General features: G+C 41.8%; 4 protein-coding genes across 28 annotated transcripts; 2 read left to right on the top strand and 2 right to left on the bottom strand.

The window, feature by feature from the left end:
- Nucleotides 1–11,294: 11,294 nt before the first annotated feature.
- Arih1 (ariadne RBR E3 ubiquitin protein ligase 1) lies at nucleotides 11,295–103,506 on the bottom strand. Of its 2 annotated transcripts, XM_052188159.1 has the most exons (15): nucleotides 102,890–103,008; nucleotides 83,346–83,413; nucleotides 70,872–70,939; nucleotides 56,235–56,379; nucleotides 45,281–45,373; nucleotides 44,816–44,871; nucleotides 32,606–32,672; nucleotides 30,318–30,424; nucleotides 25,675–25,717; nucleotides 25,170–25,241; nucleotides 23,254–23,384; nucleotides 20,604–20,661; nucleotides 17,882–18,142; nucleotides 16,100–16,212; nucleotides 11,295–14,571 (listed from the first exon to the last, which is right to left on the bottom strand). In XM_052188159.1, exons 1-15 carry the CDS (start codon nucleotides 102,918–102,920, stop codon nucleotides 14,487–14,489), a joined length of 1,398 nt encoding a protein of 465 aa, XP_052044119.1. In that variant the 5' UTR covers nucleotides 102,921–103,008; the 3' UTR covers nucleotides 11,295–14,486. The 2 variants fall into 2 exon arrangements, with proteins under 2 accessions (XP_052044119.1, XP_052044118.1); XM_052188158.1 differs by lacking the exon at nucleotides 83,346–83,413 and having other exon boundaries at nucleotides 102,890–103,506.
- A 26,285-nt stretch (nucleotides 103,507–129,791) lies between these two features.
- Nucleotides 129,792–135,828, bottom strand: Tmem202 (transmembrane protein 202). Its single transcript, XM_052188157.1, is given in 6 exon segments — nucleotides 129,792–130,380; nucleotides 130,716–130,875; nucleotides 131,214–131,338; nucleotides 135,128–135,217; nucleotides 135,220–135,364; nucleotides 135,751–135,828. Coding segments are annotated over 6 exon segments (819 nt in total). The 3' UTR covers nucleotides 129,792–130,159.
- A 15,227-nt stretch (nucleotides 135,829–151,055) lies between these two features.
- Hexa (hexosaminidase subunit alpha) lies at nucleotides 151,056–177,273 on the top strand. Its single transcript, XM_052188156.1, has 14 exons — nucleotides 151,056–151,402; nucleotides 166,071–166,163; nucleotides 167,369–167,434; nucleotides 168,567–168,613; nucleotides 168,974–169,084; nucleotides 169,736–169,837; nucleotides 171,155–171,287; nucleotides 172,804–172,984; nucleotides 173,996–174,079; nucleotides 174,328–174,400; nucleotides 174,920–175,103; nucleotides 175,271–175,361; nucleotides 175,891–175,995; nucleotides 177,031–177,273. Exons 1-14 carry the CDS (start codon nucleotides 151,150–151,152, stop codon nucleotides 177,092–177,094), a joined length of 1,587 nt encoding a protein of 528 aa, XP_052044116.1. The 5' UTR covers nucleotides 151,056–151,149; the 3' UTR covers nucleotides 177,095–177,273.
- Nucleotides 177,274–191,622: 14,349 nt separating this feature from the next.
- Nucleotides 191,623–218,247, top strand: Celf6 (CUGBP Elav-like family member 6). 24 transcript variants are annotated; one of them, XM_052189461.1, is made up of 12 exons: nucleotides 191,623–191,884; nucleotides 195,501–195,583; nucleotides 204,207–204,255; nucleotides 215,766–215,894; nucleotides 215,986–216,065; nucleotides 216,174–216,317; nucleotides 216,405–216,537; nucleotides 216,619–216,768; nucleotides 216,980–217,042; nucleotides 217,306–217,386; nucleotides 217,476–217,619; nucleotides 218,120–218,247. In XM_052189461.1, exons 1-12 carry the CDS (start codon nucleotides 191,623–191,625, stop codon nucleotides 218,245–218,247), a joined length of 1,446 nt encoding a protein of 481 aa, XP_052045421.1. The 24 variants fall into 24 exon arrangements, with proteins under 24 accessions (XP_052045421.1, XP_052045424.1, XP_052045423.1 ...); XM_052189453.1 differs by having other exon boundaries at nucleotides 191,740–191,884; nucleotides 216,174–216,314; nucleotides 217,476–217,558; nucleotides 218,119–218,247; XM_052189451.1 differs by having other exon boundaries at nucleotides 191,740–191,884; nucleotides 216,174–216,314; nucleotides 216,980–217,043; ... (1 more) ...; nucleotides 217,476–217,558; nucleotides 218,119–218,247.
- Nucleotides 218,248–225,372: the final 7,125 nt, after the last annotated feature.

Here is a 225,372-nt window from a genome sequence, read left to right as displayed (position 1 = left end):
TGTTTCAATTATAGGAATTTATTCTGTACTTATAGATGTAAGACATGGTTTTACATACAGAGGTATCGGATGTGTCATTGTTTGGAATAAACCAAACCCGAAAAACCTAAATACCTAACAGTAGAAATCAAATAAATGTTAAGTTCATATTGTGTGGCATCTGAAAAGAAACTATTTACATAGTAAGAGAATTGCCAAGGTAAAATATTATCAGATAACGACAATGTGCAAGAAATGCAAATAGTGTTTATGTTAATAAGAAAGCAAAACTAAATATTATGTACACAATCTTTATTAGAAAATATTTCAGACTGGAGAGATGGCTCAGTGGTTAAGAGCACTGACTGTTCTTCCGAAGGTCCTGAGTTCAAATCCCAGCAACCACATGGTGGCTCACAGCCATCCGTAATGAGATCTGATGCCCTTTTCTGGTGTGTCTGAAGACAGCCACAGTGTACCTACATATAATAAATCTTAAAAAAAAAAATATTTCTAGGAGGATATTCAGATACTAAAATTGGAAGAGAACGGTATAGCAGGGACTCAATGGATAGAGGTAGACTGTTTAGAACTTTAATTTTACTCAATATGGACATACCATATGCCAGTAATAAATTAATGAAATATACCACATACCATCAGGATCGTGGTAACTGCTAAGGAGGAGAAAGTACAAGCAGCAAGAGGAAGACAGCAGGGGTTTCAACCTAGACTATGGTGGAAAGTGTTCTCTAGGGAAGAGATATTTTAAATTAAAGCTTAAAAATAAGGCAGTATTAGCTGGAGCCGACAGGTTGAGGAAACATGCTGACTAGAGAAGGATTCTAAGACAAGAACTGATACCAAGACCCCGAGGTGGAGTAGCCATCCCAAGACTGTATGAGTCTACTTTTAAGAGCGCTACAGAGTTCTGAACAAGGAATGAACAGCTAAAGAGTGCTTGTTTACTACTGCTTACAGAATGAATGACATGCCAAAAATTAGGGTATGGTGGCAAGCCTTTACTCCAAGTTCATTGGAAGGCAAGACAAATGGATCTTTGTGAGTCTGACACCAGCCTGATCTACAGCAAAAGGAAGGACAGGACTATGTAACAAGACCTTGTTTCAAAACATATAAAATAATTAAATAAAATGGATGCCAAGAATTGGTAATCTGAGACTGCTTTGCTTAGAAAAAAAGAGATGGCACAAGAAATGGAAAACCAGGTAGGTGGAGGCAAACACTTAGCATTTGAGAGGCTGCAGACAGATCATTCATTTTTTTAAAAGATTTATTATTATATGTAAGTACACTGTAGCTGTCTTCAGACACCCCAGAATAGGGTATCAGATCTCATTACAGATGGTTGTGAGCCACCATGTGGTTTCTGGGATTTGAACTTAGGACCTTGGGAAGAGCAGTCAGTGCTCTTACCCGCTGAACCATCTCTCCAGCACCCCCAGATCAGACATTCATAAACAGCCTTAGTAACATAGTGAGTTCCAGGTTAGCCTGCCTGGCTTCATGAAATCCAGTTGAAATACAGGTAGGCAGGCAGATAGATACATGATATCCTGTTTCTGGATAGATGGGTGGATGGATGGGTGGACAGAGAGAAATAGAGCAAGAAGAGTCCTAGCTCAGTGGCTCAGATCTACAATCCTCGCACTCAGGAGGCTGAAAGCAGGAGGGCTTCCAGGAATGTGGGGTTACCGTGGGCTACATGTGAGTTACAGGTTAGGGTTGGCTACATGGTAAGACCTTACCTCCAAAACAAACAGGCTGATCGCAATGACACTTGTCTGTAATCCAAGCATTCAGGAGGCATAGGCAGGAGGATAACCCTTAAAATAGGCCAGTCTGGTCTATATAGCAAGACCTTAATCCACCAGAGACAGAGACAAGTATGAGTGTAAAGAAAGTACATCTATGATCATACAAACTGATGTTGGTGAATGAGGGAAAGGGAAATTCACATTGAAGGAATACTGCCAGGTTTCTAAGTTTAAAAACAAATTAGCTGAATTGTTCAGCCAGTTACAAACATGAGAGCCTTAAGGATGATGTGAGTACAAAGTTCATGCTCCTATTTCCCAGTATATAAAACTTCCTTGGAATGAGCCATGTGAAGATAAATTATATATATATATTTCCAAGACAGGGTTTCTCTGTATAGCCCTGGCTGTCCTGGAACTCACTCTGTAGACCAGGCTGGCCTTGAACTCAGAAATCCACCTGCCTCTGCCTCCCAAGTGCTAGGATTAAAGTTGTTAGCCACCACTGCCCGACTAAATAATATTTTTAATATGTAGACTTTTATTATATGTTTTAAAGGTGTGGACCACCACACCAGCTTATTAACTGTGTGCATTGGTGTTTTGCCTGCATGCATGTGTCTGTGAGGATATAAGATCTTGAAGGTACAGACAATTGTGAGCTGCCATGTGGGTTCTCTGCAGGAACAGTGCTCTTAACTGGTGAGCCTTCTCTCCAGCCCTAACTGTTCTGATGCCACCTACTGGGAGAATCCAGCATATCAGGTATCTTTAGAAGTGGCAGCTTTATGGCCTTTTGGCTGAGATCAAGTGTAGATCCTAGTACTCCTGAGGTAGAAGAGCAAGTTCCAGAAGAGCCAGGGATACAGAGAGAAACCGTCTCAAAAAACCAAAACCAGCAACAAAAAAGTACCCTAGTACCCAAGACCACCATTAACTCCAAAACTGAAGTCAGCATTGTAGGAAATGCCTACTTTAAAAGAACACTCAGCATTCATATTTTTCAAACTTCTTCATGAAATATTTCCCATTCATGACAGTACAAATAGCAGTAATCAATAGGGACTATAGGCAAAAAGTATAGATAAATGCTGCTCTGCTCGTGAGGAGAAAGATACTTAACATATCCAAATATCCATCACCAAAGACAATTTAAATGAATCAAGGTAAGATGCAACCTTAAGATGTTAAAACTTACTTGTAAAATCCAGCTTGTAAGAATTCGATATAAAAGAAAAAAAGCAGGTAGAGGTTACATATAAAAAAGGTAAAGAATATATGGTATCCTTCCATTTGTGGATTTAAAAAAAATTACTATCTCTGGTGTGGTGGCTCATCAGGTAGGAGCACTTGTGTCTCTTGTAAAGGACTGGAGCTCAGTTCCCAGCACCACGTCAGGCAGTTCTCTAGTGCTTGTAACTCTAGTTACATGGCACCCCTTCTGGCTTCTGTGGTGAACACATAAACAGTCCTTCATCTACATGAAGACAATAAATCCTCTAAAAATAAAAAGACAGTGCAAAGGTGGCTTATTGGTTAAGAGCACATGCTCTTGCAGAGGAGTCAGGGTTGGTTCCCAGCACCACATTAAGGCTGACACTGTCTATGGCAGGTTTAGGGGATCGTCTTCTGACTACCACAAGCACCAGTCACATGTGTGCAGGAACATAAATGCAAACAAAACACTCAGAACACAAAATACATGAATATAAAACAATTGTCAAAAGAAGTGAGACACGTTGGCATAAATGGTTACTACACAAGCATAACGGAAGGCTAGACACAAAACCAACCAACAAAAAATGAAAAGCACATCAGGTAATTTTAATAGCTATGAGAAAGCCGACAACTTAAATGCAGCTAAATGAAAAGTATGCATGGGGCTAGAGAGATGGCTCAGAGGTTAAGAGCACTGACTGCTCTTCCGAAGATCCTGAGTTCAAATCCCAGCAACCACATGGTGGCTCACAACCATCTGTAACAAGATCCGACACCCTCTTCTGGAGTGTCTGAAGACAGCTACAGTGTACTTACATATAATAAATAAATAAATCTTTAAAAAAAAAAGTATGCACATTGAAAACAAGACCATCTATATTCAGCATTGATCTCGAGACAGACTGTGAACATGAGAAATACATGACTTTTCCAAGTTTAATGAAAGACATCCACACTGATCTGTCAAGTGCACCAAATTCTACACAAAAATGAGCTAGAGAGATGACTCAGCAGTTAAGAGTCATTTCTTCTCTTCCAGAGACTCTCGCTGTGTTCAGTTCATAACCAACATGTCAGGCAGTTTTACAACCACCTGTAACTACATATCAAGGGATTTGATACCTCCGGCTTCCTCTAGCACCTGCACTCAGGTGCACACCCCAGGTGCGGGCACACACATACACATTTAAAAATAACAAGTTTTTGAAAAAGAAAACTTACCTCGGTGTATCACAGGCAACTTCCCTAAAAAATAAACCAACACTGCAGCCATGGGAGGAGGGGCATTAGAGGCCGAAATGATGCAGGTGGTTTGGGCATACACCTTTAATTTAATCACACACTCAGGAGGCAGAGGCAGAGGCAAGTGGTTCTCTGAGTTCTAGCCCAGTGTGGTCCACAGAGTGAGTTCCAGGAGGCAGGGCTACAAGAAAGAAATCTTGTGTAACAAACAAACGAACAAAAACAAACTTGAAATGATCAAAACACCAAAGAGTTGAGTATAATTAAATAACTTATTTAAAGTTCTGAAAGAATAAAAAGGATTAGAATTCTATACACAAGCCATATTCATTTGGGAAGTGGAGACAGGAGGATCAGAAGTTAAAGGTCATCCTTCGCTTCAGAGCAAGTCTTAGACCAGCCAGGACTACGTAAAACTGTCTCAAACAGAATTTAACAATTCTATATCCAAAGATATATATCACAAATAAAAAGCAAAATAATTTTTTCAACTAATGAAAAGTCAGAATGATAGAGCACTTGCCTCATTGGTTCAATCCCCGGCAAACTGGAAAATATGAAGAATAATAGTGTGTGCTCTCAATTTTGAAAATAAAAAAAACAAAGCATAAAATTATAAAGTATGTCATATATATATATATATGTATATACATATATATTTATGTGATTTCTAGTTCTACAGTCATACAAAACATAATAGGCCATTTAAATTTATTGAAAGTAAAAATCTATTTATACTAGTCACATCTAAGTGTTCAATAACCAATTAACTATTATATTTTCAAGTTCAATGTATATTCCTATACAATGTATATCACAGACAGTTCAGCCATTACTGTAGGGTGAGGAGTAAGTACTTTAAGCTTTACAGCACACATTTCTGTTTCTTCTTCCTCTCCCTTTCCTAAACCTTTCCATTTCCATTTTTTAAAATCCCCTTTAATTTATTAGGAGAAGCATGTATGCATTGTGTGTGGGTATGTGATAAGGCAGCTTTCAGAAGTTGGTGTATTCCGGCCATGTAGGACTTGGAGATGGAACTCAGGCCATCAAATTCAACAGCCAGAACCTTTAACTGCTAAGCCATCTTGCCCCTCTCCTTTAAACGGAATGGTTTATACTTGTCTACAAATAGGCAGGCTGGACAGTAACAAAAGTATAGCCAGAAGCCTAACCTTTTAAAAATAGGTCAAGGGTTTGATGTACAAAGTTCCAGGAGCTGAGTTCAGGCCATGATATACAGTCTGTTAAACCTTCACACTGAGAAACTGACACTTCTGATAGAACCAGAAAAGGCATCTGATAAAAGTTAGCAATGCTTCCAAAAAACCCAACAACCCCAAAAAATCAAAACACTCAGTAAAACAGAAATAAACTTCCACGTCCGGAAGGTAAATGAAAAAATTTACCCCTAAATATCACACTTAATAAAAAAACAAAATCTTTACCTATGTTTCTAAGAACAGAATCAGACTGTCAGTTACATTTTTCTAGCATTATACTAGATTTTGTCACAAGAAATAGACAAAACAAATTCATAATCCAAAAGGAGTGGCACATGGATCTTGTCCAGAAGATAAAACCAGCAGATACACAAACTTGACAACCAGAGTTTTATTCCCAGGTAAAAAAACAGAAGTGGTGGGTTAGCTAACTTAGCATAAGCCAGACAGCATCAAAAGCAATAGATTGCTGAATAACTCAGCTAAGTGGAAGGCAAGCACTGTGCCCTCTTACCTCCACACTTATGCTGTGGCAGGTATGCATCCCTCAGACATACAAAATAAAATGTTAAAAGCAAAAAAAAAAAAAAAAAAGTAAAAACATCATTTGCAGACATGCTTTTGCATATATGGAATTCACAGAGCTATTTCTAGGACTTAGCAAATGACTTTACAATCAATACGTAAGATCAATTTTATTTTTTTAACAGCAAAAATAGAAATGGAACTTAAAAATTAATACTAAAAAAAGGTCAATTATCAGCCTGACATGTTTATTGCTTCTAAGACCATCAGTACCCAAGTGGCTGAGGCAAGCAGACCTGAGTTCAAGGCCAGCCTGGTCTGCAGAGGGAGTTCCAGGACAGCCAGGGCTACATAGAGAAACCCTGTCTCGAAAAACAAAAAACAAAACAACAAAAAAAAGGACAACTTGTGCTACAGGCAGGAGACCCTGACTCAAAAAAACCAAATGGAAACATATACATAATGTGTGTATGTATACTATATCAAATACTCAAGGGGGAATAATCTATGGGGAACTTTAAAAAAAGCACTACTCGGGGGAAAAAAAACTGAAAAAGCTAAATAGCCAAGCATGGGAGCACATGCCTGCAACCCTGCTACTTGAGAAGAATCCAAAATCATCCCAAGTTAGACATAGGAAGTTCAAAGCCAACATGGGCTACAAGAGACCCTACCTCAAAGCACAATGAAAGCCGGGCAGTGGTGGCACATGCCTGTAATCCCAGCACTGTGGGAGGCAGAGACAGGAGAATTTGAGTTCGAGGCCAGCCTGGTCTACAGAGTGAGTTCCAGGATAGCCCTGGCTATAGAGAAAAACCCTGTCTCAAAAAAAAAAAAAAAAACCCCAAATCCCCCCCCAAAAGAAAAACATAAATATCAAGATGTATACCATGTTCATGGAGAGAGACTAACTCATCCCTAACAAAATATTACATCTTCCTAAATGATAACCTTCTGGGATTCAGTGGCTTCTAAAAATACAAACCTATTATCAGGCAAAACACCTATACACATAAAACAATAATTAAAAATAAACTCATATTGCCTCAAATGGGAAGCAACTGAAGTTATTGGCAGGAAACTGGATAAACCGGTATATGTACAAAATGCATAACTGTTCAGCAATACAGAACGATCTAACATATACTATGGAGTCTTTAAAGCATTATAAACTAAACCATCCCAGAGTACATACAGCATACTATATAAAGTTCAGAAGTGAACAAACAAACATCTCTTCAGTGCTGGAACGGGGCCTCAAAAGTGTCTAAAAACAATGGAGCTTAGTAGTACTCTCTTGCATCGTTTTTTTTTGGGTTATTACACAAGTGTACACAGTTCTTAAATTATCTCACTAAACCTAAGATGTGTACAATTTACCAAACAGAAATCTCTGTATCTGATAAACACATTATGAATATGAAATTGCTACTCCAGGAGACTGTGTTCCCAATTGTTTTCTCCAGTGTGATTTGTGGGCTCGAATCTGTTCAGAGGAAGGCCCTAGATTATGAAATTTATCTTAGACATACACTCACATGTTCTTGAAAGAAACACCATTTGGAATCTGTGAAGCAGCCATCTGAGTCCATAAGTTAATGTGCTAACACTTAGCCACTGGAAAGCACTGATTTGATTTTACAATTTTACCATGTATCCATGAATTATTTTAAACTATAATACTTTGTTGACTTTCTTGAAAGCTCAACAAAACAAAATTCTGGGAGGGAGAAGGCATAAAGGAACACTATCACTACCCTTTACTGAGTATTCTCTGGTGTTTATGGTCTTGACTTTCCAAGATAATTCCCTAGCTAGGGCATAGGGCATAGTGGCACAATCCTAGAATCCCAGCACCAAGAGGGCTGCAGTTGGAAGCCCTAGCTGGTTCTATATTAAGATCATGCCTCACAATAATTATAAAGTTTAAAGCACATCTATTCCAATCAGGTGAGTACTCAGGTCATACATTCCTCTTATAGTCTCTGTCCTGTACAGGTAGAAATGAACCACAAGCCAGAATATGTGATAGAAATTTATTAATAAGCAAACATCTTCATCTGTACCAGAAATACCAGCAATTAAGTTATAAATGACTTGAGAGTGGATATAGTTAACAACTTTATAGCATCCCATTAGAATGTCTGTTGCCAAGTAAGCCCACAAAACTAAGGGCAGATTATTTTATAATGCACCCTAAGGAAAGAATACCTGCACGATCAAGCTAAGACATTCCTTTTATGATAGGGTTCCTTAAAAAAAAAAAAAAAAAAAAAAAAAAACTGTTCCAGAAGAGCTAGTTCCCAAGGGCAAAAGATTCAAATAGCTCATGTGAAAGGCTTGTATGGCAGTTTTATTTTGCATATAGAAAATCTTAGCTACTTGATGTCTCTGGCAGACTGAAGGTATCTTGTAAAGCTAATGAACCAATTTTCACAAAGGTTCAGTCAGTGAAGAAAGCTTTACAGATAGTTAAGGCACAAAAGCTATCCTCAGGAAATGTTACTTTATGTGTACAAAGCCAATGTCATTATGTCAGACAGGACTGGTATTCTTTGAAAGGTCTGGAATATAAGGCCCTAGAATTTAACCCATTAAATTAGGATGGATCATAAGCATGAAAAATTGCTTAGTTTATCTGAGGATTTTAATAAAAGCAAACAGTTTTGAAAAGAAAAAGAGTCAAAAGAATTGGCCCTGGGTAGTGGTGGAGCATGCCTTTAATCTTAGCACTCAGGAGGCAGTGGAAGGTGGGTCTCTAAATTTGAGGCCAGCCTGGTCTACAGAATGAGTTCCAGCACAGCCAGAGCTATTACACGGAGAACCCATGTCTCAAAGAACCAACAGATAATAGATAATAGATGGGGGCTGTGCGTGGGGTCCTTAAACCCAAGCAGTTACTTTTGGTAAGACTACTTGATAGTGTCAAGCAAATGTGGCTCTGCCAGGTAGCCAGCTGGATAATAGGACCACTCATTTGGATGGAAAGCCTTAGTTAAGAGCTTCATACAAATTGACAGACCCCTTTTGTTGACTGCTGAATTTCTACTGCCCAACACTATATAGAAGGAACTCAATTCTACCATTTGTGGGGGTGGGGGCAAGGTAGGGGAGTGTGGACTGTGATTTAGGTGAAAATGGTTCATGCAATAATAGAAATACTTGGTCTCCAGTTGGTGAAACTATTTGGGAAGGGCTAGGAAGTGTGGCCTTGCTGGAGGCTTGTCAATGAGGCAGGATCCTTGGTTTTTAAAATCTCTCCTGCCATCATTCCCAGTGTGCTCTGCTTCCTACTTGATATGAAATCATAGCAATAGAAAAGTAATTAGCAAACAAAAGACCTATGTTAAATAATTATGATTTGAGACTAGGCTTTATTTTACCCACTTTCTTTGACCCCCCCCACAATATTCCAATTTTTAAAAACAAAAAAGAAAAGCATAGCTTAATAGAATATATCAAACCAGACAAGTTCAGACATACTATGAAGTCAAAGTTTTAACATTTTAGTGATTTGACAGAACTTTCTTAGAATCCAGCTAACAGGAGCAATCTATCTCTATTTACCTGACTTGTATATATGCCTTTAGAGTTTGAGATCCCTAGATCCCACATGGATTGTTTTTTGAGATGCTAAGAACGAAAATGACTGGTTTGTAAACTGGCAACTAGAGTGAAAACCACCCTAATGGTTCCAATCATTATCAGTTGAAAAATGATTTTTCTGAAGAAAGTAGTATCACTTCCCCTAGGAGAAAGATCAGTAGTAGCAGCTGGGGGGGTAAGGGGAGGCCAGGGAAGAACCAACACAAATACACAAAGAAAATCCTAAAGTTGTCTTTATTCTTAGTCACATTGACTTCCAACTGAGAGCTTCTAGATTGGTTAATTCAACTTGAAAAACTAACAGATGCACATTCTTTAAAATATGTACGAACTTCCCCAAAGATAAATATGGAAAAAACTTAAGAGTGCTGTTTTCATTTATGAAGGGACCAGTTTTCCATTGTTATCCCAAGATGATAGGTGCACACCTGTTATCCCAGTAAATAGGAGGCAGAGAGGTGGGAGGAAAGCTCTAAATTGGAGGTCAGCCTGGGCTACAGTGCTGATACTAGTTTTAAAATTAAATCCCCAAAACCATCTACTACAATCTCCACTTGTGGGGATAAATGCTAAGACTGAATGTTACATGCTAAGCTGGGCTTAGTAGTACATGCCTGTCATACTAGCACTTAAGAGGTAGAAGCACAAAGAAAGTTCAAGGCCATCCTTGGCTACATAAATCCTAGACCAACTGGGCTACACTGAGAACTTGTCTTTAGAAGAACTCAAAAGATAAGCAGCTGCTCTGTGTATTTTCAGCTCTCCTCTATAAAATGAGGTCCTGCAACAAGTCCCAGAAGACTGTCCAAATTCCCTACACTGGAAGGGGACAAGGTCTACAACAGCAAATACCCTATTGAATTACACTAAGCTATTTATTTTCAAGTGTAACTTGTGGTCTGGCTGCCACTGGGGACTATGACCTCAAATGTGAACATGGGGACTAGCTGCCCAACCTGCAAGTAGAGAAGGGCTCTTTTCTACTCAAGGCTGGTTTCGCTCGGAGAAGCAGGATAATCGAGGATGAAGCAATAACCCTCTCAAAGGAGCACTGCTAAGCATTATTACTGTTGCCAAAGTATGGAAAAAAGTCACTTCTTCTAGTTCTGGATGCTACACCATTCTGAGACCAGAATAAGAAAACTGTACAGAGGTAGTTGGATATCACTCTAGTCCCAGATAGAAGAAATTGTATAAGTTTAGGCAAGTTATTAAATCTTATTATTTCTCTCTTCCGTCAAACACCAATCTTTACTCCACTTTTTTTTTAGAAAATGACAAACTAGAGTAAGGTGTGATAAAACTCAAGTCTGGTTTGATAGTACCACATTAATATCCATACATAGGGACTATCAGCTTTTATGTGAAAGCTGATTCCTTTTGAGGCTGAGAATGTTTTAAATATCTCATCTTTAAAAAACTGACATTGCAAGATGTACAGAGCATCTAAATGTGCACCACTATTACAACACAAACAAACAACAATTTAAAGTCAATGTTCAAGATGCAGAAACCAGAAAGCTTTCAGAAATCCTTCTGAAAGTCTCAATTAGCCAAATTAAATGGGGATGGTCTCATTCACAGTTCCCACATAGAACCTGAACCAAATCATGATAGTTTATATTAAATAGGAACAGTGAATAAGGCACATTATTCAGGTGGCAGTTACCCACCTAAGTTACCTGTTTTCAACTATAAAAATAAACATAAGTAACTAATGGAATAACAAAATAAAAGTTTATTTTATTAGAATTAGGAATGTTCTTTCCCTCTGGGCAACCTGAACAGTCCAGTTACAATGAAAATCTAAGAACAGTTATTTCCACAGCACAAGGTGCTCTATGCACAAAATTACAGGGTTAGGAGCATTTAATCAATTTATCGATCTGATTGTCTCACCAACCCACCCCATCCCATCCCCCAAGTGCTCTATACCAGATGTAGCTAAAAGAATTTGTTACATTTAAACCTTTTACTCTTCTTGTTCTAAATTTCAAGTCCTACTTACAGGTGAACCACACATTACACTGCAGATTCAACCATTTCAAATCAAGTCAGTCTTGGATCTATTTGTGTGTATGTATACACGTGTGTCTTTAATATATTTATTTGAACACACATAAAACATATACAATCTGGGTTGCAGCAAATTACAAAGAATTTAGAGTCTGGTAATGTTATATGCTACTCCATTTACCACTATGGTATGTCTCCTGAGCTTTGGATCAAAATTTTATTGTAAATCATTGAAAATTCACCTGTTGCTCAATGAATTGCTCAAATGAAGCATGCACTGACAATGTAACTGATCTCAACAACACAGGGAGACCCTGATGTTTAAGTAGAGCCCTCTGAAGAGACTTAGGTAGGTCAAATAGGGAAGCTGTTAACAATATGGCTTGCCTGTCCCAGCTGGGAGCACTGAAGCTAGCTACTGACAAAAGCAGGTAAATTCTGGAAATGCTGTCAGATATGGAGACGGTTGTTAAAAACTTGGATGTAGCAAAAGGGCCAGTTCACCTTGATCCACACAATTTTTGAGTGCAATATCCTCAGGTCCCAGGTGGAACTAGAAAGTTGTCATCAACTACACTATCCCTCCGTGGTGGGGACTGAGAGCATGAGATGCACATTCTTTTTGGACGCTTGTTGCAGGGCAGGGCACGAAGAGAACTTACTCAGATCTAGATACTGTGAAGTTAACTCTTTTTAAATACCACATACACAAAGCATTTAAAGGGACCACATGTATCTATCTGTGGCAATTCTGGTTGCTTTTCAAAGTGACCAGAAACAGGAAATACTTGAGCTTTCTTTGAAGTCTCCTTGGTTTTGATAAAGGTCTTAAGATTGATGCAATTATTTAAAATAAAGTCAAATGGATAATGGGAGAATGATAGGGCATAAAGAAAATGGAAAAGCAGACACTTGACTTCAGATTTGCCACCTGGGGTGACAAGGAAAGGGAAGAAAAAAGATACAAGTTGATCCTAAAGCGACAAGTGGTTTAAGGAAGCAGCATAATATACTCAGCAAACATTCACTGATTTTTTTGATGGGAAAAGAACAGTTGCAAGTACATCTCATGTAACAACCTTTCTAAAAGGAAAAGTAGGGTGATTCAGCAAAGCCTAACTTAGGCAAAAAGCCAGAGGAAAGTGAACCTACTTCCCAATGGAGTAATAAGATGTACAGTGCAAGAACAGACACGGCTGCCTCACAAATGGTAAACACTCCCTAGGCACAAGACAGTTAAAGGAAGACAAAGAGGTCCTCAGCCAAAACTGGCATTTAATAGTTTTACCTCTTGATCTAGTTGCCTAGTTCACTCTGCACTCTTATATAAAACTGACAGTCTTAGGGATGCTGACCTGTTGAGAGATACCACAGGCAGAATGGCCTAAACAAGTGTAGAGTTAATAAAACCACCACCATCCTTTACTTTTAACATAGCTTTTAGTAGAAATTTCATAAAAATGGACATCACAGCTAAAATGCATTATTCTCCTATATGCTGACAATAGAAAAGAAGCAAACTCAGTGATTCCTACTCAAATGTACTGGATGGGAGTATCATGTTCTAGTGGTGTTTGCCTTCAAACTGAACCCACCGCAACACACACAAGTAATTTCAGTATCCACCATTTTAATTCACAATCTCAGACTAAGTGAATGGCTATTTATTTATATTTAAAGTGAAAACATTGTATTCAACACCCTAACAAAAAGAAGGGATGAGAGACGAGCCATAACTAAAAACTTAAACGGCTCAAAGCAGCAATTCAGGAAAAAAAAAATAAAAAAAAAACAGGAAAAGAAATTTTGAAATGCTTCCTCCAGATGTGATGGAGAGCCTAGAAAGCCAAGGGCTGTGTGCATGGCGTGGGCACACAGGCTGAAATGGGGCATCAAGGCCACAGAGGACTAGGTTGGGATAGGATCGTTCATGAACTGAAGCAACTAAACCCTTGAACAGGCCGAGGCATTTGCTTAGAACTTGACTTCCTGGATCTAGATCCAGAAGCTGAGAATTCTAGGCGCGAGGCCCATGGCCAGCAAAAGATACAACCAAACCACAAAGGGCAAACTGACCTCAGGAAGGGGAAAGCACTCTAGTTAGGTCTTGCAGAGGGGCTTAACAAACACCTTTATCCCAACCCAACCCTAGAAAGATAAAGCCAACTGAAAGAAAATGCACAGCAAATAGACATAATCTTGAAGCTTTTTAAAGAATAAATATTTTTGTAATTAAACATTATGCAAACACGTGCCACGCTTGCTTTATCCATGCATATGCGCTATATACAATTTTGAAAAATACTGTGTTGTCCTCGTTTTAAAAGTCATATACAAAGTTTTTGTGTATTTTGTTTGTTTAATCCTCTTGCTGCCTACCCCCTTCTCCCTCCCAAGAATTTCCTTTACAAGTAGCTAATAATCATTATTCACTCATGACCTTAGGGTAATGAGAGAAAGTGAATCCAACTGTGTGTGGAGGTGTGTATGTGCAGGGGAGGAACGGGAAGAGGTCCTTTACCAAAGTACAACAAAATGGCTGGTTTGGACATGAAAAGCAGTGTCAAGGAGCTATTTGAAATTTTAACTGTACTACACTCAGGAAAAAAAAAAAAGGAAGTCAGCTTTGAGAATGAAGCTACGTTACAAGTTAAAGTTGGAGGGCTTTTGTGTGTCTGTCACACTTTGTTGGCGGCCTAGAATACTGTTGTACAATGGTTTATCTACCTTTTTTATTACAATATAATTTACTTAAACTTTCCGTTAACAAAACAGAATTCTGGTACTACAGACCAGCGGTGTCAGAACAGGCTTAGTGCCTCCTTGTTTGTGTTTGTTTTAATTGCATGAGCACTCTAGATGGTAAAGTTTTCAGAGTTCATTTTATGCAGGGCCAGTCTCAGTCCTCAATGTACTCCCACAGATCTTTTTCATAGCCTTCATGCACATGCTGTAACAAAACCCTTCGTCGACTCTCACAGTATCTGTAATCAAAGAGAGAAAAAACTTGTCAGCCTCTGAAAAGGAAAGAGGCATTGATTTTTAAAAAGGACTACTCCTAAACTTTGTCCAGGCTTTGAAGAAAGCACCTGCTAATTGCTATAAATATTTTCAGACTTAGACGCACAGGTTTATCAAACTGCCTCTACTACCTGTCCTAAGGACTTTTTAGCATTCCTTCGCTGCTGGAAACCAAACCCAGGACCATGTACATGCTAGACAACCTCTACCAATGAATGATCTATCCAAAAAGCTTAAGATTTTTTTTTGTTTTTAGACTCCGATTCCCATCGCCAGAGATAAGTTTTGGAGTCTTCAAGTGCTAAAAGTTCTACAGTGCCTTTAAAACAATGATTCAAAACCCATGGTTGTAGAAATTATACAGATAAATTTATAGGTCATTTATTTGCATCTATAAAATGAAGTGTTGGTTAACTGTACAAGCATTATAAATACAATGTAACAATTATAGTTAGCCAAAGGAAGTGAAGACACTGGGATTAAATCTCTAGGCCTTCCAACTTCCCAGTTTCCTTACTACCATTATACCTGAGACCAGGTGGTGGCTGCGCACGCCTTTAATCTCAGCACTTTGGCAACAGAGGCAGGTGAATTTCTGTGAATTCAAAGACAGCCTGGTCTACATAAGACAGCCAAAGCTACACAAAGAAAGCCTGTCTCAAAAAACAACCATAAAAACACACCCAAACAAAATAAAAGATACCAGGAGATGGAGAGATGCTTCAGTGGTTTAGAACATTCTGATTTTACAGAGGATCCAAGTTAAGTTCCCAGCACCCACACTGAGATTCACAACTGCTTATAATTCAAGCTCCAGGGAATGTGACACCTTCTTCTGGGCTTTATACAGTGTGTGTGTGTGTGTGTGTGTGTGTGTGTGTGTGTGTGTGTGTGTGTATACATCATTTTTAAAGAGATAACAGCATGTGTGGAAAACATTTTGGGAGAAAGCTTTTTGTTAAGAAAATTAAACATCGTTTTGTACCTTTAAAGATTTATTTGTTATAAGTAAGTACACTGTAGCTGTAGCTACAGACACTCTAGAAGAATGTATCTGATCTCATTAGGCATGGTTGTGAGGCACCATGTGGTTGCTGGGACTTGAACTCAGGACCTTCAGAAGAGCAGTCTCTTAACCTCTGAGCCATCCCTCCAGCCCTCGGCTTTGTACTTTTAACATATGAAACACTGAAGAGCTGTTTACCCACAAGCTCAATTAAGTTTCTCCTAAGAGATAAAAGCTAATAAAAAAGAAAATCTAAAGAACCAAGACCCTGTTATCCATTCCCGCAAGGTATGTATTCCTCTTAAAACCTTTCTTCCCTACAGGGTAGATATTTCAACCATGGTACAGTAACCCATTAGATGGCTACCCTCCAAAACTTCTTGTGCAACAGACAGAAATAATCTGGGAGACACAGTAGCAACATAAGCCATAAAGAACCTTACCACCGGGCAGAAAATTTTGTCCATCAGATATTAAAACCTCACCTGTACTTATCTTGGACTTTCTGCTTTATATCTTGCAGAGAATCTTGGGAAATATCTCGTTCAAGGTAGCCCGAAAGCACCTCTGTGGCATTTTCTAGATCTGCTTGATTATTCTGAAAGAAAAAGAATACTAAGTAAATTTTGGCTTTAAAATCAAGCTAAACTATAACCCATCTTAGCTGATTTACTGACTATATATTTACTCTCAACACTGATGCAGCCATTTCAATAAGAAGCTTAACTAATGGCTATCACCTGTAACAACCATTTATTTCCCTATCCCAAAACAATTTCGAAAATGTTAGAAAAAGACCCAACCTCTAGAAGAATACTGAGAACAATTTGAAAGTCTGTAGGATCTTCTAAAAAACTAAAAATTAAAATCTTTTAGATTAAAAACAAAATAAAACCCTATTGATGCATCATATATCTGGCTGTAGACAGTTTTTAAACTTAAATATAGTTTTTTTTTTTTTAAAGAGATTTGTTTTGTGTGTGAGTACACTGTTGCTGTATTCAGACACACCAGAAGAGAGCATAGGATCCCATTATAGACAGTTGTGTGGCACCATGTGGTTGCTGGGAATTGAACTGAGGACCTCTGGCAGAACAATTCAGTATTCTTACCTGCTGAGCGATCTCTCCAGCCCCATATTTTTAAAAAAAACATCTACTGTTAAATATGGCTGGCATAGAACTTTCTGTATAACTCATGCTGGCCTCCAACCCATAGAGATCTGCATGCCTCTGGAGTACTGAGGTTAAAAACACGTGACAGCTGAATAAATCTATTTCATATTGTATGCAAGATCAGTGTTCTATAGATTATTTTTTGTCCTTGTGGCTATTTTATTTCTTGTTTGTTTGAGATAGGGTCTCACTATGTAATTGTGGCTGGCATAAAACCAGGCTAGCTAGCTTTGAATTTACAAAGATGGCCCTCTGCTTCCTGAATGCTGGAATTAGTTATGATCCATCAAATCAGCTATTCTCTTTTTTACATCAGAGTGGGGTCTGTACCATTCTAGGATATCATAAGGCTTAAGTAGCACAATTCCCATAAATTGCTTATTCAGCACCTGGCATACAAAACTAGCCTCGATATTGAAAGTTAACATGCAATGATTAGCTTTGTAGAAGTTTGACATGATGGCTAGGAGGCTTTTAGCAATAAAGGTTTTTCAAATAAAGATGCCTTAAAATTGATGCATGAGTTGGGTGTTAGTGGCACAGCCTTTATTCCCAGTACTTTGGAGCTTAGGGCAGGGGGCTGTCTATGAGTCTGTCTATGAGCCTGGTCCACATAGCTAAATGTTCCTATCAGGATGGGGGTTGGGGAGGGGAACTACCAATTGAAGAAGGAAAGTAATAGAAATAATCTGCTGCAAGTCTTCAGAGCTGAACGTGAACAATGATAAAAGTCAAAATTAACGCCGGGCGGTGGTTGCTCACGCCTGTAATCCCAACACTCTGGGAGGCAGAGGCAGGCGGATTTCTGAGTTCGAGGCCTGCCTGGTCTACAGAGTGAGTTCCAGGACAGCCAGGGCTACACAGAGAAACCCTGTCTCGAAAAAACCAAATCCAAAAAAAAAGTTAAAATTAAAATCTAGGACTGATTGTGGAACCAGTATAGTTAATTACCTAGCTAACCCGCATAAAAAGTATAACAAAGAAGTTTCTCTTATCTAAGAAGGATTTTTTTTTTTTAAATAAGAAAGGGTTTAACTCTGTTCTATGAAAAAAAAAAGGTAGCCTTTCCCCATGTCCAGGAACTAGTCCTACCTCAAAGATAATGGACTGGTTATTCTTTTTGAGGTAGAAAGCGAAGACATAAGTGTACATGAGTGTGGCACGACACTGGCAGAGGACATCAACTGCTTTCTTCAGGAATTGCACCTCAATCCAGGACATGTTGTGCTGCTGCATCTCCTCCATCTTCTGTTTCACCTGAGCATACAGCTTGTGCTCGAAGCGTAGACTCTGCATGTGGTTCATATAGCGATTACAGTAGAACAGGTACCTCTGCAGGGCTGCCCTAGATCGCTGACCCGTAAGAAAAACAAAGGTCTATATTATGACATACATATTGCAAAGAAAAGCTGGTGTCCAATTAAAGCACAATAATCATGTAGCACCTGGCATTAAAACAGCTCATGCCAGAGAGAGCCAAGGTACCAGAAGTTGGCAATACTGTGGAGTGAAGGAAATGCTTGTACTATACTGCTGGTAGGAATGTAAATTAGTAGAATCACTATGGAAAACACATGGAAGGCCCTCAAAGACTACAAGTAGAATCATCATAGGAATCAGTATTGCACATTTGGGCATCCAATAAAAAGAACTGAAATAATTGTGCTGAGTATGTCTGCACATCTTTTTATTATTTGCAATAAACAAGACATGAAATCAGGAGCTGATTCACAAATGAATGATAAAAGAAATGGTGGCATATGTTCAATGGAGTATTGCTCGGCCTCAAAGAACCAAATATTGGTAATATGCAACAGGATGGGTAATTCTGGGAGACAACAAGTGAAGTCTGTTCAGAAATACCTAACTACAGAAACTTGACTTATATGAAGAATCAAAACAACACTGTATTCAGAAAAGTATAGATTAAACAGATATTACAGGAAGACCTGCAAATAATGCACTGTGTATTTACAACATTCTAAATGTCAAAACTCCAACCAGAGAAAATGATAGGTAGCCAAGGTGACAAAAATTATGTAGCTAGAACAGATCAATGTTATATACATATCAAAACATCAGTTTCTATGAATGTATATAACTGACTTTGACTGAAAGTGATAATTTCAAGTTGATATATATGCAGCTAAAACAGTAACTTAGTTTCAATCAGGAATAAAGTCATCTAGTTACTTTATTTTATACTGCTATGAATGCATTACTAGTTTCTATACAGCTTTGATGAGCCACTGGTGGAGAACAAATTAAGCAATGGTGCTAAAGAACACTTTTTTAGCATTACAAAAAAGTCCTACTGGACATCAGTTTGCACAGTGTGGCGTTTTATATAGACTTAGCCCAGGGAGTGGCACTACCAGGAGGTGTGGCCTTATTGGAGTAGGTGCGTCACTATGGGAGTAGGCTTTAATACCCTTGTCCTAGGTACCTGGAAGACAGTTTTCTGCTAGCCTTCAGAACAAGATGTAGAACCCTCAGCTCCTCCTACATGGAGTCATGCTCCCAACTTGATGATAATGGGCTGAACCTCTGAACTTGTAAGCCAGACCCAATGAAATGTTGTCCTTATAAGAGTAATAGCCTTGGTCATGGTGTCTGTTCACAGGAGTAAAACCCTAACTAAGACAGATAGAATGCAATGAGTTAGAAAACAAGAAGCAGGGCTGGAGAGATGACTCAGCCGTTAGGACTGTTCTTCCAGAGGTCCCGAGTTCAATTCCCAGCAACCACATGGTAGCTCATAAGCATCTGTAATGGGATCTGATGCCCTCTTCTGGTGTGTGTCTGAAGACAACTACAGTCAACTGGTAAAATAAATGAATGAATGAATGAATGAATGAATGAATGAATGAATAGTAAAGAAAAAGGAAAACAAGAAGCAGCTGTGTGTTACTGGTAGCTGAAACTAGTGACTTGTGCAAGCTAAGTAAATTTCCTAAAAACCCAGTACTCAGAACAAAAATAGAGTAGAAAACTACCCTAAGGTAGTGTATGTGTGTCTAGGAATTTGAATAAAAAATGGCTAAGTTAAAAAAAAAAAAGCAATGGTTCTAAACTATTATAAAATTATGAAAACACATATACACAAAAGAACAAAGTATTATAAATCCAAATCTACTGTTTGAATCCTTTCCCTAATAGCAGGTCATTTTTCTATCCTAGGACAGGAAATTCCCCAACTCCTGAAATTCAGTTTCAAATCAAGTGACCTATCAGAATTACACGAACAATGAAGTAAAAACAAAAAGTGAAAATAAGTGTGTTTTATACAAAACAGTTACAGTTCACTCAACAACTGTTCTACTCTTACTCTCCTTTCTGAATGAGCAGAATGTAAAAGTGAGTGCTGATACTACATCACCATTGGGACCTGAAAATAAGCAACATAACCAGCTGAACTAAAAAAGAACAAATAAATAAGACTGATCTTATGGAAGAGCTTGACTGGAGTACTCCTGTAACCTCAGACTCAGGAATTCAAGGTACAAAGCAAAAGCTTGCTTCAAAATAAACAACAAAACAATAAAGACTAAGCAGAATGTACATGTCTATAATCTGCACTCTGGAAGAAGCAGAGGGAAAAGTACCATGAGTCTCATACCTATCTGGGCTAGGGAGCCTATATCAGAAAACAAAATGAACTGGACTATAAAAAGTCTCTTCTAAGTGTAAGACATTTAGGATTTACTGTAGTGTCTACAACTTAGAACTGAATGCTTCTTACGAAATTACCCCCAAAAACTGTATGTCAGAAATCCCTAACCAGTGCTGCACTGCCTGTGGTGGCTGCACTCACCTCTTGGGCATCTCTTGCTGCCTTTGCATCATCCTCATTATAGCGGTTACAGTTGTACCTTAAAAAAAAAAAAATTAAAAGGAAATCAGAAAGCCATAAATCAACCAAAAAGTGAAAAGAATGTAGTACTTAAAGTGGACTACGTGATTATCTAGAACCGGCATTCTATTTAACAACAGATAAACTGAGATGTCAAAGGGTTCTATTGTTGCACTAATAGAAACAAAAGACTAATAAAGTACACTGGGAGGGGTGGCCATACTCCAAACATGTATTATTTCAAGTGTCTAAAATATTAGAGCAATCTCCATGAAGTAGGAAATTCTGCACCTTCTAGGTAGCCCATCCAAAACCAGCTAAACTACAACCACTAGAAAACACTGTAGTATATAACTTATTATTTACATGTAGTCTGAACTTCTAATTCCACTTCTGAAGAAATCATCTTTTCTCCTAAGCTGTCCATTACTCACTGTATCTCTCCTTTTATAAACCAGAAAATCAATAGTCAGCAAGTTACTATGTAAGAGTTGCTTGTGCTGTGGACTTTACACACTACTGTGATTTATTAGCTGTCTCTGAAAACTGAATGACATGTAAAAAAAAAAAAAAAAAAAAGGAGGGGGAAACATGTCCAGAGAAATTAGCTCAGAGTGGAAATGACTGGCATTTCTTTTGTCCTTGTTACTACATACCTTTTGGTTGTTGTTGTTGTTTTGGTAGGTTCTCACTAAGTAGATAGTTCTCACTAAGTAGACTGGTTCTCACCTGACTGGTTTGAGATCTGCTACATAGAGTAGGTTGACCCAGAACTCACAGAGTGAGTGGGCTTGACACTGCCCCCATGTGCTGAGATTAAGGTTACATACTACCATCCTGGCTACTATATACCTTTTATTAGAGACTACATCCTGATTTGGGGTATTTATTTAATGCTTAACTACCAGGTGCAGTGGACTTTCCATGTGTGATCAGAGTTCATTAATGCAGAGGCAGTTCAGGGCAGGAAGCTGAGAGCTAACTTGATGCTGCAGCATCTATTAAGAGTAAACCTATTCTAGAGCTATAGAAAGATTTTTTAAAATGCCATCCCTCCCTCCATCCCAAATAAAAAAACTGAATGTAGATGCTAAAAGTAAATTACATAAGGTTTAAGAAGTGGCTAAGGGTACTTGCTACTCTTGTAGAAGGGCAGAGTTTGATTCCCAGTATATACAATGGGTAGCCCAAGACCTTCTAGAACTCTAATTCCAAGTTATTTAATGGTCTCTTCTGGCCTTGGGGGCAGTTTTTGAACCAGGAGTGAGCATCTGTGTGATACACAATCACACACATAAAAAAATCCTCACAACATCCTGACTTTACTACTACTTTCTTTTTTTTCTTTTGAGGCAGGGTTTCTCTGTATAGCCCTGGCTGTCCGGGAACTCACTCTGTAGACCAGGCTAGCATCGAACTCAGAAATCCGCCTGCCTCTGCCTCCCAGAGTGCTGGGATTACAGGCGTGCACCACCACCGCCCAGCTACTACTACTTTCTAATGCAGTCTATTTGCTAACTTTCCCTATCCCCTCCAACTCAGTAGGAAGTTAACACAAAGCAAAAGAAGTTGGCCATTTGTATAACACTCAAAAACATTTTCAATTTACATGGGGAAATGTGTTAGCTCCTGTGTTTCTCAAATTACATCTATAATTTAACTTGCACTTTCCCAAATAAATAGGCATGTAACAAAATTATGCATTAGTATAGAAGGACATGGAACAATGCCAGTTAACAACGGTAGCCTTTGTATTTAAGGATTATGTATTCATGGAAACCATCTTTACTGGGGAAAAAAATACCTAAAGAAAAGTTACAATTGTACTGAACACACAGATTTCTTTATTCTTGTCATTATTCCTTAAAAAATACTATTTACAAAGCATTTATTGTGTGCTAAGTAATCTAGAAATAGTTTAAATAAAATATGCAGAAGGAGGCACTTGCATGCAAATACTATACTAGTGTACATAATGACCGTAAGCATGCTCAGACTTTGATATTCACAGGGCATTCTGGAACTCATCTCCAAAGGATGCATTAATTAATAACTGCACATGTATATAACATTAACTATCAGTCTTGAAAAACATAAAATTAGACAACAGAGGGCCATTTGAAGGACTACTTCCCAGTTCTAGGTAATTTTTCCCAATAGGAATGCAAGCCTATTTCGAAGAGAAGCTAAAAATAAAGATTTTTGTTCAGTAGCTTTCCAATTTTTAGATAGACAACAAAACTATTGTCTAATGAGGTGGCAGATAAGGAATACATACAAGTTAAATTTCTGCCATTAAACTCTAGTTTACAATCTTTACTAGATGACATATCAACTAATGTAACTAAAAATGAACTGAAAACACTACTTCACCTCTGTTCACAGTATTCCTTTTACTGTTTCCAACTTTTTCAACTAATGAAATCCCAATCATTAATTCCTGTGAGAAATATGACTACCAAATACCTCTCAGAGGTTATCTTGAATACACTCCTATGTTGAAACACTATTTTTTTTAAATTAATGTTAATGGTGATAATCAAAGGCAGAAATATCATTTGTATGTGGCATACATCCTATATGAACATGCTCTACCATTTGTCCAACCTACCAGGCAGATCCATGTGGTTCCCAAGGGCCAAGACACACCCAGCAAAATTCTGCTTTACAGTTCTGGTTACGACAGACCATGTGATTACAACCGCCATCCTTCTCAATTGTGACATGGCATTTGGGACATTCCTATGGAAAAAAACTATAGAGTTGGTGTCAATGCTATACCATTGAGGACAGAAGTTAGTTCTAGATTTCATTTATTTATTAGAGTTCATACACATAAGTCATTTTAAAAAGTAGTAAGCATCTATGAAAGACCATTAAATGTAAAGTGTATTATTATTACTGGCTCTTTGCTTGTTTTGGTGCTTTTTTTTTTTTTTTTTTGGCCTGTTTGCTCTTTTTTTTCCGTTTGTGTTTTTCAAGATAAGATTTCTCTGTGTAACAAAGTTCTACTCAATTTGTAGACAGGCTGGCCTTGAATTCACAATGATCCACATCACTCAGGTTTTCTTGTGCTGGGTTTAAAGGTGTGTGCTATCACCACCTGGCTATTACTGGGTATTAATAGACACAAAATTGTAATGCTTTTTGAAAATTTATTTTTCTTTTTATGGGTATGTCTGTGTGTTTGCCATCTGTGTTCAAGTGCCTATGGAAACCACAACAGGGCAACCTACCATCTAGAGAGAGGGTTATAGAAGGTGGTGAGCAACCATGCAGGTGTTGGGACTTGACTGAACTTAGGGCCTATGAAAGAGAAGCTGCTGAGCCATCTCCCTACACAAATAAAAACAATCAGAATATTTTTAAACACACAGGAAGTTTGAATAAAGGTAAGTATTTTACTCAAGACAATGCTTAGTGCCGTCACCTAGCCGCAGAGTGCCTATCCAGGACACATTGTTTTCAGGGCTTTACATGCCCCATAAACCTATAAATTTTGTAATGCTGTTATTTATTTCTGCTTGTCTCATAAATAAATGACAAACTAATTCTAGGTCACATGGGATCTACATATAAGCAGTCTAGCATACAGAGTCAGGTAAGCAGGTAATCAGACCTGGACTTTCAAACTGAATTCATACTGAAGCTCAAAATTTTCATTTTTTTTAAAAAATGTGCAGGGCAGTGGTGGCGTATGCCTTTAATCCCAACACTTGGGAGGCAGAGGCAGGCGAATTTCTGAATTTGAGGCCAGCCTGGTTTACAGAGTGAGTTCCAGGACAGCCAGGGCTACACAGAGAAACCCTGTCTTGAAAAAACCAAAATCTACTTAAGAGTTTTTTGTTGAGATAGGGTATCTTACAAAGTCAGATATGTGTCTGACTCCCAAGTGCAATGATTAATGTGTGCCACTATGCCTGACTTTTAAATAATAATAATAATAATAATAATAATAATAATAATCCGAGTGATGTAGACATGTTGTATACACAAATGTACAAGAGACTAGAAGATGATGCTGAGAGTGCCCTGCTGTATAGCTCTCAGCCTTGTTCCTCTGAGACACTCTCATAGAACTTGGGGTTCCTCAAATTCAGCTAGGCTAATAACCACTGACCTTCAGGGAATCCACCTATCTCTGAATCTCAGCACTGCAGGTTACAGGTACACATGGTCACACCTCTTTTACGTGTGTGTCGAGGATCTGAACTCAGTACCTCATACTTGTACAACAAAGCAGTCACGATTAGAAAATTAACTTATAGAGGAAAACGCAGTGTTTTTATTATAATAAAACAGCTACTGCTGCCTTTTAGCTGCTCCAAAAAATAAACACCTGAAAGTGAATAAATAGGCAACCAGAGGAGGTGGGTGGGTGGGGGCATGGATAAAAGTTATCACAAAGCCCATACTGACATAAACTCACACTGTTTGCACTAATGCATACACACTTACCTATATCTGTGTTCACTATCAACAGTTGGGGTTGGGGTGGGGTCAGGGGAGACACACAGATGGACCAACCTTTGTGTTAGCTGCAATCCAATTAGACGTTTCACTGTCATCATCACACTTTTTAATCCACTTCTTCAACCACTAATTCAAAATAACAACTGTTAGAATATAACTAGGCTTAATAAGGATAGCCATTTATTTCAGCGCTTAAAAACAAGGTTTAAATATAAAACTCAAAAGGTAATGAATTTTCAATAAACATATTCTCAAAGTACAAAAATTTGAAGCTATAAAATTTCATTTATGTAAGATCAACCAAACAATAATTTTGTTTGGTTAAAGTTGAGTGGGGAATCTGGAACTTTGAGGAAAAGTCAAATTAACCTAAAAACTGAATGCCTTATCCTTGGATATCCTAAGAACAAATGGGAGCACTAAGTGCACTAAGGAATGCACTTATAGACTACCTGCAATGATCACTTGAAATGAAAAGAATAAAATCTTCTGTTAATTAGAATAAATCATCATCTATTATCTTTAATGAAATCTTAAAAGCAAAACAAAAACCCCTCACCTTACATTTAACTGGATCATGCCAATTTTCACCACAGTTAAAGCTGAAAAGAACACCAAGAGTTTAAATAATTAATCCTACTTAGTGTAAGTTAAAAAAATTATATCAACCGTTTCACATTCTACAGTTCCCCAGCACTATCAGCAAGTTCTAAATTACTCAGAAATACCAAGCCAAGGAATGGGTCTGGTTTTTCTATAGTATATTTTTTAGAATTAGTGTGTACTAGGACCAGCACATAGGTAGATATTTAGTATGTATGAAATGAGAATGACTAAACATATGAAGACCTGCTCTGGAAACATCTATACAATATATTTGCTTAACTTGTTCACTCAGATGGTACTGAAAAGCTTCTAGTAATGCTTCATCGATACATATTCTACCTTCACTTACTCAGTACTTCAACTAAAGAAAAAAAACCTTAATTTGCAGATTAATTCACAACTCCATACTAACATACAGTAAACAATACATGAGAAACAAAGAGGCAAATCCTTGAATAATGTGAACAGATTAAACTTAGCCCCACAGAGAGAAATAGTATTAATCAATCTATTCAATGCAAAATAAAGCAAGCCAAAACAAAAACAAAAAACAAACAAACAGGCATGGCAGCTCACACCTGTAATTCCAGCACCTCACACCTGTAATTCCAGCACTAAGAAAATATATTAAGAAGCATAAATGAAGGAAAAAAATACATGCTTATATGAGTACGGTAGCTACTGAATCCTAGGTCTCAAGAGAGGGAAAATAGGGAATTCAAGGCCACATAAGCACCTTGTCTCAAAATTGGGGTCTGGGGGACATAGAACTAACTGGTAAGGAGCCCACCAATCTAATTGCAAGCTACACAGAGTAAAGTCAGTAAGTCACAGAGTAAGATTTGACTGTGGTATGAATCCATTTGTATGGAGCAGTCAACAAATTTAATAAAACTCATACAAAAAGAAATTAGTGATTAAATGAAATCAAGTAAATGATTATTTCTCTAACAAAGAAGACACAGGGAATGTGATGAAACAGGGAACTGAGGAGCTTCAAATGTATTCCACACCCATTTCCTAACAAAAAGAAACATGGCTCTCAGTAAGAGCATTTGTTGCTCTTGTAGAGGACCCAGGCTTGACTGCAGGCACCCACATGGTGGTTGAGAACCATTCCTAACTCCAGTTAAAGGAGATCTGATTCCCTCTTCTGGTCTCTGAGGACACTGAATGCATGTGGTATTCAGACAAACAGGAAAAACACCCATACACATAAATAAACCTAATAATAGTAAATGAATCTTTACATTTTTATTTAAAAATAAATTTCAAGGTAGGTATGGAATATATTTCACCTTCTCATCTTATTAGAAAGGTAATTTTTTGTGTGGTGGCAGGCACATGTGTGCTATAGTAAAACATTTGCAAGTTCAAGGACAATGAATTTCCTCATCTTTGACCATGTTTGAAACAGGGTGTTTCTTCCCTTTGTTATTGTTCACTGAAGTGTATTCTAGGGTAGCTGGCTCACAAACTCCCAGTGATTCTCTTTGTTTTCTTTCCTATCTCGCCACAGGAATACACGGAGTAAAGGTGAATGCTAGGGTGTCCAGCTTTGTGTGCTTCTGGAACTCAGGTCTTTTACTCTTGCAAACGAAACATTACTTACTGACCAGTCAGTCTGTCTAGATCACAAGGTTAAACTCCAATACTGTTGATCTTTATCAATGCAATTTGTAATTTATACATGCTTATGTATTTGTGAATTTATTTGCCCTTTGGCTATTAATTATTTTGGCTATTTATTTAATAATATGTATATTTATTAATTCTATGGCTGTATTTAGAGAATCAGAACAGTATTAAAATACCAGCAAAACATCTATTTGGTAGCTCTACATGGCTCCTTTCCTTTCCTTCTTTAGAAAATAATTTTGTAATTATACTTATGTAGAGAACACTCAGTGTACATTAACCCAGTTTATTGGTGAGTTCTTTAGCCTTTGCCGTTTCCAGCTTGGCAATGTGAGCCACAGACTTAGGATCAGGATGTTGCCTCCCCAGTGGCAGCGGATCTTGTCATATCTGTCACTATAATTGTCCTGATGGCTTCCATCAGCTTAGCCAGAGCTCCCTTGTCTTCCGAATTAACCTGTATGAAGGCAACAGTGGTGCATGTCTTCCTGTGGACCAGGCGCCCAGCCTGGCCTTTCTCTTGATGATGCAGTAGGATAATCCCATCTTTCAACACAGGGCAGGGCAGGGCAGGAAGGAAAACCACCAGCTCAATGCGGTCTACATCATAGGCAATCACCACCAGCTGAGCCTTCTTGTTCTGACTGTGTTGACTCCTGTTCGGAGGACAGGTGGTCTCTTAGTTGAGACGTCCCCTTTGCCAGCGGCTTTCTTCTCAGCACCAGCCAGTAGCCTTTGCTTTGTCTCTGGCCTGTACTTGTTTGTGGGCAAGCTTAAGCAGCTAAGTAGCTGTTTGCCTGGCCAGGGCCTGGGTGAACTGGTTAATAGCAGGAGGTACTACTTTGAGCCGCTTACAGAAGATGTAAGCTGCAGCATGATGTAGTGGGGCCATTTGACGAAGTTTATTAGGTCTCTTTTGGGCTGGATGTCCTACCCAATGCCAAAGGTTTGGGGCCTTTTCTCAAAGGATTGACCACCTTCTTGGCCTCTTGTTTCCTGATGATGGTGGGGGCCAGGGCCACCTTCTATCCCTTGGGCATCTTGCTCGGCTGGTAGAGTGGCTCCTTTTCTTTAAAAGATCTTTTTGCTATATTCTCCATGTACCCAAATCCGATTCCAATGTTGAAATCTAATCACCAGTGAAATGGCATTAAAATGCAGGGGTTGTTGGTAATGATGGCATACACCTTTAATCCTAGCACTTCTAGAGGCCAGTATAATCTACTAATGTTTTAGGACAGCCAGGGTTAATGTAGAGAGATTCCTCTCTCAAAAAAACACAACTGCCTGTTCCACCCAACATATACATACTAGTAGCATTTGTAAGGTAATTATGTCATGAGGACTGCATTCATGAACACTGTAACAAAGAAATTGAAGACTCCAGCCTTGTTGCTTCTACTATGTGAGATTATTCACAAGGTATCCTCTAAATAGCAAAAAGTAAACTTACACCAATACAAGTAATCACCAGCACATTGACGCAGGACTTCCCAGCTTACAAAACAAATTCTTGCCATGTAAATACTAGATGATCTTGGTATTTTGTTATAGCAACTTAACAGGCTAAGAGAGGAAATTGCTCATGAGCAGTGAATCTAAAATGAGGAAGCAGATTTGAACACAGTAATAGACAGGGGTTGGGATATATGTTAGAAAGAAATACATTATCGTGTGTGTGTGTGTGTGTGTGTGTTTCTTGATTGTGGTGAAACCTGATAATGAAAACAGAGGTGTAGAGACAGTCTCAGTCATCTTGAGTATATAAGCAGAAGGTGTGTGAAACTAAGGCTAAGAAAAGTCATTCTAGTGAGGTCTCTGATGAAAATGAAGATATTATTGCAAACTAGAGGACAACTATTCACTGTAAAAAGTAGAACCTGACTTAATTAACTATCTGTGCCATACTGTTTTATGCAGTTGTAGAAATGGACAAACAATGAAAGTGAATATTTGATTGAATAAATATTGTTGAAGATACAACTGGGCTCTTGGATGTTGAAAAAAAAAGAGCAAAAACTTTCAAATTGAGAAATTCTCAGGCTACTTACCCACTTAGAAAAAAAAAAAAAAAAGCCAGCTAAACACTTCAGAGACATTGAGATATTCCCCAATATCTGGTGTTGAAAATTCCTGATAAATGACATCTATTGCTCAGATAGAGAAGGGTATACTATAGAACTCTGAAGTCCCATGTTACCAGGACAGATGGCCTAAACAACCAACATATTTTCTTTTTTCTTTTTTTAAATAAGCCACACAGTCTTTATTTCAAGAGCCAGATGAAAATGCAGTAGAACAAACAGCAATTCAGATAGTTCAGCACTGGCATTAAGCTTTGACGGAATTTGATCCCCAAGACACCACCACAACCTCAACAAGCATGGAAAAGGGACATCTCTCTGAAGTGTGTACGTGTGTGTACGTGTGTGTGTGTGCCCGTGCGCGCGCATACGAGCAAGCAAACATACACACACACACACACACACACACACACACACACACACACTTTCTCAATGTTGAAAAAAAGGCAATTAACCTAGATAAAGTTTTCTCTCATTAAAGGTTAAAGTGAAATATAAAGGAAATTGTAATTATAAATTCATTCCCCCCTCCCCCCATGAACAATACAGTCAGCAGGTATGATGGCACATGCTTATCCCAGCACTTGGGACAGACATTGAGCAGGGATTAACATGAGTTTGAGGTCAGTTTGGGCTATGAAACAAAACTGCCTTAAGCAAAACACACACCCCACTATCATATACATGCATAATGCTCCAAAAGATAAAATGCATTAAGAACAAAAATTTAAGAGGTGATCTGTTTCTTACTTAAAAGAAATATACACTACTTTTAACTAGTATCATTTATTTCCCAGCATGAAGTTTCCCATTTTATTATCAAGATTAAAAAGAAAAGGTAGAAGAAACCCTATGTACGAAATCTCTTGCTTACCAAAACTGGCGGCCACATTTGCAGCGAACTGGTTTTGCATCAGGATACTGGACTTTAACAACATGGTGGCAATCTGGGGCAGGACACCACTTTAACAGTCGGTTGCACTGAAACACAAGTTAGAACATCTTAAAAATGATAGCAAGTTAAACTACACAATATCTAGTAAGGTCAAAAGAGACAACAAAACCATATAAGACCTGCAGTCTTCTATAATGCATATTATATGTAATATTTTCTCATAATTATCATCTTTTAATCAGAAATGAGTATTAACATTTGATGCATGTGGGGAGATATATGGTATTTCTATTTTATTTTGTTAAAAATATGGTAGATTACATTGAAGTTTATTCAATGTTAACCAATTCTTACAACTTATTTATTTGAATTCTGGGATCAAAATCAAGGATCTTAGGCAAGTGCTTTACAAACTGAGCAAAACCCCCAACTCTAAAGTGTTGTTAAGTTTGTGGTTCCATTATTTGTTTACTTTGGTTTTAGGGACCAAATCTCATATCTGACAGGGAAGCCTTCTACCACAAAGCTGTATCCCAGACCTTCACAAGATGACTTATCTTTCAACTTTTAATTCTATAAAATTAAGAACTAGCTTTTCATTCTACCTACAAATCCCACAGATACTTAAACAGTATTTAATTATGTTTTTTGTCTTTCTCTGTTTTAAAACGAGGTCATTCACTAGGTAGATTAGCGTTCCCTCAAATTTGTGATTCTCTTGACCTAGCCACTTCAGTGCTGGGATTTCCAGGGGTATTCCACCCCAACCAGGCGAAACACAAACTATGAAGTATGTTTATTATATGAAGAAGACATGCCTTAAGTAACATTCTGTACTAGGCTTCAAAAATCAAATCACTGGCTGGACATATAACTCATTAGGAAGTCACTGGGGCTGCATGCCTTTAATCCCAGCACTTGAGAGGCAGAGGCAGGCGGATTTCTGAGTTCGAAGCCAGCCTGGTCTACAAAGTGAGTTCAGGACAGCCAGGGCTACACAGAGAAACCCTGTCTCGAAAAAAACAAAACCCATAACCCCCCCCCCCAAAAAAAGGAGGTCACTTGCTTAACATGTAGATTTGAAAGGCCTAGATTCCATGTTACAAACAAAAATTAAAGTACACTGATCATTTCAAAAGGCACAGAAAACATTAATTTGCAGTTTTATAGTTTAATCTCTAACACAAATAAAGGCTATATTCAAAAATGAAAATACCAAGCTATACTGACATTGCAATAATGGGCACTGGCACTTTTAATAAAACCTGAGGAAAAAAAACTATTTTGTTTTGTAGCCTATACACAGGGCTCTCTGCAGCAGCTGCCACTGAAGAACAGAATCAGTATGAACAAAGATGTAACAGGCATTTCCCAGTAATACTTTTGTTTTTTGAGTCAGGGTGTCTCTGCATAGCCCAGGCTGTCCTGGAACTCACAGAGATCCACCTGTCTCCACCTCCCTGACTGCTGGGGTTTAAAAGTCATGCACTACTACTATACCACCTCCAATAAACCCTTATTTACAAATATAGGAAAGCCATAATTTGCTGACAACTGGTTTATGAAAAACTTGTATAAAATAAGTAATTTTAAGAAATTATCCAGCACTTGGGAGGCAGAGGCAGGCAGATTTCTGAGTTCAAGGTCAGCCTGGTCTACAGAATGAGTTCCAGGACAGCCAGGGCTACACAGAGAAACCCTGTCTTGAAAAACCAAAAAAAAAAAAAAAAAAGAAAAAGAAAAGAAAGAAAGAAATTATGTGTGGAGATGCATATTTTGCCTACATGTATGTCTGTGAACCATGTGAGTGGTGCCCACAGATGACCTAAAAAGGCACTGGGAATAGAAGCTGGGTCCTCTGGAAGAATAGCCAGTACTTTAACTGTGAACCACCTCTCCAGTCCAATAATTACAATATTCTTTATTGGCAATGAATTATAAGACAATTAGAGAACAATGTTAGGATACTCAACATGATTATGACATGTTTAACAACATAAGAATAAAGAACAGTAAAGAAAAGTACTATTAAAAATGGTAACAGGTTCATTTTGGTTTGAAAACTAGTAGTTCAGATAAAGGGCACCCAGTACTTAGGAGGCAGAGGTAGGTGGAAATCGATGAGTTAAAGGCCAGCTGAGGCTACATGAGACATTTCAAAAAACCAAGCCAACCAAAACAAAACTACAAAAAGAGCATAACTAGTATATTTCAATTAATAAACAGAGTTTTTGAAAGTTAAAAGTAGAGTAACACAAACCACTTACCTCTACAAAGCTATTTGTTATTAAATGCTGATATTTTAATTTAACTTTTGAATCTGTGATCAGGCGCCTGAAACCAAGAATAAAACAAGCTACTAAGTTTATTAAGCCAAATTTAACCATGTGTATAAAGAAAATGTAACTTCAAAAGTGTTTATGCTATGGTATAAAAATACGTAAGTTGAAAATACCAAAATATACTATCAATCCAATATTTGTCCTAACAGTATGTCCAAGTTTCTATAATTTGACTTGGATAACCAATTTTCTCATATATTATATTCTCAATATTCTATTTTGCCAAGTACATGTTGTAGCCTGAAGACTGCAAGTCTGTGGTCCTTGAAGATTTTCTGTAATTCCTGAATACCTTTTTAAGAACCAGACTCCATGCATGAAATAAAACAGATGCTATCAACAAGAATGTTAGTGACTACCTGTGTATAGTTTTGAGAGCTGCCTTCATGTGGCAGTTCTTGGCAATTAAATGGAAAAATACACAGCAACCTGGTTTTCTCTGGGCGTCCTACACACATCTGCACACTTTCTGTAACTTACAACACAACCGCAACAAAGTAAGGAACTGTGGAGCTGAAGTCTCAGTTAATGAAAAACATCCTTCTTAATGTCACAGGAAAATGGTGTAAAAGTGGAAGACATAGCTGAGTAGTTAAGCATTTGGCAAACACATTCAAGAATCAAGGTTCAATCACCACCAGAGTTTTCTTGTTATTGCTGGTTTTTAGGTGGAATTAAAGCCAGTGTGATAGTGAACGATAGCCACTGACAAAACAACCTCTTCACATGCATATAGTTATTAGGTGAGATAGTATTACATGCTCTGGCTTCATAGTTAATTCTTTATTACCACCACCACCACCACCACCACCACCGGCAGCATTACTATTATTGAGACCAGGTCTGTGTAGTATGTATTTCTTGGCTGTCCTGAAACTCACTATTTAGACCAAGCTAGCCCTAAATTAACAGAGAGCCTCTTCCATCTGCCTCCCAGGTGCGGAGAATGAAAGGCATGAGCCATTTAACCAATATCCAAGCCCAACCCTTTTGTTCATCAGCTTCATATCCTCCCCTGTCCTTCCTAGAGACCACAGTGTTAGGTTACTTTCAAGTGTGTTCTTATCAGACCAAATGTGAGCTTGATATTCAACCTTCATATTCATGTTGAAAGCAAAGTCTAACAATAATTAGTCTATTTAGCAGTTCCTCAACAAGTTAAACACAGCATCACCACCATTACAAACCTCTTCAACTTCCCTCCTAGATATACACACTTGGATTAAAAATGATGTCTCACAAAATATTACACACAATGTTCATATGACAAACACTCACAAAAATGTACAAACAGTCATAATGGTATACAACTCAACAATAAAATATTTTAAGTGGTGATTCATTTCAAAACACAACTATGCCAAATACTGAACCTAAAGGGGGGGGGGGGGGGGGAAACAGCCACAGCAACAACCAAGCGTTATGGTTTCGCTTACATATCATTTCTATGTTACACCAACAGAAACCAGATGAGTACTTGGTAGTATTGGGAGATGTGGAAATAGTTGAATGGAAATGGAATGATAAAAATATTTTAGGATTAACTATAGACCTAGTATTTAGGAGGTTGACACAAGAGAGTTTTCCCTTTTAGTAAAGCTTATATTGCATAAACTGTTCCTTAAAACAAAAACAAAAAAATCAGCACCGGGCTTTATCTGCCTTTGTAAAATAACTTCCTAGTATTGAAAAACTATGTAATAAAAATACATTACCAGCCGGGCAGTGGTAGCGCACACCTGTAATCCCAGCATTCTGGGAGGCAGAGGCAGGCGGATTTCTGAGTTCGAGGCCAGCCTGGTCTACAGAGTGAGTTCCAGGACAGCCAGGGCTATACAGAGAAACCTGTCTCAAAAAAAAAAAAAAAAAAAAAAAAAAAACACCACCCTGTCTATGAATTTGTATTTTTTTTGTAAATAAAGAACCACCTCTCCTCCCCCCCCCACTTTTTTGGAGTGGGGATGTTGAGACAGGAATTTTTTTCTTCCTTCCTTGAAACAAGATCTCACAAAACATCCCAAAGGCCTCAAAAACTCAGTTATCCTGATCATTCTCCCAAAACACAGACACACACAAATAAAGACTGTCAAAACCCAATAGTCAAAGCATTCCTCTCTGACACTAACTCCCTGTAATTCAGTCAGATGGCTGGATAAATTGAGTGATGGACAAAGACCATATAATGACTTGACAATCCCTACAAATTGTCTTGTGCAGTTTACCCTAACCCTCACTTCTTTGCATCTCCCTACTTTAATCTATATATTTGTTTACAGTAAAACAAATCATCTCTCAGAGACAAAAGGCAAGCCATGGGGGAAGAGGAGAGGCTGAAACGTATACAATAAAAATTGCTATAATAGACCAAACAGAATTTAAAAAATGGAAAAATCATTCCAATAGGTACTTCATTAAAAGGGATATGGTAGGCTAGAGAGATGACTCATTAGGTAAAAGCAAGTTCTCAAAAGCTTGATGAGTTTGAGCACCACGGCCTATACAGAAGAGAGTAATTCCCACAAGTTGTTCTCTCACACCCACGTGTGTCATGGTATGCATATATAATAAAATAACTAAAGTAAAAAAAATTTTAAAGAGTTACCTGAACTGATATAAATGTAAAAGTATGCTTTATATTATCTACCACATTCCCACAAGAATGGCTAAAAGACTAGTACTCTCATATTTAGTGAGGAATATATACATATACATTTTAGAAAATAATTTGGCAGAATCTACTAAACAAGATATTTTGGTAGATATAACCCAAGGAAGTCGGTGTATGTCTGCCAAAAGACATATAGAAATATTCTTTGAAGTTTTATACACTGGCCAAAAACAAGCCACTCAATTCTCAATTATGCAGAGAATTAAACATTATACAAGAATAATAACTACAGATAGACACACACACACCATGCCCATGAGGAACAGATCCATAAACAAAAGAAGACAGGCAAGCCAACTCAGGTGAACAAGATTAATGATCCTTGGAACCCAAGTGACAGGAGATAACGACTCCTAAAAGTTGTCCTCTGAAAAAGTTGTTCTCATATGATCAATGGCACGTGTATGCCATCAATCAAAACTCATATAATGCATACAATAGTAATGAATTTAAAAAATATACAGTATATCATGCTACCTAAGAACTGGCAAAATACAGGTGACTCATTTATTTGCAGTTAAGAGCACTAGCTAAGACTTATATAATTTTCTAGCCAAGCCACTGGCAAAACATAAAAGAATCAGTGACAGAAAGAAAACAGCCATAGAGCTAATAATGTATAGTAATTATATACTTGTTATCTTAGGCGTAGAAATAAAGATAAAGCATAGCATAAAGAACAACTACTTCATATTAAATAGCAGGGAATTAAGAAGAACCGCCTAAAACTGATGGAACAGTGCTTAATGTCAAAAACATCGTTTGATCTAGTAATCAATGAGACTATGAATTAGAAACAGAGGTGGGGGGAGATTGGGTTCTGGGATCTAACCCCAAAACAACTATAGTCCCAGTAAACATGACAACAATGGATATAGCTCTCATAAAGATGAATGGCAACAAGTCTAAAATCCAGACTCAAAAATAAAAGGTACAAGTCACAGGATGTGGAATCAGATCCATCACAATTCCAGATGATATTGTTACAACTGGCTAGTCAAAACACAATGAAACAGCTGGACATGGTGGCATATACCTGTAGTCACAGAACCCAGGAGGCTGACCAGGAAAATTTGAATTCAGGGCCAGCCTAGGCTACATACAAAGTGAGATACTATTGCCATAAAAAAGATGGGAATAAATACACTACTTGAACATCTTTAAAGACTTTATGATATAAAGGTTAGCTTTTATTCTTAGATACTAGAAGAGATACACATATAGTGAAATAAATTGAGACCCTAAGCAGGTAAGTAAATAAAAAAATTAATGATTACAATGAATAATAACACATTTGGTTCTAAGTAATGAATGATACATAATTTTCACTAGTTTCATGAAAGCATCAAGGAAGAAACTCTTGTAACAAAAAAAGCTCTCAAACTATATCATCTGTATAAATCTAGATAAGGCTAATGTATAGGAAAAACTATGCTAATAGTCTTGATGGTAAATGAATTATTAATGAGCTATTTTTTGAAGGTCCATGATATAGTGATGATGATATATTTCCTCAAGTACTTACTCAAAGATGCTAAGGCATAAAAAAAGCTAATGCATTCAATTAGCAATGTTAAGTATTTAAGAGGACTAGAGATGTAATTCAGTGGTAGAGTTCTTGTGTAGTGGGTAATAAGAAAGTGTACCGCCCTGACATAGACTCTATAAACGGTGGGAGTCCCACACTTCTGCCCAGCACCCATTCCTTCTAAGTATCTGGTAAGGCATGGCTCTTAAACTTGAATAGTTAACCAAATATATTTATATATAAGAAACTTCCAATTTCAAAATGCCAATTTATAATGATAAAGTCTTATCCCACTATTTCTGACCTCTCCAAAACACCAGAAATACATTGAAGCCATCTGGATATCCGAGTCTCCCTCTCTCTTCTCCCGCTCGTGCGGTCCACCCAGCCTCTCTCCCTCCTTAGTCCTCCTTGTCTCTCCCCTACAATCACTGGCCTCTCACTGCCTCAATGTGAATACTTAGGAAATATCTTGCAACATTCATGCCTCCTACATCATTGCCCTATAGGTTTGATCTCCAACACTGAGAAATAAATAAGAAATCTAGCTGGGGTAGTGGTGCACGCCTTTAATCCCAGCACTTGGGAGGCGGAGGCAAGCAGATTTCTGAGTTCAAGGCCAACCTGCTCTAAGAGTGAGTTCCAGGACAGCCAGGGCTACACAAAGAAACCCTGAAAAACCAAAATAAATGGATGGATGGATGGATGGATGGATGGATGGATGGATGGATGGATGGATGGATGGATGGGAGGGAGGGAGGGAGGGGAGGGGAGGGGGGAGGAAAGGAAGGAAGGAAGGAAGGAAGGAAGGAAGGAAGGAAGGAAGGAAGGAAGGAAGGAAGGAAGGAAGGAATCTGAGAGTTGGAATAGGGAAATAGCTTGGTGGCAGAGAGTAGGCTTAGAATGCAGGAGGCATACAAGTATTTAATCCTCTTGAGGATGAAGAGGAAAGGGCAGCTCCAGAGTATAAGCAACAATAAAAGTAAGTTAAAAAAAAAAAAGAGTTTTAGAAGCTTATAGGATGCTGACCAAATTAAAATTAAAATCAAACTGAGTCCTGAATAACAACTCAAAGGATGAATGCACTAGAATAATTAAAGATTTGGAAAGAGTAGTAACCATGATAGAGGAAGCAGTAGAAAAAACAGTAAAAATCAAAACCAAAAGCAAATGAAACACACAATATTTTCATGAGACCAAGTCCCTGTATAGCTGCAACAGAAAATGTAAGAGAAGATAATAAAAAAGGTGAACAGCATAGGATGGCATTTGTAAAATACTACTGGAAGGTCATGAAACTGTGAGGAAAAAAAGTCACGTAGGAGCCAACGGCAAACTTACAGCAAAGAAAAGATGACCTGTATCACGCTAAAGGCAATAGGAATAGATAAGAAAGAATATGTATTCACATTGAGGGTAGCCTGGAAGATGTAAGGACAAACGAACTAAATTTGGTATAAGAGTAAGTACTGGGGCTGGAGAGATGGCTCAGCGGTTAAGAGCACTGACTGATCATCTGAAAGTACAGAGTTCAAATCCCAGCAACCACATGGTGGCTCACAGCCATCCGCAAAGAGATCTGACACCCTCTTCTGTCTGAAGACAGCTACAGTGTACTCATGTATAATAATTTAAAAAAAAAAAAAAAAAAGAAGTACACGGGAAAAAAAAAAAAGTACTACACGAATCCAGATGGTATGGTTGCTCTCCTGGACTACCGTGAAGAGGTGTAATTCATGATTTTCTTTAACTGGATCTATCACTTGTCACCTTAACTGGCTGCTGCTTACATCCATACAACACCAGGACTTTAGGACAGATGGGACTGAGGTCATCTTGAACTTTTATTTTGACTGATTTATTTGGAATGGAGGCATTGCTTTTTAAAGAAAAAATCATGTCTATGGGTTGTCTAAAAATAAAGTGCATTTAAATTCGGGGGGGGGGGGGGGGAAGTAAGTACTGAAGATAGGAGAAAGGCAAATCCAGAATAACATCAAGGTTTCTAATTCGGCAAAGTCCTTACCACCTAGTGATAACCTGAGAAGCAAAACTGAGTAAAAGGAGGTAATGGCTGAGAATGGCATAGGCAAGACAAGGTGGAACCTGTGAATATACACATGGAGATGGCTGACAAGCCTTAAGATACAAAAGTCCCAAATTCAAAAGAGGATTATGAGATGGAGATACAAATTTGCATATTGACATTGTATGACTGGTAAAGACATTTAAACTATTCTAGAAAGAAACATCAGCTTAGCAAATAGTCAAAACTTATACACGAGAGAGGAATGGAAGCAGGGCAGTATAGAAAATAGCACAATGAACTATACAAAAAAACCCCACTTCTGACTAAAGATTATGTAGTTAATATAAAGAGAGAAGTAGAGTACATTCCACATTTGAGGGAAAGCAATCAACAGAACTCTGGGAGACACAAATGTTTGCATTAGCATAGCCTTTTATGAGGCTATTATGATATAAAGAACATATTTAATAACAAAAAGAGAAAAGTCTCTCAATAAATAAAATCCTCACAAAACTATTAAGCTAGAAATTGTACAGTTGAAAAGTATTATTTTTAGCTCCCCAGCCCTGAAAAAGAAAACATGCATAAGTGAAATAAAATCCTGACCAAAGGTTTCAACAGACATAAGATGGCAAAATCAGACAACACAAAAATAAACAAGTTAATAAAAACATTAAAATCTATTTACCCAAGATTTATCAATAAAAATCTTTTAAGTCTTTGGAAAGTAAAAGGAAAATATACTAATGAAAACAAGCAGATCTTCCAAGAAATATGTGTCAAATAAAAACATCAGTGGGTGTAATGGAGATGCAATCAATAAAGGACAGAAATAACATCCCCAGCACCACCAGCACCAATACAGCATCATGAGACTGCAGTGCATACGGTCCCCAGCACCTACATTATGAAGGTGGCCCAACTATAATCTCAGTATTAATAAATAATGCAAGGACAGGGATCCCTGGAGCAAGATGGCCAGCTAAAGCAGCTGAAGCAGAGGTTCAACTGAGAGACTAAGACTCCCAATATTAGCCCTGGATCTCCACACACATATTCACACTGCCAAGTACATACTTCTATGCTCCCATAAAAACGGAGACAAAGAAGGGAATGTATTTTAAGAAATCATGAGGCTAAATAAGTATGGTGATATGAATACCATGCATCTAGAAGGTAGGGCTAATGAAGAGTCCAAGGTTTTTTCCCAGCTACATATCAAGCCTAGGGTGCACGGGGATCTTGTCTTAATAAACATAACAAGCTAAAGGGATAACTCAGTAGCTAAGGGCAGCAGCTATTCTTTTATTAGAGGATTCAATGTATGTTCTCGGAACCCACATTAGTTGGTTTACGACCACTTGCAACTCCAGCTCCAAGGGGACCTGATGGCCTCTTCTGGATTCTGAGAGCACCCACACCATTAATCTAACACTGGGAAGACAAGAGTCAAAAGGGTCTCTGTGAATTCGAGGCCAGATAGTGTTACATAGCAATATCCTGACTTACCTGTACCCCATGAAATAAGCAAAATATTCTCATTTTTTTTTGTTGTTTTTGTTTTGTTTTTCAAGACAGAGTTTCTCTGTGTAGCCCTGGCTGTACTTGAACGCAGAAATTCGCCTGCCTCTGCCTCCCAAGTGCCGGGAATTAAAGGCGTGTGCCACCACTCCTCGGCCATGCTCAACTTTTATTAAGAAAGAAAAAAAAAAAAAAAAAAACTTCTGAGTCCAGAGTTCAAAATGCTGTACACAGGACAAACACAAATGGAACTTCCTAGACAAATCAGAATCCAAAACACAGCACCAAATATGGGGAGAAATTACAAGTAAGTCATCAGGAGGCAAAAGAGTAGTAACAAAAATAGTGTAATAACACATCCCAAGCACTAATAATTACTAAAAGACGAAGAATGTGTGCACTTATGTATTTATACATGATGTCAAGCATCAATTCATAAATGTTGCAATTTATTCTCCCTCTGGTACTTTATTCCCATTACTTTAGATATTACCAAAAGTCTTTCATCTTTATCTAACTTGAAATACTAAAAAAGAAACAAAAGAAAGCAACAATAACAAAAATCTGAATTTAATTTACACCTACATGGATTTTGGGTCGAATTTAAATATCTTTTATAATGATCTGCTTGCTTATCATGTAGAAATATCATCTTTTTAATTCCTGATTTGGGGGTGAGGGGTATGCATTGTGTGTGTGTGTGTGTGTGTGTGTGTGTGTGTGTGTGTACACGTGCGTGCACGCTTTCATGTGTACACTACTGCACAAGCACGTGTAGGTCAGAGGACAACCAAGCTTGGCTTTTTTCCTCTTTTTTTTCTTCCCCAGATGTGGGCTACAGAGATCGACTAAGGTACTCATGCTTGCATAGCAGACACTTTTAACAACAGAATTACTGGCCCAGTACTGGAGTATCATCTGCTTAAGGATCTGGAAAAGTCAAGGAAACAAGGCACAATAGTTTTATGTCTTACAACTTTACCCAGCAACCAATTAACCAACTGTGCTCCTGAGTTTATAAGATCCTTATGGTTTTAATGTGTACATACTGAAAAACAACCTTTACCATGTTGTCATTAAAATACCTGAGACAACAACCTGAACAATCTGTTAACCCTAACTGGTAGTGATATTCACGGGCTTGTATCAATTCATTTAATTAAAGAAGATGTTCTAATATCTAAGACTATACAATTCTGTGTGAAATTTATTGCACGTAACTCCTCTCTCTGAAAACCACATTTCCCCTATTTTCTACTCATGACTAAACTCACTATAATCTTACATCTATTTTTAGCAGGAACAACCAATCTGTTTTCATTCTAATACTCATTTATAATCCTGAGAAAGTGACACCACCAATGACCACTTGATGGCATTCTCTATCCCCAACCCCCACCATTTTGAAGTTGGGTCTCAGGTATCCCTGGCTAGCCTCAAATTCAAACTCACTATGTATACAAGGATGACCAGTGTTGGGATTATAGATAAGAACCACATCTAGTCTCACATAAAACAGGAGCCAAGGAGGGCTTTCTGCATGATAGGCAAACCCTCCACCAGGTCAGCTAAAGCCCTAGCTAAGCAAGTCTCTATTCCCTTGGTTCCTGTACTTTTCACTCAAAGCACCAGCTAATGAAGTGGTTTAAACTGGAGATTACATTCCTCTAGATAGCATAAGTTGGCTTCAGTTCTGCAACCCACCTGCCTCAGCTTCTTGAGTATATAACTGATCATGCCTGACTACTACTCTTCAACTTTTTTTTTAATTCTACATTTCTCCCAGGAGTGGTTTTCTTTCTTGTTACTTACCTTGTTTACTAGATTCTAAACCTAAAGGGAACTAGGTCCTAACTAAATGGACAGCTATACTAGAAGCATTCATGTAACACAGATAGTTTCTAAATTCTTGTTTCTACTTGCTTCCCAATGATATATTGACTCCTAAATTCTTTTTAACCTACATTTCAAAGACCCTTTTTTTGGTTTTTGGTTTTTTCAAGACAGGGTTTCTCTGAATAGCCCTGGCTGTCCTGTCACTCTGTAGACCAGGCTGGCCTTGAACTCAGAAATCAGCCTGCCTCTGCCTCCCAGAATGCTGGGATTACAGGCGTGCGCCACCACTGCAAAGCTTCAAAGACCCTTCTAAACAAATCTCTTTAACCAGTATTTCCCTCACTCTTAAAGCATCCTCCACTACCATCAACCATATTACTACAGCTTTGACAAGTATCAATGACAAAACAATATTATGAACTGTTAAATTCTTTTCATCCATATCTTAAATAACCCCTCCCCTATTTGGCTAACCACTGCAAAATTTCTAAGAGAAAAGCTCATGACTATTTAAAAACAGTGACATATTTTTGTTTAGCCTTCCCAACATTTCCTCACCCCTAATTTGTACTCCCTTTGTTATTTTTAGTCATAAGAGACAATTTGTTTCTTTCGAATACTGCTTTACATATACTTTTATGTTATACTAATTATTGTGGACCTTTTGGGGAATGACATTGTATATAATCCATAGAAGCTCCCAGTAATCTCTGGAATTAATCAATAGGATACAGTACACTGTATGACAGACATGATGAAAGTACCACACTGAAGAAAAAATACAATGGACATGAATGCACCAGGGGACAAGATAAAAAGAGGAAGAGGGGTGGTAACTGATTTATTTTTGGTAGCTTAGACAATAATGGAAATAGAATTAACTTAAGACAAACAAGACGAAATGCAGAACTAATAACAGCAGTAAATATGTTGCAAATAAACCCAAGTAGACCGAAATGAAGAAGGTAGAATGGAGTTGGGTGATGGTGGTGGTACATTTATTTAAGCAGTACTCAGGAGGCAGGGGCAGGCAGATAACTTTTGAGTTCAAGGTCAGGATGGTCTACAGAGTTCGTTCCAGAACAGCTACCAGGACTACACAGAGAAACCTTGTCTTCAGAAACAGGGGAGGAGGGGAGGGGAAGGGAGGGGGAGGGAGAGAGGGGAGGGGAGGCAAGGAGAAAGGCTCAGCAAGTAAGAGCACTTTTTAACAAGCCTAACAACCTGAGTTGGATCCCTGGGACCCACATGCACTGTGGTACTTGCACGCACACAAATAAAAAATTTCGGGGCTGGAAAAATGGTTCTGTGGTTAAGAGCACAGACAGCTCTGACATAGGTCCCAAATTCAATTCCCAACAACCACATTGGTGGCTCACAAACATTTCTAATGGAATCTCATGTCCTCTTGTGGTGTGTCTTAAGACAGTGGCAGTGTATTCACATACATCAAACAAATCTTTTAAAAAATAATAAAAATAAAAAGTAAAAAATTCCCCCAAGTGGAACACTTGAGCTTTATTAGCTGTGCTGGTCAAGTTAATTAGGTTAAATTTACTTTTTAAACAACACTGCTGTCATTTTATTACTTTTTAATCACAGAAAAAAACTTTCTCTATAGGTGATTACCTAAAACTAATTATACAATTTGTATATGGATCATTCAAGACCTCAGTGTGCTTGGCATCCTGAAATGAAGTCAACTGACGAACCCGAGGCCACGAAAATAGCACTGGCCCAGGAAGTGAGCAGCAGGGGTTTACACCAGGAATTCACTATGCTTCTTTTTCCATGTTTCATCCTTCCATCCAAAGAGGAACATCTGTACGGAAGAACTAGTTTACAGCCTCCATGTAGTACACCTTTGAAATTATTAGCAGCATTTCAGCAGAGAACACTCTATTCCTAAGCAGTGCAGTGAGGGGGCTAATGATATATCAATAAATCTCTGGCACAGCCTTCTGCTTACTGAGGCAGTCCTCTGTGGACAGTAAAATCCAATACCCAGCTGCCAGACTCAGCTGCATCATAAGCTGAGTTTCTTCTTTTTTTTTTCTCAGGTATTTATGTACCTGTACTGAGTGTATCTGTTCCTGGTCTCCCTCTTTAATTTACCAATTACATTTTCATAATGACTCACATTCTTTTTATTATTCTGTTCCACTTGTTTTGGTTTTTGTGGATGCAGGAAATAAAAGGCAGGACCTCACATAGGCTAAGCAACTCACTGAGCAACACACCTAAACTCCCCGCACCCCCTCCCCAATTTTGTCTTAGCTTGTTACCCAGAGGACATAAATTAACACATTCATAATCCAATTATACATAATACAATTTCAAGATTTACCAAAATTTGGCTATTACATATTCTCAAATATACCATAAGAATGACTACCTAAACAAATTGCAAGAGACTTTTTGTATAATCAAAAGCGGGAAATAAAAGTCTCTTGAATTTTAATAATTTACCTTCTCAGACGAACTAAGTCAAAGTTAATTTGGTTTAACCAACAAAACAATACTCAAAATGCAGAATCTATCAGAAATACTTACATAACTGTGTTGTCATCCACTAAGATATCACAACCATGCGCAGGACACGAAATAGTCTGAAAAATACGACAATTTAAACCATGTCTTTGTTCACCACTATTTGCTTGCCCTTGCCTGATACTTCCTAGATTCTGAGGATACTTTCTTGGCTGCAGGCTCGCAATCCTTCCCTTTATATTTCAGAAGTATGTTTTTAACTATTCTTCTAAGTAATCATTTTTTGTAACATAGAACAGGATAGTTAAAAGCAAAATACCAGACAAAGCTCCCTTAAGGATCAGCCTAATAGATAATCAGAATTGACAACTGCTAGGAAAACATTACCTAGATTAGGCTGTTAACTGGAATGTCACATCCGAAATCTTTTTTTCCCTAAGACATTTAATCTAGAAAAATGTTTAATCCGGAAACTTTTTTTATGTAAGGGTATAAATAAGAAAATGTTATAAGTGAAAATCAAATTACCTGTCCCATGCCTTCCTCCATTATTTTGGTAGTTAAATATTCACTCCAGCACTGCATACAAAACTTATGTCCACATTCAAGGCCAGTAAAATACTGTAACAAAAATAAAAATCAACTTTAATGACTTTAACAAAGACATTAATTTAGGAGAAAAAAAGTGAAAGTACATAGTGCCTAAAATGCCAACTTGACAACCAAAAAGCTCCTAAAACGATTTTGAAGACAGACTACCTAACTAAAAGAAATACATCTGTGGTTAATCTTTGCAAGATTTACGGTGGTAAACAATAACAAGTCTGAATTAAATATACAAATGTATGAAAAACATACTACTGAACACAAAAATGTACAATTTTGTTAGCTACTATGGAGATGTAAATCAAACTACAATGAGATGCCATGTTAGACTCACTAGGAGAGCTGTAATTAAAGAGACAGATATTACCAAGTATGGAGATTGACAAATTAGAAAGAAGCCTGTTCCAATATACTATTTCCTGAATATCTATCACCACTTTGGAAAACCAGGCAACAACTACCTCAAAATATTAAATGCAGTTGTCGTAACTTCTGTTTTAGTTACTTTTCTAATGCTGTGACAAAACACCATGACCAGACAAAGTATAAAAGGATGTTTAATTTGGAGCTTATGGTTCCAGGTTAGAGTCCATAACCAGCATAGCAGAAAGCATAGCAGAAAGCCTAACTGCTTCTTATACACAAGCACAAGACAGAGACACCTAATTAGAAAGCCTATGGGTTTTTGGAACCTCAAAGACAACCCCAGTGACACACTTCTTCCAATAATCTCCCAATCCTTCCCAAACAGTTCCACCAACCTGGAGTCAAGCATTCAAATATAAGAACCTATGAGAACCACTGTGGGGCAAGTGGACTGTGCTACCAGACAAAAGAACTGGTACAGTTGAATCAGGTACAAAACCCCTTAGGAACCAACTCCCTGCCAAACTCTACCTGTCCTAGAACATGTAACTATAACAGCCCACTGAAAGGGACCATGATAAATGGTCACTTAACAAAAAACAAAACCCTAGAGTTCTCTACGCTAATGAGGTATCTAGATGAATCCAGGTATTTAGCCAATGAGCTTTGTTAGGATTCTGCCTAAGCTCCACCCCAGTTACCTGGCAACAGCTCCACCTAGCAACAGACAAGTAGGCCTGGCCTACTATAAAAGGGGCTGCTTGCCCAATCCTCTCTCTTACTGTTTCCTGTTTCCTGCCTGCTTCTCTTGCCCTCTCGGGCTCTTCTCTTCCCCTTCCCTTCCCCCCTCTCTCCACATGGTCATTGCCGACCTCTACTTTTCTACTCTTTCCTTCTCTCCGCTTCTACTACCTTCTTAAACCTCCTCCTCATGCCCCGCATAAACTATTCTGTGTGGCTGGTCCCTCAGGAGGAAGGGATGGATGTCTTGGCATGGGCCTGCTGAGAAATCCCCTTCTCCCGCACCTAACCACAGCCCCCACAGAACATATCTTAATATGTCTTTATCTTTTTATAATCACAACAAGCTTTCCTTCCTGCACCAACAGCAAGACATATATGCATTTATATCCACCATGAAATAAAACCTCCTTCATCAAGAATGGGGGCGGGGTGGGAGGGCTAAGTGGTAAAGAGCTTTACCTAAAACTCCCTGAGAGGGCCTTTTCTTTTGCAACCCCTCTGTACTTTGGCACTCAATCAGGAACCAAACCAAACCGGATTCCAACCCTAGATTTGCCAATCACCTTCCTGCCTGGTGCATGGGGTAAGCATTGAGCAGCTACCCCATTCTCAAATCCCCATGGCCACCAGCGTCTGGGCGATTGAGATGCAGAAGATTGGGAACTACAGTGTCTGTCCAGATCTCATTGTTTCTTGCCTGGAAAAACACAGCCTAGGACCCCTACCTATCACGGACTGTGTTCTGCCTCCCCTGAACAGCCTGCAGGAAGGCAGATAAGTAACCAATTAAACCACTCTTATTCAAAACAGACTATATGACTTGGCCACTATACTCCCTCAGTATATTACTGAATAGAAATAAAAATATGCATTCCTATAAAATTTTGTACACAGTATTGATAGTTACACCATACATAATAGACAAAATACAGAAACTTAAGACATTCACCAACAGATACACATGAAACAGCTATATAATATATAGTTACAAAAAGGAATAAAGTTCTGATAGATGCTATAACAAATAAATCCTGAATACATGCTAAATGAAAATAGCCAACAAAAGGCCTCACACAATTTAGATGAAAGGTACAGAACAGACAAGTCGTTAGGGGAAAAAAAAAGATGTTTGGGACTGTAGATTTGTGGAGAAAGGAGAAATATCAAAAGGTATGGGTTTGTTGTTTTTTTCTGGGGGGGGGGGAAGGGATTATAAAAATACTTAAAATTTAAAAATAATTTTGATCATGGACCAATATGAATATAGCAAAAGCCACATTAAATAGTATGCTAGGATAACTACAAAAGCACTAAACTCAAGAAATCTGTATTTCTAAATATTTTTCAAATACATTCAGGACTTCATGGAATTATGTGGAATGTAGTGACTTAAATACTAAAATTTTGTACAAGACAGGGCTACAGTGAAACTCCTGTCTTGGGAAAACCAATTAATAATAACAAATGCATAAATCAAGCCATTTATTGCAAAAGCAAGTGTAGTATCTTTAATCCATATATAATCTGCAGTGGTAAATGCAGGAGAATGAAGAATTCAGGACTATTCTTGAATATATGGGATAAAGCTCAATATTCAAGAACTTGCCTGCAAGTATGAGACCCTAAGATTAATTATCATAACTATAAAATAGTTAAGAACAATTGAAAGTCAGGCATAGTAATATGTGCCAATAATTCCAACAGTATGAGGCATAAAGAAAGAGAATCAAAGAGATTAGGGACAGCCAGAGACAAACAGGTTAACACATGGCCACAGAACAAAGAAAGATCAATAATAGATTATATTCTAATCTTTGCCTACAATATTTAGAAAGATTCATAATGTAAAGACAACGTTTGAATGAAATACAGTATATTTAAAAGACTTGAGACTCACATAGCTCTTACTCTCTCACTCTTTTAGCCTTCTCTCGGCCTCTTGGGCTCTTTTCTCTCTCCTTCCCCTCCCCACTCTCTCCAGGGGTCATGGCCGCCTCTACTTATCTACTCTTTCCTTCTCTCTGCCTATCCCTGCCTCTACTACCCCCCTTAACACCCCTCCCCATGCCCTGAATAAACTCTAATCTATACTATACTGTCATGTGTCTGGTCCCTCGGGGGGAAGGGATGCTTCAGCATGGGCCCACTGAGGCACCCCTTTCCCCCACACAGCCGTAGAACATATTCTCACACCCCTTTCTCTCTTTATGATCGAGAGAGAGAGAGAGAGAGAGAGAGAGAGAGAGAGAGAGAGAGAGAGAGAGAGAAGGGGACACTGCCCCTAGGTACAGTGGAAGAGAAAATTTAGTATAGATAAAAAGGAGAGCACAGCTAGAGGCAGATACATCTGGGAGAGCCCAGGTTGTCATGATCCTAAACCAAATGGGGAGAGGGGGGAGGGAATCAAGTACAGAGGACAAAGGTACAAAAGGGCAGGTAACCAAAATTTCTGGATTATTATAGGGAAAAGCCTCTGGGGGAAGGGAAACCCAGCCCCGAGGCTGGAGAATTTATGGTAGGGGCAGAGGGACGCCCACCTTACCAAGTAACAGGTGGGGACTGAGGAATGCTGGGAGGCCACGGCCACTTTGATAGTTAAAAGTTTAACCCTTTTATATAGTAGTTGTTTGCTTTTGGCTGTTTTTGAAACCTGTGTTTTGAATGTAGATCAAACTGGCCTTTAACTCCCAGGTCTGGTTGCCAATGCCTCCCAAAAAAATAAATGGTTAACTTGTTTTTCTGACAATATGACTCAGACTCAGTTTTTATCAATTTTATTTGATGTTCTAAGTTAGATTCCCTCGCACTGCCAAGTAAACACATAAAACAAAACCAACCTTTCAATATTTATGACTACTATTGAGGAAGTAATCCAAATTTATATTTTTAACAATACATTAAAAAATACACTGTAAAAAATCCTTTGAGGATCCTATTTTAAAAACTGAAGCCGGGCGGTGGTGGCGCACGCCTGTAATCCCAGCACTCTGAGATGCAGAAGCAGGCGGTATTTCTGAGCTCAAGGCCAGTATGGTCTACAGAGTGGGCTCCAGGACAGCCAGGGCTATACAGAGAAACCCTGTCTCAAAAAACCAAAAAAAAAAAAAAAAAAAGAATCATGTAATTCATTTATAATGCTAATTGGTAAATTGGTAAATGTGGTGGTTTGTATATGCACAGGCCAGGGAGTGGCACTATTAGAAGGTGACCTTGTTGGAGGAAGTGTGTCACTGTGGGGATTCCCAGTCTGTTCCTGACTTCCTTCAGATAAAGATGTATAACTCTCAGCTCAGTACAGTGCCTGCCTGGATGCCACCAAGCTTCTGCCTGGATGACAGTGGACTGAACCTCTGAACCTATAAGCCAGCCTCAATTAACATTGTCATTTATAGGACTTGCCTTGGTCATGGTGTCTGTTCACAGCAGTAAGACCCTAACTAAGGCAGTAAAGCTGTGTTTACATGGGTGTGAGAGTATTCGAGCACTGTCAACATGTTTATAGTGGTATGTTCTGTACTTCCAGTTGTTTCGGGAATGGAGGCAAACTACATTTTGGTATGTACATGCAGAGATACCTAATGTACACATACAGGAAGAGAATCTTATGTTCTCTTTTGTATTTTATTACTTTTATTGTTTGGGTTTTTTATTTCTCCAGTGGCTCCATAATGGCACACACTGGTTTATCTTTTTTTTTTTTGTTCTTCAAAGATTCGTGTCTATTATTTAATTTTGTATATGTGAAGGTATGGAGAGTAAGCACATGTATGTGCAGGTGGCCAAGGAAACCAGTGTTATTGAATTTCCCGGCAGCTTGAGTTACGGCTGCCCAATGTGGTGCTGAGAATGAACTTGAGTAGGAAGAACAGAACAAGTGCTCTGGTCCTGTGGTTTACCACATTAAAACTACAATTTCTTCAACAGTTCACTTAATGGACTTTTCCTACATCAGTCACAATGACTAATAATACATTTTGTAAACATGTGACATCTTAAGGAAGACATATATAGAAGATGACAGGTATATAAATACAAACAGAAAGTTATTATCAGGTCCGCTTGTAACAAGTGGCAGCAATGCCTGCTTACTGGGCAGGAGAATACAGTTTCTCTCACCCACTTCACTTCTTCTGTAGAGCTTTTATCAACTTAACATTTGAAAAACAAAGTAAATTATTTAGGTTTTAAAATATACTTTTTAAATTTTGATATTTTGCTTTGCTTTGTTTTGTTTTCTAAATAGATTTCTCTGGAGACCAGGCTTCCTCAAGCTCATACAGATCTGCCTAACTCCAGGTGTACCCCACCATGCTCTGCTGTTCTTTGAAAATTTATCATGTAATTAAAAAAAATTTTATTTGGCCTCATTCTTCCTCATAACTCCCAAGATACACACTCTCAATCAATTGAATAATTTTTAATTCATTTTGAAAAATAGTGAACTTTCAACTTTTGCACGTGTAGGCTGGGGAGGAGTAAAGGTGTTATGGAGGGATTCCAATTCAATTCAGTCTGTTTCTTTTCTTGGGTATTTTCATCAAATTTTTTTTTTTTTTTTGTGGTGGTGGTTGTTTTTTTCAAAACAGGATTTCTCGGTATAGCCCTGACTGTCCTCGAACTCAGAAAGCTACCTGCCTCTGCCTCCCAAATCCTGGGATTAAAGGCATACGCCACCACTGTCCGGCTTCTTCACATAATTTGCTCAGTTTTCACTGGGTTATCCCAGGAAACCCTACCCACCCCCAATTTTAACGGCTTTTTTTTTTCTAACTTAGGTAATTGGCCTTTAAAATTGTACAATTTCATTTTAATTCTGAGTTTTCACATTGTGTTGCTATGAAGAAATACTTTTCTTATACATAGTAAAAGTCCTCAGTCTCGATGGCTTTTAAATTAAGCAAGTCTGAGTCTGTTCCCACACCATATCCTGTGTAATCTACCTTCTCTGTAACTCCTCCCGTGCAATACATTAACTTCTCCTAAAGCTCTGTTCTGCTGTCTATCCTTGCACTTGGAAGTTTAATGCTCACTCTGTTCTCACACAATCTACTCCTTTTCAGTATTTTTCCAACTACTATTCTATCTTCTTAAAATATTCAAGTCATCCTTGTATCTCCCCTAATATTTAACATTTCTTTCACATTTCCCATCTAATTTAATTTATTCATAGCTCTTCTACCTTTCTTCTAAATAGTACTTTTAAAAGTTTACTAGTTTCTAATTAGCTATTATGTGAAATATGTTTATAAAATTTATGTTCATAGTGTTATATGCTCAGAATTAGAGGACCAACAGTGCTACATATAGCAAATCAACTATTATGTTTCCAATGCAGAGAAGTAGCCATGTAAAGGAAGTACAGCCCAGTTCTGAAGGCAGAATAACAAATACATAGTATGTCAACTTTAAAGCTATGATAATCTCATTACTATCCATCACTGAAAAATATGTGGCATTAACTTGCTACAAGATCACAAGAACCTTTTTGTCATTCTTTTATTCAATCAAGACTCATTAAGCCTTAGAGATTAATGGTCATAGTGGATAATAAATTACTACTGTGTTCACTGCACTTTCTAGTCTGGGGACTATTATCAGAGAAAGTTTTACAAGATGATATATTTAGCTAGCAAGGAACAATGTATGCCTACAGATTTAGAACATGGAAAGCTAGTTAAGATAAAAAAAGATTATGAGAATACTAAACTTCAGAACAGTTTAAGAATATAGCAAGACCCTATATCTAAATGACTAATCTAAAGAGAGTGCAAAACCTAACCTATGGTCAGAACATCCACATTCACTGCACTGAAAAAAGTATTATTCCACTATATTCTTACATTCAGTCCATCAGATTTTCCTTTCCTCTTTGATATGTTTGCTTTAAACTACCTCATGTCCAGCTCACTTGATTCCTTGGGCTTTAACTCATGAAACTTGATTATGTGGTCATTAAACATACCCTTGTTTAAGTTGATAATAAATTAAAACAAAAGGCATCAATAACTAATAGAGTATCATCTATAACAGAAATTATATCAAAGGATATAAGAAAGTTTAATTTCTAACACATTATTTTACATACATGGCAAGTAATGCTCAAAACCACATTTTTAAATTCCCCCCCAAGGGGAGGGACAAGATGTGAGGGGTCAGACCTGGAACTCACTATGTAGAGAAGGCCAACCTAAAACTCATGAGAGCTGCCTGCCTTTGACTTCTGAGCATTAAGATTAAGGGTGTGTGCCACCACATCCAAATAGCAAATTATAAAAAGTTCAGTAAGAATCGTCTTTCTTGGGATCATGATACACATAAAAAAATTTTCATCCTTCCTCCATCAGAAATTGTCAATGTCAATGTAAAATGTTAGAAACATTTATGTAGCTCAAGTGTATTAATATGTTTCTGTAATATAACTCAGGAAACCTGCCAACCTGAGCTACATAATAAGACCTTGTCTGTGAAAATGAAAATAACAAAACAGTGTGAGTGCGCTCTCCCACCTCTCTCTCTCTCTCACACATACACACACACACACACACACACACACACACACACACACACACAAACTTGTATATATCCATGCACGCAATTGCACATTGCAATTTAAAAGCATCTATTCATATGTCCACTGTACAATGGTAACACTGCTTTCCAGGAAGATAAAGGTACATTTACATAAATAAAAGGAAATTATAAACATTTTTTTACAGCACAGTCCAATGAGCAGGTTTCTTAAGGAAATGCCAAAACACTAACTAACACAGAGGACTAACCAGACAGTCCTCTGTGTGTGCTAGCCGAGAAATGATGAGAAAATAACTGTGTTATGGTTATACTGTTTGTTAACATTAGTATTTTCCACTCATAGCTCTTTTAACCATAAAACTTAGAATAACTCTCTGAAGCTACCAATAAACTTTAACTCCTTTATTTCAGACTTACTTTTAAGTTCTCTTCTGAAGTTGTGAGCACCCTTACTTTCCTTTCTTTGTTTTCTGCTACAATTCCTGTCTTGCTTATCAATCCCTGTTTTCAGTTCCTATGGATCCATACTGAACTGTGTGTGTCTAGTGTGGTTTGTCCCCTGAAGCCTGTGTGTTCAAGACTTAAACCCCAAGTTCTTGAGGTTACTGGCAAGTTGTAGAACCTTTAGGAGTAAGACTTAGTTGCAAGTTTAGTCAGATTAACTATAAATGCAGAATGCCCCTGTGAAAAGAAAAACTAGATCTCTTGTCCTTTCATCTCCCTTTTTACAAAGCTCCACTCCCTCAAGTAAAGCAGTTTTACTGCACCATGGACTACATCATAAAATCTGTTCTCCACACAGACTTAAGGCAAAGAAGATAAAAAACTGAAGCCTTTGATACCATGAGCCAAGTCAAATTGTATCTCCTCAGGCTGATTATCTCAAGTATTTTGTCACAGCAATAGAAAGTGAACTAACACTGCATTGTGGTGTAAGATGGCCATGTGGTGTCAACTTCATAAAGAGTATTAATCTGCATTTTCAACCTAACTGAATTTACTATCTCTAGAGATACACCTGTAAGGCTTCCTTATGAAGATGATTCCAAAGAAAATTAACCATGGAAAAAGAGCAACCCTGAAGCAGATGGAACTCATATCCTCTGTCTGGGGACTAACAAGGAATAAAAGATGGAAAGAAGAAAGCCAGCACTGTTTGCTTTTCTGACTGTAGAGACATTCCATTCAAAAAAAAAAAATTCCTTTCCTGCTATAATGAACTATGTCCTCTCCCCATGAGCAACAGTACGTCCATACTCCATGAAGGTATAAGGTGACAGCAATAGGAAAGGTAACTGAGCTGAGGAGATGGCACAGAGATAAAGGTGCTTGCTGCCAAGGCTGACAGCCTGAATTCAATCTCCAGAACCCACATGAGTGAAGGTGAGAACCAATTCTTCCTTCAACATGTTCCTATACTATCATTTATTTATTCTCAAAGTGCCTACCATTCAAGGCAAACCATTTGCTTATTCTCCATTATGTCCTTAAAATTTAGAATTGTCCCTGCAATGTTAAATTAATGACTTAAGTTTTCCATTATCCACTGTATACAAAGCAAAAAAATATACTACAAATGTCTGGTTCTGATTTTCATGTTGTTCTTAGGAATCAAGGGATATAGATAGTTAAGACACCGAAAATGTAACTGCTATTTCTGTTAACTAGCGCCAGTACTCTAATATTAAAGATTTGAATAAAGGGAAAAGTGGCTATACTGAAGGCCAAGGCGGGGGGGGGGGGGGGGGGGGGAGAAAGTAATTTATAAACAAATTACTTAGATCTTTTTTTTTTTTTTTTGAGTTTATTTAGATCTTAGTGCTACCTCAGACAACTTTGAAAATTGTAGGCCTGGTAAAAAATATTTTTTTAAGATTTATTTGTTTGCTTGTTTAATGTTTGTCACTCTCTTCAGAGACACATGAAGAGGATATCAGATCCCATTACAGATGATTATAAGTCACCATAGTTGCTGGGAACTGAACTCAGGACCTCTGGAAGAGCAGTCAGTGCTTTTAACAGCTGAGCCATCTCTCCAGCCCATAAAGAATCTATGCAAGATAAAATGGTGTTAAAACCTAAGTTTAATTTATTTCAAAGTCCCAGACTGTATTAAATACATTTGGATTGTGATTTAAGGAAGTAAGTGATTAAGGCTCCCAGGCCATAAAGATCTGAAGGACGTCCAAAGTCAACTCATTTGAAAAATAAAACTTCAACCCAAGTAAAACTGAGTCAGTTCCAAGAGAACTGTGTAAGAATCACAAGCAGGACTTGAAAACTCAGAAAGTTAGTTCTGCATTTTCCTTACCAAACTAGTTCATTGACCATTCTTTTTCTCTAACTTAAAACAAAATAAAAACAAAATAAAAAATTTTCAAAGAAAAAAGAAAAATTATTTGATCAAGTTAGAGCCTTAAAAATGAACTTCTTTATATACATATCTGAAAGTCTAAGACTAACAGTGAGAAATTCTCAACAGTCTAAAACATAAATATACCTGAGAAACCCCCGATATCTCTCAAACAATGAGAAAGAATTGTTTATTAAAGCAGAAACTATCAGCAAAATGGTTGTAATTATGGTAGAGTTAAATGTGGTTATAAAAATATCTTAATTCCAATCAAATCCTTATGACACAAATATAATTTTCCTATGGTTACCAATAAGGTAATATTTTCCTATAAAGACTTCATTTAACCCTAAAACTTATTTACTACATGCACTAACTGTAGCTACAGTACACCACTGTAATTCAATAAAACTGACATTTTTTAAAAAGAAACACCTACTATTTAGTTCTATTCTAGTTTAATTCTGCCCCCACTGGCCATGTTTAAGAATCTATGTCAGAATAGATATAAATAAAAATATCTTTGAAGTCTTGAAAGTACCTTAAAATTTTTATATTGAATATTTGAGAATAAGTTAAAGTTTTAAATCTATTCTAACTTCTATTAAAAGTTAATAAACTGTCTACCTATTACAGAATTCTCCAAATGGTAATAAAATAAACTCCAAAAAGACTCCAGCATTTTCAAACTTGGACAAGTTTGAAAAACAAATGGGAACAGGAAGAGAACTAGGACCTTTGTCTTCCTTTCCTTATTCTAAATCTAATGACAGGTTACGGGCATATTTATTATTCCCAGGTTTCCAAATTATCCTTTGTATAAGTAATAAAAATTGATTTATCCTCTTACATAGTGCTAGCCTTAAACTACCAGGTACTCACCGAGTTAGGGTAGTTCAAGTAGCAGATCTGACAAGGCATATCCTGTGCTGATGACCTTGTATTCATCTGGCGAGTTCGAGACTTTTTACTTGGATTAATTACATGACACTCAGCAAAGAGCTTCTCCAGGTTTCCATCAAAGTACCTGCATTATTTAAACAGAAAGGATGAGAGCCCAGCAAATAGCACAGATAGAGCTCTCCAAAAACCTGACTTTCTGTAAGGAAAAGCAATAACTAAACTAAAAGCAAAGATGAAACCATTCTGGTCAAGACAGAAAAGAGGGCATGGTTAAAGGACAGCAAATAAAGGGTGTGTGCATGTATGGTTTATTTTTGATTTTTTGTTCTTCATTTTTTAACTTTGTTTTTAAATATGCACTGTGGAATGTTAAGCAATTAGCACTTAACACAACTGTGACTAAAACTTTAGGATACAAGTTGTGTTATAGCTACAGTTAGTTGCCTATAAAGAGTAATCTATTTTAATACTAGGCTGTATTTTATACAGATAAAATTTAGTAATCATCTTAATTAAGCTATTTTATGAGAGAAATGACTACATATTACATTGTATACAATGAGCTTGTTTTCTACATATTCCTTTGAATAATTTATATCAAATAAACTATATGCTAATAGGCATAGCTAAATATAGCATAATTAAACCTCAATATTATCAGGAAATGGTGTACCAAGTGCTATCCATAGAGCAACAAATGGTGAACTACTTTATGACAATGGTAAATGCCAAGAAAAATGTTTTTCAAATGACAAATAGTCACTGTCCGTCCCATCATGTCCCTCATCCCAACCTCAGAAATATGTTTGTTTTATTTTTTAAAGACGGCCTCAGTATGTGCTTCTGGATGTCCTGGAACTCGCAGAGCTCCTCCTGCTTCTGCTGTCCAAGTGGTGAGAATAAAGGCATGCACCACTATGCCCAGCCTAAAATATCTTAGCATTTCAAAGAGAAAACAAGATGAAAATAGAAAATTTCAATTTGCAAATCAATTCAACCAACTATAATAATAATCAATCAACTATAATAATAAAGAATATGCTCAACTAGGTTTTAGATTTATCCAAGGTTTTAAATACAGTTATGTTCTTTATACATACAAGGATCTTGATTAAAAGGATCTCAATTAAATAGTAATAAAATAAACTCCAGAAAGATTCCAGCATTTTAATGACAACTTGGACAAGTTTGAAAAACAAACAGGAAATGGGATGGGAAGAAAACTAGTACCTTCACCTTCCTTTCCTTATACTAAATCTACTCACAGACTACATGTATATTTATTGTTTCCAGGCCCAAATATCCATCATTTGTTGTGTTATGTGTGTATAAGTATGTAGATGCACATGCCCCTAAGTGTGTGTGCGTAGGCCAGAGGACAGCATTGGGAATCTTTGTTTTCTGTCTTACTTTTTGAGACATACTCCCTTACTGAACCCGGAGTGTACCATTTCAGCTATACTGACAGGATAGCAAACTTCAGGGCTACACCTATCACTGCCTGCCTAGCACTATGTCTGCAGGCATATACATCATCACATCCAACTTTCCCTTGTTATATGTGGGTGGGTCTCTGGAAATCTGAATTCAACATGCTTGACTAGCACTTTGCCCACTGAGCCATCTTCTTAACCAAGAGTTCAAGTATTTTTTAAAATTCCTTAAATTACGTATTAGTTGGGGAGAGGAATAGTGGGGGGAGGGGGGCTTGTGGAGTCAGTTCTCACTCTACCATGTCCTGGGGATCTAACTCAGGTCATGAGGCTTGGCAGGAAGAGCCTTTATCTGCTGAGTGCTCACCAGCCTAGATTTCCAATATTTTTGCTCAGTGAAGATTTTCTTTACTACTTATTAAAAATATAGAAATAGATGTTTCGATGTAAAATCACTTATCTGAGAACAAATCGTATAAGTACTTTTACATTATATCCCAAAAAATTTCAAATCATTGATCAAAATGCAACTTGTTATAAAAAGGTACTCATAAAATTAAAAGTGTCAATAATTCTCATTAAGTTGCCTCTAATGGGCTGAAGTGATGGCTCAGCGGTTAAAGAGGCTGCTCTTCCAGAGGCCCGGGATTTGATTTCTAGACCCCATATAGTAGCTCACATTTTCTGTAACTCCTGTTCCAGGGGAGCCAATACCCTGTTTTGATCTCTTAAGACAACTCATATACATGGTACACAAATGCACATTAATAAAGGCAAAACAAGCATTAAAAGGAAAAAATTAAAAGATACAAATTCTGGGAACAAAATAAAATGTCTCTCAGCTGACCTTATGACAAATCGTACCATTCAGAATCCATGAAAGATTGCTAACTCAATTTTTCCCTTTGCCATGCTACAAACCTATTGTCTCTGGCTTTCCAGGCAAGCATTCTACTACTGGGCTATAGTCTTCACCAGCTGCTGGATATTATTCATTCGACTCCTAGAAATTCTGAAATACTAAGAACTTACTGTTGATATAAACAGTCCATTAATACTATCTTGTATGTTAATATGTATATGATTGAATTAGTTATTTTCTTGTTACAATCAAATGTCCTGACAAAAGCCACTTAGGAGAAAAATTTAACTTATAATTCCAGAAAAATTAAAGTCTACCATAGGAAGAAGACCTGACAAAAACAGAAAAGCAGCAGGAACTGCAGCCTGAGAACAAGAAGTGAGCTACATTTTGATGCCTCCAGACCAACCTCTAATGACCTACTTCTTCCAACAAGTTTCCACAACTTTCCCAAACCGGCTGGGGACCAAAAGTAAACAAACACTGAGCCTATAAGGGACATTATACATTCAGTTATATGTCCTAAGAAAGTTAAAGAGTCACTACTCATAAATATGGTGTCTGAGCTAAATGCCCACAGGAGGTAGCTATAAACTTGCTAAGTAGTACAAACAGGTACCACAGTCAATATACATGTACCTGAGATTTAATATTGCCATTTTACATTTCCCTCCAAAACATATGGCTCCTTGTAAGATATGTGAGAAATTGATGAGAAATGTTTAACTCACTACTATTTCATGGATTTATGACAAAGCTAGCTATTTCTTTTCATATTTCTAATGTTTGCCCAGTTTTCAAATTATTGTAAATTACAGGGGGAAAATAAAATCAAAGTAAACCTGTACACTTCACATTTCCGTTCTGAAGTCAACTGCCTGGTCCTTAAGACAGCATTATTTATGAACACACTCCATGAAAACAGGCTGAGATATTTCTCTTCATCTCACTGAAGTATTTTAATAACCACCTTTACTGTTACTATTAAGAAGCCCATTCATCAGAATATGCCATATACTTATACTTTCAAAAATAACCTATAGTTTGATGCTTTAAAGATTTCTTTACCTTTTACAGTTTCCTTGTAAGTAGTATTGAGTTTGAGTGGGGGTAGTTTTCTTTTTTCTTTCATTTTTTTTTTATTTTGTATTTTTAATATTCCTGCCTCTGTCTCCCTGAGAGTTTGAAACTATAGGAACACACTATCACACTTGGCTTATTGTGTGTGTGTGTATATATATATATATTTTGGTTTGCTCTGTGTAGCCCTGGCTGTCCTGGAACTCACTCTGTAGACCAGGCTGGCCTCAAACTCAGAAATCCGCCTGCCTCTGCTTTCCAGAGTGCTGGGATTACAGGAGTGCACCACCATCGCTCAGCTGGCTTATTGTATTTTAAAGGGAGATTTCTTTTTAGCAGGTATCTTCAAAACTCAAGTGCTTTGGACCTGAAATTTCATTTTAACCAGAAGACAGGAAATTTACACGTATGCCAAATTTTTGACCTTTTAAGGTATCATCAGCAGATTTAGATATGCTAAAACAAAACAAAACTGAGGCTTGAGAGATAGCTGTTTAAAAGCACTTGGTCTTCAGAGGAATAGAGTTTAATTTCCACCATCTACATGGAGGCCTAAAACCTTCTCTAACTCCAATTTCAGATCAGATGCCCTCTTCTGATTCCTGTGGGCAACACACACACACACACACACACACACACACACACACACACACACACACACAAGCAAATAAAGTCAAAATAAATCTCCTTTAAGAATTACTAAAAACTGCTCCTGTTAGCTCATATCTATAATCCCAACCACTTGGAACGAAAGGGTAAGAGGATGTCCAACCAGAGATGCTCAGGAATATCCTGTCTCCAAAAGGAGGGGTGAGAGGGAGGGTACATAGTGACATACACCTTTAACCTCAGAGCTCAGGAAGAAGAGGCACTGGGGGGGGGGGGGGGAATCAATGAGTTTGAGGCTAGCCTGGCCTAGAACCCAAGCTTAAAAAAAAAAAAAGAACCAATAAAGGAATGAAAAATGAATTTTAAAAAAATCTAGGCGCTGGAGAGATGGCTCAGCGGTTAAGAGCACTGACTGCTCTTCCAGAGGTCCTGAGTTCAATTCCCAGCAACCACATGGTGGTTCACAACCATCTGTAATAGGATCTGATGCCCTCTTCTGGTGTGTCTGAAGACAGCAACAGTGTACCCACATACATGAAATAAATCTAAATAAAAATAAATAAATCTAAAAATAAAAATCCTTTTCTATTCCACCTCTCATCAGCTAAGTCTATAGACTAGAGGGTTCAAGCAGTCCACCTGTGTGAGGAAGATTCTTTTTTAAAGCAAAAGAAGGGGAGGATGTAGGAAAGCCAACAGAAGAGAGAAAGTCGTATCTTAGAATCAATAAATAGGCATTTATTTTGCATGGAAATTAATAGGTTTGCACATACACTGTTATTTTACCAGTCTAGAAACTCTCCTCTTAAATGTTTTCATCTTTTATTGGATAGCTCCTAATTCTTCAAATACCTTTAGTTTTGTCCTATTTTGCTATAAACTATTTGCCATTATTTTACATTTCTATTACTGTTTTGCTTCTGAAAACATTTGTACTCACCTTTCCTAATAGTGGAACACTAGATTTAGTCTAGAACAATTCTATTGAAGTATTTGAAGTCTCTGGTTGACAGGTTTAATTAAAAACTAAACTGAAGGGGCTAGCAAGAAGACTCAACTAGGAAGAAAGGACTCTTACCACCAGGGCCTGACCATCTGCATTTGATCTCTAAAATTCACATGCTCTTAAGAACCAACTCCTCAGACCTCCATATGGGCATGTGCATGAATATGGACACTAATGTAAATAAGCAAACAAACAAAGTGGGGGAAATGATATCAATCTGAGGAAGCAGTTTGAGAGCTTAAGCTTCTTCCCTAGTCAGGATTTGTGTTTGTTGCTATTAGGGGCAAAGGGATATTAGCAGTTTGTGACCCAAGTTTGGAGCTTGAATTTCTAAGCCACTTCACTGACAAAAGTCAATCTTCAGGTTTACAAGATGTAGTGTATCAAACACTCCCATACTTCATTAGCCTTGTACTTCTTTTTTTCACCATCCTTAAACTACTTCTGAATTAGTATTGCAGACCATTAGGACTAATTTATTTTCTCCAGACTCATAGCCTCTCTTGAGCCTTGCTATCCAATTCTGTATTAAATTAAATCTTTGATGCTAAATTTTTTTTAAAGCTGTTTCAGTATTCATTAACTATTCCTATTACCTTTAGGGGAAGGAAGAACCCAAATTACTACAATCTGCCCAAATCTCCTGTATTCTCTCTCATGGAAAGATCTTTTACTTTTCTTCTACCTAATTTTGCTGCCAACTGTCATCACACACTAGAACAATATTTTCCTAATTTAACCTGAATTAATAATAAAACTACTTTTAAAAAAAAAAATGTCCTAATTGAGCTGAGTGTGATGATGTATGCCTTTACTCCCAGCACGCAGGGGGCAGAGGTAGGCAGATTTCTGAGTCTGAGGCCAGCCTGGTCTACAGAGTTCCAGGATAACCAGATACACGGAGACCCTGTGCCTCAAAAAACCAGGTATTTTCCCTTCTCTTTCTCCAGCAATCAGGTATTGTTCAATATGTATTCTTTAACTTGCTTAATGCAAGGGTCCTTGCATGGCTCTTTTTTCTACCAGAAATGCATGCATTCTCATGGTATCCTGTCCTCTCTACCCCAACAAATGACACTATAAAACAAAGCTTTTCCTAACCAAATCAAAAATGTTTTATATATTCCCTAACTACTGTTAGGAAAAGAGACTACTATTTGCCCTCTGAATACCATACCACCTTGACCTGTATTTCAGACATAATTGATTATGTCTTCAAAAGTTATTATAATTTATGATGCCTCAAGAAAGATAAACAAGAGGGGAGGGGAGGGGAGGAAAATCTATCTAAGGAGAATTTTGTTGTTTTGTGTTTTGTTTTGAATCAGGGCCTTCAAGGCAGTCCAGGCTGGCCTCTGATTCTCAAGTCGCCTTAAACTTCCAAGTACTGGCATTACAGGCAAGCACTATCACTTCAGATAGAAGATAACTAATAGAAAAAATTGCTTCAAGATCATTATGTCTGGTTAAGTAGAGCAACAGAAATTCAATGTTTACACTACAATGTGATGAGGCATTTATCTATTTACATCCAAACAACCTAACAGGAACAAACCACACAACAACAAACCCTAACAACAAAAACCTAGGGTATTATAAAAGAATGGTGAATGTCACTACAAAAGCAAGGTTTCTGAAAAACCAAATTCATTTTCACATTCAACAAGTTATTATGAAGCATATGACTACAGAGACAGCTAAAAGAGCACTATAGTATAATAATCACATATAAGTACTAACTTTACATTGAACCTCTTCATTAGTTATTAAAATTTCATAACAAAATCACAAAGCCTTTTGAAACACAAGTCAGAAAAGGGCAACATCATTTCTTTTTTTTTCTTCCCTATATTCTTTGTTTACATTCCAGATGATTTCCCCTTTCCCAATTTCCCCTTCCCCATAAGTCCCATAAGTCCTCTTCCCTCTGTCCGTCTGTTCCCCAATCAACTCCCTCCTGCTTCTCTATCCTGGTAATCCCCTACACTGCTGCACTAAGCCTTTCCAGGACCAGGGTCCTCTCCTTCCTTCCTTTTTGGCAATCATTTGATATGTGAATTATGTCTGGGGTATTCAGAGCTTCTTGGACAATATTCACTTACCAGTGACTGCATTCCATGTGTGTTCTTTTGTAATTGGGTTACCTCACTTAGGATAATATTTTCCAGTTCCAACCATTTGCCTAAGAATCTCATGAATTTATTGTTTTTAATTGCTTAGTAGTAGTCCACTGTATAAATCTACCACATTTTCTATATCCATTCCTCCATTGAGGGAGGGCAACATCATTCTTAAGTGTAGTAAGCCACCCTTTGTTCATCTCTATTACAAGATGGCGCTGGCCACATGCAGCTCCCTGGTAGTAAATCACTTGAGTACATGCGCAGTGTGCAGTATTCCTTATCACACTTACATGCTAATGAAGTACTCACTTAGTTGACCTATGAGGAAAACGGCTGGCTATCTCCGGTGCCCTTTTCTTTACTCCTCAGAAGCAGTAAGCTTCAGAACAACTACAAAACTTGGGAAAGACCAGGAAGTGGTAACAAACAACTAGAGCTTTAGAACTCTGATTATGGTTTACCTGAACTCATAAATTTGAGACTAGCATGGGGAAAGCTAGCAAGATCATACCTCAAAACACCTTGCATTTCTTTTCACCTTACACATACCAACTAATCCATTAACACCCATTTTATACCAAGTGAAATGATTTAAAGTTTACAAAGTAGTCATCAAGAATCTGAAAGGCCAAGGGGAAAAGAAAACAAACAAACACAAACAAACAAAAACCCAAAGACTGTTTAACTTGTTTCCAACTCTAAAAGGAACTCCATTTTTGGCTTTCTTTGGTTTTTTTTAATGACTGATTGATTGACTGATTGATTTTAACATGGTTGCTGTCTTCAGACACACCAAAAGAAGGCATGGGATCCCATTACACATGATTGTGAGCCACCATGTGGTTGCTGGGAATTAAACTCAGGATCTCTGGAAGAGCAATCAGTGCTCTTAAACTGCTGAGCTACCTATCTCTCCAGCCCCATTTTTGGTGGTTTGTTTCTAAAATCTGTAAGAATTAGTACATGATTTACATTCACATCACAAATTTTAATTAAGTTCTATTTCAGAAAACAAAGCCTAAAAATAGCTGACTGATTAAAATGTTTTCTAGAACCAGTAACATGGTGTGGTGGGTTAAGATACTTGCAACTTCAGTTACTTGACAACTTGAGTTAAACTACTAGAAGCCACAGGGTCAGTCTTTGGAACTCACTGTAACTTGCTCAGACCTAACTTACATTCCTAGTTTTTCTTGTTCTTCAAAGTCCAACCTAGGCAATACCTCAAAGATAAAGTCAAAGTCTAGAAATTATTAAAGAATTTTAAAATTACATTGTTTCTGTGTGCACAACACATGTAGGCACACCACAGTTCATCTATCTGTGAAGGTCAGGACAACTTGCAGGCATTGATTTTTTTTTCTTCCACAGTGAGTCCCAAGGTTCAAACTCAGGTCATTGGAACATACACCAAGTACATTTTACCTGCTGAGCTATCTTGCCAGTTTCCCTTTAAAGCTTTTATTCTATTTAAGTACAATATGAAAAGAGACATCATAAGGCAGAGTGGAAAGCTTAAAGAAGAAACTTAATAGCCTTGTCAAGAAAAGAACAAGTCAGGTTTACTCGCTCCTTTCTCTCGGGGACTAATTCAGGACAGTCATCAAAAAAACTTAGTACTTAAAAGAAGGTTCAAGAAGAAATTCAACACATACAGAGGTAACCATCTTTCAGATGCGGCAACACTCCTCTCAGTGTCCCACGCCCAAATATCTACACAAGTTGAGCAGTAAAAACAGACAGCAACCAGGCCTCTACCGCCACTTTAACAGTGCTTCTGGTATTTTCCTGGTGACACACAACCTTCATATCTGATTCTCAGTCTTTAAAGGAATCAGGAGGGGCAGACCTGCTCTCAAACCATTATCAAGAAATCCTTTCTGTCATAGTTTTCCAGGTAACTGGAATATCAGCGGCCTGGCTTGTTTCTCAATGTCTTTTCCACTTAGCCATTTAAAATTTGTTTTAAAGTGCTAACTCTACTACACCAGAAAAGGAAGAAGTTTGAAACCTGAAGTAAAGACAGCACCATCACATAAAAACCATGACAGCAAGATAACAAGGCTGTGACTATAGCTCTGATTCTACATTGTCTCATCCAGAAGAGCATGAGAAAAACCAGGAGAATGCAAAAATCCCTATTTAAACTTGTGTTACTAAACAGAAGAGAAAGTCACAGGCAGTGGACAGAAGCAGGCAGGCATACACTGGTTGGTGGGGAGGAAAGGGAGAAACATCACATAGACACACAGAGACTAAGAGACAGAAAGAGAATAGGGTATTAGTGTGTAGCTCAGTGATAAAACGTCTATTTGGTATACACAATACTTAAGAATAGGAGACAGTAAAATTAGAACCACTTAGGCTGGAGTGATGGCTCACCAGTTAAGAGCACTGACTTCCAGATGTCCTGAGTTCAATTCCCAGCAACCACATGGTGGCTCACAACCATCCATAATAAGATCCGATGCACTCTTTTGGTGTGTGTCTGAAGACAGCTACAGTGTACTCGTATAAATGGAAAAAAAAAATCTTTAAAAAAAAATTAGAATCTCTATTTCTACATACTTTACCCAAAGTTTATATTAAACAAATTACATTTTTAGAATGCGGTAAGTTCATATAACTGTAGAATAAGAAGTATGGGGGTAAATAATAATTATAATTGTTCTATTTCCCTACAGTACCATAAACTCAAGGCACCATGGCTCATAGGTGTGTAATACAAAAGATACAACGAAATGACTGATTACAGTAAAATGAAAAAGAAAGCAGGAAAATTGAAAATATTTCATAATTTTGACAAAATAAAAGTAACATCAAAGTAAACTAAATAGTTCAATATTACCAAATAGGAAGCAAGACTTAAAAAATATGTATTTGAATTGTGGGACCCTGTTTCAAAAATTAGAAAGAAGGAAGGAAGGAAGGAAGGAAGGAAGGAAGGAAGGAAGGAAGGAAGGAAGGGAGGGAAAGAAGGAAAGAAGGTGTCTTAGTCAGGGTTTCTATTCCTGCACAAACATCATGACCAAGAAGCAAGTTGGGGAGGAAAGGGTTTATTGAGCTTACACTTCCATGTTATAGTTCATCACTAAAGGAAGTCAGAACTGGAACTCAAGCAGGTCAGGAAGCAGGAGCTGATGCAGAGGCCATGGACAGATGTTACTTACTGGCTTGCTCAGCCTGCTCTCTTATAGAACCCAAGAGCACCAGCCCAAAGGTGGTTACCACCCACAAGGGGCCCTCCCCACTAGATCACTAGTTAAGAAAATGCCCCACAGCTGGTTCTCATAGAGGCACTTCCCCAACTGAAGTTCCTTTCTCTGTGATAACTCCAGCCTATGTCAAGTTGACACACAAAACTAGCCAGTACAGAAGGAAAGGAGGAAGGAAAGAAGGAAGGAAGGAAGGAAGGAAGGAAGGAAGGAAGGAAGGAAGGAAGGAAGGAAGGAAGGAAGGAAGGAAGGAAGGAAGGAAGGAGAGAGAGAGAGAGAGAGAGAGAGAGAGAGAGAGAGAGAGGGAGGAAGGAGAGAGAGGGGAAGGAAGGAAGGAAGGAAGGAAGGAAGGAAGGAAGGAAGGAAGGAAGGAAGGAAGGAGCGAACGAACAAGGCCAAATCAGATATTCCAACTTCAGGAGATCCAACCTTCTTTTCTGGTTTCCATAAGCACGCACGCATGCACATGCGCGCGCGTGCTTACACTTACACACACACACACACACACACACACACAGGTAAAAAAAAACCAATGTAATGAGCATTACAAACAATATTGCCTGCATTTATTATGATTCTGTGTTACTGAGGCTCATCGGCCTATTTACAATTCATGCTTTTTATTCTCTGAGGATTCCAACGAAGGGGGAAGCAGAAAGGACCATGGGCACTGATGTTTATTTTTAGTTCTTAGATGATCAATAGGCAATCATCTTACTGGTTTTTCAAATGATTCTCTTGGACTTCCTATACAGATGGGAGTTTATTCACATACAATCTTTCTTCCTTTTGAGGCCATTAATTTAAGTTCTTAGTATTTTTCTGCAGTACTAGGGGATTGAACCTACGGCCTCATACATACTAGGTAATTTCTGTCAACAAGTTCCATATCCAATCTTTTTACATTTTTCATTTAAAGCAGTCTCACCAAGTTGCCCAGGCTGGCTCTGAACTCTCTGTAGTCCAATAAACCTTGAACTTTTGATAACTGCACATCAGTCTCCCAAATAATTGGGATCATAGATTCTGTGCCATTAGCCTTGGCTTATGTTATCAAAACTCTCATTATATCTAAATGGTGGTGGTATTTGTATTTGTGGTCTTGTTTTGAAATGGGTTTCCTAACATATTGCCAAGGCTGGCTTCAAACTTCTTCAGAGCTAACGTGATGATTATTTACTATGCTTTGGTTCTAAATGTAATTGTAATATAAATTACTACTATTAACATTTTAGTCTACTAAGAATTTTTACAGCCGGGCGGTGGTGGCGCACTCCTGTAATCCCAGCACACTGGGAGGCAGAGGCAGGCAGATTTCTGAGTTCGAGGCCAGCCTGGTCTACAGAGTGAGTTCCAGGACAGCCAGGGCTACACAGAGAAACCCTGTCTCAAAAAAAAAAAAAAAAAAAAAAAGATTTTTTACTTTTACTAAATGTTGAGTAAATGCACAATTTCACTAACTTTTATACTTATGTTTTGCTTTCTCTTAATCTGCTAATGTATTAAGTATATAGATTAATATCTTAATGATCTACTGCATTCCTAGGAGAAACTGTACACCATTAATTCATTTGGTTATTTATTAATTCAACGGCTATGTTAATAATAAACATGATTTTCTTATGCAATCGTTACCAAATTTTGACCATTATTTTGACTTGGCTAACACTAATGATATCTATGTTTCTCCATATTCTAAAGTAGTCTTCATTAAGAATGAACTTCAAGGAACTCTTTAAAGGTTTGTTAGAACTTGCCAAACAATCATTTAATCCTTAAAGAGTCAAGAAAAGATTTCACTCTATTACATTCTATGATTATTGGCTTACTCTATTTTTAAACTATTCTGCGGCCGAGTGGTGGGGATGGGTAGGAAACTAAGAAGTTTTCATCTCTAAGCTTTTAAAACTACTGGTAAAAGAAGTACAATTAATTATGCCCAATAACTGCCCCCCTTTGATTCTGAGACAGTGTCTTTCTCTAAGCCCTAGGTATCCGTGAACTCTATTTGTAGACTAGGCCCCAACTTCAGAGATCCACCTGTCTCTGCCTCCCTACTGCTGGGATTTATAGCACCACACAAACTTCATTTAATTCTTATAACAGCATTAAGAGATACATATGTTTGATCTTATAACAGCATTAAAGGATACGTATGTTTGATTTATACCTTTTTTTCTTTCTCCATCACATCTATCAATAACTAACTTCTTGTTTAAGAGTAGTTGTTAGGTCATAGCAAAAAGAAACATGCCATCGTCCCTACAACCCTTTACAAGTACAACCTACTAACAAAATCCAACCAGGGAATGGTACATTCAATGACACTGATATCACTCAAGAGTTCAAAATTTAGACTGCATGCTAAGAGAATGTTTTGTTTTGTAATAAACTGTCAGTCTTCCCATGTTGCTTTTACATTCATTCCCGCCCGCAATGAATGAGTTCCCCTACTGTTCTATATTTTTCACCTGAAGTCAATGCTGTAAGTAGTTTAGAGTCTCACTCTTCTCACAGGTGTGTAGTAGTATCTTATTGTTTTAATATATATGGAGCATCAGTTTTCATATTATATATGGGTATTCTGTCTGTATATATGCCTGTGCACAACACTGTGCAGTGTCCACAGCACAGAGGCCAGAAAATAGCATCAGATCGCCTGGAACTAGTAGAGTTGCAAGTGTTTGTGAGCTACCACTTGAGTTCTCAGAATTGGACGTAGGTCCTCTGGAAGAGAACACAATGAATGTTTTTTAACCAATACACTGTATTTCTAGCCCCTATGTTAAATATCTTCCACCACAGACATCCATGTCTGTTAAAGTTGCCAGCCCTTCCCTCTCCACTTCCATCCCTTATCTTTGGGGATGAGGTTGGATATAAATCTCACACTGGTCTAGAACTAACTATATAACCAAGGCCTCTGATGCTTAATCCTCTTGCTTCAATGTCTTGACTGATAACAATCCCCTTTTTTTCCTTTGAAGACAGGGCTTCACTATGTAGCTTTGGCTGACCTACAACTCTCTATGTAGACTAGGCTGATCTTGAACTCAAGAGATTTGCCTGCCTCTGCAAGTGCTGGAATTAAATCAGGTTTGTTGCTGAGTTCTCTGTGTATGAGTTAAGAATCCTTGCATTAACAGCTGTTCTCTGACTTCTACATGCCCATGGCGTGTGATAGGAAAGAACAATTATGCTAGTGTTCATGTCACAAAAAATGAATACAGATATTGTACCTAGTTTAAGCTTAGTTTTACACCTGTATGTATAAACTACTAGGAAAACTGAAACATAAAACATGGATGTTACTGGAGAATAACAAAAGAAAAATCCAATAGTGCCAGAGAATAATAAACAAACAGAAAATATGGGAGAGTGCAACTAAAAACAGCAATAGCTAAATCTAAATAGAAATTATCATAAATACTTAGAAATTTCAATTCTTATTAAAAATGACCTACATGTTATTAGAAAAGGTTGTATCTCAAAACAAATAATCCATGACAGATGAATATTTAGAATTAGAAAGTACACAAAATGCTTTTAAAATCAAGTGTAACAGTGCTAATATCAGACAACACAGAATATAATGTAAACATCACTAGAGAAAACAAAGACATTTTATACAAAATTTGATTTGTTTGTTGTTGCCACATGCCAGGTTTCAAATCTACTAAATTCTCAATCATACACAGAAAAATAGTGTTTAAAGGGATTGGAGAGATAATTCAGTGGGTAAGAGCACTTGCCGTTCTTGCAGAGGACCCAAGTTCAGGTCCAAGAACCCATATTGGACATTATAACTCTAGCTTCAAGGGATACCACATTTCTGGCCCAAGGGTACCTGCATTTATATGTACATATACATAGGCATACACACGAATTAAAATGAAATATTTTTTTAAAATAGTCCTTTTAGCTTCAATTAAATAATCTTTAGGTTCCTAACAGTTTGTCAGAAATTTTTGTTCTGTTTTGAGACAGGGTCTCTCTTATGTGTTTCCAAGAAAGTGTTTAAGTGCTTTTTAAAATGTATTTTTAGTTTGTGATATTCAAGAAAATATATCTAATAAGCTGAAATAAAGCCTCCATTTCAATTTAACCTGAATTTCCTAAACTAAGTTCACTGTAAATTTTTCAATAAAAAAAAAATAGCATTTATTACTTACACATTGGTTTGCTTACATGCATACTGTTATAAATTCTTGCTTATAAATTCAATTCAGTGGGCTCTCTGTTACTTCTAAATACAAAGCTAACAATTTTATTTAATATAATTTCTTACCTTTCCATTAGCTTCTCTTTATCCCAATTGAAGTGGCTAAGGAGTATTCTCGTGATAGTTGCTGGATTCTGAAGGAGGGGGAAAAAAAACATTTTAAAGAAATTGTATCTCACTGACTTTTTGTATGTGTTTATTTTTCTGTGTAGTCCAGGCTGGCGTTGAATTCACAATTCTCTTGCTCCCGCATCCCAGGTGCTGGGATTGTTTGCATGCAACAAACCCAGCTATTTCAGACATGTTTAAAAAAAAATTACAGGCTAGATTTCAAGTTTCCTAATAATGCATCCAAGTTTTCTGTCCTAATATATTTCTTTTCTCCACCACGACTGAAGCACAAAAGTACTGCTGTACCACTAAGTCCCACCCAAAATACCCTTTCCTTGATGTTTATGTGCCAAAGGAGATACAAAATTTTAGTTGTATGATCAAGATTATTTAAATAGCTCACCATATTGTAGTTCCTTTATAGGGTTCAAAATAAGCCAAAAAGAAAGAAAATGGCAACGTAAAGACTGTACTAAGCCAAGTGAGGTCACCTATACATGTAACCTCTGCATAGGAAGCCGAGGAAGAAAGGAGACTAATCCATACTATATAACAAGACTGTATCTTGAAAAGCAAACCAAAAATATCAAGCGTTCATTAAACATAACAGACTACCACATCAGCACTCCATTTAATTAATAAAATTCTTAAGCCCATTATATATCGAACAGATCAAAGGAATTCAAAGTTAGTGTACTTTAGATATATTTAACTAAATCAACAAAATATCTGTACCATGTAATAATACAGTATGTATTCGAGAGGTGCTCTTTCGTATTAGGTTACTTATAGAAAGTTAAAACTCTGAAATAGTTTGTTGTCACAAATATTCCCATTTCTCATAAAACTAGCAAGCTTAACTATTTGAACACACTTTTTAAAAACTTACAGACAGCACAGCCCGGCAGTGGGGGCGCCTTTAATCCCAGCACTTAGGAGGCAGAGGCAGGCAGATTTCTGAGTTCAGAGCCAGCCTGGTCTATAGAGTGAGTTCCAGGACAGCCAGGACTATACAGAGAAACCCTGTCTCAAAAAATCAACTTACAATACAATGAGGCTTGGTGTGGCAGCTTACCTGTAATCTTAACATTAGAAAGGCTAATAAAGCAGGAGTGCTGAGTTCCAGGTTAGTGCCATGGAATGAGGTCCTGTCTCAAAACCAGAAACCCAATAGGGCATAAGCCATCAGGGAAACCTGACTTGTTCCAAGAGAGCACATAACCATGGAGGAAGCAGAGCTTAAACTCATGCCTGTTTTTACTTCTATTTCATTAACAAATTTCTCTATCAAAGAGCATTTCAAAAATATCTCTATTGCCTAAATGTTAGCATTTTGTCTAAGCTCCCTCCCACAATTACCTGGCAACAGCCACTATGCCTGACTCACTACAAAAGGAGCTGCTCTATCCTGTTCCTTCCCACCCCTACCCCCACATGCTCATGGCCCAGCTCTACTCTACTCTCCCCCACTCCCCTTTTGCCTTTCTCTGCCTCTTAACTCCCCTCCCTATGCCCTGAATAAACTCTACTCTATAGATACCATCCTGCATCTGGTCCCTCAGGGAGAAGGGATGCCTCAGCATGAGCCCTCAGAGGCACCCACTTCTCCCACACCTCACCACACATCCACAAAACATATTCCCCCCTTTATCTTCTTATAAACACATCACTAAATATTCTCTCGTTCACTGTGGCTAATAATGGTATTGATTAAGCATTGATTTAAAATAATCTAATAAGAATGTCATTAACAATCAAAAGAAAAGTTTCGGGGGCTGGAGAGATGACTCAGCAGTTAAGAGCTGATTACTCTTCCAGAGGTCCTGAGTTCAATTCCAAGGAACCACATGGTAGCTCACAACCATCTGTGATGGGATCTGATGCCCTCTTCTGGTGTCTCTTGAAGACAGTGACAGTATACTCATATAAATAAAATAAATCTTTAAAGAAAGAACAAAAAAAAGAAAAGACATGTGATGTCTCACTTATTCTCAGCCACACCATCTGTTACCACCCTCCTTCACAATCCACATGCATTTATCACCCCCATTACCCCCCAAAGACCAACGACCAAAGCACTCTTCTACTCATCCAGGCTCACTTTACTCCCTAACTTACTTATTCAGAGAACCCCTGAGTCTTTTAACCTCTTTTGACATCATACTCCAGAATAAGAATCTTGCTGGGTGGCACACACCTTCAATCCTAGTCCTCAGGAGGCAAAAGCAGAAGGCTCTCTCTGTGAGTTCAAGGTCAGCCTTGGCTATAGAAATCCTAAGATTTAAGATAAAAAGAAGGCCGGGTGGTGGTGGGGCATGCCGGTAATCCCAGCACTCTGGGAGGCAGAGGCAGGCGGGATTTCTGAGTTCCAGGACAGCCAGGGCTATAACAGAGAAACCCTGTCTCGAAAAGAAAAGAAAAAAAACCAAATCCAAAAACGAATGAAAGAGAGAGAGAGAGAGAGAGAGAGAGAGAGAGAGAGAGAGAAAGAGAGGGGGGAGGGAGGAAGGAAGAGGAGAGAGGGGGGAGGGAGGGAGGGAGGAAGGAGAGAGAGAGAGAGAGAGAGAGAGAGAGAGAGAGAGAGAGAGAGAGAGAGAGAGAGAGAGGAAAATGATTAAGCTGATCCTAAGTCAATATATTTATTATTATAGAATCAAAATTAAGTCTAGTAACATGGACTAGACTTGGTAGATTATAACTTTGTGACCCTATACTTTGTGACCTCCACTAAACAGTGCACCTGAAAGTTTCAGAAGTTTCAAGTTAAAACGAAAAATTAGAGAAAGGATGACCAATGTCGCTAGTGCTTCTTCTGAGTTCTAATAGCAAAAGGTTGTTGTAGCCTATTGTTGCTTTTATCAAAACTTACTATAGAAGGTTTTCTTGACTCCTAGGTGGCCTTTAATCCCAGCACTCAGGGGGCAGAGGCTAGAGCTGGGGGGGATCTCTGAGTTTGAGACCAGCCTGAGTTCCAAGCCAGCCAGTACTACACAGAAAGCTCCTGACTCTATCAGAGACATCTGAAATTGAATTAACATCTGTGCTTCTGGTCAACAGGAGCTTTAGAATCAGCTGTGATTAACAAGAGACCAGACCACTAAAGTGAAAATGTTTGCTTGGATAATAAAACTGATAATGGTCAACGGAGGGTTAACAATCAGCTGTGATTAAGACAACACCAGCATCATTGAGGATCTTCTGGGAAATGGTTCCTCAGAGTCAGCACACAGAAGCGTGGTCCAGAGGGGGGTAAGCATTTACGTTGATTTTCCACCTTCATCCTTCAGAGTAGCTGGGAGAACTTCATGCTGGCAATGCAACCTGGTAAGGCCTAAGCATTTCCCAGATGGGACTGGTTCTGAAGACATGAAGAATCATGCAGAGTTGAGGTCTGCCACCATGTGGCAGGGCCATAGGCTCAGAAGAGAGCTCAGGAAAGGTCAGCCCAGAAACAGCAGAGACTCCAACATTTTGGAGATGCCAGAATCATGGGATAACCACAAGGACAATAGCAGCTGTGAAGGTGAAGCTAGCCTGAGCCTAGGAAACAAACTGCTTGTGTTGCCAACAGCAGAGATGAAGAAATAAAGCCCTAGGGAGCCCAGAAGATCATTATAGAATCCTCGATGGACTTGGGTTTTGCCTCGATTTTAACTGTGCCTGTTTCTTCCCTCTTGAATTATTTAGCTTATTCACAAGTACTCACATTAAAGACACTTTGGAATTTTAGGGTAACTAAATATTTTAGAGAAACTTTGGATATATTTAAAGAGACTGAATGTTTAAAGTGTTTGAACTTATTTTTATTTTTGGTTTTTTAAAAACAGTCTCTATGTATGAACAGGCTGGCCTCAAACTCAGAGCACAGAGATCTTTCTGCCTTTGCTAGGATTAAAGGTATACACCACCACACATATGTTTGGATTTGGAGGTAGAGGGAATGTGGGACTTTTAAAAGTTGGAATATTTTATATTGTGATATTAATATTGTTATGTTGGGGGCAGATAGATAAGAAAAGCTCTATTTGAATGATGTTTGTGTGTTCAGTTGACAATAAGTCAATATAGCTAGTTTTATGTCAAACTGAAACAAGGTAGAATCATCTGAGACAAATGGAACCTCATCATTAAGAACCTCCACCCCACCAGAAGCAGGGCATGGCGGTGCATGCCTGTGATCCCAGGAGGCAGAGGCAGGCGGAATTCTGAGTTCGAGGCCAGCCTGGTCTACAGAGTGAGTCCCAGGACTACACAGATAAACCCTGTCTCAAAAAACAAATGAACGAGAGAGAGAGAGAGAGAGAGAGAGAGAGAGAGAGAGAGAGAGAAAAGAAAGAAAGAAAGAAAGAAAGAAAGAAAGAAAGAAAGAAAGAAAGAAAGAAAGAAAGAAAGAAAGAGAGAGAGAGAGAGAGAGAGAGAGAGAGAGAAAGAAAGAACGAACCTCCACCAGATTGGCCTATGAGATTTTGTTGTTGTTGTTGGTTGTGGGCAGTGCCAAACCTGGTGGGTGGGTAGTCTTGAGTTATGTGAGAAAGTAAATTGAGAATGCCAAAAGGAACAAGTCAGTAGCACTCTGTGGCTTTCCTGCCTTCAGGTCCCTACTTCAGTTTCGATCAATGATAGACTTATATAAACTGTAAGGTAAAATAAACACTTTCCTATTCAAGTTGCTTTTGGTCATGGCGTTTTATCACAGCAACAGAAATCTTAACTAAGACATTATGCATGTTTTTGGGGGGTGGTAAATGTTCATGAGCAACTAAAAAGGAGCAGAAAACTACAAAAATGAACAACAGTAGATATGGTGGGAAAGGTAAAGAACAACCAAAGAAAATGGCAGTGAAGCTGGACCTGGAGGGGCATGCCGGTACTCCCAGCCACTCAGGAGGCTATAGGTCACAGTCTGGGCAAATACAAAGATTTTAAAACGGCTAGGATGTACCTCAGTGGTAATGTGCTTTCCCACAATTGTCCCTAAATCCAATCATCAGCACTGCAAATTCAGACAGACAGATGGAAGAAGATAAGATAGTGTTAAACATCCTATTAGGTTTTCTCCTGGTTTTGACCCAAGTATGTGCCAAAGAGAAACTGTACAGTGCTATATCACTCTGACTGAAGCTGTACATACATGAGGCACATATAAAGATTTACAGGACATGCTTTCAGAACAAATTACAGTATGAAGCACTACCGAAGTCCTAGGATCAACACACCTACACAGAAATAGAGGCAAACACAAACCTTGCAAAGACTTTAAAAAAGCCAACAGCTAATAGTACAGATGCTTGTACAAGATGAGAAAGAACTATAAAAATAAATAAATAAAAAGCCGGGTGGTGGTGGCCCACGCCTTTAATCCCAGCACTTGGGAGGCAGAGGCAGGCGGATTTCTGAGTTCAAGGCCAGCCTGGTCTACAGAGTGAGTTCCAGAACAGCCAGGGCTACACAGAAAAAAACCAAAAAAAAAAAAAAAGAAAGACCTTACAATCTTCTCAAGTGTCCAAAATAGAATTCAAATCACCAGTAATGGCAAAAATAAATTCTTACTAATTCTCAAAGGAGACATAGAGGGTCATTTCTAAATATTACAATCTACAAAGAATTTAAGGGGCACAGCAAGGTAATAGGTACTTGCCTCCACACCTGATGATATGAGTTCCATCCCCAGAACTCACATGGTGGGTGGAAGGAGAAAACTAACTCTCACACATTTACCACCTTCTGACTTGCCACACACACACACACACACACACACACACACACACACACACACACAGTTTTTAAAAAATGTAAACAGTGAAACAGTCATGTCTTAAGAAGAGTGAACATCTTAAACTAAGTCAAATGATATAAGAAAGAAACATGTAACTACAGAAAACAGCAGCAAGGGTAAATATCTGGATAATTATTATGGGCTACTTTTCTGTGTTTTAATTTTTTTAATACAACTGCTATCTCTTTTTCTCCTGAATTCTTAAATTCTTAAAAGCATAAAACCAAAAATTGTTAACACATCTAAGGAAGAGTTAAATCTATATAGAAAACAAAGAGAAAAGTAGGTAAATGAATCCAACCACATCAAAATTCCATTAAAAATAATAAACCAAGGACTGGAGAAATAGCTCAGTGGCTAAGCACACTGAATGCTCTTCCAAAGGTTCTGAGTTCAAATCCCTGCAACCACGTGGTGGTTCAAAACTATCTGTAATGGGACCCAATGCCCTCTGTGTGTCTAGAGCGAGTGACAGTGACATTAAATGAATCCAATAAATAAATCCAATAATAACAACAACAACAACAACAACAACCAGAGCTAGGTGTGATAGTACACCTCTTTAGCCCCTGCATTCTGGAAGCAGAAGCAGGCAGATCTACTAGAGTTTGGAGATAGCCTGACCTACAAATTGAGTTCCAGGACAGCCAGCGGTATAGATAGGTAGATGAATGGATAAACCAAAATGGTGATGATGGCAGGCGGTGGTGGCGGACACCTTTAATCCCAACCATTTGGGAGGCAGAAGCAGGCGGATTTCTGAATTTGAGGCCAGCCTGGTCTACAGAGTGAGTTCCAGGACAGCCAGGGCTGTACAGAGAAACACTGTCTTGAAAAACAAAACAAAGGCCAGGCAGTGGTGGCACACACCTTTAATCCCAGCTCTTGGGAGGTAGAGGCAGGAGGATTTCTGAGTTCGAGGGCAGCCTGATCTACAGAGTGAGTTCCAGAATAGCCAGCGCTACACAGAGAAACTCTGTCTTGAAGAAAAAAAAAGGGGGGGGGGGGGTGATGTGCTCCTGTAATCACAGCACTGGGGGAGGCATAATAGGCAAGAGGTATAGAAACATTTTACTTAGACCCAGCTGGCCTTAAATGTGCTACTATATAAAAATCAAAATTATAAAATTAGAAGAGAAAATAGTTATGATCTTGAGTTAGGCAAGTAGTTCTTAGACACAACATACAAAGCACAATCCTTAAGTCTAAAGTGATAAATTCATCAAAACTCAAGAACACTGAGTATTATGGCTTTACTGAGCCAAGCAACTGAGAGTCTAAGACAGGAAGATAACCACTAAATTGAGGCCAGTCTGTATATGTAGATAGTACCAAGTTATCCTGGACTACAAAGGAAGATGAAGAAAAAAGAATGAAGAAGGATTGAGGAAGAGGAGGAAGAATCCAATAATGAAGCAAACATCCACTAACATAAAGATACCCTAGAAAGGGATATTTGCAAAAAGGACATAATAAGCTATAAGACTCAACCCTCGTTCTGACAAAAAGAACTTAAACTTCCCATTTGGATATTCATTTCTAAGCTACCCCAAAGTAAAAGAAAGGCAAAGATAAAGGTTAAAGTTTAAAGGAATGTCCTCCCCACTGTGATGATTCCCCAAAGATTTTCCAACAGATTACTTTCTCTTAAAACAGATTACTTGAGTTTGGACCCAGCCTGATCTACAAACTGAGTTCTAGGACAGCCAGCACTGTCTTGGATAGGTAGATGAATGGATAGATTTTTAGAGATTTAAATAAAAAATTGGGAACCCTCAAAGGCCATAAAAGAGTATAGAATTCTCTAGGACTGGATTATGAGTGTTAGGACAGAACTCAGCTTCTCCTCAGTAATAATACTAAAATTTAACCACTTCTCCATTTCTCCTCATGAGATATCTATATCTATACACACACACACACACACACACACACACACACACACACTTTTATATGTATATGCATGCCTGAGTTGGTGTATGTGTGCCAGGTTTGTGCAGAAGCCCATGGAAATCATAAGAGAGCAGTGGATCCTGTGGAACTATAGTTGTAGTTGGTTGTGAGTCACCATACAGATGCTGGAAACTAAACCCAGATCCTCTACAAGAGCAGCAAGTACTCTTAGCCACCGAACCATTTCTCAGTGATTTTAATTAATGAATTCTATATTGTTATTTGCTGTTATAGTAAAGATATTAGTTTTAAAATGTATTTGTGAAAAGCTGGGATAGATACTGTGAAGTCTTGTTATTAAGTAGTTGGAAACTAAGTTGTAGCTTAATGGCAGCTTAAGGACTGACTTAGCATGTGTAATTGAGAATGAGAATAGACCCCCAGCCCTTCCTACTTCCTGATCAGACTCAGGACCTTGCACAAGTAGCACTCTACATTCCAAGCCTTAGAACATCTCTTAGTAGGTCATCATCTTCAGAGGGAAAGGGTCACATACAAATTTTATGCTACTCAGTTCACTTTTTGCTGGAGGTCATTTGATTTCTTTAAAAAAAATTATTTTATTTATGTGGGTACACTGTAGCTGTTTTCAAACACATCGTAAGAGGGATCAGATCCCATTACACATAGCTGTGAGCCGTCATGTAGTTGCTGGGAATTGAACTGAGGACCTCTGGAAGAGCAGTCAATGCTCTTAACCATTGAGCCATCTCTCCAGCCTTGGTGATTTGGCTCTTAATGATGAAATATATAATGTTAAGATTTTGCGTTCCTCTGGTATCAACAAGACATTCAGTTTTGGGGGTTTTTGTTTGTTTGTTTGTTTTGGGTTTTTTGTTTGTTTGTTTGTTTTTTAAGACAGGGTTTTTCTGTATAGTCCTGGCTGTCCTGAAGCTCACTCTGTAGACCAGGCTGGCCTGGAACTCAGAAATCCGCCTGCCTCTGCCTCCCAGAGTGCTGGGATTACAAGCATGCGTCACCCCCCCACCCTCCACCCCCCCACCCACCCCCACCGACATTCAGTTTTTATTGTTTATAAATATACACTGTTGATTAACACTCCCACTGGTTTACAGTTCACTGTGTAGCCCTGGCTGTCTTGGGACCTTGCTCTGTACACCAGGCTGCCTGCCTGTCTCCAGAACGTTGAACTGCCACCACACTCACCTTTGTTTTTAGTTTTTGTTTGTTTGTTTGCTTGCTTAAAAGAACAGGGCCTCTGTGTAAACCCTGGAACGAACTCACCAGGTTGTCCTGGATCTCAAAGAGATTGTCTTGCCTCTGCCTCCCCAGTGCTGTGATTAAAGCTGCACATTACACCTGACTTCAGCTTTAATTTCTAATCATGTAAAGCAACCATTTTACTTTCGTTTGCTTCTTCTGTTTTCACATTCAATATTTATCAACATCCTAGTTAGTGGATTTAGCACTGCACTTCATGTACCCTGCCCTAGTCTTTCTTGGAAAAATTAGTCATAATGTTTAGTTAAACACCATCCATTGTTTTTTTTTTCAATATTTAATTATTTTATGTACATGAGTACACACCAGAAGAGGACATCGACTCCCATTAAAGATGGTTGTAAGCCACCATGTAGTTGCTGGGAATTGAACCACCGGAAGAGCAGCCAGTGCTCTTAACTACTGAGCCATCTCTACAATCTGCCACCCATTGTTTTTAACTAACAAAGTCCAAGAGAGAAGAGAAGGAAATAACTCAGAAGAAATAAAATTCCCCCAAGCTATGAACAAAAACAAGTTTTTTCCGTTCAGAAAGCGCTAAAGGCCTGCCTAGCACAATGAACTACAAGATTCACAAACTTCTGGAATATGAAGGATATAACCTAAAAAGAAAATCCCAGGAAGACATACAAACCCTGGATTCAAACCTAGCACATAAACACAAAATAAGTAGTAATAAGAAGCTAGAGATACCTAAGCAGTTAAAAGCCCTGCCTACTCTTCTAGGACCCAGATTCAATTTCCAGCACCCACGGGGCAGCTCACAACAATTTTTTTATCTCCTCCAGTCTGAGGAGATCTGATGCCCTCTTCTAGCTTCCACAAGCATCAGAAATGCATATGGTACACAGATATGCATGTAAACAAAACACCCATATGCATAAAATAACTTTTAAAAAGTAGTAATAGCGTAATATAGTGCTTAAAAATATCATTTGATATAGTGATTTCATCAACCAAACCATGAATGCATTCAATGGTATCACTTAAACTCAAGCTGGGACTAATAGAGATTCCACATGCACACACACAACTTAGTTGGTATAATACTTGCCTAATACACAAAGCCTAGGGTTCAATCTCCCAGTACTACATAAAACCAGACAGAGTAGTGCACATCTGAACTCCAAACCTGTAACTGCTGTACACAATGGAGACAGAAGAAGCAAGGTTACTACTCCTGGCTAGAATTTTGAAGCCAGCTTAGAATACATGAGATGTTTCAAAAATAAATTCAATATAAGCAATTAAAATGTTATAAAACAAAGATTTTGATTTAAAAAGTAGCATTAAGTAGGATCTTCAAAAAGGATAGAAAAAATTTTGAAGGATAATGTGAAAAGGAAAGGTAGAATGCCAAAGATGCAAAAGAGAAATAATGATGCAACTCATTAGAAAATACAGGTGGTATTTGGGGGGGGGGGGGTGGAGGGTCTTATTTATGGCCAGAAACCACAAAATTTACCTTACTTGCTGTATTTACTTTCTGACTGAAGAAAATTTAATCTACAATAATCAACAGTATGCTGTTAAATGAAAACTAAATCTGCAGAAATAAAATGGTATTTGAACAAAAAGAAAGCACAAATATGACTCATTGTATTTTCTTCCTAAAGATTCTTTTCTCTTTTTTTAACATTTACTTATGGACGGAGAGCACTCATTTCAAAAGACAACTTTTGAGAACCCAGTTTTCACCTTCCTAGGAATCAAATTCTGGCCATCAATCTTGGTGCTTTATGTCTTTACCCACTGAAGTATCTCACCAGCCCACAACATCCATTCTTACTAATGTAACTTAGATATACAAAGTAATGAACTTCATTGTACCATCTTCACACATTCACATCATGTATTTGGATCGTATCTGCCCCACACTGCCTCTTACTCTTCCCTACAAGTCATCATCCATCCTTCTGTTGTCATATTTTCCCCCTTTTCTAGGTTCCTTGCATAGAACATGTTTTTGAAGAAAGGAAAGATGAAAAACAAATATTACGTTTAACAGTGGAAGAGCCAGAATCAGATCCTAGGCTTCTAATAATCACAAGTTATTTGTATTTATTCTGCTTTGGGTTATTAAGTCTGAAGATTTTCAAGAAATCCTTTTGAATGTTTCTTTCAATGTCCATAACATAAAGAGGTTAAAAATAAAGGCTTGTGATTTACTATTTAGTACCTAAAATACAACTGGAAAGGAATGACGTATAAAATATAAAAGCAAAAAAATTAACAAAGATACAAAATAATACTATCTTAAATCCAAACTTTATTTTGCAACTCTTATTTCAAAAATACTCTATGATATGCCATAAAGTTTCACTTCAAAATGATTCCACCCTAGATCTCCTTAATTAAGTTTATTACAATATTAACTACCACCACCATGGAGCCTCTAGTACTAAACCTCATGTCAAGGACATTTAACATTTTCAGCTTACAGTCATTTTGAAAACTAAGCAATCTTCCCTAAAGACTAAATACATAATTTTATCTGTGAAGTCATAAGAAGCAACAGTATTAATTTCTCCAGAAAGAAAAAAAAAAAAAAGCAAATCTCTGTCCTTTGAGAAACAAAACAAAAAAAGTATTGCAAATATCGTCATCATTCAACTATCTCTACAGTTCCTTTACAATCAATTACGATATAAACAAACTTTCTGTACTATGCAGTTTATGGGCTTTGTTTGGGAAAGTGTTTTGGAATGCTGGGGACCATATCCAACACTGTATTCAAGGCAAGTACTGAAACTTGTGCTGCAACTACATCCTTTGCCATAAGTAAAACTTTAAGTTCCTAAAATTTATCAGTAACTTAGGCTTTAGAAGGTACTACAAAAAGGCTATTTTTCTTTCATTCTGATATTTTAAAAGCAGCAACAGAAACAATCAGGAGCTGCTATTGCAACTGTCATATAGCATATCAGTTATTACAAATATTTAAATAGAATCCATTAAAGTGTCTCAAAGACATTAACCAAAGGACAACCTGCAAGATACAGATTCTTCTGTCATATACTCAAGCAAAATCTATCCGTCCTCAGTTTCCAAAATGGAAACCTATATAATGTCCAAAAAATTAGTCTGGTCTATGAATTAAGCTCATGCTAACATAATAACTGCCATTAAATCATCTTTAATCAATATTTCTAACAAAGATGGTAGTAAATACCTATTTACTTAGTCTAAATGTCAAGTAGTAGCTCTCTGTTTAAATAAGGGTTCAACTCAGTAATTTTACAAAACACATACACGCTATGGATGTAACCTAATACCACAGAATAAAATAAATCCATGCTCTTTAAAAATGTTTAAATTTTCATTCCTAGAACAGGCCTTCCCATAAAGATGTACAGAATAAATGTTGGGCCTTTGAATAATGACATACTTCCTGCCAGTGTGTGTTTATACACTTAATGATCCTTTAATGACTTGTCTGTTTAATGATTCTGTCCTACCTTTGCTGCTGCAGCCCGCCTGTCCTTTGCATCACTGAATTCAAACTTCTGGAAGTACCCAATATGCACTGTAACAGACAGATGGACAGATCAATGGGCCACAGCGGCAAAGGCCAGAGACATAAACTTGATAAATTAAGATCAAGGTATATTAAGGGAAGGGCAAAACTACAAAAAGTATCTGCCTTTACCAGTCTATAGCAAAATTCTTGAACTTGATGTCTATAACCCTCCCATACTCAATAAATTATTTTTTGGTTTTCTTGTTTTTATCTAGTTTATTCCTTTGAAACTGTACCTTTATAGAGCCCAAGCCAGCCTGACCCCAACCCTGATCCTCCTTTCCCCACCTGCCCAATACTGGGATTATAGATGTGTGCCATCATTCTCAGTTTTATGCAGTACTGAGAGCTGAACCCAGGGCTTTGCACATGCACTCCGCGACCTCAGCTACCCCCAGCCCCATTCTTTCCCACAAGCGCAATAAAATACCAACCAAACATGCAACAAAACTGCATCAGTATTTTTAATGCCAAAAGCAGTTAACAGATACTACAGGCATTTTTGTAACCCTGACCATTTCTTTAAATAGAGGTGACACTTCATACACAACCAATTACCATATCTAAACTTTCTATACCAAAACTAACCTACCAATTACCACATGCAGAAAACAATGCAACACTAACGTCTTCATAATTAGAATATACTTAAAAATGACAGAATAAAACTCATAATTCAGCTTCTACCATTCTACATCTTGTTTTTCTATATAAAGTAGGACTGCTAGCACACCTACATAAGACTACTTTGGAGGTTCAGTAATAGTATATGATAGAGGTACCAAGGCCCATTACAATAGTGAAACATTTATATATAAAACTTGGAACTAGCTGGGTGGTGGTGGTGCATGCCTGTAATCCCAGCACTTTGGGAGGCAGAGGAAGGCAGATTTCTGAGTTCAAGGCCAGCCTGGTCTACAGAGTGAGTTCCAGGACAGCCAAGGCTATACAGAGAAATCCTGTCTCAAAAAAACCAAATCCAAAAAGCAAAAACAAACAAACAAACAAAAAACCCTCAAACCTAGAATTTTGAAAGTTTAGAAGTTTTAAAAGCCTTAACTTCAAACTCATAGTCACATTTCAAGAGACTTTTACTTAATTCTTCAAAATGCTACCTTAAGTTAGTTTAAGCATTACACTAATCAAGTTTTAGTCAGGCAGCACCTAAAAGCCCATTTCTCCTATATTCACCAAAAGCAAGAAAAAGCACTATTTCAATCATTTTTACATAAGCCTAAAATAAAATAACCATTCCAAGTGTTGAAGAAAGGAAAGGTTCAGCCCGGCGTGGTGGCGCACGCCTGTAATCCCAGCACTCTGGGAGGCAGAGGCAGGAGGATTTCTGAGTTCGAGGCCAGCCTGGTCTACAGAGAGTTCCAGGACAGCCAGGGCTATACAGAGAAACCCAGAAGCCCAGAAAAAAACAAAATCCAAAAAATGGAAAGAAGGAAAGAAGGAAGGAAGGAGAGAGGGAGGGAGGGAGGGAGGGAGGGAGGGAGAGGGGGGGGAAAGAAAGAAAGAAAGAAAGAAAGAAAGAGGTTCTGTTCACCCTTCTATTTCAGATTTTTTTTTAATCCTTGTACATTAAAACCAGGAGCAAGTACAGAAGGATGATATCCTGAAAAAAAGTTTTACCCATGTTAAAACTCTACAGACTGACTAGTTATTAACATCCCTGATTGTGGAGATTCCAACATTACAGACCAAAAAAGCAAATTATCTTAGACAATCTTAATACCCACTTACTACCTCATCTCTGTATTTGACCTAATATCCTTTTGACTATCAGGAAAAATCTTTAGAATGTATTAGAAATGTGTTATTAGCAGACTACTAGCTTTCATCAATCTAACAGCTAATACAGACAGCATATGAATTCTATGGCATAGACTTCATTTGATTTAATTTGTCTACCCGAATTCCCCATTAAAATATGGCAAACACTTTGGCTTGGGACATCTTTTATTCTGACAATAAAAAGTTCACATAACCACTTCCACAGCAGTACCTGTCACTCACAGCGGCTTGAATCTGTAGTCCTTCATACTCAGCTTAGACTACTTCTCACTCCAGAGCAAGACAATAACCAAATAACAATGCATGATCTTTACCTTAAAGACATGCAGGGACTAAGGATGTAACTTGGTGGCTAAAAAAGGCTTGCCTAGCTCTAAGTTTAATTCCCACCACACAAAAGCAAAAACTACTTCTTAGATAGCTAACTCTAAGATAGTTTGGTGGTTTTGATTATATCACAGGTATCAAACATTAATTTCAGAACATTTTAACCACTCAAAAAGTTAGCTATTTTTTCCCATTCTTCCCATCTAGCCTCTGGTAATTACTGACCTAATACTTTCTCTACTCATTTGCCTATTCTGGACATTTACAAATGATGATAATGCACTATGAAGTCTACTGTGCCAAGCTAATGCCATTTAGTTTTTAGCTATCTAGGAAAACTGGCAAAACAAGGAGCTTTCAATGGATTGCAAACAGGTTTGCAATGGATTACAGACTGTTTCAGTGAGTGAACACAGTAGTCAAGACTATGAAAATGCTGCTTAAACCTCCAGTTACACTATTTTACAGATAAGGCAACAGAACTCATTAAAATGCACTGATACAAAACTACACAGATGAACAAAGACAAAACTGAAACTGAATTTAGGACGCCAAGATGTTAAATGCTTAACAAAATTGTTTTCTTCTAAATTATTTCATCATTTCTCACTAATGACCATTAGCCAACAGGTGCTTCTGCACTAGTTCCACCAGAGCTGGAATGTTCCAAGTTGTCTCATACATCCTTAGAATAAGTCTATCTCAACAGCACTATCCTAAACCTTTCAAAATCATGTTGTACTGCCTACTTATTGACTCTGCCCATCTCCTATCACTCTACTTCCCAATAATCAGGAGTAACAGCTTCTTATTGTTCATTTAACACCTTCACTACTAATCAGTCCTTTGTCTGCTGCCTCCTATTCTTTTTTGGTCTAGTAAGTTATTATTTCTATTTTCCTCTCCCTCCACTCGCTGACCCTTTCTCAAGAAAAGTCCTCTCTACAAAATCGTGGCTATCCTGGAACTCACTATGTAGACCAGACTGGCTTCAAATTCAAGAGATCTGCCTGAGTTACCTCTGCCTCTGCCTCAAAAGAGTTACAATTTAGGGTGTGCACCAACATGTTCAGATAATGATCATTTTTTAAAAATCAGCTTCTATCTCATTTGTTTGGCTAAATAGTTCCATTTTTTTCCCAAACCATTTCTCATATCCCATTCTGTATCCGGGCTTATCACTAATTCAGTATATAGTCCAAGCTGACCTCAAACTAAGAGCAATGCTCCTATTAGGATTATAAGGATTAGCCATTGTGCCCAGTTTAGTTTAGTTTACTAATTCTTAAGTCAGGGGTTATGAAGAACTGAGTCATACTATCTTCAACATTAAACTTCTTCAATGTTTTGGTTACACAGAAAGAAAAATTAACCTGATTCACAAAGTTTGCATGGCAATTTCAATGTTCTTCACTTAATCTAGGTTGAATCCAACATTATCAGATAAAAACATTTTTTTGAAATTCACAATTACCTAGTTAATACTATCTAGCAACTGCTTTTATTTTTATAAATGCAATCAGAAGTACACAGAACTCAAAATAAGAAAGAAAAATTAACCTGATTCACAAAGTTTGCATGGCAATTTCAATGCTCTTCACTTAATCTAGGTTAATCCAACATTATCAGATAAAAACATTTTTTTGAAATTCACAATTACCTAGTTAATACTTTCTAGCAACTGCTTTTATTTTTATAAATGCAATCAGAAGTACACAGAACAAAATTATTAATAAAACAGTTACACAAGACCCATGACTTATTCACTAGTTAATGCAAAACCTACCAAAATTTCAACAAGATACAAACAAATTTGGACTTAACTGAGCCTGGTGTCCTTTCTACCTTATGTAACTAATGCAGACATACACAGACATGATTCCAAAATACCAATGCACAACAATCTTTCTAATCAATTTGTAAGAAGGGAAGTTTTATTCTGGATTCTACCCCTCCCCGTCCCCAAAAGTTATTGGATATAGGTTAAAGAATTGCATTCTCCGATATGTTAAGTCTTTTAAAATTACAGACAAGCTTATTACAAGGAAGAGTTGCACATTTAAATTTTAACACTACAGAGAGACATATTTGAGTATGGAAGAACTTAAGTCAAAGGTCCTCAAACATGAAAGTGTTCTCACTTCTATGGAAGTTTAATCACAGAAGTAGTTTAGGAATAAGTTCAGGAATCACATAACAGGGAAGTTGTACTCAGTAAATAGTCAATCATAACCATGAAGATCATCTTTTTCACATGACTACATGGTAAGTCAAAACTTACATGGACTTCAATATAAACCTAACTTTAGATAAGCTTAGTGTCATACTTAACACAAAAAAAAATACTTCACTTTGATTTTTTTTTGTGCATTGGTATTTTACCTGCATGTATATCTGTGCGAGTACCAGATCCTCTAGAACTGGAATTATAAACAGCTGTGAGCTGCCATGTAGGTGCTAGACACTGAACCTGGGTCCTCTGGAAGCACACTCAGCAACCACTGAGCCATCTCTCTAGCCCGTTTTGTTTTGTATTTTTGAGGTTCTCTGTGTAGCTCTGGCTGGCCTCAAACTTGTGTTGGATTAAAGGAATAACCACCACACACAGCTTCATACTCTCATGAGTATTTTGGGAATACCATTTTCAGCACTTTGGCTTTAGTTGGATGAAATGAGACATTAATCAAGCTTCAGACAGTCATGTAAGAACCCAGCTACATCAAGGTAGTATGAGTTGAGATAATGAAGATGATGGAAGAGGAATGACAACCACCACACAGATTTCAGAGCCCGTAAAATGGAATTCAGTGGTAAGAACACTGGCTTCTTTCCCAGAGAACCCAGCTTCCAGTCACAGCACCCACACAGAGGCTTACAACTGTCTGAAACTTCAGTTCCAGGAAATGTGACACACCTCTTCTGGTCTCCCCAGACAGCAAGCACAATGTGGTACCACAAACATGCAGGCAAAACACTTGAACAAATAGAAGAAAAAAAAAAAAGAGCTGAAACAATGAGCAGAAGAATAAAAGATAAATGCATTTTCTTACATATAAAGTTAAATAGTAACAGTAATAAGTTCATCTAAAGACTTCTCTAAAGGTCTGTTCTTGGGCCTGGGCAGATGACTAGGTAAAGTGTTGGCAACATAAATATGAGAACAAGTGTAGATCTAAAGCACACTTTTTATGGTGCCCTGCTTTTAAAGCCCAGCACTGAATGACAGAAACAAGAGGACTGGAGGGAGCAGAAGGCCTGGCCAATTATTGAGCTTCAGGTTCAATGAGAGACCCTGCCTCATAAAAAACAAGGCAGAGAGGGCCAAAGAGATGAATGACTCAGTGGTTAAGAGCATTTGCTCCTATTGCTGAGGACCAAGGTTAGATTTCCAGCACTGACACTGTGGTTTACAACCATTCCTAACTCCAGTTCTAGATAACTAATGTCTTCTGATCTCTATGGGCATGAGGCAAGTATGAGCCCATATCATGCAGGCAAGACACTCACACACATAAAATAAAATCTTAAAAAAATAAAAACAGGATGAGTGATAAAGGAAGACACTTCACTTCTACATAGTCACCAATCCACTCACTGTATAAATAAAGTAGTAGTCTCCCTTTAAAAATAGTGTTTCTCTGACTGTGAGGTATCTAACTAGTAAGAGGGTCTGGCTAACACGCACAAGGCTCTGGATCAGATCCTCAACAGTGGTAGTCAAACTCACACAAGGAGAGGTAGGTAAAGAAAGAGAAAGCAAGTATATTTTGTCTAGCATACTTATAACAGTAACAATTTCAAGATGCAATTCTTCCATTATCTTTTGTTACTTCTGTTGGAAAGAGAATGCTGGGCTTTGTGAACCATGATCTACATATGAAACTTCAAACATTATATTATACTTTATCCTTTTTAAATGCTTACACTGGAATGAAAAGCAACCAATAAATGTTATAATCGCAATTTTGCCTTGAAGCTTATTTCTTTTCAAGACAAGGTCTTACCAATAGGCAGGCCCAGAGTTAGGTAATATGTAGACTAGGCTAGCCTTGAACTCATAAGATATCCTCCAGCCTCTGATCTCTTGAGTGTTGAGATAAAGGAGTGTACCCTACACCCAGCTGGCTTGAATTTTTCATGAGAAAGTCTGTGTGCAAGTTGGGTCTTTGTGATGCTGGAGACCAAACCCAAGGTATTTATCATACTAGGCAAACAGTAAACCCCTAATCTGTAATATTAACCTTCAACTTTGTTTTTTGAGCCAGGGATCCACTGTGTAGCTCAGGTTGACTCACTGTACAACCCAGATTATCTTTGAACTGGCAATCCTCCTGTCCCCAAATCCTTGTGTATGCCATTATACCTAGTTATAAAATGTAAAATCTTATGGATAGACTTCTTACTCTTCTCTATTTGCTTAGATTTATAGATCATGGCAATAGTTACAACTCAGAATCCACTGACTAATTCAATTCAAGTCAGTCTCATGGGCACAGGAAAGAAAAGGGTTAAATTCTAGTGAAGCAAAAATTTTTAATACAAGACAAAAGATTCACATCTGTTTTTATTTGCTGTTGTAAAACATTTTGTTTTGCTTCCCTATGTATCCCTGAGAATCCTAGAACTTGCTCTGTAAACCAGGACAGCATCAAACTCAGAGATCCACCTGCATCCAACTCCCAAGTGCTAGGATTACAGATATGCACCACCACGACCACCACCTGGCCATAAGATATTTTATGACAACTTTTTCAAGTCATTAGTTACTAGTTTTTTAAAGATTCATTTATTTTATATGAGTACACTTTAGCTGTCTTCAGACACACCAGAAGAGGGCATCAGATCCTATTACAGATAGTTGTAAGCCACCATGTGGTTGGTGGGAATTGAACTCAGGACCTCTGGAAGTGCAGTCGGTGCTCTTAACCGCTGAGCCATCTCTGGCGCCCCATCATTAGTTATTCTTATATTCAACTTCCTATCCATAAAAATATCAAAATAGCATCTATTCTTTTTGGGTACTTTTATTTGCTTGCATTTTGAGACAGGGTCTCATCACCCTGGTTGTCTAGAACTCACAGAGTGCTGAGATTAAAAGCACACAATACCATCATGCCTAGGCTCTCTTTTTTTCCAAAAAAAATTTTTACTTAAATTTACTTAAACTTAAGAGAACCTCATACATTTTCATAGTAATCTTTCCCCTCCTAACTCCTTTCAGATCTGTCCCTACCGTCTTATGCACCCAATTTCATGTTTATAAGCATGTACCACTATGCCCTGCTTTTTTGAGTTCTAGGGATTAAACCTAGGTTCTTGTGTTCAAAAGGTGACCACTCTAATGGCCAAGCTCTCATTATACCCCTAACTTTTAATATTTTTAAAGAGCCCTGTAATAACTGCTAACTGTATCACTATTTTCCTAAAATCTAAGCAAGTCTGCAATGGGCCATTATTAAAAAAAATTAAACCACACCAGAAATTGTCACCCTGTAAAAATAGCATTTAAGTAACTGGGAGTGTAATTTAGAGACAGAGCAATTATTAGGTCCCTGAGACTGACTTACCAAATAAACAAACACAAACTAGGAGGATAGGTCTCAGGCATAGGGTGGCATACTAAGATTTTAACTTTGGAAATCAAGTCTAAAAACACAGAAACTAGGACACACATGGGTAAAGATGGGCAAAGCAAGTAACATCTTCAATGTCCCCACACACACACACACACACACCTCAACCCACCCCCCACCCCCACTGGGACCTTTCTCAGTACTTCTAGCAAGCAACTTGACCATCTATCCCAAGATACTGCTGACAGACAGCATGGTAGATCTGACCTTACAACTCCAATGTGTCCATTCTAACACCCAGCATCTGAGGCTATATAACAATGCAAAGGGAAATTAATCTTGCAAATAGAACTAAAGTTAATATGCAGCTGACCAACTTGAAGTAAGATTATCCTATATAATGCATATTAGTCCTTTAAAGTAGAAAAATGAGGCAAAATCAGAAATCTGAAAATGCTCTAATGCTGGAGGATGGAGTCTCAAGCCAAAGATTAGGGAGGTATCTATTAGTGGAGAATAACAAAAACATATATATATATATATGTATGTATATATTCTCCCCTCGATTTTTCCAGAAAAACATGCTACTGAAACCCTGAGCTTTAGTCTACTGACAGCTAATTCAGACTTCTAACATTCAGTACTCCTAAATAACAAAATCTTTTTTTTTTTTTTTTTTTTTTTTGGGTTTTTGGAGACAGGATTTCTCTGTGTAGCCCTGGCTGTCCTGGAACTGACTCTGTAGACCAGACTGGCCTCGAACTTAGAAATCTGCCTGCCTCTGCCTCCCAAGTGCTAGGATTACAGACGTGCAACACCACGCCCATATTTTAAGTCACTAAATTTGCAATTTATTAGAGCAACAGTTAAGAAAATAATACAGACAGACAGTGCTGGCACCCACCTTTAATCCCAGCATTCGGGAGGCATATCTGAGTTTGAGGCCAGCCTGGTCCAGAGTAAGTACCACGATAGCCAGAGCCACACAGAGAAACCATATTTAAATACACACACAACATGCATGCACGCACAAACAATAGGAGAGAGGAGGGAAGGAGGGAGGGAGAGAAGGAAGGAAGGGCACATAATAAGTGGGAGGTTTTTTTTATAAAGTTAAATTTGGATAGGTATCTCAAGAATGGTCTACCTTCCTCTCAGGGTATTTGCTGATTGAGGACTACACAGGGCCTAAAACCTAAAAGGGAAATCTCTGAAATAATGAGTGATAATTTTAATTATTTAAAAGAGGTAAGAATAAAAAAGTATGGGGGCAGGTCTATGGTAGCACACAACCTTTAATCCCAACACTTGGAAGACAGAGGCAGGTGGATCTCTAGTTCTAGGACAGCCAGGGCTACTTAGAGGAAACCTGTCTTGAAAAACAACACAACAATAATTAAACAAACAAAAAAGGAAAACTATGAGACTCTAGGGAAGTCTCTCTCAGAACACTTTAGGGAAGGGACTATAGAACACAGGTTCAACAGGACACTTAGCCTTCCTGGTTAAAGTACTCATTCACCACTGAAAGAACCAAGCCAAAGGAAGAATATTGTCCTTTCTTAAGTACAAAGAATCTACTATCTTAGTACAAAGAATTTCTGAAGTACTATAGACAATGTATGGCACACTATAAAATATCTAATGACAGAATCACATGAAGGAAAAAAAAGAAATGTCAGTATGAAGTGAATCAGCTGATTCAGATACTAGACATACTAAATTTCACCTGCATTATCTGGGAACTTAAAGCAGTTTGAAAAGTGCAGGCCTATAATCTCAGTTCTCAGGAGCCAGAGGCAGCTCAAAGACACCCATAGCAATGTACCGAGACCCTGTCTCAAAATTTAACTTGTTTAAAAAAAAAAAAAAAAAAAAGATAAAGTGTGGAGGCAAGTTAACTGCCTACAACTCCAGCACTTGGGAAGTGAAAGCAGGAGGCCATCCATGCACAGCCACATACCAACTTCACAACCAGTGGGAGCTACAAGGAGATCCTGACTCAATATAAAACAACATGGTTTTGTTTCTGTTTTTTCAAGTGGCAGCGCACTTTGCCTAGCATGCATACTGCTCTAAGTTCAATCCTTAGTACCTAGAAATTTTTTAAGATGACCTGTATGGCTAAACTGGGTCTGATGACCTGAATTTGATCTCTGGAATGCACATAAAAAAGCAGGATGTTGGGCTGGAGAGATGGCTCAGCAGTTAAGAGCATTCACTGGTTGCTCTTCCAGAGGTCCTGAGTTCAATTCCAGCAACCACATGGTGGCTCACAATCATCTATAAAGAGATCTGGTGTCCTCTTCTGGTGTGCAGGCAAAACACTATATGCATAATATTTTTTTTTAAAAAAAAAGCGGGATATTGTGCTATTCATATATAATCCCAGTACTCCAGTCACAGAGCCAGGAGAATTGCCTAGGAAAGCTCACTGGACAGCTAACCTGGAGTATCGAAGAACGAACCTGCCTCAACAAGGTTGAAGGAGAAACTGATTTCCAGAGTTGTCCTCTGATCTCCATATAATGCTATGGCACTCACAAGCATACATACATACACAGTTTTTTTTTAAAGTAACTAAATGATTGGTATCAAAGAAAATGGAGCAAAGCACAAAAATACCTGAGAAAGAATCAGTACAACACTGTAGTTTATACCAATGAATCAAATAGTAGGAGACAGGCATGGGACACACCTATAATTCTAGTATTTGGGAGACAGATGCAGGAGAACCACTGTAAGTTCCAAGCCAACTAGAGCAATACATAATGAACCCATCTCAACATACAAAACAAAGAAGCAAACAAAAACAAATAAAAATTTTAGAATGGAAGCTATAATTATTTTCCTCTGGAAGAGAAGCCGGTGATCTTAACCACTAAACCCTCACTCCAGTTCCCTAAAATGCAGTTGTTGGTTTTTTTAAAGTTCTTTGAATTTTAAAGTTGTTGGGGTACCAAGGCATAAGGATCACAAATTCAAGGCAAGCTTGGGTTAAATAGCAAATAAGGTTTGTCCGAGCTATATACAGAGCAAAACCACTTTCTCAAAGAAGAAACTAGCATGGCTAGGGATGTACCTCAGAGGAAAGTATCAGCCTATCAAGTACAAGGCCCTGGTACCACATGCACACAAAAGATATTCAAAAATGACTGTGTGGTTTTCTGGGTTCCATTGTGAGAATGGTGCAGAGGGTTTTTGTTTTTGTCTTGTTTTGTTTCTTCCCTTACTTAGTGGAGCACTGTGGCACACATCTTTAATTCCAGCAGTGACAAGAGGTGGGCAGATCATTTTGAGGCCAGTCTGGTCTACAATAGTGTTTTAGGACAACAGCCAACACTTCATAAAGAGACCCTATCTCAAAAAAAAAAAAAAATTGTTCCTCATCCTCAAAAGTCAAAAAAACCTCCAGTAATAAACCTAGTCAGTACTTCCTTTGTGTTTATCCATGCGATAACATCAGTTTTTTTGACTGGAGCATGTTTCTTTATTAGTTTTGGAAGCTCTACCATCCTCCTCTACTTATGTCCTTCTGAGGCTCTAGCCACACATATATTAGCACTTTTGTTAGTTCCTCTGTGTTCACCGGCCTGCATGTTATCGGCCTTCTTTTCTCCATGCTTAAGTCTGAATAATTTCTATTGACCTCTTGTCTAATGTGCTATTAAATGCACCTTAATTCGTGCTTAATTTTAGATACTGTATCTTTCAATTTAAGTTACAAAAGATGCAAAGTCCTCTTCTAGCATCCCCGGACATGTGTTACACAGACATACACACAGGCAAAACACAGAAACATAATATTTTTAAAATATCAGGCTCTGAAATTATTTTTTAAAAGTTTGAAATATAGTTTTGTGGCAGAATTTGTCTCGCATGTTCCGACCTCCTGCCCCAAAAGAAAAGGAGGAAAAATGAAACTAGTTACAAAAAATTTTATGAATTCCTATACTGAACCAAGAATTCTTCTGAGAAGTGCTACTGCAATAAGTAAAATGAATTGAAAGCCCCTATCTCCTAGTCATGTCATTTCACTATAAAGCCAGAACACCAAAAATTTAAGTCAGTACATCAGATTATTAACATTTTTAAGAATTCTATCTCATTCCTAACAATCTCCAGAAATACTGATTCATAACATTATGTATCTTGCCGGGTGGTGGTACACGCCTTTAATCCCAGCACTTGGGAGGCAGAGGCAGGCAGATTTCTGAGTTCTAGGCCAGCCTGGTCTACAGAGTGAGTTCCAGGACAGCCGGGGCTACACAGAGAAACCCTGTCCAGAAAAAAATAAACAAACAAACAAGCAAGCAAAAAACATTATGTATCTTCCAAGTGGTAATGTATTTTTTTTCTTTTCCTTTTTTTTTTCTTTTCTTTTTTTTTTCTCAAGACAGGGTTTCTCTGTATAGCCTTGGCTGTCCTGGAACTCACTCTGTAGACCAGGATGGCCTCGAACTCAGAAATCTGCCTGCCTCTGCCTCCCAGAGTGCTGGGATTACAGGCATGCGCCACCACTGCCCGGCTGGTAATGTATTTTTGTTATATAGTTTTTCAATACTAGGAAGCTATTTCACAAAGGCAGATAAAGCTTCTCAAAATTCTAAATCACATAAAACTCAAATTCAGCAACATTCTAGCTATTTTCCTTGAAACAGCTGATACATTCTGGTTAAAGAAAAACATCATGTATGATAAATATCTAAATGACCATAATTTATTAATACATCTTTCAAGTAAAATGCTGCCCCTTCAACATTTACCTCATAGGTCAAAAGTTGAGCACATTTTTTTTTTTAAAATTTAAAACAATCCCTGGTCTACAGAGTGAGTTCCAGGACATCCAGGGCTATACAGAGAAACCCTGTCTCGACAAAACCAAAAAATAAAATAAAATAAATTAAACAATCACCATACTTTAGTTTGTATTAGTATTTTATGCATACCTCTCATTTTATCCCACAAGCTGAGAGATGTGCATTTACTACATAAAACTAGCAAGCCAGGTGTGGTAGCTTATACATTTGTGACCCCAGGACTATATACATAGAGTTCCAGACCAACTTGGACTATGCAATTGCAAGACCCTGTCTCAAAAAACAAAAAAAAAAAACTGGTATTGAATTTAGACTCACTTAGAATAAGTGAAAGTGTGTGTGGTAGGGAAGAACATGATGAATTATCAATATATTAGAGTAACGCTTGCTAGGTTTTATCTACTCACTACTTCTACATCGTGAATAAATGTCAAAACATTTATAAAGAGAAATAAATAACACCTTGTCAAACAGCTTCTTTGTGGACAACCCTTTGACAATCAAGACTGAAATAAATCAACTGGTAATGCCATTATGTCAGTTCATATAAAAAGCCAAGGAATGACACACAAGTATAAATGTTACATCTAAACAGTCCTTTAGGCTAGACATGGTGGTGCACACCTTTAAACTCAGCTCTCAGTGGGCAGAGCCACACAGATCTCTGTGAGTTCAAGGCCAGCCTAGTCTGCACAGCAAGTTTCAGGCCAGTCAGGGCAATATAGTAAGATCCAGTTTAAATAAAAGGACTTTTAAAAGTTTGTACTCTTAACCAGTAGTGGTAACACATCCCTTTAATCCCAGCAGAGGGAGGTGGATCTCTGGGTTTGAGGCCAGCCTGGTCTACAGAGCAAGTTTCAGGCCAGCCAGGCTACATAGTGAGACCTAGTCTCGAAGAGAACAGAAGAGAAGAGAGAAGAGAGAAGAGAGAAGAGAGAAGAGAGAAGAGAGAAGAGAGAAGAGAGAAGAGAGAGAAGAGAGAGAAGAGAGAGAAGAGAGAGAAGAGAGAGAAGAGAGAGAAGAGAGAAGAGAGAGAAGAGAGAAGAGAAACAAAGATTAGATAAGGAGGCTTTTAAAAGCCTGTCCTCCTAGCCAAGTGTGGTAGCATACCCTTTTAATCAGGTGGATCTGAGTTTGAGGTCAGCCTCATCTACAAAGCAAGTTCCAGGACAGCCAAAACCACACACAGAGGAAACCAGTCTCAAAACCTATCCAAAAAAAATAAATAAATAAATAAATAAAAGCTTGTTCTCTTAGAATTTAAACATTGTAGTCTTACACTATTCACATTTGCAGCATTTAGAAGCCATAAAATAATTGCTAGTACTTGAAAAAAAAATCTAATTTGGCTTCCTTTGCTTTACAGATTATTATCTGGTAAATAAGGAAAAATTTCAAAATGTTTACCTAGTATTTTTCTGTCAGACTATGGAAGTATGCTGTATGTTGTGCACACAAAGACCAAGGAGTTTCAGCTTTCACCATCAAAGCCCTCATATTTATTCAAGTAGAAAGACTTAAGATATAGAGATGGCTATATCACAAGCTCTTGTGAGCTACACAAAATATCCATATGAAGAACAAAGCAAACAAGGAAGCTTGGAAAAGGCAGATTCAGGAAAAGAGACTCCCAAAAAAGATAAAGAAATCCTTAAGCAGTTTAAGAGAAAAGCAATTACAAAAAGTAATAACATGAATAGAAACAGGAAACTTTATAAATATATGTAACAATTATAAGCACTGCAGTCAGAGGACTGTGGAAGATTAGAACAGGAGCAGTTGAGATGGAAAAACATTAAATACTAAGGTGGAAACTATGACTGCCATAAGGAGTATGAACTATACTTTCAACAACAACAAAATCTCTTGTAGGTAAAAGAGTAACTTCTACATGTGTTTGATAGCAGTATGACAGATGAACTAAATGTCCAGAGTCAAGAGCCAAAATAAAATTAGAGACTCACAATTAGAATTAGTTATTAAAAGAAACTGGAAAAAAAGGTCATCAATCTGACCTGGGCTAACTGGATGGTGGAAAATGTAGAAAATGAATGAAGAATGGCTCTTAATAGTTAAGATTAGGTAAGTTAATCAAAGAAGAGCTGCCCCTATACCCCACAAAAGAAAAAAGTATCTGCCCAAAATGTCTCAGTGCTAAGGAGAAACACCCATGCTAGTGACTTCTAGTTATAAATTCTTGCTAAGAATCAGGAGATACTTGCCACCATAGTTAGCTTTTTTAAACATTAGAAAATTATGGTTAGATAATACTGTCAAGTTATTTAGAATCAGTACACTAAGCATTTCTTAAAATTGGAAAATTATACCTAAAAGATAGACTGTCAAGCAATTGGAATTGGCAATATATCTAAATTGGAAGTATGATTTTGTTTTAAAAAATTAAGCCTGAGGAAAGTGTCAGTAATTATAGCTATTTTTTGCATTACCTAAATAAATGTCTCATATTAAGGAAATGCTACTAATATTTTAGTGTATTTTGTGTATTTTTGCCAAAGCATATGTATCAAGTCACTTCTGACACATCCCTTAAAAGGGGATAACAAAAGAGGAAAGAAAAATAGCTACCGAACAAAATGTGCATTTTAAAACATAACATAGAAAACTCCTCTAACAATATATGGCACTCCTTATTTAAACTTTTTTAGCCAGAAAACCAGACTTAAATTTTTCAAAGCAAATCTCTGAAAAGTTAACTTGCCAAAAAAGCTCCGTAACAACTTTCAAGCTTTGTTCTAAAATTCCATACTATCCAGAAATTTACCTGGCCATGTACTACTTACTATACACCAGAAGACACTTATCCCTGAATTAAAGGTGAAAAAAAAAGAACAAATTTTTTGGAAAAAAAATTTAAATCATATGATTGTGAAAGTCTACTTGACAGCTCCAAAGGGCAGGCTTTTAGCTGAGCATCAGAGGCAAGTGGATCTCTTGAGTTCAAGGCTAGCCTGGTCTACACAGACTTCCAGAATAATAGCCAGGTCTCATTTCTCAAAAGAAAAAAAGAAAAGAAAGAAGAAAAGAACTTTTAGGCTTTTAGGCTTTGAACTAAAAACAAAGACTGCCACTATTATCACGGAGTGCTCCACAGGATCCAGCCAACTTAAATGAGAAGCATGATCATTTCCTCATCTAAAAAGTAGTAATCATCAAATGCAGCCTAAACATTATTATACTTATTACATCACCTTATAGGAAAATTAAGCTATTTATAGTTATTAATGTAGTTAACATTTAAAAGAAAAACAAGTGTGGCTGGAGAGATGGTTTAGCAAATAACACCAGATACTCTGGCAGTACAGGAGTTCACCTGTCAGTACCAGTACAGGAGATCACCATCTGTCTAAGGGCAGCTCACACCATGGGTCACTACAGCTCTAGGGATCCAGTGCCCTCTTCTGGCCTCTGCAGGCATCCACATACCCACACATATACACAATTTAAATATAGTCTTTTAATTAAAAAAAAAAAATACAAATAAAACAGAGAGTGCACCCTGTTGTGGTTAGCACTTGATGTATACGGCACATTTGTAGTCCTGGCACCCAAGAAGACAAGAGGAAAGAACATCACTGGAGCCCAAGAGTAAACCAGCCTGGGCAGCACAGGGAAATTCCATCTCAAAACACAAAATGAAAAATTAAAAAGCATGAAAAGAGGGGAAAGAGTAAATATATGATCACTATGTCATAAACAGAATGATGATACAGCATGAGTTCCAGGATGCCCTGAGCTGTGCAATGAGACTCCTGTCTCAAAAATACATATACGAATATATGAAGTCCTGGGTATAGCTCAGGATAGAATACTTGCCTAGCATATGCCAGGCCCCGAGTCAGACAACAGGAGAATTCAAAGTTTAAGCAAAGCCAAAACTATATATAAAACCCGGTTTGGTTTTTTTATTTTTTGTTTTGTTTTGGTTTTTGAAATAATCTCACTCTGTAGCTCTGGTTGTCCTCTAATGCACTATGTAGACCAGGTTGGCCTCAAACAGAGAGATTAACCTGACTCTACCTCCAGAATTTTGGGATTAAAGGCAGGCACCAATATGCTTCACTCCTCAAAGCAAATTTTTTAAATGACCATTTGATACCAATTAGGCAACTAGTTTAACTCGAAAACACTTAACACCATCTCAAAGCCTTGAAAATGAGCCATTGTTTTAATTCTACAAATGGACTGACATGAAGAAACAGAAAACATTCTATGACCTCTTTTCCACTGAAAAATTACACAAAATCATTCTTTTTTTTTTAAATATGTTATGGCTATGCAGGTTCCAGAAAACTAGCTCCAGCTCACATTTTGATGTCTCTTGGTAACTTAAGTTTCTCTTTACTCATGAAACTTTTTCTTACAATGTGCAAGTATTAGCCATGCAATATTTGAATTTAAATAACCTAAAACAGAATCAAGCCGAGTTTAGATGTATAAGAACACTAGTTCAAGGAAAGATGGTCTGGGATATATCCTCCCTTTGACTTGACTAATATTTCTAAATATGAACTTTCAACAAGGGCTACATGATGCCCAGGTGTCCGTGAATGCTATTTAAGAACAGTTTTACGTACAAAGGCTAGAATGATGATGCAGAAAAAATAGGAAAAAGTAGGACATGCCCCCCCCATCCCTAATTTTTATAGGTCTTAGTAGTTCATCAGCATTCACTCTTGAACTGACAAAATTGGATGAGATTGCCAGACGGTGGTGGTGCAGGCGGAATTCTGAGTTCGGGGCCAGCCTGGTCTACAGAGTGAGCTCCAGGACAGCCAGGGCTACACTGAGAAACCCTGTCTCAAAAAAACCAAATCCAAAAAAAACTAAAAAATAAAAAAAATTTAAAAAATTGGATGAGATTTAACTAAAGTAAAATACACACTTAAAAATCAAAAAGTTATTTCTCATAATATCCTTGGGTTATTTCAAAACATACTTGTAATGTCATTAAGCTAGGTTAAGTTTGAAAATATCAAATTTTATATAATTGCAAGTAAATAAAAACAACTCAAGTTTTAACTACAAATTCTTTGCTAATGCAATTCCTTTTTCTGTTTCTTTAAAAAAGGAAAGAGCCAGGCAGTGGTGGTGCATGCCTTTTATCCCAGCATTTAGGAGACAGAGGCAGGCTGATTTCTGAGTTCGAGGCCAACCTGGTCTACAGAGTGAACCACGACAGCCTGGGTCTCGAAAAGAAAGAAGAAAGAGAAAGAGAGGGAGAAAGGGAGAGAGAGAGGGAGAGGGAGAGAGGGAGAGAGAAATCTCAATTAATTATCTAAGAACTAGATCAGTGAAACTTATCTGACCTCTACAATCTTCCTATTTATTTCCAAGGCACCATCATCTACATTGGAAATTGACATTTCCACTACTAACAACACTAGATGTGACACTGATAATCTGTCCATGAATATTAAGCCAACCCATTCTAAAGTTAAAAAGAAAGCAATGTGCTTGAAAACAAGAATAACTTCTTGGCCGGGAGTGATGGCGCTGGCCTTTAATCCCAGCACTTGGGAGGCAGAGGCAGGCGGATTTCTAAATTCGAGGCCAGCCTGGTCTACAAAGTGAGTTCCAGGACAGCCAGGGCTACACAGAGAAACTGTCTAGAGAGAGAGAGAGAAAAAAAAGTGTAACTCCTCGTCCCTATGTAGTTTCCTTTCATGTAACTACTATTTTCAAAAAGTTAAAATGAATCAAGATTTCACTCTGATTTTTCATTTTTCCAACACTGATGGCTGAATCTAGAGCCTCAAACTTTTGCTCTACCACTGAGCTGTTTATCTCCAGCCCTATCTTTTTCACTTTATCTTGAGTCAGGGTCTCATCAAGTTGCCCAGGACAACTTTAAGCTCACTCTGTAGTCCAGGCAGGACTTGAACTTGCCATCATCCATCTGCCTCAACCGCCTAAGTAGCTGAAATTTCACTTTCACCACAGGGTCCTGTGTGATCTTTATTTTCCAATCATATCCCATTCATAACAACTTTTCCCCCAAACAAATGGAAACTTATTTCCTAGGGCTCAAAATACAAAATCTGATTTTATATATATATATATATATATATATATATATATATATATATATATATATATATATATAAAATGAGATATAGTACTGACCTGAAGAAAGTTTAACTTTCTATGCATGGACTAGAAACCTTCAGAGAAAAGAGTTCAGAAGCAGGAATGCCTCTACTTTCTAACTCACAATAGACTTTTGTCCAAAAAGACAACACTACCTTTTATTGTTGCTGAAGCTGCAAGGGTGGATAGGGTAATCTGCAATAACTATTTCAACAGCTTCTATTAAGTTAGTTGCTACCACTGGAAGTAGCAGCAGTTAGATCCCAAACAGAAAAGATGTCCCTTCCCTTCCCCTCCCTCAAAATGCAGGCATAAGCCTCACCATCAGAAAATAAGGCCCATCAGCACCTCTTACAAGAACTAGTTCCCTTCCCCCACCCTAAGTAGCCACTTAAGACTGCCAAGGAGATCCATTTCTTTATTAGCCTGTGCCCACTTGGGGCAACCGTACACCAAAGCTGCTCTGAAGGGCCTACCCTAATCCCATCTGAAACTGCTCAAGAGACTCAAGGGCTAGGGATAAACCTTGAGAAAAAGGCCGGGTTCTTTCTGACACCTCTTCCACACTCACCTCAGACCCCCCCTCTAGCCCGCCCCTGTATCCCATACTCCGGCCTGAGGAGACACTCGGGCAGTAGTCATGCAGGAACTGCCGGCCATAGCCGCTCAGGCAGCCCCAGGCCTCCGCCATGCCAGAACTCCGGGAAGCACCGCCCAAGCGCACCTCCCGACCGGCCGGCAGGGCACACAGGCCCGGGGCGAGCCAGGCCCTAGCCTGCTCTTCGGCGCCACACAGGCTGCCTGGGTCCGCTCCCTGAGCCGGCTCCGGGGCCAGATGGCGTGGCGGGGCCCCTCACCTGGATGACCTCGTTGACCTCCCGGATACATTCCACCATGTGCTGCAGGATCTGTTCGGCCGTGAGCACCTCATAGCGGTAATCCTCCTCCTGCTCGTGTCCCGGGCCGCCGCCGCCACCTCCGCCGCCGCCACCGCCTCCGGGACCCAGAGCGCTGCCGCCGCCGCCGCCAGTCTCCCCGCACAGCAGTCCGTCCCGCTCCCCGCCGACGCCCAGCCCGGGCTCCACCAGCTCCACCTCGCCCAGATCCAGGTTATCATCGTCCGGCTCGTCCTCGTCGTCGTCCTCCTCCTCCTCGGCGCCGCTGTCCTCCTCGCTGCACTCCTCGTCCTCGTCGAACTCGTAGTTGTAGCCCTCGTCCGAGTCCATGGCGCGACGCGCGCGGGCCCGGCAGACGCTGGCCGCGGCGCGGAGAGGGCGGGGACGCCGAGGCCCCGGCTCTCGCTCCGGCTCCGGCTGCCGTCCGGACGCAGGCCTGGTTCCGGCCCCGTGGGCCGCGGCTGCTCCCCGGGTGCGGCGGTTGGAGGCGGGCGGTGGCGGCGGCCGGGAGGGCGCGGAGCAGGGCGGGAGGGGGCGCGGGGGCCGCTTGCTGCCGGCCTCAGTCAGACGCCGCTCCGCTCCGGTCTCGGACGGAAAACAGTCCCCTGCGCCACCTCCGCGGCCGCTGCTACCGCTACTGAGCCAACAAAGGGGCGTGCGTCACCGCGCCGCGCTGCGTCATCGCGTTGGGCCGCTGTACGTCACCGCACCACGCCCCTTGGCCCCTGCGTAGTATTTGGGGAGACCCCACGGCCGAGCCTGAGGAGAACGGGAGCGCGGCGGCGCGGCGGTGGCCAAGATAGACTGAGAAGCTGTTGGTCCTTGATGTGAGGAAGCTGAGGCCTTCCGGTCGTGGGGAGGAGTGCGGGGAGCGCCCAAGCAGAGGTTTTCGCCGCGAACCTTTCTCGCTTCCGGGCCTCACAGGCACATCTGACACGCCCTGGCTAGTTCCGGGAAGCCTGTAGCTGCTCTGCCAAAATTCCGGTTGCCCGAGTTACTGCCTGGAAGGTAGTAGTACGTGGAACCTCCAAATTGTGTGACAGGTAGTTGGAGTGTTGCTGTCCACTCGTGTGGATCTACAGCGGTTCTCGGGTCCCCCTGACGTGACGTCATAGTAAAGAGACAGTTCCTGAACTCTTCTTGGCAAGCACTTCTTGAGGGTCCAAAACAATGTGAGCAGTCAAGTTCCTCAATTGATCACTAAGGCCACCAATTCCTCAATCACTAAGGGCCTTCCATAGATTATCGCTCATTTTCACTGAGTCCTAGTACCCAGATTATAGCAGAGGCACCCGAGGCTCTAAAAATAAAAGTGTATACCTTGTGATGGCACACACTTGTCTGGCATGCACTAAGGCCCCAGTTTCAGGCCCCTGCAATGGAGCAGAGAGGCTGGGGTTTTTTTGTTTGTTTGTTGGTTTGTTTTTGTCTTTTTGGATTTTTTGTTTTTTTCGAGACAGGGTTTCTCTGTATAGCCCTGGCTGGCCTCGAACTCATCTGTAGACCAGGCTGGCCTCGAACTCAGAAATCCGCCTGCCTCTGCCTCCCAGAGTGCTGGGATTACAGGCATGCGCCACCACCGCCCTGCGAGAGGCTTTCTGATACACAATAAATCTTACATTACATGTAAATTACAGTAATAATTCTAGGAAACTGTGCAGGCAAACCACATCTACAAAGACCAAGACAGACTGTTTCTCTGGAAGTAATGCAGAAGTGAGCTGGGTTGATGGATGGCTATGTCAACAGAAGGGGAGAGGAAAATGGCCTTGGCTCAAAACAGAAGGTTCATGGTAGTTACAACACTGAAGCTTAAAACACAATCAGTAAATGGGAAATATTGGGCAAATTAGTTAGAGGTCATGACAAAGCACTTTATGCCTTTCCAAGACTGGATTTATCTTGTTTTATTTGCTTTGGACCTTGAAAATAGGACAGCAGAGCCAGGAAAGTGTTTTGAAGGAAGAGGCATAAGAAACCTCTCTCTTCCAGTAACTTGAAGGATTGGCCAGTCTGAAAACCTTTTAAAAGCTGAATCCTTAATAGATATAGTACTTAAGATATAGATTCTGTTTAGAAATTGCCTTTGCAAAGTGGAAAATATATAGATACATACTGATTTGCCTATTTTGTTCTCAAATAATCGACTTATTTTTTTTCACACATGCGCGTGCGCGCACACACACACATATACATATATGTACTTACCGGGTTGAGGGCATGGCAAGTGAAAATGAGAACACTCTTCACTGTGTGGACTCCAGGAGTTGGGTTAAAGTCATCGGGCTACATGGAAAGTGCTTTTCTGTACCTGCTGAGCCTTTTTCAGTAGTATTTTTTTTTTTAAGTAGGATCTCATGTACTCAAGGATAACCCTTAACTCCTGACCTTCCTGCCTCTTCCTCTCAAATGCTAGGATTTGAGACATGCACCGCCATGCCCAGTTAAAATCAAAGCTCTTAATATCAGCTCTAGGGTATCTTGGTCCTATGAGCCATTGTGTTTCTATTTGGCAATTGTAAGTTATTGCCACATCTGAAACAAGCCACAGTCACAAACACCCTTTGTTCTTCTCCATACCTGTTATATCTGTGGAAATAATTCAGGAATATTTGTGTATTCATTAACTCACTATTTTATTGTTGTGACAAAATAACAGACAAAAGCAAGTTAAGGAAGGAGATGATTAATGTCCACATTTTGAGGTCAAGGTCTTTCCTGTCAAGGAAGGCAAGATGACAGAAGCATAAGACAGTTGTCACATTGTATCATCAGTCAGGAATAAGAGAGGGGAACAAAAGTTTCTAGATAGCTTTCTCCTTATTAAGTCTAGGACCCGAACCTATGGAGTGTCACAGCCCACATACAGGATGGATCTCTCACCTTAGGTATTGGATCTATAGTCATAAAACTGCCCAGAGGTTTATCTCTTGAGTAATTCTGGGTCCATCAACATTAACCATAACAATTTCAAGACTCTAAAAACCCTTTGCATCATCTTCCATTAGGTACTACAATGGCTGGCCACTGTAGAAAAATGTATAGCAATACACATTTTATTACTGAGTTTTAGTCACTCACAAAGCCAGCTAAACCCTCAATACTACTCAATAGTACTGTTAAGTTTTAAATTTTGTTCTCATAATATGACTTCTTTAATACTTTAACTAGTTCCCTCCGTCCCCCAACCCAGTAGTGTGGATGGTGGTTCACACCTGTGACACTAAAATCTCTGAAGACTGAAGATTCACGTTTGAAGTCACCCAGCTTGAGCTCCATGGAGACCATGTCTCAAACAAAACTACCAGCAACAAAATTCACTCCAAATTTGCCTTTTCCAATCCTCTCAAACACATGAATTTAAGTTATACTAAAATTTGAAAACATCTGAATCATGTTTAAAATTTTGATATTTGGAAATATCATCATAGAAATATGCTGAGCATCTAGATACTATTAAGGGATAAAGCCAGAGAAGGCAAGTGAGGCAAGGGCCAGAGGGGAATCATAAGCTATCCTAGTTTACGTTATCCCAGCACTTGGGAGGCAGAAGCAGGCAGATTTCTGAGTTTGAGGCCAGCCTGGTCTACAGAGTGAGTTCCAGGACAGCCAGTGCTACACAGAGAAACCCTGTCTCAAAAAACCAAAAAAAAAAAAAAGAAGAAGAAGAAGAAGAAGTTTACATTAGGGCAGTGGGAAGTTTGAAAGGGTTTTAAGCAGAAGAGTAAAACATTATGATCATTGTTCTCAAAAAGATAGCTTGGTGCTTTGTAGAGCATGGGTAGAATGACTATGAAACCATTTCAGAAATCCAAGTAGAGAAGAATGGCTTGAGCTCGCTGATAGCACTGGAGATCTGAGTGGTTAAATCTAGGTGTGATTTGAAAGTAGGCCCAACATGTTGAGTGACAGAGCACCTGCAGGCATGAGCCACCACCGCCCGGCGAATTTTATTTTTTTTAAAGATTTATTTATTTATGTATGAGTGCTCTATCAGCAAATATACCTGCATGCCAGACAAGGTCATCAGAACTCATTATAGATGATTGTGAGCCACCATGTGGTTGCTGCAAATTGAACTCAGGGCCTCTGAAAGATGGCTCTTAACTTATGAACCATCTCTCCATTCAAGAGTGTGAAGTTTTAAAAGTAAGCATGGATCAACTGTGATTGACAAAACGTCAATACTAGTAAAAAGAAACTGTTCACTATGCACTGGAAAATAGGAAACATGGCCTGAAGACAAAACTACACCATTGATGACTCCAACTTATAAAAGTGCAAATTGACTTCAAAAGATGAGCCTGAGTTGAGAATGCTGTGAATGGGCTTCTTCCCTGCCTAGGGAAGAGTTTCCACCAAGGTTGGGCAACCAAGATACACAGAGGCAACTAAAATGCTGTGTTTAAAAACAAAAACTCTTACTACATTTAAAGCTGTCAGCAGACTTTGGAAGAATCATTCATGGAGCTGGGTTTTGTAGACATACAAAATGAAAGAGTTAAAGGGTCTTGGAGACTTACACTACCATTTCCAAAAGCTGAAAAGGCCAGGCAACGTGAAGCAAGCTCAGATTCCCTACTAGGAGACCACTGTATGAAACTGTCAGTGAAGACTAAGTTGCAATGAAGCCTGAAATGATGGTACACATCTTTAGTCCCAGCATTTGAGAGACAGAAATGGACAGACCTCTGTGAGTTAGAAACTATTTAAAGAAGCCTGGCAGTGATGGTGCATGCCTGTAATCCCAGCACTCTGGGAGGCAGAGGCAGGCAGATTTCTGAGTTCGAGGCCAGCCTGGTCTACAGAGTGAATTCCAGGACAGCCAGGGCTATACAGAGAAACCCTGTCTCAAAAAAAAAAAAAAAAAAAAAGCCAAAAAACCAAAAAAAGAAAAAAACTAGTCAAAGCTATGTAGAGAGACCATGTCTCAAAGAAAAGGAAAGGAAAGGAAAGGAAAGGAAAGGAAAGGAAAGGAAAGGAAAGGAAAGGAAAGGAAAGGAAAGAAGGAAAGGAAGGAAAAAGGAAAGGAAAGGAAAAAGGAAAGGAAAAGAAAAGTTACAATGGAGACCATAGGGCCATGGAACATCATCTGAGGAAAGATGTAGGCAGATAATGAAGACAGCTCAAAAGAAAGTTTGCATGTAACTACAGGCCACAGAGATAGAGGGATGGGACTACCAAGCTTGTCTGAACATAGGTAACACCAACACAAATCCTTAGGCTTAACATCAAGCTGCAGGATTTGGTGTTTTCCTACTGGGTTTTGGTGTTATTTTGGCTATTCTTTCCTCACCATCACCACATTCTTTCAGATTGTGAGTGCTTATTCTGTGCCATTGTGTATATTGGAAGTATGTAACTCATTTATTTTATAGGTAGGCAGCTCACAATTGCTTTAAGTCCCAGAGGAGACTTTAAACCTTAGAATTTTTTTGAAATTTTTAATTGATTGACAGCATCGCACATTTACAGAATGAATTATATTTTCAAATTCCCATTCCTATTTTTCATCTTCCTCCCTCACCAACCAAAAACCTTCATAACAGTTTCCATTCCTACCTACTTTTATGTTCTCTGTGTGTGTGTGTGTGTGTGTCATAGCAGTGGGAGGTTATTTACTGGAGCAAAAGGACACCTTATCAGCTACAATATTGATGAAAATGACATCTCTCTAAACAATAGTTGACTGTTACTTGGGAAAGGGTTTCAGTTTCATGGCCCCTCCCCAATCCATGATGAAAATACCACAACTGCAGTTCATGAGTACAATGAAGTACTATGTCATGTCCAGAAGATGACTTTTTGTGACACATCTCCCCATTCTCTAGCTCTTACATGCATTCCTCTCCTTCTGCAGTGATCCTTGAGCTTTAGAAGGAATGATAGAGCTGTCCCATTTAGAATGAGCCTTTGATAACTAGGAATTGAATGTTATAGTTAAAGTAATGTGTTTTGGCGTAGATTTGACAAGTGGTACATTTGTGATGATCATCTTCAACATTAGTCTGGCTACATTTGGAAACACCTAGTGGAAACACTTCTGGGCATTTCTTTGGAATGTCTTCAAGAGAGGCTTAACCAGAGAGGAAAAGCCAACCCAAATATGGGTAACACCATCCCATGGACTGAAGTCGCAGACTGAAAAATGAGGGAGGAAAAATCCAACTGAATGCCAACACTCATCATTATCTGCTTCCTGACTACAGAAGCAGTATGACCAATCACTCACGGTCTTCCTACTGTCATGCCCCCTTTCCCATTATGTACTACATCCCCTCACACCGTGAGCCAAAATAATTCCTTTCTTTCAAAGGGGTTGGAAAAGTAGCTTCTATTTGCCTGATGTAATTGTCATCTCAGAGCCTTACTGCCACACTCTGCTAACCTAGGCCTAGTTCTGGAAGCTTCTAGCCTCCATACAATCTAATGTAGGCCTAGAATATTTTCAGCCTCTGGGACTTACTGCTGAATATGCTTACCCTTTCTAGTTCTTTCTGAACTCTATTGGCTGATTTAACTTAGCTGTTCTGGCTCAAACTCATCTCCAAGCTAACTGATCAAATCTGACTTCTCTCAGATTCTCCTCAACTACTCTGCTTGGCCTCAAACTAATTCTAGAAATCTCTGACTTTCTAGCTCCTCATTTTTTAGCTCATTCTGTCTTCACCTGTGTCTGGTATGTTCTATTTCTGCAACCTGTCTCTATACAACTGTTCCAGTAAAACAGACTAATTTCATCTTTTTTTCTCTCTTAAGTTTCCTCCCTCTTCTCATGAGAGTTGGGCATATCCTATTCTGTCACATCTTCTGCAACTCAATTAGACATCACTTTCAAACATGCATGCTTCCTTCTACAAACTAACCTTGCCTTCATTGTTTGGGATTAAAGGTGCATACTTAGAGCAAGTCTGAGTTAATAAAGATGTGTGCCAAGGCTGAGACACAACACAACCAGAAACATTATTTTCAATAAGTAACACAATCTTGGGATTCATTGAATGATCAAATACCCTGAAATAGAGGGGAAACACTTGCTTTAAGTTTGCACATTTATAGAGAAATCAACACTGCCTACAAAGTTTGAGCAACTAAGACAGCACATTCTTTTCTTTTTAGGCATCAAGGTAGAGTTATTAAGTAAGAATTCCATGTAATAATATTAAAAACAGAAAATCAAAAAGAGCTAGACATGGAAACGGGATTTTTGCAAGGGTTATATTGAGAAGAATAGGATCATAGTGTGGCACTTAAGCCATGAAGGAGATCAGAATGTACCTCTGTGCTTTTAGTTGTTGTCTGTAATCTTAAGAAAATTATTGACTCTCTATGAGCTTTACTGTAAAGGATCATAATTCCTACTCTCATAGGATTACTCATAAAAGTGGAAGTGTAGCTCTTTAATAGAGCATTTGCCTAGCATGAGCAAATCTCTAGGTCCAGTTCCCAACAACACAAACACACACACACACACACACACACTGCTTGTATCAAATGAAAACTGTAAAGTACCTGGGGCCAGATGCACACTTTTAATCCCAATATTAAGGAAGCAGAGACAATTGGATCTCTGTGAGTTTGAAACAAGTATGAGCTAAACTGAGTACCAGAACAGTAAAGGTTACCCAGTGAGATCCTGTCTCAGAGAATAAATGAAATATGAGAGTCAGTACCTGGCATATAGTTAGGTATTCACAAAATTACAACTTTAAAAAATTGGTACCAGGGCAGTGGTAGTGTGTGCCTTTAATCCCAGCACTCAGGAGGTAAAGGTAGACAGATCTTTGAGTTTGTATGCAGATATGTGAACCAAAAATCAACATCAGTTGTCTTCCTCAATTGCTTTCCACCTAACTTTTTGAGACATGGCTTCTGAACAAAATTGGAGCTCACTCATATGGCTAGGCTGCCTGGCCAGCGAGCTCCAGGGATCTGTCTATCTTTCCCAGTGTTAGGGATACAGATGCCAGCTGCCTATCTGCTTTTTCAGATGAGTACTGAGGAGCAAATTCAAGTCAGGCACTTTACCAATTGAGCTAACCCCTCCCACCCAATTTCTAGAAAGGAAAATTCATCTTTTTTTCTCAGAAATTTTCTCTGAGATCTCATGAATCGTTTAAAAAATAATGTAATAAACAGTATCAGAATGCATATGAAGTTTTGGTTCTCCTACTCCAGGATAAGCTTTCATAAGTAGGTTCTTGGCAATAGTCATTCCATTCATATTTGGAAGCTGTCTTAGATTGAGGTTAGCTTATGGTGTGTGTTGCTATTTAAGGAAAACCAGTAGAACAGCTTCTCTGAAGTCCCAAATTGGCCAAGGGATGACCTACATACATTATTAGGGATTTGTTTTTTCTTTTAATGATTTGTGCTGAAAGGTATTGCCTGTGTTATTATTGTCTCAGGTATGATGATTACTGGGTGGAAGTATAGTACTCTGTAAACAACAGGACATGGCCCCTAGAGAAAGAAAATAGTTAAACTAATACTTCCTTAGTACTGGAAGGAATCATTTTTGGTAATGCAGTACTCTCATTCCTATATCAGAATGAGGTTTTAAAAAAAATGCTAGCACTAGTCAGTGAAGGTGCATACCTTTTTTTTTTAAATGGTAATCGAAGTTTGTTTTTATTTTTTATTATTTATTTATTTATTTATCTTGGTTTTTTGGATTTGGTTTTTTGTTGAGACAGGATTTCTCTGTGTAGCTCTGGCTGTCCTGGAACTCACTCTGTAGACCAGGCTGGCCTCAAACTCAGAAATCTGCCTACCTCTGCCTCCCAGAGTGCTGGGATTACAACGCCACCACCGCCCAGCGAAGGTGCATATACCTTTAATCCATTCTTTAAGCACTCTGAGAGGCAGAGGCAGGTGGATTTCTGAGTTCGAGGCCAGCCTGGTCTACAGAGTAAGTTCCAGGACAGCCAAGGCTATACAGAGATACCCTATCATCATCATCATCATCATCATCATCATCATTATCATCATCATCATCATCAAAAGAAAGAGACTAGCAAGGACAGAGATTCTTATTGTAGTCACAGGCACTCAAAAGGAAGTGGCAGAAGTTTAAAGCCAAGCCAGTGGTGGTGGCACACACCTGTAATCCCAGCACTCTGGGAGGGGCAGATTTCTAAGTTCAAGGCCAGGCTGGTTTACAGAGTGAGTTCCAGGACAGCCAGGGCTACAGAGAGAAACTCTGCCTCGGGAAAAAAAAATTGTACATTTATTTAAGCCACACATTTTATAAAACATCCATTAAGGTTACACCACTGTTGGCCACACATTTTATAAAACATCCATTAAGGTTACACCACTGTTGAAAAGATTTTATTTCACTGATTCTGAATGGTTAATAATAATAAGGCAGAAAGAAACAGGTTATCTGCTCATTAAACACATGGAAGAGATAATAGAATAATAAGAATATAACCCTAGTATAAGCATAATATGTAAAATATAACTCTGGATTTCTCACTGCAGTCTGTTAAGAGATCTTCTATCTGATCTTTAAATTATACAGGGTCAGGGTGAGGACTTAACTTAATTGGTAGAGTGCATAACTGGATATACAAAACCCTAGGATTCAAACCCCAGTACCACAGAACTGGGTCTAGTGGCATTTTTGTTAATACCTGTCTTTCCAGCACTTGGGAGGTGGAAGAAGAAGGATCAATAATTCAGGGTCATCCTCAACTACATAGTAAATTCAAAGCCAACCTGAGTTATTTGTAGTTAATTTCTCCCAAATACTTGCCACAAGCTCTTTGACAATCTCCATTAATTTCTCATAATGAGGTAATTTCAGCATTAGTATAAAGCACTATGATTTCTGATGGGTCTATTCCTGAAAATTGACAAAGTCTTATTCTTCCTTTTACAATTAGATCGGAAACCTTTTCAATATAAGTTTTTAGCTTTTACTCTGTTTATGTGCCAAGAAGATCCATTCTAAAATATTGTCTTTAGCATGTATAACAGTGTACAAGAGGGGAATGGGTAGAAGGCAAGATAATTAAAATGCAGTCAAGTTTGGGATCTAGGTAGTCCACATGTATGTCCTGAAATTTTTGCTCTGCATGAGTCAACTCTTCTGCTTCAGGTGTTAACTTTCTAGGACTGTTTTCAGTTCAATTGCAGCTCTTAAGCAATTAATCTAATAGTAGGCCATGCCAGTCGTTTCAGAAGGTCTTCTGATCTGACCTTTTATGGTTGAACCTTTTATTGATTTAATTTAAATCCTGGATGGTTGGTAGAATCTCATCTCTTCTCTTCTCTTCTCTTCTCTTCTCTTCTCTTCTCTTCTCTTCTCTTCTCTTCTCTTCTCTTCTCTTCTCTTCTCTTCTCTCTCTTTAGGAGCAATCTGTAAAACCCAAATAGGTAAAAATCTTTTTTGCCTCAGCAAACATTCTCTCTAATGTATTTGCATCAGAATCAACCAACAATCATATAGTGGTAAATTATGGATTGAGAAAATTGTTTACAATTATTTTAAGTGGCTGTTGTACAAAATATTGACATAGAATTCACCAATTTAACATTCCTTGATGAAAAACTTTTCATGGGTATCTTTTCACAAGTTGAATCACAATATGAAGACTGGAGAGAAGCGCAAAAGTGCAGACACTTGCTGCTAAGTCTGACAACCTGAGTTTAATCCCAGAGACCCACATGGTGGAAGGACAGATCCAACTTCAGAAATTGTCCTATGACTTTTACATATCTGCTGTGACACATGAATCCAAGTGCACACATGTTCAAGTGCATGCATGTGCTCATACATATGTGCACACAGACATACACACACTGAAAAAATAAATAATTTAAAAGAAGTCACATTAAACTTTCTCCAGCCTCAACATTTTTTAATCTATTGTTTAGTCTGCCTAACCTCTCTACTTATCTAGTCCATGTGTTTCAAAACTGCTGTTTTTCTTTTTTTTTCTTTGATTTTTTTCAAAACACTTATTCTTTTTTTTTTAAAAAAAGATTTATTTATTATTATATGTAAGTACACTGTAACTATCTTTGGGCACACCAGAAATGGGAGTCATATCTCATTACAGATGGTTGTAAGCCACCATGTGGTTGCTGGGATTTGAACTCAGGACCTTCAGAAGAGCAGTCAGTGCTCTTAACCACTGAGCCATCTCTCCAGCCCAACACTTATTCTTTTAAGATGTATTTATTTATTATATGTAAGTACACTGTAGTTGTCTTCAGACACACCAGAAGAGGGTGTCGGATCTCATTACAGATGGTTGGGAGCTACCATGTGGTTGCTTGGATATGAACTCAAGACCTTCAGAAGAGCAGTCAGTGCTTGTAACTGAGCCATCTCTCCAACCCAATTCAGCTAACTTTAAAAGGCACCATCATTTAACAGTTAGCACAATAGACTTCAGAACAGGAAAGCGGCAAATTAAGTATATGACCCTAAGCAATTTATTTTATGAACTTGATATCTGAATACAAAATAGGAGTAACCATTTCCTTCATTGGGTTGTAACAAGAGACTAAGTTCATGAAAAGGACTCACATCACATGGATCATAGAAGCCCAAAGCTTAGTTTTAGACCTATATATGAACAAAGATACCCACTTAGTCTGTTTTAAAGTAGTGGCTCTTAAACCAATTTCAAGAAGTATTTGTTTGCCAAATTGTTGAAAAGACCATTGTGCTCTTATAGACCTATATATTATTTAATTCAAGAAGTCATATCAGTCATGATGTTAGATATTTAAGGAGATGAATAAAATCATTGCAGTCATTGATATGCTTCATTTTAAGCCATGAATCATACAATATGGTAAGTATTAATACCAAAATACATAATGATTTGAATGTTGAGAAACAAGAAGATAGGAATCTGACAGTAGGAAGCAAACAAGATTGTCATACATAGAAGACTTCCTAGGGTTTTGAATGATCTGAGCTATGCATTTGTGGAAGAATAAATGATCAGTAAATGAATTTGAATGTATGTGTAATGCTTAGAATATGGAATAGAGGTTGTAGAGATGGCTTAGCATTAAGAGAATTGATTGCCCTAGCAGAGGACTTTAGGTTTGATTCCCAGGACCCACAAGTTACTTTACTGCTGCAACAGCAAAGCATCATGACCACGGCAACTTAAAAAAAATTTTACTTTGAGGCTTACAGTTTCAAAGAGTATTATGGTCTGTGAACATCATGATGGGAGCACTGCAGAAGGCCTGGTGGAAAAGTAATAGCTGAGAACTCACATCTGATCCAAAAGTGGGAGGCAGAGACGAACTCAACTGGTTATGAATTGTTTTATTAAACTTCAAATCTCATCCATTACCCATGACAAACCTCCTCCAACGATGCCACTTCTCCTAATCCTTCCCAAACAGTTTCAAACATCAGACAAGCATTCAAAAATATTCATCTATGGGCCTATCTTCTGCCCCCAGCCTCTTGTGAACGTGCATCCGGCGCCGAATGCCTTCCCTTCTCTCTGTTCACTGGCCTCTTCTGCCTCTTAGTGTTTTCCTGAGATAGTGCTCGCATCTTGTCGCTGCAGCCTCTAGGCTAGAAGGAGAAGAGAGGAGGAAGAGGAGAAAGAAAGAAAGAAAGAAAGAAAGAAAGAAAGAAAGAAAGAAAGAAAGAAAGAAAGAAAGAAAGAAAGAAAGAAAGAAAGAAAGAAAGAAAGAGAAAGAGAGAGAGAAAGAAAGAAAAAAGAAAGAAAGAAAGAAAGAAAGAAAGAAAGAAAGAAAGAAAGAAAGGAGAAAGAGGAAAGAAAGAAAGAAAGGAAAGAAAGAAAGAAAGAAAGAAAGAAAGAGAAAGAAAGAAAGAAAGAAAAAGAAAGAAAAAGAAAGAAAGAAAGAAAGAAAGAAAGAAAAAGAGAAAGAGGAAGAGAAGAAGTCAAACATCTTAATTATCTGTTCTTCTTTTCTTGCTCAGTACCTACATTGGAACCATCAAAAAATTTTATTACAGTAAACTGTACCCATGAGGGAGAAAGAGGGAGAAGGGGAGAGATAGAGAGAGAGTTAGGAATTAGTTTTAACAGGAGAGTTTTACAGATACAGGTTGAAGAGAGAACAAGCCAAAGAATGAGAAGGAGCCAAAAGATTAGAACAGATTGCCAGAGTTAGTATGAAGCAATTCAGGAGAAGCCAAGAGAAGCCAGATTGAATCAGTCAGCTTGGAGAGGACTTTGAGCCAGAACAGCTGAGTTGAACCAGGCATCCAGAGCTCAGAACTAGAAAGGATGAGCTTATTCAGCAGTCAGTCTCTGAGACTGAAAACATTCTAGGCGTAGGTAAGATTCTGTGAAAGCTACAAGCTTCCATGCTAGGAAGCCTAGGTTAACTGACTGAGGTATTAAGTCTCCGAGATGAAAATTAATACAGGAGAATAAAAGATACTTTTTTTGTTTTTGTTTTTTGAGAAAGGGTTTCTCTGTGTAGCCCTAGCAGTCCTGGAACTCACTCTGTAGACCAGGCTGGTCTCGAACTCAGAAATCCGCCTGCCTCTGCCTCCTAAGTGCTGGGATTAAAGACGTGTGCCACCACCGCCCGGCTAAAAGATACACTTTTAAAAGATACTTTTAAAACATGCCAAGGATTTGAAGGAGATTTTTAGCCAATAGACATTGTGAGAAACTGAATGGCATGGAAAAGCTCAAGACTTCAACAGCCTATGGAACTAAATCCTGCCAATAACTATGTGAGAAAACATGGAATCAGACCTTTCTGTAGCCAGGCATACAGGTGAGGGATCTAGCCTTCGCCAAAGCCTTATTTGGACTCTTGTACTGAATACTGAGATAGGCAACCTCGCTAAGAAACAATAAGATTTGACAGATACTGAAATGAAAAGTATTTCTTATTATTTTTGTTTACCTTTGAAACAAAATCTCAGCTAGGCAAGGCTGGCCTTACCCTTTCCATATAGGTGAAGTTGACCTTGAATTTACATTTGCAATCCTCTTGCCTGCATCTCCTAGATGCTGAGATTACAGACGTGCCACCACAACCAGTCATGTAGTGCTGGGGACCAAACTCAGGGATCACACCCATGCCAGGCAGGAACTTTACTAATGAAGTTACATCCTCAGCCCCTGTCTTTATTCAATTTAATTAATCTTCAACAAATATCATGCCTTGAGAATGACCAATGAACACCTTTAGTCCCAGCACTTGGGATGCAGAGGCAGGTGAGATCTCTGAGTTTGAGGCCAGCCTTGTCCATAGAGCGAGTTACAGGACAGCCAGTGCTACACACTATCCAAAACAAAAACAAACAAAATATTTATAAAATGCTAATGTGCCAGGCAGTGGTGGTGCACGTCTGTAATCCCAGCACTTGGGAGGCAGGGGCAGGTGGGTTTCTGAGTTCAAGGCCAGCCTGGTCTACAGAGTGAGTTCCAGGACAGCCAGGGCTACACAGAGAAACTCTGTCTCAACAAAAATATTAAAAAATTAAAAAAAAACCCAAAAAATAAAAAAATAAAAAAAATAAAATAAAATATAAAGTGCTAATGCTGAGTTGGAATTTTAAAAGATAATCAAACAGACTACTAGGGATGAGGTGACTCCCTGCCAAGTCTATGATCATTCACAGCTGACCGTGTCTGATCTCGAAAGCATGGCAGGACCACCTGGTCTCCTGGTTGGTACTTAGAGAATATATTCTTCTGAGATGAATTTTGGAACAGCTTCTAGAAAGCATGTTATAGGCCAAAAGAAAAAAATTAGCATGCCTATTTATCTGAAATAGTTAACTCGATAATTTGATCTGAAGATATTTGCTTTAGCTGGGCAGTGGTGTCACACGCCTATAATCCCAGCACTCTGGGAAGCAGAGGCAGGTGGATTTCTGAGTTTAAGGCCAGCCTGGTCTACAGAGTGAGTTCCAGGACAGCCAGGGCTATACAGAGAAACCCTGTCTCGAAAAAATCAAATCCAAAAAAAAAACAAGAAGGAGAAGGAGAAGGAGGAGGAGGAGGAGGAGGAGGAGGAGGAGGAGGAGGAGGAGGAGAAGGAGAAGGAGAAAAGGAGAAAAGGAGAAAAGGAGAAAAGGAGAAAAGGAGAAAAGGAGGAGAAGGAGAAGGAGAAGGAGAAGGAGAAGAAGAAAGAAAGAGAGAAAGAAAGAAAGAAAGAAAGAAGGAAGGAAGGAAGGAAGGAAGGAAGGAAGGAAGGAAGGAAGGAAGGAAGGAAGGAAGAAATTGCTTTAAAATTCAGCTGTGGAAAAAATCAGGGAATGAATTGAATTGCCTTAACAAATTAGAAAAACGCTTAAAGTCATCATTAAAATTGCTGTTGCGAGCCGGGCAGTGGTGGCGCACGCCTGTAATCCCAGCACTCTGGGAGGCAGAGGCAGGTGGATTTCTGAGTTCTAGACCAGCCTGGTCTACAGAGAGAGTTGCAGGACAACCAGAGCTATACAGAGAAATTCTGTCTCAAGAAAACCAAATCCAAAAAACCAACCCCTCCCCCCCCAAAAAAGGTGTTGTGACCTGAAAATTCATCTGGAAAAAGTCATGATATATGGCTAAACTGAAAATAAAAAACAGTCACCATCCGTGCTAGAGGTCAGCCCCACAGCATATATGTTCATTTACACGGGTAGAAAGCAAGCAAACAAGCTAGGGAACTATTTAAGTCTTATCCATGTTAAGTCCTAAAAGTTGTAGACTTTGAGACCCAGCTAAGGAGCCATGATTGGGGTTATAAGCATGTGCCATCACTGCCCAGTTTACACTTGTTCATTTCAAATATTAAATTCTCCCACTTTATTACTCCTAGGCAGAATAAGAGGCAGAATACAAAACATCAAAATGATTGCAATGACAGTTGAATGGTTTCCCAAGGGAGAGAAAGACAGCAAGCAAAATCACTTGAATTCCTGGAGCATAAACAGTTGCAGAGGGACTGAAGGACTTGCTTTGGGCTTCTGTAACTGTGCCTGAAGCTAAAAGGCTTTGGGGTTAACCCCATCTGCTCATTCTTTTTCTGACTTTCTAGTCCTCCCGACAGATTGCAGTTTAAGGAATATGAGTGAGTATGAGGCTGTTTACATCCTAATTCTACTTTCATTTGAAAAGGGAACTAGGCTTGATAAACATCAAGACATATGAATTCAAGTAATAAGTCAATCAGAAAAGAGAAAACATTAAGAGCCTAGACTGTTCTTTCTTTCCTTTTTCTTGGGGTATGTATGTAGAGGGCATGTGCAAGGGATATGAATGCGATAAGGAGTGGAGGTCAGAGGTCTATTTCAAATATCTTTATCATTCACCACCAGAGTTTTATTTGTTTAGTTTTTGAGACAGAGTCTCTCACTGGACTGGAGCGCTATGATTTAACTAGACTCCCTGAACAGCAAACCCGAATAATACTCTTTTCTCCCCCTTCCCAGGGCTGATGGGGTCACAGCCATGCACCCTCACACCTGGATTGTATTTGGGTGCTAGGGATCTAAACTCAGGTCCTCATGCTTGCACAGAAGGACTCTAACACTGAGCCATTTCTCCAGCCCCTATACTGCAGTCTGTGAGAATAAATTCTTGCTGTGGAAACTACATATCTAGAAAGAACAAGACTTTGCTATATTGGGCACAATTACACTGACTGGGCTGAGGGTGATCACTGATGTTTCTAGTCCCAGCACTCAGGAAGCTGAGGAAGGATAATTACAAGTTGAAGGCAAGCCTAGACTACATAGTGATCTTGTCATAAATAATAATAATAACAGTAATGATGATAATTCTTTAACTGCGTTATCATAAAGTATTTCATACATTTAATGTGACTCTTCTTATTTCAAACAGTCTAACTGGAGAAAACTCCATAACCAGATTGCCCAACAATTTGTCTTTTAGTTGATTCTAGATCCAGTCAGCCAAGACTGACTAATATACTTAGTTGCTATTAAAAAAAACAAAAACAAAAACAAATAAGCAAAACACCTTGAACGTCTACTCTCTCACAGGCAGTTGTAGTGTGCTTACCCAGCATGCATAAGGGCCTGGGTTCCTGCCATAAGGTCATCTTTCATCTTAATCTGGTATTTGCTTCTTTCATCTTGCTTTTATTAGAGCAACAGGGTAGGGGCCCTGAAGTCTATGTGCTTGGTTTAAAATTCAGAGCCACTGGTAACTGATCTTTCTGTTACCTTGTCTTGGCTTCATTTGTAAGATAGAGAAGCTAATAGCATTTTTTTTTTGTAGTTGTGGGTAAAGATCCTATGGGATATTATCTATAAAATGTTCAACACGGTGCTTGGCACACAGAGAAAACATTCAATAAACATTAGCTACTTATTATTCAGAGGAAGCATATGTTAAAATGGTAACATGATAGGCAAATGTCACTAGAAGAAGAGGTCAAAGAAGCTGAATTGAAGTTTTGAAGCAGAAGAGAAAGAAAAGGGTATATGGGTGGATAAACTTGAGTCAGAGCCCAACAGTAGCAAGCAGGAAACTGGACTCCCAAAAACCTTAAACAAGTATTTCTGTAGATTTGGGGATGGAGAGGAATTATGGACCTTAGAAGTTTAGTTGAAGCAAAAGTTAAGGTCTAGGGGCTGGGAGTGGGTGAGATGTTAACTTCTGGCTTCTGCATGTGCGCGCGCGCGCACACACACATGCACACACAGACATGCACACACACTCACACCTGCAGGCACTCACACTTACAAAAAAGTTGGAAGTATTAAAAATTATTAATTAGTTTTATAGCTGAAAGGGATTCTAATGTCACAGCAGAGAAAATCGAAATACAATAAAGTAAGCTAAACTCATTTATCTCCAAGTGGCCAGGAGCTGAGTGGATGCGAGAATTTCAGTCAATTATGTTCTAGTGCAACATTCTCCACTGATGTGAGTTATTAAAATTCAACATTTCCAGAGTGGTGGTGGTGCACACCTTTAACCTCAGTACTTGGGAGGCAGAGGCAGGAGGATCTCTCTGAGCTGGAAGCCAATCTGGTTTACAGAGTTCCAGGACAGCCAAGGATTCACAAAGAAACCCTGTCTCAAAACCACTTCCCTCCCCCAAAATCAACATTTGAGATAGTCTTTTAGAAAATCCAGTCCATGCATTCCTAAATAATTCCTTGGGACCTAAATGTTGATTGATAGTATTTTTAATGGTTTTTTTTTTTTTTTTTTTTTTTTGGTTTTGGTTTTGGTTTTTGGATTTGTTTTTTTCCGAGACAGGGTTTCTCTGTATACCCCTGGCTGTCCTGGAACTCACTCTGTAGACCAGGCTGGCCTAGAACTCAGAAATCCACCTGCCTCTGCCTCCCAGAGTGCTGGGATTACAGGCATGTGTCACCACCGCCGGCAATGTTCTTATTTTTAATTTATTAAAGATCTGTGTATTTGGGGAGCGGCGTGTGGATGGAGGTCAGAAGACAACCATCCATAATGTGCTCTTAACCGCTGAGCTAGCCGGGTGGTGGTGGCGCACGCCTTTAATCCCAGCACTTGAGAGGCAGAGGCAGGTGGATTTCTGAGTTCGTGGCCAGCCTGGTCTACAGAATGAGTTCCAGGACAGCCAGGGCTACACGGAGAAACCCTGTCTCAGAAAAAAACAAACAAAAACAAAACAAAAAAACCGCTGAGCCATCATCTCTCCAGTCCTGATTCAGTCCTGATTCATTTCTTTTTTCTTTCTTTTTCTTTCTTTTTCTTTTCTTTTCTTTTTTTTTTTTCCTGAGACAGGGTTTCTCTGTATAGCCCTGGCAGTATATGCGGAAGAAAACAGGCTAATCCCATGCTGGGAAGGCAGACACAGGAGGATGCTGGGACCTCTTTAGCCATCTAGTCTCACCAAGTTCATAATCCATGTGTAGTAAAAAATCCTGTCTCAGAAACTGAGGTGGAAGGGCTGGAGGGATGGCTCAGTAGTGAAAAGAACTTACTGTTCCTTCAGAGTTTGGTTCTCAGCTTCCAGAAAAATGCCTTACAACTGCAGTTGCAGGCTATCGCCCACCTCTTGTGACCTTTGGGAGCACCAGGCACACAAGTGACACACACACGTACAAGCAAACACGCATACACATAAAAATAAAAATAGAATTTAAAAAGGATGTGGGAATATAAATATATAGAAAGAGACATTCAGCCCTGACCTCAGGCCTCCACAGGTAGGTTTGCACAGTGTGTGTGCATGGGCTAAACACATTATGGACACACACGTATATCACACACACACACACACACACACACACAATTTCCTAAATTATCTAGTAATAAATTTCTCAAAACTGTTTTCACTAGAAATGTCTGCTTCAAAAATACACTTTATTTTTATTTATTTATTTTTTTGTTTTGTTTTGTTTTTTGGATTTGGTTTTTTCGAGACAGGGTTTCTCTGTGTAGCCCTGGCTATCCTGGAACTCACTCTGTACACCAGGCTGATCTCGAACTCAGAAATCTGCCTGCCTCTGCCTCCCAGAGTGCTGGGATTACAGGCGTGCGCCACCACCGCCCAGCTACTTTTTAAAAAAAAAAAAAAGATTTATTTATTTTTTTATCTAAGTACACTGTAGCTGTCTTCAGACACACCAGAAGAGGGTGTCAGATTTCATTACAGATGGTTGTGAGCCACCATGTAGTTGCTGGGATTTGAACTTAGGACCTTCGGAAGAGCAGTCAGTGCTCTCAACCACTGAGCGATCTCTCCAGCCCCTATACTTTATTTTTTAACACTTCAAACCTAGAGTAAAACTAACTGGACACATTTCTAGCCTGGTATTCTTAGCTGTCACTGAAAGGATAGAAAATAATACAGCCTAACTCTAATGACCCCAAGAAGTCAGAAGTTTAAAATGCTATCTCGCTTTGTTAGAAACTAGGTAAAAGGTCACATTCCAGAGCCTGCCCTTTGTTTAGACCTAGCAGAAAGGTCTTGAAAAGGTGATCCTGGCCCCACAAGGTAACTGGAAATGGGCTAAGCTTATCTTGCTTCTGTAAACTGCTTATGCCATTTCCCCTATGCAGGAGTTCACACAGCTATAGACATTCAAGAAAATAGGAAACTAATTGGTCCACTGGGCTCCGATAATTTAAAGTGATTGGCCTAAAAACTATGGAGTGGTACAAATCAATTGGCTTGCATTTCTCGGGCTCTCCATGCTAAGAAATGATTGGTTTGTGATTCTCGGGCTTTGTCGTAAACTTATAAAAGCTGTTGCAATTCGGCACTCGTGGTCCTCAGTCCTCTACCCCTGCGTGGTGTACGGCTGTGGAACCCAGAATTCTGGAATAAAGAAACCCTCATGCTATTGCATCGAGACCATTTCTCGAGAGTGATTTGGGTGTCACCTTCCAAGGTGTGGGGTGCTGGGGCACCCTCGGTTTTGGGGGGTCTTACATCAACATCTTGGCCTATTGGTTTTCTGTGCTTCCACATATACTTTTTTTCTTTTTGCCAAACTATCCAAAAGCAGGCAATAATTACCATGATATTTCATTTCCAGATATCTCAGTTTACTTCCTAAGCAACAAGGATATTCTTTTACATACCCACATTATTACTAATTTGGAGGGGAAACAGCACATTAATCTAATACAACCACCAGCATACATTCAATGTTCAAATTTCCCTAGTTTTCAAAAGAATGTTTAAACACTTTTGAGAAGTTCAGGATCAAAGCATATCATCTGCCTGTTACGGTGTTTCCAGTCTTCAGTTTGAATATTCTGTTACATCCCTCTGGTCTTCACACTATGATGTCCTTGGATAGTCAGGACCAGTTATTGTCTAGAAGGCCGCACATTCCAGATTTCTGTGACTCTCTTAAGAAACCAGGTCAAACATTGCTAAGCAAAACACTACAGTGGTAATTGTGCATACCTCCCACTGTGTCAAATCAAGAGGCATATTGTGTGATGTCACTTGATACTGTGACACTTGCCAAATAATTCCATTGCAAAGGAAGATTTTTCCCCCTTGGAACTAATAAACATTTGGGGGAGTGATCATTTGGTATTCTGTTTCCAAAGAACTTACCACTGACCTGAAATATACTGGTGATAATAAAACAAGGATCTTTTACATTTTCTTCACAAAGGATTTAGTGTGTTTGTAGGGGGGGGGCATTGTGTGTGTACACGTTTGTGCACATGTGTGTGCACATGTGTGTACGTGAGACCAAGGCCCAGGGAAGTCAAAAAGAGTCATTCGATATACTTGAGTTGGAATTAGATTTTTTTTTTTTGGTTTTTGGATTTGGTTTTTTTCGAGACAGGGTTTCTCTGTAAAGCCCTGGCTGTCCTGGAACTCACTCTGTAGACCAGGCTGGCCTCAAACTCAGAAATTCGCCTGCCTCTGCCTCCCAGAGTGCTGGGATTACAGGCCTGCACCACCACCACCCGGCTGGAATTACAGATATTAAAGGCATTTGTGGGCCACCTGATGTGGGTGCTGGGATCTGAGTTCTAGACCTCTAATAGAGCAGTAAAGTACTCTTAACTCCTGAGCCATCTCTCCAGCTGCATTTCCTGACTATATTATTTGTCTTTATTAAAAATAATTAATCAATTTTATGTATATGGATGTTTTGCCTGCATGTATCTCTATGTACCATACGTGTGTCAGGATGCTGGAAGAGGCCAGAGGACAGGATAGATCCCCTACTAGAACAAGAGTTCCGTTATCAACCTCCGAGTGAATGCTGGAAACCAAACCTGTGTCCTCCAAAAAGCAGCCAGTGATCTAGCCACTAGACCATCTATCTCTCCAGGTGCAGTACTTCGTCTTCTTTTGGTTTTTGTTCAAAGCATTATATTTTGGTTGTGATAATTGTGAATTTGGCAGGATCTATCATCACTTAGGAGAACACCTCTAGGACACCAGCAAGGGATTATCTAGATTAGGTTAATTTACTGGGAAGAGTCTCCTAAACTCGGATGCACCTTTCTCTGGCCATAGGTCCTGAATGGTAACACTCTGTTTCCTGTAACTGTGGGCAGTTACATCAAATAGTTTACCTGAAAGGGACTCCAAATATATAGGCGGGGAGGGGGGAACCCTTCCCCCAAAGGCTGGAACTCTCTGAGGAACCCGTTTGGTTGCTCAGTAGGTGTAGTATCTCTCAGGAAACTGCAGGTCCTTGAAGAACAAAGGGCTTCACCTTGGTCTGAGTGCTCCACCCTAGGTGGAGGGGATTTTGGCTAATTCAGGAATTCCCACTCAAAGGCTGGGAGAAAATTTCAAGTTCCTGCCAGGTGGCATGGCACCCTAGTAAAGTTTTCAACAGTTCCCCTTTTCCTGACTGTGGATAAAATGTGACCAGTTGCTTCCAACTCCGGGCTTGACTTTCCTATGGTGATATACTGCACCCTCAGACTAGAAACCAAAACAAGCCCTGCCTTAAGTTGCTTTTGTCGGGTATTTTATCATGGCAACAGAGAAAATAACTAATATTTGAAAGAATATTTTTTTTTTCGAGACAGGGTTTCTCTGTATAGCCCTGGCTGTCCTGGAACTCACTCTGTAGACCAGGCTGGCCTCAAACTCAGAAATCTGCCTGCCTCTGCCTCCCAGAATGCTGGGATTACAGGCGTGCGCCACTACCACCCGGCTTGAAAGAATATTTGAACCTTAATTTTTCACATTTTAAAAATGTGAAAAATTATTTTGCAGGCTTGAAGATTATATGCATCACTCACTTATTTAAAGAATATGTATTTGTTTCTAATAAATGTTTTTAGGGTTTCATTTTATTTTTATGTAGTACTGGAGTCTCACCTGCACCTCTAATGTGCTAGGCAGGCATGATACCACTGAGCTGAGGCCCTGAGGCTTTGAGTTTCAAAACCCATTCTTCATTAATTCCAAATAGTTTGTCACTTCCATTGTGACTCTGTTTTACCTACATTGACAAGTTATTGAAATAAAGGAGCCTTTCTTTTAATCATTCTGTTAACTGAATTTAAGTTTAATTTTGTTGGTGGCTGGAGAGATGGCTCAGCAGTTAAGAGTGTTGACTGCTCTTCAGAAGGTCCTGAATTCAAATTCTGACAACCATGTGGTGGCTCACAACCATCTGTTGTGGGATCCAATGCCCTCTTCTGGTAGCTGAAAACAGCTACAATGTACTTACATATAAATAAATAAAATCTTTTTTTAAAAAAGTTTAATTTTGTTGCGATTAGGATAAAGAGAAAAATGAAATAGGCAGCTTTCAGCATTTTTGAAACTGTCAGGATTTTTTTTTAATATTCTAGATATTTGAGAATAAAGTCTTCCTTCCCTGTCTCTCTCCTTCTTTCCTGCCTTCCTCTTTTTCCTTCACTAGGGTTTTTTTTTATATATCCAAACTGGTTCATCCTGCCTCGGTAGTCTTGGGATTGCAAATTATGTACCACTAAGCCTGGCTATTTTCTCTTTTATTGAGTGTGTTTTCTGGATTATATTCTATGTTCTGTTTCATTTCTGTTGCTATGATAAAATATGCTTGCTAGCAAAAAGTAACTTAAGGCAAAGGTCTTATTTTAGCTTTATTCCATATTTCAGTCCATCACAGCACAGAAACCGCAGGAACCTGAAACAGCTGCTCAGAGCACATTCAGTCAGCAGGAGAGAGAAGCATATGACTGCATAGTGTTCAGCTCGCTGGCTTATGCTCAGCTCATAATCTCCACTCTTGTAATTGCCTAGGGAATGCTGTCACCAACAGTGGACTCGGTCTTCCTGTGCCAATGAACTTAAGACAATCTCCTGAAGACATGCTAACAAATCAATTCAGTGTACATATTTCCTCCTTGAAATTCTTGTCAGGTTCGTGCCAACCCAGGGACGGCAGCGTTCCTTTTTGAAACTCTTGTCAGGTAATTCTAGGCTGTATTAAGTTGACAATTAAAGCCTGAGTTCTACATAAATTATAGCTCCAGATAGTCTAGACAATCCTCAAATTTGCTCTGTAGTAGAGGATAACCTTACATTTTGATCTTCCTGCATTAGGTTTCTTAGTGCTGAGATTACAGACATGAGCCACGATGTTTACATCTCTATTGAATCTTTTTTGGGGTTTTTTGGGGGGGGGATTTTTTTTTTTTTTTGAGACAGGGTTTCTCTGTATAGCCCTGGCTGTCCTGGAACTCACTATGTAGACCAGGCTGGCCTCAAACTCGGAAATCCACCTGCCTCTGTCTTCCAGAGTGCTGGGATTACAGGTGTGTGACACCACCACCCGGCTCTATTGAATCTTTATTCCAATGCCTACTTTTTAAACATCCATGATTTCTTTTCTCTTCCCCCTCCTCTTCCCTCTTCCTCTTCTTCCTCCTCTTCCTCTTCTTTCTCCTCCTCCTCCTCTTTCTTCTCTTCTTTTGGTTTTACAAGACAGGGTTTCTCTGTGTACTTTTGACTGTCCTGGTACTCAATCTGTAGACTAGGCTGGCCTTGAACTCAGAGTTCCACCCCCCTCTGCCTCCCAAGCACTGGGATTAAAAGTATGTGCCACCACACTTTGCAAATGTTCATTATTTTTAATTAGTTTCTTTTCATTTAAACTTATTTTTATTTATCTTTCATAGGCTTGCTTTTTCAGTTATCTCATGATTTAGTCTAAAGTTTTTGTCATATGCACTCCTTCCAAATTACTTCAGTGGAATGAATACCCCTATTGTTGACTGTTCAGCTTTTGTAAACAATTTCTTGTAATTTCTATATACAGGAAACTTCTGAAAGAAAAAAAATGAAGGTATTTGCTAAGCAGTGGTGGCACATGCCTTTAATCCCAGCACTCAGGAGGCAGAAACAGGTAGATCTCTGAGTTCAAGGCCAGCCTGGTCTATAGAGCAACTTCCAGGACAGCCAGGGCTACACAGGGAAACCCTGTGTCATAGAGTGATGGCTCAGAAGGCTTTGCAGAGGAACAGCTTCGTTTCCCAGCATCCACACGGCTATCAAAAGCCATGTGTAACTCCAGTTCCAGAGATCCGACGTCTTCTGGCCTCCACTGCCACTATATGCACATGGTACATACATGCAGGCAAAACACCCATACACATAAAATAAAAATAAATCTTTGAAAATAAAATAAAATAGGATCTCACATAGCTCATGGTGCTCTGAAACCTACTATGTAGGTGGAGGACCTTAATCCTCTACACCTACCGAATACTGGAATCGCAGGTGCGTGCAAACCATACTTGATTTGTCAGGTGCTCAGGACTGAATAAAGTGTTTTATGCTAGACAAGCACTCTGCCAATTGAGTTACCTCCCCAGTTCCTCAAGGCACTTTAGGGCAGGGGTGTCATTTTCCTCTCTGCAGTCATCCTGGCTGTTTTAGGGTTTCCTTATTTTTGGCCAAAAATGCTCTGCCTAAAGCCACATTTTGTGTGGTTTTAATCCTTCCTCCCCCTCTCCTTCCTTCCTTTGCCCATCCTCCCCTAGTGTGTGAGCCCGTGTGATCACTGCCATGTGGAGGTGAGGACAACATTGAGCAACTCCCTCGTCACCTTAAGACAAGGTTTCTTGGTGTTCGGTTCTGTATGTTCAAGACTAGCTGACCTAAGAGCTGAGATATCCCCTGCTTTACCTTCTGGCTCCTGTAGGAGCCTGGGATACAGACCTGTGTTACTGTGTCCAGCTCTATGTTAGTTCTGGGGCTCCAAACTCAGGTATGGCAAACACTTTACCCAGACTTGAGGGGTTGGGTTTTCTGACATAGAGCGTTAGGTCTCGGGTTCTGTTGTGTTGCTCAGGAACACCACAGAAGCAGCTAGCGACCTGGCAGGCTGCCTCATTATTGCGTTTGCAACTTTCTGCATCTTTGAGCCCAAGTTCTAAATAAATTACAGTTCTAGGCAGTGCTTGGCAGCTGCTTCAAGTTTCTAGAACTTTTTTGAGTTAAAGTTGTGGACCTGACCCTAATTTGTCTTGAGAGCATGCTGAGTCCCTTGCACCCCACAGAGGCCACCTTCCCCTTTACTTCTGCTCACTGGTGAATTGAGAGCACAGAAAATCTTGGGATTATGTAAAGCCCAGATTGTGTACTACTGTTGTTTGCTGGTGACGTTGTTTCTGGTGTGTGAAGCTGTCCGTCTTGGTTTGACCCCTCTTCTCTTCCATCTACTACACTACAAATGTCCTAAAGAATTTCAGTGAGTTTATGAATGCCTCATTAAAATTTTCTCCTCACCTGGAGCTAAGAATCACTTTTTACATGATGGACTATAGAGTTTCCCCTCCCCACTCCCAAGATAGGGTTTTTCTGTGTATCTCTTGCTGTCCTAGAACTTACTCTGCAGACCAGGCTGGACACAGCAGTTTAAGTATCAGTCCTCATAGGAATTGAGATCTCCATGAGTTCCCCAGAATCTACCCATATCTCTCAGCTTTTTGGGGTAGTTGATATTTTCTCCACTGGGGGTTTTCAACTCCTATCCATAAGTATTGCCCAACTGTCATCATCCTGAGAATGCCCAAAGCCATAAGCAGTAAAAACAACTCAGAATTAACCTTCATCAAGGATCACATGAGTTCATGGGATTCCCCAGTGCCTGAAAAGTTCTCTGTTCCACATAGGGCATTTATTGCTAGCCTTTTACATTTATGACCCCAAATTCTATCATCATCATCATCTTTAAAAATATCTCAGCAAGGACTCTGGTGATTACAGAGTACTTGTTGCTTTTCCAGAGGACCTGCGTTCAGCTCCCAGACTTCAAGTCAGATGCCTCACAACTGCCAATAACTCAAGTTTCAGGAAATTCTATTCTCTCTCTTGGTCTTTGTGGGAACTTGCACACAGTCACACACACACACACAGAGAGAGAGAGAGAGAGAGAGAGAGAGAGAGAGAGAGAGAGAGAGAGAGAGAGAGAAACATACACATAAATAAAAATAAATCTTCGGCAAGAATAAAATATGTTTCTCTGAATTTTCACTACCTCCTCTTTTATTTTTAAGATGTATTTCTGTGTGCACACTCTCCAGAAGAGAATGCCTCATCTCCACCTAATCTTTGAGGAGGCTTGTTATGTGGGAGCTGGGATTCCAACTCTGAATCCCATGATGTCTGGCAGCATGCTAACTGCTGAGCCCTTTTCCAGACTTCCATTCCTTTCTCTATAATTGTCTTACATATTTTTGATTCAGTGCATATAAAAGACATTTCCTTAGCTTTCATGCTACGACAGACATGATATCAGAAGGTTTCATCCAAGTTTCACTTCTCTCTGACCTCACCCCCCCCCTTTTTTAAGACGGCAGGATTTAGCCTCCAGACATCCTATCACAGTCTTGTGGTCTCTAGTTTTCCCTTTCTCACATTCCGTAGTTTTTCCTGTCTCCCACTTAGAAACTGCATCTCAGCATGTGACATTTCAGCTGTAGCAGACAGTGTTTTTGGCACCGGCCCAGTGCCCAGCCTGGACTTCTGCCATAGATCCGTGCTGGCACTCCCATCAGGAGGATGAGATTGGAAGGTTATGTAGTTGAGAAAAGAGATGATCCCTAGAGGAGGGGAAAAATGAGATGTGGTTTAACAGACAGACAGTCTCTTAGCTTTTAAAATTCATGTTCATTCTTTCATGGTCCGGTTAGGGTAACACTTCACTCCCCTGGATTTCAATGATCATGACAAATTACTTAACCCATCCATACCTCATTTTTGGAGAGAAGTTAGTAATTCTAGACTTTTGATTATCAAATCTATGCTTTCCCACCATACCATACTACCTCCCCTTGGACAAATCTGCCATGTGTTGATTTCTTCTCCATTTTACCTCCTGTTACAGAAATGACTTCCTGTCCCATCCTCCTGAGCCCAGCGCAGGGGGTTGACTCACCAACACAGATATATAAGACGTCACTGCACCAATTAAGATAATAGGTCCACAGGAACTCAGACTCCATGGTACTCGTTGTGTACCATTTAACCTGCGCCAGAAACAGGTTGAGGCAGAGGAGCAAGCTGACAGCTGGGACCAAAAGGAATGATATCACAATCTATCAGCATCTTTTGTCAGCCCTGGCTGCCTCTCCCAGCTCCTCTGTCATTTGTAGGGATCATACCCATGGCAGAGATCAAAAGGTTTAAAACTTGGGGATTAGCCAAGCTGAGAGAAAGATGGGTCCTCTACTTGGTATAAGACAGTTAAATTAAGCTGTATGCTCCATGCAATGAGTCAGGGCAAGAAGAGGGCCACGTGGTGTGATGTTGAAGAGAAGGAAAGGATAGGAAAGAATACGAAAGAGCCCAGAAACACTCAGTTTCCTTGCCTGTTTTTACCTTGGTGCATTTTCTACCTTGCTAGTCCATGGCTGAGCAGAAGCTGAGGATGGACCCTTCAGAGCCGACTCAGGGGATACCGTTCTCTTTAAGGGCGGCAAGAGCTCAAGAGCAAGCCAAGGCCATCAAGCATGCAGAGGGTAGAGATGAAGAACAAGGCCCTGGGGCACTGGAGATAACCTGCAAGGAGAGGAGGAAAGGCCTCAGCAGTCCAGGAACTGACATCCCGGAGGGACGCTGGAAATCCAGGTATAGTGTCACACACCTGTCATCCCAGCCCTCAGGATATGGCAACACAAGAACTCAGAAGGTCCGGACCAGCCTGGGCTACATAGAGAGTTCCAGGCTATCCTGGGCTACTTGAGACCTTGTCTCAAGCAAACAAACAAACAAACAAAAACAGGTAACTAATTAAAGCCAGAATAAGTCTCAGAGAAAGAACTAGGATAAAAGAAGGTGAAATGGAGTGCCAGGTAGTAGCATGGACACTAATAAGATCCTCTTCACTAAGTTTTCATTATCACTTAAAATACCCCTTCACCCCCTTTAGAGACAGATTTTCACTCTGCATCCCAAGCTGGCCTTGAATTGCTGACCTTCCTATGTCTGTGCTAGAATTACAGGTACACTACCAGACTTAGCTACGTGGATTTTCTTTACTGGGAAGACAAAGCCTTTTTTGGCAAATTAAGGATAATACATAAATATTTCAGTCATGTCAATTAGTTTATAAAAGGAGCGATTGCTATGACCAACCAGTTTAAGACCTTTTTCCTAATTCCAGTTCTATAAGCAATATATATTCAATCTAAATATTGTAATGAGCACTAAATATAACCAGACAAGAAGACGGCCACATTCTCCATGATTATAAGTAACCATTGTTAGCATTTTACTTTATTGTTTTACCTTATTTTTTTGGTTGTTGTTGTTGTTTGATACAGCTCTGATGTAGCCCAGGCTAGGCTCATAATTGCTAAATAACTGAACACCTTGGCTTCTTGATCCTTCTGTTTCTGGCTTCTACGTGCTGAGTCACAAGTGCGCATCACTATGCCTGGCACTTTTTTATTTTTTTGAGAAAGGATGTTACTCTAACTTATTATCTATTGAATTTGGGCCCAACTTAGACAACAGAGTAAGAGCGGCTAGCCTACCTTAGCCTCCAAAGTGCTGGGATTGTTTGTGGTACATGCCTTTAGTCCTAATACTTAGGAGACAGAGGCAGGCAGATCTCTCTGAGTTCAAGGTCAGCATAGTCTACCAGACAGCCAGGGCTACAGAGTGAGACCCTGCCTTAAAACAAACAAACAAAAACAAACAAAGATTATTTCAATTTTGTCCAGCTGAGGTGGTACACACAGGTAATCCTAGCACTTAGGATATAGATTCAGGAGGAACAGAAGTTCTAGATTGTCCTTAACTGCTTGGTCAGTTGGAGACCACAGAGGCTACTTGAGACCCTATTTTAAGAAGAGGGGGAGGGGGAGGAGAGAAGAAGGAGGGAGAAGAGGAGGAAGAGGAAGAGGAAGAAGAAAAAGAAGCCACCTGCTGCCGCCAAACAAAACAAAGCAACCAAAATACCACAGGATTCTGTCCAGGAGGCATGGCTGAGCAGTTAAAGGCATGTGGGTCCTGCACTCACGTTCAGCTCATCACCATCTAGAGCACCAGGTCCAAGGGATCCAGCATCCTCTTCTGGACTTGTTGGCACCTTTACTCATGTGTACCAAGCATACTTAATTAAAAATTTAAGGTTTTTTTTTTAAAGATCTACCCTATAAATTTCATTTTGTTCTCTATAGCCTGCTCCTTATGATAAAAAACATTCATTTCCATTATAGAAATGATAACTCTAACCATGGAGGTGAATTGCTTTGAGGCCTCCAACAAGTTAGTCACATTAAAAAGAAAATAACTTAAAGATTTATTTATTTATTTATTATGTATACAATGTTCTGTCTGCACGTATGCCTCACACCAGAAGAGGGTACCAGGTCTCATTACAGATGGTTGTAAGCCACCATGTGGTTGCTGGAAATTGAATTCAGGACCTCTGGAAGAGCAGACAGTGCTCTTAACCTCTGAGCCATCTCTCCAGCCCAGAAAATAACTTAAAAGTAGCTTATTTTCTAAAGGCTGTGTCACTGAAAATGAACAGTCCAAGTAGCCTAAGACTGAGCTGTAGGAAGCCTACAGCTAGGTGTATTTTGCAGTATTTAGCTCTTGATACCCCAAGCACCCTATTCTTGCTTACAGCTGCCTGACTATAGTCAAGAGGACCAGGAAAGGGAACTTAGCCTAAGTTGGATCTATTTGATTATTTGGCTTGGAAATGTTGATTTCCTCTTGCTTGTGTGAACTGATGAGCTGTAAGGCTAGGCCTGCTGTTGGCACAGATACACTAATAAACAGGAAAACCTGGGCTGTGGAGATAAAAGCAAACATCAACAATGGTGAGTGTCAGCTGGACAGTGGTGAGCCCAAGAGACTGGACGGCCTAGTTGTCTTTGTCTGAGAGCCCAGTCCTGAGTCCCTTCACACCCTCTGCACTTCCTGCCCTTGGAGTTTATGACACTTTTATCTTTTAAAAAGTTCACCCATAGGCTTACACTTAACCAGTTTGCATGGTTCTGGTACTGGGAGTGGGGACAGGAGGGACAGCAAGAAGGTTCAGTGGGTAAAGCACTTGACAACAAGCCTGACAACCTGGGTTAGATCCCTGGACTCACAGGAAAGGGGAAAACCAATTCCACAAAGTTATGCCCTGACCACCTTAAGTTTGCTGTGGCTTATGCATAACCAGACATACACAAATGTAAATAAATACATGTTTAACACATAGATGTTAACATACACTCAAGCCGGGCAGTGGTGGCACACACCTGTAATCCCAGCACTCTGGGAGGCAGAGGCAGGCAGATTTTTGAGTTTGAGGCCAGCCTGGTCTACAGAGTAAGTTCGAGGCCAGCCAGGGCTATACAGAGAAACCCTGTCTTGGAAAAACCAAATTTAAAAAAAAAAAAAACCAAACCCCCCAAAAAAACCCTAAACATACACTCAAATGCTTGCACACTGATAGATACACACACACACACACACACACACACACACACACATACACACATACACACACACACACACACACACACACACACACACACACACACACGAGATTGATGTTTGAAACAGGTCTGGTTATTTAACCCAGGCTGGTCTCAAACTCACTATCTTCTTCCCTCAGCCTACCAAGGAATAATATTACAGGCATGTGCTACCATACTTAACATACTTTCTTTTTCCTGAAACAAGATCACATGATTTTAAAAAAATAGAATTTTGTATAGCCCAGGCTTCCTCAAACTTACTTTTGATCCTCTTGTTTCTGCATTCCGAATGCTAGGATTATAGGGGTACCATCACAGCTGGTTAAGCTTTGCATAATAAACCTTGTGAAGAGTAGGCAAACATACTGTCTACTTAACCACATCTCTGCCCTCCACATATTTTGTATATGGCAGATGAGTACTCTAGATGTGAGCTTCATCCCCAGCTCTGATTTCAGCTTTTGAAGGGCAGCAAGCTTAGCTGTCAAAGTTTCAAAATGTTTAGGACCGCCAATACAAAGAGGCCTCCCTGTATACATCAATGAGAAGCCTTGGTCTAGAAAGAGGAGTGGTCCAGATAGAAGGGACTCTCAAGTATCAATCATGTGGGTCACCTATATCTAAACCCGTTCCAAGTTAGTACCTCATAAATGTCAAAAGAATTCTACCTAAAGAATAGAAGTAGCTTTTATTAATTTGTAACAGGAATTAACCCAGGATAGGAAAGAGGACATATACAGGATACCAATAAAAAAGGGCAGTCATATTCACAGCTTGTCTCAGATCCAGAGATCTTAAAGGAAGAAAGTCAGGCCTGCAATTGTGGGACCTCACTGTGCGGTGTCACTTTTGTGGCACTCACAAGGTGGCTTGGGTCTGTGTCTCCAGCACAGCTCATGGTTGCATAAGGTCCAGAGGCCTGCTTTGAACTCAAAGTCATTGCTGGTCACCAGAACTGCCCCCAGTTCAGTGGGGAAGTGCAAATCAACAGCAAGAGGCTAAAGCCAGAGAGGCTGCCACAGATGTAGGTGTAAGCCTCATTCACATGCTGCTGCTGCTTCTGGGCTGACATTGACTGATTGTTGGTAGGAAGGGTAGGCTACAAGGATGAGGGAAATGTTGCCAAAGAATCTAACCCCAGGTCTGGCGGTGGTGGCGCACGCCTTTAATCCCAGCTTTTGGGAGGCAGAGGCAGGCGGATTTCTGAGTTTGAGGCCAGCCTGGTCTACAGAGTGAGTTCCAGGACAGCAGGGGTACACAGAGAAACTCTGTCTCGAAAAAATAAAACAAAACAAAACAAAACAAAACAAAACAAAAAGGAATCTAACCCCAGATCCCGGAGATCTCCTCTCTCTCTTTCCTTCGATGTCCCCAGGTGGTTCGATCTGTAGACCTCTTACCTCTTTTTAAAAGTCAGAATTTTGTAGGCGCTCTTTTCTATCTAGCTCTGTGCTCAGGTCTTGGTGGCCTTCATTGTCTCCTCACTCGTTGGTATTTCAGGTCCCCCTTTATGTTGTCGACCTTGGGAATGTAAAAAGTCATGGTTTGTTCCTTGCTCTCCATCTTGGCAGCCAGTTCAATTTTCCAACTGCCTCGGAATGTGTCTCAGCCCCTCCTCACATGTGCCAGAAGAATCCTAGTATAGATCCTGTGTCTCATCATCTTCAGTCTTAGAACACTAGGGAGAAATTACCAAAGAGAGAGAGACAGAGACAGACAGAGATTTTGTGTGTGTGTCTGTGTGTATAAACAGATTTCTCTGTATACCTTTCTGTCTTTACATGTGTTCTGGGAATTTACTTGGGTCACCAGGCTTGTACAAAGTGGCTTTACCTGTTTAGCCCTCTCTCTTTGTCCTCTCATTCCCTCTTTTCAATATCTTCTGTTCATGGAAGAGCACTCTACCACAGACACTCTGCTGACAGGGCCCACTATCATGCCAGTAACCATTGTCCTGGACACTAAAATCTGATGTGCTGAAAATGATAACTCTTCAAGGTGTAGAGGTGGTGCTAGGCTCTACCTGTCAGTGAGGAGTTTCCCTGGCTCACATCAACCCAGCAGATACCCTAGTGACACTAGTTGCCCTGCACAACTCTGCATCTGAACCTCGCCTTTCACCTCCTAAGAGCCCTGCATCAAAGGTGCCAGGACAGGTGGCATTCTGTTCCTCAGTCACCTCACCAGCTGTGCTCACATAGAAACACTGGTTCCTAAATCAGATCTGAATCCAAATGCCTGAGTATAGGTTTCTGCCAGCAGACCTTCTTCCCAGTTCCCATGACCTGTTGAAGACTGTTCTGTACTTCATCTGGAGAGAACTGTTAGTTCTACATGCTAGTATATGCCCATGCTTTAGGATGCAGACTTCTCTTGTGCGTCTGATATATTTGTATAGGATATGTATCCACATATGTGTATCTGTGCATGCAGATATATGTGTGAACATGCATATGGAAGCCATATCTTGACAACAGTTGTCTCCCCTGATCATACTGAGCCTTATTTTTTTTTTGAGACAGGGTCTCCATTAAACCCAGAGCTTGCCAACATGGTTGGCCTGGCCATCCAGGCCCAGGGAGACTGTTTCCCCACTCCCCAGCACTGGAATTACAAAGCATACCACTGCTCTAGGCTTTGTATGAGAGTATTGGGAATTGTGTGACAAGCACTTCTTTTATCAAAGGTTTGATTTTATTTTTATGATATGGACATGTGTTTGAATATGTGCATGTCAGTGCAGGTGTCTCCAGAGACCAGAAGAAAGAATCAGATCTCCTCTGAGCTGCCTGATGTGAATGCTGGGAATCACACTTGGGTCCTTGGGAAGAGCAGCCAGAACTGCTTCTTTTCTAACTGAGCCATCTCTCCAGCTCCTCTGGTGTAACACAGGCTGACTCCAAACTCATGATCCTCCAGAATGTGCCTCTTTAACATTTTCCGACTAGCAGGAACCAACAAAGCCAGCCAAACTTCCTTCTGCTAAAGTACTATTTAACTTTTCTGACACCAGTTCAATGTGTGGAGGCAGAGTATTTAGTGATGAATGAGACTGAGTGACCAACAGATTTCTAGACAACTCACTGAGGCTGGTACAGAGGGAAGAATGCTTACAACCGCCAGAAGTAGAGAAGGGTATACAAGCTACATTTTAAAGGGTTTTCCAGGTCATCAACCTGGAGGATATTTGGGGTAAAGACTTGTCCCAACACAGGAAGCCATGAAGGACCTGAGGTTCTTAGGACACTAGTTGGATTCTACTAGGTACAGAATAAAGGTGGCCACTAAATGTAATGACTCATGCCTGTAATTTCAGCACTGAGAAGTCTCCGAGAGGATGATCACCATGAGTTTGAAGCTAGTCTGGGCTTCAGAGTAAGTTCTAGGCTAGCCTGGACTACAGAAGAAATTCTAGACCAACCTAGATAAAGAGTGAGATGCTGCCTAAACATGAAAACAAACAAACAAATAAATAAAATCCCACAACTACCAGCAACAATAAAACGCCATATATTGTGCACCACAAATAGATGGTTGTGGTGAGTCTATTGCTGAAGACGTGTCACACTCTGGTTATAGGACATAGAACACTGAGAAATTAAGCAGGACCTTACCTCTAAACTTCTGTCCTGCTAACCAGCTCCCACAGAGCCAGCAGGTACTATACAGACAGTGGAGGAGAAAAGGACAACAATAGTCTTACCCAGGTTTGGATCCTGAGTATCACATGATCATCCTGGCAGCCCCTCTGTTGTCTTTGCAAGCTTGCTCAAATGCAGTCTTGGCACAAGCCACCTCATTACAGATAAATTCCTAATATTTGTGGGAAAACTGTGTCACCCCCTGGGATCCGTTCACTAACAGCATTAAAAAAGCACACACCAAACAGATGATGTTGATGTATTGTGGGATGCCAGATCATTTGTGAACAGTGACTAATGTCTTGAATAAAACAATCTACTCATTAAAGGAACAGATAGGCACCACCCAACCCTCAGGCCTACCCTGAGCACTTACCCCAGAGAGCAAGACTCTGACTAGCTAGGAACTTGCTAAGGTCTGTGATGGGTATAACAAAACATGCATGTAGATCTGGTGGCTATGTACACTGTCATTTAGTATACATTGAAACCATTGTTGGTGTTTTGAAAAGCAGTCTTATAAGAAGAAAATATGGAGTCACTATCATCTATCTATCTATCTATCTATCTATCTATCTATCTATGGCTTTCTTTGGCAAGATTTCTACATGTCTGGCTGTCCTGGATCACTTTAGACCAGACCCGGGCCTCACAGAGATCTGCTGGTCTCTCTCTCAAATGCTAAGACTCAAAGGTGTGCTCAACCACTGCCTGTCACGGAGTAACATCTTTTTCACTCTGAAAAAGACAATGTTTTACAAAAACATAAGCTGCAAAGAAATAACTTGTAAATAGGATGACCTTCCAATTAAGAGCTTCTATTCACCAGATAATAGCATCAACAGTGTAAGAAGGTAATCTACAGAGCAGAGAGTCACCTTACAGAATACCTATCTAGCTAAGGACTTCCTGCTATGAAAACTTGAGAGCCTGAGTTTAGATCCTGGCTCTCATTTCAAAAAGCCAGGGATGGTGGCATCTGCTTGTAATGCCAGCACAGGGGCGCAAAACCAGAAGATCCTGGATTCACTGGGCTGCTGACCCAGGCTACCAGGCAAGTTCTAAGAGTCAGTGCCAAGAGAACGCCACCTGTGGTCCACGAGCATGAAATTATGTCTAGACTTTAGCTAATTTCAATGATATTTCCTGGGCTGGGGCTTGGATCCTAAAGTTAGGAATAAGGTTATTCTGGGAAAAAGCTGTTGGTTCCTGTGTAGTGGAATTGGTAAACTGAGGATCTTGCATTCTATACGCAATATTGTGATGGCTGTATTAAAAAAATACATATGGTTTCTATAATAAAGGAGTGACACCGCCACTCTTCACAGCCTCTTTTAAGTGTTACTGTTCTCACTGGCAGCCATTCAAGGGTGGAGCTACTTGTCTCTTCATTTGTGACAGGCTGGCCTTGAATATGCTATGTAGCCAAGGATGAACTTAAACGTCTTTTGAAAAAATGTTAGTCAGCTACTGCTCCAATGTGGACCTTGTCTAAATCCTGAGCTTACAAGTTGATTCATTTATTCTGAAGTCCTTAGGTTGTTGAAAGTTGACAAATTCAAGTCCCTATCATTCCTTTCTAGAATAGGGCAGTGGAATAAAATGCAGACGCGGGTGTGATGAGCTGCGTTCAATCTCAAGGGAACCAGGTGATCCTAAGCATCTTTGAGGGAGCATCCAAGGGGTGCAGACTCCCTCCCTGTCAGGGGTCTGCATGTGCCAGTCCCCATCCCAGCTCGGTCACTCTCTGGATACATTTCACCTTAGTAGAATAATTTCACTTAAAAAATTTATTTGACTTAGGCATGGTGATACACACCTGTAATCTTACCTTTCAGGAGGGTTGTAAGTTCAAGACCAGCATGGGCTGGCTACATAACAATTCCCTGTCTCAAAACCACAACAGCAGAAAAACACATGCTTGCACTGTGCTGCAAGCATTAAGGGACACATTAATTGATGAAGCCGGCTCAGTCAGTCAACAGGATCTCCAGAGAGGGAGGATTGAAAAGGAAAGGACAATTAGACAACACTGTAGCATGACTGTTGTGTTCATAAAAAGAGAAAGAAGTTTAGAGAGAATGGTATATGGCGGTGCAAAGGAAGGGGGTGCCTAGGTGGGGCCATGTCCAGGCATCCCTTCCCCCGAGGGACCAGACACACACAGACATGGTATAGAATAGAGATTATTCAGACCAGAGGATGGGAGTTAATGGGGTAGTGGAGGCAGAGAAAGGCAGAGAGAGTAGAGAGTAGAGAAGTAGAGGCCGGCCATGACCACACAGAGAGAGGGGGAAGGGGAGGAGAGCTGGAGAGGACAGAGAGGAGAATAAGAGAAAGAGAGAGCAAGAGGTAAGAGAGAGAGGATGGGGGCCCAGCACCCTCTTTTATAGGCCAGGCCTACCTGCCTGTGGCCAGGCAACTGTGGGAAGAGGCATACCTGGCCATTGCTTGGTAACTAGGTAATTGTGGGGTGGAGCTTAGACAGAACCCTAACAATGACCCCAGCCAGTGCTGAGGCTAAGGTTTATTTTTTTCCAGTCTGCTTTTATATCATTCTAGGTACATATAGAGAATAAGGTCAGTCCTAAGTCGTAAACAAAGTAATCAAGGAACAAACAAGGTAATAAGCAAAATCCAAAGGTCACTTTAAGGGTTTATCAGAATGACTAAAATACAAGGAATATGATACAAGAAATAAGATACAAGGAATCCTTGGCTGCATTTACCTTGAGGCTGCTTCTCTGTCATAGCCCAAAGTCAGATTCCTGCCAAATTCCTAGGAGTGGCTCCCAAAGCTCCGCACATTTAATCTTCTAACCATTGAACACCCAACTTTGCACCCTGCTGGTGCTGGGTCCTGAAAGTGTCCCTAGATGTAGGAGCCTAGGATGGCTCTTGAGGACCACAGTACTCCATGCTCTGTCCCCAGTTCCTTCCCTTACGACAGGTGCAGACTAGATTTTTCTAAGATCACATCTAGCTCTTAATATTTAAGAATCTCAACTATTTCCCTTAAATTACTAATATTTTTAAGTATGTATTTATGTGAATGTGAGTGTGCCTGTCCTTTTATATGTCCACCACATGTAAGCAGGTGTCTGAGAGATCAGAAGAGGGTGTCAGATGCCCTGGAACTGGACCTGTAGGTAGTTGTGAGGCCCCTGATGTGGGTGATGGGAACTAAACCCCTGGCATCTGCCAAGTACTCTTACCTGCTGAGCTGTCTTTCCAGCCTCATTGATGCTGATTTTTGGGTGAGACGAGATCTTCTGTTCCCTTAGTTCATGCCTACATACAATAGGGAAGTAAATAAAGCTTTCAAACACACAAACTGTGTTGATTTGAGTTGAAAAGAGTGGTGCTTCTCCCTGAGTCTTTGTGAAGACAACACTAGGTTCTGACCAGTGGTCTAATGTGGCTCTAACTCTGCCAGGTTCCTGAAAACATGCTAAGGGCAGGGACAGCCGGAGCCTCGGTCCTAATCTCCAAAGAACACAGTGTACTGTGTGGAACTGTGTATTGCTGTCCTGGAGCCATTCTGTCCTGAATGCCTTCCATCCCTTTCCAAATCTCTTCCCAGGGGAGGGATACACGAGAGAGAGAGAGAGAGAGAGAGAGAGAGAGAGAGAGAGAGAGAGAGAGAGAGAGAGAGAGAGAGAGAGAGAGAGAGACCCACATGAGGGAAAAGCCCAAGAGGGGAAACTATAACACAAAACATTTTTAAGTGAGGAGAGGTGAACTAGGTACTTGGCTGCATGAATACAATGTGATGTGTGCTGTGTAAGCATGAAGACCTGAGTTTGGGTCCCCAGGATATTGAAAAGAAAAGCTTGGTCTGGCCACTCACATCTGTAACCTCAGCACTGGGTAGCAGGGACGAGTGACTCCCCTGAGCTCTCTGACTTAGTAGGGCCAGGTTCAGCAAGAGAGCTCATCTCAAAAAACAAAGCAATGAGCAGCTGAGGAAGAACGCAGCGTGGACGTCTGGGCTCTACACACAAGTGCACGTGTGCACACATGCAAAAATCCACACAGCATGCTCATGCTTCATACACGGAGAAAGCTCTGCCAGACAAAGCAAGAACTCCACAAGAAACACTAAGGGCAGATGGGAAGAGGCCTGCTCAGCGCTCACCCAGCATGCACAGGTCTGCGGTTTAATTCCCAGCACTAGCGAGAACAAAATGGCATTGCACACAGAAGTCACTTAAAAAAAAAAGGTTATTTTCTATATCTATTTTTATTTTATGTACATTGGTGGTTTTACCTGTATGCCCGCGTGAGGGTATTGGGCTCCCTGGAACTGTGGGGTACAGTGGGTGTTGCAACTGAACCTAGGTCCTTGGAAGAATGGCCACTGCTCTTACACACACACACACACACACACACACACACACACACACACACACAAGGAGATCAGTGCAATGTGCTATTTGGAAATTGTATTTTCCAGTTTGTGTAGGCACACACATGCCTCTGTATCCACCATATGCACCCCAGGGATTGAACTCAGGTTTCAGGCTCAGCAGCTAGGCTCTTTGCCCACGGAGCCATCTCACCAGCTCTGGAAACTGCCACAGTAATATGTCACTAGTTTTCTAAAGCCAAATACTAGCAAATGGCCACAGGACAGACGTTCTCATAGAAGATCTATGCTACAGATTTCTAGAAGCTGGGTCTGGGCTGTTAGTCAAAAAGAAGGATAAGAGAATCCAGGGGATAGGAGAATGAGGGGACGGTAAAGAGTGTCTGAGGAAGCTGCCAGGGTCAGCTAGGAAATTCCAGTGAGCAGGAAGACCAGGGCTGACTGCCTTCCTACATTCCATCCTTGGGTTTTGTTTCAATGTTGCCACACCTTCTCTTGAGGTAGCAGGGAGGTGATGGTTCTGCTGCTGATCCCGCTGTTGAGTGGAGAGCCTGCACCTGTGCCTGCCTGTACAGGAAAAGTTAGAGGTGTTGTCCTCTTAGCAGTATGAGCAACTCCCAAAACAAAAGGACAAAAATCTCAAGCAGCTAAATCTGAAAAGCAGTGTGGTGCATTCCTGTAATTTCAGCACTAAGAATCCTGAGGCAGGAGGATTTCACATTTCAGACCAGCTTTGGTTGTGTAGTAAAGTAAGATCTTCTGTAGAAAGGAGAAACAGAGGGGGGAAAGGATGGAGGGAGGGGGAAGGGGCCAAAGAAATGGCTCACCAGTTAAGAGCACTGGCTACTCTTCCGGAAGACCCGATTTGGCTCCCAGCACCCTGAAGTGGTTGCTGTGGCTCAGAACTGCATGGAACTCCAATTCCAGGTACCCAACACCCTTCTCTGGCCTCCAAGGGCACCTGTATCTATGTGGCACACACATATACAAAACAGTCACTATTTAAAGATAAAAAGAGATAGGAAAAACAAAAAGTAGGGCTGGAGAGATATGGGTGCTGGCAATCAAACCTGGGTCCTCTGCAAGAGCACTAAGCAGTCTTAATCACTGAGCCATCTCTGCATCCCTGGGCCTAGGCTTTTCAGAAACCTGCTGTGTGAGTTCATAGGAAGAACTCATAATAGTCCAGGTCTGCTCACCTAGCTCCATCATCAATAACACTGTAATTGGTCAGTCACACAATCAGTATTTTGCTAGTGGATCTCTTCTTTGTTAAGTGCCTCTAACCAGCTTCTAATGAAGCCAAAATTTTAATCAGTAGAAGGGTGTAGTCAGGTAGAAAGTATATAAATAGAAATGTCTGTCCACTTGATATTTAAATGGAACATCTGAACCAGGCCATGACAGTGCCACACAATCACAGTGGCCACTGCTAGCAGAACCATAAAATCAAATAAGGTTGTGTAAGCCAGACGTGCTGAGTCATAGCACTGAGCACGGACGGGCTGCCATCTGGCAGCAGGGGTAGCCAAGGTCTGTTTAGTCAGGGTGATGGCCCTGTAGTTTCAGCTGTGTTGCAGTTAAAACACACAAGAGTTATTTCAAGACCAACTGGCTGAGATCAGCCTTAGAAACATCTTCCGATGACAGTCATTATCTGACGTTGAGATAATCCTTCCTTAAATACATCCCCACACCTATAAATCCTATTCTTTTTTGAGGATCTGTCTGAACAGCCAAGGATGAATAACCAGTAACTCAAACAATCAAACTGGCCTCGTTTCTCTGCCCAGAAAAATAATGTTTTCAAATATGGTAAGTGAAGCTCTCTTCATGTGCCTCAGCATGGTCCCTGGGCTGCCTGAGGATGCCTAGTCCTTTCAAATCTTCAGAATCCAGCTTCCACAGCAAACTCCCAAGATGAATATTAAAGGTTCTAAGCACCTCTGGGTTCCTGCAAAAGGAGTCACTGGTCCAGGTATGTCTTTTGATTGTCAAAAGTGTCAACACCTAGACTGAGTGGTTAAATGACTTCTGAACAAGCCCGAGGAACAGAGTTCAGATCTCCAGAAACCATGTAATTGTTGGGTGGTTATGATGGTCCACCTGTAATAGCAACCTCAGAAGGGATCCCAGAGCAAACTGGCTAGCAAGTCTAGCGGTGTCGATGAACTCTGGCTTCAACTGAGAGAGCCTGCCTCAGTGAATGAGTTAGAAGGGAGATCACCGATAATTATGTACAATATCTTCTGTCTCCCACATCGATGCATACCCACACACATGTGCGCATACACATACAGACTACATACACATTGAAAGAGTGCCTTGCTGGGCTGCTCTGGGTTAACACAGAAAGGAATGTCTGTTGAGACAGTCTGTGTCCAAGGAAGTCTGTCTGTTTTGCCTTGGGCAAACAATTCAAGGAAGGAGAGACAAGTCACTCCTTACAGTTGCAACAGTTTCATTTTCAAGCTCCTCAGGTCACCTCTGTAAAGGATCACAACCAGCTTTGCCCCTTAGCAGACTTCTCAGTTTCCCTGAATGTGAGCACTAATAAAAACGGCCCTGTTGAAGTCCAGACAGTCGTTCAAAAGGCTGAACAATCAATCCATGGAGCAAATCCATAGTAGGCAGTGATCCTTCATGGTCTCTGCATTAGCTCCTGCCTCCAGTTCTACCCTGAATTCCCCTGAGTGATGATAACCTGTTGTAGAAATTTAACAAAATAAACCTTTTCTTCTTCAAGTTGCTTTCGGTCTTGGTGCTTATCACAGCAATAGAAGGCAAACTGGGGCACTTGACTGTAACACTGGCGTTTTTTTTTTTTTTTTTTTTTTTTTTTTTTTTTTTTGAGGGTGTTGTATAGCCATTAAATCTGCAGACTGAGGGCCTGGAGAAATGGTTCAGTGCTTAAGAGCCCTTGCTGTTCTTGCAGAGTACATGGGTTCTGTTTCCAGCATCCACAGTGTGGCTCACAAGTATGTAATTACAGTCTGGTGCCTTCTTCTTTCTCCTATGGGCACTAAGCATATACACTATACACTTAAATATATTCAGGCAAATATTTATATACATTAGAAAATAACTATTCTGGAGTCTGAGCCAGGCATGGGGGCAAATGTCTATAATCCTAGCTATGCCAGAGAGCAGGAGAGATAGGAGGATCACAAGTGTTATAGTAGCCTGAGTTACACGGTGAGACCCTGTGGCAAAAACAAAGACACTTCTAGTGCAGGGAAATGACTCAATCAGATGTATAATCTACAAAAAGAAAACTCTGGTAATGGTTCAATGAGTTAAAATGTTAAGATGAGCTGGTAACTGGCACAGATGGTAGAGTTCTGGATTAGTGTGCATTAAGCCCTAGATTTGATCCCTAGAAGCATATACACGGAATTTGGTGGTGCACACCTGTAGTACTGAACACTCAGGAAGTAGAGAAAGGAGGATCAGAAGTTCAAGGTCACCCTTAGCTACGAGTTTGAGGCTAGACTTTACTGCAGGAATAATAAAAAGAGAGCTTGAAAAGATCTTTTCTTGCCTTCCTCATTTCCTCTTCTGGTCACACTCAGTCTACCAAGGCTTAGTCAAGTTATTGTAATTCTCAGGGTAAAACAGAGATAGCATGGAATTTCAACATTTATAAGAAAAAATAAGATACTGTCATAGTTTTGTTGTTTGTTTGGTTGGTTTTTCGAGACAGGGTTTCTCTGTGTAGTGGCTGTCCTGTAACTCACTCTGTAGACCAGGATGGCCTCAAACTCAGAAATCCACCTGCCTCTGCCTCCCAAGTACTGGGATTAAAGGCATGCACCACCACTGCCCAGCTGTTGTTTTGTTTTTTAAGCTAGAATCTCACTATATAACTCTAGCTGTCCTGGAACTCACTATATAGACCAGGCTGGTTTCCAGTTCATAGAGATTCACCTGCCTCTGCCTTCTCCAGTGCTGGCATTAAAGTCCTGAAACATAGGGTGGCACAAACCTTCGATTCTAGCACTTGGGAGGCAGAGGCAGGTGAATTTCTGTGAGTTCAAGGACAGCCTGGTCAACAGAGCTAGTTTCAGGATAGCCAGAGCTACATAAATAAATCTTCTCTCTCTCTCTCTCTCTCTCTATATATATATATATATATATATATATATATATATATATATATATATCCTAAGCCACCCACTTTCAGCCTCATGATTAATTTTGATTGTAAACTTTGTTAAATTTAGAATCACTTAGAAGACATAATTCCAGGACTGCCCATGAGGGCATTTCCAGCTTCAAAGAGGTGGCAAAACCCACTGTCTTGGTCTATTGCTATGAAGAGACACCATGACCTCAGCAACTCTTATAAAGGAAAGGATTTGTAAGATGGGGACTTGCTTACAATTTCTGAGGTTTAATTCATTATCATCATGGCAGGGAGCATGGTGGCACACATGGTGTTAGAGCAGTAACTGAGACCTACTTCCTGATCCTTGGGCAGCAGGCAGAGAGGAGAGAGGGGAGGAGGAGAGAGAAGGAGGGGGAGAGGAGAGGGAAGGAGGGGGAGGGAAGGAGAGGGGAGGAGGGGGAGGGAAGGAGAGGGGAGGGAGAGAAGAGAGATTGAACCTGGCATAGCTCTTTGAAACCTCAAAGCCCACCCCCACTGACATGCTTCCTCCAAAGCAAGGCCACAACTCCAAATTCTTGTAATCCTTTGAAACAAATCCACTCCCCGGTGACCAAGCATTCAAACATGAGGCTATGGGGGCCATTTGCATTCAGACTGCCACACCCACACTGTAGGCAGCCCCTCTTGCTGGCTGGGGGTCCTAGACTGAAGAGAGAGGAGAAAGCAGCTGAGCACTCTCCCTCATCTTCCTGACTGGGCTCAGTGTGACTGGCCACCTATTGCTCCTGCTGCATGCCTCCCCCTGTATGAAGGACAAGACCTCAAACTGTCAGCCAAAACAAACCCTCACTTCCTAAGTTGTTTTTGTTGTTAGTTTTTTATGTGTTTGTCTGTTTGTTTGAGACAGGGTTTTTTCAGTGTAGTCTTGATTGTTCTGAAACTCACTCTGCAGACCAGGCTGGCCTCAAAGTCAGAGATCTGCCTGTTTCTGCTTCCTGAGTGCCGGGGTTAAAGGTGTGGGCCACCACAGGCTGGCTCCTAAATTGCTCTTACCATATGGTTCATTGCAACAGCAAGACAAGTACAGAGTGAGTGACTCGGTCATTTCTACTTCAGTCTTAGTTCATGATCCAGCCTCATCCTTCCCCATGCACTAGATTTTATTTTCCTAGCCAGATAAAACAGTTCACTGGTGCCTCCCCAGACTCTGCTCTGGTTTGCTCATATTACTCATCCAACATACACTCATGAAATGTCTGCTATGTGCCAGGCTCTTCTGGGACCTTGGATCCTTGAGTGAGCACATCATTGTTTCTCCCTGACTGTTGCCTCCCTTCACAGGCTGCCCTCTTCTCCACACACTGAGTCAGGCTGGGCTTCGAAATCTAACACAAGTGCTTCCTTCATGTACTCACTGGACAAACACAGCTGAATACTTCCTGCCTGCAGAGTCCTGGCTTAGGCAGTAAGGGCACAATGGTCTCATTCATCCTGTGGTCTGATGGGGACATGGACAAGCAAACGGACCACAATGACCCCTGTAAAATCAAGAGAGCCGAGGCAATGCTTCACACGGCCCTTCTCCTCACTACACACATGCAAGAGGACTATGCTTCCTTGGAGGGTACCAGCCAGGATGCTAGCCTCCCTATGCCCTGTTACCCCAAGAATGCATTGAGTCACCAGTTCATCATCTATTCTATAACCACAGTGTACTTGTTGAAATCCTCTAGTACTAGGGTCTCCACAACCACCATGGCTGGCAGAGTAGTGATCTGTGGGAAGCAAGAAGGCAGTTCTGTTCAACATGACTAAGTAGTGGTGCTGGTGCAAACTCCAGGAATTTGACCTCAGCTAGTTTGCCTTAGGAATATTTAAGCACAGCACAATTTGGTGAAAGCTTTCCTGGAGATAATTAACTCAGTCCCATGTGTATAACCAAGGAGACATAAATCTCCTTGAGGAACAATGTAAGCTAAATACATAACAGACGTGACATCAAAACTCTTTGTAAAGCACAAGTTACACCTTCCATAGAGGTGGGCTCTACAGACTGAGAAAAACATGCTCACATAAAGGTCTGGGGAAGACCCAGTGTGTGTGGTCTCAGCCACATAGATAGGACAAAGGTCACCAGGGTATTAACTACCTCTGCTTCCAGTCTTCTGGCTAGATAATAGGCAACCCTTCCTTTGAAGGCATCCTGTGAGTGTTTGACCCTCCAGGTTCCCCTAGTGCTTATCTGTGAGTACAAGGCCCTCCATGACTCATACACTCTAGGCTAACTCCTAAAGGATAAGTACACAATGAAAAAGAAAACATATATTTGGGGAGAAGGAATACAATGAGTGCAGAACATACTCTTAAGCAACTTTTTTTTTCTTTTTTCTCCCCCCCCCCCCCAGACAGGGTTTCTCTGTGTGGTCTTGGCTGTCCTGGAACTCACTCTGTAGACCAGGCTGGCTTCGAAGTCAGAAATCTGCCTGCCTCTGCCTCCCAAGTGCTGGGATTACAGGTGTGCGCCACCACGCCCGGCTTAAGCAATTTTTTAAAATAAAAAATTTGCCGGGCAGTAGTGGTGCACGCCTGTAATCCCAGCACTCTGAGAGGCAGAGGCAGGCAGATTTCTGAGTTCGAGGCCAGCCTGGTCTACAAAGTGACTTCCAGGACAGCCAGGGCTACACAGATAAACCCTGTCTCGAAAAAACAAAATCCAAAAAACAAACAAACAAAAAAATAATAAATAAAAAAATAAAATAAAAAATTTAAGCTTGTGTATGTGTGCATATGTGCATATGTCACCCCATGCACATGAAGGTCAGAGAACAACTTCTGGGAGTCTGTTCTCTCTTTCAACAATGTGTACCCTGGGGCCCTGGTTGGACTCAGATTATTTGATTGCAGAGCAAATGCTTTTACCTGCTGAACTCTCTCAGAGGTACAGCACTGCCATCCATTTTACTGGTAGATGATTAACAATGACATATGTACTATATAGTGTGTAATATTTGGTTGCTTTCTGTAGTTTTCATTTATTAAAGGTAGCTCTGAAATGTGAGTGGGAGAGAGAGAGAGAGAGAGAGAGAGAGAGAGAGAGAGAGAGAGAGAGAATTTACTATTAGATAATATGTCCAGATTTTTTGCCTCAAAAATTAGAGTCATTACTACAGAAGCAAAGAACATGGAAGACTAGATTTTGACTGGAAAAGTCTTTTACAAGGGATGTGACCTTTGGACTGGCTCCTAAAAGTGTGAGTAGCTAGACAGGACAGGGGAGCTTGGGCCAGGCACAGAGAGTGCCTGGAGACACATGTTGAATGCAGGGCTTATGAAAGTAACCAAAGCGTTCCTTACTTGTAATCTCTCTGCTGTGGTCCACCCAGGGAACCTTCCATTTTGCACTGGGCTCTGCCACCTAGTTGAAGGTCTGAAGGAAATGTCTTCTCATACCTGGCTAAGATTCTCATTTCAGAATCCATTATTATTAGAGCACTTGAACCATTCCACTTCCCACTGTCTTAGTTTGGGTTACTGTTGCTATGGTGAAACAAACACCATAACCAAAAGCCACTTGGGGTGGAAAGGGTTTATTTGGGTTACATAGTTCATTACTGAAGGAAGACAGAGCACATACACACATGTACTGCCACACACTTAACATGCTCCCCCAAACACAGAGTCCAGAGGTTGGGGGTGTACTTAGGTTGTAGCACAGAGAGTAGAGTGTTTGTTCTCATACCATGCATGAGCCCTGGGTTCAGAACCCGTGACTGTGTATCAGGTGTACTGTGCATATATACTGTAAACCTAGCACTCAGGAGATGGAAGCAAAAGTCAGAAGTTCAAGATCACCCTCAGCAGCATAGCAACCAGCCTAGGTATCATGACTCTTGAAGCTTGCTTTGTTTGTGTGTTTGTGTGTGTGTGTGTTTAAGATGATTGCAAGCTTTAGGGCTATGGCTGTGGAAGTTATCATGTTTTGGGATACTAGGTCTAGCACAATTAATGGCCTAGGAGAAAGGTCTCTCTCTTCCACTGTTCCTCCTACTCACTTCAGGGCTAAGGGTTGAACCTGGGTTCTCATTCATGCTAAGAAAGTTATCTACCACTGAAAGTTTAGCTAAGAGAGTTTCTTTAGTTTCTCTTAGCTACACCTCTAGCTAAGAGAATTTTTCCTTAGCTCTCAGTTTTAGAAGTAAAAATATAGCCTTTGCACTTACAACAATCTTTCTGCCTTGACTGGCTGTGCACTCGGATTACAGGCTTATGCCAACACAACGGGTTCTGGCACTCACTAGATAGCCCATCCTGGCCATGGATTTACAGCAATCCTCTTGCCTTTCCCTTACAAATTCTGGTATTACAACCAGGAGTCATCACAAACGGCTTTTTTTTTTTTTAAACACGTGACTTTGGGACGTCTTTCATCTGCCCCGCGTTGAGTCCCCTGGAGCTGATTATTTAGACTGCTCAAGTGTCCCTTCTGCCACACAGTTGACACTACAAGTTGGATTTTTATCTTCCTTCTTCCGGTATTTCCTAGTCCCTGCTAGTAGTTCTCCATGTCCAGGGGCGGTGCCTGTCCCTCCCTCACCGCCCCCCCCCCTCCGGGTCCGGAGCTGCGGAATTGGTCGCCGATCGGGGAGATCGAGCCCGCCCTGCTTCCCGCTCGCTCACGTGACCCTCCGTTGTCACGCGGGCGCCGCTCACCTGACCCGGGCCTCACGTGGGCTCAGCCTGCTGGAAGGGGAGCTGGCCGGTGGGCCATGGCCGGCTGCAGGCTCTGGGTTTCGCTGCTGCTGGCGGCGGCGTTGGCTTGCTTGGCCACGGCGCTGTGGCCCTGGCCCCAGTACATCCAAACCTACCACCGGCGCTACACCCTGTACCCCAACAACTTCCAGTTCCGGTACCATGCCAGTTCGGCCGCGCAGGCGGGCTGCGTCGTCCTCGACGAGGCCTTTCGACGCTACCGTAACCTGCTCTTCGGTTCCGGCTCTTGGCCCCGACCCAGCTTCTCAAGTGAGTCACTGTCCAGTTCTTCCCCCCGAAGGAGCTGCCTTCCGTGCGTGGGTCAACCCCGGCTCGACTCCCAGACACCCTCCCGTTGGCCTCTGCACAGCCCAGTCAGTCACCTCCCACGCCTTTCTCCCCTTGCTTTCCCTATCCAGCTAGCTGGCCTCCCCGGCCTACCCTTCTCCGTTCACCCCTTCACTAATGTGACTTCCTGGGGATCTCAGTTTATCCCAAATCCTCCTTTTGAGAGCTGTGTTTAGGTCTTTTCTTTTCTCTTTTCTTCTCTTTCTTAATTTTCTTTCTTTAAAAAGTGCCTACTGTAGGATCACAGTTCAATCAGGCTGTCAGAATATTGACAATATGTTGCCGATAGCCATTTAAGATGATCTTTTAGAATGCTCAAGTGGTATAGGGTCCCTGCGAGGCAGTGACCAGGGCTGCAGAATCCAGCATGTGTCTGGCACATAACTTGGTTAGTAAATGTTTAAATGTGAGAGAAATCAGAACACAAGGCAAAGAGCTTCCGAAGACCTAGGCAGAGACAACTTGAGCAGAGGCCCAGGGGACTGTGATGAACCTGTGGATGTAGGGGACTGAAAAGGATGAAGGTGAGCAGTGTCGGACCTGGGGACCGGAGATGCTAAGCAGAGAAAGTTTGCCCCTTCCCAAGACCTTTTATTCTTGAAAGTAATATCGGATTCTTTTGCCTCCAGGATCAGTATTTGATCTGTTCATTTTGGGGCAGTAAACAAGTGACTTCGTAAGTCACGTGGTTCATTATAGCCCGAGTCCTCTAAAGTGCCTCCTTTGACCTAAGTGTGCCCTGTAATGTCGTGGGTTTAGCAACATTGTTAGCTCTGTCGGGTTAAGCTGTTAGGTGTAGGATTATTCCAAGGTTGGTTCTTTCCTGTACACATTGCTGTGACCAAAAGCTCGCTGTCAGAGGAAGCAGTCCCTCAGGAGAGAGCATGTGACCCTGAGCTGGAGGTCCCTGTCAGACTGCACAGCAGTCAAAGATCAAAGAGGACACTTTTCCATTTCCCTTCTTTTTTCTGGCATGTGATACCACGCCATCCACGATGTTGGGGTGGGGTGGCGTGGGGTGATGTCTTTCCTCCTGAGTTAAAACTGTCTCTAAAAGCGCCTTTCCTAGGTAATTGCAAATCATTTGTTGAAAGTGAAGACTTATCCCGAAAGGCATTCCATCCTTCTTAATTTTTCCTAAGATCATCAAGAGAAGATGATCTTCAGGTTTCAGATCTGGAGTAGACTCTGGTTTCAAGGACGCTGGAGGGGCAGGAAGCTTACAGTCTCAGCCCAAACTCCTTTGCCACAGAGTTGGAAATGGAAAATGCATCTTGGAAATCTAGGAGAGAACAGCTCAGGTCAGGCAGTCAGGCTGGGAAGGAGGAGCAATCGGAACTCTCCTCTCTACAGGTGCTGCTCAGTTGGTGAAGTGCAGGAGACCTGGGTTTGAATACCCTGCTACATCTCATAAAACCTGTCCTGATGGCACGTGCTCTCGTGTGCACTGGGGAGGTAGAGCCCGAAAGATCAAGAGTCCAAGGTCATCTTTGGCTGCATAACTGAATTTGAGGCCACCTTGGGCTGTCAGAGACCCTATCTCAAAACAAGCAAAAAAACTTCTCCGCTCTTAAGTGACCTGGTGGTTACTCTTGTAGAAGACTGGGTTGCCTTTAAGTTTATTGCTTTCAAAGAGGAAGAAAGTTTCATGGTGACATTTATCAGAGTATGTGCAGAATGAAGTGATGCACAATGAGAAATAATGATGAAAACACCTTTAGAGAGGAGGTCGGTATTAGGAACAACTATATTTAGATGAGGACCAAAAGTATATATTTATCTCCTATGTATTTCATTTTGAACTCTTAGGGCCTTGGGTTAGTTTTGTCTGTAGTCTTCTACAGACTGGGTGCTTTTTCTTATTAAATCATAATGCCTTCACAATGATTCTGGCTAATTCTAAGCCTGAGAAGCCCAACTCCTGTGGTGCGTGTATGACTAGTTTGTGTCTGATGTGTGAAATCTTTGAGTCTTGTTTCTTTGAGCTACACTTGCGCTCCCTGCCTTTTGGATATTGTGCTTGAAGTCTGTGTGCACCGAGGGATCTGAACTCTGAAACATGATGCACTCATCACGAATCCTGGGACCTCAGGGAGCCTAATTTCCAGGCTCTTGCTGCTACTTCCTCATTTGTGATTCATTTTGTTTTTTCCGTTTGGTTTGTTTTCTGTCTTCCTACACTTGGAGCCTTTCTGGGGATAATAAAACAAAATAACTCTAAATGTCTTTGCACTCTTTGAAGGAAGGTATAATAGTGGTGAAGACCTGGTGATGTTTAAACTAAAATGTAGTTGAAGCCGCCAGTGAGTGTTAGATTACTTAGGGGGAGAGAGAGATGACCCTGACACGGCTTTCTCCACATACATACATACATACATACATACATACATACATACATGTTTGACCAGTCTGATTAAGGAACTTTCCTCTCTATTGTATAGCTATTAACAGTCTGAGAAGCTCAAGAGAAGGTAGACATGAAAGGTGTGTGCACTTGTACAAAATGTTTTGTGACCTGCTTCAAGGTCATAAAAGTCCATGATCTTAAGAAAAACAGATTGAATTTTCTTCTCTGTTCCTTGCTGTCGCAAATACCACCAAGCTCAGAGGTGTTCTCTCTGGGTTTTTGCCTCCGTCTTAACTTGTGACTTTACGTTTCCTCAGCTAATAGTGATGTGCCCGTTGGTCAGGCGCGAGCATGGCTGGAACTCCTTTTTTGGACTTGTCTGTGCAAGAGCAGGAAGTGGGGGTGTTCATCAGCTCAGTAGTCAGCAAGCGACCTGTGAGTTTCGTAAAACTTTTGGGGCATCAATTGGGGAGCCTGCTTATTAGGTGCTACCCTCACCTCTCCCTACAGTCCCCCCTTGATGTTACAGTACAGGAGCCAGGAACACACAGGTGTGGCTGTGTTCCTGTAACTGAGACTGCAGGCCTAGAGTGGGCAGATGAGGAGTTTGAGTCCATGTACCTTGGAGTGTTGGAGCCATCAGGCTGTTTGCCGTGTGTCAACACACAAGAGTGGAAGAAGCCCTTGAAGTTGGCTATTACACTCTAAGGCACCCGCTCCCAGGACTCCTCTGGGTAAGTGCCACATAATATAGTTTGCTGTGGCAAAACTGACTTTGGAACAGGCAAGGAAATGAAGTGTGTACTGAGTGGCGCACTTAAGATCTGGCATGTCTTGTCAGCCTGCTCTGTGGGTCAGTGTTACTCCTGACTGTTACTTCAACTGAGACTTGAAGGCAGAACGACTGTCATTGTTACACAGCCCCTGGTTCTGGTAGGAGATTCCATCTAGATCTGTCTATCAAGATTTCCTCTCTTCTTGGCATCCTTACAGTGCTCATAAAGAACTTTGTCAGGACAGTTAGTCATTTGGAAGACTATTAGCCTCGGGGGAAAACTAAGTTCTGATCATATCTTAGTGTTAGTGACTTCAAATAGAAACGTCTAACATCTGAACTCTTACCATTGTAAGCCGGAGCATTAGAGGAAGGCCCGCAAGTATTATTACCCAGGTAGTATTCCACTAAGTTTTTGGCCTGGGGGCATCAGTGGTAATAATGCTTAAAGGCAGGGACCGCAGTTTTTGTGGTGGTTAGTGGTGTGACAGTAGCTGGATTAGTTGGTGGCTGCAGGGACATAGCCTCTCTGGACGGCTCAGGGGTTTCAGACTTGATGTGCTTGGAAGTCTAGAGTTAGGATGCGGGTGGGGTGCAGAAGATGACTCCCATATTTGCCATTTAGCAGTGTATTTGTTCTCACATTTTGATGCCAACTCACAAAGATAGAGGAAGAAAAAGGCAAGTACTAAGGAGTGAAAAGAGAAAGAAGAGACCAAGAGACCTAGAGTGCACTGAGCCTGACTGACTGTCAGTCTGAGTGTGGGTGTAGCACAAGGAATCATAGCAGACAGCCAGTTGTGGGGTAAACAAGCTTGGGAGATGAGTTTCCAGAGACAGGAAAATTCAGCAGACCCTTAACTCCCAGTGACTGGAAGCTGTTTGAGGAGGAGGAGGATGGTGCTGATATTGCTGGAAAACGACTAAGCCCTCTAGAGTGTGGATTAGTTCTTCCTCTGAGTGTCCAAATCATCTGACAGCCGCAGGACTCTAGGGCACAAGGTGTAAATACCAAAGTGCCTAGGAAATGACAGAGTGCTCTGGTAGAGAGACTCAAGATTCCACAGCCTGAGTCACAGAAGACAAGCATGGAAGAAGGGTCAGCTGGGGAGATGGTCAGGAGCAGCACCAAGTCTCAACTCCAGGATGAAAGGTGACGCTTCCTCTCAGAGCTACGCACAGGGAAGTGGCATTGTTCTGGAAAGAACAGGGCTACAGTTAAGGAGGAAATGGAAAGAGCTGGTGGTGTCAGGAGTTAAGTAGCCTTGAAAGGTGTGCAAAGGTGGCTGCTGTGTAGAGCGGGTGGGCCGTGGGGAGGAGGAGATAACCTTATAGGAAGGGAGTGTAGTCTGAAAGGAGCCAGAGCGGCGGGGAGACAGACCAGTAAGACTTAATGTGTGCTCCAGAGTATATTATATGGTGCCTTAGCATATTGCTGAAGACTGTTTTTCCAGTGCAGAGTGAAGAGATGACCCATCAATAAATACATAAAGATGATTAGTTGTCCATTTGGAAAAAACTCTACCTCTTGCCAAACATAAATTCCAGATAGATTAAATATCTAAATATCAAAATCTCTAAGATAAAAGCATAAGAGGGAATTTGCAATTCTAAGCCTTTCTAAGCAATAGGGGGGAAAAAGAAAACCTATATATGAAAATTAAAAGAAATTGTAAAATTAAACATCAAAGGGCATGTGGCTTATATCTATAGTCCCACATTTAGGAGGCTGAGGCAGGAAGGTTACCCAAGTCTGAAGCCAGCCTAGGCTGCCATGAGATAGCTTCTTTGAAAACATCAACCCCCCAAAAACAACATAAAAAGAAAAAGTGGACAAAATAGGCCAAATAAGATAAAAAGATAAGGTTAATTCCTTAGGATTCCATCACTGGTAGAGAGCAGAGACTTAAATAAAGCAGGCAAGGTTGAAAATCTAAAAAGAGCTCCAGAAAGCAGTAAAAGAAAAATAACTAAGGCTGGAGAGCACACTACACTGTAGCTGTCTTCAGACACGCCAGAGGAGGCCATTGGATCCCATTACAGATGGTTGTGAGTTACCATATGGTTGCTGGGATTTGAACTCAGGACCTCTGGAAAAGCAGCCAGTGCTCTTAACCTCTGAGCCATCTCTCCAGCCCGAAAGTTCATCTTTTTTAAAGTGTGTGTGTGTGTGTGCGTGCGTGCGTGCGTGCGTGCGTGCGTGCGTGCGTGAGAGAGAGAGAGAGAGAGAGAGAGAGAGAGAGCGTACACCGGTGTGTCTGTGGCTGTGTGTGACGGTGCTTACAAAGTCCAGAAGAGGGCGTCACATCCCCTGGATCTGGAGTTACATGGTTGTGAATCACACCATGAGTGCTGGGAACCAAACTCAGATCCTCTGGAAGAGCAGCAAGCGCTCGCTTAGCCCCTGAACCGTTTCTCCAGCCCTTGTTTTGTTTTTTAATCAGTAAGTAGAGATCGAACTGAGATGGGCTAATGGTGGACGAATGTAGAGAATTGGCTCACGTCTGTGGATTTCACTTATAAATAAATGAAACATTTGAAAGTATCATAACCAAAAAATTTTCATATCTTTGCCTGGTATTCTTGCCTCTTAAAGTGCTCTGCAGCCAGGTTGTGGTGGTGCACCCTTTAATCCCAGCACTTGGGAGGCAGAGGCAGGTGTATCTCTGTGAATTCAAGACCAGCCTGGTCTATAGAGTAAGTTCTAGGACAACGAGGGCTGTTACACATAGAACCCTGTCTAAAGAAAAAAACAAAAGCTTAAAACTCTTATATATACCTGTTATAATATAAAAAAATAAAATAAAATTAGAATCATAGGGGCCTTCAGAGCACAGGGGCCTTCAGAACATAGGGCCTAGTGGGAAAACGTGCAGGCACCAAGTTGGACAACCTAGTTTTGATCTCCCAGACACCACGGTGGAAGGAGAGAACTTCCTTCCACCGTGGTGTCTTGTCCTTTGACCTCCACATACCTGCCGTGAATCCCCCACCCCCAAACTAAGAGTTTTAAAATAGTGGGGCATAGTGGTACACACCTTTAATCCAACACTCAGGAGGCTGAGGCAGGTGGATCTCTGTGAGTTTGAGACCAACCTGATGTATAAAGCAAGTTTCAGGACAGTCAGAGCTATTATTAGCAAAGAGGAACCCTTGTCTTTGCCTGGAGAAGAGGTTTTTGAAATTCAGAAACTTCAAATAGTTAGATAAGTTAAGGAGTGTTCCATCAGTGCAATTTGGTCACTATTTACTAATAATGGTAGATTTCCTTTGATATTTAAAGATCTGCAAATCATTTTACTAAATGGAAAAATATCATAATCTAATATATACTAGGACTCATCTTTGTTTTAAAAATTAAGGGGGAAGTTGTTTTGTTTTTAACGGAAACTGAAATTGTTGGCTAAAGTTCTGGGATCAAGAATTCTGGAGAGATGTTCTTTTTCTGATAGTGATGGCACTGAAAAGGACAGATCATAATTTTAAAGTATGGCAAAAGGGGAAAATTCGATTTTTACAACAAAAGACGGTCTGGGGAAAAGTGCTCATGAGAATTCATTTCTTGGGGGGGGAGTGCACTTCTGGAGTGGGGAGAGTGCACTTCTGGAGGGGGGAGAGTGCACTTCTGGAGGGGGGAGAGTGTACTTCTGGAGGGGGAGTGCACTTCTGGAAGGGGGGAGAGTGCACTTCTGGAGGGGGGAGAGTGCACTTCTGGAGGGGGGAGGAGTGCACTTCTGGAGGGGGGAGGAGTGTACTTCTGGAGGGGGGAGAGTGCACTTCTGGAGGGGGGAGAGTACACTTCTGGAGGGGGGAGAGTGCACTTCTGGAGTGTTGGTTGTGTCTGGAAGGTGAAGTATCTTGGGTAGCCTGCTTGAGATCAGCATCAAGGAAGTTCCCAGCCCAGGGCAGTCGGCTTCTGAGACAGCTGTTGGATAGGAGGCTGGAGAGAAGGCTCCTGCTCTTGCAGAGGACCCAGGTTCAGTTCCCAGTAACTCCATTGTGGCTATTCACAGTCTGTGACTCCACTTCCAGGGGACCAAACACCCTCTTCTAACTTCCATGTGTACCAAGCATGCTCACGATACACAAACATACATGCAAGCAAAATGTTCATGTACATAAAAATAAGTCTAAGTGCAAAAGTTGTACAGAGTGGCCCTGCCTACCCTAGTCACACCCGAATCTGTCCCACACTGCAGAAGGAAGGCCTCTCTGCAGACACAAGCCATGCTTCCAGATTGCACCGCAGGAGGCTTTTCTGATGCTAAGCCTTCTTACCTCTCTGGAGGTAGTTGTGCTGTTGGCCTTAGCTCATCACACAGTTTAGTAATCCTGTGTCTCTCTCCCTCTACACTGTGAACTCCTCAAAGGCAGGGACCAGGGCAGGTTTTTCCTTTTACTGCACCAGCACTTAGAACAGTTGGTGATGCACAGTGAGGGCTCTATGTGTCTTAGTGGGGAGGCCAGAGTGTGATGAGTGGAAAGGTGGGAGGAGGGGGGGGAACAGTGCTCATAGAACAGACCTTGTCAGTTTAGAGTGCCAGAGCCTACAGGGCAGGGTAGGCAGTAAGGAGTGGGAAGGTGTCCTCAAGGGGCCAAACCAAATGCCACCTTATATCACAATCCCGTTCATTTTCTCTGCATTGCCAGGGTTTTGCATCCAGTGCCTGACAGATAGATGGGGGTGCTTTAATTTGGGAAAGAGGGAGATGGTTTTGCACTATGGTGAAGGTTTGTAGTTTCCAGGTGCCCTACATGTAGCAAATGTTTCCTTCCAGAGATGCGGAAGGACCTAAAAGCTTTTTATTTACACCCCCAAGTTCTTCAGAGACTGTCTGGAAAGGTGCTTTGTATAAGCCTGGGTCTGTTCTTAGCAACCTTTCCCTAGTCATAGACTTCAGAAGACTCTGTAGGTTAACTGTTTACCACAGTCATTATGCATCCATAGCATTAAATGTGCATATTTTAATTCTAGCATCATTCATTTTTTCAGCAAACACTTATTGAATGACTACCGTGTATCAGGCACTGGGAACACAAAGACACAGATTGGTCCCTGCTGTTGAGGAACTCACAGCCTAGGTGAGGAGACAGACAGCTTATTTAAGATAAGTGTTATGAAAAATGTATGTGTACTCCATGGCCACGTAGGTAGCTCTTAGGAAAGGGTGGGGGAATGGCCAAAACAGTCTTATAAGAGGAAAAGCAAAACTGTTTCTTAGTCCAACAAGTGTGGAAGAAATGCCAAGTTTGTTTTAATTGAAGGAAGCAATTTGTGATGAGAAAAGTATGTATAAGACTGGACAATTTCAGGGTTCTGGGAAGAACTCACTCTGCTATGATAAGACTTCCTGAATAGAGCACGAAAGAGGATGAGCCTTCAGGTCATCCCGTGGCCCCCACGCCCCACCCCCGCCATTACCTGAAAACCGTGGGTGCTATTAGATCTTCTTTTGGTTTTGGTGCTGGGGATCAGATGTTGAACATCATGATCTTGATGACTCTGGGCAAGTGGCCTGTCCCCCAACTGCATCCCCAGGCCCATTAGGAGGCTTTACATGGGATTGTCATGATCAGAAGTTCATGCCAGGAGATCCCAGAAGGTAGCAGATTGAAATGAGGAGTATGTGGAGATGGGGAGGGACCGCCTGGGTGGTGTTTTATGTGGGAGAGGGGCTGAACTGAGGCTTTGGCCCAGCAAGAGTCAGGAAGTAGCATAGTGCTAAGAGTTGATAATTGTTATAAGACTTGGATTTTTTTGTTTGTTTGTTTAACTGTTGAGCCTTTAGAGCTTAGGACAATGTTTAACATGTTTACATTGTTTTGAGTGAGTTGGGTCTGTAATCTACTTGGTGGAAAGTGTTCAGGAGGATGTTTTTGGGTGAATATATGCTGTTATCAAAGAGAGAGAGACTCAGCCAAGACAGTTCACTTGTGCACTGAAGACCCAGGTGCTCCTGAGGCAGCTCAGCCACAGGTGTACAGTTGTCCCCAAGAGGGACCGGCCTAGAAAAACACATCTGGAAGTTGTGAGCGTATTGTGGAATAGAAATGTTGTCCAAGGAGGATATAAAGCGAGAGGTGACCAGGCCAGCTCTGTCAGTCCACAGTCCTCCAGGGAGGGGGCGGGATTTTAAAAAGAAAAAGACAAACACTAACATGACCCCAGTCAGTTCTGAGGCTGAAGCCGGTTTATTTTTTTCCAGTCTGCTTTTATATCTTTCTAGGTACATACAAAGAATATGGTCAGTCCAGAAGGCATAAACTGAGTGGTTAAGGAACAAACAAAGCATAAACAAAGGTCCCGTGATTACTGTATTCATAGTCTTTTTTTTTTATTTTTGGGGTTGTTTTTATTTGTTTGTTTGTTTTTTGTTTTTTGTTTTTTTTCGAGACAGGGTTTCTCTGTGTAGCCCTGACTGTCCTGGAACTCACTCTGTAGACCAGGCAGGCCTTGAACCCAGAAATCCACCTGCCTCTGCCTCCCAAGTGCTGGGATTACAGGAGTGTGCCACCACCGCCCGGCCTGTTATTCATAGTCTTAACGTGACCCATCCAGATACAAAGAACACATTCCTCAGCTGTACTTATCTTGAGCCTACTTTCATGTCCTAGCCCAAATTCCTGCCAAATTCCGAGAAGCGGCCCCAAAGGCCTTAAAAGTTCTCCACAGAGGAGGAAGAGAGAAGGCTGGCATCAGAAAAGATGGTCTTCTTCAAGGAGGTAGGAGAAGACCAGGAGAGCAGAGGCCCCTCAGTCAATGGAAGTTTGCTTTTATTTTGAGACAGGGTCTCACTGCGCAACCCCGACTAGCATGGAACCCACTGTGTAGACCAAGCTGGCCTTGAATTCACAGAGGTCCACCCTTTCTCCCTCCCAAGTGCTGGGATTAAAGCCCTTTGCTACCAGAGGCCATGTGGAGGGAGCTTTGTTCCAGTTCAAGATTTGTCGGAGATGCTTGACCATTCAGAAAGAAGAGAGTGGGCTCCAGGACAGCAGGATCTTCCTGACAGAAAGGAGTTGGTTTTTTTTGTTGTTGTTGTTCATTTTGATCGCTGCTGTATTTCTAGTTCTTAGTGAATAAGCCTTGCACTTAGTAGGCCCTCAATAAATATTGAGTGAATGTATGATGTGAATAAATGAATGAACTGGAAAGGTCCTGTAAACTTACAGAACCACAGAAATTTGGTGAAGCCAATTTCAGGAGTATTTCTAGGGAAGCTAGGTTGTAGTGGAGATAGAGTAGGGAAAGCATGCATGGAGGGTGAGGGAGAGGCTGCGGGGAGGAGACGGCGCAGATGCAGACCTGTTAGTACTTACCTTGTGCCAGAATCCTCATTTTACAGATGAGAAGCCACAATTCAGTGAATAACCTGCCTAGGGCCTTCCAGTAAAAGAGCTCTCACCAGTATTTAAATTCCAATCTGCCTGGCTTTGGAGTTCAGTCCCAACCCCCCAGACTGCATTTTCTCTCCATTTTCTCTAAGGCAGGAAAGCTAGAGTAAGAGTGGTGTTTGAGATGATGAGCACTCGAGACTGGGAAGATGGCAAATTCTTCAGAGCTGGTAGGAAAGAGTCAGTGGGAAGAATCACTTGAATATAGTTTATATGGGAGGAGCCCGAGGGGAGGTCCAGAATACAGGTGAAGAGGTAAGGCAGGCACAGTGCTGCAGGTGTGCTGTGAAGGTGGCAGAGGAGAGGAAAGTGGCATGGAGTTCTCCAGCCGCTGAAGTAAGGGAGGTGGCACGGGCTTGAAGACGCTCCAGAGAATAGAAGGAGCAGCAGAGGGCACGGGAGGCAACGTTCTTGGGTTTTGTTGTTGGTTGATGTCTGTGTGGTACATGTCTGCGTGTCTTGTAGAGGTCAGAGATTGATGTCAGATGCCTCTGGCGGTTGCTCCCCTCTTCTTCAGACAGGGTCTCATTGAATGTAGAGTTCGCTGACTGGACTGGCTGGCCGGCCGGCAGGCCTCCAGGATTCTCCTGTCCTTTGCCTCCCACGCTTGTGATCACAAGTCTGTCTGCTGGCTTTTCAGGCGCACGCTAGGATCGGAGCTCAGTTTCTCATGCTTCTGCAGCAAGGATTTCACCACTGAGCCATCGACCCAGTCCTTAAAGACTTCCACAGGAGCCTCAAGAAACTAGATAGATTTTTAGAGTAATCCAGTCCTGCAGTTCGGTCTCTCTCCCCAAGGCCTGGGGAAGTGCAAAAACCAGGACCGAGGCACAGCTGTTGATCAGGATTAGGGATTTTGTTCCTTGGGTATATATGACAGACAGGCTAGTGAGAGTATTGTTGCCCTTATACCTGTGTATCTGCCCAGCAGGGAAGGAAACAGGCGGGAGAGGACGTGCGGACAGGAAGTGGAGAGGCTGTGTAATCAAGTCCCGAGGAACTTCCTCTGTGGGACTTGTGTGATGAGAAGGCCCTTGTCAGAATTCCATGTCGGTGGTGAACTTGAAGGCATTGTAAGAGTGGGGTTGGCACAGTGGACCGAGGACAGGGGTGCGATGCTCATGTTTTTTGTTTTTGTTTTTTGTTTTTTTGGATTTGGGTTTTTTCGAGACGGGGTTTATCTGTTGAGCCCTGACTGTCCTGGAACTCACTTTGTAGACCAGGCTGGCCTTGAACTCAGAAATCCGCCTGCCTCTGCCTCTCAGAGTGCAGAGATTACAGGCGTGCGCCACCACCGCCCGGCTGATGCTCATGTTTTTAATATTCAGATATCTTTGGACTGTTTTACTTTTTCAGTTACTTCAGTTAGAAAAGGATACAAACTTTTTTATGATCCCAAAGAAGAGAACATTTCATTTAAACTGGTGAAAGCAGGATGGTGAGCAAGGTAGGAGGTAGAGAACATGACATAGGCCCTGAAGAACTGTCCGTCTGCAGTCATGGGTCTTAGAAGCAGGAATGTGGTCCCACCCTGACATTGTTTGTGCCAGTCCAAGACCTGCTGGGTTTGGCCATTGCAGAACCAACTTTCCCAGCCCTGAGCAAGGTTTGTTATGCTGCTCCTGAGCACCTGAGGCTTCCCAGGCTGACTCATGGCATGCCCGTTTGCTGGCTGTGTGGACTCCTTACCATGCCCAGCCTCCCACACCTCAGTTCCTAATGCCAGGAGTGTTGGTGAGTGTAGAGGCAGCTGTACCAACTCCTACCTGTTTCCTGCTTTCTTCAGAGCCTGGCACAGTGGCTGCAGAGGTAGAAAACAAGTGGTGACACAGTGTTTACATCCTTTCAGATGACCCAGTGTCCCTCTTGTTTTGTCACCTTCCCTCTGGGAGCTTATTTAATCCAGGCCTTGGCACTGACTGTTATCAGCCCAAAGCCTGGCAGTCCTTGGAGTGCTAGGATTCTTTGCAGTGTAACTGGAGAAGGAGCCTTATCTGAGGGCCATTGTTCTGGGGAAAAGGCCTTCCTGCTCAAGGTCTTCAAGAGTCTGTGACACATTCCCTTCACCCAGATTATAGACTGCAAGTGTGTGTGTGTGTGTATATGTGTGTGTGTGTGTGTATATGTGTGTGTGTGTGTGTGTATTTAGAAAAATACATAGGACATTTAACAAAAATTAGGAATTTTCCTGCTTTCCTAGTGGTGGCTCAGACAAGCCTGGAGTTTGCAGCTTGACTCGTTTTTTCATCAGGACAGTGACCCTGGTAAATAAATGCGGGTGATTTGTGGCTTCTCATTGGGCAGACTGAGGACCAAGAGGGTGACAGGAAAGCCTAGGACCTTTCCTCTCTCCTGGTGACTGTGTGGACACAGGCAGGGCATTCTGAAGTCACATTGGGGCCACAGGAGACAGGTGTAGTTCAGAAAGAGAGAGAGACAGGGAGACACAGAGAGAGAGAGAGTCTGTTAGTTTCCCTCACCAGACTCTAGCATGGCAGATTTGTAGATGTGTTTAGAGAAGCAGCTCCTCTGGCTCTAGGCTTAGGAGGACTCTGAAGAGCAGAGTTGTAGTGGCAGGTCTGAGTTAAATTCCTTTTCCCTAAGAGGTTTAAGTAGGAATTAGTAGGTTGGAGATACAGGGATTAGTGTGAGGGGAGAGAGCTTTGATTCTGGTTGGGTAGGAGAACTCCTTTAACTGACTGGCTTCCCGAGAGCTGAGGCGCAGACATGTGGCAGAGGCCAGCATCTCTGGTTTGGCTTTCTTCACAAGGCTTGTGGTACTTGGAGATGGGTAACAGTTGGGACTGTTCTGGTTCTGAAGATTCCCTGCCTTCTGCCAAGCCATCTTCTCCCTGACATTGTAGTTTGAAGGGTGTTAAGAGGATTGTAGGGAGCTGCAAACATACATCTCCAGGAAGAGCAGAGAGAAGGTTCATTCAGCTTTAAAGGCAGTAAAATCATAGCACTTTGCAAGCTGGGTATGCGGTACGTGCTGGAAATCCTAGCACTCAAGAGACTGAGGCAGGAAGATTGCCACAAGTTTGAGGTTAACCTGGGCAATGCCTTGTCTCAGAAAACAAAATAGACAAAAAACAAACAAACAAAAACAAAAAACAAACATCAGACCACTCTGGAATCCACGGAGGTTAGAAATAGGGAACGAAATGCTTTGGCATTTGTGTCTGGGTGAATTGGGGTCTGTAGTCAGCACTTCGGAGTACAGCCCATGAGGACAGCTTTCACCTTTGAGAGCAGAGATTGACCCTGGAGACCCTGCTGGGGAAAGGACAAGCGGAATAGGCTGATGGCCTAGCCGTCTCCGAGGGCTTGGTTTCCTCACCAGTGGGACCTCCTGGCTACTGTTCTATCTGTGCCTTACCTTGTGGGTTTTATCAGAATGGGAACTCCTTTATGGAAACTTTGAAAAGCAGTACTAGATACAGTATCCTAGTCCACAGTGAGGTAAGGATGCACATATCTAGATGTGGACCTTAGGTGTGGCAGCTTCCTAATTGTAATCCAGCCCTCTGTAGGTAGTGGCAAGAGGAGTGCCGTAAGTATGGGACCAGCCTGGTCCACGTAGCAAGTTCTAGACCAGCTAGGGCAACAAAGCAAGATTCTGTTTCAAAACAAACAAATTAATCATGGAAAAATGTTTTTGGGGGGCAAAAAATGTTAGTGAATCCTGTGACATCATTGATTTGCATTGTAGCTTCCTATACGGTGACCAGGTAGCAGTAGAGTCTGCTGCTTAGCAGGTCCTGCGCATCAGAGTGCCCTGAAGCCCTCTGTGAGCAGCTGCTGCTGAGACTTTAGAACTGTGCTTAGGGCTGTAAGGAAGACTGGTGGGGATAGCCTCCAGCTACTTCACACTGGGCCAGAGCAGGCTGCTGGGGAAGTAGGACCACAGGCCGAGGCAAAGGCTGGCCATGACCAGGCAGGGCCAGTGCCATGGGTAAATGCCCTCCCTCCCTTTCAGAGGGACTAGAGCTAGGGACCTTCATAGAGAGCTGTGGGTTTGCCCGTTGCTTCTGGGAGCAGGTCAATCCATTAAGCTTACTTTGTCTTCACAGAAAAACAGCAAACGTTGGGGAAGAACATTCTGGTGGTCTCCGTCGTCACAGCTGAATGTAATGAGTTTCCTAATTTGGAGTCAGTAGAAAATTGTAAGTACCATTCTGTTCCCTGTCTTCAAAGCAAGCTCTTGTCTGGGACTGTCCCTCCAGCTATCCTGGGTTAGGCTGCTGATGAATGCCGTTAGGGACTGGGGCTCAAGACCAACAGAAAATGTCACACAGATATTAAGATATTAGGCCCCATTAAACACTTGCCTTCTGGACTGAACAATGACTGATTAAGAAATGTGGACACAGCCAAGCATGGTGGCGCACACCTTTAATCCCAGCGCTTGCGAGGCAGAGGCAAGCAGATGGATCTCTGTGAGTTTGAGGCCAGCCTGGTCTACAAAGGGAGTTCCAGGACAGCCAGGGCTACACAGAGAAACCTTGTCTCTAAAAAGAAAAGAGAGAGAGAAAGATGTGGACACTTTGCTGAGTTTTCTCAAGAACATTTGATACTGGAGAGAGAACCTTTGGGGTCACTTATACTACAGTGAAGCTAAGTCATTAGTCCTGAGCAACAGATTTGGGACTTTGAAGTCTCCAGTGTGAGTCTTTGAGTATTCGAATCTTCCTCAGATTCTTGAGTACACTGGCTGAAGCCTGGAGGAAAAGTCAGTGCAAGGTGGTCCCAAAGGCTTGTCAGTGTTGCATCCTGGACTGAACCCTGCAGGCCGCTAATGTCACACTTCTCACTGAAAGCTGATAGGAATAATCTCATGCTTCTTGTGGGAAAACTAACCAGCCAGCTGGGTGGCGCTTTGCAGAGGACCCTGCCTAGTGTGAACCGCATGTGTCACTGGCCAGGCGCCTGACCTGCTGTTTGGATGTTTGCCTATTTATTTATTTATTTGTATGTGTGAAATATGTATGTTTGTTCTTGTGTGCCCTTGGGTGTGCATATGAAAGCCAGACCTTTGTTTGTATCAGGTGTCTTCCTCAGGCACCCTCCACCAGATGTGTTTTAGAATGGTGTCTCTCCTGAGCCTGGAGCGCATTATTTCTCTAGACTAGCTGGCTAATAAGCTCCTGGGATGGGTGTGTCCCGACCCTGCCTCTCCTGTTCCCCCAGCACATCAGTTTTGTGTGCCACTGAGTCTGGCTTTTATAGGGATATGAGAATCCAAACTCGGGTTCCCTGTGATTGCCGAAATCTCACCCTGTGTCGTCCTCAGTCCTGTTTGTTTGCTTTCTTGTTTATTCAGAGATTGACACAGAATGTTTGGTCCACACTCTAATTTTTGTCATTTCAGACACCCTAACCATTAATGATGACCAGTGTTTACTTGCCTCTGAGACAGTCTGGGGCGCTCTCCGAGGTAACGTGGTGGGGGAGGAGATGACACTTAGGAAATAAGGAGGCCAGTGCAGCTGGGCATAACTTGCTGCAGCAGTACACATGGCACTGGGAGTGGACTCTGCCACAGACATGGTCCTGCTCACTCCGTCCACAGCTGGGTAGTCTGTAGGGGGAAAGCTGACCGGCATGCTAGTTGTGCATGCTGATCGGTCCAGCATTCAGGAAGCTGAAGCAGGAGGATTACTTGAGCCCAGGAGTTCATTCTGGGTAATACAGCTAGACCACCAGCCATCTCTTTGAGGAAGAGAAAAAGAAAGCTGGGTGTGGCTCATGCCTATAATATGTGCTCTTAGGAGGCCAAGGTCAAGCCTGGCGTTGGTGGCGCACACCTGTAATCCCAGCACTCTGGGAGGCAGAGGCAGGCAGATTTCTGAGTTTGAGGCCAGCCTAGTCTACCAGAGCTGTACAGAGAAACCCTGTCTCGAAAAAAAAAATGAATAAGTAAATAAATAAATAAATAAATGAGACCAAGGTCAGGCACATGCTCAGTTTTTGTTATTCCACTGCCTGTTCTATATACTTAGAAGAAAAAATACACAACTCCTGCTCTGTCCTCTGCTCTCTTGCACAAAAGGTGCAAGGCTACAAATTTGAGATCCCACTCCACGTGGGAAGAGGTCCAGACAGTACACAGTAATGTGCTTTATGGGTCCTGCCTAGGCACTGAGGGCTGATGGAGTCTTTTATCTTGAAATCTGGACAATCCACTATATGGTGGAACTTCTGTTGTTTCTCTAAGTAGGGCCCAAGCTGCTGAGAACATGCAACACTCTGAATTCAGTCTGCCAGTGCTGGGTCCTTAGTAATCCACAGTCAGTGTGGTGACTAGGCAGACCATGAGAGTAGTTGCTGCTTCCCATAAATCAGCCCTCACCATCTGGGCCTCCCCCTCATAAACAGAAGAGGCCCCTGTGGATCCAGATTCCTTGAACTCAGGGTTGTGATTCTTCTCATGATTCACTGGGAGACATTATGGACAGCACCTTGGGGCACCCCTTTCCAAGTAGTCAGCACACTGGGGTACCCTTTTCCAAGTGGACACACCTTTTTCACTCCCTCGGTCTTTACTCTGCCTCTCCTCCTCTCCACAGGTCTGGAGACTTTCAGTCAGCTTGTTTGGAAATCAGCCGAGGGCACGGTAAGTATGGCCCTGGCAGGAGTCTAGGAAGAAATAAAGGCAGAGTCTGGTTAGAGATCCCACAATGTGGCATTTAGCAATAATCTTGATGCCATATTGCTCTGAAGAAAATAAACTTGCTGGCTTTTGGAAAATCTAGTTTGTAAACTGAGTCGTATATTGGATGCTTGTGTTTGGTTGGCATGGGCCGGTTACTTGTAGTCTTTGATGTGGAGAGGTTGGTGGGAAGAGTGGAAGGATAGTTACTTTGGAGAACATTTACACATTGCATTTTGGGGATCTTGGGAGAGTCTCTCCTTTCTCTGTCCTGATGGTAAGCTCCCTTTGAATCCTGATGCATTCAGTGTTTGCTCCATACAGTTCTTTATCAACAAGACAAAGATTAAAGACTTTCCTCGATTCCCTCACCGGGGCGTACTGCTGGACACGTCTCGCCATTTCCTGCCGTTGTCTAGCATCCTGGACACACTGGTAACACACTTCTTCATTTCATACATAGGTTCTGGGGAGTGGGGCACAGTAGAGCATTTGCATGTAACTCTGTGAGCCCCAGGGAAGTGTACAAGACTGCCTACTCCAGGGTAAGATGGATTTGGACACAGTGTTGCTTCTGCTGTTTGGGGGAATTGCTTTCTCTTGCCAGGTGCTGCTGACTGCTGTTTAAGTCAAGATTTTAGGAATGTTGCTCTAAAGCCTTTGCTGGGGAAGTTGCTAACACTTCTGAATCTGATGTGCAGTTGTTGTTCATCTACCACATGTGGCTGCTTTTTCTTTGTCCCTTTGGTGGAACCAGGGGAGCTGACATATGTCAGCCTTGGCTTCTGTGAGTTAAGTTATGGGGCAGCTGAGTTCCCAGCAGGCCTCACAGTCCGATGGGAGGAGGTGGGAGTGTTGCTCTGAGATACGTGGGGACTTTAGAAACCAAGAGGGTTCTGCAAATGCTGCAGTCAGAATTCATCTGGAAGATGGCTCTGAAACATGCTTCCTCATAGGAAAGTCTGACTTAGATCTGACTTATTGGAATATAAGTGCATCCCTGGATCTTGAGGAAGGTTGAGTTTTGCTGTTGTCTGTAGAGCAGTCTGCCCAGTATGTGGTTCTGATCTGTGCTCTGACCTCCAGGATGTCATGGCATACAATAAATTCAACGTGTTCCACTGGCACTTGGTGGACGACTCTTCCTTCCCATATGAGAGCTTCACCTTCCCAGAGCTCACCAGAAAGGTATGATTCATGTTACCCAAACATGGACTCCAGGTTCTCAAGGGCAGTAGCTCTCAACCAATCAGAGGAAAAGGGCAACAGCTTTGAAGTCAGGACCCAAGGATTCAAGTCCCCACATTGATTTGTTTTGTAACCTTCAGTGGCTAATATCTCCTGGTTTTGTTTTTTTGATGTTATTTACATACATTCTGTTAAGTGGACATAATTTCATCTTATTTATCTTGTTATCATAAGCAGATAAGCAGTAGATGTTGTTCTGGGAAGATGGGGCAATCTGCTGAACAACCTGAGGACTGGGTGAGGGTGGAGAATGGGAGTGGGTACCTGGAGCTCAGTACTGAGTTTCAGGTTCAGTGAGTGACCATGTTCTTAGTCAGCATCCAGTTGCTGTGGAGAGACACCGTGACTACCACCACTCTTATGAATGAAAGCATTTAATTGGGGCTTGCTTACAGACAATTATGCAATTGTCATTATGCAGGTAGACTTGGTGCTTTGGTGCTGGATAAGTAGCTTGAGAGTTCTTCATCTAGATATATAGGCAGCATATCTATAGGAGAATGAGCAACTGGACCTGGCTAGAGCTTCCAAAACCTCAAAGCCCACCCCACCCTCAATGGCATACTCCCTCCAACAAGACCACACCTCCTAATAGTGCCATAGTGCCACTCCCTGGTAATCAAGCATTCAAATCTATGACACTATGGGGGCCATTCTTTTTGTTTGTTTGTTTGTTTTGTTTTGTTTTGTTTTTTGAGACAGGGTGTCTCTGTGTAGCCCTGGCTGTCCTGGAACTCACTCTGTAGACCAGGCTGGCCCCAAACTCAAAAATCCGCCTGCCTCTGCCTCCCAGAGTGCTGGGATACGGGCGTGCACCACCACGTTTGGCTACTACAAAAGACTTCTCAAGATAGGGTTTCTCTGTGTAGCCCTGGCTGTCCTGGAACTCACTCTGTAGACCAGGTTGGCCTCGAACTCAGAAATCCACCTCCCTGTGCCTCCCAAGTGCTGGGATTAAAGGCGTGCGCCACCACTGCTTGGCTGTGGGGCCATTCTTATTCAAACCATTACCAGAAAATAAAGTGGTACAGGAACACATGCAGTGGCGCTGCTGGATGCAGGTATGCACACTCACTAAAAAGAAAGCAGTAGATGTGATAACTTTGGGGACATTTTATCATAGTTTTATCATAATAAACTCTTGAAGAAGTCACCAGTACACATGGACAAGTGTTTTAAAATTCAGGGTGTTTGAATATCTTCTGTTAGCAATAGCCACAGGGAATGAGATTCTGAATGGTATCTTCTGCCTTTCAGGGGTCTTTCAACCCTGTCACCCATATCTACACAGCACAGGATGTGAAGGAGGTCATTGAATATGCAAGGCTTCGGGGTATCCGTGTGCTGGCAGAATTTGACACTCCTGGCCACACTTTGTCCTGGGGGCCAGGTAAGAATAAAGCTGCAGTTGGAGGGTCTGCTCAAAGAGGGGCTCCAGGCTGTTGGCTCTCAGATGGCCTGTATCTTGGCCTGGGCTCTTAAAAAACTGTTCTCCATCAACTCCTGCCCAGAGGAAATTCCTTCCAGAAGTAAAGCAGGGAGGTGACTCAGGTGAGCCTCCTGGCACAGTCCTCACCCCAGCTCCTGCTACAGAAGTTATTTTTAAGGGTGTCTTGGTCCCAAAGTCTTCTGCCCGGGACTGCTCCTAGGAAAAGTTTAATTTATGCAGAGAGCACTTTCACTGTTAAAATTATGGACAGATGGGACTGGAGAGATATGGCTCAGAAATTATGAGAACTGGTTGCTCTTCAAAGAAATCCTAGGTTCAATTCCCAGCACCCACCTGGCAGATAATAAACATCTGTAATAGTAGTCCTATGGGATCTGAGATCTTTTGGCATACAGATACACATACACAGACAAAACATCAATAGACATAAAACAAATAAGCCTTAAAATCATGTATGTGTATATGTGTGTATGTATGTATGTGTGTATATATATGTATGTATGTGTGTATGTGTTTGTGTGTATAAGGGAAGAGGACAGGCATATTGGTAGACATCTCTAAACTAACACTTAGGAAACCACAAAGGCAGGAGAATCTCAAACTCAGTGCCAGCCTGAGGCATAAGTAACTCAGGTGTCTGCCCTCTGCCCTCCCCCCACCACAACAAAAGCACAAGTGTTCCCCAGAAACTGCTGTAGGTTTTTATACATTAGATACTGAGGAGTTTGACCCCTAGGGTAGAACTTATATGAAAGAAGGTGGGGGTGGTAGCACACACCTTTATCTCAGCACTCAGGTAGAGGCAGGTGGACCCCTAAGTTCAAGATCAGCCTGGTCTATAGAGTGAGTTCCATGATACCCAGGGCTATAGAGTGAAACCCTGTCTAAAAAAAAAAAAATAATAAAACAAAAAGCAAAAAAGAAGTTGAAGCTAGCCTTCAGAGATCACCATTAGATGGTAATCTTTACTGCTCACTTGCTTGTTTCTGTATCCAAGACCCCAGAGTGAACCCTAGATGACACCTTTGGGAAGATTGCAGTAGGCTGTTACTTGGCCTCAGCCACACTTGGAAGCTTCTAGGCCCATACACAGCTCTCAGGAAATGAACTGGGCAGCAGGAGCTAGAGTGGAGAGGCTGGCAGTGGGTGCTGTCATGCTGTCTTCTTAAGAACAGACAATGGCCTTAAGGAGCTGGGTGATTTATGCTGGAAAATGTGTATTGGGGCAAGATCGTACACATCGATATTTATGTGTCTGCAACCCAGCCTCGGCCTCTGATGATAGATACATTTGTATTTTCTTGATTGTGACTAAGCAGGCTGTTACTGATGCCTGTGAGAGCCCAGTACTACACCTGTGGATGAACACAGTCATCTACTTTACATAGGGCCTAATGTACAGGAGTATACATGGGCAGATGTATTTGTAACGCTTGTGGGTTCTCTGTTAACTTAGGTGTCCCTGGGTTATTAACACCTTGCTACTCTGGGGCTCATCTCTCTGGCACTTTTGGACCTGTGAACCCCAGTCTCAACAGCACCTACGACTTCATGAGCACACTCTTCCTGGAGATCAGCTCTGTCTTCCCAGACTTTTATCTTCACCTAGGAGGAGATGAAGTTGACTTCACCTGCTGGTATGAATGAGCCTTTTAGACTTCATGCACCAGCCTGAGGGTGGGTTACGCAGTCAGCACTGTGGGCCTACTGCCGCTACTTAAGGACTCACTTCTGAGGGAGCCATGTCTCAGCCCAGAGAGGCCCTATATGAAGGGCAGGGCTGCTGGGATGAACCTTCCTCCTCCTCCCTTACATCCCCGAGGTATTTATAGATATCCTCATTCTGATCCTAGAACTGTTTTGGAAAAATGGAGGATAGAGAAAAATAGTCCCCACTTAAGAAGGCTTAAAACAGTCCAATCAAGAGTCTGGTGCAAGCTAGAGATCACTTACTGATGTTTCAGGATTGAGGATTGGGGCTCGGATTCCCAGCACCCATGTTGGGCAGCTCATGAATGCTTGTAACTCTAGAGCTGAGGGATCTAACATCTTACAGCCTTGGTGAGTCCCTGCACACACGCATGCACACACACATAAGTTTTAAATCTAAAAATATGAGTCTACATGAACTACAGAATTCAGGATTAATAAGTGACAAGACCTAATTAATGTTAAGTCATAAAGTTCAAACTCCCAGATCTACAGCACTCATAAGGGACCAGGGGGCTTCTGAACAGTAGGCCCCTGAGTTGGGTCTGAGGAAAGTTTGTCTTTCAGGAACATGATGAGAAAGGCATGGAAGTGAACACAGGCACTGTAGGTTAAGGAATCTGCAGCAGGTCAGAGGTCATAGGCTTGCTGTCCATCAGGACAGCAGAGCCAGAGACCAGTGTGATTGGAAGAGCAAGGAAAGGAGCATTCCCCCTGAGGGCGTGGACTTGAGACTCCTCAAGGTCAGGCTTCTTTCTTTCTTAGCCTGTGTCTGTTCCGTACAGCCTCAAGTGGCTACAACTTCACTGGAGACCTTTGGCTGCCTTTGATATTTTTGGTGGAAGGGGCAGCTGCAGGAGGCTAGATGACTAACCTGAAGGTTGTCATGGCTTCAGGATGATGCAAGAGCTAATCATCACTCTTTTCTGGCTTTCCAGGAAGTCCAACCCCAACATCCAGGCCTTCATGAAGAAAAAGGGCTTTACTGACTTCAAGCAGCTGGAGTCCTTCTACATCCAGACGTGAGAAAGGAAGGGGGGGAGCATATTAGGAATCACCTTCTGTGGGAAATGGTGTCTGCTCTCAGTCCCTAGGACCACTCCCTGCCCCCCAAGGGTCCCCTGGTCCTATCCTTTCAGGTTTAGAGTGGTCAGGTGGTAGACCCAGAGATGGTCATGTCCAGTCAGGGATAGGCCCTGCCAGGCTCAGCACTTAGAGGGCTCGCACACACGGCCGAGTGACACTTTGCTGATGCTCCTCTCCTCTCCAGGCTGCTGGACATCGTCTCTGATTATGACAAGGGCTATGTGGTGTGGCAGGAGGTATTTGATAATAAAGTGAAGGTGAGCAGGGGCGGAGGAGAGGCGCCCGTCTCCATCTCCCTGGCCTCCCTGACTGCTCTAGGACCAGTCATGCTCCAGACAGGCTCAACGGTCAGGGACCTGGGCCGTATCTCTCTCTAACTCCCTAGAAGAGCTACAGACAAAAAGTAACTGCTGGAGTTTAGAGTCAGAACCTCGTATCTAATTGTGGGTTCCTGAGGCTTTGTGTGCTGTGCTTTCCTTCTGAGTCTTGGACTTAGATCCCGCTTCCATTCCCCTCAACTCTCAACCAATAATTACTTCTTCCATGTAGACAGGGAAGCTGCAGTGGGACTGGGAGGGGAGCATCAGGAAGCTCTGTTAAGTAGTGAACACCTCAGCTCTGCCAAGGGTTTGTGAGAAATCAATGATTGGAGTCAGAAGCATCCTTTGCTCCTGGGAAGTAGGAAGCTCTCCTTGGCCTGGGTATCATGCGTAAGAATGAATCGCAAGAGTCTTCTGAACTCTGAACCATGACTGCCCTTTGACCTTTCCTGACAGGTTCGCCCAGACACAATCATACAGGTGTGGCGGGAGGAGATGCCAGTAGAGTACATGAAGGAGATGGAAGAGATCACCAAGGCTGGCTTCCGGGCCCTGCTGTCTGCTCCCTGGTACCTGAACCGTGTAAAGTACGGCCCTGATTGGAAGGACATGTACAAAGTGGAGCCCTTGGCATTTCAAGGTACTCTGTTGGCTGACCAGAGTCTGGGCTGAGGTGCAGGGCGGGAGTTAAGAGGGGCAAGAACACATTGCAATTTAGGAAATGAAATGGCCTTTCTGCGGAGAAGGCCACACTGGAAGGATAGTTGAAGGAGAGCCTCACCACCGTGGTCTGTTGCTTTTCCTCAGGTACGCCTGCACAGAAGGCTTTGGTCATTGGAGGGGAAGCCTGTATGTGGGGAGAGTATGTGGACAGCACAAACCTTGTCCCCAGGCTCTGGTAAGAATTTGGGGTGAGGTCAGGAAGGTAGGGTGGAGGATGAAGAGGATTGGCAGGGCTTGTGCCTCACAGTCTCAGTTCCTTCCAGCTCCCCAGTGCTTCACCCTGAGAGGAAGGGCACTGAGATGATTCCTGGGACGCTCGTGTCCCTCATGTCCCCTGGCTTCGGAGAATGGCCTTCGTCTCCACTTGACAAGTGTCACAAAGAACCCAAGGGTGCTTGCTTGGGATCTAGTATAGGGAGTAAATTAATTTTCTCGGCAACCTCCCCACATTGGTTGGGTATACATAATTCAGCAAACATTCCTCTAAGGCTTACCCTTATGCCTATGTCTCTGGGAGAGGAGCAGCTTGGGATTACTGTCTATATGCTAACGACCATGGTTTTAATGAGGTGGAACTGAGCCCTGGAACTGCCTGAGAGCTCCCATCTGGTATTCAGCTTTGAACAAGGTGTCATTCACTCACGGCACAGCTAGTCTGGGAAGGAAGACACTCAGGGCCAATCTTCTGTGCACCCCTCCTGCAGGCCCAGAGCTGGTGCCATTGCCGAGAGACTGTGGAGCAGTAACCTGACAACTAATATGGACTTTGCCTTTAAACGTTTGTCGCATTTCCGCTGTGAGCTGGTGAGGTAAGCAGGCTATGGGCAGATCTGAGAAGAAAAGAATAAGAGCCAAAACTTTGAGAAGCTTCTTGTGCCAGGTACTTTTTTGATGCCTCCATCCTGTTGAGTTTGTAGCACAGCCCATTTGTCCCCATTTTAGGAGTATACAGCTCCTGAGTACTTTATTAGAAAGTGACAGAAAGCAGGATTTGAACCTGTCAGCTCTTACTCATGAATGCCTACACCTCCCTTGACTGTGGCTTGTGTAAGCAGTCATTTGATAGCCTAGAAACAGCCTAGTGCAAAACAGACTTGACTAAGAGCCCTTTGTCATGGGCCCTAAGACACTGGGTAATTGAGTTAGTATTTGTTTTTTTTGTTTGTTTGTTTGTTTTAGTTTAGTTTTGTTGTTGTAATAATTGAGGTATGCTTGGAAGTCCCTAAAGTCAGTTCTTAGGACTTCCAAGCCTTGGCTAGAAGGCCAGGGTTTAATTTAATCCCCAGCTCAGTCCTTTCCACTGCTGTGCTGATAGAATATTAGAAGCAGAAATGGACATCTGAGTGGGCCAAGAGCATCAGACATCCCTTGGGCCCTGACCTCTTTTCCAAAGTAACTGAATTTTCCGGGGAGTAGAGACATGCAGGATAGAAAGAGTGCCCTCGGCGCCCGTGCCCTCTAACTGTCTTAGAGAACTGGCGCACGCCTTTAATCCCAGCATTTGGGAGGCAGAGGCAGGTGGATTTCTGAGTTCGAGGCCAGCCTGGTCTACAGAGTGAGTCCCAGGACAGCCAGGGCTACATAGAGAAACCCTGTCTCAAAAACAAAACAAAACAAAACAAAACAAACCCAAAAAACAAACAAACAAAAAAACAAAGAAAAAGAAAAGAAAAAGAAGCGTGCCCTCATTGAAAATCTTGGAGTAAGGTCACCAAGTAATTTGGGTACAGTAATATTTTAAGATTTACTGAAATGGGAGGGGGGCTCTTGGCTATTGTGGAGATGGTGTTGCCATGGTCCAAGGCCGAATAACTCATCTTCCATTTCTTTGTGTTCTCTTGCAGGAGAGGAGTCCAGGCCCAGCCCATCAGTGTAGGCTACTGTGAGCAGGAGTTTGAGCAGACTTGAACCCGCAGTGCTGAGCACCCAGGAGGGTGCTGGCCTTAAGAGAGCAGTTTTGGGGTTAGGCTGTCACTGCCTCCCGGTCAGGGCAGAGAGCCCCTTGTCCATGTGTCCCCGTGACTAGAGAGAAGGAGGCTGGTGCTGGCACTGGTGTTCAATAAAGATCTATGTGACATTTTCCCTAATCAGCTTGGATTGCTTGTGTAAAAAGAAATAAGCATGAATGGCGATCAGGTCACCACCGTTAGACTCAGGTCCTGCCTCTGGGTTGTACGGGCTAAAGGCTGAGCTTTGCCCGTTCTCCCACGTGTCCCTTCTGAGGCTCCTGTATGTGGAAGAAGATGCTATGGGAGCTCAGAGGAGCTCCAGATTCAGACTGACCCCAGTGGTCGCCTCCCTGGAGCCTCTGCTCCTGGGTTCTTGAGTTTCCTTGACTGGCTGTTGAACAAATACTGTGGTTCAGTCACTGTGATAAAGTGTTTCAGTTCTCTTTCTGTTTTGAGGAAAGAATTTCTTGTGAGCCAGGCTAGCCTTGAACTTGATGCATACATTGACCTTGAAATTTCTGAGCCTTCTGTTTCCCAAATTCTGAGATTTTGGGATCTTGCACTCACAGCCAGGTATTGAATTTGAAGGACTTGTTTCTGAGGTGTTTGGCCAAATCCAAAATAGTGCAGACTGTCTCCACCAGTTCTCAGCCCACTTCAGGTGAATGACACAGCTGTTTTGTAAAGTGAAGCCCTGGGGGCGAGCTTCTGTTTCCGGAAGAGGGTGTGACCTGGTATCCTCTAAGAGGAACTTTCTTAGAGGCTTAGAGAACTGTCAAGCTATGGACGAAGGCTGCCCCCTGCTGGTTGCAGGTCCCTTCACCTAGTCTGCAGAGGCACGAAAGAGGTTCCAGGTATCAGCTTCCAGCCAGCTGGGTACTGAAGCTCTTTAAAGGCTGGGCCAATCTTGCTCCATAACTGCTACCCTTCATTCCCTCAGTCAGGTTCTTTGGGGGCCTGATTGGCTTTAGAATCAGCCTCTGTTGTGCCGTTTCTACAGGAATAGAATGATCACCTTCTGCTAGAGCAAAATTCTTAAGAAATTTTCAGTCCCACCTAGCCGAGCCTGGGGTTCTGGCCTGCAGCCATATCCTAAGACTTTACCACTGCACCAAAAGAGTTCTTTCATCTGTTACTCAGAAGCCTGAGGATGCTTGCTGGTGAGGACTCTGCAGAAATGGGCAGGAATGAAAATATATAGACTCTTGACACCCTCTCTGAGTGTCTTTTTTTTAATACTTTAGACTATGTGTCAGAGTGTTTTGCTCACATGTATAATCAACTATGTGAGTCTTCTTTGAGGACAAGAGTTCTCTTAAACTGGAGCCACCTCTACACCTCACCCAACTCCCTACACAGACACACATACGCACACACTTTTTTTTTTTTCTGAGACAAAAGTCTCACCATGTATCCTTGGCTGACTTGGAGCTCATAGAAATCTGTCTCTGAGCCGGGCAGTGGTGGCGCAGGCCTTTAATCCCAACACTCTGGGAGGCAGAGATAGGCAGATTTCTGAGTTTGGGGCCAGCCTGGTCTGCAGAGTTAGTTCCAGGACAGCCGGGGTTACACAGAGAAACCCTGTCTCGGGAAAAAAAAAAGAAGAAGAAGAAGAAGAAATCTGTCTCTGCCTCCTGAATGCTGTGATTACAGAGTGCCCGACCCATCCCACCCCACCCCCCAGCCAGGTTATCAATTTCTTAAGAATTCACCCCAAACTGGGAGCCCTCCAACATGTCATGCTGGGAGGAGAGAACTGGGGCCTCTTTGTTGCATACTGAATAAATCTTTCTGCAGTTTACTGTTGCTTGGCCTCTGAAGGACCGGTGGCTGAGCCCTATTAGTCTGCTAGCCACCAGATTCTCTCACCTGACAACTATAACAAAACCATTGTCAATAGACTTGAATTGCCCCTGACCAGTCCCAAGGCATGTTGGGCGTTCCTACTGTCTAGGCCAGTGTTAGAAAAGAACAAGTAGTGATGCAAGTCAGTGAAGAAAGAAGCCACAAAACCAGGTCTTAGAACTAAGTTTCTGTGACTTCTTAGACTCAGGAAACATTTTCTTTAATGTTATTATCATTTTTAAAAAATCGGTGTAGACTTGTCAAGACAAGGCAGTGCTTTTCTCCAGCCACCCGTTGCTGTTTGTGTCCTGTGACCATAAAGGGACATTTACCTGGAGACTGTCCGGCCTCAAACTGCCCATAAGCCAGGAACAGTGGCTCATAGCCAGCACTCAAGTGTGTACAGTGCACAGAATCAGGCTTGCTAGGGTTCTTGGTGCACCACTAGGGGGCAGAGAAGTACCCATACTGCCCTTGCTGTTCCTCTGAATGTAAGGAGGAAGTGCAGGACCCAAGGGAATTAAAAGGAAGCAGAGAGAGCGCCTGGCCTCCCGTTCCCGGGTAAGAGTGGATGCTGAGTATCAGGTAGTACACCTTCCAGGACTATGATTACCTGGCGTCCCCGAAGTCTTCAAGTGCATATCAGTGGATCGTTGTAGGGATAACACTTCACGGCTTAGGGGTCCAGGTGCCACTAAGGCACTAAGAATGTTGTGGTGGTGTCCAGAAACTTCAGGGCTACCAAAGCGAGGAAAGTCAATAACTGGGAAGGTAAGGGTGATGTGTTCTGTGTTCATATGAGACATGTGAGTTCCCACCTAATATCCCTATCACCGATGAGGTCTGTCTGTGTAATTCTTATCAGTATCTTGTGAGGTTAACCTGACCCATAATCTAGATTGAGGGTCTGATTATCTGGCATGAGGACTATGTGTGTGTGTGTGTGTTTGCTCTACTTTGAAAATAAGAATTAGGTGCTTTATTAAATAAAATTGTTTTCCTTTACAAATAAACTCTAAAAGGTTGAAAATTAGTGTCCTTTTTTCTACTGCTATAAACACAGCTTTATACCATCTCAGCAGTCATTTGCTTCCACTCATTGTAGCCAGCTATAAGTGCTCTGCCCCTGTGCTGCATCCATAGCCCAGGATATATATCTTTTAAAGAAGAAAGGCAGGACTGTTGAGATGGCTCACCAGGTAAAGGTGCTTGCCACTAAGCCCAAGTTGTTCCTTGACTTCATGTGAGTTCTGTGGCTCATGACCATGCATGCATGCACATACATGTGTACAACACACAATGCAATAAACTTTAAAAACAGAAAAAAATTAGGTATGTGTTTTTCAACCCTATTCCCTTCTCCAAAATTACTTTCCATAATTTACATGTTTTTTCTACAGTGTCTGATACTTAACCGTGATTTATTTCCTCTTTTTTTTTTTAATGAGCTGAGCAGTGCACACCTTTAATCCCCGCGCTTGGGAGGCAGAGACAAGCAGATCTCTGAATTCGAAGTCAGCCTGATCTACAGAGGAAGTTCCAGGACAGCCAGGGCTACACAAAGAAAACACGTCTCAAAAAATATTTTTTTGTTTGAGACAAGATGTGATATAACCCAGGCTAGCCTTAATTCACTGTTTGAAATCCTGGCATTTTCCCTGCACATCCCGAGTGCTGGAGTTACAGGCATGCCTCACCACAACCATCTATCAATAAATTGCCTATGGATGACTTTATTGCAAATTATAGGCAGATGCTTAGAAACTACAGAGGGTTGAAAAACAGGAGGCAGAGCTGTTGACAGACACAAAGGGAGACGGGAGTGCGCTCCACTTGGCTAAGGGTGGGAATGAGAGTGGGTGGTCAGCGAGCTGAATAATCTATCCTCAAAAAGGATTGTTGAATGGAGAATACAGAGGGCCCTGCTGATGTTTATCTCGCCTGTAGGAATTCTTGGACGGTCAGCTGGGCAACAAAGTTCTTTGTCGTTCTTCTGGGTTGGCCATGCCAAGTGTGTAGAGTACTCAGCAATGATATTGGGATTAAGATGTGATTTAGTGGTAGGGCACTTGCTTGGTGTATAGGAGAGGCCCAACCACACTCCATTTCATTTTATCCTGTTATTGGTGTAGGTGTCACCATTGTCCTCACTGGGCTCCTTACTTTTCCTGTCCAGGATTAACACCCTGACAAAAGTATCCTACGGAAGGAAGAGTTTTGTTTTGTTTTTGCCTCACAGTTTGAGGTTACAGTTTATTGTTGTGAGGAAGTCACATTTGTAGAAACTTGAGGCAGCTGGCCACATTGCATCCACAATGAGGATGCTAAGAGGGAGAATGCTAGTGCTTAGCTTGCTTTCTGGCTTATGGGGCCCAGGGCTTCAGCCCTCCAAATGGTGACATCTACGTTTATGGTGGGTCTTCCCACTGCAATTAACATAACCAAGATATTCTTCACAGATGTTCCCAGAAGCTAATGTAGGCTAGATAGTCACAAGTACACCTAAGGTTGAGTTTAGATCCTGCCAACTTAACATGGTTTCATGGCTCAGTATGATTATACAGATAACTGGAGTCAGCATTTGCTTAGAGAACGAAGCTCCAAGCTCAACCCTGCTTTCTACTATGCCACCTCTGGCCACTACATTAAATATCTTCTTTGGACACAAACATGACACACCCATGATGCTGGTTACTCTCCTACACCTTGGCTTGAGCCAAGTTTTCTGTTTATTCATGACTGGGTCTCATGTATCCCTGACTGCTCTCAAACTCACTTTGTAGCAGAAGATCCCTTTGAGCTTCTAGTCCTCTAGGTCCTGTATGCTGGGATCCCAGTTGTGATCCACCATGCTCAGTGTGTGAACCACTAGGGAGCTGGATGTAGGATGTACACTTCCTCGCTGGCGCTGACTTGTGTTCGCGAGTTTCCCCTTTCCATCATGCCCAGGACACTGCAGTTTGCTGTTAGCCCCACCCCGAGCCTGCCTAAGCAAGGCTGGGACAAGCCGCTTGCTAAAGCCAGGACACATTTCAATAACAAGCAATGTATCCTGCCTGTGACCTGGGTTTGTACTTTGAATCTTTTTACTTACCCCTTTTGAAAATCTCCTTTGCCAGATTTCTGTGAGATACTTTCCTGCCACCCTCCAGCAAGCGCTCTCTAACAATGTCTACCCAACAGTGCTGGAGGTGGGAGGTTTCCTTCCTCCCTCCACCCCTTCCTCTTCTCTTTCCTCCCTCTTTCCTTCTTTTTGTTAATCCCAAAGATAGGAGGAGAAAAATCATAAAGCCAAATCATCATGGCCAAATCAATTAAAGCAATTAATTGTTTGATTAATTAAAACAAGCTGTCTCCTCTTAAGGCAGGGTTAGAGAGGTCAGCATTAGATATCAGGAAGACAAGGCTTTTATAGCTTGGGGGTAGGGAGTTTCCAAATGGGAGAAAATTAGACTGGGTTATCAGGGCAAGACAAATAAGTTAGTCCTCATGAACTCTTGAAACCAAGGTATGGTTGCAAGGTGGTGGAACAAGGTAGCCATAGTCATAACAAGGTGGTCAGTAGGTGGTCATGCTACCTTCTGAAACAAACACATCATTGCCATTCCTGGAGTATGAAGTATAGAAGTATTTGTAGTTAGGTTACAGGTGGGGCATAGCCCAATCCTTGAAAAAGAGAGGTTTAAACATAAACAAGAATGAACCTAGTTTGTCTTTACTATAAGATGACTTTTGAGCCTAAGATGGAGGCAAGCTGATTCTTCATTTCCTTTTCTTGGAACTCACTATGTAGCCCAGGTGAACCTTGAACTCATAACAATCCTGCTGAGTTAACCTATGAGTGCTGGAATTACAGGCATGAAATCCTTGGTTTCTTCCTCTTCGTACTGTTGAGAATTGTATCCGGAGCCCTGCTTATGCTGAGCAGGTGCTCTGCTGCAGAGTTACAGACCCAGCCTCCCCCCACCCCACCCCTGCTTTTTTCTTTTTTCTTTCTTTCTTTCTTTCTTTCTTTCTTTCTTTCTTTCTTTCTTTCTTTCTTTCTTTCTTTCTTTCTTCCTTCCTTCCTTCCTTCCTTCCTTCCTTCCTTCCTTCCTTCCTTCCTTCCTTCCTTTCTTTCTTCCTTCCTTCCTTCCTTCCTTCCTTCCTTCCTTCCTTCCTTTCTTTCTTTCTTTTTTTTTTTTTTTGGTTTTTCGAGACAGGGTTTCTCTGTATAGCCCTGGCTGTCCTGGAACTCACTCTGTAGACCAGGCTGTCCTCGAACTCAGAAATCGACCTGCCTCTGTCTCCCAATTGCTGGGATTAAAGGCGTGTGCCACCACCGCCCGGCTCCCACCCCCACTTCTATGTAATATTATTCATATGTAAACAAATCTTAGTGCCTTACTTTTTCTCATAAATATATTTGTATGTGTTTCTATATGATGTCATATGTATGTTTATTCACAAAGATATACATACATGTCCACATAAACATGTCCTCTGAATCCCCTGACTGTCCCTCACGCCTCTTCACTGCTCTCCACTTCAGTATTAAACAATTCTACTAGTGCTTACAGGTGAAATCTAGGAGGTGGTCAGCGATGGCTCACACCTTTAATCCCAGCACTTGGGAGACAGAGGCAGGCAGATCTCTGAGTCCAAGCCAGCCTCCGACTATAAAGTGAGTTCCAGGACAGCCAGGACTACACACAGAAACCCTGTCTTGAGAAACAGGAGGAAAAAAGAAAGAAAGAAAGAAATCGAGGAATCATGTTTAACTTTTTTCTGTCCCAATTTGTACCCATATGTGCTCATCTACATCAACACTTCTTAGGTCCATTTATCTCTGTTTACATTGCTCCATCTTTGTTCAGGCTTGACACACTTAGAATCACATCCTAATGGATGCACTTGGCTTGAGTCTTCCAGAGAAATAATTTTTAAAAATTGAACTTATGTATATGTGTTGTTTGTGTATTTGAATATAGGTGTCCATAGAAGCCAGAAGAGAGTGTTAGATACCCTAAAGAGGAATTCCAGGAGGTTGTGTGCTTCCTAACATGAGCTGGGATCTGACACAGGTGTTCTGGGAGTGCTCTCACCATTAAGACATCTCTCCACTCCAGATTTCTTTTAGCTTTTTAAACGCATTTGACTGCTAGGTCACTCAGCACAGAAGTGCTGCTTCCTGCTTCTAAAGGAGCCATGTCTTGAAGTGCCATCTGCTATCCTTCTACCTGTATCATCTACAAGGAAAGAGACTGAGCTGAAGCAAAAAAGGTGACACTTCCTTACCATGTTCAAAAAGGTCCATAAATGCAAATATATGAGTTATGTAAATCTAGATAAGCATCAGTGTACCTTACGTGACAGAAGCAGGCCTTACGTGTTCCTAAGAATAAACCTCATGAAGATAAAAGAAGCCACAAGAGCAGGAACACACCTGTAATCCCAACACTTGGGAGGTGAAAGAGGCAGGAAGCCTAGAAGTTCAGATATCCTTGCCTATGTAATGAGTTTGAGGGCTGGAGAGATGACTCAGCAGGTAAGAGCACTGACTGCTCTTCTGAAGGTCCTGAGTTCAAATCCCAGCACCCACATGGTGGCTCACAAACATCCATAAAGAGATCTGACACCCTCTTTTGGTGTCTGAAGACAGCTACAGTGTACTTACATATAATAAATAAACAAATATTTTTTTAAATGAGTTTGAGGTCAGCCTGGGCTACATGACACCCTGTCTCAAAACAAATGAAAACTCCCCAGCGAAGAATTTTATGGGAAAATTTATTAAATGTTTGGAAAGATATAAGAAGACCCGCTCTTACTCTCTCTTACCTCTCTCACCCTCTCTCTTGCCCCCTCTTGGGCTCTCCTCCCCTCAACCCACTCCACGTGGTCATGGCTGGCCACTGCTTCTCTACTCTCTTCCTCTCTCTGCCCTTCTCTGCCTCTACAACCCCCTTAACTCCCCTCCCCATGCTCTGAAAAAACTTTATTCTATACTTTTAAAAAAAGATATAAGAGGACCCATATATAGGTATGTGACATGATCATGGATAAGAAGTTTCAATATAGCAACAGCTTAATATGGTCTATAGAGTCAATATGATTACAAATGAAATTCATTTTTTTGAGACAGGGTCTTACTCTGTAGTTCTAGCTGTTCTGAACTCCCTGTATAGACCAGGCTGGCCTCTAACTCACAGAGATCTACCTGCCTCTATCTCTCAAATGTCGGAATAACACCACCAAACCCAGTGAAGTCCATTTTTTTTTTATTTTGCAATAGTGGAATTCAAAACTAGAGCCTTGTACATGCTAAACAAGCAATCTACCACAGAGACACACTTCTCATTGAACCCAGATCCTCTAGAAGAGTAGCCAGTGCTCTTAACCACGGAGCCATCTCTCCACCCCAAAACAAACTATTTTTAAGAAGAGGAGAAAAATGCATGATGGAATTGAGTGGCTATCCAGTCAATACACAGTGTGTGTGTGTGTGTGTGTGTGTGTGTGTGTGTGTGTGTGTATTTAGACAGGGTTTCTCTGCATAGCCTTGACTGTTCTGGAACTTCCTTTGAAGAGCAGACTAGCCTTGAATTCAGAGATCCTTCTGCCTCTGACTCCCCAGGGCATGGCATGCACCAAGCCCAACTCAGTACACATTTTTTTTTCCTTTTCCTTTTTTTCTTTGTGTAGCTTTGGTTGTCCTAAAACTCCATCTATAATCACAGAGACCCATCTGCCTCTGCCTCCCTATTTCTGGAATTAAAGGCATGCACCACTACGGCCTGGCCCATTATTTATTCTTAAAAACCAATACACATATTATGTGGAATAGTGTCACAACAAAACCAGATGTCAAGAGGCCATTCTAAGATGCTAAATAAGGTAAATAAAATAAATGGATAGCTGGGCATGGTGGTGCACATCTACGTTCTGTAGAAGGTAGTTTTGGCTCTCTGCTTTGCGCTCTCAGCTGGTCCCAGGCACACACCCACCCAGGAGATAGCTTGGATCCGCAGATTAAAGACTCACACACATTAGCTCATTTTAAAACTGCCTTTGGTTCTGTGACTGGGCTCTTCTAAGCCCTCTGAAGCCCTCCTATCTCAACAACTCTAAATCTGCCCTCTTAGTTCTGTGAAACCCAATGATCTTGCTGCTCAAGTCGCTTTCCGGCTGCCCTCCCATGGGCCAGTTTCATTTTTCACCTACATTTTGGAAGATCTCCCCTACAGCTCTGAGTCTCTCTCTCTCTCTCTCTCTCTCTCTCTCTCTCTCTCTCTCTCTCTCTCTCTCATATCTCCATCTCCTCTTCCTGCCCTCTCCTCTCACCTTGCCTGTGGGAACCTGGAAGTACCACCTCTTTCTTTCCACCCAGCCATTGGCCACTGGCATCTTTATTGATACATTAAAAAACAATTGGAGCAAGGGCCTTCAACATCAGTAAACACAGATTCCCAATTAAAGAAAAGCATCAGAACCACTCCTCTACAAAATCCTAGCACTAGGGAGGCAGAACTAGACAGATCTCTGTAGAATTGAATCCAGCTTGGTCTATATAGTACGTTCTAAGCCATCCAGTGCTGTACAGTGAAACCCTGACTCTAAATAAATAAATAAAACCTTTAACTAATGATAGGCTATTGGATCAGGAATAAACAAACTCATCAAACAGGATATGAAACCTGTTAGACCTAAAGAGCTTATTCGTACATAGACACCAAAAATAGAGGCTGAACTGAAAATTAGCATGAGGACTCCTCTTTTGAATTCCTACAGAATGGTGGTAGAAACCAACTTAGATTCTTGCTACTTCTCCTATGAAAATAACACAGACCAAAACGATGAGTCTTAAAACAATAAGGTTGCAATTATATCTTCACTATAGTAAGAGAAGAACTTCTGAAAATCCCATACCATGGAGCATGCCTTTAATCACAGCACTTGGGAAGAGACAGATGGATCTCTGAATTAGAGGCCAGCCTGGTTTACAGAATGAGTTCCAGGCCAGGCCAGGGCTACACAGAGAAAGCCTGTTCCCCCCAAACCAAACCAAACCAAAACAAGCTCCCTCAAAGCCTATTATTTGTTATAATGCTAGAGTGGGTAATTGGGAAGAGGTTTGGCCCTAGAGATGATGGGAAAGGCTTGAAAACACTAAAGAGAGGACACACTGCAAGTCATGAATGAGATGAGGTCTGAGAAAGACTAAGATTCAGCACTGAAAGCCTAGCATTTGAGACAATGTTCCATCATGGCATAATTGCCAATTCTGGATAAGTGTATTCTGGAAAACTTTGGATAATGTCATAGGGATGGAAATTCAAAGCTGTGGTCTAAGGGTAACAAAAAGTTCTCTGGAGCTGAGGAGATACCTCAGTGGCCAGGAGGGCTTGCTGTACAAACATGAGGACCTGAGTTTCAGTCCTTGGCATCCTCATTTGTTCATTTATTTTAAAGACTAACTATGGCTGTCCACATGGCTGTCATCCTAGTGCTGGGGGGGCGGGGGGGGGGGGGATTCAGAGACAAGAGAATCACTGGATTTGGTTCCTCCCGTATACAACCAGAGCCAATGAGAGACCTGTCTCAAGGGATTAAGGATAGAGCAGGTCACATGATATCTTCTTTTGGCCTCTGCATGAACACACAAGGCTATACACATATATGATTGCACAACATACATACACACACACACACACATGAATGTGCCCTAAAAAACTCTTCACTCAGAAGTGCTAACTGAAGAGTGAGTTGGAAACAGATCATTGCTCCAGAGGCTACAGCTCAGCTTTGAATCATCCTAATCACTAAAATTAGTTTGATTATCTCAAACTGATCGAGATTCCAAATGCCTTCAAGAACAAATATAAGTTCATTGTGGAGGAAGAAAATACTACCCTCCCCAACCTACAATTATTTCTAAAAATATTTTTTCAACACAATGCCTATCATATAATCAGAAGTACCCAGGCACATAGAAAGAATATTAACAAGAGAATAATGACAAAGAATCTCCCCAAAATTAGTGACAGACAACAAATCAAAGATCCAGGAGTCTCCATGAGGGCCCAACAGTATAAACACTAGATAATAAACCTCATCTAAGCATATCATATTTAAACTGCAGAAAACCAGAGATGGAGAAATGAGGTCAGGAGACAACCAGCGGAAATATCCCATCCACCTACAGAGAAACAAGAACAAGAATAGTGTGGCATATTTAAGAAAGAAAAAATATACCCACTTCATTCATTTCTTGAATGAAGAAATGAAAAAGGAGGCAAATAGATGATGATTTCTCTTGTTTGTGAGTATGAAGTGTCAATATTTTATGATAACATTTTTAAAACAAAATGTGTGTTTATGCATTTGTGTGTGTGTGTGCACGCACACGCGCACGCGCGCGCACACACACACATGTACGAGTGCAGTACCTGTGTGTGGAGGACAGCTTGTGGAAATTGGTTCTCTCACACTACCATGTGGGATTAAATCCAGGCCTTCATGCTTGGTGGCAAGTGCCTTTATTGATACAATGAGCCATTTCCTCTAAGGGCTTCAACATCAGTTTTGTTTTGTATCTTTTTTTTTTCTCCCAATGTGATCCACATCAATGCAAATCCAATCAAAATTCCAGGAACCTATTTTATGGGTTTAGTGATTGTCAGTTTGACACAAACTAGAGACACCTGAGAAGAGGAAACTCCAACTTAATTTCTTCCATTAGATGGGTCTGTGGCTATGTTTGTCAAGTGGGAGGGTCCAGCCCATTGCAGGCTTTACCATCCCCAGGCAGGTGGGCTTAGGCTGCATAATGCATTTTTAAGCAGGGAGCAGAGCAAGCCAGTAAGTAGCATTCTCCCAGGGTTCCTTCTCTTACTTCCTTCAGTGATGGATGGATTGTGACCTGGGAGTTAGAAGTTGAAATAAATCTTTTTCTTCAGAAGTTATTTGTGATCATAGTGCTCACTGTGAAAGCAACAGTAGCACTAGGAGCATTGGTATTTATACCAATTTATACACACTGGGGAGAAAAGTAGATGGCAAGGTATCAAATGATAACAAAGTGGAGCATTGACATATTTAATTTTCAATTTGTCACAAAAGAAAACTATTTTTAATTTTAAAAGACTCAGTTATGCCTGTTTTTTAAAAAAATATTTATTTATTTATTATATGTAAGTACACTGTAGCTGTGTTCAAACACACCAGAAGAGGGTGTCAGATCTCATTACAGATGGTTATGAGCCACCATATGGTTGTTGGGATTTGAACTCAGGACCTTTGGAAGAGCAATCAGTGCTCTTAACTGCTGAGCCATCTCTCCAGCCTCCAGCCCCGCCTGCTTTTTTTGTTTATTTGTTTTTTTTTTCAAGACAGGGTTTTTCTGTGTAGCCCTGGCTGTCCTGGAACTCACTCTGTAGACCAGGCTGGCTTCGAACTCAGAAATCTGCCTGCCTCTGCCTCCCAAGTGCTGGGCTTAAAGGCATGCGCCACCACCGCCTGCTTTTTTAGTTACTTGCTTTAACTATAATCATGGTGCAGGAAGACACACCTCAGTGGAAGAGTACTTGCCTAGCAAGGATCAGTTCAGGGCTGCATACAGTAGTACACACCTGTACTCCTAGCACCGGGAAACTGTAGCAAGAAAGAACCCTGAGTTTGAGGGTAGTCTGAGCTATGTAACAAGAGCCAAAGAAAAGAAAAGAAAAGACAAAAGCTGCTCCACCAAGGAGAAAACACAATTTGAAAAGTAGATGTACCCTGAAATGAACTGCTAAATATGGGATGCATAAATGACCACGAGAGTGCACACCTGTGACCTCAGAACTTGGAAGCAGAAAGAGCAGGAGTTCAAGGTCCTACTCAACTCATAATGAGTTAGTGGCCAGCCTGGAGGACAGGAGACCCTGTCTCAAAAACATGGAGTGAGAGAGGAGAGGCGGTTCAGCAGTTAAGAGCAGCAAAGCCTTGGGTTTGATTCCCAGCACCCACAGGGAGGCTTACAAAACCCATAAGTTCCATAACTCGAGTTCTAGGGGATCTGACATTGTCCTCTGGACCCCTTGGCACTAGGCATATATGTGCCACACATACAGACATGGGTGTGCATAATATATATGCATTTATGCACATAGGTACATGCATATATATATATATATATATATATATATATATACACTCATGCAGGCAAAACTCATACACAAAATAATAAAAATGTTTATAAATTTACTGTGTCTGTGATGTGTGTGCTGTGTGTGTTTGTGTGATGTGTGTGTGTGATGTGTATGTGGTGTGTGTGATGTGTGTGTGTGATTTGTGTGTGGTGTGTGTATGTGTTTGTGTTACGTGTGTGTGATGTATATGCATGTGTGTACGTGTACGTGTATGGGTCATGGCATCAGGAGTGGGCTTTTTCATTCCACGTTTTGAGGGTCCCTCTTGTTTCTCTGCTAGCTGGCCCTTGTGACTCTCCTGGGTTTTCCTCTCTTGTTGCCACAGAAGTATTAGCATTATAGATGCGAAGCTCTGCTCCTGGCTTTTCCACGCGGGTTCTGGGTATCCAACTCAGCTCATCAAGCTTGTTTATTAAGAGCCTTTATATGCTTGGCCATCTCGCCAAACCTTCATCTTTATGAATGTGCTCTTGTGAAAGGGGAGGAACGAGGAGGTAAACACTTAAGCACTGTGATCTGTCCGATAAATTTTAAGATATTTACACACACGATGTTTCAATTTCCGTTTCTTCTTTTGCCCTCAGCTCTGCAAATGCTAGAGGTGCCTTGCGCCCTAACTTCTTTGACCCACAGCATCCTTTTCAGAAAAAGAAGGTAACACTCCTGAGTCACAGAATAGGGAGGAACCAGGCACGAGCTCTGAGTATCTACGATAATATAAGTTCTCTCGCTCTCCTGAGGAAGAAATCAGTGCTTGGGGACTTAGTTTAGAATACAAGAGACGAGGATGTGTTTGATGCTCAGGAGCAAGGAGAGGTTGAAGATACAGGAGAGGTGTACGATGGAGCCTGGCAGGATGGGCTCCGCAAGACTGACTACGGTAGTAGGGATAGAGGTGGAAACCCTAGCTGCCCCACAGAAAACGGTCCGGCTGTTGGAGGTGTGCAGGAAGGGATCGTCTCCGACTCCGCCAGACAGAGCCACGCATGACGAAGCTACTTCCCATCCACTGCCACGCCCGCACACCCTCCACACACAGGGCAGCTGAGGGTCCGGTTGCCATGGAGAGCTGGAGCGCGTGAGCCCAGCTCCCCTCTCGCCCGGCGCCCCAGCTCGGCCAACTCCCTCTCTGATTGGCCACCGCTATCTCATTATGCAAATCACTTGCGTAGACTCTCCTTGCTAGCCGCCTGACGTCACTAAGCTCGGGGGCTGGGGCTCGGGGCTGGGCTCGGCGCGCTAGGGCGGGAGCCAGAAGAGCTCTGAGGGGGACTCCAGCCGGACTCCGGCGCCCCGCCCTCGACCACGCCCATTTCAGCCCCGCCCCCTCGCTCTCGGCTGGGCCCCGCCCCCTGGGCAGCCCCCCGTCTCGTAGGCGGGCCCCGCCCCCTCCCCCCCGGCCCTCGCCAGCAGTCCAGGGAAGGGACGGCGGGACAGGCGGGACGCTCGGGAGGGCGGACGGGGCGGGGACATGGCTGCGGCGCCTGGAGGGTCTGCGCCGCCCGCCGGCCCTGGTCCGCGCTTGGCTTTCAGCACCACGGACAGCGGCGTCGGCATGAGCGGGCTGAACCCAAGTCCCGCGGTGCCCATGAAGGACCACGACGCCATCAAGCTCTTCGTGGGGCAGATCCCGCGGGGCTTGGACGAGCAAGACCTCAAGCCGCTGTTCGAGGAGTTCGGCCGCATCTACGAGCTGACGGTGCTGAAGGACCGGCTCACCGGCCTCCACAAAGGTGCGCGGGGTCAGCCCAGCCCAGCCCAGCCCAGCCCTGCCCAGCCCAGCCCCAATCCAATTAGAGCGCAGCCCAACCCAACTCCGGCCCCAAACGCAGGCCCAACCCCAGCCCTACCTAGAACCAGCCCGACTCCAGTTCAGGACCTGCCCCACCTCAGTTCTGTTCCTTCCCCAGGCCACAGAGCCCCAAAGCCAGAATTGTCTCTGTGGCATCTTTCTGAGCTTCACTCTGGTTCCCTAACAGGGTCTTCACTCTCAGCTCCAAATCCCTTGTCACTTCTCACATCCCAGCCATCTCCACCTCCCTGTTGGACCTCTCCACCATCCCTTCCATCAGACACCCCAAACCCTGGAATCGGGAAACTTATTCTACCTTCCAGCTCTGGAGTGCCCGATCTCCTGACCCCTGGACCCATGGTTTTCCTCAGCTCTCTTTCTCTCTCTCTCTCTGGTGCCACCCTCTTCAGGCCTCACCGCACACACGTCTTGGATTTGCACTCCTCCTTTTGGCCTCCAACCACAAACCAACCCCTAGGGCCTCCATTTGACTTTCGAGTCTGACAGCCTTAAATACCCCATACTCAAATTCTCCTCTTCAGAATTCAGACCTAATTTATACAGTCCAATTCACCCCACCCCCGGGAGGCTTTCAGAGATAAATGCCTTCTCACATTTGACAATAACCAGAACCCAACGGTCTTTACCTCTTCTGATTTGAATCCAGAATCCCAGCCTCAGCTGGGGACATCCACCTGCCTGTGAACCCTTCATCTTTGCTTCCCCCCCCCCCCCCCGGTGTGAATACACTTTTCCTCCCTCTAATCCCCACTGCTGGGTATCTCTGCTCCCTCTCCATCCTCCTGATGGCTTCCTGTTTTCCTTTCTTTGCCAGCCATTCCCAGACCAGAGCACACTCGGGGTGGGTCAATCTAAGGAAGATGGGAATGGGGACTCTTCTCATTGCCCTTCCTAGGAAGACAGAGGCATCATGGTCCTATCCAGCCACACCCCTTTTTTCCAGTAGAGAAGGGAGGAGACTTGTTTACATGCAGAAAAGTCTGTCCAGGCTGAGCTGGAATAACAGAGTCAGAATCATATAACAATAATTTGAGGAGACACATCTTTATTTCTCCACTGGGAAATAATGTGGTTTCGGGATTTTTGTGGGGAAAGGGTCACCAACTATCGTCCATAATCTTCCTAAGAGAGAAATAACCGTCTTGGAGGGCAGGTCCATTCTGAAGGCCTGTGAGCTAGCATCAGACTGATACCTTTTTCAAGCCGGGAGACCCCAAGGCCAATCCTTGGCATACTAAAGTAGACGGCTTTGAGAAAATGTCCATGATAGAGCTAGGCCATTTGAGTAGGAGTACAGCTTCCTCCTTTTGGGGTGAGATTACGTTCAAGTCCCAGAACGACAAGGCCACACCATCCAGACTTCCTATACACAGCCCAAACCCTGGCTGTCTTCGTGCCCAGTAATTTGTGGCATTTTTTCTAGACAGAGAATTTAGTGGGTAAGCATAAACCTCATTTTTGTAGGTGGTCTGTAGAATAAAGCAAGTGTGTGGAATCATTGCAGTTCTCACTCAAAAACCACTCCATGTCTGAAGTGTTCCCTCACTCTCTGTCTTGCTTTCCCAGTTAGCACTTATCCTTCCTGTTCATCCCTCACTCATCTGCCCCTGTGGCCACACTTCTCTGTATCTCCATCCTTTTCCAGTCTTCTACTCTCTCACCCAAGCAATCTCCAAGGGTTCTTTTTGGTAGCACCTGGATTCCTAAGCCTTTTATAAAGCTCCCTTCCAGTGTGAGGACATGTTATGGTTTAGTGGCAGAACAGTAATGTATGTGAAACCCAGGGTTCAATGATTTAGTCCCCCAATTTATGCCTGTCCAAAGCAGATGTTGCCTTGTGAGATATGGAGGTAACTCAGAGAGTCTCTTCCCAGCAACCATGATGTCTGAACACTAGAGTGACTCATTTTCATTTTGATGGCTGAGTTCTAAGGGAGACCGCCATAGTGCTTTGAAAACAACCCTAGCTTGGGAGTTCAAAAATCCCAAAACTGTAACTGACACAATCTCTGGCTTCAGTTGCCCTATTGATAGGATAAGACTCTGTCTAGGAATTCTCAATAAACAGTAGGCAATCCATCCATCTCCAGGAGACAGCTCTATAGAAGACGCCAATGAAAAATAAAACACGCCCCACTTGCTTTCCTATCCAGCTCTGAGTGGAGAACTACGCCAGCTCCGAATGACTTCCCTTCCTTTGCTCCTTCTCCTTCCTCTATTCAAGAGGTCCATTCTGAAAATACAGATCTTATCATGTCGCATCCCCAGTGAACACCTTCTAGTGGCTTCTCCAATGCTTATAGGAAAGAAGACGAGATTTATTTGAGGTCTCTGAGACTACACGTAACCCAATGCCTGCAATCCTTACTGGCCACTCTGCTCGTACTTTCAAGACTTCTCCCATTCCAGCCTTCTATCCGTTTCTCCAGCACACCACATTTTGGCTCAGTTTTCATTCCTCCCAAACGAAGTGATCACACTCCTCTTCTCACCTGCTTCTCAAGGATTCACTGTTCCTGTTCTTGAGAACTCATTTTTTCTACTTTATCATCACCATTACTTGAACCTCATGTTTGCTAGGCAAGAACTCTACCATTGAGTTACATCCCCACCCTCATTGTCTTCTTGGAGGCAGTCCTCAACCCTTGGAGACAGGGTTGACATGACATCTAATCTCCAAGACCTCTCCATCTATAACCTATCATAAGGCCCAACCATAATGAGTAAGTATTGGATATCTTCAGGATGAGTGAATTCCCAGTGAATATTGAAAAAGAAGAGAAGCCTCCTTTGATGTTTTCTAGGATACTGCAGATTTTGACACTGACACAGTAGACCCTACTCTTTAGCTCAATCCAGACTCCATCCCTGCCTTAATAAGTAGGGTTGTGTTACAGGAGTCCAAGCTGGGTCACAAATAACCCTTTAAGAGGCCATGTCATGACAGACCAAGGTCTTGAATAGGATTAGGAAGTTTCTGGAATTTCCTACTTACAGGAAGCCCTTAAACCTGAACCAAGCCTTACCCAACTCCAAACTTAGGAAAGGAAGTATTAGGAAGTAGTTGGCCTTCTACCCTTCGTCTTCCTCCTTTTTTTCCCCCTGCCTCTTAGAATTGGACTGGGAAGGAATCAAGGGTGATCCTCGGAGACTATAAGTCTATATCTAAAATAGATGGGTGTTGGAGAGGGGTGGGGTATTGCATTGTAGAGGAAGGCAAAGCCGCTTAGGGAGGCTTAACCCTGACAGGACTTATGGATGGGGTGGGGAGGGGAGCCATGCTGTGGGAGTGCATGAGCACGTGACTGGATGTATGGGTATATTTTTTGGACAGAAGGCCAGGAGAAAATGAGAGGGAGCCAGAGCTTGGGACACAGGTCCCAGGCATGTGAAGACTTTCCATCACAGAACACTTCCCAGGGCAGTATTCATGTTTACAGGATAGTGATCCCAAGTTTGTTAACTTACTTGGATCTTACCAAGAAGAATGTTTAGGGGTTTCAGAAAAGTCCCTGAGCCAAGCTCTTCCTCCTCAGGCTGTGCCTTCCTCACCTACTGCGCCCGGGACTCTGCCCTCAAGGCCCAGAGTGCACTGCACGAGCAGAAGACCCTGCCCGGGGTAAGTCAACCAAGGTTGGGGGATGGGTGGGAATCACCTGAAGCTTGAGAAAATACTCTACTGCTCTACATGCATGTCAAATCATGGGCACCAGCAGCTAGAAACGAGGTTACTCAGGAAAGGGTTTAATGTATGTGTTCCTTGAACAAGTCAAGCCTCATATTATACTCAGTCTTTGGGCTCAAAAAGGGAAGGGGGCTCAAGACCAAGTGTTTCAACCTATCTTTTAAAAGAGATTCAATGTTTTGAATTAGGTTAGAATTTTTCCACTTTGACTAAAATCATGGTTTCAGGCATTATCACTACTGTGAGCATGTATGTAGTTACATGTGCTCTCCAATTTTGTGTTCCTGGATGGGACTTTCTTGTGGTCTTTTTCCTGTAATACTTTGGGGGGGTACCTTGACTCACCCAAATTGTCTTCACTTTATATTATAAAACATAATTAAAGGTAAAAGAGACTTCTTAATTTTATAGGCACTTGGGATTTTATGATCTGGTCTCAATTAATGGATGGTCACAAACAAACGAAAATCAGAACCTGCCATCCATGTGGTGGTGACAGTAGGGATGGAGCATGGGTTGGCAAGAGGAAGTCATGGCTCCCAGCCTCGTGTTCTCCTCTCTGGGGAGTACTGGTCTAGAAAAAGGACATTCAAATGTCATGAGTAGACAAAGTCTGGGGCAATGTCTGTTTTAGACTTAAGAAATTCATTGGTCTAGAAAGAGACTAGAATAGAATAAAGGCATCGAGACACAAAACAGATCATGAGATGCATTCAAGTAGATCGCAGATCTGGGGAAGGAAGAATTTAATGGGACTCCAATACGAAGGCACCATAACATAATAATTAAAGATACTTAGTTTTAGTCTTTCAGACTTAGATCTGAATATCACCTATGTCTCTTCTACTATTCCTTCAACTCAAGCTTCAGTCTTCTCTTCTGTAGGGAGTAGGTTGTACTAATATCTTAGCTCACTGGACTGTAGTAAGGAAAGTCCCAGTAAATATGACTGTTGCCTTAAGATCCTGACAAAGGACTTGATTTTCTGTAGAGGTCCCAGATGTCAAGAACAAGATCAATTAGAATAAGAAACAGGTACCCATTCCAACTTTGTTTCTGAATTGGAGCTTTCCAAGAACTCACCAACTCTGTGACCCTGGGCAAGTTTAAACCCTGAGTTTTGCTGGACACACCTTTAATGCCAGCACTTTGGAGGCAGAAGCAGGCAGATCTCTTTAAGTCTGAGCCCAACTTGGTCTATATATTGAATTCCAAGACAACCAGGGCAATGTAATGAGACTTTGTTTTTTAAAAAAAAAAAAAGATAAAACACCTGCATTTCTTCATCTGTAAGACTGAATTCATGGGTGGTGAGCTTAGGTGTGTGAAGTCCATAGCACAGGAGAGTGTAAGCATGTAGTGTGAGTTAGCTGGTGGGAGTAGCAGCCGGAAGTGAAACAGAAGCATTAGTAGGAGCCATTGTAGAAAGTATCGTTCATCTAAGTGTGGGAGCAAACGGCTCCTGCTGTGAGCACAGGCCTCAGGACAAGCTGGAACGCCCATGCAGGAAATGGTGTGGTAAAAAACTCAGACTGGAAGGAACAGGTGGGTGTAAAGGTGTTGGACCCACACGGGAGGATCCAAGAAAGCCAGGGCCACACTGGGGCAGAATCCTTTGGAGGGGGAAAAGTGTGAGATTTAGAGATTTGGACTTTACCTGGAAAGCCCTGAGTAAATTAAGATGGGCTTGGGGGGCAGGGGAGACTTCCAAAGATGTGAACAGTACCAGTGGGGCTTTATAAGAATGGGCACTCCTTGGTAAAAATAGCAAAGCCCTAGAGACCTGGAAGGATTTCTAAAGGAGAAGAGCAGAATGGTAGTTACCAACAGACCCCAGCTCCAATGTTCATGGCGTTTTATGTGTGTCAAATCATTTAACCCTTCATGAAGAGGGTATTGTTATTGGTACCCCCATCTTACAGATGAGAAGACTGAGTCTTAAAATGAGCTGCCCAAGTTCATGTCATGGAGCCCAGTTAGCCTACTCACTTAATCGCTCCACAGTTCATGAGCAAACTTGGTAGCAGGCGGGGCTCTTAGTTCCTGGAGAGTATGGCACTTGAGGACTTCTGCCCTCTGCCCTCCTTCCTTCTGTAGACCTCCAGTGTAGCCTGGCTTCCTCTGTTCCTGCCAACATTGGCTTTATTCCCCCTTCTCAACTTAACAAAGTGAAAATTAATATTTAATTATCCTCCTAAATGAAAATCAATGGCACTGTTGGCTAGCCCCGGCAACATCCATGCCATTAATCTTTCCTCCGCGCTTGCCAGGGGCTGCAACGACTTTCTCGCCACAGTGGAACAGGCAGGCGCCTAGCTTTCTGCAGGTACTGAGTCCTGGGCGTAGCCGCCACCTGCTGGAGAAACAGGGATAAGACTTCTTTCGGCAGTTTACTGGAATCTGGCGGGACTGTGAAGGGAAGGAAACCTGTAAAGGCTGAGTGAATCCACAAAAAGAAACTCTGAATATTCACGGGAAATAGCACAGATTGTTCTGGAGCGGAGCCTCCTCTCAGATCCTCCCTCCCCCAAATCCCCGTTTACCCACTGCCAGTCTCTGCTGTCCATTGAAGTTTGGCTCCCTACTCAGAATTTCCTTTGAACTGCAGCCATCTGTCCCAGCTGGCTCCCAAGTCCTGAAGACTTTTCCTGACGACGACGCTACTGTAGACGCTACTGTACGCTGTTTCTCTGAGCCTCACTCTAGTTCTAGAATCGTGAGAATGAGGCCAACTTCATCCCCACTTCTGGGATTAGGAGGTTGGTCTATCTCCCTGTCCATGACCTCCCTTCTTTGGAGGAATCTACCCCTTCAGAGACTATGAAGGTACACAAATAGGGGCATGTGTTTGCTTGCGCAAGTTGTGTCCCATGCAAAACAGCTTAGGAGAGGAGAGAAAATAGGAGTTAAATCTAGCTACATTCTAAGGACCAAGCTATGCTCTCAAGAAGCTTCCAGCCCACAAGTAATTCATTGTATCCCACTGGAGTTATACTTAGACAGGTGCACCCCCTCCCCAGGAATGGGAAGAAAGGAGGCGGCTCCTTTCTCTTCATATCTGAGGGTCTGGAAACCTAAAAGCCAAAGATCACTTCAGAAATTCCGAGGATAATATGAGAACAGATGGGAAGATGTCTCCCCCAGCAAAGATGGCTGTGGCTGTGAGAGGAGCACCCCATGCATGTTGGGACCAGAGGAGACAGGTCGCACAAGTTCCGACAGTCATGGGTGGACTTAAGATGAGTTAGGGATGAAGTCTTAAAGATTACTCTGGCTACAGTGTGAGGAAGGCTGAGCTGAGGAGGGAGTGACAGTGGAGGCAGACAGGACAGTGTCACTTCTGTGTAGGTGAGTGGTGAAGCACGCTGCCCTGGAGCTGGGGCGCTGCGGGCATGGAGAGGGAAGGGATGCGCTTACAGCATGCATGCGTAGGAACTCTAGAGGCTCATGGGACCTGCGAGCGAGCTGGGTTAGACGTATGGTAGAACCAGGTGCTGAAAAAGACAATGCTGACCTTAGCCCCTCGGGACCCTTAGCAACAGGTCATACTTGATGAGGAATGCTGCTAACCCCTCTTCCAACCGAGAAGGGATGCTGGGGAAGGATAGAATCAGCACAGAGCAACCGATAGCCCTAAGACGGGTGTTTTATAAGTCTGTCAGAGAAGTGGGCTAGATCATGCTTCCGTTTTGCTCTTTTTACTGGGTCAACAGAACGGGGCTTTGTGTGCAGGTCTGTTGCCTCTGAGCTTCCTCCCCTTCTTCCTGGAGAAGGTTGTTCTTTTCTTTCCCATGATTTGAAGGCTGATTTCCCCTTCACAGCACTGACTGACATGGGCTTGGAAACCTCTTCAGGGAGCAGGTGATCAGCCAAGGCCAGTTTGTGGTTGAGGTGTCATCGGTACCCCCTTTTCCTAAGCCCACCTCAACTCCTTCCCCTACTCACAGCAGGACTAAAACAAGCAGGGCTACCCAGCAGCTTTCTCCTCCAGGCCTAAACCTCAGATGTTTCCCATCATCCCCGCCGTGTGGGGCTGAGGCTCAGAGTCTGGGAAGCAGAACTCTCCCAATTCCTGAGCCAGAAAGCTGAGAGTCAGCCCACTGTCCTCTTTTCCCACAGCCTCACCCTCAACAGAACTGTAGTTAATTCATTTGTCCTGAACATCTTTTAGGTCTGTCCATTTCCTTCTACAATAGTTCAAGTCTTTCTCACCTTCCACCTGCACCACTGACCTTCCTGCCTCTTCTCACCCCAATCCTCTCTCTGTACCATGACAATTTACAACAACTTTTCAAAGACTAAACAGACTAGGTCACCCGCCCCCCTTTTAAAGTCCCTCCCTGGATCCTCCTAACATTTGAAATATATCCAAGTCAAAATCCATGACATGTATTTTAATAGCCTGCCCCTGATCCGGCCCCTTCCTGCCTTTCAGTTTCACCCCCTTTCACCAAAACAAAATGAAAACAAACAAAAAAGAAACCCAAAAAATTCAAAGCCAAAAAGACACAAGAGGCACACGAAAAGTTGAACAAGCTGGGCGGTGGTGGCACACGCCTTTATTCCCAGCGCTTGGGAGGCAGAGGCAGGCAGATTTCTGAGTTCGAGGCCAGCTTGGTCTACAGAGTGAGTTCCAGGACAGCCAGGACTACACAGAGAAACCTTGTCTCAAAACAACAACAACAAAAAAAAAAAACAAACAAAAAAAAACATAAAAAAAAGTTGAACAAAACCTGTCACATCTGGTATACCTACTAAGATCTGACTACTGCAGTTTTCACCATAACCCCGAAGTATGGGATCATGATTTTCCCCTCTTATGAGTGGGGATTCTGAGATTCAAAGACCTTAGAGAAGCTGCCAGTGATGTAACTAGGATTTAAGTTCCCATCTGTCTCACAAGCAGCTTCTCCAACAGGAGCTGGAGCCCCTGCTTTCTCAGATGTGATGCTCTGTCTCTACTTACGCGTCTAGAACACCCAGCTGCCAACCTTGCCTCTCCCACTAACTCTACCCACTCTGACCTACAAGGCCCAGGTCAAACTGTCTCAATGGATTGCTTCCTGCGTCAGCCTCTCAGCAGCCGCTAGTCTCACTCATAGCTTTGCCTTGCTTGTCAGCGAGACCTTGGTACCTCAGTGACTCATTTGCGTTCATGTCTTAGGAATGGAGCTGAGTGCCAGAGAGTGGTTCAGTCAGTAAGCTATTTGCCGTGCAAGCATGAGTTTGATCCCCCCAGAACCCACATACGAAGCCAACAGCAATGATCCATTCCTATAATCCCATGGTGGCAGGACATCTCTTGAATGGTCAGCCATTCTAGTTGAATCAGAGAACTCCAGATTCAGTAAGAGACAGGATCCAAAAAAAATAACAGAGTGAGCGTTTGTTAAAGAGCACTGGCTACTCTTCCAGAGTACCCAGATTCAACCCAGCACCAACATGGAAGTTTACAACCATCTGTGACAACAGTTCCAAGAGATGTGGTGCCCTCTTCTAGTCTCTGTGTATACCATGCACACACATGATGCACAAATATACATGTAGACAAAACACCTATACACATAAAATACAAATAAACCAACCCAGACCTTCACACACACACACACACACACACACACACACACACACACACACAAGCACACACAGTGGACTTTAGCTGGCATGATGATTTATATCACCCAGCAGTCAGTAGGCTAAGGCAGGAATATCATGACTTTGAGAGTAGCTTAGACTACTGGCAAGTTTTAAGGATAGCATATGTAGTGAACCTCTATCTTAAAAGCAAAAACATAAACAAACAAATAAATAAATAATAAAATAAATAAATAAATGATGTTGCACAGTAGGATGCAAAAAAATCACAAACTTTCCCATTAGACAGACCTGGAGCGGGCCCTGGAGCGCCCTCCAAACGAGCTTTTCTCACTTGCTTTCATTCTTTCTTGCTGTCCTAGACAAATGCGTTTCTCTCCCTGGGCCTCAGTTTTCTCATCCGTAATATGGGGACAGTGATACTACCTCTTGGAATGGTTAGAGGGATTTGAAGACATGTATATGTCTTCATATATGTATAAAGAGTCCCAGGGGAAGGCTTGGCACCTGATGGGCTCTCAGAAATGGGGGCCTCATCTTTTCTGTGAGCCTATGAAGGGAGTCTCCATCTAAGCATCACTGAGGCTCATCACAGAGCTCAAAAAATATTGGCAGCATGCCCGACTGGCAGAAGGCAGAAGCCTTGAGCCTCTGAGGACTGGATCCTGGTGAGCTCACGTAGGAATTCATATGTGCCATCTAATATACACTCTCCATCAAAAGGTCAGGTGCTTGGGAGGAGGGAAAGGAGCGTCCCCCAGAGCACCAATGAGTACCGTCTCCCAGGAAACGCAGCCAGGAGCTACCATGGAAACCGCTGCTGTCACATGCACTCGTCACTCTAGGCTCCAGAGAAAAATTCTCAGGTTCTATTTAAGAACTAATAAAATAATGATGGTTTTGCTCACTCCCAGTGACCCCCAGCCGGGGCTTCTGCCCTCTCCTTCTGCCCACCAGGCTCTCCTTGCTCCCCACCTGCTTTCTATCCCCTCCTTTCCTACCCATTCTCACCAATAACTCTCTTTCTTTGCCCTTTTCCAGGTCTGTCTCTTACTTTCTTCCATAATTCCTGTCTTGCTGTGTTTCTTCATCTCTCCTATGTCTCTGCTCTCCATAGCTCTGTCTCTTGGTTTCTCCTCCACACTCACAGGTGGCCATGCCTAGGGACTGGTCCTGTCCTCCTGGTCCCTGGTCCAGGCCAGTCCAGACCTGTCCAGCTCGCCCTGATCTGCTTGGATTGATCTGTCATCCCCTCTAGACTACAACCTGAGTCCTGTCGGTGTCTCGGCCCCCACCCACAGCCTGGTACACTGCAGGTGCTCCACTACCAGAGGGTGGGTGTGTCAGAGCCTCGGGTGGGAGGGAGGATTACAATGGTTCAGGCTTCAACTGTTTTCCTTTTTTTTCTTTTTTCTTTTCTTTTTTAAATGAGTCTTCCTCACCCCTCCCACCCCAAAATTTGATCCAAAGAAATTGCTCAGCTGTGACTGCCAGGGTGTTACTATGGTTACTGGGTAGCACTTGTGGCTATGGTAACAGGAAGCTGCCTGTTGTCTCGGCAACGAGCACATTGGAAGGGATGGAGTGGCCCCTGATTGGTGCAGAAGCAGTACGTTTCCTGAGGGGAGGGGGTCAGATCATCACCTTCTCAGGCCAGATGGGCATCAGTTACCCCTTCCTCCAGGAACAGGAAGGCTGCTGTCCCTTCTTTCCGGCACTCAGCTGTCTGCCCCCAACATCAATCCCTCACATCCCACGCACTCAGCTCTTGGCAGTTTACTAAGACCTTCTGCACCCCCATTACCTCATGTGATCCCCACAACACCTATGAGAGAGGAAGGTGAGATGGGGATTCAATCATGAATTCACTTAGGGTGGTTGGGGGATGGGAAGGTGGGGGTATATATTAAATCACCTAGGAGCTTTTTCAGGTTTATACAGTCCCCCACTTTAAGAATCTAATATGGTTCCCAGGTGATTTCTAACCATGTCTGATCAGGGAACCCTTGAATTAAAAGGTGAAGCTGGCTGGAGGAGGGAAGGGTTGGAGGGAAAAGTTAAGTTGCTTTCTAGACTTATAACCTGAGGGATGGAGGGTTGAGTTTGGGTGAGAAGGTGAGCTCGGGTTCTGCTGTGTTCAGTGAGAAGTGCCAGTGGGCCTTTCTAACCACGTTGCCCAGCGAGCAGCTGGGAACACGGGTCTGAGGCTCAGGGGAGAAGCAGGCTGGAGACGCAGAGGTCTGAGTCATCCCTGGATAGCTGCTGAGGCTGAGGCTGAGGCTGTGGGTGTGGGTGTGGCGATCCAAGAAAAACTAAAAGAGAGAGATGAGCAGGAAAAAGATGGCGCCTAAAGAACCCTAGCGCTGTCAGGGAAAGGGGCGCCAGGAGGGATGGAAGGGGGAGTGCAGAGACTGTCAGGCCACAGGCAGTGGGAAATGCCTTCCCTGATTAGTAAACTGAATCTGAGAGACAATGGCTTACTTAAAATCATACAACCAGGAAATGGCAGAGTTGGGCTATATAGCACAATGTCTGAGTCCCAGACTGTTTAATCTAAATAACACACAGCTATATTCTCAGTTTTAGACATAACCACAAATGTGCTATAGCAATTACACCCTCCCACCCAGTTCCTCTCACTCAAAGCCTTTATGTGAGTCCAGGAGCCTGAGGAACAGGCTCCACGTGGAGTCACCCTGAGTCTAAGGCAGAAGAATGTCTTTGCCCACTGCATCCACCCTGTTTGCTCCTGAGCTTCCTGCCACCAACTCTTCAGATTCCAGCACTTTCTAAATACCTGGGTTTAAGGAAGGAATCTTGGAGAAAATCCATAATCCCAATGGGAATGGAGGGGAGCAGAGGGCAAAGAGGCTCAGAGTCCGAGGAGCCAGTGGGAAGAAAGAATGATGCCTTGGGCCAGGCAGCCATGCTAAATGGGTGTTGTTGGTCCCGTGTTTTTCAGATGAATCGTCCGATCCAAGTGAAGCCGGCTGCCAGTGAGGGCCGAGGAGGTAACTTCCCTGTCTGACAAACCTCAGAGTGGCTCCTGTGTAGAGGACGGGCGGGCCCATTCCTCGAGTTAGTCCTCAGCCAGGGCTTATGACTTGACCAGCCTAAGTCAGTGAAGTCTGGATCCTACATCTCAAGAAAGAGCTCAGCCATTCCAATTCAGACTGAGAGAGGAGAGGGTTCTGGGGAGCGCAACCAGAAGAGACAGAAAGGGCAGAAGCAGATGAAGGGAGCTCCTGTTGCCTTACTCCTGGACAATGGTCATCGCTGCCTTGCTAGGTAGAATTTACAGGTGCATATAAGGAAGCAAGCTGGGATTGTTCTCTAGTTTCCTCTGGGTCCACCGAAGGGGATGGACCTTTCTCATAATAATCTGGTTAATCACCATAGGACATGGAGCTGGTATGACATGTATTGTGAGCCATAGTAAGGAACTTAGCTGTGTGCTGGGGATCACAGGCATCTTTAAAATATCTTTAGCTGCGCTGTTTCCTAGTAATGAGACTGCTGCTTCTTATGAAGGAGGGTTGTGTGCAGCTTTCTAACAAACAGCTGTACTCTGGCTAGTTTCCCTGCTAGGTAGGCCATGCTGTCTTCTTGAATCAGTGCTTGGTATCTTTCTTGCCTTTGGATCTTAGATTATTCCAGGGTATTTTCCTACATCCCTGGTGATGTCTGTAACTTCTCCTCCCCCTCTGACAAAATAGACTTGATCCCTGTCTATCATACCCAAGATCATCCATTGCTTTGTGATGAGAAAGATTCTATCTCAAACTCATTTAGGAGAGAATGGAACTCATCGGATAGACGTCTATTGACACCCTACTAATGCCTTCACATCCTCTCTTGATTTCCTGTCCACAGTCACTTGGAGCTTTGGCGGCATCAGGGTTCTGTTTGGTCTCAATAAATATTCCTTCCTTCTTTTAGATTCTTGGACCTTTGTTTTAGATTCCTGATCTTGGGTGGAGATATTATCAGCCCCTTGTTGCCATGGAGAGGAATTTCTCGGTTCCCTTTCTCTTCCCACAAATGTCCTCCTTTTTCATCTCAGTCTTTCCAGACAGGCTTTTCTGATGGTCCAGCTGCACACAAAATATGTTCAGAAATCGCTTCTCCTTAGTTAGCTCTCTCATGTGTCAAGGCTGTATTCTAAACCCACCTCAGCCCACAAACATGAGACAGTCTCACAAATAAGTCCGCCATGAGCACACAAGTGAGCTGAGAAGCAAACAGAATGAGCTGAGGTTCATCCAGCCGTCCAAGCGGAGTGTTCTAAATTACTCCACACTAGAGATCCAGATGCCTGGATACCTGGTCCCGTGGAGCCCCAGGTAATGAGAGAACAGGCAGGAAATGAAACAAGAGGCCATTGCTCGGTGTGAGCAGTGTTTCTGAAGGAAAAGTCTAGGGTGGGACTGTGGGAGCCCAAGTAAGGGGTAGTATGATATGCTGAGGTACTAACCTATGTGGGGAGGGCCAAATGGGCTAGGCAGAGAAAGGGAGAGGGAGCATACACCTGGGACAGAGGGCAGGGCATGCCAAAGGTCCCAGAGCTCAGGAGGATATGGTACGACCTGGAATCGTCTTCAGGGATTGGTCCTTGTCCCAAGACACTCTGCACATAGCTCTGGATATCCCACCAGAGCTCAGCAGGTGGCTGCTCAGAGGAAACCTCCGTGCAGTGACACTTCTCCTCAGCCACATTGGCGCCAGCATGAGTATCAGCGAGTTCTTCCTCCCTTTTCTGTACAAATTCTGCAGGCGTCACATCACTAACTAATTCTATACATGAAGCACCCTGCCTGTCCACCTGCCCGTGCTCAGAGTAGTCCAGGAGCAGAACAAACAGATCTGGCTGAGAAAAACAAATCTTCCTAACAGCTGGGTTTATTGCTTCTCAAGTTTTATGTTCCACAGGTTTTTCTTGACAAGTGATGACTTTCAAGGACTGTGCATTCTGAACATTTCCTTGAGTAATCCTTGCAAATATTCACGGAAGGATTTCTCACTGCCTCCTTACTACTTATTCTGGCGACGGGTGAGCATGGTAAATCTTGCAAACAGTTGGGCCTTTGCCATTTATAAGCACTTACTTTATTTACTGACTGATCTGCACATTCTAGAATTTGTGACTACTCTTCTTCTGGGAGATCACATATCTCTTCTAGATTAAAGAAATTATGTGTATGTGTGTCTCTGTGTGTAGGTGTGCATATGCAGGGGCCAGAAGTGGGCACTGGATCCCTTGGAGCTGGAGTTCCAGCTGTTTGTGAGCTGCCTGGTATGGGTGGTGGAATCACCTTCTGGGCTTCTGATAAAGCAGTGCGCTCTCTTAGCCACCGAGCCATCTTTGCGGCCACCACATACCTCTTCTAGGCTTTGCTGAATTTTAACATTTGTCTAACATATCTTACGTGTGAGAAGCTGATTTTGTTGTTTGTTGTTTGTTTCTCAGACAGGGTCTTACTGTGTAACTTTGGCTAGCCTTGAACTCAAAGATTTTCCTGTTTCTGCCTCCTGAGTACTGGAATTAAAGGGGTACGTACATCACCACCATGCCTGGCTGAGAAGCTCAAATTTTTTAAGATGATTTTGGATTTCTTGCCTTTGAAATGTAATAAATGACACCAACATGAGACAATCTGTCCCATTAAAGTCTTATTTTAGTGACCTCAAATTTTCTATGAGCCTGATCATACCTGTTCCTGTATTCTATGCTGGTGAGCCTACTTATTTTTATTCTTGCTTGAGTTGAAGCCTTTCACTTACATCTGATTACTAATAGTTTCTGTGTCTGAAAAGGACACTTGTCTTGATGAAAACTTAATTGAAAAGATATCAAGGTTCCCGATACCTGTACTCCCAGAATTTGGGAGGCTAAACCAAGAGAATTACCATGGGTTTAAGACCACCCTGAGCTACATAGTAAGAATCAAGGCAGCTTGGGCTATGATGTGAGTTCCTGTTTCCAAAACAAAAACAAAACTTTTTTTCTTTAAAAAAAAAAAAAAAGCCTTTGGTACATGTGAGAGAATTCAACCAGTTAAGGCCCTTGCTGCTAAGCCTGATTTCCTGAGGTCACTCCCAAGGACTTACATGGTGGAGAAGGCAATGACTTTCACAAATTGTGCTCTTAGTGCCACATCCATGACCTGGCATGTGAGCATCCCTTCACACACACACACACACACACACACACACACACACACACACACACACAAATAATGAAACAGAACACAACAAAGATATCAAAGCAAATGCCAGCTAAAAGTGTTCCCATATGATGGAAAGAATCATATGGCGTGTTGGTTAGTTTTTGTTTTCATAAAATAGAGGTCAGAAAGTAATAAAGTTCAGAAAGTAATAGAGGTCAGGAGCCCGGAAAAGTAACCCTACAACTTATTACAAAATGTACATCTAAAATGGAAACTACTTCGGCCTTTTGTTAAGTGTGCCCTGAGAGCGCAGATAAACCCACTGGGTTGATGTCGTTGGTACCTGAACTGGAGTTACCCTATCATCCATACAGATAGTCTATCCTGCACATCTGTGCAAAATAGTGCAAAATATTCTGTGAGCCTCTGTACAAAAATAGTGTTCTGGTTTTGAATTTTTGGGTCAATACAATGCATTCTTTTAATCAATAAACATGAGGTTTGTGTAGTAATAACCAGTGTACACACTAATGTCCTTTTAGATATTATTGGTAACACCGAAGATTTCATGTTTCTCTTCCTCTGCTCTGTGTGTGTATGTGTGTGTCTATGTGTCTGTGTGTGTGTGTGTCAGCTATATATCAAATGGTATACTATTAAAGAAAAATGAATTGAATTTCCTAGAATGAAACCAACTTCTATCACATGAATAATAATTTATTTCTGTATTGACCATACTTGGCATCAAAAACTTTTCCTCCAGCATTTGGATTTATTTTAAAGTTAGCATTAAAATACTTTCTGAAACCAGATGCAGTAGTTCATGTGATTACTTTCAGACACTTGGGAGGCTGAGGCAAGGGGACCCTTGAGCAACACAGTAAGACCCTATCTTAATAAATAAGTTTTAAAAGTTTCCTGAAATAAGATCCCAAGATTTATGTATTTCAGAATGAAAAATTACCTTCAAATTATCTAAAATTAGAAGTAGGGGATCCTAAGTCTATCAGACAATAATAGCTACCTAAGTTGGCATTATTTGTCATAAGCATGAGGACCACTATGGATTTTTTTATTCATATTGTCTCTACTTTGGACACACTAATAAGTTAAACTGTAAGTATAGTCTTATTGGAAAATAAGTTTTTGTCATGATGACATCTTCAAAATCAGTGAACCACTGATTTTTTTCTTTTTCTTTCTTTCTTTCTTTTTTTCTTTCTTTCTTTCTTTCTTTCTTTCTTTCTTTCTTTCTTTCTTTCTTTCTTTCTTTCTTTTTTCTTTCTTTCTTTTTTTGGGTTTTTTTTTTTTGAGACAGGGTTTCTCTGTGTAGCCCTGGCTGTCCTGGAGCTCACTCTGTAGACCAGGCTGGCCTCGAACTCAGAAATCTGCCTGCCTCTGCCTCCCAGAGTGCTGGGATTACAGGCCTGTGCCACCACTGCCCAGCTTGTATTTCTTCATTTTCAATTTTATAATGTAGTCAGTAAATTAATAAATCACAATGGTGATTATTCTGTTTGTTCTACTTCCCAATTTGGCTCTATTTTTTTTAACTACACAAATCTTTACACATCCAAGATGCCTAAGGCACAGAAATAGATTAAGTAATCAATACATACAATCAATACACTCTTTCTACTTTTTAATTAAGTAATTAATTAATTCAAAGCTTGAACTTGTAATCTTCCTGCTTCAGGCTCAAGAGTGCTAGAATTACAGGTTTAATTTTTTAATATTATTTATGTGTGCGTCTAGTTGTCATAGTCTCCATGAGTGTGGAGTTTCTGCAGAGGCCAGAAAAGTATGTTAAATCCCATAAAATTGGAGACAGATGGTTGTGAGCCACTAAGTGGATGCTGGGAATCAAATTTTGTCCTCTAAAAGGGCAGCCAGTGCTCTTAACCACTGAGCCATCTTTCCAGCTCCTCAAAGAAAATTATTTCTATTTTTTTGAGGTTATAATATAATTGCATCACTTCCTCCTTCCTTTTTTGCCCTCCAAATCTTCCATATACTCCTCCCCATTCTCCTTCAAATTCATAGCCTCTCTTTTCATTAATTGCTATCACATACATATACATACACATATATGTATAGCTTCTTAAGACAAATATTAATGTTTAAATTCGAAGTATTTTCTTAAGGATATTTAAATATGCTTTAAGTCATCTGATTTTGTTGGCTTGTTTTTACATTTTAAAATCTGGTTTAACTTAAAGCAAGTTGTCTGTTTTCACATTATCATTGCTAATCATTATTAGTCCATAGCTGGGAGGTAATTGCTGCCCACACTTACAAGGGTTTGCTTAGCTATAAGACTGGATTTTAAGTGATAAATATATATTACTATCTGACCAACTTATTTAGTTTCCCTGACCCCTGTCTCTTTTCTTCCTCCTCCTCTCTACCCTCCTCCACCTCGTTCTTCTTTGAAACCAGAACATATATTTTATGACTGATTGAAATCCTTAAGATGAACTAAATGCTGCAACAGCTGCCCTCTCAGGTTTAGGGGTTGTTCCTTCACAGAGTCCCTGTCTGAGTCTTCAATAGGCAATCTTTAGGTGCCTCACCTGCTCAGTAGTGTTTCTTCTCTTAGCCTTGACACTCCAGTTATACTTTCTTTTGTGCTTGGCAGAGTAGTCACATTTGCCACAGGTTGACTTCTAAAAGCCACAGTGGCAGTGCGTCGACCGCATCTTATTAGGATGCTTTCAAAGGATGGCTGCCACCAAGGTCAAAGAGCCCTCCACACTCTTCTTAAATTAATTTTTTTACTTTAATGTGTGTGTGTGTGCGTGTGTGTGCGCGCGCGCGCGCGCGTGCACGTGCACGTTCATGACTGTGTGAGTATATGCCAAATATGTTGGTGTCCCCAGAGGCTAGCATATCATTAGGGGCCCTGGAGCTAGAGTTATGGGGGATTGTGAGCTGCCCAGTTCAAAGCTGCCTTTTTAAAGAAAGGATTTCTCTGTATAGGCTTGGCTGTCCAGGAACTCGCTCTATAGATCAGGCTGGCCTTAGACTCAGAGATTCACCTGCCTCCACCTTCCTACTCCTGGCAGTAAATTTGTGTACCACCACAGCCAGTTGTGTATTAGTGTGTTAAATCAGACACATACATCAGCACAGCTATTGTAGTACCAGTTGGTAGTCATTTCTGTCTTTGGTCCTTAGGCTTCTTAAAAAATACCCCCCAACACACATACATACACCTCAAGATAACTCCTTTGCTTCTGCCTCTGAAGGTAAAGAAAGTTGCTTTTCTGCACCTTGGCTGAGTGTAGGTCATGCTAATCCGATGATGTAACATTCTTGAGCCTTAGCTACAGTGGAACCTGATACTTTCAGACACAGGTGTGCAACCCACAAAGATAAATACACCCTAAGGCATCTTTTCTCTTTAGGGTCGTGATTCACTCCCCCCCACCCCCCAAACATGGTTTCTTTGTATAGCCCTGGCTGTCCTGGAACTCACTCTGTAGGCCAGGCTGGCCTCAAACTCAGAAACCCACCTGCCTCTGCCTCCCAAGTGCTGGGATTACAGGCATGTGCCCAGATGGGTTCACTGTTCTTACCCAGCCCTGGGTCTCTTGCATCACAATGAAGGGCCAGTGGAGTCTCTTTTCCATTTCCTGCTCTGAGTCCCTTTTTAGGTTTTAATGGTTAAATACAAAGCCCAGGGTCCTGATAGATGGAGCGGTAGTTAAGAGTACTGGAGGTTCTGGGTTCCATTCTGAGCATTCACTTAGCAGTTTACAAGCATCTGTAACTCCAGTTCTGGATGATCCGATTGATGCCCTCTTCTGACCTCTGAGAGCACCAACAACATGCAGTACACCTATATACACATGCACACAAAACACCTATACACATAAAATGATTTTTAAAATTCATTATTTTAACCATTATACTTACTAGTGTTAAATATATTCACGTTTGTACAACCAATCCCAAGAAGATTTTAATCTTCAAAATGTCAACAGCTTGGGGAGAGGACTCAGTAAAGTATTTGCGTGCAAGCTTGAAGACCTGAGCTCCATCCCAGCCCCCATGTACTGGGAAGGTAGAGAGAGGAAGGTTGCTAGATCTTGCTGGCCAGTTAGCCTAGTGAGCACCAGGTTCAGTGATTGACCTTGTGTCAAAAAATAAAAGTGATTGCCGAAGAGATCCAGTGTCTACCTCTGGCTTCCATATCCACTCATGTGCATGTGCATACACTCCCAGCGCGCACACACACAACCCAACCCCTGAGACTTGATACCATTAAACTCCAGTTGTAGCCTCTAGCAAACACCGTTCTCCTTTTCTAAGAGTCAGACTATTCCAGATAACTCAGGTGAGTGAAAATAGGCAGCACGCGTGTTTTGCTGACTGTCTTACTTTGCTCGGCATAATGTTCTAAAGGTCCATCCCTTGGGGTGGGTTAAGTCAGACTCTTTTCCTTTTTAAGACTGAGCATCAGCCCACTGGATATGAGTACTGCATCTTATTTATCCATTGATCTGCCGATGGGTGTGTCTGTTACTTTCGCCTTCTGGCCCTGGTGATTAATGGTATTGTAACTGAGAATGCAGACGTGTCCTTAGGAACTTGCTTTCCCAGGGGACAAATGCCACATGATCTCACTTGTGTAAAATCTAAAAAGGAACTCATAGAATCAGTTAGAATGGTGCCTAACAGTGGACAATGGGAGAAGGGAATGGAGAAAGGAGAGATGTTAGCCAAAGGCTCCAGGTTTCTGTTAAGCAGAGGAACATGTTTTAGTGTGTTGTTACAGAGCATGGCAACTGTATTAATAACGAACTGTCAAACAAATAAATGACTCAGCCATTAAGGGCACATGCTGTTTCTTCTTCTTCTTCTTCTTCTTCTTCTTCTTCTTCTTCTTCTTCTTCTTCTTCTTCTTCTTCTTCTTCTTCTTCTTCTCTCCTCCTCCTCCTCCTCCTCCTCCTCCTCCTCCTCCTTTCTCCTTTTTCTTCTTTTTCTTTGTTCGAGACAATTTTTTTTTTGTTTTTTGGGTTTTTTTGTATGTACCACTGACTGTCATGGAATTCACTCTATAGACCAGGCTGGCCTTGAACTCAGAGATCCTCCTACCTCTGCTCATATCTTGGATACAGTCAGAGTCACCTGCCTGAATGTTGGGATTACAGGCATTGTGCCACCACTGCCAGGTCTTCCTGGGCTTCTTACACTGTAGCATAACACCAGGGAGAGAGGCTTTAGGGCAACAACTGCCCCAAGCAGGACTCTCTGGGGTTGTCTTTCAACTGAAAGATAGACTAAATGTTTTCAGAATGGATTTGGTGGTTGGTACTCAAAGGTTGCAACATTTTCTCACGATCATGGCATCCCACCGATATGGAAGCAGTGTGTTAAAGCCCTAAATGGCAGAAATGTGTACACATCAGGAAAAGCCTTTTTCTTTGTCAGCATCCTGGTGTTTCTTCAGAAGACAGATTAGACTGATTCTGGGCTCTCAGATTCATCCTTTTTTACATTAGAAATCCTGACCTATGTGACCAAATATACAAAGTAGCTTCATGGAGATGGACATGTGATAGCATAAGCACTTGCTTGGAGTTCGAAGACATTTGGTAGAATAACAATTAGTATATACTAGGTGCCAGTAGCACAATCATGCCTTCCAGCTATGTGTCCTCGACTCCCTATGCACGTCGTCACCTTTAGGGACCTACTCACCATCTGCAGGATAGATACTTTCTTTGTTATTACTTTTTTTAAAAAAAGATTTATTTATTTTATTTATATGAGTACACTGTAGCTGTCAGACACACCAGAAAGAGGGTGTCAGACCCCATTACAGATGATTGTGAGCCACTGTGTAGTTGCTGGGAATTGAACTCAGCACCTCTGGAAGAGCAGTCAGTGCTCTTAACTGCTGAGCCATCTCTCCAGCCCTTGTTATTACTTTTAATGTGCATGAGTGTTTTGTTTGCATATATGTTTGTGCACCATGTGTGTGCCTGGAGCTACAGAAACAGAATGATATTGAACCCCCTGGAACCACAGTTACAGATGGTTGTGAACCATGACGTCATGGAATCAAACCTGGGTCTTCTGGAAGAATAGTCAACGCCCTTGTCTAGTGATCTCTCCAGCCAGCCTCTGTGGGATACTTTTATTTAGACGGTTTTGAGTACTGGGACTGAACTCCAGGACTTTGTCATACTATACATTTTTGTCATGTTCTACCATTGAGTTACATCCTCAGTTCCACTCCAATATTTATTCCTCGCTCTTATAGTATCCGCTTTTAAACCAACTGGTAGAGTTTGATTTAGAAGAAACTGATAGATCTGAACTGTTAGCGCCATCCTTTCTATCCAAAGGGGAATCAGTAAATCTTACGGTCTTCATGGGTATCAGTCTGGAATTATGCTTAAGGATCCAGACTTGTCTTTGACAAAGTCTCTTAAAGTCATCCCGCCACTTCTGAATTGCTTACAGTTCATGGTAACAGTCACCCTGCTCATTTTATTCTGTGAAACACTAACTCTTTGGAAAGTAGCAAAAAAAGATTCCAGAATTCAAGTGATACCTTGGAAACAGGTAGAAAATCTAGCTCATAATAAATGTTCTTTTCAATGATGAATTCTGCACATCGCCGTAGTCCAGAACCATCAGCTCAATGCTCTGGCAAAAATTACTAAATCAAGAGGTTCTTACTGGGATGGAGGTTGCAGGGAGGAGAAAGAATCAGAGGTGATAGCTAGACTAAGGCCACCTTTGTCCCCCAAGTACACCATGGACAGAAAAGGGTAACACAACGTTTAGATGAAGAACTACTGGTAGGCCGCCATGCACACAAACCTCTTTACTGTGTTATAGGTTTCATCTTAGCCTGTGCTCTCTCTTCTCACACAGGGCTACCTGGATGCTGCTCCAAAGCAGGACATTTCACAGACCCTACAGTGACATGCTCCAATATAAACTAGAGCTCTGTGTACTCCTTAGCATCATGGAGGCCCCAGGACCTTCTCTAGACACATCCAGGCCCTTGGCAGATATTGGTATATTTTAATGACTAAGCTCAGAACAATGCACAGACTTCTTTTTTTTTTTCCCAAGACAGGGTTTCTCTGTGTAGCCCTGGCTGTCCTGGAACTCATGCACAGACTTCTTAATGTTTGATGTTGGACATTTTTCTTACCACTGGAAGCCCGTTCTTCAATGTTAGGGCAAATCATTAATTTCATATTTATGCAAGACTCAAATCCACACTGATGCCATCTTCCAACTCCCTCCATTCCTGCATGGTAGAGCCCCATCTTTGATGTTCCTGCCTCCTAGCCACCTGCATAGCCCTTGTTCTTTGCTGCCTTCTTGAGTCTCTGGCACTCTAGTTTTTAATGGTTCCAAAGAGCTTTCCTTGGATCACACAGGGAAGACTTCAGCTCCCCTTTCTGGCTTTAGTCCAAGCATTTCTGCTTTTCTCTTACATCTTTACCTTCACCTTAATATTTTATTTGTTTGTTTGCTTATTTGTTTATTGTGTATGTTTGCACACACCCATGCCACAGCAATGTATGTGGTGTTGAGAGGCAACTTGTGGGAGTCAGTGGTCTCCTTTCACTATGTGGGTTCAGCAGTCTTGGTAGCAAAGTACTTCCACCCCCTGAGTCAGTTCACCAGCCACCATCTTGATATTTTTGCTGAAGCAATATCTTTTGCCACTTTTTAAAGAGGTTGGGAAGCCAGTGATCTATCTGTTCCATGGGCTCAATTCTTCCAGTGATGCCTATGGAAGCAGAAACACCTGTGGGACTCAACTCTTACTCCAAGTGTGTGATGTACTAAGGAGGTTTAGGAGTGGGCTTTTCTGAGCTCTGGGATCTCCAAGGCGAAAGTTAAAACCTGATTCCCAACTAACCCTTCTTTCCCAGTGTGTACCTCACTATACACTGGCAAGCCCTATCCCTAGATTTGCTTTAGTACACAAAGAAGATCTTTTTTTGTTGTTGTTTTTTGTTTTTTGTTTTTTTTGTTTTTTGTTTTTTTTGGAGACAGGGTTTCTCTGTATAGCCCTGGCTGTCCTGGAACTCACTCTGTAGACCAGGCTGGCCTCGAACTCAGAAATCTGCCTGCCTCTGCCTCCCAAGTGTACGCCACTACCCAGGACCCAGGTTTTATGATGGAAATTTCAGCTGAGTTTCTTCCCTCAAGATCTGCCCCTCAAAGAGTCCCAGCTTTAGGGTCCCATGGCCTTCTCATTCCCTAAATGTCTTCCCAGAGCTAGACTGGTGAGCCACCTTCCCCAGCTCCTCAGGCGACTCTGGGGAGTCTAAGAACATTTAGGATCCCCAGGTCATTCCTGGCTTTGTCCCCAGAGGACCGGAAGCTGTTTGTGGGGATGCTGGGCAAGCAGCAGGGTGAAGAAGATGTCAGACGTCTGTTCCAGCCCTTCGGCCATATCGAGGAATGCACTGTCCTGCGGAGTCCAGATGGTACCAGTAAAGGTGACCTGAACTACCCCCGGGATTTCCCGATGACCTTTTCTTAGCGCTGACACCTGCGTCTGAGTCATTCCATCCTTCTCTCCTGCACCAGGCTGTGCCTTTGTGAAATTCGGGAGTCAAGGGGAAGCTCAAGCTGCCATCCAAGGACTACACGGCAGCCGGACAATGACGGTGAGAGCTGGGTGAGGCTAAGGGTGAGGCGACAGGCTCTCAGGGTCCCAGGGCAAGGGCGGGCACAGTCAGGGTCAGTACAGGTCACCACGCCCTTTTTTTACCCAGGGCGCCTCCTCCAGCCTGGTGGTGAAGCTGGCAGACACTGACCGGGAGCGCGCGCTGCGAAGGATGCAGCAAATGGCGGGCCAGCTGGGTGCTTTCCACCCAGCACCGCTGCCCCTCGGGGCCTGTGGCGCCTATACCACTGCGGTAGGTAGCTGGGCAGGGTGGGCAGGCTGGTGGGGAGGTAGGACCCATTGGCAGTTGCTAGCCTCTGAGGCCTCTTCCTTCCCAAAGATCCTGCAGCACCAGGCGGCGTTGCTGGCGGCAGCGCAGGGTCCCGGGTTAGGCCAGGTGGCCGCAGTGGCCGCCCAGATGCAGCACGTGGCGGCCTTCAGCTTGGTGGCTGCACCGCTGTTGCCTGCGGCAGGTAAGAGACCCAAGGAACTAGAACCATGGTTGGGATAGCTAATAAAGTGCCACTTTCTGATTCTCTCCCCTCCACTTACAGCTAATACATCGCCTGGTGGCAATGGCCCTGGTGCACTCCCTGGCCTTCCAGCGCCCATGGGAGTCAATGGATTCAGCTCCTTGACCTCCCAGAACAACGGACAGCCCGGCTCCGACACGCTCTATAACAACGGGCTCTCCCCTTACCCAGGTGGGTCACCATACTCTACTGACCCAACCCCCCTGGAAATGGAGTGGGAAGAGATGCTTTCCAGGCGAGGACCTGCTTGAGGGGAAAGGATTCCATCTTCCCAGCTGCCTTTCATAGAGGTTCTCCACCTCCCACACTCCCACCCAGGGTCTCTCCTCTGGCCCCTGGCCACCTACCTTCATCGTGGGCTTTGGGCCCCCTCTCTCTCCAGCCCAGAGCCCTGGCATGGCTGACCCCCTGCAGCAGGCCTACGCTGGGATACATCACTATGCAGGTTTCATTTGGCACTGCCTGGCCCGGGGGCGTGGTTGTGGGGTGTTAAAGGGCCTCAGAAAGAAATAGGGAGATTTGTGGGAGGGTTAGGCTCTGTTCCAAGGAGTCAACCCTTCCATGCTATTCAGCCCTAGCCCTAGCAACCCGTCTTGGGACAAAGGTTATGGTGAAATGGGTTGTATCTGTCAGAGCTGGCCAGGCAGATGGGGACCGACTGGGGAAATGGCTCCTGGAGTCACTGCCTACTCCCACCTCTGTCTCCAGCAGCCTATCCCTCCGCCTATGCCCCAGTGAGCACAGCTTTCCCCCAGCAGCCTTCAGCTCTGCCTCAGCAACAAAGAGAAGGTGAGGGATTGAAAGCTGGAGATCAGGGGTCTTTGGAGGGGTAGACCCCAGGGCCCCTCTCTTGAACAAGCCTGCTACTGTTTCCACAGGCCCCGAAGGCTGTAACCTCTTCATCTATCACCTGCCTCAGGAGTTTGGGGATGCAGAACTCATACAGACATTCCTGCCCTTCGGAGCTGTTGTCTCTGCCAAAGTCTTTGTGGATCGTGCCACCAACCAGAGCAAGTGTTTTGGTGAGCAGACCCATCCCTGTGCCTCAGGATTCCCTAAGGACCACACAGGGACACCAGGGACAAAGTATGGGTAAAGCAAGCCTTATTTCAGATTACTTGAGAATCTTGGGTAACTAGAATATGAGAGATTGGGAAGACTTCAGCTTTTGGAGTTTGTCCAGAGCTGGTGGTGTCTGGGTTTGGAATCAAGAGATTCCTCCAGCCCCCAGCTGTGGTTCTGACCAGAATGGGAGGGAGGACTGGAGCAAAGAAAGCAGTGGGCCCAAAGCAGGGAAATAGTCTGACCAACTCATAGTCCCTTCCTCACACCAGACTTCCTTCCCATCTTTCCAGGAATCACACCTTTAGGAATGATTTGCCTCTATTAAGCTATGCACACATACATGTTCACATATTTAAGCAATGAAAAGTTTCGCATAAGATGGCCCTAGTCTGGCGATTAGAAAGAGAGACTCTGGGAAGCTGGATTCCCAGGTAACCTGTATGCCTACACCCTCCAGGGTTTGTTAGTTTTGACAATCCAACCAGTGCCCAGACTGCCATCCAGGCCATGAATGGCTTTCAAATCGGCATGAAGAGGCTCAAGGTCCAGCTAAAGAGACCTAAGGATGCCAACAGGCCTTACTGATTCAAGCTCGCCGACCAGTCACAGACAGGTGAGTCCCTGATGGCTGTCAGGCAAGTGGGCCCTGCCACAAGACCCTGACAGCTTTATCACATTGGAATACTGCCCTCTGAGAAATCCAGGCATAGAGAAAAGCCAGGGTCAAGGGTGACAGAGAATGAGATTCTCTCAACTCAGAGGCTAAGATGAATTGGACAACCCTGGTGTTTCCAGTCTTGGAGAGATGATTTCTAGGAAAATTTAGCTCATTCTAGTCTAGCAACGGCTGCAGTTTGAATGAAGAAGAGACTAGCTAGTGTGGAGACAAGGGAGAGAAGCAGCAGTCCTCAAGAGCTAGACCTACGGTGCTTAGTGTGCAACAAGCTGTGAGGTGACAAGGGCCAGGTCCTGCAACCTGGAGAGATATGCTGTCCTTGCAGGCCCACCTGGCCTCAGCTCCCTCAAAATGTTCCTGAACTCTCTGCAGGGCCTTGGCACCAATGATCTGCCTAGGAGCTGGGCAAGAGCTGGCTTCTGCGGGCAGATGCTGCTAAAGCAAGGCCTGACAGCAGCGATGTCATGGTGGGGATGGGTAGGGAGTCGGGGGTGGGGGGGTGGGGGGTGTAAGGGGTGGAGCCACTCTTGTCTTACCCTCTAAGGTGACATTTGCCTTCTCCCTCCTGTCTCCTTATGAATTAATACCCAACAACAGAAACTGAAGAGTGAAGGAAGGAAACGGAAACGCACAGAAATGCTGGAGCGGCCCTTCCAGAAGGAGTGGCGGCGGAGGGAGGTGGATCGGACCCAGGGCTGGCGCCTGGGGCTCAGGCCACTCATTACGTGGGTTGTTCCGGAGCGCTCAGGCTGGCAGGGCAACCAGTGCTGACTGAGGATCGGCTGCTCTAAGGGAACCAGCAGAGGGCCTCGGGGGTGCCAAGGGCTTCTCAGCAAGGGAAGCTCAGACTTACTTTGTTCAAAATCATATCATTCCTTAGTGTTTAGGGACCAAAGGACTATTGCTTTTTTTTTTTAAGAATATATATATATCTATATAAATTAAAACAAAGAAAAAAAACAGGAGACAAAAAAAAAAAAAAGACAGTATAGAGTCTCATAAAAGCTGCCTTTAAATATCCCCAGGAGACAGGGTGAAGGAGACCCTTGATAGCCCCAGCCTAGGCAGAGGAGGCTGTGGAAAGATTGTCCTGTGTTTCACTCCTTCTTAAGCTACTCCCTTACCCCACCCTTTAAGAATATGATAAAGGATATGAAGTCTAGGCTCATATTCAAGCAACAAGAGGGTTAGGGAAGCAGTGAACCCACAGTCCCAAAATGCAGATAGTATCCCCGAAGAGGCCTCAGGAGGAGCTCAGGCCTGCCTTGGTCTTTGCTACCCTAGGAGGCCCCCAGTCATCAGAAGTGGGAGCCTGCCTTTCCTTCCTGACACCCTTTCCTGTGGAGTCACAGCCTGCCCAGGTAGGAAGAGAGAGAGAGAGAGAGAGAGAGAGAGAGAGAGAGCCTTTCCTTCCCAGTCCAGGTAGACCAAGGCCTCACTTTTGGCTGAGCTGAGACACCTCCTGTTTCCCCTCCCCTCGAGACTGCCCCAGTGTCCCCTTGCTCCAAGCCACCTTCTGTCTCTTAGTCTAAGTCTGCCCACTTGTAAAGTAGACTCCAGATGTATGTAGAGGGCTGTGACTACAGACGTGGAAGGCTCGCTGCTGTAAATATGCCACTGAGAAGGCGGTCATTCTCACTACGTAGAAGCTTCAGAATTAGAGGTCCCTCTTCACCCAGGACCTGGGAGGGAAGTAGATGTTTTGCCAAAATACTAATTCATTCCTTTAAAAAGTACATCTTTCCTATGCAAGTGTGTCTCACATGTGCTTACCCAAGGTGCTTTTAGATGGTGAGCAGTGTTCATCTTAGAAGTGGTGTGTGCTCTGTCTGTTTGTCCCTGTCTGTCTCTTGTGTACAGTGGGTGCCATATAAAGCTGATCAACGGTGGTGCTTCCTGCCTGTTTCTGTGAGATGGGCAACAGATTCAGCTTAGAACACCACAACTCACCTTACCTTGGTCAGCCTCTCCTGGGCCTGTGGGACCTTGACACATTCTTTTTCCTGTGGGAATAATTTACATTCCCATGCCAAAGTTATGGATCTACCTAGTTTGAGGCCCCACAGAGTGGGAGATACTCTGGTCCGACATTGGAGACCTGTCATCTGATATCACTGGGACAGTGAAAGAAGTGGGTGGGTGAGAGGATAGGAAAATGTGTTCCTGCCTGTCCCCTGTCTTTGACCAGTTTTGGAAGTAATGAGACTGAAAACTAGATTTGTCAGTAACATTACCAGACACGGTGTGGTTTACATCCACAAAGAGTTGCCAGCTGGGAGAGGAACTGGTGTCTGGGCATGGGCGCAGCAGCGCGGTGCTAAGGCATAGATGAGTACCTCGGGTACAGGTGGAGATATGCAGCATCTGTCCATCCAAACACACAGATATTCATGGGCCTAGAGACATGCTCAGTCAGTGTGTGTTTACCTTGCAGGCACAAGGACCTTGAGATCAATTCCTCAGAACCCACATTAAAAAACAACCAACCAACCAACCAAACAAACAAAAAAACCCCCACAAAACAAGAACAACAAAAGAAAAACCAGACATGCAATTATAATCTCAGCACTGGGGCAACAGAGACTAGTGAATCTGTGAGTCTCACTGGCCAGTCATTTTGACCTAATTGGTGAGTTGGGTTTGAGGACAATAAAAGATCCTATCTCAAAAAAACAAAAGAAAACAAAACAAAACAAAACAAAAGCTAGGTACTGGCACCTAAGGAATGACAGCTGAATGAGTCTGGCCTCTGCGTGAATGTTTACACACACTGGCACAAACAGAAGCAAACCTCAGGTACTCAGGCAACTACCAAGTACCAGGAGTTAAGGGAAGACAGTCTATTAAAGCGCATGCAGGAAGGGACACACATGGTCCACACCAGCCAGAAACCGACTATCTCCGCTCAAATGCTAGGAGAGAACCACCAGCGTCTTCCTGAAGATCAAGGTGAAGCACCACCAAGGGTGACCAGGAATGTTCAGACAAAGCCTTTGAGCAACTGCATCATTTTGAAAAAGTATTTATGACCAAAAAATAATTACACATTTCAGATTCTATTATGTTATAGATAAGACTCTTTTACTATTCCTAAATCTACTCTGAACCTTAACTCAGATTCATGTCAAGGCATTTGAAACAATCGAACTTCATGCTGTAGGGCATGAGTGAAGGCCTGGCAGACACTAGATTCCCAAGCTGCAGGGGTTGGCCGACTGTGGTCTGTCAGCCACACCTGGCCTGTGGCATGTGTTTGTATGACCTACAAATTAAGAATGAATTTTTAAAGAATTTTTAATTTTTTTCAAGGATTTTGATATTTTCTTTTAAACTGTAAGTATGTACACCTGTCTCTTTGTGGAGACATGCCCACAAGTGCAGGTGCCCACAGAGGTCAGAAGAGGGCATTGGATTTCCTGGACCTGGAGGTACAGGTACTTGTCCGCTGCCCGATGAGGGTGCTGCAAGCTGAACTTGGCCCTCTGAAAGAGTGCAGTGTACATTCTTACCACTGAGCCACATCTCCAGTCCAGTTTTAGTATGTTTTGAAGGGTTCTCAAAACAAAAAGTTGACACAGAGCTCTATGTGGCTTACAAAGCTTAACACATTTATCTGGTCCCTTAGACAACAAGTTTACTGACCCTTGGTAAGGTAATGGAAGATTTGTAGAATGTCTGAGTTTGAACAACCTGGTGTTACGCTGTTTGTATGTGTATGTAATGGTCTGGTCCTTTTCAGTGCAAGTATCAAAAACTTAACACAAATACCTTTTAGTCTTAAGGAAATTGAATAGTTGACAGTAGGTCACAGGATGTGCCTCCAGGCATCGCTGGGTCTAGGGGTTTAAATGAAGTCTACCTCCTGACTCAGCTTCCTTTTATAATTTATCTCACTACTTCTAGCTATAGAATCCTAGGGAAGACCTTTCTCAGTCTTGAGCATGTGCATCCCTCTAAGATGGAAAACTAGGCCACTTTCTCCAGGTCTATGAGGAAGGGGGAGTAACAGTTCCCCAAAGGAAAAGATACCCAGCAGATAAGCAACTCAGCCAGCACATTTTACCTTCAGTTCCATCCACTTAAACTTTTATTGATAAACAATTCCCAAATCTGTGACTGCCTAACAGTGGAACAATCCCTAGGCCCAACCAAAGCATACAACATCTACTTTCTGATGAGAGGCAGAACAGTTACAAACACAATTGTTTTAACCCAGTCCTGGTTTTTTATGATGTACAATTCCTGATTAGGTCTAGATGTATTAAGATTTTTGCAGTATGTGCCCAAAAGGATGATTTATCCACTCTTACATAACCAATATAAAATAGCAGATGGAGATTGGACCATAATTTTTTTAATAAAACTCTTCCATTTGGAATAAGACAGAAGACTCTGATCTACAGCACTTGCTTCTGGATAGCTCTAGATCCTTTCCACTGGGGAATATCTCCTCTATTCTCCTTTTGTGGACCTCCCTGAGAGGATAGAATGAAAGCATCCCTTATCCAGTTTTTCATGAATTTGGATCTAAGGATTGTCTTAGTAAATCGGCACCCCCACGTCCATTCGCCAGTTGTGAAGATTAACTGATTCCTGAGCTCTTTATAGGTTAGTAGCTACCATAGTTTCTATAAACTTATTGAGTGTTCTTTTTTTGAGTCTTGATCTGTCCCTCAGAAATTATCCCCCTTAGGCACTTTTCTAGGTTTATTTCTGTTCCTCTGATAAAATACCTTGGCAAAAAGCAATTTAGGAGACATAGGGACAATCTTATAATTCCAGGATATAGTCCATTGTGGGGAAGTCAACAGGAACGTCAGACATTTAGTCATATTACATCCCATCCCAGAGCAGAGAGAAATGAGTACAAACCTACTCAGTGGCTTGCTGGCTTGTACTCAGCCCCATCTCTCCACTTTTACACAGTTCAGGACCCTCTGCCTAGGGACTGGTACAAGGAAAGACCCATGGTAGGCTGCTTCCTATATCAAGACAACCCCTCATAGACATACTCGCAGCCCTATTCAATTATACAGACAATTCCTCATTAAGACTTTGTCTACCATTCTAGGTTGTGTCAAGTTGAGAATGACCATAATAACAATAGGTCACACTATGAACATTCCTCTACTCCAGCTTCATGGTTTCTATAACAGTCCACCTATCGTACCGCAGAGACAGCTCCCATCCCGTCTTGGATGATCATATTCCAGCAACCTTGGCCTTCACCAGGTAGTCAAAATCCTGAGTGGTCCTGACATCTAGGTATCAGCCTGAAGAAGATACTTGTGCAGGACTGAGGCAACCACAAGAGTACTCATCTGGCCATCAGTCTACAGCTTCCTGCATGCCTCCCTCTCCAGTCAGTAATGACATGGAGGCTACATCAACAAAAGACTACTGTGGACGCCCTGTTATCTAATGCTGAATCTGGAACCCTTTGAAACCTTAATAGCTTGGAGACTGTGAGCAGAGTCTTCAGTCCTCAATAGAGCTATTTTTCCCTAGATGCAACTCAGGTATCCTGAATGCCGAGGAAAAAAGCCATTTTGTTTGAGAGGAGCATGGTGACCTTTGACCTTAGCAACAGCCCTGGCTGTGCGGCTGTGTGCTCTGATTGTATTTGGAGGCTCACCTCTACCTCAATGCAGCAGAGTGTTGCAGGATATTTGATCACACTGTGAACTCCAAATTTGTGCTATTTACTGAAAAACTGTTTCTAGTTGTGGTGTGGTTCAGCCCTTAGCACAGACCTTTAATCCCTCTGGCTGGAATATAGACATGCCTTTAGTACACACCTTTTGTCCCAAACAATGAAGCTAAAGTTAATTTGCAGAAGCAAGTGATGTAATTGAGTAGCAGACAAAGTGATGAATCAGAGAAAAAAATTGACAGAATAGGATTTTCCCACCTCTCATGAGGAGGAAAGGGAAGCTCCTTGAGGGGCAGTCCAGAGAGGGGATGGTGGCAGTTTCACTGGAACAGTTTACAGAGACAGGTTGCAGAGAAAGAACAAGCTAGACATAGGTGAAGACAGGAGGAGCCAGAGAATGAGAAGGAGCCAGAAGAAGTTCCTAAGTAGGAACTCAACAGTCTGTTTGTGGCCTCTGGGCCTCCCCCACCCCCAATCAGTATATTTGTATATCACACAGCCTGGTATTCTTTGGTCTTAAAGTTCAGAATCAGAGCAGGGCAGGTACCTGGCTCACAGTCTGCAGCTTGGATCTGTACTTCCAGCTTTCTCTTCTGTTCTTCTTTGAGTTGATACTTGGCATATATTTGGTCACATCTCTAGAGACCTTACTTAACCAGCTAATCACGACAGGCTGAGAACTGATCCTCTCATTTTCCAAGAGGTGACTTTGGTGCTTAGCAGAAAATTCAGGGGCTCAGAAAGAAAGCCTGAAGGAGACTCATCTTTAAGGTAAGTAGTCAACAAATGCCCCGACATAGCCACCTTGGCTCTGAGCCCCAACAGAAAGCTATCCATCCAGGCTAAATTAATTGCAGTTGAATAGGAAAAATCAGCTACCTATCCTTAGGGCCCTGTGTTAAGATGAGGACTTTGATTATATCTCTGCATCTTAAGTCCTCTGGAAAGCAGAGTCTGGGACCAAGATTAAAATGGTGGCTTGATACCCATGATGGTGAGGGGGATGAAAAGAGACAGGAGGCAATTGAAAGATGGTTTAGCACTGTGCTGACAATTGCTTTACATAAGCTTGGAAGAAAGGACAAGTCACAGGACAGTGCCAGGTTTGTTTCTAAGCATGTGGCATTTGCAAGGAAAAGCTGAATCTTCAAACAGTTCACCAAGGGGGACTTCAAAAGGGGTTTATTCATCTATACCCTTTCCTCATCTCTTACTTTTTCACTGGCACGCCACAAAGCAAGCAACTCCCAGGTACTTCTCAGGTGCATCATTTGCTCCCTGGGTGTTGGGAAAGCCAAAGTGCATTTCTACAAAGATGCAGAAGCAGAAAAGCTACTTGCCATAGGCAGGGTGCTACCCCACAGAGCAAAAAGGAGGTCTC

Source organism: Apodemus sylvaticus, chromosome 7 (assembly GCF_947179515.1).
Source record: "Apodemus sylvaticus chromosome 7, mApoSyl1.1, whole genome shotgun sequence".
In the NCBI taxonomy this organism is placed as follows: Eukaryota; Metazoa; Chordata; class Mammalia; order Rodentia; family Muridae; genus Apodemus; species Apodemus sylvaticus.
Note: the sequence above shows the minus strand (reverse complement) of the source record. Positions and strands in the feature narration are given on the sequence as shown.

Coding starts and splice junctions, on each gene's coding strand:
- Celf6 (XM_052189461.1), top strand. CDS start 191,623: ATGGCTGCGGCGCCTGGAGGGTCTGCGCCGCCCGCCGGCCCTGGTCCG. Junction 195,584..204,206: donor AGCAGAAGACCCTGCCCGGG/GTAAGTCAACCA, acceptor CGTGTTTTTCAG/ATGAATCGTCCGATCCAAGT. Junction 216,318..216,404: donor GTGGCGCCTATACCACTGCG/GTAGGTAGCTGG, acceptor TCCTTCCCAAAG/ATCCTGCAGCACCAGGCGGC.
- Hexa (XM_052188156.1), top strand. CDS start 151,150: ATGGCCGGCTGCAGGCTCTGGGTTTCGCTGCTGCTGGCGGCGGCGTTG. Junction 151,403..166,070: donor GCCCCGACCCAGCTTCTCAA/GTGAGTCACTGT, acceptor TTGTCTTCACAG/AAAAACAGCAAACGTTGGGG. Junction 169,838..171,154: donor TCCCAGAGCTCACCAGAAAG/GTATGATTCATG, acceptor TCTGCCTTTCAG/GGGTCTTTCAACCCTGTCAC.
- Arih1 (XM_052188158.1), bottom strand. CDS start 103,258: ATGGACTCGGACGAGGGCTACAACTACGAGTTCGACGAGGACGAGGAG. Junction 25,718..30,317: donor AAATGTGGCCGCCAGTTTTG/GTAAGCAAGAGA, acceptor TGTTCTTTTCAG/CTTTAACTGTGGTGAAAATT. Junction 23,385..25,169: donor GGATTGCAGCTAACACAAAG/GTTGGTCCATCT, acceptor TTTTTTCCATAG/GAATGTCCCAAATGCCATGT.